Genomic DNA, 256,390 nt, shown 5'->3' on the forward strand with positions numbered 1-256,390 from the left:
AGGGGAAGGAGATAGGAAGGGAGGGAGGAAAATTTGGAACACGAGGTTTTGCAAGGATAAATGTTGAAAACTATTTTTGCATGTATTTTGAAAATAAAAAGCTATTACTAAAAAAAGAAAAAATGAATATGTTTGTGTATGGAGATAATACTAAGTCGATATAACTAAATCTTGATTCTTAACAACGAAACAAACAAATAAACAAACAAACAAAAAACATGGCCACCAGAACTGAAATGTAGTTTGTTCAAATCAGAGAACAGTTTTCTATATCATCATCATCATTACAATCATTGTCAATATGCCAAATACAATAAGTTGGCTCATTGATTTTTTGAGGTCCACTAAAACTTGTATTTCTTTTAAGTATTGTCTCGCTTCATTTCTCAAAATTGTATTTTCTGAAACCAAGTATAAACTTTAAAGAGCAATTTTGAGAAATGAACACTGATAATATGTATTATGTAATAATATATGATATATTTATTATATTATGATATATCAATTATGAGATTTGCAATTGGCTAGCTCTAAGAAGTAGACATTAATAGATTGATATCAATTTAAAGAGAAATCTTTAGAGGAGGCTTCTAGAATGTGTTCTTGACTCTCTTCTGTACCACATGTTGATAATGTCTCAGATAGATGAAAGAATAGTTGTCAACTTTATCAAATTTGTAGGTAGTATTATGGAAAGAATACAAGATTATAAATCAGAAGATATGGGTTTAAGTTCTGGTTTTGCCATTCAATACCCATGTATCTTTGGAAAATCACGTAACCTCTCTGGACCTTAGTTTCCCCATCTTTAAAATGACAGGCTTGAACTAACTGACCTCTTAGGTTTCTTTTAGAACTAAAACTATGATCTCATGAATCCTAAGGCAGGAAGCTGGAAAGAATAGCTCACATACTAGACATCAGAAGTGGAGTTCAAAGATGTGTCAGCAAGGTGGAATGATAAACAAAATCAATAAGATGAACCTTAATAAAGATAAATGTAATTTCTGCATCTGAGTTCAAAAATATAATTACATGATGCAGCTATTACTATATAATAATTCCTATGGAAAAGACTTGAGAGTTTTTAGTAGACTATAAAATCATAATAAGTTTGTCAACAGTATAATATAGTTACCAAAAAAATGAATGTGATCTTAGGTTTAAAAAAAACAAACACAAAAAAACAAGAACAAAACAAAACAAAAACAAGTAGAAAATCCAAAACAAAAGAGAGAAGAGTCACAACAGCCTCTGCTCTGGTTAGATCATATCTGAAGTATTGTTTTTAATTTGAGAATTGTTTTTTTTCAGGAAGATAGCAAGAAACTGTTGTACATTCAGAGGAGACTGTCTAGCATAGTGAGAAAACTAAAAATAATGCAAAATTAGTATCAATTGAAGGAACTTTCAATTGGGGGTAACTACTCCCATAAATAAATAATTTATGAGAGTTGTGGTATCTATCTCAAAATATCTGACAGATTCCTATGTTAGGCTTTTTAAGATGGCCCCAACTTTGGAAGGACCCATGTGGAAGTTTGTTGTATTATGGAGCAAATTCATACTGTGACTAGATGAAAATAAAAATGGTAGTGCTTGTTCAGTCTGACATGCATGAAGCTTGGAGGGCTGGCTGATATTTTGGAAAAGAAAATTGGTAACCAGGCATCTTGAAGAATCTTATCCTGGCTTGTAGTAATAATCATTGTTTTGTTTGTTTCTTTTTTTTTTCTTGAGTGATCCCAAATGTCTCTTTGATTGTAACCTATGGTCAAGGTCCCCCCAGCAAAAAAAAAAAAAAAAAAAAAAAAAAAAAAGTAGCAAAATTGAGAGATGAATGCTCATCAAATTTATCAGTATTTATTTTTGATAAATAATTACATATGTTCATGTCTAGATTTCCACAAATGGAGGCAATAAGATCACTAGCTTCCATACAAACATTCCAGGTAACAAATATAATTGGTAGAGACTGAGCTGACCTTTTTATTTTACTCCATAGAAAATGAAGCTACAATTGGGTCACAAGAGCTGATAAAGAAATATAGAAAACACATACGGCATTTAAAGTACATCTCAGACTTATATGAATCAATGCTAAGTGAAATGAGCAGAACCAGGAGATCATTATACACGGCAACAAGAAGACTATATGATGATCTGTTCTGATGGACGTGGCTCTTTTCAACAATGACATGATTCAAACCAGTTCTAATTGTTCAGTAATGAAGAGAGCTATCTACTCCCAGAGAGAGGACTGTGGGAACTGCGTGTGGACCACAGCATAGCATTTTCACTCTTTCACTTGTTTGCTTGCAGTTTTGTTTTCTTTCTCAGGTTTTTTTTTTCCTTCTTGGTCCCATTTTTCTTATGTAGCAAGATAACAGTATAAATATGTATATATATATATATATATTGGATTTAACATATATTTTAATACATTTAACATTTATTGAACTACCTGCCATCTGGGAGAGGGGCTGGGGGGAAGGAGGGGAAAATTTGGAACAGGTTTTTCAAGGGTCAGTGGTGAAAAATTACCCATGCATATGTTTTGTAAATAAAAAGCTATAACAAAATAAAATTTAAAAATAAAGTATATCTCAGAAAAAATGGAATTTTACAATGGAGCATCTAGTAACCCTAATTTTTTTGAGAAGTCCTCAGATATTCCACAGAGTTCTACATAGTAACTTCCTACTTGTAGGAGATTTAGATACCCTCTGGAAGGTATTTAAAAAAATGGTATGAGGGGCAAGCCACTTAACCCCAATTGCCTTAGGAAAGAAAAAAGAGAAAAAAAATTGGTATGGGGTAGGGAAGCTGATGCCCAGTGAATCTGCTTTTCAGCAGGCCTTTATTGTCTAAATCACTCATGGTAAAAGCCGGCAGCAAAGTTTAGATTTTTGCAACTCCATCTCATCCTTTTTAGTCCTTTATTGTTTTCCAGCGTCGGGGACCATATGAACAATCCTCTTATTTTTCCAAGAGGCATGCTACCCAGGAGATCTCTTCTTTCTAGAAATCATGATCCTTAAACCTTCTAATTAGGATAATCCTGAAAATGGGTACAACTCAAGAAATCTCACTGCCCTTAGAAGGCAAGAGTCTTGCCTAGAAAATAAAAATTTTCTCCAATTTGCATAGAAAGTTGGTATTCAGGAATATTGCCCATTATTTCCCCTCTTAAACCACATATGAAATCACATGTCCATCTTTACTATGTATTTCTGCAGAAACTTCTTATACTCAACCCAGATTGCTGACCCAGACGCTGCCATATATTTTGGACTAGAAGAGTACACTACCAGGAACTTCTGTTTCAAGTCAAGCACAGTAGAAAGATGTGTGTGTGTGTGTGTGTGTGTGTGTATATATGTATGTATATATATATGTATATGTATGTATATAAATCCCACATGCTTCTGCCTCACTCAGGAGTAGGAGACTACAAGCATGTATAAGCTTCCCCTTTTTCCAAACACTCTTCTTTGCTCTGCTCTAGTTTGTCCTCTGAACAAAGAAAAGTAGGGGAGAAAAGGGTAGAGCAGACCTGGTTTAATAAAATAAAAGGGGGGGGGAGCAGGAAGGTGGCTCCTGCTCTTTTCACAAGAAAGCATCCTCCCAAGAGTTCTAGCTGAAAAATCATCTTGGGGCAGTCTCCCGAAGCAACAATCAATCAAGAGTTGTCTGTCTTCTTGACTAACTCAAAATTGAGAGATTAATGCTTATCAAATTTATCACTGGAATTCCCTTGATCAACCCTACTTTCATAATAATGTCTTTTAGGAATTTACTGATTATTGAAGTCAATTTTACTAGCCTATAACTTGAAGAATTTAATCTGACAAATACCTATTAAACACCTACCATATTTGAGGCATTAAACATTAACTTTGGAAAATACAAAGACAAAGCACAAAGCATTCTCTGCCCCCAAAGATCTTAGATTCTTCCTGGGTGATATGAAATACATATCAGATAAATATAATGCAAGTTAATTTGGAGAAGGAAAGAACATCAGTGCTTGGAGTTCAATGTAGCTTTCATGGAAGAAGTGACACATAATCTTTAAGGAAAACAGGGATTCTGACTAATGGAGATGAGGAGGGAGTGAATTCTAAGCATTCCGGATGATTTCTGCAAAAACACAGAGACACAATATAGAATGTCAAATTTGGACAGTAGTAATCCAGTTTGGTTGTAATACAAAGAATGGAAATGGGAATAAAAGGGAACAAGGCTAGACAGGAATCAGAATATGGTTTAGTTTCTCTTTTTGTTGTTGTTGTTGTTTGCTTGTGCTTTGTTTTCTCTCCTTTTTTTCCTTTTTGATCTTATTTTCTTTGTGCAGCATGATAATTGTGGAAATATGTATAGAATTGCATATATTGGATTACTTGCCATCTAGGGGAGGAAGTGAGGTGAAGCGATACATTGTTGTTGGAACTGTGAATGGATCCAACCTTTCTGGAGAGCAATTTGGAACTATGTTCAAAAAGTTATTAAACTATGCATACCCTTTGACCCAGCAGTGTTTTTACTGGGCTTATATCCCAGAGAGATCTTAAAGGAGGGAAAGGGACACACACGTGCAAACAAATTTGTGGCAGCCCTTTTTGTAGTGGCTAGAAACTGGAAACTGAATGGATGCCCATCAATTGGAGAATGGCTGAATAAATTATGGTATATGAATGTTATGGAATATTGCAAGAAACAGGATAATTTCAGAGAAGTCTAGAGAGACATGAACTGATGCTGAGTAAAATGAGCCAGGAGATCATTATGGACAGCAACAAAATCATCAAGTGATGGTCAATTCTGATGAACGTGGCTCTCTTCAACAATGAGATGATTCCAACCAGTTCCAATTGTTCAATGATGAAGAGAGCTTATCTACACCCAGAGAGAGGACTGTGGGAACTGAGTGTAGATCACAACATAGCATTATCACTCTTTCTGATGTTGTTTGCTTGCATTTTGTTTTCTTTCTCAGTTTTTTTCTTTCTTGATCCAATTTTTCTTGTGCAGCAAGATAACTGTATAACCATGTATACATATATTGGATTTAACATATATCGTAACATTTTTAACATGTATTGGACTACCTGCCATCTAAGGGATGGGGTGGGGAGAAGGAGGGAAAATTTGGAACAGAAAGTTTGGACAGAAGGGTCAATGTTGAAAAATTATCCACGCATATGTTTTGCAAATCAAAAGCTTTAATAAAAATTTTTTAAAAACAAAAATAAACAAACAAACAAAACTAGAAAAAAAGTTGCATTGTATTCTCGAGATAACGGAACATCCCCTGAAGCTTTTTGATTCTATGAATGACGCAGTCAGACTTGTTTCTTAGAAAGATTATTTTGGTTGCTTATTGGAGCATGGATTGAATATGTGAGAAACTAGAGGCAGGGAGACCAATTAGGACACTGGTAAAATGATCCAGATGAAAAATGATGAAGACCTAAAGGAAGGTAGCAAGAGGCTGAATAGAGAAAAAGCAGGGAATGGCAAGCTGGATAAAACTTGGTGGGTCAATAGACATAATTGGGAAGGAGGAATAGTGAGAAAAGGAGGGAAGAATAAAGGATAATTCTTATGATGCAAATGTAGATTTCTGGTAGAATCAGCAGAATTAGGGAAGTATAATAGAGGGATGGGTTTAGAGGAGAAAATAATATTTCATTGTGGATATATTAATTTTGAAAGGTCTGATGTAACCTCCAGATGGAATTATTTTATAGAAGTTAATGATCTGGGACTAGATTTCAGATGATTAGAGCTACATGTATAGATTAGGGAGTCAGTTACATAATTGAACCCATGGGATTGAATGAGATTCCTAAAACACAAAAATATAAGAAGGGGAGATGGCTCAACTTTTTCCTCTTTCAAAAACTGGACTAGTAAGACATGGTGGTACATCCCAATAATTCCAGCTAAGAAGGAAGTTGAGGCTTGCAAATCTGTTGAACTTTGGAGTTCTGCAGTGCTGTAGAGATTGGGTGTATGCACTAAATAATAGCATTAATATGGTGAGACTCAAGAATAGGAGTTGAAGGAGGAATATATTGTCCAAGTAGGGATAAGGACATTACACCTATGTCTATAGAAATACAACACCTAAGCTCAGCTTTTAGTACCACCAAAAGTAGTACAGCAATTAAACTTGCATGATCTTTCAGTATCTTTGATCCAGTAACTTGAATTCATTGAATGAATGAATGAATAAAGCACTTTTTAAGCACTTGCTTGTGCAAAGTACTATGGATACACCCAGAAAAACAAGACAGTTTCTGCTCTCAAGAAGCTTTAAATTCTAATGGGGCAAACAACACCCAGAGAAGGTTTCATTTGCTAGACAGATGGAAAGATGTTGTGATCCTCGGGGTACAGAGGCAAAACAGATGTTAACATTTATTTCTTCTTGATATTTTTCCACTGATAAAATCACCAGTTCCTGATATTGACCCTTTGAAAATCGCAAGGTCTATGGTGGATAAGAACTTTCATTTTTCAGTCTTTAAGAGATTTGACTGTAGCACCTGCAGGAACAGTTGTTAGGCTACATTTCTGCAGGAGTTGCTTCCCAGAATGATGGCTGTGGGAATTGGGCCAGAAGTGTTATTATTCCAAAGGTTCTTGAATTCATGGTTTTGGGCAGTCTCCATCAGGGTCAGAGGAGAGATGGTGGTCAAGATGGTGGTAGTGGTCTCATGTTATACTGATGGTAGTTTAGGTGCTTTTTTTTTTTTATCATCCTCCTCTTTTTCTTGTATTTTAGTTCTCTACAAACCCATTTCTGCCCTCAATGAGCTTACAATTTAATGGGAAAGAACAAATATATACAAAGAAAATTATGAACTGAATAAATAGGAAATAATAAACAGAGAGAAGGCACTAGAATTAAGAGGGGGAAAATTTCTGGTAAAAGATGAGGTTTTTCTCTGAGACTTACAGGAGTCTAGGAGCTATAGCATTTGCTATACATATATGTGATATATACACATTTACATATATGTGTGTATACACGCACATATTCTGTCACTTACTGACAGAATTAGGATCCAAAAATATTTCAACTGCTCCTAGAACAATCGATCAATTGAAATAAAGTTCTTTAGGGAAAAGACTGATTTCTTTTTGTCTTTGTATCCATATATGTACATATGTACACATATGTAGATCCTTAATAAAATTTTGGTAAAATTAAATATTATATAACTCTTGTTCCTCTTTTCACAGTTCATAGCAATTTTAAAAATTAAACCATACCTCTTTTCATAATTCTTATTTTGTTGACCTTCCTTATAATAAATGTTTTGTGTTCTATAAATTTTTGTTTCATGATTAACCACAGACTTCAACAATACTATGACTTAGAAGGGGGTCGTCACTATATACATCATAGCACAACAGGGTATTTATTGTAGCATTCTGACTCGAGTTTAACTTACTGCTGCTCTAATTGATAATATTTTCCACTTCACAGAAGCTGAACTGAATGCATAGACTTGGAAGAGTAAATGAAACAAGTATTTTATAGAATAAGTAAACCATTTAAATCTATAACTACTATACTTTTGATTCTTGCTTCTGTGTCTATAATGAAATGTAAGTGGTACATATGTACCACACACAGTAATTCCCCTTTATGTTTGCAAACAGAAATATGGCCTTGGTGTAGGTGATTTAGAGTGAGGTAATAAAAAAAGGAAAGCTAAATAATTTACAGGAAGGAAAATAATCAATATCTCAAAAGAAAATTTACCACCACCTTGCATCCTCTGTTTTTAGTCACAGAATAATCTTAAGAATGTTTCACAAGCTTTAAAAATTGGGTAGAAAAATATAATATTTTCCCAAACTTATGTAAATATTTGTTGTAATTTTAGAATGTTAAAAAAAATCATAGCACATAAAATAGAAAAACCTTGAAAATCTGAATTACATAAATAAAGATGGCTGACTGTGAATGCTATTAATTAAAACAATAGGGTACCCTTAAAATCCATAAAGAAACTATGATCACTAAAAACAAGAAATAAGTGAGTAGAAAAACGGTTGGAGATACTTGTATTTATTTTAAAATATGGACATAAATGGATTCTTACAATATAACTGGAAAAATAGATTTGAAGAAAGGAAAGTGATTTACTCACTAATACAATTTGTTTTTTAAGTAGTCTTTATAAAAATAATCAAGAATAGGTTGCAATAGAATTTCACATACTCAAAGCCTTAAAAAGATTATTTATTTACCCTAAATTATGGCAGAGCAACATCACATTAAATTACATGCTTACATAATGACTCTTGGTTACTGGGGTTAGTCCCTTTATGTAGCAAAATTGCCCCAGAAAATTTTGTATTAGATTCCAGAACTTTTTTTCCCATATATACTTGACGAGTTTGATTTAATTATTATTTTCTCCTTCTGACTATTACCTAATTATGGTCATTCCCCTACCCCCAATTTATCATTCTCTCTTCTTTTCCGTTTATATGTAGTTTTTCAGATCTATAAATATGATATCTATGTTTCCAGTATCTACCCTTTTCTCCATTCTCTGTTCTACTGTGCTATCACAGAAATAATAAAGGGCATAATTTAACATTCTTCTTCCAAGAGGGGAATGGTTTAGTTTTTCTGCCAGGGAAATGAGCTCTTTATAAAAAAAGGAAATTGTGTACATTGTAAAGTGGTTACTTAGTATGCAAAAGGCAACTGTCTAGACACCCCTTCTGTTTTCCTTTGCTCCTATTTTACCCATGTCAAAATCTCCTTCATCACCACCTGCTCCCATCTCTTATCACCCTATATATATATGGAGAGTATATAGTGAACAGCTGAGGAAGAGTCAAAATTCACATTGTTGTATCAATGAATAAAGGTAACATTTACATTAATATTCTAGTTAGTTTTTTTACTTTTGGAACTAAGATAAAAAATGAGATTTTGTATCTTTTCTATCTTCATGAAGCAAAGGGTTGTTTTCCAATTTTCTCCACATTTCAATTTAACCTTTCTAAACCTCAATTCAATCAACCAATAAACTTTTATTAAATGTCTGTTATGCTCTAGGAATTGTGCTAGGCATGGGCAATATAAGCACAAAGAACAATCTCTATGCCATTTCTCTACTGAAAAACTCTCAATGGTTCCCTTTTGCCTCATAAATTAAAGTCAAACTCCTTAGTATGGTATCTAAGGTCTTCCATGCCTTGTACTTCTATCTAACTTCCCATTCTTACCTCCTACTACTCTTGTATACAAATAATGATGATAGGTATGTATTTGGCTTTTTAAAATTTGCATAAAGCTTTATACATCTTTTTTCATTGGATCTTCTCAATGACCTTATAAGAAAGATTCTATAGATGTTTTTATTCTTCTACCTATAAGAAGATTTAAACTCAAAAAAGGTAAGGAATTTATCATGATAACACACTTAAATTATCAAATGTAGGATTCAAACCCAAATATCTGCTGATTCCAAGTCTTTTGCTCTTTTAGAAAAAAAATTTTCTGAACTTAAGCACTAACAAATTAATATTTTGTGTACACAATAGAATGCAAAAAAGGGGATTGTATAAGTAACTCTCTCCATTTCATTCCATTTGCTTTTTTTAAAAAGTATATAATAAATTTCACACATTGCTTTTAAAACTATCTTCTTTGGACTTCCTTCTGAACCTCCTTCTGTTCTTTTCTATGCATTTAAAAAAGTTTGAATGTCCATTTTTTTCTTTTAAGTTACCAGTGATAACTTCTCCTCTCTCCCTAACCCTTTCACCAACTGAAAATAGAGAGAGGGGGAGAGGAAAAATCCTTGAAACAAATAAGTATTGTCAAGTAAAATAAATTCACACAATGACTGTGTTTAAAAATGACACTTTTTGTGCCTTGAATCCATCACCTCTCTATTGGGATGTAGGTAATATATTTCATCGTGATGTTATTGAATATTTTTTAAAATCAGAATTTGTAAGACTTTCAGAGTTGTTGCTTTTTAAATGATGTCATATAATTTGTTCTCTGGGTTCTGCTCATTTCACTCTGCCTCACTTCTTAATTCCAAGGATTTCTGTAATAATCTTTAAAATAATATCTCATGGTATAATAATATCCTATTACACTCATATGCTACAGTGTATTCAGTCATTTGCTATTTGATGGGCACCCCCTAGGATTCTATTTCTTTTTTTCCCTCCTTTATTCTTTTCAGAATCAGGAGTCTGTTTTTATTTCAATTAATTTAACCTAATTATTGTTGTTTATCTTTCTGTTACCTCCTTACTTGTTTTTCCATTTTCTACACCAAACTATTGCTCAATCCTCCTTTATTTAGTTCAGCTAAAAATGAGGTTTACCTGATTCCTGTTCTCCCTCCATCTTCCTTGGTATATGTATACTCTTCTTCTGATGTACTCCAATTATGAAGATTATCAGATTCTACTCCCCACTACCTTTCTAAACTCATAAATTCCTCTTATAAATCCCTGTTCTTTGCCATCTTAAAAATATCTCCCCCTAAATTCTTTGTTTTTTTATTTTAAATCTCTCAATTTCAATTCAATTTAAACCTTTGAAGACACACTGAAGAGATACTTGTTTCTTTTCCTCCATTAGAATTTTAGCACAGCATCATTACATGGTCTCTTCAAATTGCAAAATAACTTTTTATTGATAGAACCCATACCTAGGTCATTTTTTACAACATTATCCCTTGCACTCACTTCTGTTCCAACTTTTCTCCTCTCTCCCTCCACCCCCTCCCCCAGATGGCAAGCAGTTAAATATGTTATTACATTTATCTTTCAAAATTTCTCTTGATTCTTATGTTTGCATCTTGAAAATTTCACGCAACTTTGTTTTTTGCATCTGGAAGCTTGAAAGTCTTCTATTCCCCATCCCACACCCAGAACGATTATACTTATTTTTGCCAGATAAATTATTCTTGGTTATAAGTTTAATCTTTTGCATTTTGGAATACTGTATTCCAAGCTCTCCTTTCATTTATAGTTGACACTGAAAGATCTTATATGATTCTGATTAGTTTCTCATTTCTTGAACTCCATTTCTACATGATTGCAAATAAAAAATTTGTCATGGGTGCTCTAAATTTTGGCAATGATATTCCTGGGACTTTTCTTTTTTGGAATTCCTTTCAAAAGGTGGTGGGTGAATTTTTCTACTTCTGATCTGTGGTTCCAATATCTATGGGCAGTTTTCATTTAAGATTGCTTGAGAATAGTGTCTAATTTTTTTTATCATGAATTTCAAAGAGTCCAATTATTCTGAAATTATTTCTCCTTGACTTACTTTCAATGTCAGGTTTTTTTTAAATCAGATACTTCACATTTTCTTCTATTTTTCAGTCCTTTGGTTTTTTAAAAAGACAATATGAATATTTAATATTTTGGAATACACATTATATAACAGAACTCTGGCATCTCATGAAGAGGAAAATACATTAATGAATTTCTGCAATAACACAGCTTGTGAAATGACAAGATGCAATTAGATACTGTTAAGAAAATTAGCAATTTAATTTCCAACAAATACAATTATCTTCTTATACTACCATTTCTTTATTCCAGTTCTGTTGTGAAGCCACAAGATAATAATCAGGAATAATCTCAGTCATGATGATTTAGTATTTGAATAAGAAAAATCATTTTCTCAACTTATTTTTAGCATGCTACACATATGATCTTGAGTTTTCAATAAAAGATCTGTGCTCCCTTTTCTCTTAATAAACATGGCTACCCTTTAGCACAAAACTTAACCCCTTACTTTTGAAAACCACATACACAATTCACCAAAACACACGCGCGCACACACACACACACACACACACACACACACACACACACTGCTCTTGTCAGATACTATGCCACCCATGTATAAGAAATAAGGGGCAGCTAGATGATGCAGTGGATAGAATATCCCATAAACAAGTTTCTAAACACCCTGGGCCTTTTTCTTGATGCCACAAGATAGAAAGCTTTGTAGGCTATATGTACTTCAGGTTTGTGTCTATGTCTTTGGGAGTGCCTGGAGGATGATGGTTTGTTAGTTTATTGTAGTATTGCTTTGCTGGTGGCCTCTTTCCTATTGCCCGTAAGTTTCTAGCTGACTTTTTAATGCAGTTCTAGGGTGAACAACATTCATTTATCATAGTTTCTTATTGGATTTATTGGTCATTATCTGTTCCAGTGTGAGTTTTAGGGTTTTTTGTTGAAGTAGATATCAGGGAGCTGCCGGGCCTGCCCCTGTTCAAGTAGTAATCTTGGTCAGAAGCCTGTTATTTTCTCCCCAGTATGTAACACCTCCTTCTGGGCTATTTCCCAGTCCAATATTGTCTCAGGGGAATTTTTTTTCTCAGTAACGTGATAAATTACAGGAAGAAGGAAGAATGAAAGAGAAGAACAAGGGAGGGAGAGAAAGTGAAAGGGGGAGAAAGAGAGAGTTTATTTCATTCCCCCCCCAAGAGTGATTGATTCCCACTCCAAATGGAAGCTTCTGAACTAGAGCCATTCTACCAGTAGATTGGTTCACTTGACTGAGCTTACCCCTGGGCTCATACTATTTTTGTACACAGGCTCAGAGGTATGTCTTATTCTTTCAGTCAATCACAAGATGTTTCCTGTCATCTACCTTATATCCAATGGCCAAAACCACTGTAATCTTTTCAAACTGATATAAAGGCTTATTTAAACTTAGTTTACAATGAGTACATTGATAGATCTGATCAAGATGTTTGGAGTTTCTGAGGATAAACTAGTCCCAAATTTACCAATCTCAAATTAGTTGAAATGAGGTATAACCCATTATACATACATTTATCCTATGCTTCTATCCAGGTGCTTTTCTGTTAGCAGAGCTAGGAGAACGATTTATATAACAACATCGTAAAGACAAATAATTTTGAAGAATTTAAGAACTCTGATCAACAAAATGATTAACTATGATTCTAGAGGGCCAATGATTAACTAAGGTAGCACAGAGGTGATAAACTTAGAATATAGAATGAGATACAAAATTTTTGGACATGGGTGATGTAAGCAATTGTTTTGTCTATGCATACTGTAACTTTCTCCCCAACTCCACCTCTGCAGTTTTGGAAAGGAGATAAAGTAGATGTTACTTGAAAAATAAATTAAATTTAAAAAAGAAAGTAGGGGCCAGGACTTGGGGTGGGACATGGCAAGATTTCCAGGAGTATATGACTAGCTCATTAGAGGAAGGGAAGGTAGGTAATAGCATCTCAGCTTATCACAATACCAATTATGGGACTTGTCTCCAGTCACATCTACCCTCACACATTGTCCCTCAACATTCCTCTGTTTTCCCCATTCCAGCCACTTTGCAAAGCTTCCAATTCGTCCCTCCTGAGCTAGGTGTTAGCACTTCATGACAATTACAACTTCCACATGTATATCCATAAATGAAGCTGCACAGGTGCCAGTGGAAAGATTGTTTTTTCCCTTCCTCCTGGTCCTGACTCCAACTTTCTTCCTACCTATTGCTCCTAAGATTACTTAGTAATGGCATTCCTTTAGGCTGCATTTGAAAACAATGACTGGTTGGTGAAACTCTTCTCCTCCTTTGCAATTTGGATATGACAGTCTTACAGTAGGAGAAGGAATGGATGAGTTGCAATCTGCAACACAGATTGCATATCACAGAAGTCATTACACTATCTTTTCCCCAAAACCTGTCATCAAAATGTCCATATTTCTGTTGAGAGAATATTAGACAATCATGCAGGTTTGCAGCACTGGTATCATTCTCAACTTTTCACTTTCACTCTCTTCCCTTACATAATCAGCTAGTTGCCAAATTTGTTGTTTCTTTCTCCATATTTTTAACATCCATCTCCTTCTCTCCGCCCACACAGCCACCATCCTGTAGTTAGGCTCTCATCATCTCGTTGCTGGAGAAGCCTCTTCATTCTCTTTGCCTCAAGCCTTCCCCACTCTAATTCATCATTATGTATTTGCCAAAGTAATTTTTTCCCCCTAAAACTCAGCTCTGAACACATGTCCTACTTATTAAGCTCTACTGACTCCCTATTGATTTCAGGATTATCAAATATAAACTCTTCTGTTTTACATTTAAAGCTTTTCAGAGTCTGGTTGCAACTTACCCTTCCAGCCTTTTTGTATTTTACTCTACTATCATATTTCTTTCAGGCATCCTCTTTAGACTCCTACAACTCCTTCACACCATTTGCCTCATTTGTACCTGCCAGGGAAGGAGGAAAATGAATTCCACAGAAGAAGCAGTGTATTCTACTTTTCCTGGACCAGCCAATCTAGTGTGCTTCGTTCTGACACCTTCATTAGCCTCCAACAACTCCACATAGTTGGCTTTGTTGCTACCAGTCATACATTCCTCACTCACTTTCCAGCTATACTTCAATGATTGTTGTCCTGGGACTACTCTACCTCAAGGTTAAGCCTCAGAGGACTATGATAACTTATCTAAACTCATTCTCCTACTCCACCAAACCTTCCCCATGCCATTGAGTCTAAATCCTTGGATGTCATTGTTCAAGATCCATTCCTCATTTCTCACTTTTTGTTTCTTTATTCCTATCCCCCTTAACTGCACACTCCAATGTGCTACTCTAAAACTACTCATATACTCCCACTGTATTTTTTTTGAATAACTGATCCATAAGTAACAATATTTTCTCTTGTTTATTGATTGATTGATTGATTGAATCTTAACCTTTTTTTTTCCTTTTTCGCTCTGCCAATCTTTTTGTACTCACTGAGATGGGGCACCCTCTTGATGATACACCTTTCTATGCCACCCTTTCTAACACTGGTTATACTTTTACTCATTATCCCTCCCCACCAATCACTGGTTATAGTTGGGGACTTGGAATACTATGTTTCCCACTTCTACTTCAAGGCTTTTCCTTGATCACCATCACTCAGTAACTTCTCCTTTGAGGTTTATTCAATACATATTTATAATCCAGTCAAGATTCCAGTAACTGTTACCTAATGATAACTGTGCGTAGCTCATTGTTTTTCTCACCTCCTCAATCCCTACTCTCATACTAAGGAACTTTAACAGACATAAACATATGCAAATGATATACATTTATGTGTGTGTATTTGTCCCCATGTGTATCATATAAATATGAGAGAGAGAGTGAAAGAGAGAAAGAGAGAGAGAGAAAGAGAGAGACTAAGACACACACAGAGAGAAAGAGAGAGGAGGGAGGGAGGGAAGGAGAGAGGGAGAGAGACAAGAGACAGAGACAGAGAGACAGAGAGAGAGAGAGAGACAAGAGAGAAAGCATTTTCTATATTTTTCAACTTAATCATTTCCTATGACCTATTTCTCTATTTCATCCCAGCTACACAGAAATGGTCCAATCCTTAATTTTGCCATAATCCATAAATGTTGCATTTCCATATTCATGAAGACTGAAATTCTTTTAATTGATCATAATCTGTTATTCAACTTTTACTTGTGCCTAAACCCTGTTCTTCATCCTCACTGTGACTTTCAAAAAACCTCTCAGTTCTTTCTCAAGCCATCAACCTTACACAGGCTACATTCTACTCCCTCCTATATGTTGATCCCTTAGTGCATCAGTTCAACTTTACACTGTCCTCTTTTCTGGAGCACCTTAACTCCTTATTCTATCATTGATCTTGCCCTGCCAAACCTCAGCCCTAAATTACTATCATCCTCTGCATTCTTTCTTATTCATAGTAGAAAATAATGAAACTGTGCTTATTGGGTCTATTACAAACTTATGTTATATAACTTCTAACTATGGATTTTTAACTACAGTGAGAGAATCCTTTCATACCTCCTTTATTGATTCACTAAACCACTCAGTGTAACATTTTTTGAAACATTTTCAAAGGTCCTTATATTTTTCCATTGCTCTCCCACCTTCATCCTCTCAGATGATAAGCTTCCCTTATTTTTCAATGAAAAAAAAAATGAGGCTATTTGATGAGAACTCTCCCTCATCCCCTCCTCATCTCAAGCCATTTAGTTGCTTTCCACCATTATCTCTTTCTTCATCTGTTTCACATGAAGATGTGACTTGTCTTTGCTGAGAAATAAAACCTTTGCATTCACAAGTGATCCTAGTCCATTTTGTCTTCTCTAACAGATTGTCCCCTCCATCATCCTTCTCTCTCATTTGTCTTCCATCTTTCCCTGTCAATCCATTGTTTCCCCACTGTTTATAAACATATTCAGGTTTCCTTTATCCTCAAAAAAAAAATCCTCAACCTTGGAAAGATTTATATGAATTGATGTAAAGTGAAATGAATAGAACCAAAAGAACGTTGTACACAGTAACAGCAATGTTAAGATAATCAACTATGAATGATCTAGCTATTCTCAGCAATGCAATGACCCAAAACAACTGTGAAGAACTTATGACAAAAATTGCTATCCATCTCCAGAGAAAGAGCTGATGGAATCTGAATACAGATCAAGGAATACTTATTTTATTTTATTTTTCTTGGGTATTTTAATCTATGTTTTCTTTTATAACATGAACAATATAGAAATGTTTTGCATGACTACACATGTATAACCTACATCAAATTGGTTGTCTTCTTAGCAAGGGAGGTAAGGAGGAGGGAATTTTGAACTCATTTAATGTGAACATTAAAAATTGTTTTCACATATAATTAAGCGAAAATAAAATACTAAAATAATTTCAAAAAGAAAATTAGGAAAAAAAAAACGATCTATCTCCTCTCATTGCTAAACTTGAGAAGGCCATCTATAATCAATGTATCTACTTTCTTTCTTCTCACTCTCTTTTGAATTCCTTATAACATGGCTTTTGATGTCATCAATCAACCAAAACTGCTCTCTTAATTGCCAAACTGAGCTCCTTAAGTGCAGGATCTGTTTATTTTTGTCTTTCTTTGTATCCCTGGGGCTTACCACACATTGTCTGGCACCTAATAGGAACTTAATAAATACCTGCTGATTTGCTTTGAAGTCCTTTACTTTATCATCCTAGCCAAACTGCTCTCCTTGTTTCTTTCATTCCTACCAAAAAAAGAAAAACCCAAACCAAAAGCAACCCAACTAAAATGTCCAAACATGAATAGGAAATTAAGGCATAAAAAACTTCCATTAAAAGAATAATGGAAAGAGGAATGAACTTAAGACTGAAAGCTTTCTGCTGATTTGAAGTCAGACATAATTCACTTTTTTTTTTTTTTTTTTTTTGCCTTTTGTTTGTTCTGCCTAGTAAATACACTCCCAGAAACAAGGTTTTTGCTGGAAAACTATTATGTTCACTGACTATTATGTTACTTGATTGTTGTATCATCTGTCTATTAGGCTAGTTGCATTGCTCAATTAGCTAAACAATTAAGTACTAACAAATAATGGTTATTTACAATTCTACCTTATCCCTCAGGATATATGCAGAATTTAAAAAAAAAAAACGGTTTAAAAAGTGTTCCATTACAATATTCTCTCCCAAATATCACTATAACAATAAATAATATTGTCATTAGAGCAAGACTTTTTACATTAATAAGTTAACATATTTTAAAAATAGAATTTATTTCTCTTCCTAATTTTTATTTTTGTTTTACAATTACGTATCATATAAGTATAGTAATACATTTATATATTTTGTAAATAAGTGGACTCTTTTTTTTAAATAATAAAGGTATACAGTGAAAAATATTCAGAGACTATTGCTCTAGAGCTAAACAGAAAAAGTCATGACCTTCTTCAACATGATAGCATTTCAAATATTGGAAGCCAGATATCATGTCCTCTTGAAGTTTTCTTGTCTTTAGGCTAATAATTTCCAGTATCTTTTATTTCCTTTTATCCACCTTCATATGGCATCTTTTATCACCCATTTTCATTCAAAGCATAAATAATATTTTAATGGCACATAGTTTGGGACTTTTCAAGGCATGTCGGTACTGTGATGTCATCTTCAGAACCATCTTTTGAATTAAGGAGGGCAGGTAATTACTGTACCTCTTTGATGAGAAAACTGAGCTTTAGAGAAGCTGTGACCCAGTCAAAATGACAGTCAGTAATTTTTGACAGGGCTGGCACCAGAGTCTACTGTCCCCCATTGTTTTATGACCCATTGGTGTGCTGTGAAATATCTTGGATGTGTCAAAACATGCTGGGTTAATTTACCCACAGCAACTGCAAACTTATCACATTGATTTTAAAACAAACAAACAACAACAACAAACCAATAGCAAAACAACTATGACATTCAATTTCTAGAGAAGACCAGAAGCAGAAATCTTTTATAAATGAGACAATGAAAATTTGAAAAGAAATGATTTGGACAAAGCCTCTTCATTTTCCATTATAAATTTTTACAATCCCGAAAACAATCTAAAACACAAAAGTTGCAAAAGTTGAATTCTGAGTATTGAAAATACAGCCATTTACTTTTTTTTTGGCAAAAGTTCTGAATATTTGCTGATTAAAAAAAAAAAAAAAGGTTCTTTAGTTCCTAGAGTGTCTTATGGAAATGTGACAAGGCAGTAATTATGATTCAAATATGTCACTTGGCCTTTATGCTTTTCCTCCCAAACTTATAGGACAAATATTTGGGAATGATTCTATAAGGCTATGGCAATTGAGCTTAGTCAAATAAACAAACTTTGCCCAAATGAGACCCAATTCTGTTGCCTTTTTAAACTTCCAGTCACCAAAGCTCAACTGTCAAAGTCAGAGAGATAGAAAAGTATAATGGAAACCAGACTGAATTTGGAATCTTAGCTTTGTGTAGTTAAGCCACTTCACTCCTCTTTCTTGGTTTCACTTCCCTAAAAATAAGGTTAAACTACCTGGTCTCTAAGATCCCTCTAGTTATAGCTTCAATGACCCTACATTTCATGTATTTTTCATGAATTATATTTTTTATTCTGCCCAATTGGAACCAGGTGATTTTCTATCTTTGTCACCATATATAGCCTCTCCTTTACCAGAGTCTTCTAAACAAATGTGAAAATAACATGATTCCTTGGAAGATATAACAGAGATTTTTGATGATTCTCCGATTACTAATATCAAGCAAGTCATAAAACAGAGAATTATAATATAATTGTTTTCTTTTCTCTTAGAATCCAAATGAGAGACCTACATAGAGATAAATGGTGAAGTCTTCCAGATATTCCTGTTTGCAGATGGTCATTGTGCAGTTTGCATTTTCCATTCTTCCCTCTCTCCTGCTTTTCTTCTTCCTCATTTCCTTCCTCCTGCCCTTCCCCTCTCCTTCCTCCTTCTCTCCCCCTTTCCTCCCTCCCTCCCTTCCTTCCTCCCCCCTCTCTCTCTTCCTCCCTCCCTCCCTTTCTTCCATCCCTCTCTTTCTCTTCCTCTCTCCCTCCCTTCCTTCCTCCCCTCTCTCTTTCTCTTCCTCCCTCTCTTCCTTCTCTTCCTTCCTTCCTTCTCTTCCTTCCTTCCTTCCTTCTTCCTTCCCTCTCTTCCTTCCTTCCTTCCTTCTTTCCTTTCTTCCTTCCTTCCTCCCTCCCTCCCTCCCTTCTTTCTTCATAGTTTATCTTGATTGACTCAGATTGAATATAAATAGCAACCATTTCTGCTTTGGACAGAAACCCTGAGTGCCTTCCCTCTCAGATTTATTCATTCATTTGTGTATTTAGATTTTTTGGAATAGGCTAAAGAGAAGATTCTTTGCCTTAATTGCTACCTATCCTTAATCACTAAATGAGTATGGCCTCAGTCAAAATGAGACCTGTTGAAGAACTCAGCTTAAAAAGGCCAAGATCTCCCATAGTCCATTGGTAGCATAAACTGAAGAGTAGGTCTGTCTGTCTGTATGTGTGTGTGTGTCTTGCATGACCGACCAGAGGATTTGAAAAATCAGAGTTGAGGATCAATCAAAAGGCAATGAAGAAGTGCATGGTGAGAAGAGGATGTAGCATTTTATCGATGAAGAATTATTCAAGAGAAACTGTGTAAAGGATATTACCAAAGAAATATATGATCTGAAAAGGAGATTGGCCAAGCATGTATGGAGAACAAGGGATAGCACTTTGTTGACATTGTCAAAAGATGTAAAGGAAAACTTCCCAGAATGTTGGGGGAACCTCCTGTTGAAGTTACAGAAAGTAATTGATAAAAGTCACCCAGGATAAGAGAGCATGGATATGTTGAAATTTGTGTCTTTAGAGGAAGAATCAACAACTCTATTGAAATACAGGTCTCATACATACATATGTATGTATGTATGCACATACATACATATAAATATATTCCTTTTTTCCTCTACTTTCCTCTTTCATAATGTATTATGATGTAGTCTGTTCTAAATGGTTTTATGAAACTGGACAAGATTTATTTGATCATTTGCAGATAAATGCAAGTTTCTGCATAACAGACATAACACATATATCATCACAAGTTTTTAGCAGTACGTATTTCTTTAACAAATACTTTCCATGTTATTACTTTTGTAATTCAACGTATTTTAGAATTAGCATACAAATTATCCCACAGGCCCAGGCAAATAAAAATGCTAATAAAATTTGAAAATAGAACTCAGATCATTAATACTGATTTTTTTTTTTTTAAGATTACTGATGTTGGAATGCATTAGAAGCACAGTGTCTCTAAGTTTGAGAAAGCCTACAGAAGATTCTGCAGACCTGAGAACATTTCTGTGGATCCAAGTCTGTCATTACTAATCAAGTCAACTTAGGTACACTAGTAATAACAGAATAAAACCTTTCCACGTGTACATTATAGAAGGTGAAATATATAGGGATGGTAAGCATGGATTCAGGAGAATTATATATACCAAGATGATAAACATAGTTTGCCTTATGCTAATTACAAAAATAAAAGTTTTATACTAAATATACAAGTTATAAATTAAGGTAAGTGAAATATAAAAACTATTTAAAATTGAATTGCTGTAGATTTTTAGACGTAAAAGCATAAAAAAGCTATTAAATGTATCATGTTGGCATTTCTGTCAGCATTTAGCAAACTGATAGCTCATGTCTGCACACTTAAATTGGAACAACAAAGACCCAAATATTTTATTGAGGGCTTATTATGTGCCAGGCACTATGTTAGGTCCCGGAGATACAAAGACAAAATAGTCTTTGAAATTAAAGCTCTCACATTTTATTGCAATTTTTTTTTACTTAGAATATTCCTTAGCTATTATTTGGTTCAACCCCTTACCCCTTATATTTCAGTGTGTTCACATTCCAGTATGGATTGTTACAGTAATTTTTTTTTTAAATATTCACAAATCTCACTGAGGTAGTCCTGCAATGTTCCACTGCATGATGCAATCAACACACAATCCACAAACAGAAGTTCCTGGAGAGCTTCATAATATAGGAAACATCCTTCTTATCCATTTGAATCTTGCATAAGATAGCCTCAATGATGGCCAAGAATACCTTTGCAAAGCATAGCTCTTGTTTTATTCCTTGTTAAGTTAATAGAAGTGTTGAATGGAAACTTAACTTTGTAGTTGCATTTAGGAAGGAATCTTGTATGATCTTACAATATGCATGTTCTTTTCACCTTGGTGGAGAGACTTTAAAGCAGTTCCTGTTCTAAGGGAAAAGATGCTTCCTCCTCTTCCTCTTCTTTTATAAAAGGCAAATAAATCGTATAAGATCTTATCTTTTGTGCCTTTTTCTGTGTGACTATTGAGAAGTGCTTTGCTTTAGAGAGTTCTTTGCGAAAAGCCAAAATGTTTTCACCTCGTATTTTCATGGAGGATCCCTTTTAGTATATATGTTGATCACTCTCACAAAAATTTTATAAAGATAAAAAAAAAATAGGCATGTTCTTTTGATAGCCTCTTCGGGATATTAATATCCTCTGTGCTTTCCCCCCATTCTTTTGAACTAACTGGATCAAAAATTCTATGTACCTGTAGCTGCCTTGCCAGTCTGTTGAGTTCAATACTTCAGCACATACATCTGAGATAAGCACCACAGATGAACAAGTTGGATTCACAACTGAATTGGAGGAAAAAACCCACGACTATACTTGGGTCCTTACATAGGGCTTCTGATGATTCTAAACTATTCCTCAGTGGAAAAGAAAACAAACAAACAAACAACAACAACAACAACAAAAACCCTGTTTCTTTGTTTTTAAGGATAATTCTGGATAATTCAGTATCATAACAAATCTTGGAACAATACCTTCTCCCAAGAATCAAAATTGAGGGAAATCGAATCTTTGGAGAAACAAGACACATGTTGGATGCAAGTAGGTTGCAGCATATCATCAGGGATGATTTAGGCACATAAAGTTAGGCAGGTATATAAGTAAATTTGATCAAGTTATACAAGCAAGTTATAAGTTATAAGTAAATATGGTAATAAGGCGAGAAGATGGTAGTTTCTGGGCAGAGTGGAAGCAGATTTGAATTAAGGTCAGATAGTCATTCATTATTAAGTAATAAGAGTCAACCTGCCTTTGTTTCAAGGCTTTAGGGTATGCCGCGTCCCTTAGTAGTGGAAAAACAAAGCACAATAGATTTGGGGGAGGTAGGAAGAAGCTTATCAGAAACGAGGTACTTAGCCGGGCTGTGATTTGGAGGCGGGGCAAGGTTAAGGGACTGGTGCAGCATCACTCAGGGGTATGGAAGTCTGACTGGATCTCAGCCTAACTCGGACACTAGCTCTCCAGGCTTCCTGCGCGGCCCCTTCCGACCGCCCCCGGCCCCGCACACCTCCCGGCCCCGGTCTCTCTTCGCACTTCGGCCCGCACCCGGCATGCGCCCCCCCTGGACCCCCACCCAAACGCACCCAGCGACCGCAGGGGCTACACCCTCTTCTCCCAGGAGGCTCTCGCTCCTTTTCTCTCCCAGAAGCCCGTCTCTGACTAGGCTCCATCTCTCTCTCTTTCCCCCGGTTCTGCCACTTCCAAACTTCTCTTTTCCCACCCTGAACTTCACTCATTCTCGAGCCCGCCTCCTCCGTCCCCAATGACCAATCGGTTGTCCGATGCCTCACCGGGGTTCCACCCACCTATGCGCCCGGGGCCAATCCCCGGCGCAAATGTCGACTGGCCGGGCTAGTTCCCAAGCGCCCGGTCTGTGACGGCAGCGCGCCGGGCGCCGCGCGCCGGGAGGGGGCGGGGTTCTCGTAGAGGGGCCAGAAAGGGCTGGGGGGAGGGGGGTAGGCAGAAGAGGTGCTGCTGCTGCTGCTGCTGTAGGCGGAGGCTGAGGCGAGGTGGAAGGCTGCCGGCTCAGGGCAGCTCCGGCCGGCGGGCGGGCGTGGAGCGAGAGGCTCGGGCTCCGTCGCGGGAGCGAGCGAGAAGCGGGCGCGCGCACGGGGCGCGCGCTCGGCGTCTTCTTCCCTCCCTCTCTCCCTCCTGCTCCCTCTATCGCCCCCGCCCTGCGCCTCCCCCTCCCCCCGCCCCCCTTTCCCGCCGCTCCGGCGCGGAGTCCGGGCACTAGCGGACCGCGGAGACGCCCTCCGGCCGCGATCTCCTCAGGATCCGCCCAGGGACGGCGCCCTCCTCCTCCGTTCTTTCCCCTCGGTCCGGGCTGGCAGCTCCCGAGCCGGGTCCGCCCCGCTGCGCCCCCGAGGGGTGTGTGTGAGTGTGTACGCGAGGGTGCGCGCGCGCGTGCGAGGGGGCCCCCCGAGGGGGCTTGCGGGAGCCGGGGCCCCCCTCCCCCCTCTCGGCGCCGCGCAGCTGCCGCGCCGCGCTGTGCGCCCCGTCGGGGCCCGGGCGGCCCGGGCTTGGAGGGGCTCCCGGGCTGAGGGGACCGGGCTCGTCGCCGCGCCCCCCATGGTCCAGCGGGGTTCGGGATGTCGAAGACGCTGAAGAAGAAGAAGCATTGGCTGAGCAAGGTGCAGGAGTGCGCCCTGTCCTGGGCCGGGCCCCCAGGGGACTTCAGCGCCGAGATCCGAGGAGGCGCGGAGCGCGGCGAGTTCCCCTACCTGGGCCGGCTCCGCGAGGAGCCCGGCGGGGGCACCTGCTGCGTGGTCTCGGGCAAGGCTCCCAGTCCGGGCGACGTGCTGCTGGAGGTGAACGGGACGCCCGTCAGCGGGCTCACCAACCGGGACACGTTGGCCGTCATCCGCCACTTCCGAGAGCCCATCCGCCTCAAGACCGTGAAACCAGGTACCTCACCTGTGCGTCCTCCCCTCTGTCCCGAGGGACTCCTCCCGTGCCTTCGGGACAGCTCCGCTGCCCGTCTTCCTCCTCCCCGGAGTGTTCGTACCGACTGTTGGAAAGGGGGGTGCGTGCCCATTTGGCAAACACAAACGCCGTGGCCGATAGGTGACCAGCCCAGGCAGCCACCAAGCCGGGGGCAAAAGCGGGCTTCCCCAAATCCTTGCTCCGTTCAGAATTTTCCGGAGGGAGAGTCCGGGCTGGGTAGTTGCTTTGCATTTAGTGCTTCTGGTTTCTCCCCTAATCTTGACATTTTCTTTGAAATAGTCATGGTATGGGGGGGGCGGGTGGGAACAACAAGGTTCTTCCCATTTAGACTCATGATGCCAAGAAAAAGCTGAAAGCACCACCTAGTTTACATGATCTTGCCTAACCACTTCAGGGTTATATCCCATCAGGATCCCTGTCTCCTGCTCTCTAGCAACATCTTAGCATCTTGAAGCTGACAATCTAACCATACCAATCTCTGAAGTATAGTGTTCCATCTGTAAATGTCTTGCAGAGTTTATATTATATCGTGTCAGTTGTGTTCTGCAGGGAGCTTTTGAATAATGCGCTTAGGTTTTGGATAGAGACCTTTTTTTTCCACATCTTGCCGAATGAAATCTTTTATAAATGAGTCAGTTCCCCTATTTTTGCCATTTAGAAGGTCAGCAAAGAAGAGGCCCCTGTTTAGTTGTCCTCTTGTATGTTTTACACTATAAAATCTGCTGCAAAGCAGATTGCTTTCCTAGTATATTTGGCTGTATCAAAGCACTGATCACATTGCATATAATGCAATCTTCGATATGTACTCATTATATAGTTAATTCTTGATAAAACATTTGTTAATTTTATCATTAAGAAAATATGTATCGGTCTTTATATTTATTATTCTGAGATGTTTGTGGGTTTGAATTGTGGCTACAAGTTGCTACAAAGTCAGACCCATATATATATATATATACATATACACACACTGTATTGAATGTGCCAAGCATCAGAGTGTAATGGGCTATTTGTGGCCTGTACTAGCCAGCAGCCTATCTCTTTAACTCAGAATCTAAATCTGAGAGAAGATGATATTTCCTCCCCCTTCACCATCTCCTCCCAAGATCAACTTGATCTGTTTGGCAGATCCTGAACTAAATACTGGTTACTGGTGTAACTTAAACTTGTATTTGGAAAAATATGTTCTTCCACAGTCTTGTTACATTGATTCTGAATCTCTTTTCTCAGCAGGGAATAGATCAGATTCATTTTATTCTAGATTTTTGGCTTTGTTTCAGACTAAAGCTTTTTGCTTTGTTTGGTATAAACTTTTTGTAACTAAATGCAGTTTAAAACATAGTTTTTACTTCACTGCTTTGGGGGCATTAATATAGCAGTTTCCTTCCTTGACTCATAAACCTTTTAAAAGATAAAAAGGTATAGTTATGGTTGTAATTCAAATTGTCAGTCAAGCACATCTGAGCTTAGGTAATATACAGAACATCATACTAGAATGCTGTTCCCTTGGCCTGATCTCTCATAATTAAGGGACTGATTTGACAGGATTAATGTTACTATGCAGAGCTTGTAGTAGAAGGAGGGCTGTACTCATAGTCAGGAGATATCTGGGTTCATGCTGTGTGATTACGGGCAAGTCTCTTAATCTCTTTAAACCTCTGTTTTCTCATCTATAAAACCAGGATTATGATACCAGTAGTACCTTCCCCACAGGTCTATTGTGAAAAATCAGGTGATAACATAAAAAGTACTTCATAAATCCAAAAGTCTTTGTTGTTGTTCTTAGCTATTGATGAGAATGGCAGGTGTAAATTTTACTTTAAAAATCTTAAAATTGAAAATGTTTTAAGAGCTGAAGATTGGTAAAGAAGCAAGATTCCTCCCCCCAATTTTCCTTTTTCTTCTTTTGTAGCAAATAGAAAGCCCTCTCTGGTTAACACTAGACTCTTTTGTGTTCTAAACTCATTTCTAGCTTTTTTTTTTTTTTTTTTTTTTTTTTTTTTTTTTTTTTAAGTGAATTTAAGAAAGAACATAGGCTTTGCTGGTGTTCTCAATTGCTTGGTGATTGGTGCTAATGACTCCAAGGTTCGTGATTCTCACCTGTGAGTTATTGCTAGGTGGCTCAGTGGATAGGGTGGATAGAGGACAGGTATTGGAGTGCAAATGTACCTCAGATACTTACTAATTGTGTGATTCTGGGCAAATCACTCAATCCTCTTTGCCTCAGTTTCCTGGCTGGAGAAGGAAATGACAAACCACTCTAGTCATTTTTTCAAGAAAATTCCAAATTGGGTCAGAAAGAGTCAGACTCAACTGAACAACATTAGTCGGCAGTGTTAAACATATTTTGCTTTAGAATATATTGAATTGCATAAAGTACTAGTAAATAATCCAGTTGATATTAAATACAAATAATAACATTGCCTACTTGTAGCTTCAGAGTTCTGTACTAACCTTCAGTCAGTCACTTTATGTCCATTTTTGTCCAAAATCTGACAAAAAAATGTCGATTTTTGTCAAATTAACTTTCCATTTTTATCACTATCTTTTTATTTATTTATTTTTTAAACATTCTGGATTAAATGATTTATCCAGGATCACACAGCTAGTAATTGTCTGAGTTTGGCTGGATTTGAACTCAGGTTGACCTCTATACACCTTGGCACTTACCTGCTCCTGGTTTCCTTTTGTTTATCTTTTCTTTTGAGTTCTGTTTCCTTCTAAAGTCTTTAAATGAGATTGGATAAAACACCCTTTATGATGGCTGTTCATCCTGTAATCATTTAGAGACCAGTGGAATGTGAGAGTATATGGATATCTTTCATGAATTTAAATATATGTGCCCAAGGAATCTTGCAAAAGTATTGTTACTATTTTTTAGGCAAATTGTGACTTTATTAGCTGTTTGAAACATTAATATTCTTTATTTTAATGTGTTAGTCATTTTAGCATTTATTTTTAAAATTTTCTTTGGTTATATGTCTGACTCTATTTTTGGGTTTTTCTTGGCAGAGATATTGTAGTGGTTTGCCATTTCTTTCTCTAGTTCATCTTACAGATAAACAGGCAAACAGAGTTAAGTGATGTGCCCAGGGTCGTGCAGCTACTTAGTATTTGAGTTTAAATTTGAACGCAGGTCTTCTGGACTAAAGTACCAGTGCTGGATCCACTGCATTACTTATGTAGCCCATAGTTTTTAAATGGTTCTGCTTTAACTGTTACACATTGCATAATAAATCAGACTTTTTGTTCTGAATGAACAACTTTAAAAGAATGAGAAATTAAGAATTCATAGTGTTTATTTGCAAAACTGGTGTGCATTGGTGTGGTATCTTTTAGTACTTTGCATAGTATCTTAATTGAAAGTTAATGGTAATATTTACAATATTTGCATTTATTGTAGCAGAAAATGTGGTAAATAAAGTCAGAAAGACCTGGGTTTAACCCATCTGCTCTCTCTGCAACCTATTAGCTGTGTCTGGCCAAACCATTGAAATCTCAACTCTCTAACTCTGCTTAGCTCTCTAAGCTGTGGAAAGGGAGTGGGGGGTAGAGGGTGGGGATCCTCATTGTTAAAGGGAGTTCCCTCATCTGAAATTCTCCTGTGCCAGTGAATTCAGTTTCTGTCCCCTGTGATTCATTTTGAAGAGCTTAAATGATGTAAGCGATTAATCTTTTAAAAGGGAATTGCCATTTTTATTTTGGTTTTCCTTTTTACCCAAGACTTAATGAAGAAAAAAATCATTTTTAAAGGTATTGTAAAGTATACTTAGACAAAGCAGAGTGCTATGTATCTATCAGCAATTCTTTTATTAAATACAAAAATATACAGTGGAAGCATTCAGCTTTTTGTGGTGGTGGGGTGGGAGAACTTGAAATGGTAGCAATGATTATCCTCAGAGATACTTTAGTCAGTATTAATGAAAAAATGAATTTGCTATAGCATGTACCTGGGGTTCTCTTTTTTTCAGGTGAATGTTCACAGGAGTTTGGGGCTAAGCCAAAGTGACCTCTGAAGATTTCTTGCCCAAAGCTCTTTCTTTCCCTATTTATTTCATTCCAGAGTCGCCTATAAATTTATTTTTGTCTTATCTGTTTATTTTCCATTCATTTTTTAAGTTGCTGAAGCTGACACTTTTTGTTTTTAAAAATAATTATTTCTGTTAGATTTTTCCCAGGTGACTAAAATATGTATTTTATATATTATTATTTAGCTTTTGTTCAATATTTAGCAATGTATCATTTTGACTATTTCAGTAACATCTTTGGTTTTGCTTGTTCTCTCAAGTTGTTCTTCAGTCAAACATAGCTTATATACCAGGAGAAAAAAGATGCCCCTTTTTTCCTTGAATTTGTTATTGTACCCAAGTAAAAGGGGCCAAATGTCTGCCTTTCATGGTAAAACCAAGATTTGTTCTTTTACTTTAGTGTAGACTAGTGAACAATTTTTCTTCCCCTGATGATTTTGCTTTAAAGAGCAAAGCTTGTGACAGGCAGTGTAAATGTGAGGTCTTCATTTAGTCAGTGATGGTAAATTATGTAGACTTAATTTTAGGGGATGTTTTGTGTCCGACACTGGATTACCATGCATACACTGAACTCAGCTAATTGAGATCTAATAGCCAAATTCAGTGTGTGCATGATAATTCAGTGGAACATAAGTACAGAACATTCATCTTTACAAAGTTCCACTACAATTTGGATGTCTCAAGTATGGGATTATACTTTCATTTAATTCGTATAGTACAAGATCTAGTTGAAATTAAATTTGTACATTGACAAGACAAAAATTTGATAGTTCCTCCCCCCATATAGCATTTTCTGAGAGTTTTTAAAAATTTGTTTGTTTAACTTTTGTATTTTGGTAGGCAGTTTATGGCATTTAGATGGATTTTGTTTAGATAGTTGGGATGTTTGAGCAAGGGAATAATGAAGGTGGGAAAGACATACAATTTTTGTTAGAATTTATGGATTGACTCTCATCTAGAAAAAAGCAATGTTAGATTAAGAATCTTCAAGGGAAAATATTTGATTAATTTTTAAGTGTGTATATTTCTTTTAATAAACTTACCTTCTTCTTTAATGGCTTAGTAATTTTAATTTGTAGATTATTAGGTACTAGAATTGCTTGTATAGCTCATGGATGCTAAGGAATATATGATATCACTTAAATTTGAGCCATTCCTGCTTTCAAAATTCTGATAACAAAAATAAACTTTATTTTTTTTCTAAAAGAATGGATTTGCCCAAGACAGTTCTAATTGTAGTTTCTTTTTATTATCTCTCTAGTTTATTCCTTCAGTTTAGATTTGAATCAGAGTCTTACTGTTCAGTGTAAGAATTTTTTTATAGTCAAAAATCATTCATAACTATTTTTAAAAGAATTTTTCTTACAGTGCTAATACTTCTAGTTATCTTTTAGTATTTCATGTTTCCAAAGAAGGGTAGATGAATAAATAATGAATAAATCATTTATTAAGCACTTTGTGCAAAGCACTGTGCTAAATTCTCAGAATATATATAAAAAAGTAAGCCAGACCCAGCTCTCAAGGAGCTCTCACATTCTAATGGGAAGTGGGGGAGAGAGGAGGAGATACAATATCTATGGAAGGTTTTAGTTACAAGTTGAATACAAAGTGAATGGTCCTTAGAGTACTGAAGTAAAGCAGATGAAATGTCTCCTCTTTAGTATATTTTCCACTAATAAAATCTATCAGTTTCTGATGTTGAACCATTTGACAGTGCTAAGGAATTTGGTAGCGAGAACTTTCTTTTTTGGGTCATCAGTAGCTGAGCTACTGTACCTGCTGGAGTAGTGGCCAGACTGGATCTTCATAAGGATTCTTCCCAGCATAATGGCTAAGGCACTGGGTTGGGAAACAGTACTATTTATTTCTAATGCTCTTGGCGTCAGACAAGGTCAGAAATTGTCTTCATCAAAGTCTGAGGGGAGATAGTGGTCAAGGTGATGCTAGAAGTTCTTGGTTTGATTTGTCTGGAACATGTTGCTGTCCCTTGGTATCATGCAGCCTCAGCTACATATGCATTTCATTCATTATAATTATTTTCATTGGGTTTTTAACTGATATCCTCCATTCTGCCCCAAGCCTTTGCTTTAAATGGCCATTCAGCAAATCATTGTTGACAAGAGAATGATTTCTTAAAATTTTATAATTAAGAATGATCATCTTACAGAGTATTTTGGTAGATACTTGGAAAGATGCAAATTTAAATCAGCAAGTAGCCTTATCTTAATTTTCTGCTTCTTTCTGTAATTCATTTTTTTTCTTAATTGTAGAAAACAAACACTGTTAGGTTCTTTTAACTTTCCAGAAGATTTTCTTTTAGTAAGATTTATGCAACAAACATTAACGTCTACTTTGTACAAGTTACTTTGCTAAATTGTTTAGTTTCTTACTATACTTAATTTCTATAAGTATTCTTGTATTTCTCAGGAACATTGGTTGTTTCTATTCTGGGACTTAAATTTTAATTCATTAAACCAAAACAAAAAACAAAAAAACACCTTGTTATTCCGGATAGATTTTTGCTATTTTCTAGCAAAATGACAACATAAATTTTCCACATTCATTCATGGGTTTGATTTATAAAATTAGTGCATAGTTTTTATAAATGAATACTTTCATATACCCTTTTTACAGTGTATCAAATGTTTGTGCGAAGTCAGTACTTCAGCTTGTGTTATAACTAGTACTTGTTGCTTTATTTCTTTATAAAACGCTTCAAAATATTTGCCACTTTTAAATTACATTTTATATTATCTGAATGCTAATTTTTGGTAGTAAGGATAAAAAACTATTATGTTTAGTTACTTTTTTTAAAAAAAAAATTGATTCCTTTGTATCACATCTATTTCTTAAATCATCTCCATTACCTATCCAGCAAGAGGTCTCCTGTAACAAAGCATCATACAGAAAGAGGGAAGGGACAGGGGGAGGACAAGGGTGTGAAGGAGGAATAGCAAGACTAAAGAAAACATTGACTGTGCTTGATAGTACATACAGTATTATTCCACACTCAGAGTTCTCCACATTTACAATGGGGAAAAAAAGGATGGAAGTATGTTTTCTCAGTTCTTCTTTGTCCAAGCTTGGTTAGTATAATAAGTGTTTAATTTTTATTTCTTCCAGTTATATTGTTAGTCTTAGTTTATGGTTATTGGGGTTTGTTTTTGTTTTAATTTTTTTTTTAGTTCTGTTTACTCTGTGTTACTACTTCATACTAGTCTTCCCATGTTTCTCTGAATTCTTCATGATTTGTTTAGCTATTCCCAATTGATAGACACTGACTTTTTTCCTAAATTTTTTTCTAGAACTGCTGTCATAAATATTTTACAGTATGTACAATTTTTCTATTTTTGATGTATAAGTAACAGTAGAATCTTTGAGCTAAGAATGTCCTGTAACAGATTTTTTTGTTTGTTTTTGTTTAGCAATGGGCTTTTTCTATTGAACTCCTTTGAGATAGCCCACAGTACCAATTTTGGAAAAATATTGAAGGAATATTTCACTTTTTTTTTTTTAAATTTAGAAACTAAATAAAAAAAAACACTTTTTTTTTTTTTTTTTTTGGTTCCTTACTCTTTTTGCTCTCCTCCATCTTTTAGTTGAGGAAATTTCCAGAAAGGAGATGGAATTTCTTGGATCTTGAAGATTTTGAATGAGTGATAGGTGAGAATAGAGAGCCCATATAAGACCCAAATTTATTTGACAAATGTTTTGTGTGTTCTCACTGATCTTCTGATTGGCTATTCCCCTCCTTTTTCTCTTTTCTTGACCCTCCTTATTCCCTGAGATGCAACAACATTGAAATTAGACCAATTAATAATCCTACAATAACCTCCAAGGGTTCATATAAAAAAAAGAGTGGGTCTCTGTGTCAAACTTTATTGTTGGCTTTAAAATGTTGCCACAGCCATCCCAACCTTCTGCAGCTACCACCCTGATCAGTAATTGGCCATCAACATTGAGGTAAGACACCTTACCCTTCCCTTCCTCTCTACCCCGTCCTCCAGCAAAATGATTATAACTTGCTGAAGCTCAGGTAGTGTTTAGCATTTTTTAAACATGAAGTTTTTTTTTAATTAAGGTATGCACTTTTTTTTAAGACATAAAACTATTACACACTTAATAGATTATACTATAGTGAAAACAACTTTTATATGCATTGGGAAACCAAAAAATTCATGTCATTACTTTATTGTAGTGGTTTAGAATTGAATCTGCAATATCTCTGAGGTATGCCTATATGTATCTTGAGAATGCCACCTTTTAAAAAATTATTTTATTTGAAAAAAACAAGAGTAAGAAAAAAAAGAAAGAAAAGAATACAAAACAAAATAAAGCAAAACAATAGAGAACATTTTCGTGTGCCTAGCAGAACATCAGGAAGGATTCAAAATATTTAACAACAGCTTATCGGATCAAGAAAGTATTTAAGTATAAGAAATTACATTCATGAATGTCTAATTTTTATTTACTTCCTTGTAAATTGTTTTTTGATTCTCTTCTGCATACCTTGTTTACTTTGTTCTTTTTACTCCCTTTCATTCCCCCTCTTCCCACCAAGCAAACTGCAGTTAAGAAAAGATATATTTATGTATACATATATAGATGTATGTATACATGCATATACACACATCTTTCCTATCCCTACTGACTCTTTAATTAATCTGTGCTCCATAACTTGTCTTGCTATTATTTAACCTCTCCCCACCCAAGGATCCCTCCCTTGTCTTCTTCCTTCACCCTTTGCTTCCTCATCTGCCCATTCCGTCCCCCTTATTTCTTTATAGATTTTGGAGAGTGCTACATCCTTCATGGTATATGTATAGTATTGCTTATTCAACCCATTCCCAATGTGAGTAAGTTTTTGGAACTACGAGCCCTCCTTCCCCTTCTAATGCCTATGTGTCTATTCTTCCTCTGCATCTCATTTATATAACATGATTATTATTTTTAACTATTCCACTATTTTATTTTTTAAGCTACCCTATTGTTGATGTGAATCTTAAATATATAATGTACATTTCTTATGTAAAAATAACATAAACAGTTTGTCCATGTTGAGTTTCTTAAAGTTGATCTTTGGTATTGGCTCTTATATGTTAAATTTTTTGTTAAGTTTTGGTTTGGTTGATAGAAAATCCTTAAAATATGCAAGTTTGTTGAAAGTCCATTTTTTCTCATTAAAAATTACAGATAGTTTTGTAGGTAAGTTATTTTTGACTGTAGGCCTAGTTCTTTCGATTGTTGGAAGATATACTTCCAGGACCTGTGATCCTTTATTATGGCTGCTGCTAAGTCTTGTACAATTCTAATTGTAGCTCCAGCATATTTGAATTGTTTTTTTTTTTTTTTTTTTCTTGTTTCTTGCAAAATTTTCTCTTTGATTTGGGGGTTTTGATATTTGGCAATAATTTTCCTATATGTTTTTCACAAAGGATCTCTTTGAGGTGTTGATCAGAGGATATTTTTTCTATTTCTATTTCCCTTTCATGTTCTATCATTCCAGGACAAGATAATTTTCTGCATCATTGTTAAGGTTCTCTTTTTGGTCACAACTTTCTGGCACTCCAATTATTCTTAAATTTTTTTTCTTCTCGATTTCTTCTCCAGATCTGTCATTTTTCTTATGTTTCACATTCTGTTCCAGTTTCTCATTCTTTATAATCTGTTTTGTTATTTCTTGGTCTCTCATATCTTCTCTGTGCCTCTGTATCTATTCTTCCTCTGCACCTCATTTGTATAACATGATTCCTATTTTTACTTTAACTCTGCCAATCTTTCTTTTGAGCTGCCCTTTTTCTAATGAAGCTTTTTATTTTCAAAAAACATTCATAGATGCCTTTCAGCACCCTTGCAAAATCTTGTGTTCCAAAATTTTTTTTCTCCCTCCCTTCACCCCACTTCCTCCCCTAGATGGCAAATAATCCAATATATGTTAAACATGTGCAATTCTATACATATTGCCACAATTATGCTGCACAAAGAAAATCGGATCAAAAAGAAAAAAAATAAGAAAACAAAGCACAAGCAAGCAACAAAAAGAGAAACTACTATGTTGTGATCCACACTCAATACCTATAGTCATCTCTCTGGGTGCAGGTGGCTCTCTCCATCCCAAGACCATTGGAACAAGCTGTCCTATTGTTGATGTGAATCTTAAATATATAATAGACATTTCCCATGTTTAAAAAAAAAAAAACCCTAAACAATTTGTCTGTGTTTAAACAGTTTGTTCTTATTGAGTTCCTTAAAATTGATATTTGATATTGATATGTTAAATTGTTAATTTCAGATTTGCTTGATATAAAGTCCTGAAAATCTGCAAGTTCATAGAAGGTCCATTTTTTTCTCATTTAAAATTATAGATATTTTTTCTGTATTTGATATTTTTGGCAACGGGCCTAGTTCTTTTGATTGTTGGTAGATATGATTCCAAGATCTGTGGTCTTTTCTTGTAGCTGCTGATAAGGCTTGTACAATTGTAGCTCCCACATATTTGAATTGTTTTTTCTTGTTTCTTGCAAAATATTCTTTGATCTGGAGTTTTCAAAATTTGGCAATAATATTTGTGTGTTTTCCACAAGGGATCTCTTTTAGGTGGTTTTCAGTGGCTTTTGTTCTATTTTTAACTTTCTTGGATTATTTCCTGCATTATTGTGTCAAGGTTCTCTTTTTGGTCACAACTTTCTGGCAATCCAATTATTCTTATATTTTCTTTTTTTGATCTGTTCTCCAGATCTGTCATTTTTTAAATAAGATGTTTCACATTCTGTTATAGTTTCTCATTCTTTATAATATGTTTTGTTATTTCTTGGTCTCTCATAGCTTCCCTGATTTCCCCTTGCCCAATTCTAATTTTCAAAGCATTATTTTCATCTTTGAGACTCATTTTCTAGTTATTTAACTCTTTTTTCATAATCTTTTTTCCCCCTCGGATGGTTTTTATTTATTTTTAGTTTTCTCTCAGTATCTCTCATTTGATTTAATTTTTTTTTTTTTTTTTGAGTTCTTAATTTTCTTTGGACCGGGAGCCATTTCATGTTATTCTTTGAGTTAGAAGCTTTTTTAACTAAAGTGTCCTCTTCTGAAGGTGAACTCCAGTTTTCCCAGTTGCCATAATGTGTTCCAATGGTGAGGTTCTTTCTTTTTTGCCAGTTCATTTTTTTTTAATGAGAGGTATTAGTGTAAGCACCTCAAATCATGGGGTAGGGGATAGTGGCTCAAGCTTCCCTTCAGCTTTCCACTCTGACCAGGAATCTCAAACCAAGAGCTTCTCCCTCCTGCAAATGTCCACAGCCAGCAGTGATCCTGCCCCACTGCTTCTGCACTCACCAAGTATTGATTCCTTCTTACCCAGGGCAGCTACTCAGCAGCACAACTAGGCCTGATGTTTCCAATCAGCCTAGATTCTTCTGGGACTCAGACTTCAACTCGATAGTTAGGGAGCTGAAAACCTCTATGGTTCCTACTAAGACTTTGGCCACATCCAATCAGCCTGAAAGGTTCCCACTAGGTGCATTTGTGGATCCTAACTCAGAGGTGGTTGCACTTCACACAGTTTAATCCCTAGCCTGGGGTCATTCTTTAGATTGTCTCTGGTTTTATCCTCAAGACCCCAGTTCTGCCCCAAGTCTTCTTGATTTTTCACTGATCTTTGCTCCTTCTGAGGTGCAAATTTGTTCTATTTGTGGGGGAAACGGGAGGGCTTGAAATTTACCAACCTACTCTGTCATCTTCCCAAAATCCTCCTCCAAGAATGTCACCTTTTGAGGAGGAAGAGTTATAGAGGTAGTTGGCCAATAAGTTCTTTGAGTAGAAGTGGAGAAGTCAACATTGCTGGTTTTTTTGCTTTGTTTTGTTTTGTTTTATCCTGTTCTGTTCTGGTTTTTTGTTTGTTTGTTTGTTTGTGAATCGAATGTGATTGGATTGTGAATCCATTCAGACTGTGGAGATGAAAGTTAGGGTGAAGATTAAGAAGAAATGTTGATAATTCTCTTTAGGTTGGATATTCTTTAACTACCAAATACTTGGATTTTTTTTTTAACTCTAAGGAAATTATTTTAATTTAATAGGTTTAATGCTATTTTAATTAGTATATGGATTTCCATCATGAGGATCTATCAGCAAAGATATCTTAAATTATATTCAGGTAGATTTGTTGGCGATGGTGCTTAAAATAGGTTTGCTCTATGTAATACTGTAAAGCTACATTTTAGGATTTTGGACTGAGTTGGAAAAAATCTTAGAAATCATCTGGCCCAACTTCATTGTATTATTATTTTTTGTTAAATGCCATATAAACTATTGGTATAAGAAGAAATTTTTTAATAAAAAATACAGATTTGAACTCAAAAGCTAGCATGTCTAATAGGGAAACAAAGTTTAGTAAATATAGGAGTAAAGCAAAGAGGGTCTCCTTCCTTGTTAGGTGTAGTTCTAGAAATACTAGAGGTAACAATAAGACAAGAAAAAGAAATAAAAGGCATAAAAATAGGCAAAGAACACAGAACTTTCCAGTTTGCTGACAATGTGATAGCTTACTTCTAAAAAGGACCTTGAAAATCAGCAAAAAAAATTAATTTTTTATTAGAGCTTTTTTATTTTCAAAACATGCATAGTTTTCAATATTTTCTTGTCAAATCTTGTGTTTCAGATTTCTTTCTCCTTTCCCCCACCCCTCTCCTAGACAGCAAGCAATTCAATATATGTTAAATGTGCAATTCTTCTATATTTCCACAATTATCATGCTGCATAACAAACATCAGCTCAAAAAGGAAAAAAAAATGAGAAAGAAAACAAAATGCAAGCAAACAACAGTTTTAAAAAAGTAAAAATACTATGTTGTGATTCATACTTAATTTCCACAGTCCTCTCTCTGGGTGCAGATGGCTCTCATCACAAGACCATTGGAACTGGCCTGAATCATCTTGTTGAAAAGAGTCATCCATCAGAACTGATTATTTCTTAATCTTGTTGCTGTGTACAATGTTCTCTTGATTCTACTCATTTCACTCGGCATCAGTTCATATAAGTCTCTCCAGGCCTCTCTGAAATCATCCTGCTGATCATTTTTTTATAGAATAATAATATTCCATAACATTCATATTACTATAACTTATTCAGCCATTCTCCAATTTATGGGCATCCACTCAGTTTCCATTTCCTTGCCACTACAAAAGGGACTGCTAAAACATTTTTTGCACAAATGGGTCCCTTTCCCTTTTTTATGATCTCTTTAGGATACAGATCCAGTAGAGGCACACTGCCCAATCAAAGGCACATTTGAGAGCCCTAACAAAGAAACTAATTGAGTAAAGGCTTCAGTAAAGTAGTAGGACATGAAATAGACCCATATATTTTAATGGGTATTTCTTTAGTAATAATGAAAACTAGGAGGAAATCATAGAAAGACAAGTCCCGTTCAAATAACTGCAAAATACATAAAACATCAGAGTCAGTCCACTAGAAATGGAAGGAGAATAGTATTTACATATCTAAAATTGTATTATAAAGCAATATTCATCAAAGCTATTGTTATTGTTTAAAAAAAAGTAAATCAGTGGAATAGACTAGTTAAGAAAGTGAAATCTAAGAACATAAAAATTGCTTAGGAAAGAAGTTACTTTACAAGAACTAAGAAAACTAAATATAAGTCTGGTAGATAATTGAGTTAAATTAATACATTAAACCATATGTTCAAATTAGATATTGATCTAATAGTAAAGGATCTCTAACTCTGAAAAGTTAGAGAACTAAATCAGTTATTTTTCAGAACTGTGGATAAAAGAATTCTTAACAGCACATAGAGGTGATCCAAAAAGATAAAAAAAGGAATTTCAGTTCACATACACTTAAAAAACCTTTTCCATGAACAAAATCAGTGAAGCTAAGATAGGAAGGAAAGGTGTTGATAAGGGAAGAAATTATTACCATTACTTCATTTATCTTTTGTAAGATTCCAATATCCAAGATATATAGGAATTAAATACAAATATCTAAGACAAAAAACTATTCACCAGTGGATAAATGGTTGAAGCATATCAACAGTTATTCAAGGAAGAATCTAAATTATTAACAAATCTATGAAAGATTTCTCTGAATCACTAATAATCAAAGACATGCAAATTAAAACAACTTTGAGGTTTGTTTTCTACTATGAAAATTTACCATGATGACAAAAGATGAGAATTACTAATTTTGGAGAAGTTGTAGGAATATAGGTATATTAATATGCTGTTGTTGAATTGTAAATTAGTGTAAGTATTCTGGAAAGCAATTTGGAGTTATGTTTGAAAAGTGACTAAATTATACACACATTTTGATTTGGTAATCCTGTTGCTAGGCATATACTCTCAGGAGGTCAAAGATAGAAAGGCTACTTGTACACCAAAATATTTTTAGCAGCAAAGCATTAGGAACAAAATAGATTCTCACGATTGAAGAATTGCTAAGTAAATAGTGGCACACAAAGGTAATGGAATATGACTGTGCTATAAGTAATGAAAAGTATGAATAATACAGAGAGCCAGGTGAAAGACTTTTATGAGAAAGCAAAGTGAAATAAGCAGAAGGAAAACAAAATATACTAGAACTATAACAATGTGAATAGAAAAACTCCAGGAGCCAAATATTATGTTTGTAATGCATTTGACTCATTAGCAAAAAAATTAAAATTAATATAAATCTGAAAAAAACATAAAACCCACCACAAGGTATGACATATACTTTAAAAAAATCCAGCATCACTTATTTTAACAAACTAATTATGACCAAAAAATGGTCGTATGTACCTACAATTATAACAATTTCATGGACATTTTACCAATATAAATCAATTGTAATAATAATAATCCAAGGGAATTTATAAAGTACCTAGTTAGAGAACTTTTAATCTTTTTGTAAAGGAAGAGAGATAATAATTATGGAAAACAGGTTGGGATGAGTCATTTGTTAGATCTTATGGAGATCTTATATGAAAAATCACCTGGATTTTCTATAAACGGCTCACCTTGTTCAAAGTAGAATTTATTACTTTTCATTATAAACTAATTCTGTAGTATAACATTGCATTTTTACCAAGGGAAATGAAATTTTTTTTATTCACTCAGATTCATAATGGAAACTACCCTTTTTTCAAGTTACCTAGGTTTACAATCTAGGAGTCATCTTTTATTTTTCCTTTTCCTTCACCCATGATATTTAGTCAGTTACTGAGATTTATTGATTCTTTCTCCACTCTCACATCCCTCTCCTCTTTCCACTCACATAGCAACTCTCCTAATTTAGGTTCTCCTCATCTCTTGCCATGAATTCAACCTTACGTCCAAATTATATTGATTCATCTTTTTGCAGATGATTCTTGGATTTATATGTCCAGTCTTAACGTCTCTCCTAAGCTCCAGTCTTACATTTCCAACTGCCTATTGGACGTCTTGAACTACGTGACACTTTAATTAAGGTTAGATTGACCCCAAACCAAAATTCATTATATTCCCCTAACCAAACCTTTTTCTTCTTACTTCCTTATTACTCTCAAGGATACTCCCATCTGCTCAGACCTCTGGGTCATTAACCTGTCATTCTTGACTTCTCCTTCTCTCCCTCTGCCTCATATCCAATCTTTGTGCAGAAAACCCCAAATCTGGTCACAAAGAATTGAACACACTGAGGGTAAAACGACTGAATAGTAAAAATGCTACTTGTAGTGGTTTCCTAATTGGTCTTTCTGATTCACTCTTTTTTATGCAATGGATAGGGATTCATTGTCTGTATAGGTGCTGAATTGATAAGACCTAAGACACAAGTTTGACCATGTCACTTTTCTGTTCAAGAAGTTTCAGTGACTCTTGCCTCTAGGAGAAAAACACTCAGTTGTGACATTTAAAGTCCTTCACAATCTGGTTTCAGCCACTTTCTAGACTGAGTTCCCCTCCTCCGCCAGCATGCTCTGTTGCAGGTCTACTTGCTGTTCCCTATAAAAAACACTTCATTTTCCTTATCTCTGCCTTTGCTCAGTCTGTCTCCCTCCTTATCTTTGTCAATCCCTAGTTCCTGTTAAAGCTTAGCTCACGTATCATTTTCTGCAGAAAAACCTTTCTAATTTCCTCCTGTGGTTAGTGCTTCTCCAAGAGTTGGTTTACTTGTTCCTTTTGTACAACATTCCACGTTCCACCTTCTTGCCTTGGCTGAAGGATGGAATGAATGCCCTTGCCTCTGAATCCCTAGCTCCCTCTAATGTTCAGCTTAAGTACCATTTTCTGAGGAGGGAGAAGTTGCCATCCCCATATCCTTCCCAATGTCTTAAATTTATTGTGTATTTGGTATGTTTATTATTATAATATTTATTATTCCCTCTCATAGAATGTTAGTTCCTTGAATTTCTGAAGAGTTCTATGGTAGCATTTGTTTTCCTTTCTCTTAGTACTAGCATATGGTAAATACTTGATAGACATGGTAAATACAGACTTTACCCTTAATTTTTTATTGATTAAAAGATATGCATTGCATAAATAAACAGTGAGCTGGGGGCAGCTAGGTGGCACAGTGGATAGAGCACCAGCCCTGAAGTCAGGAGGACCTGAGTTCAAATCTGATCTCAGACACTTAACACGTCGTAGCTGTGTGACCCTGGGCAAGTCACTTAACCCCAATTGCCTCAGCAAAAAAAAAAAAAAAAAAAAAAAGAAAGAAAAGAAAAGAAAAAGAAATAAACAATGAACTGGACCTCTGAATTGAACAGTGGGAAGAAAGTAGGCTAGATTGCCTTTGGGAAATCACAATTCTTTTAATGATCCCAAGCTTCTTGAAACAGAGGTCTACATGTCATCCAGTAATATTTGGCTGATAGCCATAATGTCCAAAGAAATATAGTTGTGGGTAATCCAAAGGAAAGTGGAGAAGTGTATTGTGGGTATGAGCTATAACACATTTCAAACAAGAAATTATGTCAGAATAAAGGTTTAAAGTGTATAACCACAGAATGGGGGAAAATAAGTGAATAACTACTAAGATAGAATGCTAAAGGAATGGGAGGGTATAGTTGAGCTGCAGTTTGCATACATGAAAGAGAATAGTCACATTGATGAGATTTCAGATTCAGTTGACTATTTGGACTATCAAACCAAATGGAATCTTATAAATCTGTGTTTCTCTTTCTTAAATAAAAGGAATACTTTGAAATATTATTCTCTAATAACAGAAAATGTTACATGGGTTCTTAATCTTTTTTGTATGTCATGGACCCTGTTGACAGTCTAGTGAACATATGGAGTAAGGCCCCTTTTCAGAATAATATTTGAAGATACATAAAATAGAATATATAGAATTACAAAAGAAACCAATTATGTTGAAATACAATTATCAAAATTTTAAAAAAGATCATAAACCCAGGTTAAGAAACTCTGGTCGAGTAAAATAATGCTGTCTTTAGAAATTTGATGCCTTTATTTTTAATTCTCTGTTGATGAGTGTCTGTGTAGGAAACTTTTACCCATTCAGGTGGGCACTTGCTCTGCCACCATCCTTTAGTCTAAGAAAATTATTTGGAACATTGAGAAATGACTTGCCAAGAGTTATACTACTGTTGTCAGTATTTTTCCCTCTAAAAGATTGGCTCTCTATTGATCGATGATTTCTCATGTCTTTATTTTTATTCTTAAAATGAGATTCTAAATTAATTTATTTTCAAGTATTTTCTTTAATATTTGTTAAACTTAGAGAAAAAATAGTTATTGATCATTATTTCTTTTTTTTTTTATGTGGGTTTATTTTATATTCTGCAACTTTCCTAAAACTGTTTTTTTTTTTTTTTAATAGCCTTTTATTTACAGGATATATACATGGGTAACTTTACAGCATTAACAATTGCCAAACCTCTTGTTCCAATTTTTCACCTCTTACCCCCCCCCATCCCCTCCCCCAGATGGCAGGATGACCAGTAGATGTTAAATATATTAAAATATAAATTAGATACACAATAAGTATACCTGACCAAAACGTTATTTTGCTGTAGAAAAAGAATCAGACTCTGAAATATTGTACAATTAGCTTGTGAAGGAAATCAAAAATGCAGGTGTGCATAAATATAGGGATTGGGAATTCAATGTAATGGTTTTTAGTCATCTCCCAGAGTTCTTTTTCTGGGCATAGCTAGTTCAGTTCATTACTGCTCCATTAGAAATGATTTGGTTGATCTCGTTGCTGAGGATGGCCTGATCCATCAGAACTGGTCATCATATAGTATTGTTGTTGAAGTATATAATTGATCATTATTTCTTTTAAAAAGAACGAATTCCAAATTTTGACTCTTAATGAAGATTCCCTTAAGGCTTCATATTAAGAAATAATTTTATTTGCTACCATAATTTTTCAGAATCTCAGAATTTTAGATTTGGAAGGAGATCCTCTATGACTATCTAATTTAAAACAAACTTGAAAAGAAGAATCTTCTCTACATTCTTATCTATAAATGGTCATTTGGCCTCTTGTAAAGAACACCATATATGAGCTAGCATATTCCATGATATAAATAAGAAGTTTTTGTTTACATCAAACTTTAATTTGTCTCATATCTTTCATCTAATTCTGTCTTCTAGGACCAAGAAGAACAAATAGGTAGCCTTTCAAATGATGAAAGATACTTAGTTTCCACTAAATCTTTTCTTTGAATGGCTAAATATATTCAGGCTTATCTTTGTATGGTATGAACTTGAAGTTTTTTGCTATACTAATTAATGTTATTCTGGACTGTTGTTAATTTATTCTGTCTTTGCTAAATAGTGTAATGTCTTTGTTGAAAAAAAAATATATTAATACTAATACTGAGACTCTTCTGCCAGGAAACAGTTTTATCTAATTTAATATAAATCTATACCCAGGCCATCTTTACTTTGGAAAGGTGTACCAACTGGCACAGTCCCTCATGTCTCCTGACATTACTCTGACCCAATTCAATTTCAAATAATGTTTATACAAGCTTTGAACAAGGAAACAATACCTTAAAATACAGTCTGGATTAACATTACAGAATTGAGCAACTAAGCCATTTCTAATTCCAGTTAAAATTGATGGATTATGCCTTTCTTCTCCTTTTCCATTTTTTAGTATAGAAAGGTAGATACTAACTTGTCAATCATTTCATGTAGGCAGGCTAAAAGAAGACTGCTCTTAAATGGATCAATAACCAAATGGGGATTTAGAGGGTAATGTTGTAAATAAGACTAGTTAATCTTTGTTAAAAAAAAGTTTGGTATTATCTATAATCCATTTCACTAAGAACTTTTTTCTCCCCCAACTTACCTTTCACAGGTCTCTAGGAAGGGCTTTATTTCTTAATATTTCTAAAGAAAATAAAAAGCGTCTCTTTAAAAATACTTCTACATTTTGAACTGGACACAGTATTCCAAATGCGGTCTGACCAGGGCAGATATAACACTCAGATGTAACCGTGATTTATAGTATTTAATCATCAAAATATAACTTGATTGATGTTGAAGAATAAAGTTGGATTGCTAAAGTCATTAATATATTTACCAAACATCAATATGTGCCAGGCACTTTACTTAGTACTGGGAATACAAAGGAAGGGAAAGGAGCAAGGAAGGCTCCCTGAAGAAGGTAGAATTTTAGCTGATATTTCAAAGAAACCAGGAGGCAAAGATAAGGACAGAGAAAACTTTAAGACTAGGGGTCAGTCAATAAAAATGCCCAGAGTCAATGTTTTGTTTGAACAACAGCCAGGAAGTAACTGTCACCATATTAAATAGTATATAAGTATGTGTGAGGTTTAAGAAGACTGGAATGGTATCTGGGAGTGAAGGTTATGAAAGGTTTTGAATACAAAAGTATATTTTATTTGATCATGTAGATGATAGTCATTGGAGATTATTGAGTGAGTATGATGGGGAATATGACTTGATCAGATCTATGCTTTAGGAAGATCTCTTCCGCAGCTAAGAAGAAGCTATGCAGTGGGGACAACTTGTGGCAGAGAGTGACCTAGCTTGCTGCTAGTGTGAGGTGATCCTCCAATGTGAGGTGATGAAGGCTTGCACTAGAGTGATAAACACAGAAGCAGAGGAGAGAAGGAGATATGAGATGTTATGAAGGTAAAATGGACCAGATTTGACAAGTAATTGCATGTATGTAGTGAAGAGTGGGAAGTTGAGGATGACATCTAGCTTGTGTGGTAGTATTCTTTTTTTTTCCCTTTAGTATTTTTTTTTATAACTTTTTATTGACAGAACCCATGCCTGGGTAATTTTTTAAATAACATTATCCCTTGCACTCACTTCTGTTCCGATTTTTCCCCTCCCTTCCCTCACCCCCTCCCCCAGATGGCAAGCAGTCCTTTTCACATGTTAAATATGTCATAGTATATCCTAGATGCAATATATGTGTGCAGAACCAAATAGTTGCACAGGAAGAATTGGATTCAGAAGGTAAAAATAACCTGGAGAGAAAAACAAAAATGCAAACAGTTTACATTCATTTCCCAGTGTTCTTTCTTTGGGTGTAGCTGCTTCTGTCCATCCTTGATTAATTGAAACTGAGTTAGATCTCTTTGTCGAAGAAATCCACTTCTGTCAGAATATGTCCTCATACAGTATTGTTGTTGAGGTATATAATGATCTCCTGTTTCTGCTCATTTCACTTAGCATCAGTCATGTAAGTCTCACGAATCCTCTCTGTATTCATCCTACTGGTCATTTCTTACAGAACAATAATATTCCATAACATTCATATATGTGTGGTAGTATTCTTGACAGCATTAGGAAATTTAGGAAATGGGGAAGATTTGGAATAAAGAGGAGTACAATTTTGGACATGTTGAATTTAATATATTTATAGTACATTCAATTTTGATATATCCAGCAGGCATTTGGAAATGTGCAAATGGGGGTCAGAAGAGAGGTTAGAAATTGGTAAGTAGATTTGAGAATCATGAGTATAGAGTTGATATTTGAATCCATGTAGGCTTATGAGATTACAAGTGAAAGAATATAGAGTAAGAAGAAAAATGACCCAGATAAGAGTCCTATGGGGATACCCACAGTTAGTTGAAATACCCTAGATGAAAATCCAGCAGAAGAGACTGAAGAATGCTCAGATAAGTAGGAGATGAATAAGGAGAGAGTAGCATTAAGAAAATCTAGAAAAAATAGAATTAAGAAAAAAAGGGTGATCAAAGGTTGTGGAGAGATCAAGAAGCCTAAAGATTGAAAAAAGGCTTTTGGATTTAACAATTAAGGAATCACTGGTAACTTTAGAGAAAGCAGTTTTGGTTGGAAGCTGGCCTGTAGAGAGTAAAAAAGAGAATAAAAGGAAAGGAAGTGGAGGCACCCTATTATAGATTGCTTTCTCAAGAGTTCAGCCACAAAAGGGAAAAGAGATGAGATGATAGTATGTGGGATGATAATTAGTAGGGCTGGGTGGATCGAGTTATGGGGTATGGGAGAGACATGTTTATTTGTAGGCAGTAGGGAAGCAGACAGTAGATGAGAAAATGGGAATAAATGAAGGAATAGAGGATTTAAGAGGCAGTCTTCTAGAAATGATAGAATGGAATGAGGTCCGTTGGGTATGTAGAAGGTTTTTTCTTGACTAGAAGGGTAATCTCTTCATGTGAGAGAGGGACAGAGGCAGGGGGAGTGGCAGAAGACATGGTGAATATGAATCGAGGAGAAGAAACTTGGCAGTCGGCCTCATTTTTTCCTGTAAAATATGAGGTATGGTTTTCAGTTGGAGAGGGGTGGAAGTTTGAGATGGGATGAAAAATTTGAGAAAAGTCACTGTGGTGAGTGGGATAAAGTTGATTAGGGAGATGTGAAAGAATTGCTGTGCTGCATTGAGACCCCAATTGAGATTATGTAACGTGAATCTGTAATGGCTCTAATCAGCATGGTTTTATGATTTTCCCTAGCTTTGTTCACATATGAGGAAAAGCAAAAAGGCACATGGTGGAAGTAATCTAAGAGACTGAGCTGTGGTGGGGCAAGATTCCAAGTAGGATAAAGGGCCAGGCATTTCAGGAGAAGAGGGCAATGTAGAGTTGAATTGGTTCACTGAAGGGTCAGAATCTCCTAGTACGAGGACAGGAGTTTGGGAGGAGAGGACTAGGGGGTTGGGGTATTGAATTCTTTTAGAGAAAAAAAGGAGTGACCAGGAGGTTGGCAGAATTTTGATTGACTAGCAGATATAGATTGAGATAATCTCAAATGAGAAGAGTTTTTGGAGGATCGGAAGTAGAGGGAGAGTTTGGGAAGTGGCTCTAAGGAGCCAGGAGTACTCCAACTTCCTCATCTTGACCATTAGTTTTAGGGGAATGGAGCCGGGAGTACTCCAACTTCCTCATCTTGACCATTAGTTTTAGGGGAATGAAATTTTTACAAGGTCTAGAAAGGGTGGTCAGGGAGGATCTGTTACCTGGAATGAGCCAAGAATGAGCTCTCAATGAGAACCAGAATATGAAAGGAGTAGGAAAGGAAAAGGCTGAAGATAAAACCACATTTGTTACCTAAGAGTATGTATTCAAAAGGTAGAAAGGGGGGTAGCTCTAGAGTGAGATTTGGGAGTGGGGTTATTTGAAGGAGTGGATAGTAGACAATGGAAAATAGTCTATGTAATGACATCAGAGTTTGGGGATCTTTGGGTGAGAAGGCTGTGACCAGGTGGGGATTTATTTGATCTTTGGGGAAGGAGATAAGAGTTATTAATTTCACCAGGAGATTGGCCCCAGGTTCTAACCTCTTAGGGTGTTAGGCATCTCCCAGTAGGCCGAAGTGGGGAGCTGATAAAAAAGCATTTCTTCCCAATCCCTGCCAGCAGTCCTGGACATACTGGGAGGGAATAAGAAGGAGTGGTCTCTCTTCTTCCCCTTCCTGCAGGAAGAGGCCAGGCCCAGGGACTTGCCCAGGATGGAATAGAGCCTCTCTGATTTCCTCACTGGGTTGTAATGATCAGCACCTAACCAAAACATTGCCTTGCACAGATGGTACATCTGTGCTTAATAAATGTTGAATTCAATCAAATGAGATCATAAGATCAGAGAATAGGGACCTCAGATCACTTCTGGGCATTAATAACTCAGATTTATGTTTCCTTAAAGTTTTCCTCATAAGAATTCTGTGAGATAGGCAAGATAAGTATCATTATCTTCATTGTACATGGTGGGACTTTGAGAGGTTGTGATTAAAAGTATTTCGGCATTTTGAAGGGTTTTTAGAAGTATATACAAAAATATATTGTATCACTGCCTACCTTCCTCACCCCACCCCCAACAAAAAAGAAAACTAAAACTGATAATAAACATGTGTAGTCAAATGAAGCAAATTTTCTCATAGGTCTCATTCTGCATTTTGAGGTTGTCACTTCAGTCAGAAAATGAATAGCATGCTTGACCTTTGGTCCTCTAGAATGTTGACTTGTTATTTACATTGATCAGAAATCTAAAGTCTTTGAGTTGTTTTTCTTAATATTGTCACTGCAAATTGTTTTTGTTCTGCTCACTTCATACTTCATCCCTTCATAAAAGTCTTTTCCAATTTCCTTTGAAACTGATCAGTTATTTCTTTCTGTGTAATAATTTGTGTTCTGTGATTTGCTCAGCCCTTCTCTATTTCATGGACATTCCCCTTTAGTTTCTATTTTTTGCTACATAATAATAGCAAATAATGGTTATTATGTACCAGCAATATGCTAAGTGCTTTACAATTTTCTTCACAAAAACCCTATCAAGTAGGTGCTATTATTAACCCCATTTTAGTGATGAAGGAAATATGGTGAATAGAAACTAAGTGATATGCTAATTGGTGTATTGAGGCTGGATTTGAACTCAGCTTTTCCTGACTCCAGGTCTGGTGCCACTTTGCTGCCTACATGAAAAGAACTGCCATACATATTTTTGTAAGCACTGGGAAAACAAAAAGAGGCAAAAGGCAGTTGCTGCCCTTGAGGAATTTAGAATCCCATTGAGGAAATGATATACAAACCAATACAGAAAAAGTTATATTTGGGATAAATAAGAAATAATTAACCAATTGTGGCTGACTTTGCATCAGAGTTCTAGAATTGCTGCAAAGATTTCTTCTGAGTTGCCCTTTTCTAGTTTTAACTGCCTTGATTTATTTATTTAAAGCTTTTAAGTTTTACATACTCAAAACTGTCCATTTTCTCTTATGTTCTGTCACTTGTTTGGTCATTATCTTTGTTCTATCCATAGATCTGAAAGATAATTTCATCTTTGCTCTTCTGATTTGCTTAAAATATCACATTTCATGTCTAAGTTACTTATCCATAGCTTTCTAATTTTCCCAGTAGTTTCTGTCCTACAGCAAATCCTTAAGTCTTATAAATGGACTTTTGGGTTTATTAAGCACTATAACTCTGTTCATTTGCTTCTGTATTTTGCAGACAAAAGTATGGGTCTTAATTTACTTTGCTAGCTTTTGACCCAAGGTATATAATGTTAAATAAAATATTACTAATTTTAAATATTTATGTAGTTGCACTAATTTCCTTGCTTGGCTTAAAGTTGGAATGGACATACTAAATGAAAATTCTGTTTTGCTTTTGTAAAGAGAATGCATTAATGCCACCTGGAGGTGCCATGGCTAATGAGTAAAATGAAGCTTTCAGCCCTTATAACTGATTATATCATCTATTAGTAGAAAGGAAATTCAAATGGATCATTTCATATTTTTCAGTACAATGTGAAGCAAAGTTCTACAGAAAAGAAGATGAGAGGGTAGTAATAGAGACAACCTGAGAAGTTCTGAAACATGTTTGGAAATTTGGAAACATTGTGAGGAGTTTTTGAAAAAGAGTAGATCAAACAAGAGTAAAAAGATTGGATAATATGACTTTTTGTGGATTCAATCATCATGGCTGTGAGACTTACTCATTTGTTTTCCAATAGCACATGATCAGGAATTTAAAAAAAAAAAAAAGGGAAATGTTGGGAATAATTCAGGATTGAGATCTGGAAATAGATGAGTGACTATGAGGCAAGAGACAATGTAATGGGTCTAAGAACAGTGTAAAGTTAAACTAATTAAGTTGTCAAGATTTTGAAAGAAGGAAAGGGAGGCTAAATTAGAAGGGAAGGGGACAAGAATTTATTAATTACCTACTGTGTGCCAGACACTGTGTTAAGCATTTTTATAAATGTAACTTTGTGAGGTAGGCATAATTATTATCCCCATTTTACAGATAAGAAAACTGAGACTGAACGTAGTTAAGTGGTTTTCCCAGGGTCACACAGTTGATAAGTATCTGAGACTAAATTTTAAGTCAGGTCTTCCTTACTCTAAACTGCTAGCAAAGTATTGGTGTGATGACTAGAGGGGGATGAAACCGGGCTGTGAGCAGGTTTTACTTCCTCATCTTCCAGTCTACATCCAGTGCAGTCCTACACCTGGACACATTCCAGTTGTAAATGGATTAACAACGGGGCCTTGGATATCCACATGCTTAGTATTGTGATGGTGAGAGGCCTGGGGGAGGCAGTAGAGTTGGAAAGAGGCCCACACTGGCTAGAATCATGTCTGATGAAATGACCAGAGGGAGTGAAATTTGGGTCGGCATCAGCTAAAAAGGGGTGAGCTGAGGTTTTGGCTGAGCTGAAAATTTTAATTAATCTAAACTCTACAACCATTAAGAAAAAATTAACATTCAGATGTATAACAATGCAAAGAGGAAGAGAACCTTGAAACATGAACATATCTACAACTCTACAAAGTACACAAGTTGTTTTTCCCCACTAATAACCTTTTGGCTTGCTTCTTTGGTTTTGAATCTCAGGCTGTGGCTTCTTAAACAACCTCAGTCTTAAGCAACTAAAATACAGAAGACCTCATACTGGTGACTAAGGAAATAATTGTGATATGCTAGATGAGGTGTAGATGCCGCTGCTGCTGCTGTAAATTGCCTTGTGGAGTGAATACTAAACCACCCAGCATTGGCTCTGGCCTTTTCTTCTTTCTTTTTTTTTTTTAAAGAGAAACACTTAACGCTTTATTTCTTTCTCATAAGACAAATGGATCCTTTGCATAGTATACCGTTTGCTTTTATGCAAAAATAATTTGTGGGGGCAGCTAGGTGGTACAATGGATAGAGAGCACCAGCCCTGAAAGCAGGAGAACCTGAGTTCAGATTTGGTCTCAGACACAACACTTCGTGGCTGTGAGATTCTGGGCAAGTCACTTAGTCCCATTATCTCAGCAAAAAAAAAAAAAATTCAATCAGCCTGAGGTACGCTTCTAATATATTTCTGCTCTAGAAATATCATAATTATATAAATATGTTCGTATAAAAAGAATGAAGTGTAGAAAATGAGTTCATTTTCAGAGGAATAAATGCCTATTTTCAACATAGCTTCCAAGTCACGGAGATACTTATAGGACAGTATTTTTGATGAATTAATAATAATATTTTATTTACAAGAGTAAAAAAAAAGAAATATCATAATTACAGTAATGAGGGTCTTTTCCCTTGATAATACCTTGCAAAATGATGATTTCTGGATCACAGATTAAAGATAAAATTGAAAACAACTAACCATATACATCTTGTTAGTTTTTTATACATTCTTTCTCAGTTTGACCAAAATCATTTCTCACTTCAAGGGGCATGATAAAAGGAAGGAAATCTCTAAAAAAAAATTAGTCAATAAAGTATTTGGGGGGGTTTCATATACATCTATTCTTTTAGATCTCCAATATCCAACATATATGAACTAGTATTGTAATGATCCATCAATAGTTTTCTTAAACACCCTTTAAAAAGTTGTTAACTGATGAATTTGTAGACTTTCATGATCATCATCTTTGCATAATACAGGATAATATATCCATGGCCATGTTATCAGATCATAAGTTTCTCTAAGTTTCCTAAATGTGTTTCTTAATGCTAATTTTACTTCCAGAATTGTCATCCATTCAGCAAACTATCATTCAATATTACTCCTTTCTTTGATGGTTAAACTTCTTGAGAAGGCCATTTAAAATAAGTATCTTTGTTTCTTCTTCTCATTTTTTTACTCTTTTCAGTTTGTTTTCCAACTTCATTGTTCAACCAAAACTGTTCTCCCAAAGTTACTTACAATCTCTCTTTTTAAAAAAAATATCAATTTTATCTTATTTTCCTTTAGTTTGTTTTCCAACCTCATTATTCAACCAAATCTGCTCTCCCAAAGTTACTTATGATCTCTTTTTAAAAAATATTAATTTTACTTTATTTTCATTTCTAAATTCTCTCCCTCTGCCCCTCATTCACTTGTTGCAAAGTCAAAAAATTCCCCAAACCTAAACCTAACACAGATGAGTATTTCATGCAAAACAAATTTACATGTTATTTGTATCTTCCCTTCTCTCTTGGACCCTCCTTCCCCAAATAAAATAAACAAAAGAAAGAAGAAAAGAAAATATGTTTCTGTTCCTATCGTTAAGTCTATCAGCATTTTTTCTGGAGGTACGTATTTTTGTCATGAGTTTTTTGGAATTGTGGTTGGTCATTAGATTTATCAGACTTCCTAGGTCTTTTAAATTGGACTATCTCTGCATCTTTTATCTTTTATAAATTATTCTCCTGGTTTTTCTCACTTCATTTTATATTAGTTCATAAAGTATTCCTAGGGTTTTTGAAACTATTCTTTTCATCATTTTTTTTTATAATACAGTAGTTTTTCATCTCTTTCACATGCCATAACTTGTTTTGTCATTCTCTAATTGATGAACATCTTTTCATTTTCTCATTTTTTTGCCAGCATGCATATAAATATGAAATACTTCATGGTCATCTTTGCATAGGGGCCATGGCATTTTTTTCTCTATCTTGTTCCAGTTTTAGTATATATGCTTCAATCAGTATAATTTCTTAATTGCCAAATTTAATAGTATTTTCTCAGTCTTCAACCTTTTTGAATTCTCTTGATGCTGCTGATTACTCTCTTTTCCTTGATGTTCACTTCTTTCTAGGTTTTTGTGACTCTTCTTTCTTGATTCCCTTACTATCCGACCACTCCTTTGTCTGTTTTGCTGTATCTTCATTCAAGTTATTCTTGTGAACCTTGGCTGTCCCACTGGGCTTTGTCCTGGGCTGCTTTCTCTTCTCTTTCATATTATAATTTTACTAAATGACCTAATTATCTTCCTTGGATTTATTTATTGTTTTTATGCTTTTATTTATCCAACCCTAATCTCTCTGCTGACTTCTAGTCTTACATCTCCAAGTGCCTCTCTAGAAACATTTGTCTATTAGATTTCTATTAGACATCTTGAATTGGATGCTCTCAGTCCCCTTGGCCTACAAATCTAGATCTCATCCTTAAGCTCTTGCACTATCTCTGCCCATGACCAATCTTTTGCCAAAATCTGTCAGTTTTACCTTATCTTTCAAATATGTCTCCATCTCTCCTTATGCTGTTGTCACCCTGTCACAGGCTCTTTCCACAAGTACTCCCCATTCTACTCCATCCTTTACTCAGTCACGAAAGTGATTTTTTTAAAAGCATAAATCTGACCTTAACACTACCACCTCATTTTCCTCTCCCATGATTCAGTAATTCCAATGGCTCCTTATCACTTATAGAATTATATATAAATTCTTGTTTGGTTTTCAAACTTCCTTAATCACCTACCCTTTTCCATCTTTCCCTCCCTTTACCTGCCTCACCCATCCCCCAACTCAAGATACTCTGTGATCCAGTGACCCTAGCCTCCTGTTTCTCAAACAAGACACTCCAACTCCTTGTTCTAGGCATTTTACTAGCTCATCCCAACCTCCCAGGTTCCCTGGTTTCCTTCTATCCCAGCTAAAATCTACTTTCCAAAGGAAGCTATTTGCAGTCTTTTAAAATTATACCTTCCTTTTATTGATTATTTCCAGTTTATCAAGCATGTAGATTTTTGGAATTGTGTTTGTGTTGTTTCTCACTTCAGATTTGGAGTTCTTCGAGGATTATCTTTTGCCTTTTTTTTTTTCCTTTGTCCTGATGCTTAGTACAGCAAATAGAGCACTTTAACATGTTTATTGACTGTCCTTTAATAACAGTGATTTTGCTATTACAGAATTTGAGTCTTTTTGAAGGGACTAAAGTGGCTAGCTGTGTGAATCCATAACTGAAAAGGAATCTGCACAATAATGTTTGACAACCTCTTAAGTTCTCCACTGCTTGAAGACCTCCAAATAGAAAATTTTGCCATCTTTCAAAGGAACTCCCTCTAAGATTTAGGGAGCATCTCCTGACATCAGATCTATATGTGCCTCTCTGCCTGTTCTTCCTATTGCTCCTGATTCAGGCCTAAAAATGCCTTTTAGACACTTGAAGAGGCTTTCACAAAAATATTTGCCTTAAGTCTCTCTAGGCTTAACATCTCCAATCCTTTTACCTGATTCTCATTTTTTTTTCTTTATTCATAAGGATTTATTTGTGCCCAAACTGTGTAGAGTCTTCCAAATTCATATTGGTCTAGTCAGCTACAATTGGATACATTGTACCTTGACTCTGACATTTTGGTTTTTTTTTTTTTTTTTTTTTTAATTTATTTAATAGCCTTTTACTTACAGGTTATATGCATGGGTAACTTTACAGCATTAACAATTGCCAAACCTCTTGTTCCAATTTTTCACCTCTTACCCACCACCCCCTCCTCCAGATGGCAGGATGACCAGTAGATGTTAAATATATTAAAATATAAATTAGATACACAATAAGTATACATGACCAAACCGTTATTTTGCTGTACAAAAAGAATCAGACTCTGAAATATTGTACAATTAGCTTGTGAAGGAAATAAAAAATGCAGGTGGGCATAAATATAGGGATTGGGAGTTCAATGTAATGGTTTTAAGTCATCTCCCAGAGTTCTTTCTCTAGGCGTAGCCGGTTCAGTTCATTACTGCTCCATTGGAAATCATTTGGTTGATCTCGTTGCTGAGGATGGCCAGGTCCATCAGAACTGGTCATCATATAGTATTGTTGTTGAAGTAAATAATGATCTCCTGGTCCTGCTCATTTCACTCAGCATCAGTTCTTGTAAATCTCTCCAGGCCTTTCTGAAATCATCCTGTTGGTCATTTCTTACAGAACAATAATATTCCATAATATTCATATACCACAATTTATTCAGCCATTCTCCAACTGATGGGCATCCATTCAGTTTCCAGTTTCTAGCCACTACAAAAAGGGCTGCCACAAACATTCATGCACATACAGGTCCCTTTCCCTTCTTTATGATCTCTTTGGGATATAATCCCAGTAGTAACACTGCTGGATCAAAGGGTATGCACGGTTGGATAACTTTTTGAGCATAGTTCCAAACTACTCTCCAGAATGGTTGGATTCGTTCACAACTCCACCAACAATACATCAATGTCCCAGTTTTCCCACATCCCGTCCAACAATCATCATTATTTTTTCCTGTCATCTTAGCCAATCTGACAAGTGTGTAGTGGTATCTTAGAGTTGTCTTAATTTGCATTTCTCTGATTAATAATGACTTGGAGCATCTTTTCATATGACTAGAAATAGTTTCAATTTCTTCATCTGAGAATTGTCTGTTCATATCCTTTGACTATTTTTCAATTGGAGAATGGCTTGATTTTTTATAAATTAGAGTTAATTCTCTATATATTTTGGAAATGAGGCCTTTATCAGAACCTTTGGCTGTAAAAATATTTTCCCAGTTTATTGCTTCCCTTCTAATCTTGTCTGCATTAGTTTTGTTTGTACAAAAACTTTTCAGTTTGGTATAATTGAAAATTTTCTATTTTGTGATCAGTAATGATCTCTAGTTCTTCTTTGGTCATAAAGTCCTTCCCCTTCCACAGGTCTGAGAGGTAAACTATACCTGATCCTCATGTAACATGGATTTGCTGTTCTGGTAAATTATCTCTGGTTATTCATCAACTTTTCATTATTCCTTGAATGTGATGCCCAGAGACAAACTCGGGATTCCTGATTTGGTTTGACTAGATCAGGACAGAGAGGGATCAGCAATTTTTCTGGGTGCCATACCTTTCTTAACATAGCCTTAAGGTGACATTTGGAACTCCCCAGCACAATGCTGACTTTTGGAGTTTGCTCAAACTCCCCAGTTTTCTTCTGGAAAAAAAAGGAAAGCCATTGAACCATGCTTCCTATACTCATGTCAGACAATCCTCTATTTCTTTAAAAAAAAAAAAAAGATCTATTGTTGAAGATAACCAAATCATTTAAAGAATTAAAATTCATATATATTAATTTCTAAGTCACATCTTTGAAGATTTTTGGGATAATGATATTTCATTAACATTAAAGATTTTATTTTATGGGTGAGTGTCCTGATAGTACTTGATATGCAGACACTGACCGGGGCAAAAGCTGGCAAGCCTTGTCAAAATAGACTAGCTTCATTAGCAGTTGTGAAAGTGTTCAGGGGATAGACTCTGCTTGTTTTTTTTTTTTTCTTGGAAAATAAAACTTAAAGTGTTCTTCTGCAATGTTAAGATTGTTAGTTTTTGTTCATCTAGCTGTGTCTAGCTTTCTAATGCAGTAGAAACAGCAAACCTACAAATACATTTGTAACTCCATGACCTCTATTTGTGCATACATATCTTTTGCCTTTTCAGTGAGGGGTAGGTAGTTCAGAGCTCTAGTCTCAGGTAGCCTTCAAAGTCCCCCCTTTTTTTTTTTCTTGAATCTGATCCTATGATATTTATACTAAGATCTATTCACACAGAATATAGTCTTTCTTAGTCCTCTTATTTAGGTAGATGATAAAATAGTTGATGGCTCATCTTCAAAGAAGTTTATGAACTTTTTTGAGACCTGATACCTTACAGAGTATAGAAATCAAGTAAGTGAGCTGACTTCAGCATTTTTCTTTGTTCACCCTTAAAGAAATTATTATGAATGTCTTTTTACTTCTTTTAAGATTAGTATAGCTTTTTAAAGCTTCCCTCTATCATTTTTAAATTGTGGGAAACTGCAATTTCTGTTGTATTCAATAAATATTTATTCTCCATCTACTCTGTGCTAGGTGCTAGGTAGTCAAAGATAGAAATATACTAAATCTAAGGAAAATTGAGGAGGGAAAGATCACTAATAAATGAGGGCATCAAGGAAAGCCTCCTGGAAGAGGTGATGCCTAGAGTGAGCTCAGAAGGAAAACAAGAAGGTGGAGAAGTGACATCTGTGGATGCTGAGATGTGGATGGTTAAATGAATGGGCAATGGAGAGTTCATAAAGGGGAAATGGCATGCTTTTATAATGCATGTGGTCCTGTCTTTCTTCATGTATATTTGTTATACAAACTATAGTCCTCAACTTTCATAGCTTGGCTTATCACCATTGATATCCCTTGAACCTTTATGTTTAGATTAATGTGTAAGTGCTTGGTGATAACTTATCCACAAGTAAATAGATCATATTCTTTAGAGGATTCTTACTGCTTTGTGTTTTGAAGTACAGGTGACTGTGTACGCAGGGGTCCTCAAACTACGGCCCACGGGCCAGATGTAGCAGCTGAGGACGTTTATCCCCCTCACCCAGGGCTATGAAGTTGCTTTATTTAAAGGCCCACAAAACAAAGTTTTTGTTTTTATTATAGTCCGGCCTTCCAACAGTCTGAAGGACAGTGAACTGACCCCCTATTTAAAAAGTTTGAGGAACCCTGGTGTAAGGCATTTGGATAATAGGTTGCATGTGTGACAGTATGTTCCTTGACCAGTTCCATGTCCTGTTCTCTTTTTTGCCTTAAAGTATAAACAGTAAGAAACTTAGGTGCTTATCTGCCCACTTGTCTCCCCACCTTTGTGATGGAAGACCCTCTTCTATATAATTCTTTTTTCCATAACGAGTTTTATTATTTCTGCTCAATTTGAAGTACCTCTTTCCTCATCTCATCTTGAATCCTTACTATTCACTATTTTCCTTCTTGCTTATTTCTTCTCCATCTTTCAGAATGTCATCATCTTCATCACTATAGTTAGTGTTTATGTTACACTTTACAAATTAGCAAAGTGCATTTACACATATTTCATTTTATCATCACAATCATCCTGGGAAGGAGATGTTATTATTATCATCCCCATTTTACAGATCAGGAAACCGAGGCAATGAATTTGCTCAGGTTTACAAAAGTAGGAAGTACCCAAGGCTAGATTTGAACTCGAGTCATCCTGACTCTATCCATTGCATCACCAGTGCACCTCAGTGCCCGGCTTTATGTAGCACATTGAATATATTATCAGGATCTTTGCCATCTCAGCTTGTTCTATGCACTATGTTCTTGCAACACACTCAGCTCTTTTCTTGCTAAACATGCTTCTTTGCCCCTTTTTTTGCTGAGGACATTTGGGAGTGGAAAAGAGCAGCTTCAAGAATTTTTGCCTCTATGTAGCTGAGGTTGTTGCTCCATTTTTTAGTGTTCTGATTTTAGAACTTAAAAGTTTGAATTTGGATTATATCTGGTTTACCATAGCTCCATTAGCTCTCTTTTTGTCATTGATTGAGAGTGTCATATATTTTTTAACTGTTGCTGATTATATCTTACTAAAATTAAAGGAATTAAAATGTTTAGGTATTGTAGCATATGGGTGTTCATTAATCAGTGGCATAATTCTGAAAATACAATAATTTTAATACATTGTTTTCCTTTATTATCGAATAATATATTGCATAAAACTTTTATAAAATATATGAAATGGAAAAGAAATGAATTACTATATATAACTTCCTCCTTTGCATGCCATGATTTTTAAATTCTTTGAGGTATTATCTTTTCCCTCTAATCAACTCTGGCCTTCCTAAAATGAAAGCTTAAGAACAACTCTTAATGATAAGATTCTTAATGACATTCTCAGAACCTAATTCTAATACCTAGCTTTCGTTTGAGTTTATTTACTATACTGCCCATTTTACTTACCAGACCAGTTATTGGGAGCTAGTTTCTTCTTATGGTACATGAAGGCTGACCCCTTTTCTTGAAAGCAAATATACAGTTTAATACACTGAAAATAAATTGCAAGAGACTAGAATTCCTAGAAGATTAGTATTAATTTGCCACTGGGATAGGGCTCATTTTAATTAATTCTTTGTTCAAAATTTTCAACTGAAATGTTGGAGTTTGTTTTTTTATTTTTACTGGAATATTATCTCTGATTCTAATAATATAAGTTAATGAAAAATCAAGATTTTTATAATTTTAGTTAAGAGAAAAGGTGACTAGGTGGTGAAGTGATAGAATGCTCTGTCTGAAATCAGGAAGACCTGAATTTAAACATGGCCTCATACATGTAGTAGCTGCATGACCTTGGGCAAGTCATTTAATTCTATTAGCCTCAATTTCCATACATATCTGTAAAATGAGGTAGAGAAGGAAATGGCAAACTGCTTTAGTACTTTTGCTAAGAAAGCCCCAAATGGGGTTACAAAGAGTTGGGGGCATATCCAAGATGACGGAACAAAATTAATAGGAAAATAAGGTGTGAAATTCAATAGTTGTTACTGCAGTTTTTAGGAATATTTCTACTGAAGTTTAGTTGTCCAGCAAACATTTTTAAATGTCCTAATCTGTTTCCTACCATTATTTTATCTTTTTCCTTCTGTTAAACTTTTTTGTGTATGCATAATTTCTATACTTTGTTGAAAGAAAAATTGACACATTACTTGTGAATATTTTTAAAAATTATTTTTAAATTGCTTAAAGGCAGCCAGGTGATTCAATGGATAGAATATTGTACCTGGAGTCAAAAGGACTCCTTCCTGAGTTTAAAACTAGTCTCAAGACACTCACCAGACTCTGGACAAGTCACTTAAATCCATTTACCTCAGTTTCGTTAACTGTAAAATGCCAGAGAAGGAAATAGCAAAATGCTGCAGCATCTTTGTCAAAGAAACCCCAAATGACCTCATGAAGAGTTGGAATCAATTGAAAAATGACTGAACAGCATCACTATAACTACTATTTCCAATCATAATTGGGTCCCTTATTCTTCACTGCATTTAGATGCTTGAGAAAAAATTTTAGAGTATTTCTTGGCACTGACTGTAGAGTCAAAGGGCCTGCCTTAAAATTGTATCTCAGAAAATCCTTGTGTGACCATGGTCAAGTCATGTTACCTCTGAACCAACCTCAGTTTCTTCATTTATAAAATGAGGGAGTTGGACCAAATGGTTTCTGAGGCTCATTCAAGCTCAAGCTCTGTGTTTTATAATTTTTAAGCAAATATCAGGCTATCAATAAACAGTTATAAAGCTCCTACACTATGTTAGGTGCAGGGAATTCAGAGACAAAACAGTCCCTTACCTTCAGGAGTTTAAATTCTTTTTTTTTTTTTTTTTTCCTGAGGCAATTGGGGTTAAATGACTTGGGCCCGGGTCACATAGCTAGGTAGTATTAGGTATCTGACACAAGATTTGAACTCAGGGTTGGTTCTCTATCCACTGCGTCACCTAGCTGCACCTAGAGCTTATATTCTTTTAGTGGAAACACACATGTATAAACCTGGATGCATACAAAGTAGATGTAAGGCTTTTTTTTTTTTTTTTTGGTCAATGGTCTAATACCTTAGAGGCATTAGGAAAGGCCTGATATAGAAGATGACATGAGCTGAACTGAAGATTCTGAGATCTGAGGGTAAGGAGGGAGGCTTTCTAGGCCCTGCAAACAGCAGAAGAAGAAGCACTAAGATGTTAGAGGAGCACTAAGGAGGTCAGTTTGTTTGGACTCTGGAGTGAATGAAGGGTACTAATGTGTAATAGGGCTAGAACAGAAAATTGAGGCCAAGTTGTGAAGAGCTTTGAAAGTCAATCAGATGTTTATTTATTTAGACTTGTGCTTTAGGAAAAACACTTTAACAATGTCTGGAAGATGGAGAGGATAGTGGTGAGGCAGGAGACCAGTTAGAAGAAGTGAATTTTGAGGGTTGAAACTGGGAATGTGATTGGGGGGGAGAGGGAGAGGGAGAGATTTCTGAAGGTAGAATTAATAAGATTTGGTTACCATAAGTGGAGTGAGGAGTTCAAAATCTTGCTTCAGATTCTTTGGAGCTGTCTGATTCCTGTGGAACTTTATGGGCCTCAGTTCCTCTGTGACTCATCTGTAAGACAAGAAGGATATAGTTCCTTTGAATCCTGGATCTGTGATTCAAATTTGAGCTATTTTGCATTGTAAGCAAATAAGTGATATTGTGGATAGAATTCAGATTCTACCCCAGACACTACCCATGGGATCCTTTATAAGTTATTCAACCATTCTTTACTTTGGTTTCCCCATCTATAAAATGAGAGGGCTGGATACAGTGGCTTCTAAGGTCCCCTATGTCTTGAAATCTGTGAGCCTATGTTGGTACCCTTGAATTAAGAAAAATTTGGGCAAAGGAAGGAGAAGTATATCAGCATTTATATAATGCCTACTGTCTGTCTGGCACTGTGCTAAAATGTTTTACAAATATTATCTCATTTAATCCTCACAACAATGTGTCTGTGGTCAGAGTTGAACTCTGGTCTTCCTGACTCAAGGACCAGCAAGCACTATATCATTTACTTGTAAGAAGTTTGAGTTTATGGGGGAAAGATAATGTGGTCTGGAGTCACTATAAAAAAAAAAAATCTAATCATTTTCCTATTCTGCAGCACAACACCTTGCTACATAGTAGGTGCCAAATAAATGTTTTCTAGATTAAAGTTGTAATATTATCACAAGATGTATTAAATTTGATCTAGCCATTTGGAGAATAATTTGGAATTAAGCCCAAAGGATCTATAAGACAGTGCTATCAAATTTTGATGCCCTTTGATCCAGCAGTGTCTGTACTGGATCTGTATTCCTAAGAAATCATAAAAGGGAAAGAACCCACATGTGCAAAAAAATGTTTGTAGCAGCTCTTTTTGTGGTGGCTGGGAATTGGAAATTGAGTGGATGCCCATTAGTTGGGGAATGGTTGAATAAGTTATGGTATATTAATGTAATAGAATATTATTGTTCTAAAAATGAGCAGGCTGATTTCAGAAAAACTTGGAAAGAATTATATGAACTGATGCTGAATGTAGTGACCAGCAACAGCAAGATTATGTGATGATTAGATATAATGACGATTATGTGATGGACTTAGATCCAAGACAATTCCAGTAGACTTAGAAAATGCCATCTAGAAAGAGAAATGTGGAGACTGGCTGTGGATGAAAGCATACTATTTTCCACTCTTTTTGTCTGATTTTTCTTTCTTGTGATTTTTTTTCCCATTTTGTTCTGATTTTTCTTTCATAACATGATTAATATGTAAATATATCTAAAATGATTATTACATGTGTAACCTATATCAGATTGTTTGCTGTCTTGAGGAATTATGGGGAGGGAGAAAAAAATTAGAATTCAAAATCTTACAAAAATGAATTATGAAAACTAAAAAAATTAGATATTTTAAGTTTGGATTTTGAATATGAAATCTACTGTTGGGAATTGATCAGCTTTAGCATTAGCAAGACAAACTAGAAGAAATATTTTTGGCAAACAATATATAAATTCTCATTTCTCTTTCACAATAGTGAATCCAAATGACTTCTAAAAACTCCATATTGAATTGTTAATGTTGTAGAGGAGCAGTAGAATCAAGTTCAAATATAAAAGAATCTACTTGTGTTTCTGTTTACAAGTTCAGAAGAAAAGCAAAGTAAAGGATAGAAAGAATTACTTTTGTTAGTAAACTCGGCAACTTTAAATCTTCTTGAGCCACTAGGGTAGAAAAATGTATAGAGTGTTGATTTGGAGTAGAGAATACTCTAGGCAATCACTTAATCTCTATCAGCTTCTGTTTCCTCATCTCTAAAATATGTATAATAGCAATAATAGCATTTACCTTACAGGATTTTGTGAGGATAAAATAATATGCAAAGTGTTTTGCTAATTTTACAGGTATTACATAAATGCTAGCAATTATTATTCAAAAGTAGGATAACTATTTGCTTGATCCCCACAACAATATTGCTATTATGTTTGTGTAAAATTTGGAATAATAATTAAAAAAAAAAGCAGCATGCTTCCAACTTGATATTGAAAAAATACTTTTAGATGTAGAAACACAGAACTAAAAAATAACGGTCCTACCCAGTGTGGGTCTTTTGAAGCTTGATGGGAAGACCCTTGCAAGTATTTTGCTTCTCCCTTTTCTCATTCTAATTTATTTGGGAAAGAAATTGGTGCTTTTGGTATTGTAACAACTGAGCAATTTAGCTAACCCTTTAGTTTTTATAAGTCTGAACATGATTAATTATGAAAGTATTTTAATACTAAAAGCTTAGAAACAGATTTTTAGGTAACTAACATTTGGGGGATTACAATCATTTATTTATTTATTATTGTAATTTTCCTTTGATTGTGTGATGTGATTTCTAATGTTTCCAAGGTTTTTTGTGTGTGTTTGTTTTTAAAAATATACTGGAATTTTAGTTGTCTTCAAGTGTCAAAATGATACACAGGATACATTTTTGGAATAAGATGAGGATTTTCAAATAATTTTTTTAAAAAATTGGTGTCTTTACAATAACAGTAGATGATAAATAAGTTTGCCTAAGATATGAAATAGAAAACAAAATAATAACAGATTATCTTTTCCCACACTTATATTTGTAAGTTAAAGGCCTAGTAACTATATGTAGAAAATAATTATAAGCAAATATATTCATTTTGTGGTTGTTTTCCCCCATTTCTATAATCAGCTGAAGTTCTATTCCAGTGAAATCTTTTTCAAAGCCTTATCATGTTATCAGAGTGATACTGGGTTCTAGAAGATTATATTACCAGAACAAACTCTGGCAGTCCTCTGAGATAACATGCTTTTAAATTTGGCCTTACTAGTAATGGTCTCATACGATAATCAGCCTAGCTAAGACAGACAGTTTAATAATAGCTTGGCCTAAGGATGATGAAGATGACAACTGCTCTGAAGCTCCCTGCAAATCTACTTTGTATTTTAAGGCAATTGGGGAGTGGGGGGAGCCACGAAGAAATGTAATACAGTGCTTGAACTCAGAAGCAGGATGATATGAATTAAAATTCTACTTTACGTACAAGGACTGTGTGATCTTTGGTCAGGCCACTGAACTTCTCTTAGCCTCAATTTCCCCACCTGTTAAGTGAAGATAATAGTGGTACCTACTTTTTGAGTTTGTGGGGATCTCACTCTATGTATAAAGAGATACTTATGTATGTAATATATGTAATATAATCTCATTGTAACTTGATTGTTTTATTTTATGTACCAGTATCCTCAGTTTAGGAGAGTGCTTGGTAACATTTAATAAATATTTGTTGATCTTACCAAAAAATGTTGGCATACATTATAAAATGGTGAGAAACTCAGCAATTTATAATCTCACTTTTAACAAAATGTTAAACCATTTCAGAGTAATTTCAGTGAGTAAAATTTCATCTTTAAATAAACTACATTTAAGTATACCAAGCAGTTATAAAATATTTTTAATGTTCCTAAACTAAAAGTGATTTCGAAATGTAAATACACTAAAATAATAGTCTTAATTTTTCCTTATTTTTAAAATTTTATTTTGTTGAAGAAAACTCTAAGAAATTTCTCCTTATTTATAAGATTGCTAGAAAATTAGCATCTCTAGAAAGTGAGCTATCAAAAAATAAAATGGGCTACATTGGGAGGTAATGAGTTTCTCCCTCATCCATTAATATTAAATTAAATGAAAGTACAAGGTGATACTTCCATGAATTCTCTAATTTTTTTTTTGCCTCTCTAGTAAAATCTCTAATTTAGCTTTTTAAGCATCTTAAAATGAAATGTTAATTATTAACATAGATTTACTTTCCATATGAGTAACAGTGCTTGAATATTTTCATATATAGTCACTTTTAGAAAGAAAAACTGAAAGGAATAAACTTTGCTTAAGTGCAGATTTTCTTATGTTGGTGAATTTTGGGTTTTGTTTAGCTTTAAACATTTTTATTTCATTTTTGAAAACCTGTAAGCAAGCAAATTGCTCTTTGAAAAAGGAAATGCTAATTATTTTTTTGTCACTAAGTTAAGCTTGTACTTAAAATTAAACGGTATTTGGAGAGAGATTGAATCAGAAAAGTTCTGGTGAGATATTGACAAAGCTCCTTAACACAGAGCTTTTAATTTGTAGTTGTCCTGTTGCAGATTACTTTTCTTCCCTGTACAGTTAAGTTGATCAAAGCAAAGTGGAACTGAAATATTACCATTAAGACTGAATGAATCTTTTTTTTTTTCTTTTTAAAAATTATCCCTTATGACAGCTTGTTTTTAGAGGTATGAAAATGTCAGATTTCCTTATTTTTAGTTTCTCAGTAAGCCAAGATTATTCAAATTGGCACCCAAATAAATGACAATTTATGTAATGTCAATTAAATATGTAATGATAGCTTAAACATATATATATTTAAACTATAATTTTTATAGGTTTTAAAGAATGAAACTATCATCTAATATATTCATTTTTTCATGCTAAATTTTGACTTTCTGATGACTTGGGATCCCAGAATGGGAAATGGATAAAGGGGACTGACCTCCAAGGCTACAAGATCCAAGCTCTTCTGCTGCTTGCCAGGTGACCTTGAGCAAATCACTTAACTTCTCAGAACTCTTAAGAGAGTTCTACCAATTTAGGAAGAGGTGTTTCTTCCTGCCAAGGTTACTTGAACAATGTTGGCATAAGTCTAGATCCCATCCTAACATATATTTCCTTACATAGGGAAACTGGAATTTTCATTTCATTTCTTTCTGATCTCCTCTGTGGTTCCTTTTCTCCAGCTGAGTTAAAACTTTGTACATCCCTACATGTATATATAGCTTGACAACAACTTCTTCCCCAAGTTTTAAACTAACTTACTTCCAGAAACTTTTGATAATCGATTCCTCTGCCTCACCCTATTTACTCTTTTGCTTTATAGTCTCAGACATCTCATTGCAGTCTAGTACCTGACCAATATGTAAATCCTTAGGAAGCAACATTTCTGATATAGTGTAAACCTTTCATTTCAATAAGTGCTGGTCTTGACTTTATTAGTTCTTAATCACCAGGTTTTGAAAGTAGGATTAACCTCAGTACTAAAGTGGAGATAATCTCATCACATTTTCATATACAGTTTATTGTTTTAGATTTCCTGTAGTGAGGGAGATGGCATTTCAGTCTGCCAAAATAGCATTCCTTCCTGGATTGGGCTTGGAGTGGGAGAATCATTACCATACCGTTAATACATTTTAGCCCTGTTTAGGCATTAGAAGTAATAAAGTGGAGACAAAAGCCAATAAAAATTATTTCTGAGGATATAAACATTTTTTTAAAACTAACTAGTACCAGTAAGGTTATAAGTAAAAAAAGTTTCATGTTAGCCACATTAATTTGCATATGTTGATTGATTGTGTAAACATGCTTCATATTACACAGGCCTCTGTCTTTCCAAACTAGTATCCTAAGGACAGGAAAGTGTTAGTTTTTATAATTCTTTTGCATAACAGCATCCAATGTAGTACTAAATATGTAATAAATATTTTATATGTCTGTTGCTTGCATGTGGTGAACTTCTTTGGGATCCACAGGGAAGATGATTTTTTTCTCATATAAAGGAGAAACACAAGCATCTTTAGCTTTTGTAATTGATTTCCTACTTACTACTTTGCAAGATTTATTTAGTTAAATTTGTTTTCTTCCCTTTACCTGGCACATAGGCAAGCCTTTAATAAATTTTTGTTGATTGACTGCCAAAAAGTTTTGGTACAGGTCAAACCTGTAATTAATGACTGGGTTGAATTTCCTGGGTGGATTTTTCTTTTTGCTGATATCCCCATGCCAGTTATCCCATTCAATCAAGAATTGGCCATTTTAAAATTGCCTTGTTAGTTTTCAAAAAGGCACTTGCCAGAATCGAATTGACTCAGGGAAAGCTATCAATTGTGCTTTTTTCTTTATTTTTAATTTCAGACTGATTGAAAGTTCTATTCAGCTATCATATAGTACTTATATGTAAAGCCTTGTGTTGGAGGAAATAGAGAATTAAGACATGGCCCTTATAGAGCTTAGGCTATATAAATATTATAAATATTTATTAATGTCATATTTATAATATAATAAATTATATAATTACAATGCAGAATAGACTACTATTCTATGTTTTTGGGAAAGAATAGGGAAATTATAGAGTAAGCATTACTGTTAAGGAGCCATGGCTATGTAAAAGAACATAGAGCATAAAATATGTTTGTGTACACCTTTTTTGTGCCTGACAGCTAGTCCGGGGCCTATCTCTATGAATTATCTCCCATGTTTCTGTTCTTGTTGCCACAGAGACAATTTATGATAGACTTAACTTATTCTTTCTTCATCTTAAATTATAATTTAGCTTGGATTCTGAGAGTTAGTAGACCTAGACAAAAATTGAAAGTTTGCTTTTGATGTCCTCTAATACATTGTTCTTCAAAATTTAAAATCTTATATCCCTGTTAGTAAAAAAAAAATTTTTAGTATATACCTCTAATAATGATATGCAATTCTATTGCACTAATGTACATATATAATTACAAAAATATTCAATTAAAAAGATGAAATAAATATACAGTAAATAACAGTTTTAAATATATTTCGTTGGTAGAAAATATTTTTGTTCTCACTAAAATATTACTAATATAAATAATTTTTAACGTGGGAATAGATTGAATATTCTTCATTCTATTAAAAAATACTCCAGTTTGTGTCCTTGGAAGATATTGCAGACTTGTAAATAATAACTTTTAGGATTAATTAGTTAAATTGCTTTTTAGCAATTTATAGCTATCCAAGCAGATAATTTTTTTTTAGATTTTTAAAATTTTATTTTTTTTTTGGATTAGTAAAGCTTTTTATTTACAAAACCCATGCATAGGTAATTTTTCAATATTGACCCTTCCAGAACTTTCTGTTCCAAATTTTTCCCTCCTTCCCCCCACTCCTTCCCCTAGATGTCAGGTAGTCCAATACATTTTATATATATATGTTAAACCCAATATATGTATATATATTTATACAGTCATCTTGTTGCACAAGAAAAAATGGATCTGGGGGAAAAAACCTAAGAAGGAAAACAATTCAAGCAAAGATCTACAGAAAGCATGAAAATGCTATATTGTGGTTCACAATCAGTTCCCACATGCCTCTCTCTGGGTGTAGATGACTCTTCATCACTGAACAATTGGAACTAGTTTGAATCATCTCATTGTTGAGTGTACATCAGAACTGAGATTTTTTAAAATAGAAAAATACACAACACAGTAAAATGAAATAACAGGACATAACAACCAATAAACAGTTTTTCAGTAAGAGTCACATACTTTGGGATTATGTGTCATACCCAAGGCAAAAAGAATTAGCAAAACTGAATTGACTTTGATTTAAATGCAACAGATTTCAGTATAAATCCATTCTTTTTTCTTCAGGTAGGTTTTTTAATGGATAGTATCACATTTTATTTTCTGATTCAAATAAATCTCTTTAATTTTTAAAAATTTCATATGCCATTTCCCCTTTCCAAATTAATTTAAATTAAAATTAATTTAAAATGAATCAGAGAGCATCTGTTTTTTCATGTAGTGAACAAAACCACCACAGTGCTTTTTGGGATAACATCCTAGTTTCAGACTTTTCAAGTTATGTTTTATGGCAGGTATTCCGTTTTTCCACTCTAGCCCCTGTTCTTCAGGGTTCATCCCCATCATTACTTTTGAAAATATCATTATTAGTATTGATATTACTTCATTATCTATGGTATCTTTTAGCAAGATGTAGTCTCCTTCCTTATTTCTTTTAACTAGATCTATTTTTGCTTTTGCTTGATCTGAGATCAGGATCACTACCCCTGATGTTTTTACTTCAGCTGAAGGATAATATATTCTGCTCCAGCATTTTAGCTTTATTCTGTATATATCTCTCTGCTTTAAATGTATTTCTTGTAAACAACATATTGTGGGATTCTGGCTTTTAATTCACTTTGCTATCTACTTCCCTTTCTGTAATGGGCTGAAGCTCGAGTTGATGCATTGAGGTCCCAAGCACGTGAGGCTAAATAGTAATTGGACTATACTCTATTAATATATGCTTGGAGAAAGAATGGCCCCCGCCCACTCTTTGTGCAAGTTCTGATGCATTGTATAGGAAATGACATAGGGACGACTTTGGTGGGTGGAGAAAGGCAGAGAGACTGCTGGCCAGGTTCATGTCGCGGCTGCTCACAGTCCTATCGCCATGCCCCTTCATCTCCACAAAGAATAAAGATCAAAGATTTTCCCTTAACCCGAATTCCTGACTCTGGCTGATTTTAAAATACACGGTCATCACACTTGGCACCCAACATGGGGCTAAGTGACTTGCCCAGGGTTATAAAGCTAAGAAGTGTTAAGTGTCTGAGGTCATATTTGAACTCAGGTCCTCCTGATTTGAAGACTAGTTCTTTCCACTGCACCACCTTCTCCAAGCATATATTAATAGAGTATGGTCCAATTACTATTTAGACTCACGTGCTTGGGACCTCAGTGCATCAACTCGAGCTTCAGCCCATTATACCTTTCATGGGAGAATTCATCCCATTCATATTCACAGTTAAGATTACATTGTTTTTCTTGCCATCCTGTTTTCCCAGGTTATACTTTTTCTTTCTTCTTTCACCTTTTCCCTCCTCACCAGTGTTTTGCTTTTGACTACTATCTTCCTTGATCTGCCCTCCTCCTTTTTATCTCTTTCCTTTGCTACTTCTACCCTTCCTTCTATTAGCTTCTCCTTTGCCTTCCACTTTCCCTTCCAACTTCCCTATAAGGTGAGACATATTTCTATACCAAATTAAGTATTTTTGTTTAACCCTTATTTGAGCCAGATCTACTGAGATTAAGGTTCAAAGTTCATTCCCCTACCTTCTTTCTCTCAACTGTAATAATTTTTTATGCCTCTTTATGTGACATAATTTACTCCATTTTACCTCCTCTTTCCTCTTCTTCCAGTACAATCCCCTTTTCACCCCTAATTTCTTTTTTTATATCATTACATCAAAATCAACTTATACCTATATCCTCCAAGTATATATATCCCTTTTAATTGCCCTGACAAAGATACAGTTCTCAAGAGTTATATGTATCATCTTCCCCATGTGTACATAGGGATGTAAACATTTTAACCTTTTAAAAAACAGTATTTTTTTCCTTTCCTTTTTGCCTTTTTAAATGCTTCTCTTGTGTCTTATATTTGAAGTTAACATTTTTTCTTCAGCCTCTGATCTTTTCGTCAAATATGATTGAAAATCTCCTATTTCATTAAATGCCCATCTTTTCCCCTGAAAAATAATGCTTAATTTTGCTGGGTTGATTGTTGGTTGATTATAGTCCAAGCTTTGCTTTCCTGTAATATCATATTCCAGGACCTTCAGTTCTTTAATGTGGAAGCTGCTAGGTCATGAGTAATCCTGATTGTGGCTCCTCAATATTTGAGTTGTTTTTTTCTTAGTGCTTGCAATGTTTTATTCTTGAATGGATAAATCTGGGATTAAGCTATAATATTCCTTGGAATTTTCATCTGGGAGTCTCTTTTAGGAGGTAATCAATGAATTCTTCCATTGACAATTTTATCCTTTAGTTCTAGGATATCGGGGCAATTTTCCTAGATGATTTCTTGAAAGATGGTGTCCCCTGTCAGATTGGCTAAGATGACAGGAAAAAATAATGATGATTGTTGGACGGGATGCGGGAAAACTGGGACATTGATGCATTGTTGGTGGAGTTGTGAACGAATCCAACCATTCTGGAGAGTAGTTTGGAACTATGCTCAAAAAGTTATCAAACTGTGCATACCCTTTGATCCAGCAGTGTTACTACTGGGATTATATCCCAAAGAGATCATAAAGAAGGGAAAGGGACCTGTATGTGCAAGAGTGTTTGTGGCAGCCCTTTTTGTAGTGGCTAGAAACTGGAAACTGAGTGGATGCCCATCAGTTGGAGAATGGCTGAATAAATTGTGGTATATGAATATTATGGAATATTATTGTTCTGTAAGAAATGACCAACAGGATGATTTCAGAAAGGCCTGGAGAGACTTACACAAACTGATGCTGAGTGAAATGAGCAGGACCAGGAGATCATTATTTACTTCAACAACAATACTAGATGATGACCAGTTCTGATGGACCTAGCCATTCTCAGCAATGAGATCAACCAAATCATCTCCAATGGAGCAGTAATGAACTGAACCAGCTACGCCCAAAGAAAGAACTCTGGGTGATGACTAAAAACCATTACATTGAATACCCAATCCCTATATTTATGCCCACCTACATTTTTGATTTCCTTCACAAGCTAATTGTACAATATTTCAGAGTCTGATTCTTTTTGTACAGCAAAATAACGGTTTGGTCATGTATACTTATTGTGTATCTAATTTATATTTTAATATATTTAACATCTATTGGTCATCCTGCCATCTGGGGGAGAGGGTGGGGGGTAAGAGGTGAAAAATTGGAACAAGAGGTTTTGCAATTGTTAGTTAATACTGTAAAGTTATCCATACATATAACCTGTAAATAAAAGGTTATTAAATAAAAAAAAAAAAAAAAGAAAGAAAGATGGTGTCCTTCACCTTTTTTCATCATGGTTTTTCAGATAGTCCAATATTTCTTAGATTATCTCTTCTGGACCTATTTTCCAGTCAGTTGTTTTTCCAATGAAGTATTTTATATTTTCTTCTATTTTTTTTTTTTCTTTTGTTTTGTTTTGTTTGACTGATTCTTGATGTTTTATTGAGTTATTCCATTTCCCCAGTTCTATTTTTTAAGGAATTGTTTTCTTTTTCCATTTTGTCAAGTTGTTTTCTTCATATATATATATATATATATATATATATATTTTTTTTTTTTTTCTATTTCACCATTTTTTAAAAGTTGTTTTCTTCAGTCATTTTCTGTGCTTTTTTACAAGCTGCTGGCTTTTCCCTCCAAAACTTTCATAATTCTCCTGCATAGCTCTCGTTTCTTTTCCCCATTTTTTTTTTCTATCTCTCTTTTAAAATCCTTTTTGAATTTTTCCAAGAGAGTCTTTTGAGCTGGAGACCAGTTCTTATCTCCTTTGAGCCTTTACTTGAAGGCATTTTGCCTTTGCTGTTCTCTTCCAGGTTTCTATTCTGATCTTCCCTGTTTCTGTAATAGCTTCCTATAATCAGAGCTTACTTATTTATTTTGCCTTTTTTCTCATTTTAAAAAGTTGAGCTCTGTTTCTAAGGCACAGGGAAAATTGTTTCAAGCTTCTTTTGCAGGGGGGACAGGGGCCTCTCACTATGTTAGGGCTGATGCTGCTGGAGGCCTTCCTAGTTGGGTGAGCCTAGCCAAGTCCTATTATGCTGAGGTTCAGTGGCTCACACTTTGTCTTCTGTAGTTGTGTTAGAGGTCTCACAGCTGGTCAGCTGATTAACTGACCTTCTGAACCAGGGCAGAGTAGCCAGTGCTATTCTTTTTTGGTTAAGAGCCTCCCACTAGATTCCCTGCATAGGCCTCCCTGCACTGGGTCTCCCTGAGATAGGCCTCTTCCAGTCACATTTCCCCCTGCCCAATGAGACAAATCTTTCCTGAAGTCCTTCCAAGTTATCTTAAGTTGGAAAACTATGTCACTCTGAATGTTTGTAGGTTCTGCACCTCCAAAATCCATTTAGAGACTTGATCTAGCATTGATTCTGAGAGAAACTGGGAAGAGTTCAGGCATTGTCCTGCCTATTCTCTGCCATCTTGGCTCCACCCTGGTGTCATTAGTGTATTAGTAAATATTTCCAAATAGTATCCTTAGAAACAGTGATTCTTTTTCTGGTTTTAGAAAGCCCAAGTTTGTGAACCTCCAGTGACTGATACAAAATCCTTTTCTTTAGACCAGGCAATGATGCTGGTCTAACCTGGTCACAAAGTAACCAACTTGAAAGACTTACTCTAATAATTACTTTTCATTCAAATCAAGCCTAGTATTAGTGGAGCTGTTTGTTAAAAAGTATAGATCTTAAAGATCATTGAGTTCAGCCTCCTCATTCCATAAATGAGGAAACGAGGCTCTTAGAAATGCCCAAAGCAGGAAATTGGAAAGCTGGAATTTGAACCCTAGTCCCTTCATTCCAAATCCCATTCTTTTTTCACTGTACCTCACTGCCTTCAAATAAGATTTTTTTATCAATGTAGGAATGACTTACTTCTTTCTATGACTTCTAGTTCAACTTTCAAATATGGAGCATGGAAGGGATAGGTAAGCATATGGAGAATGGCTTGGATTAGATGATATTTGGTTATGATATCAAAAGACAAAAGATGGGAGTTGAGTTCCCATGAAAAATATTCCATATATCTGGAACAATGAGCAAAGGTACAGAAATGGGAAATTTGGGGTATGTCTGGTAAAAGATGAAGAATCTAGATCTATTGACCTTTGGAATGTTTATGGTATATAGAACACTACACTTGGAGTGAGGAAATCCTTAGTTCAAGCCCTGAATCATTCCTGTAATGTTTTGTGACCTTGGCCAAGACTTTAAATCATCCCAGTCTCGGTTTCCTCATCTGTAATATAGGGATATTATTAGCTTCTATTCAGCGTGACTGTTGTAAGGATCAAATAAAATGTGTCAAGTATTTTGCAAGCCATAAAGGGCTATAAACATTACAATGACTAGCATCTCAATGCCAGCTGTCATAATACCATCATCATCATCAATTATATTTAGTAGCTGTAATTGTCATTATTATCAATTCTGATGAAAATGACTCTTAACACTGAGATGATTGATGCCAGTTCCATTGATCTTGTTTTGAAGAGAGCCATCTACAGCCAGAGAGAGGACTGTAGGAATTGAATATGGATCACAATATAACATTCTCACTCTTTTTGTCGTTCTCTTGCATTTTGTTTTCTTACTCATTTACTTTTTTTTTTTGATCTGATTTTTTTTGTGCAAGAGAATTATATAAATATGTTTATATATATTGGACTTAACATATATTTTAATATATTTAACATATATTGAATTGCCTGCCATTTAGGGGAAGGGGGTAGGGGGAAAGAGGAGAAAATCTGAAACACAAGGCTATGCAAGAGTCAATGTCAATTGTTTTGAAAAATATGTTTTGAAAATAAAAGGCTTTATTTAAAAAAAAAATGAAAGAGCAAAAAAAAAAAATAATAAAAGCATTGTCATCATTGACCAGTTTGGTTGAAGCTTAAGATGTGTAAAAAAGAATAGTAAGAGATAGACTTAAGCAGATAGATTGGAGCCAGATTGTGAAAAGCCTTGAATTCTAGACTAAAGCATTTCCAGTTAGTGTAGTCAAGTTAGTGTAGTGTAGTGCCCTAAAGGAATTTATAATCTGTTGTGTAAAAAGGACTTGTTCACAGATGAGTAAATATTGCTTATAAGCCAAATAAACAGTAATTGTGGATGAAGTAGAATTGATATCTAGGGGAATCAGGATAGGCCTCTTGAAAGAGTTGGTACTAGAGCTTAAGTGGAGCTTGGAGGTGCAAAAGGCAGTAGTAAGGAGGAAGAACATTCCAGGCATAGGGGAAAGCAAAAAGATACTTCAGCAAAAAGACAAGACTGGTGGGTGAGGAAGAGCATTAGAAAGATAGGCTGGATGCAAATTCTGAAGGGAGTTAGTTGCCCAGTGAAAGAGTTTATGCTTTATCTTAAAGTTAATAAAAGATATAGCCAACTCTGTTCTTCAAGATCATCAAATTGGCAGCTGTGTGAAGAATGAATTGGAGAGGAGAGAGTCTGGATTCAGAGATACTGAGGCTGTTCAGATTGTCCTAATAAAAGGTGATGAGATAATGAATTAAGGTAGTTATGTTAGAGAAGATGTGTGCAGGAGATGTTGAAGAGATAGAATAGATAATTGATTGTACATATAGGGAATGAAGGAAAGTGAAATTTGAGGCAATAAATCTAGGCAATTAAAAGTGTGATTTTTCTCAGTGAAATTAAAAAAGTTAGAAAGAAAGCTGAGTGCAGGCAGAAAGCCAATGAGTTTTCTTTTGAATAATGAGTACTTACAAGATATCCAAGCTAGAGATTACTTTATAGGTATGTTTAGTAGTATTTTTTTTAATATTTGAATGTTCCCAGAACTAGCTCTGAAAACAGCAGCATGAAAAACCTGAAGCTTACAACAATGTCCCTTTCATCCCAAAGACAGAGCCCAATTGTAATATACAGTTAAAAGTCAAGATATATGCTGGGGAAATGAGAAAACTACAAAAAAAAAAAAAAGAGCCTGACCAAAGAAACCTATGTCTACAGGGAAGATCAAAATACAAACTCAAAAGAATATACAAGAATGTTAAAAGAGCTACATGGTAAGCCACAAGTAAAACTGTGAATTAGCCTCAGGCTCAAAAAGGTTTTTAAAAATCAGAGTGGTAGAGGAAAAATTAAGAAAAGAAATGAGAGTAATGCAAGAAAATCATGAAAAAAAGTCAGCAGTTTGGAAAAGCACATACACACACAACTGAAAAAAATAACCCCTTAAACAAAATAGGCCAAATTGTAAAAGAGGCACAAAAACCCATTGAAGAAAAGAACTTTTTGAAAAGCAGAATTGAGCAAATGAAAACTAATGACTACACAAGACATGAAAAAGTGGTACAGAATCAAAAGAATGGGGAAAAAGGGGAAGAAAACATGAATACTTTGTTTTAAAAAAAAAAAACTGACTTGGAAAATAGATCAAAGAGAGATTGAAAGCCATGATCACAAAAGGAAAGCAGATATATTTCAAGAAATTATCAATGAAAACTGCTCTGATATCAAAGAGCCAAAGGGTAAAATAGAAATGGAAAGAATCCACCAATCACCTCCTGAAAAAAAATCCCCAGATGAAAACTGACTGTGGCTCCACACAAGATTTAGTAGCTGTTTTTACTAAGGGATCAGAGGACTTGGAATATGATTTTCTAGAGAAAAGGGAGCTAGGATTACAATTAAAAAAGAAAAAGAACAAATTAAAAATCCTAAACACCAAATTGAAAATTCTGAAAACCAAAGAAGAGATTAATAAAATTGAAAGCAAAAACAAAACCCATTGAATTAATTAGTAAAACTAAGATCTGATTTTATAAAAGCAACAACAATAAAATAGACAAACCATTGGTTATTTTGATTTTTAAAAACACAAATTACCAGTATAAAAAATGAAAAGATTAAATTCAGTAAATTTTTTGCCCAATCATATGCCAGTTAACTTAAGAACCTGAATGAAATGGGTGAATATTTACAAAAATATAAATTGCCCAGATTAGCAGAAGAGGAAATAGAATACTTGAGTACCCCTAGCTTAGAAAAAGAAATTGACAAAGCCATAAATAAGTTCTGTAAGGAAAATTCTCCAGAGCCAAGTGGATTCACAAGTAAATTCTATCAAACACTTAGAGAACAATTACTTCTAGTACTCTATAAACTGTTTGGAAAAAAGGTAATGAAAGAGTTTTACCCAATTCTTTTAATGACAAAAATATGAAACTGATAGATAAACCAAGAATTGGAAAACACAAAACAAAACAAAACAAAACTGTAAAACTGTAGACCAATCTCCCTAATGAATATAAATAGAAAAAATTTGTCATTCCTTTTTTTAAAAAAACTGATTACTTAATAGTATTTTTTTTCCTAATTTTATTTGAGAATAATTTTAACATTCAAAATGGTTGGAGAGAAATTTGGAACTATGGCCAAAACGTTATAAAACTGTGCTTACCCTTTGACCCAGCCTGATACTATTACTTGGTCTGTATTCCATTAGATTTTTTAAAAAATAATGAAGAGAAGAAAGGATATATATTACAGAAATATTTATAGCAGCTCTTTTTGTGATAGCAAGGAATTGTAGATTGAGAGGATGCTTGTCAATTGGCAAATAGTCAAATGTTGTTATATGATTGTGATTATATGATGTGATTATATGATTGTGATATGATCAGTTGTGCTGTAAAGAATGATGAGCAAGATGTTTTAAGAAAAACCTCAGAATATTTGTATATGTTGATATTTGTATTATATGTTGCATATATTGATATATATTGATTAATCCAAAGTGAGCAAAACCAGGAGAATATTGAATACAGTAACACCAATACTGTATGTTTTTCAGCAATGAATGACATAGATTCTGATCAATACAATGATCCAAGACAATTCCAAAAGAGTCAGGATGGAAAATACTATCCAAGAAAGAACTGTTGAAGTCTGAATGCAGATGAAAGCATAATTTTTTTTAATGGTGAAAACATAATTTTATAATATAATGTAAATAAATTTATTTTTCTTAGGTTTGTATTTGTATTTTCTTTCATAGCATGAATAATAGGGAAATGTTTTAGATGGCTGCAAGTTTATAATCTATATCACATTGCTTGCTTTCTCATTGAGAAGAGGGGAGGAAAAGAATTTGGAACTCAGTTTTTAAAAGAAGTGCTAAAAATTGTTTTTTATATGTAATTAGAAAATAAATTTTAAAAGAAAGAGAATATGATTACTTTAGCTGGTTGATATAGTTTAGTTTATATATCCCATTCTATTTAGTACCTAGTTAATGTAATATATTAGAAATCAGAGAGATTTCTATACAGTAGTGACATTATATAAATGATTTTATTATCTTAACTTGGCATTTCAGCCAACTATAGGCCAGCTATATGTGGGATTTTTACTCGTTGGAGGGGCTAGACATGTTGCTTCATTGTGCTTGACACATTCTTTGTGGAAACACCCTAAAAGGAATACTGATAACTGCTCTTCAGTTTAGTCTTACAAAGTTGTCTATAGTCCAGCTTCTTAAACTGTGGTTGTGACCCCATATATGGTCTTAGAAATGAATGTGAGCATGGCAAAAATAGGGTTATCAGTAAATATTTAATTTTTATACCTATATAAAAGTTATATAAAAATTTTTTGGGTGAAAAGGAGTCAAGAGTGGAAAAAAGTTTAAGAAGCTCTTGTCTATAGCACCAGGAGGTTACCAATGATTTGTATATCATCTAACAGCTATTTATATGTCAGTGGGAGAACTTAAACCCAGTAATTCTGACTAAGGCTGGCTTTGGCCACTTTACTAAGGAAGACAAACTACTTCCCACCCTCTACCTCTTACCTTATTTGCCATAACAGAGAGTTTGATGACAGAACCAAAGCTCTGTTAAGTTTGCATAAAAAGTAATGCCCTTTTACTCTCTGACAGACTTTAGAGCAGCCAGGTGGCACCATCAGGAGTCAGGAACACTACCTGGATTCAAATTGGGCCTATGATACTTACTAGCTATTTGACCTGAGTAAATCACTTAACCTCTCTCTCTCAATTCCTCAATTGTAAAAAGGGGGCCTACTTTGTAGGGTTGTTGTCATGATAATATTTGTAAAAAGCATTTAGCACAAATTCTTACAGATGACGTGTATAATGTAATATTGTGATTAAATTCACAAATATGAGTAAAGATTGCTCAGATATATAGATTTGTGTCCTTTTTCTATGTGGAAACAGCTCCTTCATCAACCAAAAATATTATGATGGGGGAACTTAATTTTATTGTTTTTCATTTTTATTTTGTTAATATGTCTGTGTAAGAGAGCTTTTGCACATTCATGACTTAATTGGAAATGTGAAATGAAGGAGCAGGAAGTTAATGGGTCAAATTGGCTATGTGATCTGCATTGCTTCAGAGGATCTGGATTGGTGACTATAGGTGGGAGCAAATAGCACATCACTCAGCCTCTAGCACTATTTATTTGAAATAATCTTTTCTACTTGTGTGATCTATGAATCTCATGAAATCTGTCTTATTTTTGTAATTTTCCTTTATACAGAATAACACAATTATCTTGCCTTAATTTGTTTCCAGTCCCTAGCCATATATTTGTGTATGTAAGCAGTGAATAGTTGTAATATAAAGACATGTCAAAATTTTAAACATTGTTAAATTTCTAAAATGGTATAAAGTGATGTTTGTGTAAAGGCACTGTGATACATAATGATGAAAACAATACAGTTGTGATGATTATGCAGAGGAAATAAGAGTCATTAATTCATTCAGCCATTTAGCAGTCAGTCAAGTATAATCATCTTGTGACATTCACTGAAATAGAAAATCAAAGGAGCTATTTTCATGAACAAATACTTATTAAGTACCCACTATGTAATCTGGCACTGTTACTAGCCATTTTTATTTAAGAAAATTAGATCACAGAATAAATTAATACTATTCTTTTTCATTGCTTTCTTAAGTTTACTATTTATATTACCCATAGTAATTAGACATAAAGAAAAGAATGAACTCATTAAAAAAAGAATATGGAGCATAAATCCTATGTCTCAGTCTCTCTCAGCAGCAGCATATAGTAAGTAGAGATTAAACCAGGAAGACCTGGATTCAAGCTTTAGTTTTGACAAATATTGACTATATGACCCTAACACAAGTTATTTCTCTGTACCCAGTTCTTTAAGACTGAAAATTGCAAAACAGGTCTGCATTAGTAAGATAAATTCCCTCATTGAAATAATTGGACATATTAATTTATCAAGGTATATATGTTAATATAATAAAAAACAATACTACCTAAATTAATTTGCTTATCGGTATACCAATAATATACCAAAGGATTATAGCACTGTTAAAAAAAAAAAAAGTAATGAAATTCATAGAATCTCAAGGACAATTTTGGGGGAGAAATGGGAATAACGGTAGTTATTAGATTAGCTCAGAAAGAAAACAGTTTGCTTAGGAAAAGGTGTTTGCAACAAAGTTCTCATTTCCAAGATATATAAGGATCTAACTCAATTTTATAAAAATAAAGAACTTTTTCCAAGTAGATAATTAATCAATAAGCAAATATAAAAAGGATAATTCTAAATTCAGTAGCCACGTTAAAAAATGTTCCATGTTACTAATGGTTTGATAAATGAAAATAAAAAAAATAAAAATAAAAACTCTGAGCTTCCAATTTCACATATGTGAGATTTGTATAGTTGACAAAAAAGGAAAATAACAAATGTTGAAAGGACTGTAAGACATGTCAGTTCACTATTGGTGGACTTGTGAATTGGTCTAGTTATTTTGAAAAGCAATTTGGAACTCTGCCCCAAAGTTACTAGTCTATAACTTTGATCCAGGGATACCACTCATCTTTTGGAAATGAAAAAAAGAAAAAGTTCCATATGTACAAAAATATTTATAATAGTTCTTTTAATGATGGTAGAGAACTGAAAACTAAGGGGAGGATTGAAGGGTATCAGATAAGAAATGTATGAAAAAAATTATAGGAATGTAATAGTGTGTATATTACTATACTTTATAAGAAATGATGAAAGGGATGGTTACAGAAGAGTCTTGCAAATCCACTTAAATGCTTGAAAGCTAATATGTTATATTACACAAAATTAGAAAATCCAAGTGTATTGTATAAGACTATTTAAAAAGGAGTTATTGAAAACTGGATTTTTGTTGGTAATCTCAGATTCATAGAACCATAATTTTAGAGAAAATGGCTTAAGAAAAGCTTAGCCCTAAAATCTGAATATTTAGAAGTCAATCAGTCCAACTCCCTGATAATATATGAATTCTTTGTAATATTTCCTACAAGTGGTTATGAAATCTGTTTTCAAAAACTTCCTGTGATGGGGGGGGACACAGTGTTTTTTTCAGGTGATCTATTTTAGGTACAAAGGATGTCAGGAGATGTATGATATCTGATTAGGCAACTTCACATGTTTACTACAAATTTGGTCTAGGACTACATTTCCCCCCACGATTCTAGAGAGTTTTATACTTACAAAACAAATATCTGTCAGTTTTGGGTGGATAATTAAAAGGATAAGGATAAAGGATAGATGTAAAGCAAACAAGCCATTCATTATATACTTTTGGTATATGAACAGCCTCGTTAGTCTGCTTATGCTCAATTTTCCAGTTTATGTTCTTCATGAATGGCAAATGATTAAGAAATGGGGGGGGGGAAGCTTATTTTGCTGGTAAATAGAGTAAGAAAACAACTATACAAATGGTTCAAAATAGTTATAGGATCATAAATTTAGAGCTGGAAAGGAAGGGATGTGAAAAGTTATCTAGTTCAACCCTTTCATGTTATACTTGAGGAAACTGAGGCCCAGGGAAATTAAGTAATTTGTCGAAAGCCACACAATTGATAAGTGAAGAAGCAGAATATTGAAATCAGGCTCCCTAACTCCAAATCTAGCATTCTTGTTATTATGACAGACTATGTTTTATAAAATTAACAATATTTAATTGTGGCATAGCAAACAATAAGAAGTATCAGGTAAACACAAAGTATATTCTAATATTTTTGGAATATTGTTTTGTAACATTTCTTTTTATCCTTCATGAGATAAAAATAACTTTATTAAAGTTACATAATAAAATCATATTTTAGGTTAAATTGTGCTGTTCTGTTCTTTCAGTCATTACTCTTTGTGGCTCCATTTGGGATATTCTTGGGAAAGAGTTTTGGTTTGCCATTCCTTTTACAGATGAAGAAACTGAGGCAAAAACAGTCAAGTGACTTTTCCAACATAGCTAATTAGTGTCTGAACTCAGATCTTCCTGACTCCTGGTCCCTTGCTCTAGCCCTGTCTTAAATTGTGATTTGCAGAATAATTAAAATATGTCTAGTAAAATATATGGAATTTTGAGGAATATATTACTATTGTTGTTGTTAAGTAAGTTTTCAAAGATAGTAAATGTAAATGTAGAAATTTGAGTCTTCTGACCCTAAATTCTTTATTCTCCTTTTAACAACTTCTTGGGGGAGGGGAGGGGAGGGGAGGGGAAGGAGGGAGGGAGAGGGAAGATGTGAGAGACTGAAATAAAGAGGATTTGGTAACTGGTAATCTATCAAAACCAAAGATTAAACCAAGGCTCCACACAAGAAATATCCCTGACCAAAGTACTGAAGTCAGAAGGAGCCGGTTTAGGGGAAAGCTAAGCTTGATATTGGATACTTTTTATTGGTTAGGTTTTTAGATGGAGCTGCTTAGGTCTTGACCTCAAGCAAGCGATGAGACAATTTGGATTTGGTGGTCCTCACTTTTTCAAAAATCATTCTATACAAATAATTTTGTTAGATCATATTTTATTCATGCATAATTGACTCGTTACTATTTTATAATATATAATAAAATAATTTAACAGATATTTATTGATTTATGTATACTAAATAATTTTCCTATTAATAACTCATAATAATACCACTATAATGTATGGTCTTATTTTTAGATGTATATAGTTTCCAAAATATATGTCAATATTGTTATTTTTAGAATTTAGATAGATATTTTGATTATAAATGCTACAGCAGAAAAAAAAACAGGCTTTACAGAAAGATTTAATGAATTGTAATAAAATATATTGCTTTATGTCATAAATTAGAAAAAACTTTTATTTACCTATACCCAAAATATGATGAGATTTCCATGCTTAAACACATTTGAATGGAGTATAAATCAACAGACATTTATAATGGGCTACTATGTACCAGGCACTGGGCTAAGCACTGGGCATGCAAAAAAGGTCAAAAGATATTTCCTGCTGTCAAGCAGCTCAGAATCTAAGGAAGACAGGATGCAAACAACTTATGTACTAACAAAAATATAGAATGAATTGGAGATAATCTCACAGAGAAGGCACTGACATTTAAGAGAGATTAAATACAAGTCTGTTGACCATTTTTGTTCTAAAATATGACCAGATATTAACATCTCTCCTATACGGGTATAGGAGACACATTGTGACTTTCCTCATGACAGTTTTAATATATTATGGGTTAGTCTGAGAAATTAAATGGGATTGGAGGGAATTTTAAATTTCAGGAGCAGCAGGTGATACTCAAAGGTCAACAATTAACACAAAAAAAGTTTAAAAACTCAAATGTATATAAAATAAATGCAGAATATTGTATGCTATGAACATATTTTGCTTTAAATCACTATTGATCAGAGAAATGCAGATTAAGACAACGCTGAGGTACCGCTGCACACCTCTCAGATTGACTAAGATGACAGGAAAAGATAGTGATAAATGTTGGCAGGGATATGGGAAAGCTGGGACATGGTTGGTGGAACTGTTAACAATCCAACCATTCTGGAGAGCAATTTGGAATTATACCCAGAGGGCTATCAAACTGTGCTTTTGATCCAGCAGTGACTCTATTGGGTCAGTATCCCAAAGCAATCATAAAAGAGGGAAAAGGACCTGTGTACAAAAATGTTTATGGCAACCCTTTTTGTAGGGGCAAAAAACTGGAAACTGAGTGGATGCCCCTCAGTTGGAGAATGGCTGAATAAGTTATGGTATGTGAATGTTCTGTAAGAAACAACCAGCTGGATGATTTAAGAAAGACCTGGAGAGACTTAAATGAACTGATGCCAGGTGAAGTCAGTAGAACCAAGAGAACATTGTACACAGCAACAAGAAGAATATGCAATGACCAATTCTGGTGAATTTGGCATTTTTAACAATGAAGTGATTCAGGTCAATTCCAATAAATTTGTGATGGAGAAAGCCACCTGCAATCAGGGAGAGGAATGCGGGAACTGAATGTGGATCACAGCATAGTATTTTCACCTCGTTGTGTGCTTGCTTTTTTTTCCCCCTCTTTTTTTCCTTTTTGAGCTGATTTTTCTTCTGCAGCAAGGTACAGGCTTAACATGTACAATTCTTTTGTGCATATTTCCACAATTACCTTGCTTAACATATATTGGATTTCTTGCAGGGAATATGGGGATGAGGAGAGAGAAAAACTTGGAACATAAGGCTTTATAGAGGTGAATGTTGAAAACTATCTTTGCATGTATTTTGAAAATAAAAAGCTATTGTTTTTTAAAACAATATTTTTAAATTTAATTTTAATTTAATTAATAATTTTAAATTTAATTTAATATTTTTAAATTTAATTTAAATTTATGTTGATTTTTAAATCAACATATTTTATTTTTTTATACCATAATAATTCACTTCTCTGATACAAAGGGAGGGCCAAAAAATTTGATGAGGGTTTTCCAGATTTGGGGTTAGGGAGTGAATAAAGTGCTACCCTCCTAACTCCATGATGTGGAAGGAATTCCCATTTCTTCTTGCACAGAGTCACCATTCTGCTATAGTCTCTCATGACCTCATTATGTGGAATTTTGGAATGGCCTTCTAATTGATCTTCCTGCTTCAACTCTCTTCCCATTTTAGTTCATTTCCTATTCATTTACCAATGTGATTTTCCTAAAGACATGTCTGACCACATCACCAACCTGCTCATAAACTCATTTTGTTATCCTAGCTTATGAAGCTTCTCATTGCCTGGTCCTTTTCTGGCCTTTCAGTCTTAGACTGTTCTTCTTCCTATACTCTGTGATTTAGTTCTATTGTCCTACTTTGCTGTTCCTCACACAAAACACTCTCTTTCCTAGATGTTGCTCTGGAAAAGCATGGCCTTTTCATTTGCCTTTTTCTCTACCTGAACCCCTCATCCTTATGCTCCTCTCACCTCTACACCTTAGCTTTTTCTTCAAGACTGCAGCTACCTTTACCTCTCCTCCCTTTATTACTAATGTTTTTCCTCTGTGATTATCTTCCATTTGCACTGTATATATCTTATGTATAATTTTTTGCATATTGTTTAAATGTGAGTTCCCTGAGGGTAGAGTTCAATTCTTTGCCTTTCTTTGTTTATCCGATGCTTAACAGGGTGCTTGACACAAAACATATGCAAAATAAATTTGTTGATTTACTGACTTTATCATATTTGTTGCAGATGGGTTCCTTATTTATTAAAAAATGAAACTTGCTTCTTTTAGAGGGCCAATCTGGTGATTAAAAAGGCATTTTTAAAACTGGGAAGTATAAAAAATGGCATTTTATTAATTAGTTATACTCTGCCTTAACTCTAAAAATGCAGTCATTTTGTTATTGTCAGTTACTAAGTATTTAAGTGCTTACTATGTGCCAGACAGTGTACTAAGGGCTGGAATTACAAGTGAAAGCAGACAGCCCCTGTCTTTGGAAAACTTAACAATTTAATGGTGGAAGAAAGCACATGAGAGGAGTTGGTGAAAAGATAACTAATTTAAGGGTACAGTAGAGAGTCTTGTGGCAGACTGGACAACTTTAAAAGACATCTCTGGCCTGGACTTTCTTAATTGGAGGTTTTAGAAGGAACTAGTTAGTCAGAAGGTGAGGCCTCAGGGACTGAGAACACTTCCAGTGGGAGAAGTCATTTAAGGGTGGAGTGAGTTTCCAGAGTAAAGTTTTCTATGGTATGGCAGAGAAAGTCCCAAGAAGGTGAGTCATCACTGCAGCCTGGAGGCTTCATTATTATCACTAAAGAAAGATGACATTTTCTTCTTTTACTTTAATACCCCTAGAGACTGTTTGGTATGAAAAACCCAGCAACTTTCACAATAACATAGAAGCACGCTGCACTCTGACCCTACATTGTTAGTTTCACAATAGAATTTTCTTTTCATGAATTGATTTTTATAATACTCATTTTTTTCTGTAACAACTTGAAGAACTTTAGATTGATTCTCATCCATATTTCTTGATAAAAGTAATTGTGAAGTATGTGTCCAAATTTTAGAGAGGTACCATATTTTGAATTGGTGTGTACAGAATCTAATAAAATTCTCCTTCATAAAGTTTTCATTATAAATCCATCGGTTACAACAATTGTTTTTGTGATGAGGCATTGATATCAATAGATTTGCAAAAGACCAAAATTTCCCTTAACATAAATTTTGACTAGCATATTTATATATTATACTGAATATAGTATATATGATTCATACATTTGCAGTGCAAAATATGAAGATATAAGAATAATTACTTAATTGATGGAGAAGATGGTAGACCTATGAGAAATCCTTGTTATATTTTCTGTAATATAATTTGCCAAATTCCTTTAGGACAGGATATTTTCTTTTTAAATGCCTCAGTGCCTAGCATCCTGCCTAGAGCATAGTAAATTCTTTTTTTTTTCTTTGCAAGATAGAATATTTTATTAAGTAATTTGTTTCAAAAATAGTTATTTCTCATAAAATATATTATTTATGTTGACATATAAGTTTATTATTCTTTTAAGTGAATTAATACATAAATATGTTAAAATCTCAGCTATAATGACTAACAAGATTGTTTTGAGGATAAAATGAAATATTTGTAAATGCTTAGTACAGTTCTTGGCATATAATAGTTGCTAAGCAAGTAATAATGATTAGTAATTATTAAAATATAATATATAATAATAGACAATAGCATTATTATATAAGAATAATTATTACATAGCCCACATTAGCAAAATTTCTTTGCTGTCTTCAATAATTTTTTATTAAAACTTTTTATTTTCAAAACATATACATAGATAATTTTCAATATTCATCCTTGCAAAATCTTGTTTCAATTTTTCCCTTCCCTTCCCCTGTCCCCTCTCCTAGATGACAAGTAATCCAATACATGTTAAACATGTGTAATTCTTCTATACATATTTCCACAATTATGAGAGCTTAATAAATTCTTAATAAATTTTTGTCAATTAATTAAAAATTGTTTCAATCATATCAGTAGGTTTAGTTAGTGTTAACTTTTTTTTTTTTTTACTGATTAAGACTGTTTTATAGTTAACAGTTATATAAGCAACATGATATATTTCAGGTAATTCTTTTGATGATGCCATAGACATAGCTTTTCAGAAAGTTTGCTTTTGCATATTAAAATAATTTAACTTCTTCTGGAAAACTTTTCTTTTAATGTATTTTATTTACATCTGTATAAATCACATGGAACGATATTTTATCTTCTATACATAGAAACTTCAAGATGGCAGGCCCTGGATTTGGAGTTGAGAAGCCCTGATTTCAGATGTTGTGTTAGAACTTTACTAGCTGTGTCCCCCATGACAAGTCTCTTAAGCTCTGTCTACTTCAGTTTCTTTATCTGTAAAATGAAGATAATAGTACTATATACCTCCTGGAGTGCTACACAAATGGGATAAAATTTATAAAACACTTTGCAAACTTTAAAACCTCTATAAATGTGAAGTGGTAGTATTGTAGCTTATGTTTTGTAGATTTCAGCCTTTTGTTTTATTTCTACTTTTTAAACTTCATCTTGTATTTATTTGCTTGTGCTAATTTCAGCTTCTCAAGTGGATTTTTTCTTTATACTGGTTACATAGCCACCATGAAGGTATATTATTTAAACTTTTTCTTTTGTCTTCTCTTCCTCCTTTCTTCCTTTCTTCTTTCCCTCCTCCTTCCCTTTTTTCTTCTCTTCCTCTCCTTCCTTCCTTCCATCATCATTTATGAATATTATATTCCTCCTCTTCTGCCCAGCAAATTATCCCTTTTAAATAAATATTTTATTTTATTTTTTATTTTTATTTTTTTAAATAACTTTTTATTGACAGAACCCATGCCAGGGTAATTTTTTACAACATTATCCCTTGCACTCACTTCTGTTCCGATTTTTCCCCTCCCTCCCTCCACCCTCTCCCCCAGATGGCAAGCAGTCCTATACATGTTAAATAGGTTACAGTAGATCTTGGATACAATATATGTGTGCAGAACTGAACAGTTCTCTTGTTGCTCAGGGAGAATAGGATTTAGAAGGTATAAATAACTAACAATATATGTGTGCAGAACTGAACAGTTCTCTTGTTGCTCAGGGAGAATAGGATTTAGAAGGTATAAATAACTCGGGAAGAAGAACAAAAATGCAAGCAGTTTACATTCATTTCCTAGTGTTCTTTCTTTGGGTGTAGCTGCTTCTGTCCATCCTTGATCAATTGAAACTAAGTTAGATCTTCTCTTTGTTGAAGAAATCCACTTTCATCAGAATACATCCTCATATAGTATTGTTGTTGAGGTATATAATGATCTCCTGGTTCTGCTCATTTCACTCGGCATCAGTTCATATAAGTCTCGCCAATCCTCTCTGTATTCGTCCTGCTGGTCTAAATAAATATTTTAAAAGAAAGAAGAGAATAGTGAAAGGAATGCAACTTGGTAAATCTGCCCACATATTCCCTGTAGCAGATGTTGTATATGGTTTTGTACCCTTAACCCTCTGATTCTTCCAAGAAGAGAGGGATATGTATTTTCTCAACTCTTCTCTGGCTAAGTTTGGCTACTATAATTTTACATCAAAATTCCATTACATTCAGTATTGTTTTATCAGTGTTACTTTTTACATTGATGTTATTTTATACACATGTTTTGCTCTCTTTATTTACGTAGATTCAAGCAAGTCTTCCTAAGTATCTCCGAATTCTTTGTATCGTACAGAATAATAATACTCTATTAAATTTATACATCAGAATTTCTTTAGTTATACACCTAGTTCTGCTTCCAGTTTTTTTTTCTTCTATTAAAATATACAACTATGAACATTTGTTGTATTTACAATCTTTTTATCTTTGAACTCTTTGAAGTATATGATTAGTACTTGGATATTTGGGTGAAAGAGTATGAACCTTTTAATCAAATTTTTTTAGCCTAATTCTAAATTGCTTTTCAGAACCATTATATCAATTCACAGTTTCATTGACAGTATTAATTAGTATGTCAATTTTTTTCATAACCTTTATAACACTGACTATTTATGACAAAATATGTCATCTTTGCCAATTATCTGTGTGTGAGATGAAAGTTCACAGCTGTGTGTGTGTGTTTTGAATTTCTCTTGATTGGTACCATTAGGAATATGGAAAAGTCTTTTATAAGGATGCTAATGCAGTTTTTGTCTTGATGACTATTTGTCCTTTGACTACTTATTCATTGATGTTACATATTTTTCTTACTTCCCAATATGTCTTCGATATTAGTAAGTTAGAAGAAACATTTGGTACAAAGATTTTTGTTCCCCAATTGATTTATCCTATCTAGTTCTATTTATTTTGTACCTATAAAATTCTTTCAGTTTGATGTAATAGAAATTATTCTATCATTTATGATTCCCTTGTTGGACAGTTTTCTTTTAGTCATATTTGTGAAGTGTAGGTAATCATTCTCTTCTAATTGTTGTTATACTTTGTTCCTTTGTATTCCAGCCAAGTATCCATTTTGAACCATAATGATGTGTGTTGTGTTATTGGTCTAAATCTGTCAATGTGCTTTCTGCTTTTTTCCCCAAGTACTAACTCAGTACTTGTTAAATCTGGGTCCTTAGAGATCATTTAGGCCAACCTTTTAGGCATCATATGATGCTTAAAGGTATTCCTCTCTTCTGGCAGACTACGTTAAAAGAACACTAGCTCTGCTAGGTTCTACCAAACTGGAAAGATTTGAGTATTGGCCCATGAAGGATTCTTACAAGGTGCCAAGTCAGTGGAATTGATAAGGTAATGATTTTCTAATTTACATGTACTTACTATAATTCCACAAGATTCACACCTTTAAGAGAGCATATATAAGGAGGAGTTCTCAGGGCCAAAGGAGAGAAGCCCACTGGAAACCCATTCGGAGGAAGCTAGAGGCAGAAGCTGGCAGAAGCAAAGGACTAGCAGCAGGAGTTCTCGGAACCAAAGAGAGAGAGATAGGCCTCTTAAGAAAGCTAACTGGACTCCAGCAAAGATTCAAGACTTTGAAGGAGAAAATAAAGGATTTGGACTTTAACTCCTGGCTGCATTCGGAGTGATTACTTTGAACTGAAACTAAGGCTGCCTCCAGAAGCCTCCCAAGAAACCTGCTCCCAGAGAACATTATATTTCAGAGAAGAATATTATAGTGAGGGACTTTGTTATTTTAAGTCTTTTTGGTTAAATTCAGAAAGGTTTAATATTGGATTGTTTGAAGTATGATGAACTTTTTGTCCACAAGAGATCTGACAGCCTGCCAGGTCCTAGAGGGGTTATATTCTTCATCCATGGAAGGACTAGTTATACTGATGAAACCATGAGTCCTTAAAGTAGGGAAATGGAAAGGATATGCACTTAGACCTTTCTAATACAAAAAAAAAAAAGATTCTTCAAGGTTTTTGTAAACAATTTTTAATAGCATAATGATAGCTGAATATTAATTCAGTCCTTTGCTCATAAAGTAACATTTAGTCAGAGTTCTGTTTTTGCTTCCTGAATGTAAGGTATAGAGTTCTTAAGGGTAAGGATCCATAAGTATAATTGTGTCACTATTCACATTTGGCTAAAGCAGTACTAAAGTTGATGTTATTAACAGTAACAAAACAGAAATGTATGACATATCTACCAGTTCTATTTTATTTATTTATTTTTTTTGTAAAAACTGCCAGATCCTGCTAAAATTGACTTTTAAAAGTAAATGATTTGTCTACCTATTAGTGAATTTTATAGCAAAAGTGGGAAGGGAACCCCAAATTTGTCAATATGTGCAATTTGCCTGCTTAGAAATAACCCAAGAAAGTGAAATAAAAATTTTTATTTAAACTGAATCACTTACCTTTATGTACTATGGGCCTAATAAGAGAACAAAAAGAAGCTCCATCTTTTTTTTAAAATCTTGGTCAGACTATTTTTTTCAGTACTAGTCAAATGAGCATATTTATGGAGTCTGTCACTTAAAAAATAGAAACACAAAATTTGAGTTGGAGGCTTCCATATTATTTATATGGTTCAGCCTCTCATTAGACACATCTTCTAAAATATATTCATTGCTTTGATTTTTAAATCAAGGCTTTTAAAAAATTAAATGATACTGATCATTTACAATCTGACTCTAACCTACCTTTCCAGGTTGTTATGTATTATTTCCCTTCATCCATACTTTGGTTCAATGACACTGTCCTTGTTCTGTTTACAGTCAATAAACCTTTAAGCACTGCTTGGCCTTGTGCTGAGTGCTGGAAATAACTTTCCCTCTCAAAGAGCTTATGATCTAATGGGGGAAGGACAATACACAAAAGGAAGCTGAAAAGGGGGAAAGGGTTGGAAATGTTATTGAATGCTAGAGGAGTGCAGCCTGATGGGAAATGAGATGGCTGTCCTAGCTGTCCTCCTTAAACAGCTTCTGGGAGGAGCTCTCCAACTCTGTCCTTTGGGGTCAGAGAGAAGGGCCCCAGAGGCAAGGGGAACTGATGAGATAAGAATTCCAGGGTTGAAGGTATTTTGCAGAATGGAAGGCAGGCTTCCTTCCTGAGCTGAGTGGAACATATATATTCCTTCTCATGTCCTTTGTGCAGGCTTCCCATTCTTGGAATGCCCTTCTTCCTCACTTCTTACCATTATAATACCCTATGTCCTTCAAAGCTCAGTCCCAGTGCCACCTCCTGTATATGCCTCCAGCTACCAGCTACTAATGATAGTACCTTGCATTTATTGATCTCCTAATGCAATCTCCTAGAAGTTTCTTTTTTGTCTATTTGGTCTCAGTGCTTAGCAGGGTCCCTGGAATGCATGTTTGTTTCTTGATTTCTTGGTTAAAAAAAGTCAAAATAGTTTAGTTTCTCTCCCCCTCTCCCCTTCCTTAATGCTACTTTTCCCTTGGGCACTAATGGCTCTTCCCAGAATCCCCAGGTGTAATTTGAAATGACATTTGTGGATTGTTCCTTTAGAGCTGCCTTTGCTGTGAGAAATCAATGGATACCTTTTTCTCCCCATATTCTTGGTATCTGATCTCAGCCCACACAGTTCTTATTTCTACCTATATCTAGGTTAAATAGATTTTTGTGGAATAGACTAGGAATGTACCCCACCCTCGATAATAATGGGGAAAATGTTAAACGTTTCAATCATGATAGTATATTCAGACGTTTAAAGGACTATCTTGTGAAGGGGTAAAGCTTGTTTGATCCCAGAAGGCAAGATTATAATTAATAATGAGAAAAATCTAAATTTGTTGTCACCTAAAACTTCTCAATGATTATTAAAGCTATCTAAAAGTAGAATGTACTATTCAGGAAAGGTAGTAGGTTTCTCCTCCTTCAGACCAAAGCTAGGTGACCACTTCTTGAGTATGTTAAATATGAAGGTTGATATGGTTTGCATTAGAAAACCATGGAAATCCTTTCTAGCTTTCAAATTCTGTCATTCTACAAAGTCTAAATACTTTTAGAATATTGTTATTTTAAATTTGAATTCTTACCTTTCCCATTCCTTATGCACTGCCTTAGTACCATGCTGATGAACAGTGGTTGCTCAGAAGTCAGAGAACAAGAGAAGAGAAGGGGGGAAAAGGATAATTGAGTAGCAGGTTTCAGAATAGTTAAGCCTGATATCGTGTTTTTAAAAAAAAAAGCCATCTATTCTTTTTCTTCTACGTTTCCTTTGGATAGCTTTGTGAGAAATGCTTCTGAATCTTAATTTGCCTTCAAAGGACTGGTCTGAGAGATATCAATATTAACAATAACATCTAATTATAGTATAACTTCTTGACTATCCTTTGAATTAGTTGTAGTCTTATACAAATTAAAGTTCATTCTTTGCTTTTTATTAGATCCTCCAAATGACTACAGGGTGCCCATTGGACAAATGCAGAGGAGAATGAAGATTTTATTTAAATGGTTTAAAGATGATGATGGATGTATATCGAGTTCTTCTTATAAGAATTGAGAGAATATCTTTTATTGGGGCAAGTCCTGTAAAGAAAAGGCAAAAGATATGTTAAGAAGCAGATGTTGCATGACTAAAGTACCCAGCTGTGTACTAACAAAATGAATCTCATGCCGATTAGTTAACAATTCCTTGGCAGTCAGAGGCATATGTAAAGCAGTAAACACAGCATGGGGAAATAGAAAAAAATTAAAAGCATTTTTTTAGCTTAAAACATTGGCAACATTAAGTCTCTTAACATCTGTGTTACTGAAAAGTTGATTATGTTGTATGTAAGTCATAGCAAGGTCATTGACAGAGTTCAAAAATTTTCTTAACCCTTTCATAGGCTCCATTTCCTATCATTAGCATTTGTTTGCATGGAGGGTAAAGCATAGTTTGATTTATTTGAAAATAATTGTCTAATGAAATATCTAAAAAACTGGTCTGCTGTGTGTACAAACTAATAGAATTTTTAGACTAATTCTTGTCTTTTACAATTATAAGACAGACAATTGTTCTAGTTTGCTTACCTTATAATGGAATGTAGAATGTATAAGAGTCTATTAATCACTAAGTTGAATATTCTCAGTGAAATTTTTGTTGCCATATTTGGATCTGTGACCACTTGACTGACATGTATAAATATAAATAAATATACACAGAAAGACATGTGTACACACACACACACACACATGTATAGAATACTTGTGGAACACTCCTGTACCCCTATCCCCAACAAGACTTTTACATTGGGGTGAGTATCATATGGGGGTTTAGAGTAGTGCATTTTTTACGAATGTATGTAAGACTGATAATTTAGTTCCTAAAATTACTCCTTCTATTTTATATAGTTAAAAAAGGGACTGATGCATATTTCTGAGACCTACTTGAACAAATCTAAAGCATTAATGAACTTTTAACTAAGCACTATTTCAATAATAAAGATTGAATTATACCATAATTATATTATTTGGGAGGGGGGAATGGGAAGGAGGCAGGGAATGAGAAGCTATTGATATTCGTGTATGTATTATATAAGCTTGTATTTTGTTTTCTCAGTCTATTTTATTCAGAATGAATAGCACCTCCTACCTGTTTGTTTTTAGTGCTGAAGCAAATTGTTTATTGTAAATGTTATGTTGTAAAATATTTCATTTTATAAAACCTCACCTTTTCCAAGAAATTACTCACTTTTTCAGTGTTATAAGTTTTTTGATACATTATGGATCAGTTCTATGAGTTTAAATGCTAGGAAGTTACTTTAAAAAAAAAGTTAGTTCCTTTTAATTCTATAGATGTCATTGAGATTTTAAAGAAATTTAATTGATGCTAGTATTTGTCAACTATAATGATTCATTATACTCATAATATTTTAGATAAAATCCCTTTAAGTTTCATAGAAATCAAAAGCTAGTAACATTTGAAAGTTTAAAAATCAAAATATAGAAGAGTTCAATTGGATTACATAAAAATTAGTATTATCTTCAGCATTAATAACCATTTTTTTGGTTAATATTTGTTTAAAGATTTCATTATAACTGCCAAATTTAAAAACAAACAGACGACAACAACAACCAAAACAACCCATTACAGCTGTTCTTGCATCATGGAAGAGAAAAATATTTTCACCTGATGATTCAGTTTTCTTTAAACATTATATATTTTTGAATTTTCCTTAATTGATTTGGCTTTTACCTATAAAGCTTTATCTCTGGACCTGAATCATTCTCAGTCAAGTTTTCTATCCACACATAGCAGAAGAATTTCGATTCTTATGAGACTCTTGAGAAAGGCTCCATTTTGGCACATCTACCTTGCTATCTGTCTTGGAATGAAGCTTGGAAAGCAATTGGAAAATGGAAGTAAAAATAAAAAAGGCTTCTACGGCTCCTGTGGAAGGAATGCAGAATGAAATAGATAGGAAAGGGGCTTTATTAGATAGGTGGAGAAATAGTAAAGACCATCTAATTAATTTATTAACTGACATAATATGGTATGTAAAGTTTCTCATTAAAGGTTTTAAAGTTTTCATTGTTATATGATTTATTGGAGTGCTTATTATTCTTACCTTCCTAATAAAGATTATTTTTAACATTAATTATAAATAATAGATTTGTAGCTGGGTAAGATTTTGCATTGTAGATTCTACAAAACATTGTAGCATTCTGAGGCTTGATGCAATCAAGACAATGTCATTTACAAATAGAAACATCTGGATAAAGTTACTCTTGGTTGGACATTCCTATCTATTCTATTGTTGGGGAAAAGAGGTCTAGCACATAGTCCAAATTGAAAAGGGATTTTCTGTAACCTTGAAGTCTCAGGATTCCAGTTATTTCTTTTAGATGGTCACATTGTGTAGATGACATTAAACTCCAGAACAAAGTAAAGCTTCCTTTATAACATTTATGAGCAAGCAAGCATTAGACCCCCTACTGTGTGCCAAATGCTATGCTAAGCCCTGGGGATAGAAAGACAAAAATGAAAGTCTTTTCCTTAAAGAAGGCTGTTTCTTCATGGAAATATCTAGATACTAAGTTCTATACAGGAAGCAGAAGATACAAGCATTTGGGAGGATCAAGAAGAATCCCACAAATCACAGAATGCAGGAAAAGAATAATTAATGTTCACCAAGCCTGGAAAGATAGAGTGGAGCTAGGTTGTGTAGAAGCTACACACCTTTTTGTTGTGTAGTTGAGTAGTAGAGGCACGTGGTTAGATATTCATTTAAGGAAAATTACTTTAGCAGCAGTGAGTTGGATGGATTGGAGTGGTGAATGAATATGGAAGACAGGAGGCCAGTGTTAAAATAAACTAAGCAGAAGTCATGAGGACCTGACCTCAGGTGTAGCTGTCTGAATGAAGAGAAGGACTTTTATGTTTAGAATTTGTCTAGTCCCTAGTTTATCCCTTTCAGGGGATTCATGAAGTTAAAACTAATTTTATAAAAATAGAAACGTTTTAATTACTAATGTGGGAAATATTGATAAATATAACTCAAAACCTTTTTGTAGTCCTCAGTAATTTTTAAGACACTAAATGGAACTTGAAATAAAACAAACAAAAAATTGAGAACAATTGACCACTGAGATTAAGGAACTTGTTCATGTCACACAGCTTATATGTGTCAAAGGCAGAATTTTAATCCAGTGCTTTCTGGCTAATTTTTTATCTACTACACCAGTGCTTCCTTTAAATTAGGTTTCGGAATATGAATTGAAAGTCCACTTTATTCTTTCTTTCTTAGAATGGAAACAACATTTGATAAGACGATTTTAAAAACTTAACATTACCTTGTCACATCATATAGAAATTTGGATTACTTTCCCACCTGTAACATAACCAATAATAGTCCAACAATGTGCCAAGGAAATTTTAGAGTGCTTTGGAAATTAGGATACTTTGCTTATGCAGCTACAAAAAGGTGTGGGTAGTAATTACAACATTGAAAAACAACTTAATTTGAATCCATTTTAAAAACTGCCTCCCCTTTCAGTTTTATAAAACCCATAAAATTTCGTGTAATATAATTTATTCCTAATATTTATAATATTAAGACATTTTGTCAAATAGATGTCAGGTAAAGGATGAACAGAATTGAAATGTATTAAGTACTTACATTTACAACATAATGCTTTCACTTGTAGTCCTTCAGTTATTTCCATTAATTATGATAAATTGTCTTTGATTCAGCATATCACATTGATTTTTGTTAGGACTAGAACTGAAGCATAGTTTTAATTCAGCCTTTTAAATTCACTGTGCTGCATTTTTAATAGGACTGATATGTTAATAGTTAGAAATGAAATCTGAATCTAGAATATCAATATAGACCTATGTTAATACTTTTTGCTGTCTTTATGTAGGCAGACATTTCAAGAATGTGAAAATGATTATCTTAAATGAAATTAGCTATAACCAAAAAGTCTTTTGCAACTCTAGCAGATAGAGGAGGCATTTAGTTTTTTTCTTTCTTTTTTTTAATTAAAGCTTTTTATTTACAAAACATTGACTCTTGCAAAACTTTCTGTTCCAAATTTTTCCCTTCTTCCCCTACCCCCTCCCCTTGATGGCAGTCAGTCCAATACATGTTAAAATATATGTTAAATCCAATATATACATATTTATACAGTTATTTTGTTGCACAGGAAAAATTGGATCTAGAAAAAGAAAAAAAATCTGAGAAGGAAAACAAAATGCAAGCAAACATCAACAGAAAGCTTGAAAATGCTATTTTGTGGTTCACACTCAGTTCCTACAAGCCTCACTCTGGGTTTATATGAGGTATTTAATTTTCTAGATAAAACTCTGTTCTCTAAGTCAGGGCTTCTTAAACTTTTTTCACTCGTAACCTCTTTTTGTCCAAGCAATTTTTACTCAATCCTGAGTACCTTAAGTGTATAAGATAGATATACAAATCATTTTTTACTGGTAATAAATCACAAAGAAACTCATTTTAAAACAATTCTTTGGTATACATATAATTTTACTATTTATTAAAGGTGAAAGTATGCTATTGAGATGACTGTGCTTGTTTATTTTAACATAAAAATTAAATCTTGGCATAATATTTGATACCTTTTATTGTTGTCAAAATTTTTGCAATCCTCACATTGTTACACAATTCCATATGAGGTTGTAATCTACAGTTTAAGCTTTCCTCTAAATCATAGCTTGATAAGTTTTAATGCTAACTTTTTAAATTGACTTTTTCTTTAATCATATATAAGGAATTTGATTGATGAACTTGAATAATTTCCAAAGTGCATAAATTTCCAAAGTCCAAAGTTATCTAGTTATTGGGCATATGTTATATGCTTAAGTATATAAAATGAATATGCTAGAATGTATGTATTAAAATGTTGTGCCCTGTTTAACTTATATCAGATTGCTTGCTGTCTTGGAGATAATAAAGAAATGAGAGAGGGAGAAAAATTTGTAACAAAAGATTTTGCAAAGGTGAATGTTGAAAACTAACTTTGCATGTATTTGGAAAAATAAAATACTATTTAAAAAAAAAAAAAAGAAAATGTCATGCCCTATCAACAGATAAGGCATGATTTTCATCACTATTTAAAGTAATGATAATGATTGTGTATATTCTTTATTTACATAGTCCTTTTTGATAGAATGATTATCCGGAAATTTAATTATAAAGGAGTTGATCAGAGAGTTTTTCTGTTTCTTTAAGAACAATATTATAAGTAGAAGTTATGTTTCTGACCCATGCTTAGTATTACATTATAGGAATGATATTATTTGTTTATTTTCAATATTCATGTAAATTCTTAAATTCTCTCCCTCTTTCCCCACTTATTGAGAAGGCAAGAAATGTGATATCAATTATATATGTGAAGTCATGCAAAATATTTCCATATTAGCCATGTTTCCCCTCTCCCCCCCCCCAAAAAAAAAAGGGGGCAAGAAAAATAAAGTAGAAGAAAATATGCTTAAATTTGCACCTAGACTCCATCAGTTCTTTCTCTGGAGCATGGACAGCATTTTTCATTGCATGTCCTTTGGAATTGTCTTAAATCATGGATCATAAATAGCTGTCAGTCACTATTGATTGTCGTACTATATATTGTTACTACTATGTACAGTGTTCTCTTGTTTCTGCTCACTTCACTTTGTATCAGTTCATGTAAGTACTCACATTTTTCTAAACCATCCTGCTTGTCATTTCTTATAGAAGAAGTGAAAGGAAGAGTAATTGTTTCTTTGTTTTGGTGATGGTGGACTTACTTATTTACAGAATATATGAAGTTAAACCTCAAGATTTTTTGCCCTCTTTGAAAAAACATTATGTCAAAAGCAACAAATGCCAAAACCCAGAGCTACCTTCTTAAATTTGTCATGTAGCTATTCAGCAAATGTTTGAAGACTTTTTTTTTTTCAAATGCTATACTGTATTTAAAGCACTTTAGAGTCTCAACTAAAATTAATTGAAACAATAATGTTAGCAAAATTGTAGGATATAAACTAAATCCACATAAGTCATCACTATTCCTGTATAATAGCAATAAAACCCAGCATGAAGAGAAAGAAATACAAATTTCGTTTAAAATAACTTCAGAGTATATGAAACACTTGGGAGTCTAACCTACTAAAATATGTATGGAAAATATATAAATACAACTACAACCACTTTTTACAGAAATAAAGTTAGGAAAATATTCGTTATTTTGGGATAGGATAATTCAGTAAAATGGAAATATTATCTAAATCACTAATAATAAGAGAAATATAAATTAAAGGTCTGATTTTTCTGTTCATACCTATCAGATTCACAAAGATTGTTTAAGAGGAAGGAACTTAGTTGTTTGAAAAGTTGTAAGAAAATAAGCACAATGATGAATTGTTGATGAATTTGTTAAATAGATATAAATAATCTGCAAAGTAATTTGTAATTATCCACAAGAAGTCACTAAATAGTTTATGCCCTTTGACTCAGCTCTGCGCCTGCTAGCCCTATATCCAAAAGGGATTTTTAAAAATGGGAAAAGTTCTAGGTACAAAAATTTTTGTAGTGGCTCTTTTTTTGGTAGCAAAATACTAGAAACTAAGAGAATGTCCATTAATTGAAGAATGACTGGACAAATTGTGGTATATGAAGGTCATAAAACATTGTGCTGTAAGAAATGAGAAAATAGTTTATTTCAAAGAGAATGAATATACTTGTATGAACTGATACATTGAAGTAGAACCAGAAGAACAATTTATACCATAACATTAATATTATAAAATTAATAATTTTAAGGCTTTTGTAAATTTCCTTTACTAAGGAAGTGAACAAAACCATTAGAATCATTTGTATAATAACACTGTAAAGACAAATAACTATCAATGTTATTATCTTATGAACAAAGTATTGATCATCCAGGATTCTGGAGGACTAAGGAAAGCAATATGCTATTCATATCTTGATAGAAGTGATGGAATAAGATATTTGAGTATGTGTGTGTATATATATATGGTATATGTATGTATACACATAAGCCAGTGAGAAAATTTATTTTGCCTGACTGTATATGTTACAAGGAATTTATTTTTATTTTTTATTTTTTTTTACTTTTCCCCCAGTGAACATGGGACTGGGAAGGAGAAAAAACAAGTTTTTATTCATCAAAAACAAATGAACACAATTTTGCATCCAAAAAACTTGTAGTGAGAGGAAACTACCTCCTCTTGAGACATACCCTTCATTTTACTTGGGGAATAGCTTTATCTTTGAATTCATCTTTCCTTCCAATTTAGGAAATGTTGATTAGAAACATGTTCTGTGTGGTAGGTTACAGAGTTATTCAGGAGAGTTATATTACAGAGTTATTCAGAAGAGTGGGTTAAAAGTCTTTAAATTTAAATGATTGGATAATAGCTAATAATAGGTGAGTCACACATAATGAGAGGAATAATGAACTTATAGGTAACCACATTCCACAAGTGTCTATACAATGTCAGGAGCAGCTAGATGATGCAGTGTGAATAGATCACCGGTCAGGGATACCTGACTTCAAATGTAGCCTCCGACACTTAATACTTATTAGGTGTGTGATCCTGGACAAATCACTTAATCCTAATTGCTTCAAAAAAAAAAAAAAAAAAAGAAAAAGAAAAAAAGGAGAGAAAAAGCATCCATACAATGTCAAATGAATATAAAGCTGTTTGCTAGTAACTTGGCAAATTTATAGGAGCATATGGATCAGAGTAACATAGGATGATAAGATATTGAGTTATCTGCCTAGTTGGAGAGAATATACCTGTTCATGAAATCTTAGATCTTTTTTTTTTAAGAGTATTTCATTATTATGTACTAGGTATTGGGAATGGAAAGATAAGAAAAACAATCCCTACTTTACTGTGAACTTTTAAGGAATCCTACATTGACTATTTGAAATTCTGTTTGGTGACTTGTAATTTAGTACATTGCTACAAAAATTACCATATAGAGGGTTCTGAAGATCCTGGGCTCTGAACTTTAAATGTCGAGGGAATCTTCACAATGAGGACTCGGCACAGCAGTGGTGATCCACTGCCAACTATCCCATTTTGAAACTCATCGTGGAATAGAGTTTGGCACAAAATCTCTGTTCAGGATTTAGATTGCAGAAATTAATAAATCAAAGGAAATGACAGCAACTATAATAGTATAAATGGAAAGGACAACAACCACACAGCCATCAAAAGTGAATGTTGTAGAATTACAAAGAACAAGTATGGCTCCAAAGAAGAGATATTAGAATGCAGATGTGTCCACTCTGCTCCTTTGCCACAGTGGGGAGGCTCACAGGTGCTTAATATTGCATATATTTTTAGACTTTCTCAGTGTGTTAATTGGTTATGTTGATTTTTTTTCTCTTTTTCTTAAAAATAACTTGTTATACAGAATTGGTCCTTTGGGAAGATGCAAGAGGAGGTTTTCTGGAAGTTTTAGTAATATAAAGATAAAAAGAAAGCAAAACATTTTAAAAAATAAGATAGTTTGAGAAGGAAAAGTACACTAACAACTGAATTGCAAGCATATTATGAAAAGACTTGTCAAAGATTTGATTCTTATTAATCTAAATTCTAGACTTATTGCTGCTTCTTGAGAATACGTCATAATTGGGAGGGAGTCTGAATGTGAGTGTGTTTAGTGGAAGAAAGAGGGAGCAATGGAAGCTGTATTTCAGCTCACAACCACTTTTTATCTTGTATAATTCTGGTTCTTACATAAATGTTTCTAGTAGTATATCAATCAGCAAGCCTTTATTAAGTGACTATAATATAGAGTTAATTGATACTCTGAAGGGAGGCAGGGACACAACAGATCTGTGTGTAAGTCTGTGCAAAATAAATATGAGAAGAATAAGTACATATAAGTACAAGATAGTGCAATGCAATTTTCAATGCAAGCATGGAGAGTGCCAGCAGTTAGGAATGAAGGAGGAAAGGCAGCATCTTAAAATACCCACTCCTTTTTGGCATTTAAAGTCCTTCCTGGCCTGCCCCCAACCTGCTTTGACAATTTTAGCATGCATTACTTTTTCTACATTCCCTAGGCTTCTTACTATTCCTTATAGAGAGCATGCTATTTCCCATTTCTGCACTATTCTGGAATATCTCTGACTTCTCTGCCATATTGATACTTAAGAACTAAGAAGTTCATTATTGAGAAGACCATCATCCTGCTAGATGCTGTCACCCTTGGGGATTTCTACTTAATCTTGCAGGCAACTATTGCAAGTTAAGATGGCCCAGTAATATATCTTTCTTAAGTATACTTATTGTAAAATATTTTTTCAGTATTTGCCTTACCTTAGGCTACACTATTATTGCTTTATTCTGATAATGGAAGATTTGTATATGGAGTCTTCCTTCATCTTCCCATCCCCCAAATGCTAACACCTTTCCAAACTATCTAGAATTTAACTACTTTATACATATTTGTAGTTATTATCTTTATGTTTATGATATTTATAAAAATCTTAAATATAATTTCCTTTAGAACAAGGATTATTTAATTCTTTGGATTTGTATTCTTACTATTTAGTATCTGGAACGTAATAGTTGTTTAACAAGTGATTATTGGTTTATTTATTATTGTATGTTTGTAATATGTTTTAAGATTATCAGAAGGTCTGAATATCACTATATCTACTCTCTAATCTTGCTGTCTTCCTTCCATCTCACCCCCAATGACAAGTTTTAACTGAATGCATTCATATAGTAACATGTCCTTGAAAATATTTTTAGGTTATAGTGTAGAATAATTAAGTGGAATGCTAGTCTGATTTAGGGAAAAGAGTCTGAATTATAGACCCACTTTAAATTGTAGATTTATTTTTTTATTACCTTCAACTGCTATGGGGATTAAAAAGTAAGATTAAGAGACTATTTTTAAATAAAAGAAGTAAGTTAATGAAATATTTCCATTTATTAAGTCTGTATTTTATAATATGACAGGTATAAGTGATAAAAGTCCTTTAATGCACAATAATTAATTGCTATATTCAGAAGCTTTAGACTTATTGAAGGAGTCCATCATTTCTTAAACTGAATTTGAAAACAGTATTGATTTTTAGATTAGAATAATTTTAATTGAAATCATCTTGCTCAAATCATGATTTGTCACAAGGCAGGTTTTATTTAATCGCTTTTTCCTTTCTACAGTGTAACAAAGCAATCCAAGGTCAAATTGCCTTAATTTTTTTAAAAAGGCAAAGTCAGGTAGCTTAATAAGTATTCTCACAGTGGTCCTCAAACTTTTGTTCTCATTGTCTTTATCCTATTAAAAATGATTGAGGATCTGTCCAAAGAGTTTTTGTTTATGTGGTTTATAGTTATAGATATTGATCACATTAAAAATAAAAACTAATTATGAATTTGTAGACTCTCTGAAAGGATTTCAGAGATTCCCAGGATGCTCTGGACCACATTTTGAGAACTGTTTGCATTGTTTCTCTTGTCCTTTTCTCCTTCTGTTTACTTCTCTAGATTCAGTACCATTTTATCTTCTACACGGTCTACTGTCATTCTTCTGATTTATTTGCCTTCTTGAAAATTTGGTGAGATTAGAGGTAAGGCAGAAACATTATTGTTGTTCAGATATCTTACCTCTTTATGTCCAGATATTTTTGTTATCAAAACAAAATATCTTTCAGATCTGTTGTTCAAATAGAAAAGCAAATTATCTTTGATCAAATGAGTATATATGTAAAACATTGCAAACCTTAAAACACTATATAAATGCAACTTCTAATAATAATGGTAACAATAATTATTAAACCACTTAATGACATCTGCTAAGTCAATATTTCCTAAACATTTTTCTAAGAAACACATTTGGATTTGAAAATAAATATTTACCAGAGTGAATATGGAATGAAGTAGTCTTTGGATAAAAACTTCAGATAGAGACAGAGACTGGACCAGGGATTTCATTGGTATTGAGAATTCCTTTCTACCAGAGCAATGCTGTACCATCTCTGCAATGTAGAGTCTGTGAGAGTTACCTGTCTAGGGCACTGAGTGGTCAAATGTCTTGCCTACAGTCATACAGCCAATATGGGTCCAAGATGGGACTTGAACTCCACGTTTTCTTGACTCCAGAGATTGCTGTCTGTCCACTGTGTCACACAGCCTATAATATAGATAAAAAGGAACCTTAAAAAACCTTTATTTATTTGTTTGTTTGGAATCTTTCATCTATTAATTCATTTATTATTTGTTGAGGAAATGAAGAAGGTTAAACTAATTTTCATTTTTAAAAATTGCCACAAGTATTTTTGATGCACACAACTTTATATTTTAATGTTTGATATTATTTAGAGTGCAAAAATCACTAGCACCAAAATTTTCTAATAGAAGCCTTGTTTAAATAGCGTAAAGCACCAGGAACTGGCAGAACACAGCTTGATAGTTCCTGTTATTGGCTGAAATGTTGGGTCCTTTAATGATAACAAACTACTCCCAGGAACAAAGGCCCATCATTTGATGGCAGTATTTTGCCAGCATTATTATATGGCTGCAACACAGTATCTCTGAAGAATTAAAATTGAATGTTATACAGAAGGCAATAGAGAGAAATTGTGTATGGGCAAATTAGAAGGTATTTTTAAAAAAAAAAAAAGACCTTCAGAGGAGAAATAATTTATTTCTATAAAAGGATGGCATTTGGGAAATTATGATGGTGAAAAAAAACAGACTGGTTATGTGATAAGGACACTGCCTTAGTGCATTACTGGAATTGTCAAGTTGAAACCAAGGAAGCCCTCTAGCATATTGGGTAGAACACTGTGGAGGGCCACAGATAGTGGGGGAACTCTGGGTGAGGTATAAGACCCGTCAGCCCAGAGAGAACCTGCTGACAATGTCTGATTTGGCTCCCCATCTCCCCTAAGGGCTCTTGGCCTTCCTGAGAAATCAGGGGGCGGTGACAATCTGTGTTGTGATTGAAGCAGAGTGATAGCAGGTGGCAAACTACATACAATGGCAAATTGTTTATGTGGTCCCACATGCGCAATATAAACTTAGCACATGTGTATTAGAGTGTATAAAAGGGGAAGAATGGACTCCATATTTTAACCATCCTTGGGAGTCTCATCTCATCCTTCCTCCACTAAGATGGTATATTTTAATCACTCCAACTTGGGGGCTCTAGAAAATGGGACACAACTGATCACACTTGTGGCAAACTTAGAGAAGAATTATAAGTTCCATAAGAGGGCTAGGTCTGAATGGATTGTGATCTAGCCTAACTGATGAGATCATACATTTGAGTATGTTAAGGGAGGTATGGCTAAAAAGAAATTAACATGGGAGTTTTAAGAAACTACAAACTATGTAAGAGTAAATTCAGCAAACATTTGTTAAGATCATACAAATTTCTAGACTTTAGGTGAGTCCCTGGGTATACAGAGATAAAAAAATGGCAATTTCTGCTCTTAAGAAACTCATGGCCTGTTGGGGTTAGATTATATTTTTATAGAAAAGTAAATATAAAGGGGTGGGGAGGGGGAGAAAAGCTTCAACAACTGGGGGAATTAGGAATAGCTTAGCTTCTTGTTGATGGTAGAAGTAAAACTGAAAGGTTTCTAATAGACAGCCATACATGAGGAGAAAAGCATTCTGTCAGAAGCAAAAGAAAGTCTGTACAAAGGTATGGAAGTGGGGCCACTTTGGCTTTAACTGAGCACACATGAAAGATACACAATCAAACTGGATGTAGATATTAGTCTCAGGATGTTAAATGACATTTATAGGAATTTGTGTTCTATCCTAGAGGCAGTAGGGAATCCCTGGAACTTTAGAGTCACATGAACAACTTGTTTTAGAAATATCATTTTGAAAGCTATATTTGAAGTAAAGTATATATTGGGGAAAATTGAAGAAATGAGACTAAAAAACTGTATAATGGTAGACATGTGAGATGAAAGAGGCTTGAACTGACATGGTTGTTATATGGATAGAGATACGGGAATGGATGCAAGAGGTGTTCTGGAGGTAGAATTAGCAAAAATGGATGACTTATTTTTGGAGAGAGAAAAGAGTCAAGACTGACAGATAATAAACGTGAGTGGAGCTGAAGTTAACTTTAATAGAAGAAACTTTAATAGAAAAAAGGGGAGCCAGAAAGAGGGTTTGGATTTAGGGTGAAAGAAGTTTCATTTTGGATGAGTTGAATTTGAAGTGTCACTCAAACATCCAGTTGGATTTGTTCAACAGTGGTTACTGATGGAAGACTGGATGTATAATATGAACATCTGTTGTGGGCCAGAACTCTGAACTTGAAGCAAAGGATTCTTACAAGGTACTAAGTCAGTGGAATTGATAGACACAATAGTTACCTAATTTAGCATGGTTCCATATGATTAATCCAACAAGTAGATGTTATAGGCCAGAACTTGAAACAAGAGACAATGGTTAAATCTAATTTAGCATTGATTTAATCCTACAACAAATAATGGTTTCCTAGTGATATAATGATTGGTTTATACTCAGTGTGGGGCATATAAGCTAGGAGCCTCAGCCTCGGAACCAAAGAGAGAGCTGGTCCTCCAGAAAAACTAGCTCCAAGTGAAGGAGACAAGACTGTAGACAATAAAAGATTTGGACTTTAACTCCTGGCTACTTGTGTGGTGATTACTGAACTGAAAGCTGCTCCCAAAGACCCCAAGAAAACCTCAACAGAGAACATTACATTTTAAAGAAAATATTACAAAAGTCATTTATGCAGACATACAGATTGCCTTTCTTTGTATCTTCAGCATTTAGCATAGTACATGCTAAGTGTTTAATAAATGCTAACTGACTGATTAAACTCATGGGAGCTAATAAAATCACAGAGTATATGAAAAGGGAAGAGGGCTCAGGACAGAGATTTTCATGCGCTTACTATGAATGAGAGAATTGTGGGTTAAATCAGGGCTTCTATTTGCAACCCTTTTTGACCTGAGCAATTTTTTTTGTGAACTCAAACTATATAAAATAGATATACAAATTAAACATTTATTGATAAAATAAATCAAAATTTCATGACCCTCACATTCAGTTTGTGAGACCAAATCACAACTTAAGAAGCTGGGGCCTAGATCATAGTACTTATTAGTACTATGTATACGAACTATGTATATGTGTATATATATACCATGTATAGTATAATAGTACATATTAGGTGTTTTTGGACCAACTTGAAAGGCTGGACTTAAAACTTAGTTATTAATGGTTTATTTTTACATTAGGAAAAGGTCTCTAGAAGGATGGCCTAGTTAGTGTGCTTATTTTTCTTCTGTTCAATGTTTTTATGAATGACTTGGATAAAGGATTAGGGGGCATACTTACTACATTTGTAAAACTGGAGGAATAACTGGCTATGGTATCCAGATAGATCTGATAGGCTAAAATGTTAGTTCGATTCTGATATGATAAAATTTGTTAAGAATGTGGGTAAGTTTAACGAATTTAACATGTATTGGTCAACCTGCCATTTGGGGGAGAGGATGGGGGGAAGGAGGGGAAAAGTTGGAACAAAAGATTTTGCAGCTGTCAATGCTGAAAAATTACCCATGCATATATCTTGTAAATAAAAAGCTATAATAATAATAGTAAATGTTTTAGGGGGAAAAAACAGAATGTGGGTATGGTCTCTGTTTGGATTAAAGAAATTGCCTTTGCAAAACAAAAATGGAGGAGGGAGGGATAGACAGCAGCTTTAAAAAGATTTAGGTAAACTGCCAGCTCAATATGAGTCAGCAGGGTGATACAGCTGCCAAAAAAGCTGAAGGAATACAAAGCTTCCAGGAATATGGAGCAGTTAATTCTACCAAGCTTCTCTGCAGGGTCAGGTCACATCTGGAGTATTGTATTCGATTTTGCTATTTCCATTTTAGAAGGGGTGATTAAACTGATATCTTTAAGTTGGGCATTTGTGATAGTAATGATAAAGGGGCTTAAGTTCATACCTTATGAGGATCAGTTGAAGGATCTAGAGATATCTAGAGTGAAGAAGAGGGGCACATGATAGTTTGTTCTGGTTCATCAGAAATTGTCATGAGAAAGAGGGGCATTATGGGCATTACTTGTATGGAAAGTAGAACCAGGTACCCTCTCTAGAAGTTCAAGAATAAGCAAATCTAGGCTTGATGTAAGAAAAAACTTCCTTATACTTGCTCCCTCATGTCAGTTGCGTTCAACTCTGACTCCATTTGGCATTTTCTTGCCAAAAATACTGGAGTGATTTGTCAGAAACTGAGGAAAATGGGATTGAGGGACTTGCCAGTGTCACTAGCTAAGTAGCTGAGGTCAGATTTGAACTCAGGTCTTCTTGACTACAGGCTTCACACTTTATTCAGTGCACCATCTAACTTCTGGATAACAGAGCTATCCCGAAGTGGATGGATTAGATGTCATTAAGCAAAGGTGGCACAACCAATTGTGAGTCATATTTTAAAGAAGATGCTTGTTCATGGGCAGTTTAGGATAAATGACTTTTGAGGTCTCTTCTAGCTCTGTAGTTCTATCTTATTTTATAGGATATAAGATTTATAATTTAAAGTTAGAGGAGGTTATTTAGTTCAATGCCTTCATTTTACCAAAGTTGAAATTAAGGGCACCTTTGAGCTAAATGACTCACCTAAAGTCAGTGACCACACTGGGATTCAAAGCTAGGTCCTCTCACTTTGCATTCAGAGTGCTTTCTTGTATAAATGCAGTGCTGCTTTTACAAGAACTCTACCCTGCTTTTCTTTGTTTAGTTTTTTAAAGATATTCTGATATGATAAAAATGTTTTAATTAATAGATGGTTCAGAGATGTGGTTGTTTTTAGTAAAGATTGTAACCCATTTTTGCCATCTTGTTTTCTTGATTTTTCTTAAGGTAGTTTGCAACTACCTCACAATCCTTCTCTTTAGCTTTCCCCTTATGCTGGAGCTGGCCTCCCAGGTTATTAATTTCCCTGTCTTAAATTATACCTTTATTTTAATATATTTGATGGAGTCATGGTTTGTCACTATGCAAACATCAGAATGGTTTATAATCTTAATCTTACCATCAAAAGTGCTCTAATTTCGTGACTCAGGACTTTAAAATTCCTGTCTCTGACCACAACTTGCTCTCTTTCCATTTCTCTTTGTTCCCTTTTCTACCAAAACTTATTTTTAATCTTGACTAAGAACTCGTTATTTTACCTTTTTCCCCTCTCCTAGATTGTTACCTCTGCTATGGTCTTAATTTTTCTCCCTTGGAAATGTTGAATTTATTGGGAACCATTTGTATGTCGATCTATTCTTGAATCCTATGCTCCCTTACTTTTTCCCATTCATAGCTTGCCAAACCCCAATTATGGAGTTTCTCCCATATGTTCCTCCACATGTGTTTTGGAATGTTGCTTGTGGAAGTCACATCATTCCATCTGGATATACTAAAAATGTACATTATTTAACCCCAACTGGGCTTCTTTTTCAGTTCTCATTGCATTTCCAAATCTCTTATGCAATCTCCTTATCTTCTCCCTTTCAGCAGAGAACCTGACTTCCTCCTTTATCCAGAAAATAAAGGAATCTATTAATGAATTTTGTTTTCTCCTATCCCATAATTCTAAAATCCTTAATAACACTTCTTATTTTCTCCTTTTTTGTTCTGATTTGATGAAGTGGTTATCATTGATTTTGTGTGTGTGTGTGTGTGTGTGTGTGTGTGTGTGTGTATACATGCACACTTATACTCCCTTTCCCCTTATGTCTTATTCTGCATCTATCAGCACAACTTCATGCACCTATGGAATTATGACCATTGTATTATATACACACACACTTGCATATAGCCATTGAAAGAATTTATTTGGCTTGATTGTGCATATATGTTAAAATAAATTTGCTTTTTTTTTCCTCCAATGGTATTGGGGATAGGAGGGTACGAGTGAAGATAGAGATCTTTTTTTTAATGGGAGGGAAGGACTGTGGATGTGAAATGGTGCATAAATTCTCATGTGACATCATTTTATTATTTGCTTTATTTTGTTATGAGACCTCTCACAAAGCAGAAGTAATTTATAATATAAAACCAAAATGTATCAGAAAACTTTAAATGAAAAGAAAAAAAGTCCAGTGACCTTTTCCCAGGCTTCCTCTTTCTTGATCTCTCTGTATTATTTGATATTATTGACCATGTCTTCCTTCTGCATAACTCTCTAAGAATAAGTTCAAATCCTTGCTCTGACACTTCCCTATCCAAGCCACTTTGGACAAGTTATTTCTTTTATGGATTTCATTTTCCTCTGAAATTATTGGATTGGGTTAGAGAACATTCTATATTTCTATAGCTGTAAAACTATGATTCTCCGATATTATACCTACCTGATATCTCTCTCTCTCTCTTTTTTTTTTTAATAGCCTTTTATTTACAGGATATATGCATGGGTAACTTTACAGCATTAACAATTGCCAAACCTCTTGTTCCAATTTTTCACCTCTTACCCCCCCACCCCCTCCCCTAGATGGCAGGATGACCAGTAGATGTTAAATATATTAAAATATAAATTAGATACACAATAAGTATACATGACCAAAACGTTATTTTGCTGTACAAAAAGAATCAGACTCTGAAATATTGTACAATTAGCTTGTGAAGGAAATCAAAAATGCAGGTGTGCATAAATATAGGGATTGGGAATTCAATGTAATGGTTTTTAGTCATCTCCCAGAGTTCTTTTTGTGGGCATAGCTGGTTCAGTTCATTACTGCTCCTTTGGAAATGATTTGGTTGATCTCCTTGCTGAGGATGGCCTGGTCCATCAGAACTGGTCATCATATAGTATTGTTGTTGAAGTATATAATGATCTCCTGGTCCTGCTCATTTCACTCAGCCTGATATCTCTCTTAGGCACCTTTGCTAAATCATCATATGTTCTATGCTCTGTTCATTGATTTGCAAATTCTACATCTTTGTCCTATTCCATGTTCTTTCTTTGTGATTTTAACTACCAGGAGGAAAAGGAAATGACATTAATTAAGCACCTACTATATTGCCACATAGTGGTATTGTGCAAAGTATATTTAACTACAGCCTTTCTTTCTAGCTTTAATTCACATGATTTCCATTCCAACTCTTTTCAAGCTAATCTACCCCTATCTGTTTTTCCATATACCAAGCAATTCATCTTCTACTTCTGTTTCTATCTCTGGAATATCCTTCTTTTTTATCTTAGCTTTTTAAAAATGCCTGGCTTCCTTCAAATTTCATCTCTTGTGATACATCTTTTAAGATGCTGTTTCTGATCTTAATTATTAGCCCTCTCTCTCACCTCAAGAAATCAGCATTTAGTATTTTGAAATTGAACTTAAAACATTGTCTTAATTTTATTCTGTCTGTATACACTTAAACACTACAGAATTTTTTCCCTTCCCTTAATTTTGCCCATTATTGAAGCTTATATGCCAATCCTAAAATTTCATCTTTCTTTTAAATGAATGAATGAATGCAAATACAAAAACATAACCATAATCAAGTAGATATGTTATAAAATATGGAGGTAGCATATATGCGCTATGTATTTTCACTTTAAATAGACTGTATAATAGTCTCTGAGACTTAAGTTCATCAACGACCTATATGTAATACTCAGATGACCAGTCAAGTAAAAATAGAAACTTTTTAAAGAACTTTTTGTAGACATTATCCTGGATAATGTAATTAAAGTTTTTTTTAATTAATGACAAAATGAAATTCAGTAGCTATTTTTCACTTTTATCCTTTTTAAAATTTTTTGAGTCCTTTTGTATATAATGACTAAAAGGAGGGACATGTTTTAGATAATTGTATATGTATAAAATATATTGGATTGCTTACCATCTCAGGGAAAGGAGAGAGAAGGAAGCGATTTAAGTTTTTAAAAATTGTTTTAATATGTAATTGGAGAAAAAAATAAAATATTATAAAAAGAAAAACAATCATAATTATTCCATTCCCCCTAATTTTTTTTTTCATTTTAAACTTTATTGGATTGGAGACATGGAGTTTGAGATATTCTAGTCAAATCTGTATTTGTTCACTGTCATTCTTGGCAATCTTCACTATATTTCAAATCCTACTCTGAGTACCCTGGTAATCTAATTATCAGGTTAGCAGTTAACAGATCTAAATTTTCAAATACTCTACTTTCACTCAACATTCCTAAAGTACTACTGCAATAAGAAAAGAAAAAAAAAGGTACACGACTTTGTAAGTAGTATGTGCCATTGTATTTAAGAGACAGGTTTAAACAGAATCACCAAGTGATTGAAAGATGGACATCTTAAATGGAGACCCTTTACTTTAATAATAGGTCTAGGAGAGGAAATTGATGATATAGTTCTGGCCAGATATTCCATTATCATCTCCGCAGTGCTAAAGATACACTGAAACTTTATATTTTAAAATCCTAAGTCACCTTGTACAATACTTTAGACAAATCAGTTTAGGGGGATTAACAATTATTAGATTAAACATATTAAACATTAAACAATAATTAGATTAAACAATCTAATTTATATTTTAATATATTTAACATCTACTGGTCATCCTGCCATCTAGGGGAGGGGGTGGGGGGGTAAGAGGTGAAAAATTGGAACAAGAGGTTTGGCAATTGTTAATGCTGTAAAGTTACCCATGCATATATCACAGGTAGGACTGTGATATCCCTACAGTCATTGAAAGTAGTACCTGATTCTGACAACAGTAAGAAGGGAGGCCAAGAAGAGTTAGAGAAAAACAAGAAACGGGGAAATTTTCTTGATGAATTTTGATTCTTAGTATTGGTATGACCGTCTGCAAGCCATTTAAAAATCTCTCAGAATCTTAGTTTACTAATATGTAAACTGTAAAATGGAGCTCTATCTCTAGATTTTAGTTTCTATATCACTGAATTGCAATGAAACTGTAAAGTGCTTTGCAAATTTAAGCATTCCATAAATTTAAATAGGGCAGTTAGGTAGCACAATGGTTAGAGTACTGGTTCTAAAGACTGGAAAATTCTTTATTTCAAAGAAGGCCTTAAACACCTCAGTTTCCTCATCTAAAATGAGTTGGAGTAGGAAATAGCAAACTATACCACTATTTTTGCCAAGCAAGTCCCAAAAGGGATTAGATGCAACTGGAAAATGACTAAAATGGAAAAAAAAAAAATTATCACTAAAATAACCTTTTAAACCATTAAAAAAAACTTTATTGAGCCTTTTTTGTCATTTTAAATAACTATAATTTCCCTCAGTGTTCTTCCCCTCTCCTGCTATAAAGTAGAAAAAGGGAGGGGGGTGTGTGAATCAATGTAACAGTATATTTAAAAAGTCTGACAATATATCCATCTCTGCAAAGAAGGGGTGGGGTTGGAAATGTCTTCTACTAGTTTTTTTCAATCCATGCTTGTTTTTTATAGTTTTATCACCATGGATTCAACTTTTTCTATTCTCTCAATTTTTACTGTTGGTTAGGTCATAAATTCTTGTTTCATTTTTTAATTATTCAGGAATATCTAGCTGTAGTTCCATGCTCTCTTAGGACTCCATGGGATCCCTTGCCAAATCAGGTGTTAATTTTTTTTTCTTCTTAAATTTTTTACTCATAGGTGCCAGAACTTTAGCTTGACCTGAAGGTTCTGTTTCCTTCTGTTAATGATATTTTCCCCTGCTGGTTTATCTAGTTATCTTCAAAGTCTTTAATTTATCATTTCCTTCCTCCTGAGTGAGATCTTTGGTAATTTCAATCTTTGTTTCCTCTATTGCTCACTTAGTTCACTTAGTACTTCCTTCTTCATTGATGGCTATTTCCCTATGGGCTGGATTTCAAAGTATCTCAGCTTCCTTTCACTTTAAATAGTTCATGGTCCACCAGAAGGTGACTTCTTTGGGAATGGAACTGATCCCAACTGGATGCTGGGATTTTTCAGTTTTAATGGAATGGGCCACACAGTTACTACACTTATATCATTTTGCATTTCCCTCTTTTTCATTTACTGGCACAGCTCCATTTTAGCACAGAATATTGTCATGCTGCTGCCCTAACTTGAAAAAGTTTCTGCTTTGAGGGAGGGGTCTTTTGCCACAAGGGAAGAGATACAATTGAATTATTTTGCAAGTTGTGTAGCGTTGCTGTTGGGATCATGGTGGCAAGGTGCATGTTTTAGGTCCGGGAGTAGCCATCTCTGCTCTTAGTTCATTGAATTTTTCTCTCTTAAGGTTCTTGGTGTCTTAAATCAAAACTTCTTATACTGAGTGGGAAAAGTTTTAAGGAGTCCTGAGCTAGATGGTAGAGACAACTAGAATTGTTTTCTCTTTAATTTCATTGTTTTTTTTTTTTTTTTTTTTTTTTTGATGATCAGAGGAAATGTCTAGTTCTTCATCTTGTTAATCAAGTGACCAAGAAGTCGTTAGACTGACTCTTAAATTATCAACTTGATAATTGTGGTGAATAATAACTGAAGAAATCTTTATTCTATCTCATCATAATTTACTGGTAAGTAATTATCTGATAAGTGGTCCTAATGGAAAATTGAAGTTATGGCGAAAAAGGAACATAATTTGCCATAGGGTATTGATGTACCTTTATTTGGATTGTTGTGCTGCCAGGTGTGCAAATGATCGATGTTTTTAACTCTCAGGATTCCTATTTGATAATTTTTATTGGTATTTTCAAAACATGTAGGGAGTTTATATGAATAAAAACTTTTCTCTTTCCCTTCCTCCCTTCTTCCCTCCTTTATTCCCTCCTTTCTTCCCTTCCTCCCTTCCTTCCTTACACAAAAAAGGCTATTCTTTGCCTCATTCACACTTAACAGTTTAGTATAAAAATATATTTAGCTGAGTGGGAAAAAACAGGCAGAACAGGGAGAAGGGAAAGAAGATTAAGAGGGAGAAACCAATCCCTGCTGTGAAGGAGCTCTTAGTTTCTGCTGAAAGTCTGATGGACTTGTCTTTAGGGTGCAGTGGCAAAGCATATGGTAATGCATGATGATAGTAGTATATTTTTCCACTTTCTTTTTTTCTTGATTTTCATTATTTTATTTTTTGCAATATTGTTAATATAGAAATACATAATGCATGATTTCACTTGTATAATTGTTCTATTGCTTGCCTTCTCAATGGGTAGAAGGAGGGGCATGATGAAGGGAATTTTGAACTCAAAATCTTTAAAAGTAATAAATAACAGTATTCTTATTTTTAATAATACCTACCTGTAAGCAAAATGTTTTTCCAAATAATTAGGATCATCCTTTTTTCTGTAAAGATTTTGCAACTTCTGTAATTTTGAATGGAAATTCTTATTCTAGCTATTCTTTTTGTATTTTGCTGTTTATATATAGGAATGCTTTTGATTTATGTGGATTTAGCTTGTATTTTGCAAGTTTGCTGAAGTTATTGTTTCAATAAGTATGCCACATCATTTGCATTAGATCATATGATACAAAGTGATGGTGGAAGCCAGAACCCTAATCAGCTCATCTGGCCTCCATTGTTCCAACTTTAATCCACCCATCCTGTCTCCATTGTTACATTGAGATAGGTCACCCTCTGATACTGTTTTGATTAGTGTATCTTTAAACAAGTCTGGGGCCTGATCTATGGTGAAGATTCCACCTGGTTCCTCCCATTACTCCTCAGATCCTGCCCTTGCTCCTTCTCTCCCCTGAGGCTTTAAAAAGTCCTTCAATAAGAAAACACAATATTTGGTTGAGTCCATGAGCTATTTCATGAAATAAATAGCAACATTTGTTACCTGTGATAAACATCTCCCACATAATTTCTTCACGTCTCTTGAACCACAATTCTACCATTCTAATAATCTAAAATAACGCTTTCCCGTTTTATTACTCTCTAAAAATCTAAATCAGTGCTCTTTCTGTCTAATTCAAAAGCATGGTATATCATATATAAAGTGTGCCGTATTTGAAGTTACAATAGCTGGATTCAAATCTTAGTTCTGCCCCTTCAAAGACTCTTAGGTACATCTTTTAATTTTTCCCTGCTTTATTTTCCTCATCTTGAGGCAGAAGACACCCCAACAATATTAGGGTCCCCAGATTGGTGTTGCAAGTATGATAAAAGAATTGGCAAATTCAGTTTGTCTTCAGATTAAGGGGCAAAAATTTATACCTAACTTCAGGCTAAATTATAAATGAATTTAACAAAGAATCAGGAGCAAGAAGATAATTTTCTAGGGGAAAAAAAAGATCAGATTCTTCAAGACACTGATGCTAATTTTATGTTTTAGATGTAAAATTGAGGAGTGATAGAGATGGAGTTGACTTGTTGAATTCTGTGGCTTAGCCACAGATTTGAATAATGATTTTAGAAGTAGAGTTGGGGAGTATTGAATTCTAAAGCATAAAGAAGTTGCACCCCACTATTGAATTCCATAGTTTCTCAGAAACTTTATTACTGACCAACAGATTGATATCTGACAGTCAGCATTATTTGTGGCACTCTCAAGGCCAGGTGGTCTTAGTGATGAGGGAAGCCCCAAAATTCTCTCACTCTCTCGGACTTTGGGGGGGAAGTTTGCAAAACTCCCTCAGAAAAACTCTCCCCTGAGAGACCCGCCCCAAGGAATCAAGATAAAATGATTTCATTCTGTTATCTGGGTGGGGCTAGTTGAGTACAGGACCACTTAACTGGAGTTGAAGATCTCAACATTTCTGTCCAACTCTATTGAATTGGAGATTAGTCCAGGGACACTCATTCAATTCCAGGATTCTCTATTCTGATTCCAGCTCAAACTGCTTCCAGCCCCTACCAAGGGCTGCCCATAAAACAAGCTTCCTTCAGCTCAGTCCCTTGCAGAGGACCTAACTTGTCATGCCAAAGAACTTCTCTCTCCTTGGCATAGCTGCAACCCTCTGTCTGCTGAAATGACATTCTCTTTCAGCGTTACTCCCTCTTTATCTTTCTTACCTATTTCCCTAACAAGACTTTATTCACCTCTCTGCCGGGATTTCTCTGTTAGATCTTTAATAATAAACTTCTTTTGCCAGTTTAACTTTTCGGGTTCATAAATTCATTTACAAAGGACCTGTGGTGAACCCCATCATTAGGGTTATTGCTATATCCTCCCTAGGAGCTATAACATATCACTCATACAGAAAAATGATTGGGTTAGACTAGATGACCTCTAGGGTCCCTGCTAGGTCCCAAATATATCATTCTATGAACCTGTATATGGAGAAAGAGAGCTAGCAATACAGGCAGAAGATATGTTAATGGTTTAAAATCAAAAACTAGCCTTTTTTTTTTTCCCAAACCACAATCTCCTACAAAGAAATAATGTGCCCCAATATTACTCTGTGTGTACACGTGTGTGCATGTGTGTGTGATGACCTGAGATAACTAAATGAAATTGCTTAAGCAAGGTTATTTGCATTAGGGGAACATTTTTACATTAATGTATTGTTTTTAGTAGGTAGCTAACATTATTTTTAAATAATTAGCAATATCCTCCCCCAGTGGGGGGTGGGGTGGGGAAGGAAGGGGATTTCTGCTATAAATCTGTCCATGTCCCACCACAGAATTCTGCCTTTTATCTTTTTATCATCCTTTCCCCATTCTTCTTTGTGACTTTCTTCTTGTTATATACCTCTTTTAGGGTACTAGATCCCTTTTAGGATTTAGCCTGCCAGTCAAAGACATTCTTACCTGATTGAGTGTTCCCTTTCTCCTTATTGTTAGTTCCACTAGAGAACTTGTCTTTTCCATTGTTAATTGTTAAAGCCTTATTCCTTGCTAATTGTATGCTCTGCCAAATCTGTTTCATATTTTACCACTCATGGTGCCTATTTTACCTCTTCATTTTGTTTGTAATCTCTTCTCATAAATAAATCTACTTTTTGGCAAGGAGAAGGCCCTTGTGAGTTCTTCGCATTTGAATTGCTATTGAATCCTGTCATTTGGTGCCTACATCAATCTCATCAATAACCTGGTCATTTTGTTAATTAATAGTGATTTTTGTTTTGTTTGTATTCAGCATATTATTATGTTAGCGTTCCTAATCATCTGAAAAAAAGTTATAACACTTTTATTTTTGTTAAGCAACTTATTTCAGAAATTCTGATTCATTGTGAAAATTTGGTTATGTGAGATTTAGTAGCTACCTTAATGTCTAATTGAAATATGCTATTTTGAATTATGATTATTAGTGAAATGAAATAAATTTATGTATTTACTTTTTTCAATTTAATTAGAATTGAAAGTAATAGTAAACCATATTTTCATGTAATCCTAAATTATAAATGCATTGCTTTGTCTTGCTACTTGGTGCATTTACTTTCAATTTAATTATCCCATTTTAAAATTAACATTATGTTCTTTATAATCACTGTTGTTTAAATTTTTTTTAATGGAAATACACCATTGGCTTGTCCCAGATTTCTTTGGAGGTTGATCAGATCTTTGCATTTTAAAGTTTCACTTTTCAGTCTTTTTTTTCCATAGAGTCATTTTATTGATTTCTTTTGATTTTACATTATCTTTATATCTCCATTTTTTTCTCCTTTATCCCCATACCTAAGGAGCCATTCCTTGTAACAAAATAAAAAAGAGGGATTAAAAAGTAGTTCTTCAAAATTAACTAGCCCATCAACCAGTGTTTGTAGTACATTCATATAATGCTCCGTACCCATGGTTCCTCACCTTTGCTTCTCCCTTTCTCCCTCCTTCCTTCTTCCCTCCTCGCCTTTCTTTTTTCCTCCCTACCTCCCTTCTCCCCAAGCTTGACCATTATCATTTGACAGTATTAACGGTTTTTTGTTTGATTTTTCCTTTTATTCTAATTGAGTCATTATGTTCATTTCTGTCTCCTCTCCCACCCCCCAATTCTGCTGTATTAAAATGGTTTTATTTCTAAAGTATTGTTTCTCCTTACTGGCAACTGTACCTTTAATATTTTTTGTTTGTTTGTTTGCACATACATATGTGTGTAAGATTATTTAGATTTAGGATTAGTTTATTTCTAAAACAAGAAATGGATAACTCACTGATTATGCTTATAATTCTCATCCCCTCCAAATAAAAAAAGCAACTACAAGAAACCCTTTTCAAAAGCATCTTTTAATAGAAAAATTTATAATAGCAGGCAGAAAATACTTTTTTTCCCTGATATTATACCATTTATTTTCATTTCCTTGATATGTTTTTCTCAATATTCTCTAAGGAGCAAATCCAAAATTTAATGCAGAATATTGTGACACTTCAAAGAAAATTGTGTTCAGGGTCTGTTCTTTTCATACCAAGTTACTTGCCATGGCAACTGAGAATGGTTAAAACTAGAATAGAGAAGAGTTATTTAGGTTTTATTTCTAGTAACTTACATTGTGTTCTTGCATAGTACAGTACTCTTATATAAGGCTGTATATTGTTGAATTCTTAGAAAACAGAGACAATTATGAAAATACAGTGTAAGTGGAACAATGAATGGGAGAAATATATTATCAAAAGTAACAAAATAATTTCTCTCTTTCAGATATATATGTATTATGTATTTAAGACAAAATTTATGTATTTCATCAAAATGTGCTGTCTCATTTCCTAAAGGGCTAATCATAGATCATTGATATTCAAATAATAAGTAACTCTTGCATATAACCTACAATTTTTAAAAATTTTTATTGCAGTCTTAGATGATGATATTAGACTTTCCAAGATTTGTAATACTCGGGTTGACTCTTTTAAAAGTAAATAATAATTATAGTTGTGATTTCAATCATATAATGTAGGAGTCCAGCACTTCTTGCTCCTTGGTTGAGCTTCTAGAGACATCCAGGATATGTAATATTGGTGATCTCTGTTTGTACTTGCCAGAAAACAATTTTTAGATACTGGGGAACATAGTATCTACTGAGAAGTCAGACTTATAGAAAAGGACTTTGGGATACAGTCATATTTAATACTGATCAACCTTAAGGGGCAAGATATTATAGAGATTTTGAAGATAAACATATCTTCTTTCCAAATTAAAGCTCCTTTCATGATCTGATACTTTGCCTGGACCTCTTCATCAGTGGTCAGTATATTCCTACTTTCCCTGTCCAAGTGATACTGAACCCATAATTGCCCACCTCTTTCCTAAGAATTCTTCCCTACTATACCTTCCCTCATTCCCATTCATTTTAATTAACCCTTACTTCCCTATTGTCCCACTCTAGATCTGCCCATCCCTTCATTATGTCCTCTGGAAATTCTTGCTTAGTAATTAAAACTTTATTTTAGATCTCTTCTTCCATTCTCTTACTAATTCACTAATTTATGGTCCTAACGTAGGAGTCAAAACACACATTTGCTACTCACTGTCACTTTAGGAATCTTCTGCTAGCATCATTCAGCAACTTTTTAAAGGTTCTAGCTATGCAAATTTACAACCCAATTCAGATTCTGGTGGCCACTGTATACTGATCCTCAGGACATTGTTTTATTTTGTTTCCACTGAACCCTATCTACACCAAATCCTGCCATCATACTAGAAAATTTAGTTTATATGTTAATATCTTTTCCAATAACTTAATTTCCCAGTTCTTTAATCTATTATACTTTTATGACCTACCCTTTCATTCTACCTCAGCTATACACAAGTGTGATTATACCTTAAATCTTGCCATCATCCACAAGTTTTCTACATCCTAGTTTAAGAACTTCTTATCTTTATTTTGTTATAATTTTCTCTTATTGCCTCCCTCTTCTATCATGCTTTTCCTCCTATGACTTACCACTGTTTTACCTATATTCTTCATTCTTACTGTGATTACCTAGCCTCTTTATGACTCAATACTTTTCCATTCCACATCCCATATTCTACATTCTTCTTCATTTCATTTCTAACATCAATTACTTGATAAAATGCAATTTCTTGCAAAAGTCCAACCTTGAATTACTTCCACCAGACCTCTTCTTTTGTCCTACTTACATACTATATCTCTTCCTTTCTTGTCTAGGATTTTCAATCCAATCTTTTTCTTTCTAATAGTCTTTTCCTCTATTCTGGTTTCTTCTTTGATACCAACAGACATGCCCATTATCTTCCCCATATTTAAAAAACCCTCACTTGATTTAATCATTCTTGCTATCTACATTTCCTGTCCTTTTAAGCTAGATACTTGGAGAAAATATGTACATTTAATACCTTCAATTACTTCCTTTCATTCTTCGAAATCTTTGTAATCTAATATTTGAGTTCATTGTTAAACTGAAGCAGCTCTCTGCTTAGTAAATTCTAATGGCCCCCTCAGTGCTTATTTTTTTGACCTCTCTGAAGCATTTAATACTGTTGACTATCTTCTCCCCTTTAAGTTTTTGTGAAATTTCTCTATCTTAGTTCTTTTGCTTGTCAGGACCAGCTCCTTTGCTGAATCTCCTTATCTCTTGCCCACTAATTATAAATTCTTCTCCAAGGCTTTCCCTGCCTCTTTTCTCTCACTTGTTTTCATCAGTTCTTGTATGTTACCTCCATGCAAATCTCTATAAATTCCAGATGCCAGATCTATAGATCAATCCTATTCTCTTTCTCCTGAGTTCTAGTGCCGTATCACCAACTGCATATTGGACATTTCAATCTGGATGTATTTTAGGTATCTCAAACTTAACAGGCTCAAAATAGAATTGATTGTCTTTCCTTTATATATACTGATCTTTCAGACTTCCCTACAGCTCTTCTTGAACCCCAGCTTTATAACCTCTATGTTATTTTTCATTCCTCATTCACCCCACATATCCATTCAGTTATAAAACGCTGTCATTTTTTCTTCACACCATCTTTGTGTTTATCCCTTCCTCTCCATTCACCCAGTCATCAACTTAGTGTAATCAAATCACCAAGTGCTTCCTATAAGCCAGTCTCTGTTCTAGGTGCAGAAGATACAAATAGGAAAAAAATGAAACTATTCCTATTTGCAAAAGACTTGTATTCTAAGGGAAGGGGCAATAAATGTCTATCGATATTTCCAGCATAAATTTAAAATTAATAAAAATATGTATATGTATGTATAAGATGTGTTTATATATGTATATACATTTTATATATAATAACATTTATATGGCATATACTTTGTATCACACACTGTACTAAGTGCATGGCAAAATACTATTCATTTGATCCTGACAAGAACCCCAGGAGATAGGTGCTATTGTTAGCCCAGTTTTACAAATTAAGAAACTGAGGCATACAAGTTAAGTCACTGGTCCAAGATCACACATCTATTACATATCTGAAGCCAGATTTTTGGACAAATTTTCCTGACTCCAAGCCCACATTCTTCCCACTCCTCCAGACTTTTAAGCTGGCACTCTTTCCAATGTGCCACTTAGCTGCCTTTTGAGTAGTATAAGGTAGTTTAAGGAGCGAGGGCACTAGTAATTTAAAAAGATTTCATTTAAAAGGCTGTGCTTGAGCTGTCCCTCCTTTTTTTGATGAAGTAGTCAGGGTTAAGTGACTTGCCCTCCTAGTAAGTGTCAAGTGACTGAGGTTGGACTTGAACTGTGATCTTCCTGTGTTCTATCCACTGTCAGTTAACTGTCCCCTAAGCTGCCTCTTAAGGAGAGAAATGGGAAAGGAAAGAGGGAAGGATACTCCCAATTCTTTAAAAAAAAAAAAAAAAAAAAAAAAAAGCAGTTAGATGGTGCAGTGCATAAAGCATTGGCCCTGAAGTCAGGATGACCTGAATTCAAATCTAGTCTCACTTAATACTTAATACTTCCTAACTGTGTGACCTTGGACAAGTCCTATTGCCTCAGAAAAAAAACAAAACAAAAACAAAGACCTTCAGCAGTGGCTTGAATAATTTAACTAGCCTTCTAATTGGTCTCTCTGCCTTAAGTCACTTCCCATCTAATCCATGCTCCACATAACTATTTGCTAAAATGATTTTCCTGAAGTTTAGATCTGATCTTGATATTTCCCTGTGATTAAAATTCCAATCCCATCACTCTATGTAATCCTGAAGCCAGGCCTTTTTTTTTTTTTCAGCTTCCAGTTGCTCTGTCATTGATGTTTCCTTTCTAACAGAACCTCTTTGTAGTAGTCAGAAAGACCCACAGGGAAAGACTGGTGTTGCTTATTACCTGAAATCACTGGTAGGAGCAGATTCTTTAAAAATGGTGTGATTCTTATCACCTTCTATGACCATTTCCCCACTATTCTGTCAATGACATTAGAAGTGAAAGGGAGCTGCACAGGGGTGTAGGCAGTTGCCTATTTGTATGTTTCATGTTTTGCCATAGTCAGAAAAATTCATCTTAGGGGGTCAAGCTTCTAGTGATAAGCCTCTGCATTCTTAAGGCTACTTCATGAGCTCAAGTTGTTAGATTTAATATGAAATATTTACTAAGTACCTGCTCTGCCAGGAACTGTGTTAAGTGTTTTATAAATATTATTTCTTTTGATCATGATAACCCTAGAATGAAGGGTAGGCACTATTTTACTATTTTATTTTATTTTAAAATTATACCCACTTTACCGCTGAGGAAACAAAAATGGGGTCACACAGATTATAAGTATCCAAACTCAAAGAGTTCCTGGCTCTAGACTAGCACTGTATAATCAATCAGCAGCACCACCTAATTGTCTTTTGTGTCTTTTGGGATTGAATAAAGTGGTCAAATTGGTTAGGTAATTGAATTCAACAGTCAATAAACAGTAAAAACAATTAAGCCATTTGTATGTGGTCTTAGTTGGCATAAAATGTTAAATGTGAAAGGGATATAAATATTTTCTTTTCCATTGTCTTCATTTCAAAGATTAGAAAATCATGGCCAAGTCAGGACTTAACACCCTTACTATTCATCTCTTACATTTCCTTCATCAATTTTGTGTGGACAGACTATGAGCTCCTTGAGGGCAATTTTCTGGATTTTCTTTGTATTTTCAACATGTAGTATACAAGTATATGCCTGGGCCTGGAGAGAGTTACATGAACTGATGCTAACTGAAATGAGCAGAACCAGGAATTCATTGTACATGGCAATAATCTTGTGATGATGAAAACCATTTATACCCAGAGAGAGGACTGTGGAAACTATGTGGATCACAACATAGCATTTTCACTTCTTTTGTTGTTATTTGCTTGAATTTTATTTTTTTCTCATTTTTTCCCTTTTTGATCTGATTCTTCTTGTGCAGCAAGATAATTGTTTAAATATATATGCCTATATTGGCCATGTTTAACATATATTGGATTACTTGCCATCTAGGAGAGGGGGTGGAAGAAGGGGAGGAAATTGGAACACAAAGTTTTACAAGGGTCATTGATAAAAAATTATTCATGGATATGTTTTGAAAAGTAAAAAGCTTCAATTAAATATATGCCTGGCACATAATATACTTAATAAACATGTATTAACTTAACAAGCAGATGGGCTAGTGGTGAGAGTCCAGGACTTGGAGATGGAAAGACCTAAATTCACATCCAGAGTAGGAAAGGACACTTATGAGTTGGGTAACCTTAGGCAAGTAATTTAACCTCTGCCTTGGTATTCTCATTTCTAAAATGGGGAAAATAATGGTACCTATAACCAATGGTGGTTAATAAGGATGAAAGGAGAAAATTGTACAGCTCTTTGCTAGTCTTAAAGTACTTTTTAAATGCTAGGCATCATCATCATTATTATTGACTTGATTGTATATATTATTTTCCCCATTAAAATGTAAACTTTGAGGGAAGAGACTTTTTTGCTTTTTCTTTGTAACCCTGTATCATGGCACATTGTCTTGGCATATAGTATAGCATTTAATTAATACTCATTGATTAATTAATGGCTCCAAAGAGCTATCATTTTTGCATAGAATTTTTGGGTCTCATAAGAACCTAAAATATCTATCTAAAAAAGTCCTAGATTAAATTCTCAGTTTCCTAGTACATAAAAAAAGTTTATAATGGATTTGAACTAGGGAACATAAATAACTTTGTTTTCTAGAAATTCATTTTTTGGACATTTTTATTATTATTATTTATTTATTTATTTATTTATTTTTTTGCTAAGGCAATTGGAGTTAAGTGACTTGGCCAACCAAGATCACACAGCTAGGAAGTGTTAAATCAAATTTGAACTCGGGTCCTCCTGTCTTCAGGGTTGGCGCTCTATTTACTGCACCACCTGGCTGCCCCTGGAAATTTTAATTTTTGATATACTCGTTGTAGATTTTTGTCACCTTGTGCCTTATAGGTATAGAAATAGCCATTTAACTTTATTACCACTTAAGGGTGAAAAAATATATTTAAGATGAGCAATCCTAAAACTATTCTTGTCTGCTCTCTTGATTGAAGGCATTTCCCCTTTGTGGCATAGGTTCTTAGAACTTGTACATTACACATTGTACATTACAAAGTTTGCATTAGTAAGTTGAAATTTTTCATTAAAAAATTATCAATCATTCACCTAACATTTATTAAGTGTCTATTACATGTCAGATGCTGTTCTAAGAGCTAAGGAGTCAAAGAATAGTTTAAAAGACAAAATAAAACAGTGCTTGATCTCAAGGAGCCAAGAAAATGACATTAGAACAACTGTATATAAACAATCCATAAACAAGATAAATTGGATATGTTCTCAGAGGGAAGACATTTATGTAATCTTAATGAGATCTGGGAAAGACTTCCTGAAGAAGGTGAAATTTTAGCTGAGACCTGAAAGAAGCTAGGGAAGATGGAGGGGAGATAGGTGTAGGGAGACAGGTCCATGTTCAGGCAATAGCCAGTGAAAAGGCTCAAGTCAGTATATGGAAGTAGTCCTATAAAAGTGACCAAGTATAAGAAGATTAGAAAGGAAATAGCCAGTTTATGACAGGCTTTTAAATGAAAACCGGAAATTGTATATTTGATCCTGAAAATAAGAGAAAATAATAGAATAATAGAAATTGAAACTTACTGAGGATGTGAGAATGGGGGCTAGAATGGAATAAAGTGATATGGTCAAACTTGCATTTTAGAAAGCTTAGTAGGTAAGTGTGGAGAATGGAGTGGGGAACTGAGGAATTAGTAATCTCTTAAAAGAATGAATTCTACAAGTTATCTGTTTGCCCATTGTTAAAATTTGGTGATTTTTATATGTAAAGTTCACCTTTAAAAAAAATCTAAGCTTGAAAATTAAAATAATTTGCACCTAAAAATTTCTTACTAGGCACATCCTCATCTTCTCTCTTAACTATCTTCTCTACCAGCTTCTTGAGCAAATCAACAAGAACAATACTTTTCCCTCAAAACTTGGAAATTCTAAATGCACAACTATAATTTGCAAAAATTACTAAATCATAGTTAATGTCTGTCCTGGAAAATTGAAGGGTACATTGGAGCAATTTCTATTTTCTCTCATGAGAAAGTAACAAGAATAAAGTCCCTCAGTTGGTACTGTGCTAAAGGGGTGTAATATTTACCTTGCAATAAGGCAGTTTTTAAAGTGATACCTGTCATGAGAAACAGAAGCAAATAATCATTGTAAATGATCTTACTACAACTCAAAATAAATAGATGAACACTGTTCTTTTAGAAGAACTAGGATTATATAATAAACTTTTTTGTCAAAGGGGTAGAATTCCTAAAAGATTTCCTTTTTTTTCCTTTGAGAAAGTGAAGAACTGATTTCTGATTTGTGTTTGGTTCTTTTTTAATTTGATTCTGTTAATAGATTCAGAAGGAAACTTCTTACTTTGGGTATTCCCTCTTTAGAGCATATTAGAAGACAAAAACAAGGATCAAATCAAATGAAAAGTTATCAGTTGGTTGAGAACCACAGTAGCAGAAAGAGTAACTAGAAGTCACCACTGGATCATCAGAATATTTGTAAAGAGTTCTCTCTTATTCCTTTGCTTTCAGTATATCATATTAAAAGAAGTTGTAATGATTTAATGTGTCCTTTTTTTATGATGAGATTTCAGTATTTCAGGAATGTGTAATATAATCATTGTCAGTAGATTAATGCAGGTTTGCAACTTTTCCACTTACTACATGGTCTTTATGGATTGTTCTATTTTTCTTCTTCCTTCCCTCATCCATTACCCCTCCTCTTTCCCCCCAAAATGGTGGTCAGCCATTCATGGATGAGTATCTCCAAACTTAGTAATTGGTCTTTATTTATCCATTTTTAATTTATTGTATTATGGAGTATAAAATAATGGTCAAATCTGTCACATTGTAAGTTTGTAATAAATGCCTAGTCAGTAACTTCTCAGAGACTAGTTTTTACTATTTACTTTGTATATATCTTATATGTGCCTATATACATACTTTTAAATTTGCTACATAACATTGAGTTCTTGAGGGCAAGGACCATTTTTTTGTTTGTTTGTTTCTTTGTATCCTGAGTGCTTAGCATATTAAACTTAATAACTTAATAAATGTTTGTAAATTAAGAATTTTTCTTGATTTACTTTTGTGATTTTTTTTTAAAAATCAACTTTCCAAAACTTTAAAATGGACCTACACGTAATAAATTTTGCTAAAAGTTTGCATATATTGCTGTTTTATAGAGCTAATGAAATCATAACTAATAAATCCATTCTCTAAAGTTTAAATCATTCTAAAGAGCCTATACTTAATCCATACTTAATTATTATGTTTGTAAATTGACATTTGTTACTTTTTTTTTCCATGGAGAATGACAATCTAAAGTAATGGTTACCTAATGAAGCTAACTTCTTGTTTTTTTTTTTTTTTTTTTTTATTTTCAAAACATATACAAGGATAATTTTTCACCATTGATCCTTGCAAAACCTTGTGTTCCATTTTCTCCCCTCTCCTCTGCCCTGTCTCCTAGATGGCAAGTAATTCCAATATATGTTAAACATGGTAAAAAATATGTAAATCCAATATAGGCATTCAAACAAACAATAACTAAACAAGTGAAAATACTTTCTTGTTATCCATATTCAGTTCCCATAGTCCTCTCTCTGGGTATAGATGGTTCTCATCATCACAAGATTATTGGAACTGGTCTGAATCATCTCATTGTTGAAAAGAGCCATGTCCATCAGAATTGATCATCGTATAATCTTGCTGGCAACAGTTCATATAACTCTCTCCAGGTCTCTTTCAAATCATCCTGCTGATTGCTTCTTACAGAACAATAATATTCCATAACATTCATATGCCATAACTTATTCAGCCATTCTTCAACTAAAGAGCATTCACTCAGTTTCCAGTTTTTTGCCACTAAAAAAAAGGGCTACCACAAACATTTTTTTGCACATGTGGGTCCATTTCCCTCCTTTATGATTTCTTTGGGATATAAGCCTAATAGAAATACTGTAAGCCCAGTAGAAACACTGCTGGTTTAAAGGGCATGCACAGTTTGATAACCTTTCCAGAATGGTTGGACCACTTCACAATTCCACCAACAATGTATTAGTGTCCCAGGTTTCCCACATCCCCTCCAACATTCATCTTTATCTTTTCCTATCATTTTAGCCAATCAGAGTTGTTTTAATTTGCATTTCTCTTATGATGTTAAATAAAATGTAACCTTTCCCCCTGCTTTTCATAACTTAATCACATACATAATTCTTTTAGTTTGTATTTTTAAGAGTTTTATCCTTTATTGTAGAAGCTGCCAGATCCTGGATAATCCTGACTGTTGCTCCTTGATATTTGAATTGTTTTTGAATGGCAGTTTGCAGTATTTTTTCCTTGAGATTATATTTTTGGAGTTTTCTTTGTGGGATCTCTTGAAGATAATCAATGAATTCTTTCAATGAGTATTTCCCCCACTGTTTCTAGAATTATTGGGTCAGTTTTCTTTGATGATCTTTTGAAGAGTGCTGTGTAGGCTCTTTTTTTGGTTATGGCATTGAGATAGACTAATAATTTTTAAATTACCTCTTCTGGATCTGTTTTCTAGGTAGGCCGTTTTTCTAATGAAATATTTCACATTTTCTTCCCTTTTTTCCCCCCATTCTGTTTATGTTTTTTGATTCCGCATGTCTCCATAGGATCATTAGCTTTCACCTGCCTTATTCTAGTTTTTAATGTGTGCTTTTACATGTCTTTTTCCAATGGGTTAATTGTACTTTTGAAGATGGTATTTTCTTCAGTGGTTTTTTTTTTTTTTTAATTTGGCCAATTCTGTTTTTTAAGGAATTGCCTTTTTTCAAACTGTTGACTCTCTTTCATATCTTTCATTTCTTTTTTCATTTTTTTCTTCTACTTCTCTTATTTGCCTTTTAATGTCTTTGATGACCACTTCCAAGAAGCCTCTTTGGGCTCGAGACCAATTCATATCACTCTTTGAGATTTCTCTGTGGACATTTTGTCCTCATCTGAGTAGGTGTTTTGGTCTCATAGTAGTCACCACAGTACCTTTCTATGTATGGTCATAGTTCTTTTCTGTTTCTTGCTCATTTTCTTTCCTTTTCTTTTGGCATTTCCTCTTTTTTTACTTTTATGATAGAGCTTTGCTTCTGGGGTAAAGGGGGTACTGTCCCAAGCTTCTTGTGCAGTTCTTTGGCTTTGAGCACAGGGGCTCCTTGTGTTTTCAGGGGGTAGATTTACCTGCTCTTTTTAGGAAACAGCTGGAAAAGTTTGCTTTCTGAGCTGGGCCTGGAGGCTGTCCCACTGATCTGCCCCTCTACTGAGCCAGGATTGAGGGTCTCAGGTGCTGATTTGCTATGATTAAGACCTTCTCATTGGCTTTCCCAGAGTCTTTCTGAGCTGAACTGAACACCCTTTTCATCCCACTGAGACTAATCTTGCTGAAAGTTTTTCCAATCTATCTTGAATTGGAGAGTGGTTTCATTCTGTCAGATTCTATTCAGAGGCTTGGTTTCATATAGTTTTTGAGGGAAACTGGGAGAGCTCAAGCAGATTCCTGGCTTCATTCTGCCATCTTGGCTCTACTCCCCTAAAACTGTGTTTTTAGAAAGCCACTTTAATAGCTGAATATATGATAGAGACAGGCAGACCCACCAGCAGGCTATTACAGTAAGATGTGAGATGATGAGGACCTAGAACTATGATATTGTCAAAGGAGAGAAGGAGGCATATCTAAGAAATGCTTCAAAGATAAAATTGGCCAGCCTTGATAATAGTTTGGTTAGGGTTAAAAAGAATAAGAACTTCAGGATAACTCTAAGGTTGTAAGCTTGGTTGACTGAGAGGATGTTTGCCCTGGATAATAATAGGAATGAGCATATAAGGCGAAAGATAATGAGTTGTTTTGGATATATTGAGTTTAAGAAGTCCACTGAACATCCATTTTTAGATGTCTAAAAAACAATTGAAGATAGATATAAGACTAAGGTTAGTAGAGAGATTAGTACTTGCCCAAGGCCATACATTTAATAAATAGGTAATTTATGTTATTTAAAATTCTCTTTATGTCACACAATTTAGTTTCTGAATTATCTTAAAGAAAAACTCATATTTTTCACTTTGCTAAGAGCTTATAACAAAATTTGAAAGTACCTGACACATACTGGTTTGTGACCCAGACAAGGCACTTACCTTTTTAGTACTGTAGTCAACTTAATGATGTGAACTCTAAACCAGCTTATTCTCAGGAATTGCTAAACTATCACAATCGGGTGGCTTTTTCCACACTGTCTTGTTAGCATTGCATGATGTAAAGGCAGAACTTTTAAATCAGTCCCTGTGGTCTCTATTGTTAATCCATTCATCCTGTGTCCAACATCTGAACTATCTTTATTAGCACATCTTTAGACAACTAAACTCCTCCCTGGTTCCTCCCCTTACTCTTTAGATTCTGCACTTGCTACCCCTACCCCCACCCCCAGCTTGACATTAAAAGTTGTTCCCCTCCAAAAGTACATTGCTCAGTCAGTATGATTCTGCCCTCCTTAGACATATTTGGTTGAGCCCATGAACTGTTTCATGTAATACATAACAAATCTTTGTTATTACTTGTGATAAATGTCTCTGACATAATTTCTTTATTTTGTGAACCACTTCTCTCTTATACTGTTTTAATAATATTCTTATAAAATTATGCTCTCACAAATATACTTCATGTTTCTACTTCATATTATCACTTCATTAAGATTAAATTGGGAGAGAGTGAATACTCCCTGACCTGTATGGGTAAGGGGAATGGGAAGGGCAGAGAATCCAAATCTGGGAATTCTAGCTGTCATAGGTCCAGCCCCTATCTCCACTTGGCCATATTCATTGCTGTGAAATTATCTTGACCAACTATAACTCATTTGTTAATATAGCTTACTTAATTTATACTTTGCAGTTTGTTACATTTCTTACTCTGTAGACAAAAAGGAAGATTGGATTTTGTTTAAGAGGACCCATATTCAGATCCCAAATCTGACCCTTACTATGTAACCTTGGGTGAATCAGTGAATCAGTCTGTGTCTCCAGTATGGAATGAAAGTGAGGCATTACAGGTGCATAGAATTGTTAATTCATCCATCCTGTGGCCAACATCTGAGCTATCTGTATTAGCATGTCTTCAGACAATTAAACTCCTTCCTGGTTCTTCCTTTTACTATAAAATAAATATACGATAGATAAATCAAACATTTGCTGACAATAAATCTTAATTTCATGACTCCCACATTTAGTTATGTGACCTCCTATGGGATTGCAACTAAGAAGCTTGGAACTAGAATATTTGTAAGGTTCCCTCCAGCTCTAAATGTAGGCTCTTCAAATTAATATTAATAATAGGATTTTACTGTTGCCAGAAATATTTATTTTATGAAAGAATTCTGGTATTTTCCTTGCAACTATTCTTTATCAGAGTTTCACTTAGAGCCTCAATAGGAATAGACAGTAGAAATTAGAAGCTGCTTCTACTTCTAGGATGTGAAGATATTCTTTGTCTTTGTCTTCTCACTTGAGAAAGCTCATTAGTTTCAAACACAGAGTTTTAGAATTTTTCTTTCCTTTAGGAGTCAAGACAGAAGTGTTCTTTGAGCCATTATTTTTATTGCATCTATTCTCATTTAATTTGTTTTTTATTATTTTCACATTAAAAAATAATATCTGGGGCATCTAGATGGTTCAGTGGATAGAGCACCAGCCCTGAAGTAGGAGGATCTGAGTTCAAATTTGGTTTCAGATACTTAACAACCTGGGCAAGTCACTTAACTCCAAATGCCTCAGCAAAAAGTAAAAAAGAAAAAATTAATAACGGTTGAAAACATTTTACATCATCCCTAATTAAAATAATGTAATTAAAATTGGGAAAATCTTGAATTTAAAAAAGTGTGGCTACAAGTTTAATTACATTAAGATCATAAATACATTTCAGGGTTATTCTGACCCCACCCTTTGTTCCCACTTCTTAACAAAGATAGGGCACTAATTAATTTCTATGAAGTTTGCAGTTTGTTACGTTTCTTACTCTGTAGACAAAAAGGAAGATTGGATTTTGTTTAAGTTTGGTTAGGGTTAAAGAGAGTAAAGACTTTGTTCTAATATACTAGAAATGGTTTCCCACCGTAAATCCTTAGGGATTCTTTCACATGGGCTTTATGTGTAGAAAATGGTACAGAAACAGTTACATCTCATGTAATAAGTTTGATCACAACAGCAAGCTAAATGAATATGAAGTAACTACTGAGCTCTTATAACTTTGACAATACAATTTTGATAATAAGTTAAAATCAGATAATGGATACAATTATTGATTCAGTCTCTTATGTCTCATTGTATCTCATTTCCTTTCTAATAAGTTCCAACTAATTTGGAGTCTTGATTGTTAATTGACACTTAATAGAGATAGTGGTAGGGTATAAATTATTTTATTTTTTTAACCTTTGTTTTATCATATGCAAATTCTATTCTATTGCCCTCTGAGTAACCTCCACTCCTCCTAAATCTTGAATTTCTCACTTCCCTGTTTAAATCAAAATTACTACTTTATTAAGGAAAATAAAACCTCTCATTTCCTTGCAAACATAATGCTTTTCTGTTACCTAAAGTAGGCAGAAATTCCTTACCCATTCTCTTTACTAATGAAATCGGATTGAGGTACCTTATCACCTTGGCTGAAAGCAATATTTACATTTCATAAAACTGGCCACAAAGGTTTTTAATGATCCATGTATACATGTATATAGTTTCTAACTATACGTTTATATAATAAGCACATGTGTGTTGCTTTGCAAATAGTGTTCTATTTGCATATCATGTAATTAAACAAAATTCTGGTACAATCTGATTCACAAGGGGTTTATCTGTATTTTATAGTTATTGTTACACTATTCTTATCAGTTTCATAAGTTACTGTGTCTCATAAAATTAAGTCCTAGGTGTTAAACCTTTGTGTACCTTAGATTGATCCTTGGATGACAATATCACCACAGCTATACTCACAGCCTTTCTAATTAGTCAGGATTTGCCAGAGCTTACATTCTTTTGTAATAGCTTTTTGTAACACAGGATACCAGCCATGGAAGCAGACTTTTAATGAAGGTAGTTGCTCATTTTCGCAAAATAACATTTTTTTCTTCTTCTTTTTTTTTTTTTCTTTTTGGTAGGAAAAGTCATCAATAAAGATTTGCGTCATTATTTGAGTCTTCAATTTCAAAAAGGCTCAATTGATCACAAACTCCAGCAGGTGATCAGAGACAATCTCTACCTGAGAACCATCCCGTGTAAGTATGTGAATACGATAATTAGTATACACTTGTTCTAATTAAACTAAAGATATATAGATTTTTTTAAAGAGCTTTTTATAGCATCTACTGTTTGCTGGGCTTTTTATGAATATTATCTCATCTGAGGTAGATGCTATTATTATCCCCATTTTACAGTGGAGGAAACTGAGGCAGCAGAGATTAAGTGCCTTGGGTCACATAGTAATTATCTGAGACCAGATTTGAACTTAGATCTTTGTGCCTCCAGGTCTGATGCTCCATCCCGTGCCACAGTATATTTCTTGTTGGACACTGAATGTGTTGATAACATATTCATTTCAGTAGGGATTTAGAAACAAGAAGTTTATTGCCAAACTTGCTTTGAAATACTGAGGATAAGGAGTAATTTGGAAATTAAAGAGAAGCCAGGCTCTGTTTTCTCTACTTTGGGCTTTGAGGCAAAATAGGGAGCTACAATAAAGTAGACCACTTCTAAACTTAATAGTAACAAACTGAATGCTTTAAGGTTAGCAGAGCACTTTTGTCTTTTTTAATCCTCACAGCAACTCTGTGAGGGAGGTGCTGTTATTAACTTCATTTTACAGATGAGGAAACAGGACATATAGAGATTGTGACTTGCCTAGAGTAAGTAAATGATAAATTTTCAGCTGGTAAATACCTGAGATTAGATTTGAAATTGAACTCGGGTCTTCTGATTCCAGATCCAGTCCTCTGTTCACTGTGCTGCCTAGAAACATAGGAACATACATAAACATATTTGAAAATCTTGATTTTCTTAAATAATTATGATAAAATAATTTTATGCTTCATGAACATGTATTGAAATACTTTTTTTTTTTGGCCTTTATTTTTATTTCCAGTGCTTAGCACAATATGTGGCATATGGTAGATGCTTAATAAATACTAATTGACTGACTAATTATATATAAGTGATATGTGTAAATGAGGTAGATTGGATGTGTTAGGTTATAGGAATAGAGAGAATTGAGAAACTGAGAAGTTAGGATATTTGAGTAAACAATAGTGTGTGTGTATGTTGAAGTTTCCTGGAATGAGGGCAAGAATTGGGCTGGAAAGATTATGACCCTCAATGAGGTACTGGCCTCATTGAGAAAGGAAGGAGAATATCTAGATAATAGCTACCAGAATCTTTATTGGGTGATAAATTTGAACTGATTGAACCTCAGAGAATGAGAGGTTACTGAATAATGGTAATAAAGAGAGTCAGGAAGTAGCAAGTAATATGAAAGCATTAATTATTTAATACAAGGAATAATGTCAAAGTAACACTGCCATATTTTTATCACAAGTTTTTCCTAGTTCTTCTTTGCTGAAAGCAGTAAAAAAATTTTAAAACTTCTTTACTTAAGTTAGATTTTCACTTAAAGGATGATTTAGCCTTATTTTATATATGTAGCCATTACTCTAGGTCTTCTCATCTGGATGGTTAGAATAGTCCCTTAGACAGTCTTCTGATTCTAGTTTCTCTCCATTTTGTCTTCCAAAATTTGTCAATGATGTTCCTAATGTACAGTTCTAAATATGTCATTCTCATAGCAGTAAACTCAAGGAGTTTCCTATTGCTCATTTGATGGAACAAGTGCAATAATTATGATTTGTTCATTTTGTGAACTTTAGTTTTAGATTCAAATCTTGTTATTCCATACATTTTAGAAATAAGTTCAGAAGTTAATGTTCAAGTAGCAATAACTGGATGAATTATAAAAGTAAGCAAGATGGGTAGCTAGGTGGCACAGTGGATAGAGCACCAGCCCTGAAGTCAGGAGGACCTGGTTCAAATGTGACCTCAGACACTTAACACTTCCTAGCTGTGTGACCCTGGGCAAGTCACTTAACCCCAATTGCCTTAGCAAAAAAAAAAAAGTAAGCAAGACATTATAAAAAGAAACTGTTTTCTTCAGTGTAATGTGCACTTTTTATATAGCTTGGTTCCAAAACACAGTAACATACTTAGAGTCTCACAAGTAATATCAGAAATGAAATTTGAATCCAAGTTTTCCTTACTCTTAGCCTGATACTTTTTTTATGAAAGCTGTTCAAATCAAGCAATTTTAACATTTTATGAATTAGGCTAAAATATTCACAGCCTAGAATTTTTTCTTTATTTTCTCAGTGTAATATTTAGTGCAAGTCTTCTGGAAAAACCTTTTCATATATATATATATATATATATATATATATATTTGTAATGTTCTCTGGCTTGGTTTTCTTGGGGGTCTTTGAGGCCAGTCTTCATTTTCTGTTCAGTAATCACCACAAGAACTGCCAGGTGTTAAAGTCCAAATCCTTTATTATCTCTTTCAAAGTCTTGTCTCCTTTCCTGGGGCCCAGTTAGCTTTCTTAGAGGCCTTCTAAAGTCTTGGTTTCAGTGGAGAAAATGAAGGATAGTCCTGCCACCAAGGTGGTGTGAGATGGGATAAATGAATCTAAGTCCAAGGACTTCAGCCTCCAGTCTGATTATCTTCTGTAGCTCTCTCTGAATTGAACCTAGCTGAAGCTTCCAGCTTATATGCTCCACACTGAGTATAAACCAATCATTATATTACTAGGAAACCATTATTTGTTGTAAGATTAAATCAGTCATACTGAACTTAGAGAACTATTAAGCATCATGCTAAACTAGATAACCATTGTCTCATCAATTCCATTGAATTAGTACTTTTTAAGAATCCTTGTTTCAAGTTCAGAGTTCTGCTCCATAGCATATATTTTCACTTCACATAGAATGTAGGTTTAGGTTGGTGCTTGGGAGGTACATTATACATTGAATAATAATAGCTAAAATATTTACATGGCACTTTGTAATTATTTGATTCTCAAAATTAACCCTGGGAGGTAGGGCTATTATCATTCCCAATTTTATAGATGGAAACTGGGGCAGAAGCCAAGTGAATCGCTCAGGATCCTAAGCTGGAAAGCATCTGGGGCCAGTTTTGAGCTCAGTTTCAAGTCTTACAGCTTAGTGAGTCACTTATTTCACTGCCTAGTTGTCTCAGGATCAATAATATGGCATGAAGACAAGGCTGATGAGATGGGAGTTTTCCTCTTCTATCCATTGTGTCACTTTCCTTTCCTTGTAAGCAATGATATTTGAGAATTGGGTTCTTTGTTGAAGTTTAATAAAAGTATGTGTTGGTTTTTAACCAATTAAACTTTCCTGATACTCAGACTCAGCTTTTCAGAGTCTTTGTAGTTTTGAATTTCATAAATTCATGTTTATCTTTATTTTTTAAATTCTCTTTTCTCATCTATACATTATTTATTGTCCTAGTTTCAATTGAAGACTTTTTTGTGAGTATCATCAACAGTATTTTTGTGAGCATCGTTTGAATATTTTGTAAGCCGAAACAAGTTTTATAATTGGACTTGTCTCTTTTTATCCCTTTCAGGCACCACGAGAGCCCCCAGAGATGGGGAAGTCCCAGGGGTAGATTATAACTTTATTTCTGTTGAGCAGTTCAAAACACTAGAAGAGAGTGGAACACTGTTGGAGAGCGGAACATATGACGGTATGTGGCCCAAAATGCTTTTCCTCCAGGAGTGTTTCCAAATGACAGGAAGCACCTTCAGCAAAATCTGACCCATGAAATACAAAATGTTTGTGAATGTTTTCTTCCTGTAGAGGATCCGTTTTCTTCACTGAGATGACTTTGATAAATTACCAAAAAACATTGAAAAACCAAGAGAACTTGTCTCTGATACAGGGTAGAGTAAGAATAAACAGGAAAAATAATTTTAAATTATTTGAATGAGGGAAAGATAAAATAAAACTAGGATTCTATTTAATTGTAGAGAGCAAGGTTGGCCCTGAAGAAAAGTTTAGAAAAATGCTCTTTCCATCACAGAGGCAGGAGAATATTGCTTATAATATTGTGCATAATCAATGTTGGTTTTGCTGAACTTTTTTTAAATCTCTTTTTTAATCTTTGTTATCAGGAATGGCTATTTAGGAGAATGCAGAGAGAGATATTTGGAAAATGAGTGTGATGTAAAAATAGATCAATATGAAAATAAACTTTTAAGAAAAAACTATTAAACTAAAGTACTATATCATATAAAAAAATTGAAAGTGAGCTGTTCATTAATAATTCAGGCTACCTTATACAATATATACTTTACTGATTCCTAGTGAATTGAAAGGTATTCATTTTATATTTTATGTGTGTGTATATTCTATTATATTATACATTTACATATAGCTTTCAGATTTCCAAACTACTTTCTCCAAAGTAATGTCTGAGGAGTGTAGGTATTATGCCCATTTTACAGGTGAAAAAACTCAAGCTCAGAAGTGAAGTGACTTAACATAAAGTTGCACAGCTGATAAGTTTTAAGGACAGAAGATAAGTGGCATAGATGTCTGACTATCAAGAATGATGCTTGAATTTTTCTATTCATAAGAAACACTAGCAATTTATGTCTCAATTTAAATCATCATTTTGGTTCTGAAGCTTGAATTTTTGTTTTGTGAATTAAGGAGAGGCCAGTGGTTGTGTATATGTTGTAAATTATCATAAATGTAGCTTGGTTGTCTAAAAATTAGCTAATATTTAAAGAGACTGGGGCAGCGAGGTGGTGTAGTGAATAGAGCACCAGCCCTGAAATCAGTGGAACCTGAGTTCAAATCTGCTCTCAGACACTTCCTAGTTATGTGAGCCTGGGCAAGTTTCTTAACCCCACTTGCCTCAGGGGAAAAAAAAAGATTTAAAGAGATTGTCACTTGCCTATGGTAAATTAAATCCATAATTCATTCTAAGGTCAGGATTCTTTTCACTAAATCATTCAGCCTCTTTATCATTTTGATTCTTTACTACAAGATCTTCACTTTCTAATTTGAGGAGTATCCCAATATCAGCATTCTCATTTTTTTTCTTATTTTTTTCTTATTAACAATTTCCTCTATTCCCTGAGCAATTCTTCTTCACCAAATTGGCTGACTTTAATTGGCTGAACATAGTATCTTCTTGTTGGTTGTCCCCTACTTTAAGGTACTAAGAGAACACTAGTAACTTACAGCCTATATATTTACCTTGCCATCTGTACAAAATTTTTAAGGATCATCCATACAAGAATCAAGGGTATCTTTAGTGAAGGTTTTGGAGGAATAAGAAAAGTGTAAATGAGTAGCTGAGCAAATCTTTACTCTTTGATAGTTAACCCAATGAAATAGAGAAAATAAGATCCCAATGGGCATTATTGTTGATTATGAAAAACATTTGATTCAGAACAGCCTTATTCTTTTACAAGATGTCACATTCAGACAATCAGAAGCATGCAAGTACTTTGAAAGACCAGCAAAAGAAGTAATCGTGTTTAGCAGACCTCAGACGAAGCATAAAATAGGGAGATGCATACTTGGTAAAGGCCTTTATTCTGATGAAGAGCCAGTATAGAGTCCAAGTATAAGAATGATGTTGATAGTAAGGGTCTTCCTTCAAATGACATTTTACTGACTGTATCAAGCTCCTAAATATTACAAGCCTCCTGGAAGACATCTCTAATCATTCAAAAGAGTTTGGCTCTTCTATTCACACAAAAAAGACCAACTAGATGAAAAATATCACAAAAAGTTCTTGTACATCAGTGTATGGATACCTAAACACATACATACATACACACACACACACACACACACACACACACACGACAATACAGATGGAAAATGAATTAGGCCCACAGTTAAATAGGAGGCAATAAGACTGGCTTTCCTTTGGGAAATTGCACTGCTTCTTCAGTGACCCCAAACTATCAATGAAACTAGAAATAGAGTTTTATCTTTTGAATACTACTATTGTATGAATGTCACTGTATGGCAATACTACATAAAATATGACAGTCTTCAAAGAATCAAAATTAATATTACAAAGAGGAACAAGAGTATAGAGTATATTCACTAGAGTGAGTAGATAGCAATGCATAGCTAATTAAGAATTCTGAAGAACAAGAATATTATAAGGAATGAGGTGCTAGGAAGAGATTTATGAGCTCTAGTCAAGGGTATAGTCAAATTATATCATTAGTACACTTTCTATGATAGGTGAAAGTAAGGAAAAGTCCTTACCCCTTAAGTTGGATCCCTTGTGGTGAATCTATGGGAAGACATGAGCAAAGGTTGCATTAAGATGGACAGTGATGGAAGGATTTCAGTCAATATCATTGGAAGGAACTTGCACACACTGGCTATAAATTTTTCCTCCGCTTTTGTGCTTCTCTCTTAATCTTGACTATATTGGTTTTGTTTGTGCAAAAACTTTTTAACTTAATTTAATCAAAATTATCCATTTTTCATTTCATTATGTTCTCTAGTTCTTCTTTGGCCATAAATTCCTCTCTCCTCCACAGATCTAAGAGGTAGACTATCCCTTATTCTCCTAATCTGCTTATAATATCATTCTTTGATGTCTAAATTATGAACTTATTTCAACCTTATTTTGGTAGAAGATATTAGATGTTAGGATGAAGAACAGGAGTTGGAGCTACAAATTAGAGAGTTGAATGATTGACAGATTGTGATAAAATAAGGGAAATTATGATATGTGAACTTTTTAGTATATAATGTGATATAAGTAATAAAACAGCCAATTAACAGGAAACAAGTAATTTTTCCAAATACATGAAAATATAGTTTTCACCATTCACCTTAGCAAAACCTCGTGTTCCAAATTGTTCTCTTTCTCTATCCCCAATCCCCTCCCCAAGGCAGCAAGCAATCTGACATAGGTTTTTTTGACTTTCATATATCCCCTTATCTCACTGCTAGCTGCATAGTAGGCACTTAACAAATGCTGCTAGTTTACTGTTTGACTATAATTCTGTCCCTTCTCACTTCTGGGTCTCTCCCTCCCTCCCCCCCTTCCAAATTTCAAGAAACATTCCCTAATTTTGTCATCTCCACTTTATCCTGTGTATATAATGTATGTAGTTGTTTACATGTTCTTTTCCCCATTAGTTTGTGAGCTTCTTGAAAGCAGGAACTGTTTTTTGCCTTTCTTTGTGTCTCCAGCTTTTAGCCTAATATCTGGCACATAGTTGATGTTTAATAAATGCTTGTTAACTCTCTTCTGATAGATTTGCATTTATTCAGCCTGATTCTTTGAGAGGTACTAAAAGGGTCATAACAATGCTTTCATATCTGTACAGGTTCAAAAAAATGTTATTTGGTAATACAGGAGTCATTCATTTTTTGAGCACCTAGTATGTCTGAGACATAGAATGCAATACAAAACTAGGAAACATGTTAATAAATTTTTTTTCTAAGAGGGAAAATAATCCATATTCCCCCATAATTATCATGATGCCCTTCTAGGGTGGCATTTAGATGGTTCTGGGATCTTAAAGACTGGAGCTTTTACTGTTCCTGCCAATCTGGAAGGCTGTAAGTGACTGGCTGTATGTCATCTGTCTAAGGATCATCCTTGTAGAAAGCAGAAGGTTCATTATCAGCTTGGGCACAGACACAGAAACTTAGGAAGTATTTTAGTGGATTACACACAGAGACAAAATTAGATCCTCAATTATAACTCTTAACGTGAGGGATATGGACTAGACTTGTGATTTCATTGGCATTGAGAACTTTCAAGTCAGGAAATTCCCTCTTCCAAAGCAAGCCAGCATCTTCTCTATAACTAATATTATAGTGATTTGTCTAGGGTGTGTGGGAAGGTGTGAGGGTGGGGAGAGTCAAACTTAAATATAGATGGGGGTCATGCATCCCTGTGGGCCATAGTTTTCAAATGTAAAGTTATGTTTTATTGTATTTTTATTTTTATTTTTTGTTAAATATTTCCCAATTACATTTTAATCTGGTCCTGATCATACTCAGGAATGCCACAGGCCACATGTTTGACTCCTCTGGTGTCTTGTTCGGGCTCATACAGCCAATATGAATCCTAGATAGGACTTGTACCCACCATGATATGCAGCTTCTGTAATGGTAATCCCCTAAATATGGAAGGACTTCACAGAGTACAGTGCTTTCAAATTCCCAGCAAAGAAGCAGCAGAAGAAAAGAATGAAGTTACAAATACAGAAAACTTAGGCTTAATATCAGGGAGAAAAAAAGTAAAATTTTCCATTATATTTATATATATATTACATTATTATTATTCCAATTATATTATTTTAATATTATAATTATTCCAGTGTTAATACCTTAGAAGATACTGGGTTCTCTCCTCTTCTGAAGAGGCTCTATTCTCAAGAGGAACATGTTCATGAGATTCTTCTTTCAGATATAAAGACCTCGGGGAGGGTCTCATCCCCCTCATCAATATTCTTTGATTCTGATTGTGAGATAACATTTGATCCCCACAGTTTTTTATTTTTGTTGTTTGTTTTGTTTTTATACTGAACTTATGATTTCATGGTTATAAAGAGGTCTCAATTCCTCAGAGGAAAAATTCCTCAGTGTAATTTGGCACTTGCTTTAACAGATAGTTTTAGAAACTTGACCAGGGCAGCAAGAAGTCATAGTCCACATGAGCTTCGGGTCTCATGGCCATTATATCTAAGCAACAGGACATAAACTAGGTCTTTCTGACTCTGAAACCAGTCCTCTGAACACCAAGGGTTTTATATTACCACAGGAGTTACTGCATCACTGTGTCACAAGAATCCTTACTGCTTTTCTACAAATGACGAAATGAAGACATGAAAAAGTGTAAAAACACATCTTAAATGGGTTAAAAAGCACTTTTCTCATACCAGCCCTCTGAAATTTCAAGTATTACTATGTCCTCTTTTACTGAGAAGGAAAAAATGAGGATCAGAGAAGTCATGGGATTTGCCCAAGCTTTATTCAATGTCAGAGCAAGGATTGGAGCTCAACAATACTGACTTTGATGCCAGTGCTCATTTCTCTACATTATGTATGTATTAAGAACCATGAAAAGAGAACAAAGTGCTTTAGGATTGTAGACGAAAGATTACTTTGGGCTTGTGTGATCAGCTTCATGAAGGACACAATGATATATTTGAGCCAGACCTTGAAGGGTATGTAGTGTAGAATTTTGATAACTTGAAATGGAGGACCTGCTTGGCAAAAGAAAGAGTTCAAAGGTGACAAACATAGCATATTTGTCAGGAATTGTGATAGTTTAGCTGAAGCAAAGTTTTTGAATATGAGAATAGTGAAAGATAAAATTGGAAAGGTAATTTAGAGGTACATTTTGAAGAACTTCAAATATAACCAAGTAAGGAATTTACATTTTGTTTTGTAGTCAATGGGAATTTATAGACTTTTTTGAGCTAGAGTGGGTTATTTGCATATTAGGATGGGTTGGTAATTTGAAACACTGACTTGAATTCCAGTTGTTGATATGACATAGAAAAAAGGTAATGGTCTGAGCCAAGATGGGAGCATTGGGAGAAGAAAGAATAAAGTGGATAGGAAAAATCAGTATGGCATGGCTGTTCATGAAGATGAGAGCTGTGTGAATTGGAGTTTTAAATGTGACTAGAATTTTCAAGACTGAGAAAGTAATGGTGCTATTAGCAGAAATAACATTCATATAAATTCTCTCTCTCTCTCTCTCTCTCTCTCTCTCTCTCTCTCTCTCTCTCTCTCTCTCTCTCTCTCTTTCTTCCTCTGTCCCTCTCTTATTGTCCCTCTCTTTCTCCTTCTCCCTCTCTCACTTCCCCCTTCTTACTCCCTCTCCTTCCCTCCCCTCTCTTTTGTTCACCTCCCTCTTTGTCCTCCACTTTGTCCAGCCTCCTTTCTCTTCTTCTCCCTGTCTCATTTTCATTGTTTTATATGAGATATTAGAAATTTTAAGAAATAATCATTTAAATATAAGTACAAAAATAACTTCTAAAGCCAGATTTCCAAAAGTGGTTTGTATTTCCACCATCCTTCCTATAGAATGAGTACTTGAGAGCTAATTACATTGTTCTAGGTTTATCTATAGATTGTGATGATCAGTTTATGGTTCATGCTAAAAGCAAAGTTTGAGTTAGAATTTCCTTCCAGAGAAACCATCAGCCAAAACTCTGAGAGAGCTAATTTATCTCATATGGATGAGAGTGCCTTAATTAATTCTTCTAGAGAGCAAAAGCTTTTGCTTGGATGACCTGATTCATCTATATAAGGGAAAGAGTATTTTATTTCTCAAAGCATAATTTGTTTTATTCCACTATAATATTAGCATGATTATGATTAATACAAGGTCAAAATGCATGGTAACCACCAACTGTTTGTACTAATAGTTCTGATGAGCTCTTTCCTTCTGTACTTGGCTCTTTGATTAAAAATATGTATAAAATTGAGAAATTAAGATATTTTATTTTTTCTTGATAATTTATTTCTTCAAAAAATGCTAATCCTTATAATAACATAGTAAAGTTAATGTTTTCTGCCTTCATGTATGAGCCAATATTGAACTGTATAATTAATGTCATTACTTGTTTGATAAAGTATTAAATGAAATTATGTCATTAGGATGTACAAAATTTTTATTTTTAATTCTGTACCACTTCTGTAATCTATAAAAAGATTCTAAATGTGGATTTTTAGCTTCAGCGTCCTTACAGATTTTAGGTTTCAACAAAATTATTAATTACATTACACATTGGAACAAAATTGATTAAGGTTAACTAACTCTTTACCTTTTATTTACCTAATTCTGTTGTATAGTTTACATAACGATATTAATATACTTAAAATTAACAAAGGAGAAGCAAGTAAAGTTCCTCATCTAGAATTATTTGTATTGCAATCACTTTGGAAATAAATGCATTATTCTCAAGAACAAAATTAACTTCTGCACCTTAATAAAAATAAAGGGCAGTTATAGGTAACAGCATTTATAATTCAGTAATTACAGGTTGTATATAATTTAGTATGCAGCAAAGTAGCCTAATTCTATTTTAAACAGAGCATCTGCTTTTAGTCAGTCATCAGAAACCAGTCCCTCTGTAATAATATCATGCAATGCAGAACTGAGTGAGCTACTCATGATTGTTAATATTCTCATTCTGACAGTGTTATTGCTGTTTATTTTATACATCAGGAAACTTCTATGGAACTCCCAAGCCTCCAGCAGAACCTAGTCCTTTCCAGCCAGATCCAGTTGATCAAGTCCTATTTGATAATGACTTTGACACAGAATCTCAAAGAAAAAGAACCACATCAGTCAGCAAAATGCAAAGAATGGACAGCTCTCTTCCTGAAGAAGAAGAAGAGGAAGACAAGGAGGCAGTTAATGGAAGTGGAAGTGCAGGTTTGTAATTCCTTTGAGTTTGAATTTCTTATTAGTATATTTATAGATTGACTTTAACATAGCACTAAACTGTAAGTTGTTCACTTTTTATAAGGCAAAAGGTTAACAGTATTCCAACTTTTTGTAGGTTTACGATTATCTACCAATGTGACATAATAAGGCAAAGGAAATCACTATAGATAGTATATTAAATTCTTAAGATGATTTCAAGAAATACAAATTTAAACTGTGAAGTTACAGAAATAATAAGCTATTTGTATCTTTGCTTAAGAGGTTTCTGAAATTAACGTCTGACTCCTAAAAAAGAATCTTGATACTTGTTTCTTCCCTTTGACTTGTAAAGAAAATTTAGGTAGGTTAGGAAACAGATACAAAAATAGAGTTAGTAGAGATCTAAAATCACAATAGGAAAATTAACTTGAAAGTTGACCTCTTTCTCGGCAAAAATTTCACATTGGTTCCTTTATTTTTCATTTAGTGAAAAATCGTAAGATCTTAGTGGAGATTACCCACTACTCTTATGGACCCTTATATTGTAGAAATCAACTAAGAGTTAATGATCTCAGATCAGAAATATAGGTAAAAAACAATGGAGTCATGGGGAGAACCTCATAAAAATACTCTTTAACAAATATTTCTTCCCCATCCCATGGCTAAATACTTGAATCTCTTTTCTTAACTTTGGAAGGAAACTTCCTAATTGGCTTCCTTTTTTGTAGTTAAAAATAACCGGTTTTTCCCTCAGTTGCATCCTCTGACCACAATCAGAATGTATATAAAGAAATAAAGATGTCTGGTTGAGCATAGGTATTGTTTGTACAGAAAACACTCTGCAAAAGATGCCTGTTAAACAAGCAAATGGATGGGGATGGGATTAGAGAAAGAAGTCTTCTGTTTTCTCACAATTCTCACAGAGGGTAATGTCAGGCACTAGTTGCCTCACACTCTATTCATGGCATTCCATCCTTATGACTGCCCTTAGCTGTTGCAGGTCAGTCCAGCTTCATCCATGGGCTACCATTGTTTGGGTCTTTGATATTTCCCTCATTTATGTTGAAAAGAGAGAGAGGGAGGAAAGAGAGAGAAAAAAAGTAAAAGAGTGTGTGTGTGTGTGTGTGTGTGTGTGTGTAATCTCTAAGTTTAGACAAGGTCTTGTAATCATTTAGCTGATACCTTGAATTGCATTTACCAGGCCTCAGATATGGTCAAGACTGCTCTCTCAACTCTTTGGAATAGTCCCTCTAAACAGTCTATCTATAAATAAACTCTTAAGATGTGTGTGAAGAGCAGCAAAAATCTAGGTTTGACTGGAATGAAAAGTGCTTGAAGTTGAATATTGTATAATAAGGTTGGAAAGTTAGATTGGAGCTCAAATGAAAAAAATTTTATATTTTATCTGAAGGAGAACAAGATACTATTGGAGTTGATCAAGTAAGGCAGTAACATGGTCAAACATAGAGTTTAAGAACATCTCTTTTTTAGCTGGAGAGGTAGGAGACTCTCTAGAGGCAGGACAGCCTGTTAAGTGGCTGTTAGAGTAATCTAAAGCATAAGTCATTAATAAGTGAACAAACATTGATTAAACAACTGTTTGCTAGACACTGATTTGGTATTAGAAATACAAAGACAAGGCTCACTTTCTATGAGTCTTGGGACCTGAAATAAAATAATGTGTACCTGATTAAAGAGGGTCTTTATGAAAGATGTGCAGGTAAAATTCACAGGATTTTGGAATTGAAAGAATATGGGTAGTGAGGAAAAGTGAGGAGAGGAAGTTAACTCTGAGGTTGCATGAATGGAAGAATCCAGTGCCCTTGAAAGAAATAGAGACATTCAGAAGAAAAATGGACGAGTTTGGGGAAAGAGATAATGAGTTTTGTTTTATACATGCTGATTTTGAGACAAATATAGGACATCCAGTTCATAAAGTCTAATAGACAGTTGTTGATGTGGGGACTAGAGTTTGGGGTGGGGTGGGGAGGAAGGGAGACTAAGGCCTCAATATATAGATCTGGGAGTCATATGAATAGAAATGATTATTGAACATTAAATTACCCAGAAAGAAGATAAAAAGAGAAGACAATGACAATGACAGAGAATGACAACCTCTTCTTGGTAGCTAAGAGACATGCTAGATGCACTGAGAAAAGACAGCTCCCAGGCAACCCACAGAGAGCCATATCCAAGAAAACTTTGTGAGGAACCCTTTAAAGGAATAAATGATTGCTGGTAACCAAGATATGTAAATTTGCCCTTTGGCCACATGCTTTATTTACATTTGAACCCATTCTTCCCAGGAAATATTTATTTATTTTACACACACACACACACACACACACACACACACAAGAAATAGAAGATAATTTTGGAAGGACATGAAGGATTTCATGTAGAAAATGTGTTTTAGCTCATTCTTGAAAGAAACTAGGAAGGGGAAGCTATTTGGTGTAGTGGATACAGCACCAGGACCTGAGTTCAAATTGGCATTAGACACTTAACACTTCCTAGCTGTGTGACCCTGGGCAAAGTCACTTAACCCCAATTGCCTCAGGAAAAAAGAAAGAAAGAAAGAAACTAGGGATTTTAGCCATGAAGAAGTAATTCAAAGGATTAGACATGCAAAATAGAGGAGAGAGGTAGATAGGGATAGATATTGCATAATACATGTTGGAAAGGTAGATTCGTTCCAGGTTATAAGTAAGTGTTAAACAGAGGAGCTTAAATTGATTTTTTGATAAATTGATTGAGGAAGAACTGTTGGAGGCTTGCAGAGAGAAGAAATCCTTTGGAACAACCTCTTTGGAGAGTGTGAGAGAATCATTTAGGTAGGAATAAATAATTACCTTGCTTATTTTTTATATGGGACTTCTTTCCTTAGATATATATGGGCCCAGACTCTAGTTTTAGATTTGAAAGATGATATAACCAATTTGATTTATGTAGCCATGACTTAAAAAAAAATTCAAGGTTTACTCAGTTGATACACATGAATTTGACAAATATTACACATTTAAAGGGATCTTTTTAAATTTCAAATGTGAATATATAGGCAATTTTTAATTATCTTAAAAGAAATTGCTGTATACAATTTATTTTCTTGTCATTTTTAGGTTCTTATTGATTTTGTCACCTATTCTATTTTGGTATGGACATAATAGCACCAATATTTGTTTTGGTCCATTTAGAAGAAAGAACATTTTACATTGGAACACCCATTACTTAATTACTCAAATAGCAATATTATAAGAGGGAGGCCTGTTATGTTTAAATTATGCTTGAGAAGTCAATGCTGTATGGATTCTTCATAATGAAGCAAGCAGAAAAGAAAGCTGCATTGTGTTCTAGTGTTGTTACATTTCATGTTATTGCTCATCTTAAGGGGGAGATATTGTGAATTTCTAAAACATTAAATGTGTACACATTCAAATTTAAATGTAAAAATACTCCCAAATCAACCTCAAATAATACCTTATTACTCCTCCTCCTTTGCATCATTCAGAGCTGATGTTCTTGTTCATTCATCTGGCAGGGTCCATTCTTCATGGCAGCCAAAGTGGACAGAAGACTATTTTGGATTAAAGCTTTGCCTCTCATGTATCATGCTTTGTTGTCTCATCAGCTTCCATAGATTTTATTCTCTCTCTTAAGTGCCTCCTTTTTAGTGAGCTTAGTGCACAGTCTTCTTCACTAACTCATCATCTACTTTCACATTAGGAGATTTCAACTTAACATGTTGACTTTTTCCATAATTACTACCCTTCTCAGTTCTAATCCACTCAACTCCTGTGAACTATCCTATGCTCTAACTAGGCAACACGCAAAGATTGTTGTCTTTTATCTTTACCACAAGTGTTCCACTTCTACCAATACCACTACCTAATAATAATAATATTTTTAAAACTTTAAGGTTTGTATTTAACACTATCTCATTTGATTCAAGAACTCCAAAATACAAAACAAATATAATCTGAATTTCATATCATTCCATTTCTCCCTATGATTTATCACTCCTTAATCCAACCATTCCCCTGCTCCTTAGTACCATCCTGGGTCATCATCCCTGTTCTGACTCTGTTTTCTCAATCTCAGTCTTTTAGTGAATCACCTAAGTTCTTTTCTGTCTCATACTTGAATCCTTTGTTCTTTTGTCCCACTGCCACTTTGTCCCAAGCCCAAACTTGGATCGCTATGCCTCTGCCTTTTTCACCGCTACTCCTATGGTACTAAACAGAACTGGAAATCAGGCAACTATGCAGAAAGGGGCCCCTAAAATTTTATTTACTATTTACTGGGTCCTTCCTAATGAAGGCGATCTCTTTTCTTCACTATTTGTTTCCTTATATAATTCACTACAGCCATGGTTCCAAACTTTTCTTTTCAACTATCATAGCAAAACCTTCCTCTAACTCCCTCTCAGCTGAGGACCCTCAGTTTTACATTTTACCAAAAAAATTGAAACTATTCACCTTACGCTTCCTGTTCTCTCTCTCTCCCCTAAGATATGATAGTAGCAAAAAGAATTTTTAGGTAGCCAATACATATCAAAGGGATTGGGGAGGGAGAGATGTTGCAATCCTAGTGTCAACTCAACTTGAAACAAGGTGAAAACTCAAGGGAGATGTCAGAATCCTGGTGTTAACTCAATGGAATTGATACAGTGCTTATTGATTCACACCTTAGAGTGAGTGAATCCTTACAAGGTGATAAGTTGCTAATACTGATAGACAATAATGCTTGTGTTCACACCTTTAGAGAACTCTTATAAGCAAGAAGTATTTAAGTACTCATTGGAGTTCACGCAGTTTGGGAGATTTCAGGGTTAAGTATGAGATATCCGAATTCACACCTCCCTTGAAACTCTCAGGGCCAGAGAGCACTCTGGGAGAAACCCATAATCCCATTCTCTTAGAGGAGGAGTTACTTTGGGAGATCATGTATAAGAAACAGATAGAGGTTCTCTCGGGAAGTTCAGCTGAATTAGATTGAAGAAGGGAGCGTTAGTCAGTTCAGCAGCAACCAGATTCACTTTGTCTCACACATCTGTGGTGGCTGGGCTCCTGCCCTTCCCCCACTGAGACCAAGCTGGTCTGAAAGGCTCTCCAGAAAGCTGCCCAGCCCCAGGCAAGGAGGTGCTGGCTGGAGGCTGAAGAAAGCAGAGACAGAAGCAAGGAACAGAGAAAGAATGAAAAAATTCTGGCAAACTACTGTCTTGGCTACCTATATAGGAACTTTGACATTACTCACTTGATCTGGTGAATGCTGTGCTAATTTGGAAGCCCCTTTCATTTAGGGCCCTCCTTAGTATGTAGCCTAGAGAACCACATAGACCTCTAAGTAGTTACAAATAAGAAAGATCACCTGGCCAGTTTTATGCTATTATCTAATTATAAAGATTTTGCATGTAATTTCACTGATTGGTGAAAGAGTACTATCATTACCATAGCTGGACCTAAGAGAAATCCTTTGTTGGCCTTATCTTTGTGTATAAAGTCTTCTATAAAGTTTCCATCTTCTGCAGTCATTGCCCTGAATGAAAGAGTTTAAATAGAGTCATGGTTCCCCAGAATGAGACCCTGAAATAGACTTTTCATTTGCAAAGCAGTTCCAAAAGAATGAATCACTTTTTGATAAGTTGGATGATCTTCATATAAAGCAAGGCTTTAAGTACTTCCAGTGATTTTTGTAGGACAATCTCCAGTTACTATTTTTCAAGTTGTCTCTTAGTAGACAGCATCTTTTCACCATCTCATAATATCTAAAGATATTAGTGGATTTATAGGAAATGCCTAATTTATGTCTCCTCTTTTTGTTCAACAAGGCCCTACCCTGGGTTCTCAACAAATCTGCTCATCATTGAGCAAATTCAAGTAGTTCCTTTTATTCAAACTGCATTAAGTATGCAACCTAGAAAATCACTTAAGTGTCTGAGCAGTTATAGATATGTGAGTTAGCCAGGTTTGCTCCAGTATTTGACTGGGCAGGTGATAGGGCTCAAAGGGAATACATGTCATCTCCTCATAGAAGAATATAATTTATTGATCCTTTTTCATTTCTGATGATTGTTCCCCCATGTTTACTTTTTGTTGGTTTCTTTTGACTTCTTTGCACTTCAAAGTTTCCATGTAGCTCTGTCTTTTTATCAGGAGTCCATGGAACTCCTCTAATTAAAAGGCCATTTTTTCACTATATGATAATATTCAGTTTACTGGGCAAGCTGTTTTTTATTATAAGTTTACATCCTTTCCTTTTTGGAATATTGTATTCCAAGATGCCTGCTCTTTTATGGGGTATTTGCTAAACCTGAAAACTTTGGATTGTGGCTGTCTTTTTTGGGGGGAGGGGGATTTTCAAGTTGGGGTTTCTTTGAGGAGGTGACAAGTATGCTCTTTCTGTTTCCACTTTGCCTTCTGGTTCTCAGAGATCTGGACAGTTTTATTGAAAGATGATATCTGAACTCTTTTTTATTGGATTTTTTTTGGGGGGAGGGGGTGTCATACTTTTCAGGTAGTTTCAATGATCTTTAAAATTTTTTCCCTCAGTTTGTTTTCTGGATTTGTGTTGTGCAGCACTTTACATTATATTCCATTTTTTTTAAAGTTTTTTTTTCTTTTAATATTATTGTTTTCATGGAATCATTAGCTTCTGTTTGGACCATTCATTTTCAAAGAGTTTGTTGCTTGGTCAAGATTTTGTACCTCTTGTGCCAAGATATTAATTCCCTTTCTTAATTCTTTCCTAGTTTTCATTTTTTTCCACCAGTTTTTCTTGTATCACTCTCATTTTATTTATAAAAAAACTTTTTTAAGCTCTTTTAAAAAGAACGCTTATTTCCAGAACTCTTCCAGGAATTCTAGTGAGATTTTTTTGAAGCTCTACTTATAAATGTTATGAGGTCATACTCTTGTAGGTATATGTCTTGCTTTTCTTTCACCATAATACTTTTTATGGTAAGATTTATTATTGTTGTTGTTTATTTATTCTTCCATCCTACTTTTTGACTTTGGACTTAAGGTTGGGGTAGGGTCCTGGGCACTTCATTAGGAAAGCTCTAGACTGGTCTTATTGGATCTTCCTTGGATTATTGAGTGTTGTCTTCTTATAGGATAATCATGAATAGCTCAGGCTGAGAACTTGCAAGCTTCCAGTTCTATCAAAGTAGTCTGATTTGGGGCAGAGTTTGATAATTGCTTCTTTGATGTGAATTCTGTGAGCTACTGACTTGGAATTAGGTCTAACCAGCAGTGGACTGCTACTGGACTTAGACCCTGTCATTCTGGTGGGAAACTCTCCCCATTCCAAAGGACTCTTTCTTGAATCTGGGATGCCTGGAATGCCCCTACAAGCTTAGAACCCTGGTCTCTCTTTTGAGCTATGGTTCCACATCAATAGATATCTTCTGGATGTGGGTGTTGCATAGTTATCTCAACCTCACAAGAACAAATAAAAGCTAATTTTGTTTCGTGCCAAAGACGCTTTAGGAACTTTCCCATTTCAGTAGAGGACATTTCCATTTTTTTCCTTACCCAAGTTCCTAGCCTTAGAATCATCCTTGACTTGACATTCTTCCTTATTGTACATTATTCATTCTCTGTGATCTAGTTAATGGCCCTTTTCTGTCCTTTATACACAGCATTTCATTCCTCATCTCTGCCTTTGCACTGACCATCCCCCTAAAAATCATTCCCTCCTCATTCATCATTGCCTTATCTTCAGATACAACTGATGTACCACCTTCTTTTTAAAAAAGTTTTTGGAACCCCTAAATGTTATTGACCTGAAATTAGGTCTGAACAACAGCAGATTGCTATTAGACATCTATCAGTCATCTGGGAAGCTCTCCTGATTCTATAGGACCGAATTGCTGGCTTTCTTGGATCTGGGTTGCCTGCCCTGCTCATTCCCCTGCAGGCTTTAGAACTCTGGTCTCACTTGAGCTACAGTCCCACATCAGCAGATAAATTGGCTTCTCCTAGCTACATTGTATTTAATTTTTTTTTTTTTGGTATTTATTTTGCGCATATGTGCTCATATTGTCTCCCCCAATAAAATGTAATATCTTTGAGAATAAAGGTTTTTTGAAATTTTGCCTTTTTATTCCTAGAATTGTGCCTGCCACAGACTGTATGCTTAATCAATGCTTGTTGATTGATTATTCATAAATGAGAATATACTGCATATATTTAGGTCTTCAGGTTTTAGAATACCTCAAATCCATTGTATGCTTGGCAAATGAAAATAAAACTTTAAGCTGGTGGAAGCCCATATTATTCATACTAAATCAATTCAGGTGTTAATTTTTTAAAAATCATATATTCAGATGGGACAAAGGTATTAGACTTGGAAAATAAATATGAGAAATCAATAAATTCACTTCGGCTTTAAAGCTTATTTATATCTTATCTATATAAGCATGATAGAAATATATAAGAAAATCTGTAGTTTGTGTGTGGCATTTCATTGTAATGAAGGGGGAAGAGACTGTTTCTTTAAGGCAAAAACATACATTTATCCAAATTTCATGCTGTTCTCCTTTGAACACTTGTAGAAAACAAAGAGAGACACTCAGAGTCTTCTGACTGGATGAAGACAGTTCCCAGTTACAACCAAACAAACAGCTCCATGGACTTTAGAAATTACATGGCAAGAGATGAGAACCTGGAACCTTTGCCTAAGAACTGGGAAATGGCCTACACTGACACAGGGATGATCTACTTCATTGAGTAAGCAAATATTTGTGCCATTTCTAACTTCTCACAATGGTAATTGTCCAAAACTCTTTTAAAACATACTTTAAATATTACAAACAAGTCCCTGTTTTTTTCCTTTCATAAATTTTTAAAAATAAATGATAGTTTGATTCTCAATCTAATTATTTGTTTTCCCTCATGACAAGAGGTAGATTCAGAGACAGTTAATGATATAAATGTCAGTAATGTCATTTATACAATTTTCATCCAATAAGTCTGTGAACATGAATGAGTGTTTCACATTGTTCCCATGATCACTGTGACCCTTGCTTTTATCATCTTAGAAGTTGACTTTTTTCCTCCCATAAATCTTAAATTGATGAATCTTGCAAAAATCAGAGTTTAAGAGACTCCAAAAGCCATTTAGTCTAACCTGAATCTGACCTACAGTCCCCTTGACAATATCGCCAACTATAGGCCTTTCATCCCTTCTTTAAAGACTTTTGAAAACTCTCCCTTACCTCCCACAGCAACCCTTTTGACTTTTGTATTACTCTCTGTTTTAAGAGGTTTTTCCCTTTATTATATTCTTACTTAAACTTGCCAGAGCCAGAGAGAATAATTCTGTTCTAACTTTTGGCATGACAGAACTTGAAAATAGCTATCCTATTCCCTCTATGTTTTCTCTCCACAAGCTTAACATACCTATTCCCTTCAACCAGTCCTCATAAGTCCCTTCTTCATCTTGGCGATCCTTTTCTGGATACCTTTCATTTCATCAGTGTCTTTTCCTAAAATGTGATGTATCAAACTGAACGCTATAATTCAGGCATAGTCTTACACAGGAGAGAATACAACAGAACTTCCATCTCCTTTGTTGTGGACACTGGGCCTCTCTCTCTGCAACCAAAGATGCAGTTAGCTACTTTGGTTGACACATTATACCCTGTAGTCCTCTTGAGCTTCCAAGTTACCAAAAACAACACATTTTTCTTGTGTGAACCACTGTCCAACTGAGACTCCTGTATCCTGTTTTAAGGTTATAATGATAAGGTTTTGGTTTATTCTTGTCATATGTTTTTATTTTATTTATCTATTTTTATTTTAATTTAATTTTATTATTATTAGTCCAGAGACCCTTAGCATTTTTTGTGTGTGCAATTTGCTGAAGACTGTATACCCCTACTCATAATCATGTTTTTTAAATGTATAAATTAAAGCATACAGGATTACAAAGGAAACATTATATTAAAATAAAGATATGATTTTTTTTTTCTTCCACCCTAGTTCATGGACCATAGATTAAGAAACCCTTGTCTAGCCTTTAGTTGGTGTCAACTAAAAATTGATTAATTTAACATCTATATTATCATCATAAGCAGTTAACATAAAAATAACACTCTGTTAAGAATATTTTTCTTCAACCCATTGGTTGACCTTTGGGTCCAATCATTTTACTTCTCCTAGATCCTTCTACCTCTTCCATCATCTAGTCCATATTTCCTGTCCATAAGGATATCATGAGTAATTTTGCCCAGGTGAGGCACTCCACTCATCCACATCTGGTGCAGGCCCTTCCTCCACCAGCCAGACTTTAGTTGTCTGAGGCTCACACTGGTGAGGTGCCTTGCCCATGATCACACAGGTAGTAAAGATCAAAGGTGAGTATTCCTAATTTCCAGCTGCTTACACATTCTGCATCTCACTACTCTAGTAACCCTGTCAAGGAAGCAAATGAGATTGGTCTGGTATGACCTGTTTTTGATGAAACGTTACCATCTCTTTACGAATATAGCTTCATTTTCTAGATGGCAACTAATTATCTCTAATAATGCATTCTCCTATTTTAATCAAAGTCAAACTTAACTGACCTATTAGTTCACAATCTTCCCTCTCTCTGAAAATTGAGAGTTTTGCCTCTAATTCTATAGCCCCTCTCACAGTATTCCTCCTATTTATTTGCTCTTTAGCCCTTTTTTTGCCTTTGGTACATCACCGAGGCTGTTGCAATACCATGCTAGATGAATTCCTGGCTCCTACTTTTGTTACTTTCTAATCCATCTTCCACTCTATCTTTAAAATAATTTTCCTAAAGCACAGATCAGACAACATTATATTCCAAATCAAAAATCTTCAGTGGATCCCTCTTGCCTTTAGAATAAAACAGGAACTTTGCTTAACCTTACTCATCTAGCTCTAGCCTATCTTTTGCAGATTATCACATATTCTCTTGATACAATTTGCATTCCACTTAGCCAAAAACATTTATGAATCCTGAGCCCTGTCTCCTATCTCCTATTCTTGTGCCTTTGTAGGGCCAGACCCCTGAGTCAGAAGCCTACTCCTTTCTCACCTCCACATGTTAGAATCCCAAACGTTTTAGATTCAGCCCCTGGTAAGCCTTTTCTGATACTCTTTTTCTCCCCTTGCAATTATGTAGATAACTATCTCCTTATCTATTCTATTTACTCTATACGATATTTTCTCTTTGAGGGGGTCTTTGACTTTGTGTTCACTTATCCATACTACCTCATATTTTACAAACATATAATAAATGCTTGTTGGGTTGGGTTTGAATCACATCTCTGACAAATGTTCAGGAGGTACTGGTGCCAAATTTTTTTTATTACATTAAAATGTAGTTCGCTTAGGATTGGTGATTTAAATTCATGGCACTCATTATCTCCTTACTTGAGTTTCAACTCTCAGTTAACCATTTTTGTTCTATCCTTTCTAATCCAACAATCATTCTTGCAAGAAACAATACATAAAGTCACAGAATCTGACAGCTAGATCCAGAAGCCATCTAATCTAATCAGCATCTGATCAAGAATCTTCTCCCCTGTGCCAGGGTGCCCACGCACACACCCATTTGTCCACCCATTTTTTGCTAGCAAATCTCTAGAGAGGCTTAGGCCTTCTCCTCCAAGACATATCTTGGTCCCCTTTGGGCTAGCTCTAATTGCTAGAAGCTTTTCCTGTCTCCATTCCCCACATTAACAGATAATCTCCGAGACTCTTTCTCGGAGTTTTCAGTTCTGAACTGATCTTTCCCTAACTTTTAGCAATATGCACATATCTCTATAATATATAGCAACCACAAAATATTGGGTTTTCAGTTCAATTCAACAATTAAATTCCATAAAAATAAGTGCCTATTATGTGGCATTGTGCTATACGAGAATATGAACACAAACTAAAACCGTGCTAATTCTTAGGGACCTTAGATTCTGTTGGAAATATGCAAAGAGTACACAGGAAAATATAATAAAGAGCAATTTGAGGAAAGAAAAGAACATTAAAGACATTAATGGGAGGCAGGAGAGAGATTTGGACTTCACAGAGGAGATATCTAAGTTGAAGTGAATAATTTCACCTTTTCTCTGTGGTCTTCTTTCGTCATCTCTAGTTCATCTCAGCAGGAGTCTTCATTCCCACTGATAAAGATAGAAATAAGTTTTTGTTGTTCTTTTTGTTCTTCCCTTCCAGTTTCAGTTCATTCTGAGGTTTAGTTTTAAATAATACTCTTTTGTATTAATGCTTTTGTAGTAATCTATCAGTGATCTTTCACATAATCTCACATTTACATAACAGTTTTAATATAAAGTCACATAGTCCTCTTTAAATAGGTAAAACAGATTTTACTGTTCTTATTTTATTGATGAGAAAATGAAGCTAAAGATATTGTAGGCTCACAAAAATAATGGACACAACCCTATCTCTGAAACTTAGTTACTGTGTGACTTTGGACAAGTCACTTAACTACCTCAGTTTTCAGTCTTATCATCTATAATATGGGGGAGATTGGATTAGATAGCCTCTAAGATCCCTTCTAGCCCATGACCTTGATTAGTTACAATGTGCTGACCTAGGATTTAAATGAATGTCTTATGGTTATTTCTTATTGTACCATAAGATTGTAATCATAACATTAGATAAATAATGCAAAAATAAAAGAGTAAACTGAATAATGATACAAAGAAAAAAAAATACTGCAGTAGTTTGATAACAAATGGTGCTGTCATGAACCTGTTTATGGAGATATTAATTGGGTACCACATGTACTATAACAAACTAAAACAGTTATGTTATTCACAGCAAGGCAGGATGTTATATAAATGTTCTTTTGGAAGTTCCATTTTGGAACAAAAGTTTTGCATCTTTACTCAGCCCTGCTCTACTATCACTTTATGATATTAATGTTAAAATCAAATGTGAATGTTAAATTCATGATAGTTTCTTTAGTTAATCAATTGAGCATTTTTAAGTTATTGTAAAACTTAATCCCTTATAAGTTTTGAGTTTTTAAGAATTCACTAAATTTTATGTGTGTGTGTATGTGTGTGTGTGTGTGTGTGTGTGTGTGTGTGTGTGTGTGTATAAATTTTACTGAATAACAAGTTTGAAATGAGTACAGATCCTAGGATTTTTGTGAATGATCAACTTTTGAGACTTTGGACTTGTAGTGAATTATATTATGTTTTTGTTTCCTTACCCAAATTTAATTATATATACATGGGGCAGATAGGTATGTAGACTGCTCGGTCAAAGAATTCTTTCTACTGGTACAAATGGACAGTTGTCCAAAAATTTTTGTCTTTAAGTGACCTTTCTGGAGTTCCATAGATAAACTATGTCTGAAGCAGGACTGGAAAGCATCTGTTACAGACTGCAAAGCCAGCTTTCTTTTTGCTACCCCAAATATGAAAACAACAGAAGTTTAGTTTGAAGAATATTTGAGAATGAGGGCTTTTTATGTGTTCATAAGAAATATCATTCCTCTTTTTATTATATGCTAAACAGTCTAAAGCTTTGAAAATGACAGCCCATTCACAGAGCTCTATGTTATTTAAAGTCAGTTTTTCAGTAAGATAGAACCAAAGAAATTGTTTTTCTTGAAGTACCTCTTACAATTAGTCTTCATGAGTGACTAAAATGTTTATACTTTTAAACATACTGTGCTGTACACTGGATCTGTTAGTATGCTTCTTTTCTGTCTATAAAGATAAAAGTTCTAGCAAAAAAATAATTTATTATCTCTGATGCAGTATGTTGTTACATGCCCTTGTTATTCAGATGTAGGAATTTTTTTAAATAAAAAAGTATAATCTATTTATGCAAGACTCATGCTATAAGCTGCTATGTACTAGATCAACATTCCAAAATCTTTTCCTTCTCTGGTGACATATTTGATTTTCCTTGTCGATTGATAAAATGTTATTTCAAATAGGAAAAAAAAAAGCCTCCTACATTGGGGCTCATTGAAGTTTACAGTTTAGTTTAACAAATGTCTATGTCATTTTTCCTTCTAGTAATCTGCTAGTTTCTAAGCTTCTGAGAGGGTTCATTCTAGATAATTTTTACTAATTACTGTTCTTCAGTTTCTGAGATTTTTCTCTCAATAATAAGCCTGTAAGGTGGTACAATTTTTTTTTTTGTAAAAAACATTGTTCCCCCCCCCTCTGTTTATCAATTTCTAATGCAAGAAAAAGGTATGTCCAATTCTGTCACTGACTAAAGCATTTATGGACCTAGTAGACTCCTTTCTCTTCCACATTACCCACTGCTGAATAACCACTTATTGTTGACTGACTCACTGATTGTTATTCTGGGCTTTGTGCAAAGTGCTGTGGTTACAAAGACAAAAATGAAAGTCTTTGCTTTCAAGGAATTTATATTCAATAGGAAAAAAATAGTTTGTACACATAGAATAAAATGTATCAAATATATATTATATATATAAACATTAAATACATTCAATACATACGTATGTATACATCTACATACACATACATACAATAAAGACAAGGTTATTTGGGAAGGAAGTTTAAAGCAGTTCAGAGAATGATATAAGGCTTCATGTAGAAAGTTATGTTAGAGCCAGAAATAATTATACAGCTCGATTTGTGCAATAGCTGACAAGAGTGCCAGTCGTAGTCTCTAAATTTTTGATAAATAACTTTATTAATATCAGGTACACATTAGTGAGCTTGATGTCTGTAAAAAATTGAACTAGGATTTATTTGTAAAATGTTTTTGTCCCCTAATGGCTTGATATAAGCTTTAATTAATATTTTGTTGACTTGTTAGATATTCTCTTCCATTTTATTTTTTGATTCCTCATTACTCTGGATTCTTACAACTATGACTGTACCACTAATTGGCAGTGGGACCATTTTTATTTTAGAGGTAGTATCTTAATGACATAGTCTGAGGTTTGCTAACTCTGCCTTGTAAGTAAGTTAAATAACACTACTCTCTATAAACATCTTTGGGTTACTTCTGATAAAAACAGGAAGGGATGTGCATAGATAGCATGTACTTGATTGTGTTCTATTCTGTTTTTTTATAAAGTTACAACACACAGCTAAGCCCACACTTGGTTTTGTGGAATCCTTTGAATTTTCTAATTTTACTGCATGTTTACTGCATTAGAATCAACCATTCTTTTTAAGAAATATGTTTATTTATTTTGTTAAATATTTCCCAATTACGTTTTAAATTTTTAAAGAAATTTTGAATTCCAAATTCTTTCATTTCCTCCTACCTCTCCCTTGCTTCTTGAAAAGATAAGATATCAATTGTACACGTAAAGTAATGGAAACATATTTCCATATTAACCATGCTGAAAAAGAAAATCTACACAAAACTAAGAAAAGTAAAGTAAAATGAGTGTTTCAATCTGTATTCTGAGTTCAACAGTTCTTTCAGCCATTCTTTTTTTTTTTTTTAATCAACTCCTTCCCTCCTATTTTTCTCCCTCCCTTCCTTCTCTCCTAACCTCCCTTTCTTTTCCATTACATGGATTCCTAATGTCGTTTGTTTAGTGGGATAAGGTGAAGTGTGTGGTGATGAACATCAGCCCACAAATATAATTTTCACTGCTAATATGTTTCCTTTTGACACCATATTTACTAGAAGAAGCTTCATGTTGTCAGAAGAACCAAAATGCTTAACTTCTTCATATTCAGAGCTGAGGAAATAGAGACAGTGGGATTATTGGATCAGAGGTTTCAAATAGAAGTAGTCTGCAGGAAGAAGACATGTTTTCAGACCTTGGGGGCTGTTCATAGTTGTGTTTATAGTTTTGATTTTAAAACCATTTTTTTCTCTTTGCTGCTTCTGATTGGGATCTTTGTTCTACAGCCACAACACTAAGACAACGACCTGGCTAGATCCCCGTCTCTGTAAGAAAGCAAAGGCTCCAGAAGACTGTGAAGATGGAGGTGAGAAGATGGCAAGCTTGTCTAACGCTCCTGCCCTATTGGATTCCATGCCTAATTTAAACATAGATATACCCACAGAAGCACAGGGGAGGGGAGCATCAATAGCCAGCCATAGGATGAATGTCTTTCTATGGAAGATTTCATAAAATAACTTTCATTCTCTCCTCTTGGAATTCATACAAATGTACTATTTCCCTACATGAGTAAATATATGTCTGGTTACTCTTAGAAATCTCAAATACAGTCTTAATGCATATATATATATATATATATATATATATATATATATATATATATATATATATTTTATAGTGCTGTCTCGTTCTTGATCTTTCTCTTTCTCTGTCTTCCACTATCTCTGTCTCTTCTGTCATTCTCCTCTCTATATATGTGTATATACATATACATATATACAGGATATCCCCCAAAGTCTTAATTCTGTTTTAAGCTTTTAAAGCTTAAAATAGCACCAAGGTTTTAAAAATGCCAATCATACACATATAGGAATACACATACACATTTATTCATTCATTCATTCATTCATTAGTTCATTTATTCAGTCATTCATCTGTAAAGATATACAAATGTGACCTCATCAATGTGGTTGCTTCTCTAGTGGTTCAGGTTTTTTTTTTGTTTGTTTTTTTTATTCTACCTTGTCTTTTTCTGGGTACTTTTCTTCCATCTCTGTTTTTAAATCTTCCATAAAGGGTCTGGCCATTTTATTGGGGGTCTTCTAGTGAATTCAGATTCTCCAAGAGAGAAGAGGCTTGTAAATTATTATATACAGCACTACACTTGAAAAAATAACCAACAATTAATGTTTGTGTACTTGAAAATTTTGTGGTCCTAAATATGTTCATGTTCTTTGATTCTTTCACAATTGAAGGGAAGCAGCTAGACAAGACTGAAGGTCATTTTGTATTTTTGTTCTTTTTGTGGGCTTTTGTGGCCAAAAAAAATTAATCAACTAGCCTTTTGTTGATATGTAATAATAGATGAAATTGATTTAGCTTTCAGGTTACAAAATGTTTTATGAACATGATCAGATGTCAGCTCACAATAACCCTATGAAGCAGGACATACTGGGATGATTAAGTTTCCTTTCTATACATATGCCTAATTAGTGTTAGAAGCACTGACCATGACCAGGTCCTCAGCTTTTCCCAACTACATTATTCTAGGTAGTCAGATGGTGCAGTAGATAGAACACTGGACCAGGAGTCAGAAAGAACTTTATTCAAATTCTGACACACATTTACTAACTAGGAGACCCTGGGCAACTCTCAATAGGCATCAGTTTCCTCATCTATAAAATAGGAATGACAATACCATCTACCTCTCAGAATTGGCATGAAGATAACATTATTATTATTATTCCTTGTAAAATGTTTTATAAACCTCAAAGTCTTCACATATAAGTTTTTCAGACCTTATTGTTTATAAACTTTATTATTCACTTACAAATTAATATATTCATTAAATAGGTATCTTTCAGTATTGCCAATATTTGGCATTCATATAGCTTTATAGTATTTTCAAAGGCTTACTTATATCTTAAAATAATTATGACAGCCAGACTTCAAAAATTTACTATCTTCCTTTATTTTCCAGCTACTTCTTCCTAAGCTTCTTCCAATCTGACCTTTAGACCCATCATTGTACTTCTGTCTCAAAGATCATGAGTCAACCAATCAATAAACATTTATTAAATACCTACTATGTGCCAGGCACTGTGCTAAGCTCTAGAGATAAAAAAAAAAAGGGCAGAAAACAGTCCCTATCCTTATAGATTTTACAATTTAATGAGGGTAAGGAAATACTAAACACACACACACACACACACACACACACACACACACATACACACACGTCACAGGGTAAATTAAGAATAACTGAAAGAAGGCACTGGAATTAGAAGTTGGGAAAGAATTCCTGTAGAAAATAGACTTTTAATGGTACTTAAAGAAAGCCAGGAAACCCATAGGCAGAAAAGAGAAGAATATTTCTCTTAAGAGGGGCAACCAGAAAAGCCAATAGATGGAATGTTTTTATCTCCAAACAGCCAGAAGGCAGTGTTACTAGATCGAACATGGTCAGACTTGCATTTCAGGAAAATCACTTTAGTGGCTGAATGGAAGATGGATTAGAGTGGAAGAGACTTCCCTGCAGCTAATGAAGTAGTCCAGGCAGGCGATAATGATGGCCTGTATTAGAGTGGGAACAATGTCAGAGGAAGGAAAGGGGTATGATGTGTCAAGAGATGTTGCAAAGGTGGTATTGACAGGCCTTGGCAACAGTTTAGATATGGGGACTGAGTAATGGTGAGGAAGCCAGAATGACTTGTAGATTGGAAGCCTGAGGACTAACAACTTCTTAATGAAAAATGCAGTTGTGTTTGTTCTGTTTTTATTCTCTTTGGTCTCGTAGCTGATATGATCTTAGTGGTCACTCCTTTTTGATATTCTCATTTCCTTTGCCTCTCATGACAGACACTACTTTTGTTATTCTCCTTCTATCTGTTCCTTTTCTTTCTCTGTTACTGATTCCTTCTCACACAAAGTAAGTACTTAATAAAGACTTTATCTAAACTTTCCCCTTCCCCTAATTTCTCTATTTCTAATCATAACTAATTCCCTGTTTATATCATAGAATCTTGGTGTCATACTTGACTTTTACTCATTTTTACCCCAGACCACCAATTATTTATCAAATCTTTTCATCTCTATTAACATATCAACCCCCTTTTCTCCACTTCAATTGCAAGCATTCTATTTCAGGCCTTTTTTTAAAAATGTGCCTGAACTATTGTAAATGCTTCCTAACTGGTCTTCAAGCCTCTAGTCTAACATAGTAGACATAGACTTAATAAATACTGATTAAATGGTTTTTTATTCATTCATTCTCCAATTCAATTTCCACACCATTTCCCTCATAATTATGCTACCACTAAGATCATGTAATTCATTCTACTTAAAAACCCTCAGTGGTACAGTGACTAATGAAGTGACCAGTGAAGTTTGAACGATTAACCTTGAGATTGTAGAACTTCCACATTATGGTTTTAATCTGTCTTGCTTATTGTATATAGTGCCCCTTTACATATTTCTTGCTCCAGCCCAACTATATGATTTTTCATTTATGTATTCAAATTTCTCATCATATTTTTCTTGACTCTTTTTTATCTTTATTACATTTTATCTTATATCATTCTTGTTTGTGTTCCATAATTTGTTTATTTTAATTGTTTGACTATTAGATTGTAAGAGTCTTGAGGACAGGAATCATTCCTGTTTTCTTCTTTTCATCCCTACTACCTTGTACATAATAAGCCATGTGTTTTATAATGTTTTTAATCAATGACCCATGGTATTCTTATCAGATCTTTAGACGACTCCCAGCTAGGGATTGCCAACTAAAATTTAGGATAACAGTTGAAATCAAAAAAGATCTTGACAGGCTGGAACATTATATTGAAATTAGTAAAATGAAATTCATCATTAATAAATATAAAATCTCACACTTGGGTTCAAAACTGTTAAAAATAGAAGATGGGGAAGAAACAATTGATCAGAAGTTTTTCCAAAAAATATCTTGAGATTTTAGTGGTCTTGCAAGCTTCAGTAGATGTCAGCAGTGTGATGTGTCCCACAAAGAAGTTAATGTGATCTTGGAAGCTCAAAGCTTCCAAGAATAAAGAGGTGAAAGTCCCTTTGTACTTTTCCTTGGTCAGACCACATGTGGAGAAATGGGCACCATTTCTTGAGAAAGATATTAAAAACCTGGACTGCATTCAGGGGGGAGCGATTAGACTAATGAAAGTTCTTCCATGATATGGAAGAAACATTTAAAATAAGTAGGAATATTTAGCCTGAAGAAGAGAGCAGTGGTAATGTGAAAGCTACTTTCAAGTTTTAGAAGTACTGTCATTTTGAAAAGGAATTAGCATTATTCTACTTTGCCCCAGAGATCAGAAGTTGCAGAAGCAAATTTAGGCTTAATGTCAAGAAAAACTTTTAAATAATGTTGTGGTTGTTTCGGTTGTGTCCAACTCTTTGTGACCCTTCTTAGGGTTTTCTTGGCAGAAATGCTTAAGTGGTTTGCCATTTCCTTCTTCAGCTCATTTTATGGATGAACTGAGGCAAACAAGGTGAAGTGACTTTTCTAGGGTTATACAGGTCTAGATCTGTGATTTCATTTATGTAAGAAGTTCCCTGTTAAAGAACTTCCTTCTCATAATTCACTTTGGTTACCTTGTTTCAAAGCATATTCTTAGGAATTGCTTGAAACACTTGGAGGCCAAGTGATTTGCTACAGTCCAGTTAAGTCAGTAAGCATTCTTTAAAGTACCTATTATGTATCTGGTACTGTGCTAAACTCTGAGACTCCAAAGCAAGGCAAGTACACCCTATCTTCCAAAAGCTCACAGTCTAATGGGATTATGAACTTTTTGTTGTTCAGTCTGTTCTGACTCTCTGTGACCACATTTAGTACCATTTGTCCAGCTCATTTTACAGATGAGGCAACTGAGGCAAACAGGGTGAAGTGCCTTGTTCAGGATCACACCAGCTCACAGTTTCTGAGGTCAGATTTGAACTTAAGAGAGATGTGTCCTCCTGCCTCCCAGCCTGGCACGCCATCCTACTGTGCCCTAGCTGCCCAATTATGAGCCTAAGGTCATGGACCCCTTTTGTGTCAGAAGCAGGGCTGACTTCTGAAGCCAGCTCCCCATTTATTAGTTCATGCAGCCTCTAGAGGTTCTGGACCTTAACCTTTCTTTTCTCCTTTTATTTTTGGTGGTAATTTTTAAAATTAGGTTATATTTCTCAGTTATCAAACATTTACATTTGGTTCCTACCACTTCTTCCCTCATTGATTAAGCAAAACCATTGTCACAAATAGCTGTGAGTACATAAACAAAATAAATTCCCATGTTCTCCCTTCCCAGAAATGTGTCTTGTTCTGCTATTCACCCAACACCTCTATTAGGAAATGTGTAGCAGTTTTCATCTTCCAATAAGAATCATGGTTAATTGTTGTAACCAATCAGAGTTCCTAAGTCTTTCAGAACTGAGTTTTTAAAATGTTTTTGTTTTTGTTCTCTCTTGATTCCTTTGATTTCAGTCTGTATCATTTCATTCAAGTCTTTCCAAGTTTCTCTAAAACTGGCTGGAGGCAGTTGGTGGCTCAGAGGACAGAACATTAGGCCTGGCATTAGGAAGAACTGAATTCAGATCTGGTTTCAGACCCTTAGTAGCCAAATGACCCTGGGCAAGACAGTTAACAGCTCCCTCCCTCAGTTTCTTCTACTATATGGGGGGTTATTGTGAATCTCAAGCAAGGTAATATTGGTAAAGGGCTTTGAGTAGTACTTGTCATTTAGTAGGTGTTTAATTATGGGTACTTGTTTCTTTCCTTTCTTCCTTTTGTCATTTCTTAGAGCTCAATAGTTTTCCATTAAATTCATATACAATAATTATTCAGCTCTTCCCCAGTTGATGGACACCTCCTTAGTTTCCACTTTGTCTCTACAAAAAGAGCTGCTATAAATATTTTTGTACAAATAGGACTTTTTCCTCTTTTTCTTTGGAATACAGACCTAGTGCTGGCATCACTGTATCAAAGAATATACATGATTTAATAACATTTGGGGCATCGTTCCAAATAGCTTTCTCAAATAACCAAACCAATTCACAGTTCTATCAACAGTGAAATATGCTTCTTTTCCTGCAGCCCTTCCATCTATCATTTTCCTGTTTTTTGTTTTTTTTTTAAATTTTTGTGAACTTTGACAGTCTGATTAGTGTGAGGTAGAACTCAGAATGTCTTTAATTTGCTTTTCTCTAATTATTAGTATTTTGGAATTATGCCTTTCTTTTCATAGGTTGATCCATATTAATTATTTTTAACTGTCCTATCACTGGTGACTCATTGAATTCATAGTCTACTAATTATAGATCTTTTTCTCACACAGGATAGTAATTTCTGGCCATTCTACTTTGGGATATCTGTAATTATTAAAGCAGACAGCTAGGTGGATAGAGGCCAAGCCTGGGGTCAGGAGGATTTTTCTTATTGAGTTCAAATCCAACTTCAGACACTAGCTGTGTGACCCTGGGAAAGTCACTTCACCTTGATTGCCTTTGTTTCCTCATCTGTAAAATGAGTTGGAGAGGGAAATGGCCAACCACTCCATTATCTCTGACATGAAAACCCCAAACAGAGTAACAAAGGATAAGACATATATAAAACAACTGAACAAAACAAATTCTTCATGAGTTTATAGACTTGGATTATATCCTCTTTCCATCTTTAGTCTGTCTTCAAAATGTCATGCCATTGCTTGATTTTTTTTCTAGAAGGTTTCATGTTTTTTTAAAATGTCTTACAATGGGACAGCTAGAGGGAACACTGACTTAGAGCACCGACCCTGGAGTCATCAGAACCTGAGTTCAAAACCACCCTCAGACACTTAACTTATTAGCCATGTGAGTCTGGGCAAGTGACTTAACCACAGTTATCTCAAAACAAAGAAAAAAAAAATCCCAAATCTCTTTTGAAAATGATTCATTGTGAAACATTACAGTTTCCAAAAACCTCGTCCTTTGTTATCCAGTTTTCTAATACCCTTCATTGGATCAAGATAAATCTTATGTAATTCTTGGAAAATTTGTCTGGTAACTTAATTAAACTTAAATATTTATCTTTGTTCAAATAAAAACCATTAGTGTTACTGTTAAATAATCAGTATAAAAGTATTGATTAGGAGTTTGTTTTACTTCTAAAGTTCATCTTATGATGACTAGTGGAAAGAGTTCTGAGCTTAGGGTCAGTGTAGATTTGTGACCTTAGCTCTATGGATTTTGCATAGCTTCAAATGTTAGAGGAACATCAGTTATTGCCATTTTAGTGAAAGAACTTACATTTTAAACTTAAAGAGGATTAAAATTTGACATCATTTTTTAGTTTTAGAAAATGTTAAAAGAATTTACAAAATTATATTCCAGTGTTTCTGAGTAAGACAATAACTTGTCAGTCCTTTTTCAGGGAGAAAAATCCTGTTAAACTGAAAATGAAGACTTCCTGATATACAAGAAATAGTATAACATTTGCATCTGATTTTTATTGATGTTTTGTCTTTAAGTAGTCAATAAACAAAGCTTTTATTTCCTACTTGGTGGAGAGATACAGAGATAAAAGTGAAATCCTCCTTTCCTTTCAGGAATTTAATTCTGTTGAAGACAAGCCAGATGTACATACTTAAATTTACACAAAATAAATGCAAGGCAGTTTTTGAAGGAAAGATACTAACACCAGGTGGTATCATGAAAGGTTTCATATGGAAGGTGAAGATTGAGCTGAGTTTTGAAGAAAACAAGGCATTTTAAGAGAGGGAAGGGAGATCTTTGCAGGTGTTGGAGACAGCCAAACATGGAGAGAGGGGTTGGAATGTCAGACAACAAGAAGGTCTGTCCATCTGGCCTGGAGAGTCTAGGAAGGCAGGGAGTAATAATAGATAATGAAGATGGAAAGGGAGGTTGGCACCAAATTGTGAAAGCCTTTAGAAATTGGAAGAGTGTGTATTGAATCTTAGTGGCAGCAGGGAACCATGTAGCTTATAGAATAGAAGAATAACAAGTCAGAAAAGAGACTTGACGTTTTAATACCACTTTTATTTTTGAATTTGTCCAGTTATTTAAACTGCTATGTGGCAGGCTCTGCTAAATGTTGGGGATGCAAAATGAGGCAAAAGACAGTCCCTGCTTCCAAGGAACTCATAATCTAATGAAGAAGACAATATGCAAACAAATAATTTTGTATCTATATGTAAACACAAGTTTGAATATATATGATAATTAGGAAATAATTGACAGGAAGAAAGCATTGGAATTAAGATGGATTAGAAAACACTTCCTGTGGAAGGTGTTATTTTACTTGGGACTTAAAAGGAAGACAGAGGGACCTCAAAAGGCAGAGCAGGAGAAGGGAATGTGTTCTAAGAGTGAGAGACAATCAGAAAATGACCAAAGAGGAGGAATGGGGTATCTTTTTTATCTTTCCCTTTTTCCTCCCCAACTAATTATCCTTTGTATTCTTAAAAAATAAGGGGGGAAATTTCTAGTCATGTGAAAAAATGCTCTAAATCATTGTTGATCAGAGAAATACAAATTAAGACAACTCTGAGATATCACGACCCACCTCTCAGATTGGCTAAGATGATAGGAAAAGATAATGATGCATGTTGAAAGGGATGTGGGAAAACTGGGACACTGATACATTGTTAATGGAACTGTGAATGGATCCAGCTATTCTAGAAAGCAATTTGGAACTATACCCAAAGAGCTATCAAATTGCATATACTTTGACCCAGCAGTGTCTCTACTGGGCCTGTATCCCAAAGAAATCATAAGAAAGGGAAAAGGACCCACATGTGCAAAAATGTTTGTGGGCGCCCTTTTTGTAGCGGCAAAAAACTGGAAACTGAGTGGATGCCCATCAGTTGGAGAATGGCTGAATAAATTATGGTGGTATGAATGTTATGGAATATTATTCTATCAGAAATGATCAGCAGGATGATGTCTGAGAGACTTATATAAATTGATGCTAAGTAAAGTGAGTAGAACCAAGAGAACATTGTATACAGTAACAAGAAGATTATGTGATGATCAATTCTGATAGTTTAGTAAATCCAAATAATAGTTTATGGGGGATAAGATAGCACATTCCTTTTGCTTCTGATTAAAGTAAACATCCTTCTCCCTTTAACTGAAACTTGGCTCAACATATGATGCTTTTGCAAATTGGAGGCCAATCCTTTATTCTGTCTATGCCTAAATTCCTACTACCACCCAAAAACCAAAATACACAAGGCCAAGCACAGTGATTGTCCTATTTTTTGTTTCCTCTACTTTTAATCTTTGATAATCTTTCTTCTTTTTAAGTTTATATGATTTAATTATGTCTCCCTCTCTCTATCCTTCATAATTTATCTTCTATATCAGTCAGTCACCTTTCTCCATATTTTAACATTGAAACCCTGGTCTTCCTCTCTACCCTATCATTTTCAGTTATTCCATATAACTTCGACACACAATTACTGCTACTTCTCTTCAATTTGCTCCTCCTCTTTGTTTGCTAAATTCCTACCCATCTTTTGAAATTCAAGTTCAGTATTGTCCTTTACTACCCTTCCAATGTTAACAAATTTCCCCTAATGATTTGGTCCCTACATTTCCCAATAACCTTTAGTATAGTGACACTTTGCTGTGAAAGTCTCTTATTTGCTTATGACATCTTGCTATCGATTTTTATGTATACTTTTAGCTCCTTATAGACAAAAACTAGATTTTATGGAAACTGTAGACTTTCCAGCCAACTAGCACTTCACATCAGACTTGGCAAATATTCTGCTCTTGATGGGTATATTAGTTGATAAGCATGGAAGCAAATTTCAGCAGGGCTAAAAGGTCATTTTCTTATAAAACTTTAGTTCCTATAAAAAGAACTATTGCATGATTAGAATATGTAAAAGAAGAGTTTAGAGATAAATTAGCTTATAATTTAGAGTTTACAAATGAATCACTTCAAGATAGCTATTTTGTTTTTCTTTATTTTAGATTATCATGTACAAGATGAGGAATAATACTGGTCACCAGAGCTAAAAATTTCTAAATGTGAACTAGGGGACAGATTTATAATTTCTTGTACCATTATAAAGAAAAAATTTGCACTTTTTTTCGTAGTTAGTAATTGATTTTCTTTTAATGTCCACTAACAGTTTTTTCCCCCTCTGGGAAATCTCTCTCTATTCTTTTTCCTTCCAAAAATCTACTTAGTGAAATTACAAACGCATAGATTACTTTAACATTTGCCAAATTGCTATTCAGTAATTTCAGAGGATATTTTTTTACATGGCATTGTTGAAATCTTTTATATGTATATAGAATCCAATATTTTATTTATCTTTTACTTCTGTTTATAGAACTTCCTTATGGCTGGGAGAAAATAGAAGACCCCCAGTATGGAACATACTATGTTGAGTAAGTTGCTATAGCCATTATATATTTGTCTGGATATCATTTGATTGGGCACATAACCTTAGAAAGCATTGGATTATATAATTTCTGCTTGCACAGCATAGCATTCAAATTTTCTAAATAATGTCATAGAGTAAGAAAGTTACTAAGAATATATGAATATATGTATGCACATACATATATGCATACACATATACATGTATATTCTCACATAAGATTTGAAATCTTATTTGATATTTGAAATAATTTTAATGGGTTGATGGGAAACATTCCAGATAATTAGCAAAAAGAGTTATCACTATTAATATAGATTGTAAATGACATAATAGTAGGTAAGAAGATATAAAATTAGTAAACTGAAATAGGTATCTTCAGGTATTTAAAGGATTTTCACATTTTATCAGAGTTTTTTTTTTTCAATACAGAGAATAAATACAATGTCTGTAGGAACCCTGGATGAGAATTACAAAAAAAGTTAGAGGTAGAAAGGCAGCTAGCCCTGAAGTCGGGAAGACCTGAGTTCAACTGTAGTCTTAGACATAACACTTCTTAGCTGTCTAATCCTGGGCAAGTCACTTAACTCCACTTGCCTCAGGGAGAAAAAAAAGTTAAGAGGTATTCAAAAGTGGAAAGTGAGCTTCCTCCTTATTGAAGATCTTTAGGCAGAGAGTGAATGATCACTTATCAGTATGTTGTGGTAGCACTGGACTAAATACTCACTGAGGTTCCTTCCATTTCTAAAATTCCATTATTCTAAAATCATGTGATTTTTAAATAATGGTAGTCCCATTTTCTTAAGCATTATAGCATGATAGTACAGTCTTTGACTGTGAAGGTTTTATTGAAAAGTGTCAGCATTGGACAGGTTTCAAGCCCCAGTCCCAGTCCTATCTTTATGTAACTTTGGGCAACTTGCATCCTCACAGGTGAGTAAAGTTATAGGAAAAATATTTTGTAAACTTTCAAGTTCTCTGTTATGAAATGTCATCATTATCATCACCTAAAACTATTCTTCTATTATTGTTTGATGATATTCATGTAAAAATAGTCCTGAGATAAGGGACTGTCCTGTGGTTCTTTTATTTTTAACATTTTGAATACTATTGCACAGGTGGATAAAATAGTTGGTTTTTATAATTGAATAATACTATTAGAATGTAAATTCATTTTCTGGCCTTACTGAAAGCCCTACTACAGCTGAAAGTTGTCACTGCAGCTCCAATAGCAGACAGGACAACAGGGGATGATAAGTATTTGATCCTGTTTCCCATAAATCATATTTCTTCTACTAGTTTTGAAAATTTTTTGTCCCACAAGAGCTTATCTATTATGAGTAGTTGGCATAGTAAATTAAAAATATTGTTCTAAAATATTTGTGGATCTGTTTGGTCAGGCTGCTTATAAGTATAGTTTATTATGTAATGCCCTAGTCATAATGTAATATATTGGCTGATTTCTAAAAGATATTTTGAAGTTTATATAGTATATATAAACAGGTTTTGTTGCCTGTCAATTCATCAAAAAGATAATAAATCTCTGTTTAATGTTTTTATTTTATTTAAAAATTTGAGTGCTAAACTCTCTCTTCTACTCCCTTCCACCCTTCTTGAAATGGTAAACAATCAGCTCTACTTTATATATGTATAATTATATAAAACATTTCTATATGAGTCATTTTATAGAAAATTCAAATGAAAAAAACTGAAAGAAAGTGAAAATAGCTTTCTTCAGTCTTTATTCAATCAGTATCAGTTCTTTGACTGACATGAATTGATGCTAAGTGAAATGAGCAGAACCAGGAGAACATTGTGTACAATATTGTGGGATGATCAACTCTTAAAGACTTAGCTCTTCTCAACAATGTAATTACAAAAGACAGTTCTAAAAGACCCATCATGGAAAATGCTATGCATGTCTAGAGAAATAACTAGAGTTTGAATGCAGATCAAAACATACTATTTTCACTTTTTTCTGTTGATTTTTTTCTCTTATGGTTTTTCCTTTCTCACAACATGATTAATGTGAAAATATGTTTAATATGAAAGTACATGTATAATAGTTTGCCATCTTGGGAAGGGAGAGAAAGGGAGGAAAAATATGGAGCTCAAAAATCGTATAGAAGTGAGTGTTGAAAACTATCTTAACATGTAATTGGAAAGAAATACTATTAAAAATAAAGCACTAAAAAAATCATGTCTTTCTCTAGAGGCAGATATTATGCTTTGGGATTGTCTTAGATCATTATATAATTGAGAATAATTAAATAATTCATAAACTCTTAAGCCTAAACCTTAAAAAGTTAGGTAATTTGCTAAAATTCAAGAATCAGATTAAAACAGAAAGAGAGAAGGATGGAAGGAAGAATGGAGTGAGGGAGGACAGGAGGAAGAGAAGGAAAGAGGAAATAGGGAAAGAAAGAAAGACTAAGTATTTACTATTTTGTCAGGTAGTAGAGATACAAAGATAGTCTCTGAGCTCACAGAGCTTACATCTTAATCATGGAAGAAAACACATAAGATGGCACTGGGAAGCTGGCCCTAGGGCAAGATCAACAAAGAATCTGGGGGATGGAAAGAAGAGAAGTTAGGAGTTGAATCAGATTTTGGAATAAGAATGGATGGCCAGGGGGCTTCAAAAAGGAGACCTACTCACTAGTGAAGGGCTGGAACTATAATTCATCTCCAGTCTCCTTATGTAGTACTCTCTTCATTATACTACAACTTAAAGAATTAATTATACAATTTAACTGTTTGAAAGTCATTATCCTCTAAAAGGGGAGCACTAATTTTTATGCTTTTCAGGTACAATAATGTTAAATAATGTAGCAATATTTTTTGTTTGACATTTTGTTTATTTAAAACAATTTTAGTCCATTTAGAATTCACAGGCTCTTTTATTTCATTTATTTATTTATTTATTTATTTTTAGGTGTTAAAGACTCCTTTGGCAGTCTTATGATTAAAGTGCATTAAAATCTGAATGTTTTTAAGTTAATAATTCTCCTATAAGTTTCCGTGCATTCTTGAATAAAAGAGATCACAGCCATTGCCTATGTAAAATCCTAGATTTACATGAATGATAATATGATTTCCATTAAGAAAATTTGGAAGTGAGTTTAGGGACATTCCTGTGGCGGCCAACCTCCTTGCTCTCCTTATTTTGACAGTTTTTGAAATGACTGAAAGCAAACAGCAATAATTATGTGATTTGTACATGATTTCTAGGACAAGCTTGTCTTAAAAAGGATAATTTATTAAATTACAAAAGTGCAGCTTGTACTCAGGGTGTACATTTTAGTATGGAGCCAACTGAGCTGTGGAGCTTGTTGGCTTGATTCCCAGATTAGTTAGGTTTTCATCTACAAACATGGTAATCTATAGTTAGCTTATGGATAGAGATTAAAAAGATGTTATTTAAATGGCTACTCCATGGAGCTATTAGTTGTTAAACCAGATGGCAACATGATTGTTATTGGCAAGGTTATTGGAGTAGGAATCCAATTGCATTGTCACTTTTTTACTGATGACTAGAGCATAAGACCTTGAAAATGAGTAAGTAATTCATTTTTCAAAAGATTGCTGAAAAGACTTAATAGGTTCTTCATAAAAATGCTGCCATTTTTAGAAATGTAACTTTGACATAAAATTTTTTTCTGTAGTAGAAATGTATCACATAATTTGGTGTGTCTATATATTTATAAGTGAATTTGAGCAAATGATAAAATTTTAAAGGTTAAAATACTTGTATCTTAATGATATTTCATTAGTTCTAATTCTGTATGAAATTATAATTGTGTTTCTTGGATAAATTTTAAATTTGCTTTTTGAGATATCATATTTTATACTATAAAAAAGATGTAATGAAAATGACAGTTAGAAATTATGTATTACATATAGAAATGTTTTTGAAAATAGTAAACATTTAAAATCATTTTTATTTATGTTTAATTTGATTTATAACTGATCAAATAGTACTTTATTTATTATCCTAGTATCATGTAAAAATTTCATGAATCATCCATTTCTAAAAGAAAGTTTAGGGGCAACTAGGTGGCACAGTGGATAGCACACCAGCCATTAAATCAGGAGGACCTGAGTTCAAATCTGCTCTTAGACATTTAACACTTCCTGGCTGTGTGACCCTGGGCAAGTCACTTAACCCCACTTGCCTCAGCCAAAAAAAAAAAAAGAAAGAAAGAAAGAAAAAAAAAAAAGAAAGAGTTTATTCCAGATGGAATTATTTTAATGTAAGGAAAATACAGTCAATTGTATTATTCTCTTAACTAGAATTTTTAACTCTTTTGTCTTTTAAATATTTGCAGGAAGGTGATTACTCATTTGCATGTTCCTACTCTGTTCTCCCACATCTCATCAAAGGTGTAAATACAAATTACTACTTTTTGTGTTCTGAAGCTTCTGGTGAAGTGAATCATTCTTACTCCAAAGGGACTTGAGGCTCTTTCCAAACAGATTTTTTTTTTTCCTTTGATGAATGTCTGCTTCTAATAAAAAAAAAAAAATTACATATATCTTCAAAAGAAGGTCTCTCCATTAAATCCCTAACTCTTATAAATAAAATAACAATACTTAATTTAGCTCTGGCATTTTTAATTTGAAGAAGGGGAAAGAAGGAGGGGCATTTCATTTAACTCAATGGATAAAATATACATAGTATATCTCTGAGTTGAAGTGAAATCAGATCCAAAAAAATATCTGACATTCTCATAGAGCTGAAACTTGGTAGTCTTATGTGCTTGGGAACTAAGAAGTATTTGCAGCAGGAAAGGTTAAACATTCCCTTCCATCTGCGATTCCTTTCTTTTTCACTTAGGGATTTTGGGGTTCTTAGGAGTGTAGTATCATAAGGAATTGAAGTCATCTAATCCAAACCCCTCTTTACAAATGAAGACAGAAAGGTTACAAGAAGGGCCTCAAGCCCTACAGGTATTAAATGGCAGATTTGGTATTTGAAGTGGCAGATGGGGTATGTCTTCTCATCCAGCATTTCCTTATGTACACTGCAGAGAAAAATAGAAGTTGTTTCTACCTTTATATGCAGGTTTGTCAGCTTCAGATTCCAAAGCTATTTTATGCTTTACCTCATTATTTGATGATAACTGTTGCTCACTGCTAATTTGTACTCATGTTAAAATACAGTTACCACTTGGATTGTAATAAAGTTTTGAAGTACTAGAATATCATTTTCATTGTTCATCTGCAGTAGTTTTATGTTGATAGAAGGTGTTAATAGCTTTGAAATAGAAAATTCTGTGTCTTATGTATGTATGTGCACATATACACATTTATTATAAGATCAGAGTCTGTTTCATACCTTGAAGCTTCAGTTTTCTTTGTTTCTGCTGTAGTTATTGTTGAAAGGGCAAATATAACAACACTAATTAATTTTAACTTTATTTTTAACAAAAGCATATTAGTATTTTATCTGGAATTGAAATGCATATTTCTTTAAATATTACAGTCATATTAACCAGAAAACCCAGTTTGAAAATCCAGTGGTGGAAGCCAAAAGAAAAAAGCAGTTAGGACAGACTGATGTTGGTTCCTCAAAGCAAGGTACAACCTACGTTCTTTTCCCTCAAAAAAAATCTCCCAAACCCCAACAACTTGTAGATTATATTAAATTATCGCCTAAGTGATCTTGGTTTAATTGTTTTCCTTTTCTGGTGAATATTGCACTTCTTTTGCTTAGTTTGCTGCAAATTAGAAATTCAAATGTTCAGTGTTTCAGTTTCCTGATCCACTGATAAGAGATACTGAGTTATGAAAAAACAGAAAATTTTGAAAATACCAAGGTTTTCTGATGCTGTTGATAATACATATATAAATAGTATTCCTTTTTTACTGGTGGGGGGGAATGTTGGGGCTTTATTTATTTCTTATTTATCTAATATTTATAATGTGAATAGCTCAGTGCTGGTTCTACAATTAATGTATGGACCCTGCCTAACTAAACAGGGTCATGATATGAAAAGTATGAATAATGACAAAATGACACTAAGAAATTTTGTTTATATATTAATGCTATAGTCACATAGCAAGCTCCTTGCCATCACTACAGGAGTTCTAGAGTCTAGTATACTTTTCATTTACATAATTGTAGTTTTTTTGTGCATGTCTTTAAGTTTGCTTACTTTAGTTTGGATTAGTTTATGTGGGTATTTACACATGTTTCTCTGAATTTCTTATATTTGTTATTCATATACTTCAACTATTCCTCTTTTAGTGAATGTTTACTTGGTGTCTAGTTCTTTGCCACCTGAGATATTTTACAATTAATATTTGACACACACACACACACACACACACACACACACACACACAGTTTATATTTTTGATCTCCTGGGAACCCAAAGGGCGATCCTGTGGGCTGAAGACAAGAAATTTAGTGACTTTTCCCCATAGTTCTTTCATGTAGCTTTAGTTGTACAAAATTGTTCCACCATTTCATAGTTCTATATCAATGTATAAGTGTTGTCTTCCTGTAATGTTTTCCAGCTTTGTCTATTTCCATCTTTTGTCATTTCTGTCAATTTCCTACATTTACAGCAAAACCTCAAGAGTTATTTTAATTTATACTTTTGTTATTAGTAATTTGGATCAATCTTTGATATCATTATTGACAGTTCTCTTCATCCATTTATTTATTTGGGAATATTCAGTGTATAAAATGTTTTTACTTTGTCTGTGTATGCCCTGTGTTTAATAATACCTGGCATAGAGTACACATTTAATAAGTTCATATTAGTTGACCGCGACTTCATTCTTCTTGGCACCTTTGTATCTAGGTTGGTTTCCTATATGTCTTAAACGTGAGGCCTTTGTCAGAATTTTTTTGTTTGTAAACTTTTGAGGTTCTTAAATAACAAAGATTTTTTTATTCTGTCCCTCTCATGTCCCTCCTCCCTCATTTAAAAAAAAAATCCCTCATTACGTATCTTCATAGTGTAATAAAACAAATTCCCAAATTAGCCATGTCAGAAAATCTGGGTTTCTTTTTTATTTTAAATTCATCACATCTCTGCTGTGAAGTGAATATTATGTTTCATTTTCTTTTTTGGGACATTGAATATTAAACCTTCAATACTTTAGCATTGCAGCAACAGTTCAGGTTTCAGACCAGTAAGCTTTCGATCTTCCCAAACTGGTTTGCTCTAGGACAAAGTCTGATTGCTGCCCACCCTATTCTGAGTTCTGCAAGTTCCTGACCTGATTTGGATTTGAGTTATGGGCCTCTGAGATTACCCTGTTTGTAGACTGTTGTTGGATTCACCAGTTATCAGCCAGCTGGAAAGCTCTACCTGTTCAAAGTAACAGAACTATATATTTCCCTTTTGTCTGGAATTCCTGCCCTATTTATTCTTCTGTAGGATTCAGACTGGACTAGAAACTGGAATTGAAACCCTAATTCAGCTTCTGAAGTCTTAGCCACATAGTCGCTACATATTTCTGAACTTACATAGCCAAGGGTCAATGACCACTCCTCATCCCTGCCATCCTGGATGGCAAACCCAGAACTGGGTTATAAGTACCCTACCTGTTGGTGCCTGTTCCTGTACCTACACAGATGTAGTTCTCTCTCTGTTGGATCTAGGATTGTTTCTCACCCTAGTGCACAGCCTCTCCCTGCTCTCAAATCTTCTGCGTTGCATTCTCCTGTTCAACCCTCATCCTTAGTGCCCACTGAGCCTCCCTGGCTGCCTGCCCATGCTGACCTGGATTGGAAAAATGACTCATTCTGAATTTTTCCCCCTACATTCTCAGTCAGAATTTGGTCTTGTGCATTTTCTTGTTCTGATTGGAGGATTTGGTGGGTGGAGGTGCAGAAGAGCAGCTCTTGTACTTCTTGTCATTCCACCATGTAGGCCCTCCCCTCTACTACACTACTACTTGAGACATCCAAGCCCTCTCCTTGTATCCAAAGCACATCATCTCATACCTGCTTTCTGTGCTTTTGCATATAATCCTTCATGGCTGTGATCTCACTCCCCATCTCCATCTCTTAGAATCCCTGGCTTTTTTCAGAGCTGATCTTAAGGGTCATTTCTTATGAGAAGACTACTTCTTAGGTATTAATGCCTTGTCTCCAATATTACTTTCTATATATTTGGTATAAAATTTCTAATTTCTTATATGTTGTTTCTCCTCAAAGAATAGAAACCCCTTAAAAATAAATATTGTTCTGCTTTTGTCTTTGTACTCTCAGCACTGCTTATAAATGCCTGACTCATTCAGTATTTATAAATCCTTGTTGAATGAATGATTTTTTTCAAACACTATTATTCTTCCAGTGATGTTATGTAGTTGTAAATCACAGACAGGTAAAGTCTTTGAAAAATTCAAATTGAAAATCACCAAGTAGCAGTGGTCAGGCCATGGTACACTACAAATGAGATGTTACTTAGGATAAGTATTATAAAGCATGTCTTCTGCAAAATATGTAGACCAGAAAAAAAATAGGTGTCATGTTGTGAGTTCATAGATAGCTAGTGGGGAACTTCAAGCTTTATTTGTGATGATATCTATTTACTTTCAAGAGAATCCTAGCAATACCTCTTCCTTTCCCCTTCCCCATTTCTCCCATAACCACCAACTTGACAAATTTATGGAAAAATGTGAATAGTAATTATGATGAGAAAGCACTGTCTACATCATTGAAAAGAAGATCCCTATCAATGAAATTATAGATTCATTGGATTATTCTTATACCATAGGAATTCATTAAATGAGAAATTGTACATTAATCATATATTTTTTTTAATAAATTTCTTAAAACCTATAATTTTTTGTTTGTAAACATTAATTCTTTATCTTGTTAAATATTAAATTTTCCCCCTTTTTTTCCTATTTCCTTCAATTGCAATACATTTTATTTATTTTTTATGGGCAGCCTGAATGGCTTCCTTATTGGCTTGCTGTGTCCGTTGTCATATCTTAGGTTTGCAAACCCATCCTTCTTTTTGGTATAGATGTAGAGAAATCACACTTCACTCGAGACCCTTCCCAGCTTAAAGGTGTACTCATACGAGCATCTTTGAAAAAGAGTACCATGGGATTTGGTTTTACCATTATTGGTGGAGATCGACCTGATGAGTTTCTTCAAGTGAAGAACGTATTGAAAGATGGCCCAGCTGCTCAAGATGGGAAAATTGCACCAGGTAACAAATTTCTGTATACTGCCTTAACAGAAGAATTGTTCAATAAATTATAACTAGACGTGAAACTGGCTCTTTAAAAAAAAAATAGTGTCTGGAACCATTTAGAGAAAAAGGTAATTTGAAAATTGTGAATGATATTTGTAATTTCTTTGTTTCTGAGTCATTTCAGTCATATCCAATTTTTTTATGACCTCATTTGAGTTTTTCTTAGCAAAGATACTGAAGTAGTTTGGCATTTTCTTCTCTATCTCATTTTACAGATGAGAAAACAGAGGCAGGCAGGGTTAAGTGACTTGCCCAGGATCACACAACTAATAAGTGCCTAAAATTTGATTTGAACTCAGATCATCCTGACTACAGGCCTGGCACTCTATCCACTGTGCCATCATGTTGCCTAATTCTTCTAGCAAAATGTGGTTACAAAGATCCCTATATAGTTCAGTCAGAAAGAGATTTGTTCATACAATTTTTCATGTATTCACCAGTCTTCATTCTTCATGAAAGGATGAATTTAACTGTATGGTAAACCGTGTTTTGTCTAGACTAGTAATTTCATCAACATTGGGGGAAGTGTAACTAGTTTATAACTTAGAAATCTTAGAGAACTGTCTATGGTTCCAACTAGGCTATTTGCTCACTGTGTGTGTCTTGGAAGAACAACATGAGCCAAGATTGTTATGACTAGGTGTTGCCCACTCTTTGCTGCCATGCTTCCTCTGCTAAGACAATTTGACCAAAGAATCTCTGTGATTGCCTATGATTCTGTGATATTACTGATATGCCCTAGATTGCTTTATTCCTGAGGTGTAAGGGCACCACTTTTCATACTTTAATGTTTCCCCAGATTGGTTAGTTTATTATAGATTTTTAAAATGGAAACTTTTATTTTAGAAACAGATAAAAATTCTGCACTTCTTAATGTACTTGTTAAGGCCTGAAATAAGTTGCTTTAGACTTTGTTGCTTTGGCATTGACATTTTAAAATGTTTAAAAAATGTATTTGGGTTTTTCGGATTGCTTATTCACAATGAAAAAATTTTAAAGTGATTTTTTTTCTTTGAAAGTTTTACTGAATTGTTGAAAGTTGTATTGTTCTAATTTTTTTATGAATACCTGTTTCACATTTAGTGTGACTACAGTTATAGAGCTAGATTGTATAATTAATAGACTTATATAGCTCTGTGTTAATGTTGCATTAGAATATTATTTACAAATCATTTTGTGCCCTTCCAAAAAATGGAATGTGGTAAGTGGAGTGGCAAGAAAAAAAAAAACAGCCTATAAACATTGGCACAAGCAAACACCACTTTTTTTTTTTTAAAACAGGAGAAAAAAACATCTAAAGTCTGACAAATCCAGGATTATTTCTGTAGCTCCTATCTGACATAGGTTAGCAATTTGACTGTTCATATTCACTGGTCCTTAACATGCTTTTCTTGGAATTATTCCATGTATATTTTAGCTGTAATAAATGAAAATTTTGTAAATATAAATAAGCATTTAAACATATGGTCTTCTTAAGTATTTTCACCCTTTAGAATCATAAATAATTATTGAGACCAATCAGAATTATTTTTTCAGGTCTGTTTTGTCTGCCCCTTTCCATATTTTGATTGTGAAACAAACCCATTAGCTTCTGTCTTCTAAAGTGTCACAATATTGATTCAAATTTGTCTGAACTGCCCAAGCCTATCTGAAAGAGCATTAAAGTGCTCTCATGAAAATGCAGAACTCTTATACTAGGGAAAACAGTAAGTCTCAACTGTTGTTTCTAAGTAGTCCAGTTTATCTATCTCTCATTAGGTTATTATATCCATATTTCCGTGAAGTGACATTTGTTTTAAGGCGATTCGTGTTGACCTTAAAAAGTATAAATGTAACTTTAACACATTTGAGCACCTTGATTAGGAATATAACCTTTTAAATTATCACTCTCAAATTTAAGAGGAAAAAAAATGAATGAGATCACATAAAATAAATAAAAGAGGTCAGGTCTACATAAAAGATCATAACTCATACATGCTAAGGACCATGAATCTAGCAATTAAACTACTTCTATCTATGTCAGATAGGACTGTAGGAACAGTCCTGTATTTGTCAGATTTTATTTAGATCCTGTTAAAAAATATTGTGTTGGCTCTTGCCAATATTTATGTTGTTTTTTTTTTTTATTTGAAACTCAAATTATATGCAGTAAGTTAAGATCTATTAAAGGTTTAATTATTGATTTTCAATTGAATTCCTAACTATACCCTAAAGGTAGAACATATTAAAGGAAAATATAGTGTGTAGATAATAAATCATTCTGAAAATCATATACCTAGTTATAGCCCACTGGTTATTTAATTTCTTGATAAATTTTCAGATGTGATGTGAATAAAATTTTAAAAATACACAGTCCTTTGTATAGATAACTTTCACTTCTTTATCAAACATATGTATTCACATATATAAATGTATGTTATATGTATACATAGAGAGAGAACCTAATTATATATATATATATAAAATTCTTTTATAGGTATTTGGGTATGATTCATATTACAGTATTCATATAGAGTTATAAATTAATTATTCTCACATCCTACACTTCCTTTTTCCATTAATAACTTGGATCTCAGGTGTCCTTGTCACGACTTTAAAATGGCCTCTGCTTTTCAGAGGATTACAAAACTAAAGAGACCCCATTTCTTAGAAATCTATTTATTTTGAAATTAATAAATGGCAAAAGGCATCTGCTGAAATTTTTTCTCTTGAGAATTTAACCTTAATCAAATATTGATTAGAAATAATAGTACCTAAACTAAAATAATATTAAAATTGGAGATTACTTATATTTTAATATGCTCTAATACATTTGTTTTACTAGGTGATGTAATCGTAGACATAAATGGCAACTGTGTCCTTGGTCACACCCATGCAGATGTTGTCCAGATGTTTCAATTGGTCCCTGTCAACCAGTATGTGAACCTGACTTTGTGTCGAGGCTATCCTCTTCCTGATGACAATGAAGATCCTGTTGTTGATATTGTTACAGCTACACCCATAATCAATGGACAGCCTGTAACCAAGGGAGAGACTTGCATAAGCAGTCAAGATTTTAAATCAGGGACAGTGGTTATGGACCAGAATGGGAAATCGGGTCACATTCTGGGTAGTGATCGTCTGAATGGCCCTTCTTTGGACCCAAATGAGCAAAGGGCATCCATGGCATCATCAGGCAGCTCTCAACCAGAACTAGTGACTATCCCTCTGATTAAGGGTCCTAAAGGTTTTGGGTTTGCAATAGCTGATAGTCCAAGTGGGCAGAAGGTGAAAATGATATTGGACAGCCAGTGGTGTCATGGCCTTCAAAAAGGAGATATCATTAAAGAGATTTACCATCAAAATGTACAAAACTTAACACACCTCCAAGTTGTTGAAGTGCTAAAACAATTTCCAGTAGGCACAGATGTACCATTGCTCATCTTGAGAGGAGGTGAGTAAAGATGCAATGTGGAAAAATGTATGGTTTTTATTTATTTATGTCTGTAAATTGTCTTTCCTTATAGGCCAGGACTTTTCTTTTCCTATCAAACTACCTCATCTTCACTAGTGTACATTTTCTATAAGGCTTTGGTCAGTCACTCATACAGCAGTTTTGAGTTTCCAGTCTATTATTTGAGTCAGTGTGGCCTGATGGAAAGAGCCAGCCTCTGATGCATGCTGGGCATGTGACTTGCCATGGGACCTTGGAAGGTGTCTCGGTTCATTAGGTTGCTCTAAGGCCATAAGTTGCTCGGAAGGTGCTGACCTGCTGTTGGTAGAATGTGTTTCCTAACTGAAGAGTTCTCTCTTCCAAAGAAATCACAAGTCCATGATTTTATGATCAGTCACAGATGTTTCTTCAGTTAAAAGATTGCCCATTTAATCGTATTTCTTCTGCTGACAAGCACAAAGTCAGACCTTTAAAAGTCTTGAGTCATCTGTGACTTAGTAATGTCCATAACATGATTTCAAAGAACAAAATTCTACATTTCTATTAGATGCTGTTGAGGATCTCCTGAAGCTTGTTCTATTGTATTCACAGTGATAGTAACTTTTACTTTTAAAGACTTTTTCTGAAGCTCTGGTGGCCTTCCCTTATGTGGTAATTAGTGCCTTCAGTGCCCATATGAGAAAATCACATGTCTTGTTTTACCAAGGTCATGAAGAAGCACCAAATACACCAGACATCATACCTTCCCCTTTCCCCTCCCCCCCAATTTTTAGCTCAAATTACTTACTTGAGCTTTAATGGGATTTTTTGAGCCCATGCCTACAGATGACTAACATTTAAAAATTAGAATTTCACTCTTATACATTCTCATACGCTTCTGTTCTATTAGCACCTTGTTTCTCTATCATGTGCATGGAAATATTTCCTTTAATATGGACTTTTGTTTATTTTTAACAGCTTAGATTCTTCTTTGGGTGATCTTTTGAAATACTTAATACAGCTTTCAAATGTGCACAGCATAGCACATACAGTAGAGACAGCACTGACTCAAGAGTCAGAGACTGTGCTTCAAAGTTCACCTATGTGATCTTTGGCAATTTTTTTTAATGTCTCCCATGTCCTCCATATTCTCTTTGGTAAAATAATCCATTTGGGTGGCAAAGAAATGGCCCTTGAGTTCCCTTCTAATTCCAGGGCTGTGAACTTGTAAACTCTATAATGTAGGAAGTATGGGTATTATTATCCCCATTTTACAGATGGGGAACCTGAGACTCTGAGGCTTTAAGTGACTGTCCCATGATCATACAGGTAAGGAGTGTCACAGATGATATTCAAAAAAAGATCTCCTGACTCCTAATTAGGCACATTATCAGCTATTCATTGATGAAGATTAAACTTTTCTTTCTTCATGCTGTTTCAGTTTTCTATTCCACTAAATTAAAGCTAGCTTACTTAATTTACTTTTGTTCCATTTGAAGACAGTATTCATGATTAAAGAATGTCAATCCAAAGAATTATTCATCTGGTTTTAAAATTTGGCTCACTGTTTTCTCTAGGTCCTCCTTCACCAGCTAAAACTACCAAAGTGGTGAGTATGTAAAATGTTTGCAAGAGTGGAAAAGTTAGTGGTCATCATATATCATACATGTAAAATTGGGACTATCCTAGACAGAATCTTATTAATTTCTCTTGGCTTTAAAATACAATAGGGGAAAGGTGGGGAGGGAATCTGCTCCCAGTGGTTTTAAATAAATATTAGAGCAGATGGTATATTAAAACCATACCAAAAAAAAACAAAAACAAAATTCGATGTCACCCAGTACCAAATTTCCTATGTAGTTTTGTGTTCCAATCTCAAATGCTTCATATCCTACATCTCTCTAAACCCAGTCCCCTTTCTAGCTTCTTTATTTCTATTGAAAGCACCATCATCTTTGGAGTTATCCAGGTTTGTAAGTTAAAAGTTATTCTTGAATGTTACCTTTACTTTCTTATTCATTCATTTGAGGAACTTTTTTCAATTGGCCTCCCCAGAAAATCGCACAACTATCCCCCCTTTCTCTACTCAATGACTGCTTCCTTTTTCAGGCTCTTAGCACCTGAAGAGCTCCTGAAGGATTGCTATAGTCTCTTAATTAGTTCCCTTTTCCACTTCTTTCCTTCTCCAATTTATTTTACATACAGCTACCGGTTTTCCTAAACTACAATTCAGGCTATGTCATTCTTGCTCAGAAATCTTCAGATTCTTTGTATTGTTTCCAGGATAAAATCCAGATCCCATATTGGGTACTTAAGACCTTTTATAATCTGGCTTCAGCCTATGTTCCCAGGTTTATTTTTTTATCACTCCCCTTCCTGAACTCTATGCTAAGTCACATTGGCCCACTTACTAATACCCACACTTTACATTCCATCTCCAGTCTCCAAGTTTTGTCCCAGGCTGCCCCTAATACCTGGAGTATATACCTCCCACCTCTGAGAATCCTTCACTTCCCTCAAGGTTTAGCTCAGCTAGCTTCTCCTTGAAGCTTTTTCTAACCTCCCTAGTTGTTGGTGCTTTCTTCTACTTCAAATCATCTCAGTTTTAATTATTTGCTTTATATACAATATTCCTTATTTTTGTCATTAAACCCATAATAAATTATATGTGATAGGCACAATAGTTATTTGTTGAATAATCCAAAACATTTTTGGCCGCCTGTATTATCCACTGGCTTATTTTGCTGATTTTTGTTGGATTTCTCCCCTTTCCCCCACCCCCAATATACAACTTAATTGTTTTGCCTTATGTTCAGCTAACTATTGGCCCCCAGACAGCCGAATTAAATAGCTTGTCAAAGGACCCACTCATATAGGATGAGAACTGAAAGAAGGCTCCCTGTAACATCTTGGAAAATCACTTATCAGTTTCTTATACTGATACCACCAGTAATTACAAGTATTGAATACAAAGACAATTAATGAACATGAAATCTTATTTTAGTTTTAGCTTGATGCTTTATAATTTCTGTCATCAGCAGCAGCTCATCAAAGATGTTTATCAGTAGCCAGAAACTCTAGGTTATTCAAGTGAACTTTCCAGCATAGTTAAAAATATATCTTTTTAGAGATCTAATTTAGCAAAATTATTGGAACAATAGCTTCACACTCTAGCCCACCTACATGTCCTTCATAGACTCAGTCTTATGTAATTCATTTAGATGGTCTAGAAATTCTGCTCATGGCTACTTCTAGCAACCTATTGAGGCCATTCTTCCCTTTTCTACTGGCTGATTAGGACCCTGGGCAGCAGGAGAGGAGGGAGGAGAGAGAAATAGATTTGTTCTCTAATACTGGTCAAAACAGGCACTGTTGATCACTAAGCTAAGAACTACTATGTGCTAATTGACAGTGATCATTTTTTTAAAATTTTTCCTAAATTAGAATCTAACTCCTGACTACCATATTTGTACAAATATACTTTTGAGGATTTGAGTTGGTGGGTTGGTTGATTGTTTTGGGAGTGGGGTGGGATTTGTTTGAGTCTGACAATATTTCATTTCCTTTGTAGCTAATTGTTTTTATTCTTAATATTATCAAATATTGGGGAATTAACTTTTTGCAAACAAAAAGCAACCAAAATAAGCTACTTCTCTTCCTTGGCTTAGTGCCTTTCCTTTAGAGTGTTTGGATTTTGGAGGGTGTTTTCATAGTATTGTCTATTTAATGTAGTTTGTGGTTAAGACTTATGCTATTCAGTGTTTTTAGAAAGAACATGTTGAAAACATCTTCATTGGAAATTAAACCAAGTCAAAAAAGAGAAGTAAAAATTATGTGGAGCATTCTTTTTTCCTTTCCTTTTTTAGAAGAACCCTTTTTTCTGTGTAAGAAGCATTTATTTCTTCCTCAAATCAGCTAACAATTTCAAGGTGGGAAAAAAGAGAAACTATTATTCAAACAATAAGAACCTTCATTTTTTGTCATTTACAAAATTTTAGAATTTTTTCTACTTTCAGGTAAATATATCTTAACTCAATACTTCCAAAAAGGTTTTATTGCTATATTGAATTTATCAAATATATTAATGCTCAACACCTTAGTTTCTTAGTGTTGAGGGATGTACTTAAAGAAATGTGTCCATGCCCAGCCAACTTGTATGTTTTATTTGCCAAATATCTTATATATATAAAGTGTTTAAATCATCTGTTTTCTTATCATTTTCAACCATTTACTAACTGCTTTTTCATTTTAGAAGACGGATAAACAGGAGAATTCAGGAAGCTTGGAGGCCATCAATGAGTCTGTTCCTCAGCCAATGCCTTTTCCACCCAGCATCATCAGGTCAGGATCCCCTAAATTAGATCCTTCTGAGGTCTACCTGAAGTCCAAGACTATATATGAAGATAAACGTAAGTCACCAAGATTTTTCAGGATAGTATAGAACAAAGTAAGCATAGCTGTCATAAGGGGCTTTTTCATTCTCAGGAATCAGGTTTTTGTTTTGTTTTTTTTTCCAATTACAAGTTTAAGGATGCTTATATTACTTTTTAGTAGGAAGACTATTTTTAGGCTTCCTCATTTATCCCTTATTGGAAGCATTAAATACAGAAATTTGAAGTGATAGAGTTGAAAGGCACCCTGTAAAGCACTTCATCCAGTTCTCTCCTTTTACAAGGGAAGAGCTAAGATCTAAGACCACAAGGCAAAAATCAGACAGCAGAGCCAGGATTTCAGATCTAGCATCTATACCATACTGCATATATAGCATGTGATTAATTTTGCTCTCATTTAAACAATCACAATCCTTTAGCCTGGCACCTGCAAGAGAGGGAGAAGTGTATGAGTGGTCTAAACAAAATGATTAAAGCCACATATGTGCTATGATTCAGTTTCCTTGTTTGTAAAATTAGACTGAATATTCTTTAGTCATCTCTTCCATATGGATTTCTCCTCTTAGCATGAACAATCTCAGCCAGGCCCTCAGTGTTTCTATTCCCTTTCTCATTTCCTACAGTATTCATTTTGAACCTCTTCTCAAGATCCCAACTTTACCTGCACCTCCAAATTTCTCAACAGATAACCCTATTTTCCACTTTAAAGTACATATCAAGACTTCCCAGGGGTTCCCTCAGCTCTTCTTTTTACTTACCCTTCCTTATTTAAAACTTATTTCTATATTTATGTATATCTTCTCTTTCTTCACTTCTGATCTGAGCATTGCTAAATTTTCTAACCATGCACTTTGTCCCATCCCATCTTTTCCACCAATTAGCTCTGATTATTTCCCCTTAATCATCTCTCACTTGGGATCTTCCCTCTACCTAAAAAAAAAAAACACTTAGATCTCCTTTTCCATTAGAAACAAACAAACAAAACAAACAAACAAAAACTTTCTTTGTTCCTGCTATCTTATTTATCTTTTCCCTGACATTTACCTGTCATTCAGAGTCTTCCACAATCTGACCCCAACATATCATTCCACTTAAAAGGTTGTTTTCCTTTCCTTCTTCAGCATCTGCCACTTTCTCCACTTTATTCCCATGCATGACATCTTGCCCACACTGCAAGTCCCTTCTCAAATATTATTCCCCCTCTCTCTTTTTTTAATTAAGCAATTAGGGTTAAGTGACAGTGTCACACAGCTAGTTAGTGTTGAGTGCCTAAGATCAGATTTAAACTCAGGGCCTCTTTACTTCAGGGCCAGTGCTCTATCTGTTACACCATTTAGCTGCCCCTCAAATGCTACCCTTTCTAAGAAGTTTTTGTTTACTTCTCCATTAAGAAGGGATTTCTCTATCTTCTGATGACAGAGATACTAGACTGTGAATGCTCAGGGCATTGCACACTGAATCCTTATAGCTCTAGCATTCTAGAATTCTATGTAGTTGCATTTTGATAAAGACTTGCCAAAGGTAATAAGTCCAAAAGCAATTTTTTTCTCCTAATGTGAGCCCACCATAAAGCAAGTGAAGGATTAACAGCTACCCCTAAGACTAGAATGCCAAAAAAGCACAGAGCAACTGCAGGTGGAACAAAAGGCTCATTATATGTGCATAATGAAGACCTTGTTTCCCAAGACAGTCCTTGCAGTTGCTTCTTATGCCTCATGAAATAAACTTGTCCAGGCAACCCCTCTCTTTGTGGTAGAAAAATGTGACTTAAATCCACAGCATTCAAGACATTACTTAGTGTGTGAGATTACTCACATTTTCTTTAAACACATATATGATTTGGAATGTAATTATTATTTTCATAAATCAAACTAAAAAAATGAAGATGTTCTGAAGAATGAAGAATGTTCTAGAGAACATTTCCTGAAACTTGTCATGAACACTTTACTGAAATATTATCTCATATTTAAACATGTGTAGAGAGAGTTTGGAATTTTCTTTCTCCTTTTTCTCTAACTTCCTCTTCCTTTTTCATCCATCTTCCATAAAGCAGATATTCCTAAAATACAGGTCTGACCATGTCATTCCACTGCTTAAGAAACTTCAGCCACTTCCTATTGCCTCTGGATAAAATACAAACTTCTTGGGTTGACATTTAAAACACTTCACAGTCTGGTTTCTCTTCACAGACTGTTTTTCCGCAATCATTGTATATTACTCCCATTCACATACATGCTGTATACTTCTACCATCAAACTGGTCAATATGATGCTTCCTCCATCCTTAGAATTCTCAAACTCCTCGGTTTTGTCTCAGTCGTTTGCTTCCTTCATGGATCAACTCAAATCCTACTTACTTCCTACAGGAGGCCTTCTTGATACCTATGGTTCTTAATGCCTTCTTCCCTGCCCCCGTATCTCTTCCATTGTATTTATTTATGGAAATTGTGCATTTGTTCATCAATGTTCATGTTGTTTCCATTAATTAATAAATTATTCATAATAATTTACATTAATGTAAGCTCCTTAACATCAAGGATGGTGGTATTTTTGACTTTACAGTTCTAGTCTTTCATATTGTTTTTGGCACATATTAGGAGCTTAATAGTAAGTGTTTGCTGAATAGATGAATGGACAAAAAGGGCATCAGTATTTTCTCCAACCAAACTCCAAAAACAAAAGATAAATTCTACACATGAAATAAAGTAAATTCGCTGATATTTTCATGTTGACCTGGTTAACATAAGCCTTAAAGTGATTAATATACATGGTGTTTATTTTTACTCATAGCAATAGTATGTCTTTTTATTATTTCAAAAATAAACTTGTGAACTCCTGCAAATGTAGCTGTATACAAAGGGATGCAAATCTGTGTACTCTGAGAAAAGCATCAGTTTAAGTTTGTCAAGACTAAATTTTCTCTCATTTCTTAAGACTCTGAAATACCTTACCTAACTATCAAAATCATTTTATTTTGCTATCACATGACAGATATAAATTAGTTGACATTGTGGTTTGATGAATCAAGTATTGTTACATTTATTGGAGTTATTAGAATTTAATATTAACTTGCTATCCAGTAGACACTGGAGTAGAGTAAACACTAATTAGGAATAGAACACTATGTCCAGAACTTCTTCAGCAGAACTTGATTGTTTACATTTTTCTTATCATGTTAGTATCAACCTTGAGCTCTGATACATCTTAAAAGCTTCAAGTTTATAATTTTACCACAGAATTGTAAAATATTACCTGACTAAATGTTGAATGTTAGTCATCTTGTTTTATTCTAGTGGTCATTTAAGAAATAAGATAAAAATTCTACTTTTTTTTTTCCATTTAGCTCCAAACACCAAGGATTTGGATGTTTTCCTTCGAAAACAGGAATCAGGATTTGGCTTTAGAGTCCTAGGAGGAGATGGACCTGATCAGTCTGTAAGTTGTTTGCTTAGAATTTGGAAATGTATGATATATCTGGATTTTTTTCCCCTCACGTGATTATTTTACATTCTTCCTTTTTTCTCTTTAACAGTTTGATTAATAAATAGATGGGTTTGGCTTCCAATCTCCTTATTACCATGCTCCCTCAGGAATTATTTCGATAGGAGTTATTGCCTTCTTTCTTGATCTCTTAATAAATATTTGAACTAAAAATTAAATAATCATACTTATAGTTTCATAAAATAGCAACTCTGTGATTAGTCACCCCTCTCCTTTACTTTATTTAGTTTTTTTAAATCTTTTTCTAAACAAATTCTTAGTTTCATTTCTTGGGAAGCCTCTAATTCTTAATTCTATTTCCTATATTCTCTGACTGATTCATAAATAATTATGATTTTTTTTCCCACTTAATAATATTTTATTTTTTTCTAATTACATGTAAAGATAGTTTTCACCATTCACTTTTCTAAGATTTGGAGTTTCAAATTTTTCTTCCTCCCTTCTTTCTTTCCTTCCTCCCAAGATAGCAGTCTGCTATAGATTATACATATACAATATGATATATTTTGAATATTGTACTAAACGCCAGTAAATGCTCAGTATTTTTCTGCATGTGATTTTTATATGGAAGCCTACATAGCTGGCATTGACTTTATTTTTTAGTAGATGCAAAAGTTGTATTTGAAGGAGACAAAAGCAGTCAACTTAAAGATTTTGTTAATATGTGGTTCTATTAACATTTATTTTTAGAGGAGAAAATATTGATAAGACAAAAAATCCTTTTCTTTTAATAACCTAAGCATCACAATGATTTGTGTTTTCTAAAATCTGAATGCATACAATATTTTGATACACTATCATAAATCAAAGCCTTTATACATTAAAATTTGTGTGAATCTATCATAGTAGTTATAATGCTATTTTTAAAAAAATTAAATAAAAAATATCTGCCATATTTATGAAAAGAGGTTTTCATTTTGATGGTATACATCTGTTCTGATTCATAATATTGACAACAATTTTCACCATCCTATCAAGCAAATAAAATTTGAAGACAAGTTGAAATAACTGCAAAATCATTCAGTGGTCAAATATCGTAGTGTTGCTATTTAGCTCTTGCCATTTAGATATTTTTACTGTATTGAAATTCATATAATTTGCTAGGGTATTTTTTGAAAATTCAGCTCAGGCTGGGGATACATCTTTTTTCTAATGTGAATACTAAGCACTAATATTAGCCAAACTTTCCAAAGAAATCTGTTTTATTACAACCTAATTATAGCTGATATAATGGACTTGTACAGCAACAGAAATCAAGCATGTATTTGGAAATATTGTGTTGTGTTTTTTTCCATAGTTAATAATAAAAAAAAAATTTTAAATAAGCCAAACACAAGCTGTTCTACCTTTTAATGAAAAAATTTTAATGATTCTTTTTAAATGAAACATAACCATTTATTCTTTTTCCATAATAAATGTTTCATAGTAGTAAACAGTGAGCTTGAAGTGGCAGGCATCTGTATATGGATAGAGAAAGATTCATCCCCATTCTCTCTTCTCACTGCAGAATGGCAATAAATGTTCTGATAGTAGTAAGTGGAGATTTTGTTCTAAGCAGCTATTATATAGCAGTATGTTTGTTGGGTGGAGCAAATCCTTTTGGATTATGATATCTATCCCCTTTGTTTTCAACCCTAAGGATTTGCTGAAAGTAAATGAGAAAGTTATTGGGAAGCTCCTATCATTTAAATAAAGTTCTTCCAATGACCAGGACTCTAGCAATTGCCATTTTCAAGTTAATGACGTGAGATGGGACAGTTTTTCTTCCTTGGATTTAAAAAGCATTTTATATTTGCCTAGTATTTATTTTTCCTACAAATTTGACTTTTAGCTGATCTAAGCAGATTGTTTCAACCAACCCACAGATTTTTGTTTCATCAGATATATATTGGAGCCATCATTCCCCTGGGAGCAGCTGAGAAAGATGGTCGGCTGCGTGCTGCTGATGAACTTATGTGCATTGATGGAATTCCAGTTAAAGGAAAATCACACAAACAAGTTTTGGACCTAATGACAACTGCTGCTCGAAATGGCCACGTGTTACTTACTGTTCGAAGAAAGATCTTCTATGGTGGTATGTTGATCTCACTGTGGTCTTACAAGCCAAGTGCCTAAATTGCTTACTTTCCACATTGTACTTTGAGTTCTTGCCTCTGCTTCACATCCTGTAACAGTACTTCCTAGGAGTCATGCTTTTAGTCTGTGTTGCAGGTGACTGTTCAGTTTGCCAGTTGCCTAATTTTATTGACTGCCTTTTATTTGATAATTCTTGCATATGCTAACCTTAAAATGTCAGTATGATTGTTCTATGTGGACTTTATTCCTGATCCTGATGGCACTAATGCTTCTGACTTGTGCCTAAATTCTAAAATCTCAAGAATTTATGATTTCATTGACATGGCTCCATTTTACCTTTCCAGCTTGAAAACTTGATTATAAGTTATTCCTCTTTATACACTCTTCATTGCAGTCACTCTGGACTTTTGGCAGTTCCTACACACAATATTTCATCTTCTTTCTCCATACTTTTGTGCAGGAGAGACCTGGAATGTACCCCATTCCCACCTCTGCCTCTTAGGATCCCTGCCATTTCTGCACAAGGCCTTTCCTGATCCTCCCCTCATTGGCTATTTCTTCTTCCAAATTATCTTATAATAATAATGCTGTGGTGGTGGTGGTGGTGGTGGGATCTTTACATGTAAAATATAGGCATCTTGAGGGCAGGAATGGTTTTATTTTGGTTTTTCATCTTCTGCACCTGGTACAGAGCAGAAAATGTTAGGTTGATATGAAATGTTTATATGTATACTGATAGTTATGAATATGTCACAATAAGAAATTCACTCTATCACAAAAGATGTGTAACTCACCTAAAATTTACTGGTTAAGGAACGTCCTGGACCAATAAGAGGTCACGATTACATAACTATATATATCAGAAATGGGGCATTACTTGAGGGTCATATTAATTTCAAGTCTGGTCCTTTGCTACACTATATACTACCTGTGTATATGTGTACATTTGCACGGGTGTAATAATTTTGTCTATATAAATATATACACTTACATATACATGTATCATTAATCTCTCCACTTATGTTTTAACTCCATTTTTCATAATAAGTTTAGATCAGTGTTAATTCCTTAATTTGACTTGTCATGTTTTGATGTTTTTAATTCCCCTTTTTATTTTTAGTTTTCTCTTAGTAAAAGATCTCATTGTCTTATTTAAATTACTGAATGTTGGTAGAGATCAATTGTGCAACTTTTGGCCATTTTTCATCTCTATATATACATATACATACATACATAGGTGTGTGTGTGTGTGCATAAATACATAACTCTCAAATGAACTAGACCATTCAATATTTTGAACTCATCCATGAAAGACAGTGAGATCCCTCTTGTTTTGAGAAGAAATAGACAAAAAAGGTGAATTCAAGATCCCATTATCAGAATATGACATATAATCACAGTAATTTCTAAAGTATTTTACATATCATTTCATTCTATCTTTCCAACAACCCTGTGAGATAGGTGTGATTATTATTCCAATTTTATAGATGAAGAAATGTCAACTGAGATCAGTTAAATGACTTGCCCAACATCACAGTTAATAAGTGTCTGAAATAGATTTGAACTCAGCTTTTGTCACCTACACATCCATAACTAAGTGTCTCTTCTATTGGATACAATGCTAGGTGCTAGAGGTAAAAAAAAACAAAAAGAAACAGTACTTTCTGTTAAAAAACATACATTGTATGGGAAAATATACAGTGTACATAGATACTAATTAGATACATCAACATATAATCTTTTGAGGAGAGAAAGCATATAAAGCTACCCTACCTTTCCTGTCTTTCTATTCTGTTTCTTTAGAACAAATTTTTCCTATGTAGAGGTACATTCTCCTCATGGGCTTTAATTCCAGGACATCCCAGTAATACCTATAAAATAAAATTTGCCTCTATCTATGAGGACCTTCATTTTTTTCATCTTGCTACTTGTTTTTCTCAGTCATGTCTTGGATTTTGTCTTCCATAAATGTGTCTCAACTACTATTGTGTGACTTAGTTGATAGACACTTTTCCTCCTATCCCTTATTTGTAGTTAAAAACCAATTTTAGTGGAGTTGGATTTGCAAGACATCTCGCAAATGCTTTCTTAGTAGCTTTTCCCTGGCTAGTAGACTACCATTTCTGTGTTTTAAGCACTGTGCTTGAGATCCAGATGACATTCTCAACATCTTCTGAGCCAACTAATCCCTTCCTAAGCCTACTTTTTTCTTTTTTCATCTCTGACCTTTAGCAGTGTTTTATGGGTTCCTCCTTCTGGTAGTGATATTTATGTTCATATGAATCAACAAAGTGTCTTCTGCTTTGGGGGGAGAAGTGGGATTCTCTTCTGTATCTTAAGGACACTCCCTGCAGAGACAGCAGCCATCCCTTTGGTGATTCCTCAGGCCATTTGAACAGGGAAGTCTCCTTTCTCTGCTGCCCTTCTTTTTTTTTGTCTGACCCCTATTGGACAATCTCTCATTTGATCTCCCCTGTGGACTTTATCAGACCTTGCAAGATAAAAACTTTCCTCAGAGCCAAACGAAAGGGGCTCTTCTTCCCTTCTTTCTCTGAGTGGTCTTCTCACATTCTCAAGCCTCCCAAGTAAAACCTGTTTTCTTATGCCTCTTTTTCATACTTCTTGTTCACATTTTTTTTGTTCCCAGCCTTAACTGTCTTCTTCATATGGAACTTCCCTAAAGCAGTGAAATGCTTCCACAGGACCCTGCAAACATATTGGTTTAGACACACTAGAATCCAGTCATGACTGTGTGCAGTGAATTCTTGACACTGAAATAATATACAAGATAGAGTTTTCTCTCCCATCCCTCAAAATGAATAAAAAGTTATCAGACGTTGGTAGTCTACAATGTTTGCATGAACTTCTGTTCAGCTGAATGATCCCAACTTTGTTGTCTTGGAGATCCTTTTCTCCCTTAGTAATTGGAGGATGATCATACATGTTCAAAGATCTATAAACATCAACTTATTTCTAATCCTGTACTCATACAGCCTTTTGATATTTAACTCCAAACTTATGTATTTAGTTTAACAAAGCTCTTAGGGGAAGATTCCTATTACATAATGTTTGTTTTTGGAAACTACACTTTGTACTTAGCTATATTATCTTCTCATTGTGTCAGAATTAACAATATTTATTATAGAAAAGCAACCTGAAGAAGATGACTTGCAGACCTTCATTTCAGCACAGAATGGATCTCCCCGAATGAACCGGGCAGAGGGCACAACCAGGCCTCCTGAGGCCTATGATGTTGTCTTGCAGCGTAAAGAAAATGAAGGATTTGGCTTTGTCATACTTACCTCCAAAAACAAACCACCCCCTGGAGGTAAGTTCTCCTATACAACTTTTTCCTCTGTTTTTCTCCTTGTTTTATGAGCCTCCTACTGGACCTTATTGAAACTAATTATGATTTATGCTGTTTGTATTATAATTTATTTCCTTGGTGAGTCTTTCAGACAATGATGAATATTTTCCTTATATATTTTTAAATTATAAAATCTGTATCAATATAAAGTTTTTTTATATTTATATTCTTCAGAGTATAGTAAAGCCCAGATTGATTCCCTTACTTCTTTTACACAAATTCAAGGAAATAACTATTAATAACTCAATCTGCATCAAGATTATGCTATCATAGCACAGAATGTGCCAGAATCCTGGTTTAATGGATTCAATGAAAAGTTCATTTCTAAAATGGGGGAAGGGAATGAAAGGACAGAAACTTCAAATTTGCAATAAGAAATCTTTCTGAAGATATGAATGAAATACAGTGCTGGCAGCAGTTGGAGAACAAACACAGATAATAGAAATCCCAATCCCAGAATATCATGAAAGAGATGCCTTCTCTGTCATTTAAAAATATGTGATGGGTTTATAATATTTAATATCTTTGTTGAAAGATGAAAGACATTGCTCCTTTAAATACATGTTCTGTTAAAAAGCAAATTTTATTGAAAATCTTTGTAAAGTCTGAATATATAAATAATTATCATAAGCCCATTTTGGCAGAATATTCTCTTCTGAAAAATTTTATAGATAGCTGTAGTCTCTCGGGAAAGGAAGAGATTATCTTTCTGCCCTACCCCATGACATCCCTGTGATTTCATCTTCAGTGGAAATGTCATAATTCAGAGCTATTAGAACATAAAAGAACCATGATTTATTTTGATATCAAAAAATGATTATCTTAAATATATTAAAACTAAGAGGAACGAAGGCATAAATACAAATTAACATGACTGAAAAACAAAAGCAAATTTTAAAAACCCCAAACTTTATTAACATAATGCTCTCCATGCCAGTGAGCCTGAATTTTCTACTGGATACTAAAATATATTTAAACTAATACCTTACTAGAAAAACAATACTTTTAGAAAAGAGTTGTAAGACAAACTATTTTAAGAAAATATTTATAAAATTAATGTGAGTATATTGTAGAAGAAAATACTATGCCAAAGATAAATTATTACCATAGTACCAGGTCACTGCTTACTGATACTCGCTTCCATTTTCCAAAAGCAGTTGCCATGGTAACACTTGGAACTGTAACCGTCACTGATGTGAAGATCATTATGTGGCCTACACCAGAAAAAATGGAAAAGAAGCCTTTAAGGAGATTTTGTGTGTCATTGTAAATTAAGATTTTGGAAAATAATAATAAATGGTCATATTTTAATTATTGCCATAGTGCAAGTGTCCTGGTCTATGAGCCAGTGAGAGATTATTAGGGTCCTTGATTTTCTAAATCTCGTTATATTAAGGTAGAGTCAAGTATTTAAGATAAAACTAAGAAGTTCTGAAGGGAAAAAGGAAGGAAATTGTGATGTAGTGCCTTGTATTATAACTAATTTAAACATTAAAAAAATTTTTTAAGAAGCTAGTTTGTAGACATAGTTTAAATGTTATACTTATCTAGCAAAAAGATGAATTCTTTGCCCCTTTCCTTTGAGAAGTACTTATGCTTGTAAGAAACTTTAGAAGTATATAAATGCAAATTCTTGAGTAACGAGGTGGGAAAGAAAACCCAATTAAAATGTAAAATTGAAGCAGCAGTTAATGTGCAGTAGGAAATGAGTGTTTGCAGCTCATTAATTATCAGCCTGAATAGTAAATTAGTCTTAGGTTGTTGGGTAAATTTTATAAAGTGCTTGAGATTTCTAGTTATTGTATAACATATCAGTTTTAACTTCATTGAAATGCTAGTTGATAAATCTCATCCACAGTCAAACTCTTCCAGGTCCCTTCCCCAAATTATATCTACTGTGGTTAGATAATGATCCCTTAGATGTAGATATTAACTGTTTCCAGAGAGGTTTCCAAACCAGTCCACTAAAGATGTATTAAGATGTGCCAAGCACTGTGTTAAGTCCTGGGGATAGATTGTTCCTGCTCTTTGAAAAGGGGAAAGATTACACAGAAGGAGGAGGAGGAGAACAAGGATGGGGGAGGGCAGGAGACTAGGGATATCTTAGGTAGAATGCCAGATGCAAAGTGGAGTGGGCAGTGAATCCAGTTTGAGCCTTCTATAAAGGAAGGCATTGTGAAGAGCTTAGAACTCTGTCTTCCCACCCTCCATTCATGAGGAAGGAGGCTGAGGGAGGTGGTATCAAATCAAGGCTGGAGCTAGCAGTATGGTGGGGAGATTAGAAGTAACAAGCTTATCCTGAGAGAAGGGACTGTGTGTATATAGATGGACATGATTAATCATGAACATGGACTGCCAGAAAAAAGTTAATCCAGAAAATAATTATCATTACTATAAGGCATGAAAACATTCAGGCTATACTTTTTAAAAATGTACATGGGGAGATGTCATGGCTTTTCCCAGAGCCTCCAGAACCCCTCATATTGTAACATTTTTTCCATTAAAAATTGCTTCTGGTGACATTCGCATCCAGGCAGCTTTGCCAGTAGCCTTCTTTTTTGACCTAAGAAATAAATGTGAATCTGATGCCTTAATGCTATTGCAAAGGAAAGGAGGGTAAATATGATTGGTTGTTCTGTTTTTAGAGGTCAAGAATGTTGAGCCAGTGTTCTCTTGCTTCCACAGATTCATATTATATAAACAATGTGAGGTAAATGGAATGCTTAGGCTTTTATTTAAGATTCAATGTCTTGGTCTTTTTTACTTACCATGCATATTTTTGTAATTCCCTCAGAGGCGTGGTGCTGTTCTTTCATTATGAGCTTTCAATTTAGTTTTGTAAAACTAATTCTTTGAAATAGACATTTAAAACTATTGCAAAAGAGATCTTTTGCCTAAAAAGAAATCTAAAGAACACAGAAAGGAGCTAAGCAGTTAACTCCAAAATAGATTCAGGCCAGAAATGAGTGAAATTCTGAAGAGTTCACTAGAACATTAGAAACTATCTAGTCCATATGCCTTGTTTTAGGGCCAACTAGATGGTGCAATGTATAAAACACTGGCTCTAGAGTCAGGAAGACCTGAATTCAAATCTGTTATGGATACTTACTGGCTCTGTGATTCTGGACAAGTTGATTGATGCCCCCCCCCAAAAAAAAAAAAAAAAGTAGGAGGAGAGGATATATGCTGCATTTTATAGATGAGGATACCAACAATCAATTAAATAACTTGACCAGGGCCATTGAGATAGCAGAAGTGGAATTTAGATTTGACATCTTCATCAAATCTCGTGTGCTCTCCATTATACTCTGTAGGTTCCTTTATTTTTATCCAACTGTATGACAAATCTGCCTTTGAACTAACTAAGCCAACCAAAGTACAGTAAGACTGTCCTGCAAATTGTCCATGTCTCTTTTGGGACTAACCCAGGTCTTTTGATATTAATTCTTAAATTATTTTAAATAAAGTAGTTGAAAAAATATTGACATTTTTCTTTATACCTGAAAATAGAAAGCATTAAAATTGAAATGCAGCACCTTGACTACATTTTACATTGAATAAGGCATACTTGGGAAAAGCTAACTGTAGCTGAATGTTTCTGAAGAGTAGTTGATGAGACACCTTATTTTTCTAGCAAGTTAGGACCATGTTTTTGCTATAGATAGGTTATACTTGGTTGTAAGAGATTCATATTTCTCTTGACTTTGGCATGTATTTTTCTGAATTTATGACTAATTTAACAAACTGACTTAGTTTCCATTAAATTCTGGCTTAAATTATCTGTTCCCTAAAATGCTAAATGTAATCATACATTTAAAAAACAACATACCTCTATTTCCTCACCTCCTACTGTCTTCTCAATTTCTTACAATGCCTCCACTTTTCTGGAACTGCTTTAGGGTTGTCAATCATTTCTTAACTGCTAAGTTCAGTGTCTTTTTCTCTATCCACATTCTATTCAACCTCTGCAGAAATTGGCAATAAAAAGTATTTTCTTCCGGTTGTGAGGGGTCTGTTAAAACTGGGCACATCATTGATTTTGCTCTCGTCTCCCAGTTAACCACTTGCATGTTTATGAAAACCAAAGTTCCTTTATCTGATCATAATCCTTTATCATTCCCTCCTATCCCTATCTTTTTCCCTGTTTTTTCCAAGCTTCTATACTCTCCTTCCTTCCTCAGTCCTTTGATGAACCAGTTACATCTCATATTCAAGTCTTTTATCCCCTTCTGTCACCAGGCATGCCTTGCCATACTTTAACCTTGGATTACTCCCATAACCTGCTGCCTTTGCTTCTACTCACGTGCTGCTGAATGGAACTTAAGGAAGCCTCCACATGCGCAGTCAGTCCAGCCCCAGTCTGTGTTACATAATCTCTAGGGGGCTCTCATCCTTCTACACTTTCTGATCAGCTTGCCCCATCATTCTCCCTCGCCACTTTTCCATCTCTCCTCAAACCTCTGGCCTGGCTGAGAACCTCGCCTTGTACTTAAATGAGATAATTGATGCTGTTCACCTAAAGATCCTTCTTGTTCTCTAATCATTTTGCTTCTAAAACAGATTCCCTCACTCTCTCCTCCACCCACCTTATATGAAGAGGCCCTCCTCCTCCTTGCTGTTCCCAGAACCTTGGTCCCATTCCCTTCTCTGGCCAGTCAGTCCCTCCACCATCACCACATTCCCACTCATCTTCAGCCTGTCTGACCCTGTGTTTGCAAGCTGCTTCTCTGCTCCTGCCAATGAGCCCCAGCTCCTCCTCTCTCTCCCAAAACCCTCCCTTGGACTTGGCAGTACTCAATCTCTCTGCCTTTCACCCTGATGTCCTTGAGAAAGCCTCCAGTTCTCAGCTCTGCAGCCTGACCGAAATTTCTAATGATCTCTTAATTGCCAAATCTGATAACCTTTGCTTGTCCTCATCTTTCCTGAGCTCTCTGTGGCCTTGCACACTGTCAGCCACTTTCTTCTCTCAGTTTTTGTGACTGCCTTCTCCTAGTACTCTCCCTACCTTTCTGATAGCTCCATTTCAAACTCACTACCTAGGGGAGCCCCTCTGCTGTTTTACTTGGTGGCTCTCATTGGGTTCAGTTTTCATCTCCCAGGGGGTTCTCAGTGTTATCTGTCCATTCCTAACCTCTCTCCTGACCTCCCATCTTGGCTCATCAGCTGCCTGCTGGACATATGAAGTTCAGACTCCACATGCCTCAACATGTTATTTTATTTTCCCCAATCCCTTCCCAGTTTCTTTCAACCGCCTCACTGCTGGTGAAGGGACCACTGGCTTTCCAGTGATCCAAGCTTACAACCTCTGTGTCATTCTCAGCTCCTTCCTCACAACCACAGAGCTTTTTTCTTGCTAAATCTTGTCCCTTCTACCTTCACATTTTGTATGTACATCTTCTCTACTCTCTCTCACTCAGCTACTGCCCTGGGGCAGACCCTTACCATCTTATGTCTGGAAATCCCTGCCTCAAGTTTCTCCCCACTTTAGTCAGCTTCCAAGTCCTATGCTATCACTCCCCACTCCTCTAGCTCTCTGTTAACCTCAAGGGTCAAAGACAAAATCTTCTTCATATTCTTTCCCCTTCCTATCTTTCCAGTTTTCTTTTACTTTACTCCCTTCTTCATATTCTTTGATCCAGCAACACTAGCCTTGGTGTTTCTCACACATAATCCTCTACCTCCCAAATCCCTTCCTTTTCATTAACTATCCCCCATATTTGGGTTGTACTCCCTTCTCACCACTACTTCTTTCTTCAAGCCTCAGCTTATATTCCATTTACAGCAAGAGAATCTTCCTTTCATCTTTCTTGAGATGTCATTCACTTTAGACTGACTTACCTTTGTAGAAATTTAGACTAAAAGAATTGTCTATCCTTTCTCAGAAAACTTTGAAATCTATGGTAAGATGTATGTCAGATTATACCTAGGTCTCTACTTCCTTTCTATTATAAATTTTTCAGGAAGGTATAAAGTGATGCTAAGTGCAATATCAATGTTAGCTGCCATATTGTTGTTAATTATTAATGATTTGAAACCATTGTTAATAGTTTGAAATTCCTTTGAAATATATTTGTATTCTTTGACTTCTTATCCATTGGGAAATGGATTTTAAGGTGACAGATTTATATTAATTCCCCTTATATATTAGATATTAGACTCTTATCTGAGATAGTTGATGCAACATAGTTTTACTGGATTTTTAAAGATTTTCAAGTTTGTGTAATAGGTATTAATTATTTTATCTCTATGATCATTCTACCTCGTGTTTGGTTAAGAATTATTCCACTAAATACAAGATTTTACAGGGGTGAATGCTGAAAACTTTCTTTGCATGTATCTTGAAAAATAAAAAGTTCTTATTATTTAAAAAAAAAAAAAAAAAAGAATTCTTTCTCCAACCATAGTAATGAAAGATACCTGAACTGGTTCTATTCTGATTTTTTTTAAAATGTGACCTTTATATTCAGGTTACTTGAGTGATACTTAATACACAATGCTATTCTGTTTCTACCCCCATTTACCTGGCCTGTTTTTATTTATCCTTTTACTTTTAAATAAATTATACTCTTCCAGAGCCATATACCTGTCATGGGTCTCAACCTACCAATTTTTTTGAGAGGGACACTTGTAGTCAACTTTGTCTCTTTGCAAAAGTTGCTCTAGTTCACTGTGCTACCCAGGCTTTATCTATTTGTCTAGACATACATGTAGTGTGTGTGTGTATGTATGTATGTGTGTGTGTCTGTCTGTCTGTCTGTATTGAGGTAAAGAGAAATAGAGAGTAGGAGAAAAAAGAACACAGATACAAAGAGAAAAGAAGAGGAAAGAGAGAGAGAGAGGTAGACATTTTCCTACACCTTTTTCAGTTATTGATTAAATTTGTAAAATACTGCAAATCTATTCTTATCAACCCTTGTTAGCTCAATGCTTTCCCTGACAGGAGTCTGGATTTCCTGGCAACAAGTTCGTACCTTCTTTAAGCTGTACATCCACATAATGTCTTGCCTCTCCCACATCTGTCTTTTGCTTCCCAAATCTGACTTTATCTTTTGAAGACCTTGCCATTGATTGATAACAATGATAAAAATACCACTGAAGGTAATCTTCAGTTTCTTGCCCAAGTTTCCGTTATCACTAATAGCACTTAGTAGGTTACTTTTACTCATGCTGTTTGTACTCTTTGTTGTCGGATTTGATGAACCTTTTGAAGTTTTCCATAATATCTTGAATATGTGTCCTAAGAAGCCACTAGATATCATTGTTATCAGATCAGCAGAAAGCACTACTACTATTTGTCTCTCCTTCCTTCACACTTATTGAATGATCTTTCACTTGAAGGAGCTTATGGTTCTCCTCTTCTATTTTTGGAGAACAGGCATCTCTTCTTTCCCTAAATGGTTCCACCAAACCCTTTTCAGGAAGAGCCTCATCTGTGTTTACTACTGGGCTTTTTCTACTGCTAATGTCCCTGTGTTCTATTTGCTGGTGTCAGTGGTCTCCAACTTGATGGTATGTGAATTATTACCCATCCCCCACTCCACCTTCAGTTTACGCTCTCTTTACTAGATTCACAAATCTCCAAACAACATATTTGGAAAGAGCTTCAGGGGCCATTTATAGCACTTACTTGACCAAGAATTCTCTATACAAAATCTCAAACAAATGTCATTTACGTGACTTTCTCCAGTGATATAGTAGCACTGTAGGAATTTTTTTTGGTAATTTCTTTAATTCAGCTTTATGCCTTTTCCCTCTGAGCATAGTTTAGTAGGAAGTGATTGTACACCACAACTAATATGTTTCTCAATTATTTTGCTTTCTATCCTTGTTCCATCCTTGACTCTTTAAAAAACTATCTTTTTTATGGGAATCACTAATGATCTGTAAGTCTTGGTTTTATATATTTATTTGCTTGCTTTTCTCTAGAATTTTAAACTACTGAAATGTGACTGTCAGGTAAATAAAACTAGCAAATTTCCTTGAGTTTTAAGACCAGACTGGTCATTGCATCACCATTGTACCAGTAGCCACCAATCAAAATTCTTTGTGGTATTAGATGCATGTTCAACAATTAACCTGGTGCTTGTGAATGCTAAAGTGCATTTTTTTTTAAATTTCCTAGTGATTCCTCATAAAATTGGACGTGTCATTGAAGGAAGTCCAGCAGATCATTGTGGGAAACTGAAAGTGGGAGATCGCATCTCTGCAGTGAATGGGAAGTCCATCATTGAACTAGCCCACGATAACATTGTTCAGCTCATCAAAGATGCTGGTATCACTGTAACACTGACCGTCATTGCTGAGGATGGTAAGATGGATCAGTTCATAGGCATTTATTCAGTGCTTATTGTGTACTGTAATAATCTCTAGGGATACAAAAAAAAAGCAAAAGCAGTCTCTGTCCACAAGGAACTTAGGTTCTAATTGGGGAAACAACATGTAAATAGCTTGGAAGCACAGCTTAAAGAAGGTACTGACTTGTTGCCAGGAAATCCAGAATCACTGTGATTCTGAACAGTTTATAAAACCCTAAGGTCTCATTTTGCACCTTTCTTATTTAATGAACTTAAAAGACAATTTATTATAACATTGTCAGCAGTAAAATAACACAACTAATAATTAACAGCCATATAGATTTATGGTGGAGCATAGATGTAAGTTGGGAGGAAGAAGGTTGATTGACAATACTTATTAAAAAAAAATCTCAATCTATACTAGAGTGAGAGGGAATCCTCTAAATAAATCTAAGGAAGTTACTTCATATTAAATTATTCATGCTATGTGCATTAGATAGCTTCTTTTTCATAAGATAGAAAGACTATATCTAGAACAATTACCTTATAAAATTAGAAGATTCAAGATACTTGGAGATAATAATTAGGCATAAATATAATCTAAGACTTAGGGATGATTTTTAAAAAAAGATTTCTTTTTTTTTTCCTCCCTCTACACCTCCTTCCTCTCCTAGACAGTTAAACATATTTCCACATTTATCATTGCTGCTCAAGAAAAATTAGATCAAAGGGGGCAGGGATTAGAAAGGAAAAAAAACAAGCAAACAACAAAGGTGAAAATATTATGTTGTGATCCACATTCCTCTCTCTGGAGGCAGATGGCTCATTCCATACCAAGTCTCTTGGGAATTACCTTGAATCACCTCATTGTTGAAGTCTGTAACAATTGAACATCATAAAATCTTGATGATATTGTGTACAATATTTTCTTGGTGCTGCTCACTTCACTCAGCATCAATTCATGTAGGTCTCTCCAGGCCTCTCTGAAATCATCCTGCTGATCATTTCCTATAGAACAGTAATATTCCATAACATTTATATACCATAACTTATCAGCCATTCCCCAACTTATGGGCATCCACTCAGTTTTTCAGTTCCTTGCCACTACAAAAAGGGCTTCTACAAACAATTTTGCCCATGTGGGTCCTTTTCCCTTATTTCAAAGGGAAATCTCTTTGGGATACTACAGGTCCAGTAGAGACACTTCTGGACCAAAGGGTATGCACAGTTTGATAGCCCTGTTGGGCATAGTCCCAAATTTCTCTCCAGAATGCTTGGATCAGTTCACAACTCCACCAACAATGCATTAATGTCCCACTTTTTCCACATTCCTTTCAACATTGATCACTTGTTTTTTCCTGTCATCTTAGCCAGTCTCAGAGATTTGAAATGGTTCCTCAGAGTTGTCTTAATTTGCCTTCTTCTAATCAGTAGTGATTTTGAGCATTTCTTCATATAATTATATATAGCTCTAATTTCTTTGTCTGAAAGTCGTTCATATCCTTTGACCACTTATCAATTGAGGAATGTCTTGTATTATAAATTTGAGTCAATTCTCTCTATATTTTGGAAATGTGGCAAAAGGATTTCTCTAAAGCATAAAGCATATCCTTTCCTTTTTGTTGCTATGTTACTCTTCATTAACATACTCTCTAATTAGAGGCAATGTTGAATCCTCTTTAGACGACATTCTTTATTTGCAAGTAGTGAGATTTTATGGTTCACATTTCATCTTTCCTAAGCTTCTAAAGTTAGAGAACCTAAAAGAAAAGCAGAGGGGGATGGAGAGATCAGATTTCAGGTTTAAAAGACTTGAGCTACTAGAAAGGAAACTTCTTGACTCATTTTTTAGAGGTTACTCTGTGTGTGTGTGTCTGTCTATCTGTGTGCCTTTGAAATCTAGTTAATCTTGTCAAGTCCTGTAAGTTTTTTCTTTTGAAATATTTTTTGAATAGGCTTTCCTCTTTGTTCCTAGTACTACCACCATTATCCAGACCCTATTTCTGTATAACCAAATCATCTTCAGTCACCTTTCCAGTTTTCTCTCTCATTATTTCTTTGGTAATCATCCACTCTTATCTGCTTCCCTTTCTCTAAGCATGCTATAAATATTGACACTTCCAATTTGATCATGCAATTTATTTCTACCTTGAATGGCCACTTTCTCCAAAAAGGCTTCACTGATCACTATAGCCTAAGTGATCTCCTTAATCTCTTGTCATACTCATTCTGTTTCATTTGGGATTTACCATCAGTTGTCTTATATTGTTACATTTTTATGTTTATATTTTTTCTCCCCAACTGGAGAAAAACGGCAAGTTGAGAGATTGCTCTGACCTTAATCTTTTTAGGTATTCTTATTTCTCCCTTGAGGTCTATAGGACAAATGTCTTACACACAGCCTACAAGTTACAGGGAGTATTAAAACACTCCTGAGAATTAAACCAAACAAATTAAAATGTAATTAGGAAATGTTTAACAAAATAAAACAAACAAAAAAGTACTGTAGTTAATAATGCACTTTTGAGTTCAGTCAACATATACCCTACAGGAGTCTTTGCATATGGATCAGCAGCCCCCCTTTCTAGACAATGCTTGTCTATAAATATACTTCTGTGGTAACTGTGTTGTTACTATTTCTGCATCTTTTTTTATCATCTCCCAAATATTTACTCTCATGCTTGTCTCCCCCTGATTCCTGGGCTTCCTTACATGAATATCTTTTAAAGCTTAATTTAATTTATTTTCAGTTAACAAGAATCTATTTTTTCTCTCTCTCTCTCTCACCCATCCCTGTTGATAAAAAGGAAAAACAAAACATTTATAATAACTATGCAGCATCAAGCAAAAACAATTCCCATGTTGGTCATGTCCAAAAATTATGTCCCAGTCTCTACCCTGAATTTATCACCTCTCTCTCAGGAGGGTGGGTAACATGCTGCATCATCATTCTTCTAGAAATTCTGGTTGGTCATTGCATTGATCAAAGTTCTTAAGTCTTTCAAAGTTATTTATAATGTTTTTGTTATTATTTAAATTGTTCTCTTGGTTCTGAACACTTCATTCTGCATTGCTTTATACATATCTTCTCAGTCTTTCCCTGAAAGTGCCACTTTCATCATTTCTTACATCCCAGTAGTATTACGTTACATCCGTATATCATAATTTGTTTAGCCATGTACCAACTTAGTCTCCCATTCTTTGCCATCACAAAAGGGGCTGCTATAAATATTTTCTTACATATGTATCCTTGTCCTTATTCTCTCTGTCTTTGGGTATATAGACTTAGTGGTATTGCTGAGTCAAAGGGTATGTACAGTTTAGTAAATTTGAAGACATAGTTTCAAATTCCTTTCCAGGATGGCTAGATCAATTCATAGTTTTACCAACAGGTTATTAATATGCCTATCTTCACATAGCTCCTCCAAAAATTATTTTCCTTTTCCTTTTTTTTTTTGTCTTTCAACTTTTTCATATGATTGTTGAGAGATTTTTTCCTAGAAAACTCATATTCTTGAGGCAGCTAGGTGGCACAGTGGATAGAGCACCAGCCCTTAAGTCATAAGGACCTGAGTTCAAATCTGATCTCAGATACTTAACACTTCTCTTAACCCCCAATTGCTCAGCAAAACAAAAACAAAAATAAAACTCATACTCTTTGATCTTTTGCCACTTGGGGGGAAATTCTTTTACTTATAAATTGAATTTCAGGTAAATCTTGGAAATGAGACCCTTTAAAAATAAAATGTATAGATTTTTTTCCAGTTATCTACTATCCTCTTAATTTTTTTATGCTTTTGTTTTATGTATGTATTATTTTTCCCCAGTTAGATTCAAAATGAAAAATTGTTTTAACATTTGTTTCTAAAATTTTTGAGTTTTAGGTTCTCTCCCTTATCCCCACCCACAATTAATAAACCACTTATGAAGTAATACAAAACATTTCCCTATCCACTCCCTCTGTTTTTGTCTCCTTGCATTTTTGATTTCCTTCTCAGATTAATTTTACCTTATTTTTCCGATTTTTCTTGTGCAACAAAATAACTTTATGGATATGTATACATATGTTGTATTTAACATATACGTTAACATATTTAACATGTATTGGTCTACTTGCCATCTAGGGAGGGGGTGAGAGGAAAAGTTGGAACACAAGGTTTTGCAAGGGACAGTGTTGAAAAATTACCCCTGCATATATCTTGTAAATAAAAAGCTATAATTTAAAAAAAAAAAAATCATTTCCCTAAAAAAGTAGATCTCCCGCCTTAATGAAAATAAAAATCCTCAAGAAAAAAATTTTTAAACGAGAAAGACAGGGAGAGAAAGAGAGAATGCTTCATATCCATATCCATTGCTTCATATATTCCATATCAGTATGCATAGGCTTTTCCATCATAAATCCTTCAGAGTAGTCATGGATGGTTGTACTATTGAGAATAGCAAAGTCATTCACAGTTGATCATCAGGAACATTGCTATTACTTTGTATACAACACATTTCACTTACTTGAATTCATGGAGGATTTTTCAGGTTTCTTTTTTCCATCTGAGAAGCATCCTGCTGGTCATTTCCCATAGAACAATAATATTCTATCATAAACACATACCATTGTTTATTGAGGCATCCTTTCACTCTCCAGTTGGGTTGGGTCTTTTTTTTTTTTTTTTTTTTTTTTGGTCCTGAAAAGAAAGCTGCTGTGAATATTTTTTTGTACATGTATTTTTCTTTTTTTCCCCCCCAAATCTTTTTTGATATTCAGGCCAAGTAGTGGGATTAGGTCAAAGGATATGCATGAATTTATAGCCCTTTGGGTTATCAATTGGCTCATGGTTCTTAATTTTTTTTTTTTATAAATTTGACTCGATTCTCTCTATAATAAATTATAAATTACTTCTAAGTTATTTTTGGAAAAATTACTATTGGTAGCTATATTTCCCCTCATTTATTCTATCCTTTTACCCCGTCTGTCCTAAAAAGTATTTTGCTACTGACCAAGCCTGTAATGGGCTGAAGCTCGAGTTGATGCACTGAGGTCCCAAGCACGTGAGGCTAAATAGTAATTGGACCATACTCTATTAATATATATATGCTTGGAGAAAGAATGGCCCCTGCCCACTCTTTGTGCAAGTCCTGATGTGTTGTATAGGAAATGACGAATTTGGTGGGTGGAGGCAGAGAGGCGAGGAGAGAAGACTAGCTGGCTTCTGGTCTGGCTGGCTTCTTGACTCAGCTGCACACATTGCGATCGTGAACCCCCCTTTACCTCCAATCCTTCTTCACCTCTACTGAGAATAAAGATTGAAGATTTTCCCTTAACCTGAATTCCTGACTCTGGCTGATTTTAAAATACACGGTCTTCACACAAGCCCTCTCCCAATATACCCTTTCTTTTGTCATCCTCTCCCACCTTCCTGTATCCCATTGTCCTCCTATTTTCCTGCAGGGTAAGAAATCTATTTATACCCTATTGAGTATGTATATTGTTTCCTCTTTTGAGCCAATTCTGATGAGAGTAAGGTTCACAGTTTCACCCTCTCCTCCCCTTCTGCCCCTTTACTGTAAAATCTTTTTCTTGCCTCTTTTTTTATTTTACACCATTTGCACCATTCTATTTTCCCCTTCCCTTTCTCTCAATACGTTCCTCTCTCACTCCTTAATTTCAACATTTTTAAAAAAGATATTATCCTTTTATATTCAACTCACACCCGTGCCTTCTGTCTAGATATACTCTTTTTAATTGTCATAATAATGTGAAAGTTCTAATGAGTTACAAGTATCATCCTCCTCAGTAGGGATGTAAACAGATAAACCTTATTGAGTTCCTTATGATAATCACTTTTTTGATTATCTCCTTATGTTTCTTCAGAGTCCTGTATTAGAAAATTAACTTTTCCATTTAGCTCTGGTCTTTCCATCAAAAATGTTTGAAAATCTTCTATTTCATTGAATATCTACCTTTTTCTATGAAGGATTATACTCAGTTTTGCTGGGTAGGTGATTCTCAATTGTAATCCTAGCTCTTGCTCTCTGAAATATTATATCCCAAGCCCTCTCGTTCTTTAATGTAGAAGCTGCTAAGTCTTGTGTCATCCTCACTGTGGCTCCATAATAACTGAATTGTTTCTTTCTGAATGCTTGTAATATTTTCTCCTTGATTTGGGAGTTATGAAATTTGGCTATAATATTCCTGGGAGTTTTCATTTTTGGATCTTTTTCAGGAGGTGATCGGTGAATTTTTTCAATTTCTATTTTACCCTCTGGTTCTAGAATATCAAGACAGTTTTCCTTGATTATTTCTCGAAAAATGATGTTCAGGTTCTTTTTTTTTCATAGTAACTTTCAGATAAACCAATAATTTTTAAATTCTCTCTCCTGGATTTATTTTTTTCAGGTCATTTGTTTTTCTAATGAGATATTTCACTTTTTTCCCCCTAGTTTTTCTTCTTCTTCTTCTTTTTTACTTTATTGTATCTTGATTTTTCATAGTCTTTAGCTTCCATTTGCTCAATTCTATTTTTTAAGCAATTGTTTTTCTCAGTGAGCTTTTGTACTTCCTTTCCCAATTGGCCAGTTTTGCTTTTTGAGGCATTATTCTCCTTTATTAGCTTTTTGTATTTCCTTTTGCACCTCTTTCAATTCTTTTCCTAATTTTTCCACTATCTCTTTTACTTGATTATCAAAATCCCTTTTGAGCTCTTCCATGGCTTAAGCTCAATTATTATTTTTCTTGGAGGCTTTGGATATAGGAACTTTGATTTTGTTTTTATCTTCTAACTATATTTTGATCTTTCCTGTCACCGTAATAACTTTAAATAGTCAAAAACTTTTTTTTGTTTTCTGCTCATTTTCCTAGCCTGTTACTTGGATTTTAACTCTTTGTTAAACTAGGGCTCCGTTTCCAGCATGGTCGGTGCACTTTGCAAAGGGATTTTCTACAGCTATTTTCAGAGCTCCTTCTAGGAATCTGACCACAAGCATTCTCTCCTGTCCTAGAGCCATTAAGAGTGTCCCAATCCCAAGTGTAGCTGTAACACCTAGTGTGCTGGATGAGCAGAGTTCTGCTTTGTTGATGCTTGGGCCCTGGGATTGGGGCCTCTGCACTATGAATCACATTGGACTTTAATCCTGTTGCCACAGACCCTCTCCACTGACCTTCCAAATCCTCTCTGGTGTTTCCTGGGCTGAAAGTTCCAGACTTCGTGGCGAGGCTGTGCTGGGGCCAGGGAGGGTCAGGGCTGTGCTGGGACCAGGGAGACTGGAGCAGGGGTGGGCTGGGGTTGGGCCAGGGTTGGGCTGGGGCTATGCTAGGTCAGCCTGCCTTAGGATTATGTGCGGGAATCCCATCCTGGCTCTACAGATCTTCTTTGGGGCTGCACCCTGATATCATAGATCTTTTCTGATGACCTAAATTCTTTCTGGCTGGAAAATGTTCTAGTCCATTTTGGGAGGTGTTCTGATGCTCCAAAATTTGTTTAAAGTCATTATTTAAATGAATTTGGAGCAGTCTTGGGGAGAGATTGGGCAAGTTCCTACTTTATTCTCCCATCTTAATCCTGCCCCTATATTCTTAATTTTAGCTATATTTGTTTATTCAAAAACATTTTAACCTTTTTTGCAATCCATATTATCATAATTCTTCCTCAATCTGTAAATTCAAGAGGTGATTTCTTTTTTGATCCTCTAATTTGTCCATGACATCACTCTTTGTCTTCTATGTATATATTTGATGTAAATTTTCTCTACAAAATAATGTTATCCTTTTTACCCATTCTATTCCTTTTGAATAAGATACATTCTTCCAGAGCCATATCCCAGTCATGAGGCTCATCTCATCAAGAATCAGTGATATCTATTAGATCAATTTCCCTTCTCTATTTAAAATATCTGGTTGTTCTTGTTTATTACTAAGTTTTCAGGTTTTAATTCTGATTTCTTTCTTGAGCTTCATTGTCTTTTTGCCTTTTGGATGTAGCTATTGCTGTTCTTTCTACATAGCAGTTATATTTTATGATCTCTGTGGATACATAAGTCAGTTTGCTCTGTCCCTCTTCCTTTTCAGTTTAAAATCTTTTTGATTCATTTTAGTCTGTTACATATGTTCTTTCCATGGTCCATCGTTCATCATTCCTATGTTTTATGCCATGGTTCAGAAACCCAAATCCTATTCTCAGATACCATTGTCTTCATCATATACTGTTTCTTTAATTTGCCTAAGTGCAGAATGTGATGGTAAGAGCACTTGCCTAGGAGCCAAAAGACCTGGACCAATCTGTAAAACTGAGCAACTTTTAGAAATTATTTGAAATGATTGCTCAAATAAAAATAGAAGTAATATTTAAGTCAGAGAACTTCATTTAAAAGAATTACCAGTTTGTTTGGGGTACAAGGCTTGCGATTGTCCTATCTATTCCTCCAGCCTCTGTGTAATTATTGATTATGTGTCTATCTCTCCAGCCAAACCAAATGAAACCAGAAGCACTCCTAATTGTCTCAAAACAGTAAGTAGGATGTGCCTATAAATAACCTCTACTCTGCCTTGCATTGATGGGCTTGTTGACTTTGTTCTGTTCACTCCTTTTTATCTTGGCAGACATTTCTCTGTGCTTGTACAAATAAGTTGAAATTTGTGTTGGAGCACGCAGGTGAAAATAGATGATGTTTAAAATTGGCATATAGACTGTCTCCAGTGGAGAAATGTAATAGGTTAGTTTGTGGGCCATTAGGAGGAGGCTGACTGGAGGGTGTCCCCAGGAATCCTTCAGAACATACTCTTGTTGGCCATTAGCCATCATAATTGATGGGGTGAGCTAGATTAGAAGATACCATTCCATTTTTGTGATGACTCTCGCACAAGTGGAATATCAGTTTTCCAGCTAAAATAAAAACATTCAAATTACCTAGCTTGCTTACAGGAGAAACATTCTAAGAAAAACGGAGAGGCAGGATTTTGTACCAGAAAGAATACTGTTAGAATACCTGGCTTCTAGTTACGGTCTAGTCCCTTCTAAGTTTTGTAGCCATCAGTAAATTATTTAACTTCTCTGAGCCTCAGTTTCCTCATCTTTTAAATGGATTTAATCATGCCTGAATTATCTACTTCATAAGATTTTGTGAGGAAGATGCTTTCTAAACTATAAAGCACTTATATAAATGTGAGTTTCCATTTCATTCTTCATATCATAGTTCATGTAAAATTCTTAAGCCTGTGAGCAAATGGTATGGGAATATTTGTAGTACTTATAGCCAGACTTTTGCTTCCTTCTTCTACATTTTGTCATTCTTGTATGTTAATGTTGTTCTTCCTCCCTTCCTTCTCTCTCTCCCCCTTCCTCCCTTTCTCTATCCATATCCCTACTCCTTTTCCTGTCTGTCTCTTTATTTTCCCCTCTCTTTTATCCCTTTCTTTCTCCAGCTCTCTCCTTTTCCTCCTCCTTTTCCCCTTTCTTTTCTCCTCTTCTTCACCTAATATGTTATATGAATATTAGTTGTTGCTTGATATGCTCCTATTTCCAGTCTTCTCTTTTCCTTCACTTACCTACCCCTTCCCCACACAGATTGCCATTGCACACATTGAAACACAGGTCTCCAAAAAATATTAAGACTTTATATGTTCTTTTGTTAAGCCAAGAAGATGATTGAAACGACTGTAGCTTGACTTGGCTTAAAAAAAGCCTAAATACCTAATTTACACTTTAAAGCTTGAAGTTTTTGTTTCCTTTACAGAAATTGCCTCTTGTTCTTGACTGTGTTTCAATCAGCTCCATTTTATTCCATGTGTTAGAGGTTATTCTTTCATAGTAACAGGTTGTTTTAGGCTAAAGCCTGGACTTTTAAGTGACTGTTTTAGCATCTAAGCTCCAAGTTTAAGTGAAATTGGCATATTAGTTCTTAATGATGAATAATAATTTTGGATGTTGTTGGCATCTCTCTTTTTGCATTAAAGCAGGTATTCCAAAATTAGAGGTTTAAAGAATGAACATGCATTGTATAAAAATTGACTACTCCTCTAACTTCTACTATTTGGCAAAGTTTTAATTAATGCATTTTCTAAATCTGACTAAATGTTAGTGTGTTTTATACATATTTGTTGCTAGAAGGTTTATGAAATGATATGTCAGAGATGTGCCTTGGAAAGGCTAACTTGACTTTCCTGCAAGATGGGTGAGTGAATAGCTATAGCTAAGCCTAGCTTCCCTCTTTACTGCAAAAATAACATGAAATGTACTAAATAAAGTGACAATAACAAAAAGAAAAAACTTTCATAAAAAACATTATGCAGAAAACCTATCAGATACATTAATAGACTAAGTAACACTTGCGCTCCTCCCCCCACCAATTACATCCACAAAAGTATTCTAATGTCTTTTCTGTGCTCAAGTTCTGAAAGATTCTTTGTTGCTAAAAAAGCTTTAAGGGTGGCCCTGGCAACATTAGATCTACTTTCCTAGAATTAGCCCACTTAAGTATAGATACTAATAGTAGATACTTTGGCAACTTGATGGTGAAATTTTTGACCACCATGTAAAACAAAGATACAAAACATCCTTTGTGTAGCCCCTTCCACATATGCATTTATATTGGCAGAGTCTTAAAAAAGGAGACAGAATTTTCTAAGAATTACACTTTTTAGAATATATGAACATTCATTATTGGGATGCTAAATATGAGAGAACTCCACGTCTAGTGTCCAAAAGCAGATGTAGTACTGGAGCAACTAAATCGTAATCAACATGACATTCTCACTATAAATGAATCCAGTTAACAAAAAAGAAGTTACAACTACACAGGCTCTCTTTGCAGAGAAAAGCAAAGAACTGGCAGAATTGATTTTATCATGCATCCCAAACCAAGACAAACAAACAAAAAAACATATATCATGAGATATTTGGTCACCATGTACAGCATTTTTCTTGATGACTGTTTGCAAAAAAATTATTCTTTAAAATAATTGCAGCTTATGTACTAACAGCTGTGGCAAAAGAGGAGGAGATAAAAAATTCCATATCACAACTCAATAAATCCTGTAAATTAAATCAACATATACTTTTTTTTTTTGGCTGAGGCAATTGGGGTTAAGTGACTTGCCCCATTGTTAAGTGTCTGAGGCCAGATTTGAACTCAGGTCCTCCTGACTTCAGGGCTGGTGCTTTGTCCACTGCACCATCTACTGCCCCAATTAACATATACTTTTGAAGTTATTCAGCGACTTCAATGGACAGGTGGAAATGGAGGAAAACAATGAAGAATGTTCAGAAATATGGTTCAGGAAAGTGAAGAAAATGTCCATACCTTTTGATCCAGAAATTCTTCTGTGAGGTGTATACCCCAAGGATATTAATGGCATAAAAAAGTCCCCAACATGCCAATAAATTTATAGCAGCACTTTTGTGCTAGCAAATAATTGGCAGAAAAGTAGATGCCTATCAGTGCAGTAATGGCTAAATAAATTATGGCACATCAACGTAATGGAATATTACTGTGCTGAAAGAAACTATTAACATGATGAATACGGAGAGTACTGAAAGATTTGTGTGAAGTAGTGAAAAGTGAAGTAAGCAAAAACAGGACAACAGTATAGAGAATGACCACCACAATGTAAATGGCAAGAACAGCAGCAAAACAATTGAAACGGAATCCAGTGACACAATGACGACAAAGCTTGGTCAAAAAAAAATAAAGTGGAAGACCATCTTCTCTCAGGGAGCTCAGGCACTCCTGCCTCCAGCCTTCTTGAAGCACTTTTTCTGTGCCAGGCATATTGCAGACCTCTGGGTGTATAAGAAAGACACAGGATGGTTCCTGCTCTCTGCAAGTTCAAGTGTAATAAGGGAGACAACATATAAATAGCTTTGCACAAATAAGAAGCTGACAGGATCAGTAGGGGCGGTCTCGGAGTGAAGACACTAAGGAGGACTGGGAAAAGCCTGGAGAAAGTAGGACTTCAGTGGATACTTGAAAGAAGCAAGGAAAAGGGGAGAACATTTCAGGCTTGGGGAAACAGCCAATGAAAACCTCAAAGGTGAGGAGTAAGGAGGCCAGTGTCACTAGTTCATGGGTTTAGGGGCAGATGGGGGAATAAGCTAAAAAGCCACAGAAGGTGAGAAGAGGTCAGGTTCTGAGGCCTTTAATGGCCAAGGGTAGGAGGGAGCCACTGGAGTTTATTGAGTAGGGAAGTCATAGGGTCAGAGTGGTTTTTTAGGCGATCAGTTTGACCCCTGAGTTAAGAAGGGATTTGATTAGGGAGGAACTTAAGGCAGGAAACAACCAGTAGGCTTTTGTTGCAGTCCATGTATTAGATAATATTTGCACTGGGGTAGTAGCAGTATCAGAGGAGAAAGGGGGATGCATATAGGATGCTGTAAAGGTAGGAACAAAGGGACCCCACCATTGTTCTGCTCTGGGGAATGCCAGAAGATGAGGAGGTGAGGATGAACCCTGGCCTGTGAGCCTGAGTGATGAGGAGTCAGTCAGTCAGTTTTATGAAGGACCTTCTGGGTTCCAGGCCCAGTGCTGAACACTGGGGATCCAAATAAAGGCAAAAGGCAATTTCTGCCCTCAAGCTCACAGGCTAATGGAAGAGACAGCAAGCCAAAAATGGACAAACAAACCCCACGCATGAGTAGGAATTAATTAAGAGAGGCATGATACCCAGGTTAATTAGGTTCTGAAAGGCTCCCAGTAGGTGGGATCTAAAGGAAGTCAGGGAAACTCATATGCAGTTGTCTTAGCAACAGATTGGATATGGGTGTGGGGGCTCAAGGGAGACCCCCCACATTGGGGTTCTAGAATGATGCCACAAGATATCTCAAAATTATTTGTAGGCTGGATACATCTCTTGAGTCAAGAGGCAAAATTTATTATAATTAATGGCAATTAAAGCAGGCTAAATTCCAAAAGAAGTTAACAAAAAACCAGGAGCAAAAAAGTAAACTTACAGGAAAGGTGCGTCATGTCACAATATGCTAATTTTATGGCTTAGAGTTGAAGTTAAGGAGTGGTCTGGTTCTGACTTTGTGCACATGCAGTACCCATAGTTCTCTGAGCACAGTTCAGGGGGGACCTTCTGAAGGGGTGTTTTTAGGCCTGAAACATCACTAAGTCAAGTGGCTGCCACCCCCAATTTCGTTCTGCCCCTTTGTCCAACTTTAAACACTTCATTACTGTTGCTCATTAGTCTCAGAAACCCCATTATCTCAGACCAACAAGCTGTTGTCTGACAGGCGGCATTATTTGTGGGCTCAATATTCTGGTCATACAGAGAAAACTGAAGCAGGACAGCCTAGGGGAAGAAATATATCCTTTCTAACTACGGCACTCCCAAGGCCAGGTGGCCTCAGGATTTACTCCTGCATCTTCCTTAAGGGCTGTATCACATCATGGGGGATAAGAGACATGGGAAGAGAATGGGGTACTTTAGACTAGAGGTGTCCAGTGTACAGCTGGTAGATTATGGACAGCCTGCAACATTCCTTGGTGTGTAGTCCAAACCAGATTAAAATGTTTTTGGAAAATACTTAACAAGATAAATAAAAACATCTAATAGCAAAACATAGATAATATTGCATTTTAAAGCTAAGTCAGTATTCAGCCCACAGGGATATTCATGTACAAATTAGTGGTCCTCATTTCTATTTTAATTTGACACCACTGCCATAGACAATAATTGGGAAGTTCAGAAGAGGTGAGAGTTTGGGGGGGACCATGGAACATGTAGTTGGCAGTTGAAGATTTTTGATTAGAGGTTGGGAGAGAAGTCAGGGCTGAACCTATAGATCTGAGAGTCATTTGCATAGAGATGATAGTTGAAAGCAGAGAACCAGTGAATCAAGTGAAATTATACAGAGAAGAGAAAAGAAGTACAAAGCATTGCATTATATACCCATGGTTAGTGGGCATGACATGGCTAAAGATCTAACAAAGGATCTGTCGATAAATGGTCTGCCAACTAAGAGAAAAACAAGAGAGCAGTCATGAAAACCCAGAGAGAATGGGATACCAAAGAAAAGAGAATCATTGACTGTCAAAGGATGTGGAGGTCAAGGATGAGGACAGAGAAAAAAGTCACTCAGTTTAGCCAGTAAGAGATCATTAGCCACTTTGGAGAGAGCAGTTTTGTTAAATGATGAGGTAGGAAACCAAACTACAGAGAGTTACCCAAAAAAGTAAATGAGAGAGAAATGGAGGTACCTATTGTAAACCACATTATTAAGCAAGTTAGCCACCAAAAGAAAGATAGAACAACAGCAAGGATGGACAGATCAAGTGAGGGTGAGGATGGGAAGTTTCGTCTAACTACAAAGAAAAAAAAAGTGGATGAAAATGGACAGTTTATATCTAGATTATGTCAGGCAGTTGCATAGACAACCTAGCGAGTTCTTCTATTGGTACATATATCTGAGGAGAAACACTGCAAAGAAACTGAAGTGAGCTGGGCCTCAAAAAGAACCAAAGAAGAAAAGCAGGTTTGATTGGCTTCACAAATTGTAGTTATTTTAGTGACCTAAACTTCTCCCCAACATAAAAAGGTCCATCTTTTTAACAATATTCTTCCAGTAACACTGTATGACTGCAAATCTCCAAAGTCATGCAGACCTCCCCTCCTCCCCCCCCCCAAAAAAAAAAAAATAAATAAATAAAGTTGAAGATGACCCAAGGTACAACAGAGAGTCCCATGGTAAGTATGCATTTGGATACAATATAATACAGATGAAGGGAAGAAGAAAAAGAAAAGGTCGCCATTAAGGAAGCAAGTTGAAGTGCTTCTAAAAGATAGTTCATTCCAAGTACATGAATTTTAAAAGTATTTACTTGAACAAAGTTAGTGTAACTATAGATTTAGAAGAAATCAACTATGGAAAAGTCAACATAAAATAGCTCTGATAAAAGTATGCTAAGTAAGATGTATAGGGTATTGGTACAAACAAATGAGATTAAGGATCATTAATAACTGACCAAAGACTGCAAATAGATAATTTTCAAAAGAATTGAAAGCTCCCAAAATCTACATGAAAGAATGAGCCAAAACATTAGCAATAACATTAATGTAAATTTGAGATTTCACTTAACACACGTTAGATTGATAAAGATGACAAAAGATAAAATGGCAGTGTTGTGGGATGACAGCCACCCTAATGCAGTCTTGGCAGAAATCTGGATTTCCCTTCTGAAAACAATTTAGAACTACACTAGAAAAACTACTGACCTGTATGTATTTGGCAGCAATATCACTAATGACCTAATACCCTAGTGATTTCAAAGACAAGGGGAAAGGACCCATATATACACAAATTATTAATAGAAGCACTTGATGACCCAGAAATGAGGATTAAAAAGGGGAAAAAAGAACTAGAGCCTAAGATATGGCTATCACTTGGGCAGTGATGAACAAATTGTCTGTTCATTTCTTAGAATAGTATTGCATAGTAAGAATTGAGGAAAGGAATAATTTCAAAGAATCCTGAGTAGTAGGAATTGATGTTGGCAGAGTAAAGTGAGCAGCGTAATTTATAAAATAAAGCATTATAATGACAAAATTAAAAGACGTAAGACAAATTCAAATAATGAAAAATTTAAAGACTTAAGACTTAATTCAGTTCATTGAATTACCATGACTAAAAGGATCTATGATGAAATATACTATCCATCTTCCTATATAAAAAGGTGATGGATTCAAGGCACAGAAAAAGACATAGATTTTTGGAAAGTCACTGTGTACATTGGTTTTATTTGGCTAGATCTATTTGTTACAAGACCACCTTGCTCTTTGAATTGTGAGAGGTGGGAAAAGCAATAATTGTTTTTTAAGCCCATTCAAACTTTTAAAAATGCTGAGAAGAAAACAAACAAATTCAGGAAGCATAGCCAAGCAAAACTATTTTGAAAGTTAATTTGTCAAAAATATTATATACTTTTAGAAAATCAGTATGAAATAGAGATTTTGGTTTCATATACTCAATACTCTTGAGTTCTGCTCTATATTTATAAATATGCTTTTGGTTTTTGGTGTTGATATTCAGAATAAAAATAAATTTTAAAAAATCTAATCTTTAGCCTCCTACTCTGTGGATTTCTCTGCTACCTATTTCCTTAGTCCCAAAAATTCCTTTACTTGACTCTACCACCCCTATAAATTCTCACTTTTTGTCACTTTTAATAACCAAACTCCTTGTAAAGGACATCTAGTTCATGGCCTCATCTTTGATTCCCATTCACTTCTCAACCCTTTGTAGTCTGAGTTCCAGCAAAACTATTTAATTGTTTTTACTTAAGTTGACTGTGATCTTATATTTTAAAAGAAAAATCCTTTTCTCAATTTTTGTCCTTCCTGAACTATAGAATTGTATGCTGTTAGCCACCCTCCCTTATGGTCTCCCACTTCTCTGACTGATTTGCAGTGCTTTGCTGGCTCATCATCTGTGCCCCATCTCCTTATTGTAGATACCACAAAGAGCTTTGTGCTGGATCCTCTTTTCTCTTTTTACATTTAGTCTTCTTGAGCTCTTCTTCTTGCAAGATATCATGGTATCTTGGATCTGGTGCTAGACTTGGGATCAGGAAGACTCATACAGATACATATTTTGTTGATATTTTATGTCTTCCCAGTAGCATGTAAAGTCCTTGAGACCAAAGCCATCTTATCTTTGAACCCTCATCCTAGTGCCATATATATAGTTATGCTCTTAATGTTTCTCAAAATGAATTGAAGGTAAATACTAAATACTTGTTTGCTTAATTTGAGAGGGCAGCAAAGTATCAAATGTTACAAGCAAGTGAGAAAAGAATGAAAACTGAGAAAAGACCAATGGATTTTGTGATTAGGAGGAAGTTTATTCTTGAAATTAAATGAGTTTTGATGAGACAAGGAGAGTAGGAGGCAGATATAAGTGTAGTGTAATGACTAAATAAAATAGTATTTAATTCAGTCAATAACCATTTTTAAACACGTTATGAACTAGGCTCTTTCTATGCTGACAATGTGAAAGCTGAAAAATAGCTCTTGCTTTCAAGGAGCTTACACTGTAATTTGGAATAATATATGAGTAAGAAAGGTCAGAGAAGGATGTTTTAGTTTGGGAAGGTGCAAAGATGGTAAATAGAGCAATAAGGCAATCATTGATGTGCCCTTTCCATCTGAAATGAGAATGTTGGTTTAAATAATAGTGTTACTTACATTAACTGATGCTCAGGGAAGTGAGTAGAACCAAGAGAACATTGTACACAGCAACAGCAAGATTATGCGATGATAAATTCTGATGGAAGTGGCTCTTTTCAACAATGAAGTAATTCAGGCCAATTCCAATATACTTGTGATAGAGAGAGCCATCTGTACCCAGAGAGAGGATGTGGGGACTCAATGTGGATCACTAAATAGTATTTTCATCTTTTGTTGTTGTTTGCTTGCTTTTTGTTTGGGTTTTTTTCTCATTTTTTTCTTTTTTGACCTGATTTTTCTTGTGCAGCACGATAATTGTGGAAATGCGTATAGAAAAATTGCACATGTTTAATATATATATATATATTGGATTACTTGTTGAATAGGGAAGAGAGTGGGGGGAAGGGAGGGAGAAAAATTTGGAAACAAGATTTTGCAAGGGTGAATGTTGGAAACTATCTTTGCATATATTTTGAAAATAAAAAGCTATCACTTAAAAAAGAAATAAATGATAGTTCTTAGAGCAAAAAGTGGAAGGAGGCAGAGAAGGGTCAATGGATACACCCACCAAAATGACCAGACTGATAGATGAGGAGAGTTGGGTCCACAGTGTTCAGAAATTCAAGAAGCTTCTGGACATAGACTTTGGAGGTCAGGTTTGACAAGTAGAGCATCAGCAAGTAGGGTGGCAAATGATTGGGATAAAGACAAAGATGCATACACAGAGGAATTTAAATGAATTAAGGAATAAGTAAGCAATTAAGAAGTAAATTGCTATCTTCCCCATCTTCCTGCCTGTAGTAGATATTAAATATTTTATTACTTACTGTAACTCCAGAATAGGTTTATATATGGTGCTTTGTAGTAGTATCTTTCACTATATTTATGGTGAAGAATCAAAGACCTTTGTTCAGATGATGTTCCTGAAACTGAACATTGATAATGATTGACTAATTATTGGGCAATGGTAGAAACATATAGTCATCATAATACATGTATTACAGAATGGTTTTGAAAAATTATCTCTGTATGTTGTCATGTATAAAAGTAGCCCAGTAACAGATTAATATAAGTATATCTTCAAAATCTTAATTATGGAAACATGAACAAAAATGTTTCCTAAATTGCAGAAATTATTTGCATTTTTATAGCACAGGTTCTGAGAGTTGATCAATAAGCATTTCACAGGGTTTTTTAATATTATGCATGAATACAGATATGTATACATATATGTGAATATGAATATGGATATATGTTGTATGCATGCATATATATATATATATATAATGTTGTAACATGTGCCTTAGAGATGATTAGAGAAATAAAAATTTACTCAATTTCTTTGCTTTTGATTTATAATCTGTATACTAATCAAATTAAGAGGAGAAAAACTGTATACTAGGAAACTTATTTCTGTTGTACTCATGAAATATATGCATTAATCAGAAACTAGTAGAAAAAAGATACTCATGTTCGGATTGTAGATAGCCAACCACAGAACTGTTTATATTGAAATCAAAAATACAGGAGTCATTAGTTCTTGTCTCACTGGCACATTCTTCAGTTTTACATTTTCAGTCACAGACTTTCAATCCCCTTGTTTTCACTTTTGAACAGAACATCATGGTCCACCATCAGGAACAAACTCGGCCAGGCAAAGTCCAGCACTTCAGCACAGACCCATGGGACAGACCCAAGCTGGTCACACAACAGGAGAGCGGTGAGGCTGTTTTATCTCAAGTTGGTTTTCATTGCTGTATTTTTTTTAGGAATGTGAAGAAAACAGTTTGGGACCAAAAATCATTTGTCCGCTGACCCCTTCAGGTCTATTACTGAGTTGACAAGTTCTGTGCCATCTGAAATGTAGTCAGAGATCTGTGCCTGACAAATAGATGCTGGCAGGAATAAATAGAGCAGCATCTGGTTTTGCCACTTTTGGACCTGGCATTTCTGGCAGAAAGGCTCTGTCTGAAATTTCAACACCAGAACTGAATGCTGCTATCATGCCCAACAGAAATAGCAGTTACGGCTCTCATTTGTTGGAAAAGGTAGCTTTGAAACCAAAACTAGACTGATGAAAATTCAGCAGCAATGCGGATTGATCCATACACCTTAGGAATGCTTGACAGCAATTTTTTGCTGTAACTATATTAACTTTGGACCTTTTAGTTTTATTAATGGAGTCCTGTTTTTCCTGCTATCAGTCATGCTGATGTACTTTGTTAAATACATTTCTGACAACAAAAGTTTGGGGATATGTTAGGGTTAATATCCAAATGTTTATCCTGCATTTGTATCATAGCTAGCTAAAGTTATATCTCAGCATTTGGCAGTGTCAGGAGAATGAAGATCTTGCCCTCTAAATAAAATTGAGATAAATCTTCCTCACCCCCCAGTTTCTCTTTCTAGTTCTCCATGTATCGAATATACTTAAGAGATCTCTTCCCCTACTGAGGGTGTGAACTATAATATATTCTTGATTTCTCTCTCTTGCAGAAGTGGTTTAGAAAGTGAAATTGGGAAAGATGTTTCCATGACTTATAGGCTGTCATGGTCTGACCACAAGCACCTTGCCCAACCTGACACAGCTTTGATCTCGATTGTGGGTAATCGTCACAATCAGGTAACTAAAAACCCACTCCAATGTCTTGCATACCTAACTGTTAAGTCAATGACATTTTTAAGGTAATTATATTCCAAGCAATTCAAAGTATAAATGTAGCTCATGAGAATAAACACATTCCTTGAGTTTTTATTGCTCCCATACAGTTTATACTTGGTACTGTGAGAGAATACAAAAGTTAAGGAGTTAATCCTTCTTCTAGGATTTATCATCTAATTGAAGAAAGGTAAGCTATTGGTTGAAAGTGCTTATGAGACAATAGGAGCTTAACTACTATTTCAGCAAAGGAACCTTCTCCCTCAGAATTAGTCATAGACTGCTTTAGGCTTTTCAAAATGGTAACTTGTAGAAGAATGTCCTTCTCCCCCACAACATGGTTAATGTGGAAATTTCTTTTACAAGATTTCACATATATAATTGTTATCTTATTTCTTAACCTCAGTGGGCAGGAAGAAGAGAATTCAAAACTGAAAAGTAAAATTTAAAAAAAAATTTTTTTAATAGTTTCCCACTGCACACCACATATGACAGCTATGGACAGTGAAATTTGATCATGTTTAAATTAATTTGAGTACTGCCATTAATACTAGGTATTTGTTCATGTAGAATTAATAGTTCTTTTCCACAGGAGAATTCCTTAAAAAATGCATTTGGGTGTGGTTTCTCATTTGTAAATAATACTTTTTCAACTTTTAGTTGTTTATTTTTACATTAAAAGAACACAAAAACAAATTTGTCTTTTTCTTTTTTCCTTCTGCATTGCTTTAGAACCTTGGTTGTTATCCAGTGGAGCTAGAAAGAGGCCCAAGAGGCTTTGGATTCAGTCTTCGTGGGGGAAAGGAATATAACATGGGGTTGTTCATTCTTCGACTTGCTGAGGATGGTCCTGCCATTAAAGATGGGAGAATTCATGTGAGTTAGCCTCTATTTGCTGCCCTCTATCTATGTCACTTTAAAAAAAAAAAATTTCTTCTTAAACTTCTGACTTCTGTAACTAGAGAGTAAATTTTCTAAGAGCCACTAATCCTGGGGAACAGGAAAATAAATCATCATTTGATTTTTCTCTCCTCCTCGGATTATGATATTCAAATTACTTTTGTTCTGCTTGGTGAAATGTGCTACTTGTACTCTTTTAGAGTTATGTTATAATTGACTTTGGCCAATAAGAAAACGCTTTTTTTTTTTCCACTTACAAATTAATTTCCAAGGTAAAAGAATTAACAAAAAGGACTTCCTGAGAGGACTAATTATGCCATGAATTGGAAAAGGCAGGATAAGTGGTTCTTAGGAACACAGCCAAAGGGAGAATTTTTCATTTCTCCAAGAAGCAATAAGACATAATTTAAAAAAAAACAAAAAACAAGATTTGTTTTATTTTTGGTTAAGGATAAAAGCACAAAGAAGTGATAATAAGAGAGAATGATAGACTTAAACTTGAAGAGTACATCGCCATCTAAGCCAAACAGCCATTTTTATAGGTGAGGAAATGGGACTGGACATGGGAATAGAATGGTCTCCATTGTACAGATGAGAAAGTTGAGACTGAGAGGCCAGCCACTAGACCAGGGATGAGGAACTTTTTTGCTGCCAAAGGCCATTTGAATATTTCTAACATTGTTTGTGGGCCATACAAAATGATCCACTTCTATAACTTAGGAGTGGGAGGTCATGGTACCTAGCTTCCAGTTCCTCAGAGACTTAGCAAATCATTTCACAGGCTGACCCTATCCCTGCCCTAGGCCTAACCTGTGGCCACACAGCTGGATAGGACCTCTTTTTCTTCCTTATCAGAAGAGTTTTTTTATGTCATCAGAATTTCAGAGTATTTAATATAAAACAATACATTTTCATTTCAAGAAAACTTATATAAGAAATACTATACATTATTTCAAAGCTGCTTTGCTTCTCCTTGCTTCCTTATTGGTTTTCTTTTGTGTTCTGCTGTGTACTTTTCAGTTGTTTCCCCTTCCTTTTCCCCTTCCATCCTAAAGAAGGCTACAGTTAAGCATGGATATCTAGCAAGAAAGTGTGTATATACACACGCCCATATATATCCATAAACCTGTATACTATGCTTATTATCTCCTATCATCTGTTTCTCTAAAGGTAGATAGCATCTTCCTTCATAAATCCAAGTCTTTCCATGTTTTTCTAAATCTCCTTGCTCATTATTTCCTACACCACAGTAATTTTCTTTTCTGGATACAAACAGTATGTTCCTTCAGTCAGAATGATTTGGTTGCTCAAAGTTGTTCTTAAAACAGTAGTGCTGTGATCGTATTGAGTGTTTTCTTTTCTCATTTTGCCCTTACATTATTTCATGGAGGTCTCTCCATGCTTTGCTAAAACCATGGAGCTTATCGTTCCCTGTAGTCGAAGGTACTCCTCATTTTGATCAGCCATTCCTCAATTGACGGGCATCCCTGAAACCTCGAGCTCCCTGCCACCACAAATTACTTGACATTTAGAATCTTGGTTCATGTCTAAAATCTCCACAAAAAGAGGGAAGTAGAAAATGTTCAGTGTAAAACTTAGATCAAGTAAAGGAGAACTATTTATTTCACATGTTAAAAATTATTTAAAAGCCGACAAAGTATCACAAATAGACCTTTAACAACAAAAAAACCTTGAAACTTCAAGTGGTAACACAAGTCCTAAGTATTATTATCCTCTCTTTGGAGGTTGAAACTTGGACATGTAAGCATGAAGCAGGGTGCATTTGCAGTTCTGTGGCTAAGCGTTGCACGTTCCCTTTTAGGTTCTGCACGATCACAGCATTCTTTCCAGATCCACAACTTCTGGTCAGCTGGACTCATGGTCCCTTCCATTAGGGTTCACTGCATAGGTCTCAGTTATGTTTCACCGTTTAACACCTACTAAGTTGTACAAAGGGACACTTACTTTGTTTTTTTGTTTTTTTGTTTTTTTTGTTTTTTGTTTTTTGTTTTTATTTTTTTTATTTATTTATTTTTTTCTTCCATTTTTTTTTTTTTTTAATTTAATAGCCTTTAATTTACAGGATATATATACATGGGTAACTTTACAGCATTAACAATTGCCAAACCTCTTGTTCCAATTTTTCACCTCTTACCCCCCCCACCCCCTCCCCTAAATGGCAGGATGACCAGTAGATGTTAAATATATTAAAATATAACTTAGATACACAATAAGTATACATGACCAAAACATTATTTTGCTGTACAAAAAGAATCAGACTCTGAATTATTGTACAATTAGCTTGTGAAGGAAATCAAAGATGCAGGTGTGCATAAATATAGGGACTGGGAATTCAATGTAATGGTTTTTAGTCATCTCCCAGAGTTCTTTTTCTGGGTATAGCTAGTTCAGTTCATTACTGCTCCATTAGAAATGATTTGGTTGATCTCGTTGCTGAGGATGGCCTGATCCATCAGGACTGGTCATCATCTAGTATTGTTGTTGAAGTATATAATGATCTCCTGGTCCTGCTCATTTCACTTAGCATCAGTTCGTGTAAGTCTCTCCAGGCCTTTCTGAAATCATCCTGTTGGTCATTTCTTACAGAACAGTAATATTCCATAATTTTCATTGGAAAAAATGACAAAACGGGACACTTACTTTGAAAGCATAGCAAGAAAGTTAGCAGGAACAATTATCTCCCTCCTCCTCACCGAGGAGGGACAATTTGAGATAAATTCCTATTTAACATTGCCCCACTAAGTCGGACCTCCAAATGAGTCTTTGTTTCCTGCTTGTTCCCCTGGGGCTGAGACCACCCCCCCACCCCAGGCTACAAAGCTCAGGCTCAGTGCCCTCCTGACCTTCCCGAACCCTCAAGCTCAAGGATTCCCATTCTTTCACCCAGAATAGAATAGAACAAACACAGAGCCCAAAGCCCATTCCATCTACGCATTATCTCAGAAGGCCCCAAGGCCTCTCCCTTTACTTCATTGTCTTTCCCCATATAGAGTAAGTGAAGGATTTCAAAAATCCACAAGAAAAACAGCCAAAGAAAAAGGCTAGCCCCAACCCTCCCCCTCCCCACCCCCTTTGGCTCTGCAGACTGTAACAGAGAGGCTGCTCCTGGCCATGATGTCAGCAGTGTTCTGTCCTGCTTTCCATGGCATTCCCATGGAAGCAGCATCTCTGTCTAGGCAACCCCAGGACAGATATTCTTACATGCACCAGAGTGAAAGCAATATTAGCTGAAGAATAATTGTTGTCTTTTCCTGATTCTTAATATCTCTCTTATCTTATTCCTTTGTAAATCTGTTCTTTTTTCCCTTCCTTCCACATTATTTCTCTCATTCCTCTTGTCATAAAAAGGAACTACATTTTACTTGTTAGGTTTAATGGTTAAAAACAATGATCATCTTTCTTCCATGTTCTTCAGAAACATCAAGTTCCTTTTAATTTGCATTTGGCTCTAGGTTGATTATTTATGTCCCCTTCCCTACTTTTTTGTTTTTTTTAGTCTCCTCCCCCACGCACCTCCCCCCGGGCCCCGTCCACTCACCACCTTCTTTAATGAAAAGTATTTGCGGATAAAGGTTAAGCTTCTAATGTTAAAAAAAAAAATAAAAAATAAAAATAAGGACACCTAGTGGTGAGTCTGTTTAATTACAAGTTTGGGAACTTTTTATTTTTACAGAAAAATAGGCCTTGGAAAGATTTTGAAAAGGTTCTCTTAGCCTCTTAAGATTTATAAAGCACTTTTCTCACAACAACCCCATTTTATAGATATGGAAAATGAGTCTCAGGTGAAGTGATTCATTTCAACAAAAAATTATTAAGTATTTCATATATGCAAAGCTAATTCTTGGAGATACCAAGATAAAAATTCCCAGTCCCTGCCTACAAGGAGTTTTACATTCTACTGAAGGATATAACAAGTTCACTAATGGCGAGGGTGAGAGAGATATCAGACAAAGAGCCTTAGAAATATGGGAAGAAGACTGGAGGGAGAAATGAATGAAGAAAACAGAAAGCATTTACAGAAGCTAAGATGACCTTTCATAGTTCAGACCTAGAAGGAGAGGAGGAAGGAAAGGTGAGTGCTTATGTGTGAGAGTCAGCAAGAAGTCTAGGGAAGCAGGTGAATTGGCTGGAACTAGTGTCTAGACAGAGGGAGCAACAGGAGCAACCTCCCAGTGAGGACAGTGGGCTCTGGGGCAGGAACTCTTGGTACAAAAGGGTGAGATTTTCTGTAATGCCGGAGAAACTGAGACAGGAGAGAGATTAGAGAGTTTTTAATATTTTATTAATTGGAGAGTATAATTGACTGGACAGGACTCTTGTCTCAAATTATCCAGTCAGACAGAGATAAAGATATACTGGGACCAAGGAATCCATGTTGGTCCCAGGGCTGGAGGAGACTGTCATCTCAAATAATCCAGCCTCCAGCAGCCAGCCTCCAGCAATGAACAGGAGAAACCCAACTTCTTAAATACCTTTTAGAAACAAAGAAGGAGTAAGAAGCAGGAAAACTTCTGTCAGGATGGGGAGAGACCATAAATCCTAAAAACCCAGAGACAGGATGTCTGAATACACAGAGGTAAAGATATCAGTGCCTTGGAATATTTTAGAGGGATATTGTAAATTCTTGAGGACAGAAAAGAGTCAGGGAGTCTACTCTCTTGTTTATCTTGCTAACAATTTATAACCTTAAAGCAAATGGTCCCCAATCTTAATGGGCCAGAGTGGGAGTTTTACAATTTAGGGGATTGAGACAGAACAGTTAAACTGAGACAAGGGAAACTGAGCCAGGAGTTAAAGAGAACTGTGGCATAACATTTCCAGGGCTTAAGATCTGTCTGGTCCAGTCCTAAGGTTGGTACTATTCTAGTAAAACTGAAGCATACTCATCTTTATTTTAACTAGCAATAAACTCCTGAAGGTATAAAGCTATCATATTATCATTTGGAATCATTTTTTATACTTTTTTGTTAACCATTCTCAAATTGTGCTTTGAGAAGGAGTCAGTTATTATTTTGTTAAGATTTTGATGCTGTACCAAAATAATTTAGCATTAAAAATTTTGTCAAGTTGTTTTCAATTTATCCTAAAGCCCACAAATAGGTATAATCAAACAAAACAAATTTCCACATTGCTAGAATGTCCAGAATGTTTTCTTTTTCTTTAAAATTATTCAGTGGCAGGCAGGGAAGCAATTCTTTATTAAATTGTATTATCATCTAGTTTTCCTCCAAGGGAATGGAGGGAAAATAAACATTTTTAATTGGGGGGAAAAAAAAGATAAATTTGGCAAAAGGGAAAGAATGGCTAGAAGAGGAAAGAAAATTCAGTAACCTGAAATTTGTAATAATCCTAGGTAGGAGTCATGAGTTCTTACAATCACTCCACACCCATTTCTAGATAGTGACTAAGTGAGGGAGAGGGGAAAAGATCAATAGTTTGAAAATAGAATGGGCAGAATTTTGCAGTTGTTGGGATCTAAGGAATTCTTCAGTGTGGTAAACCTGGTGACCTGGAAGGATGGTAATCTGCCCTCAAGAAAAGAAAGAAAAGGAATTGTAGGAGAAAAGGTCTAGAGTCCCATTTTCTCCAGGTGGGGTGTGACTAGCACAGAAGCCTGTAGGATTGCCATTGCCTTTTGCATGAACTTGTCTTCTTGCTGACTCTTATTAAACTTGAATCCTACTAAAACTCCCAGTTCTTTTTTTTTTTTTTCAGCTGAACAGCCGAATTCCTGTCTTAACTCTGCCTCTGCCTTTTGATCTTGTATTTGGTTTAAAAAATCAACTTCAGAAGTGTAAAATTTTAACTCCATCCTCATTACATTTCATTTTGTTGGATTCAGGCCTAGAGGCCAGCCATTCCATTTAGAGCTTGTCAAGACAACACTTAACTTGCCTCCTTGGAACTTTTCTCTGCTGGGGCCAAATAGAATGGGCAAAATTGATCTTCAGATGTCTGGGACTGACAGCCCTTAACCATCCTGGTCCATTCCTTTTGTATGGTCTCCAGTCCATCTATATCTGTATCCTTTTAAAATCATGGTATCTAGAAATGAATGTAGCACTGGAAAACTCCTGCCTTAGGTATATTGAACCATTAAGTCCAGCTCATGAAGCAATTCTTTTATCTAACTGTATTATCATCTAGTCAGCTTCTCTCCATCTTCACCACAACAATAGTACAAGATAGCTTTTTGTAAAGTAAGCTGTATTCATGAATATTACCTTTATTTACTGTATTATTAATCACATCAAAAAAAGGAATGAGATTAGTCTGACATGATTTGTTTTCCTTGAAATCATGTCAGTTCTTTATAATTATCATGCCTCCTTAAATGTTCACCCAACCCTCCCCTTTAATAATCTGTTCTAGAATCTTCCCAGAAATCCAACTCAAGCTCCTAAACCTAAAGTGTACAGATTGTTCCTTTCTCTTTTGTGAAAATCTCAAATCTTATGGCACTTTTCTCATTTATCATGATTTTTCAACATTACTGGAGATGGCTCAGTAATCATATTTTCCATTTATTAAGTCAGATTTAAGGGAATATTTGGCTTCATTTCCTGCCTCTACCTCCTACCTAAGCAGTAGATAAACCATTGTGCTTAGATTAGGAAGATCTGAGTTCAAATTTTCTGTCAGACATTCACTAGCTAATGACTCTGGACAAATTGTAGAACATCATGGCTTCTGAGGGTCCCCTCCGTTTCTAAGCTGATAATCTAGGGACATCCTGATTGTGTGACCTTGGCCAAGTTAGCACTCCTGGGATCTCAAGGAGCCTGGTCACCAAGGAGTTGTCTCAGGGAGATTGGACCTTTCTGACAACTCAGGAAGACTGTCTGCTGAGGTGCTGTCTGCCTCCTTGGGTGAAGGAAATGACAATTCCTTTCAGAAACTGGTGACAGTTTGCATCTTTTCAGTGAGTGCCCGTGTTGACAGATTGTGCACCTTTGAAGTAGCTATACATTATATGGTTTTCTTATAAGAGGATTATTGCTCTTTTTGCATAATCATGATCGTATTAGAGAATTATGAGAACAAATCTGGGGGAAACCATAACATAGATGGTGGAAAAAGTACATCTTTAGATTCAGAGATTAAGTATAATGACCTGCAGCATCCAATAATAATTGTTTAAAAACTTGGGCAAGGATCTTAGAGATCATATATTCCAATCTCCCTCATTTTATGGATTGGGTATAAACTGAAACCCAGAGATGGGAGGGAGGAATTTGCCCAGGTGAGACAAGTAGTAAGGAATGTAACTCAGACCTACCTCCTCTGGGCCCAAATGGAGAATGCTTCCCATTAAGTCATACTCCCTTGTGTGACATTTTCTAGGGCAGAGGGCATTCTGGCAGGTGTTGGAAAATACTGAAATAAATCTCAGGGGTCTTAATATCTAGACAACTTACCACATGATTATATACCTCTTCAAATTTAAAACAAAACAAAATTTTAAAAACCCCACCAAACCTGATTAAACTAAAACTTTAAATTGCTGAGGTAAATTGTTGAATAGTAAGTAAAAGTGGCTATTCTTTAATTTTGAGGTTCTTTCCAGTTTTCATCAGCTGTCAGGGGTGAATGGTCAGCAGGAAATGCTGCCAGCAAAGTTCACTAAGCAAGATAAATTGGCCCTGTGGGCTTTGGAAAGAAGGCCACAGGTTGACCTGGCTGCTATGACTGTTTCCTTTCTAGGTTGGGGACCAGATTGTTGAAATCAATGGGGAGCCTACACAGGGCATTACCCATACTCGAGCCATTGAGCTGATCCAGGCTGGAGGAAATAAAGTTCTGCTGCTGCTGAGGCCGGGCACTGGCTTGATACCTGACCATGGTAAGGATGCAGGCCTGTTGGGCAGGGGCTGAAGGGATCAGGGGAGGGGGCATTGCAGGAGACAGGTGAGTGACCAACACCAGCTGAAGTCAGGATTTAACTTGAGTCTAAAACTGATTCCAGAGGGAACTTATTGATGGTTTTGTGGTTTGAATATTTCCACAGCTTCAGATAGTGCTTTTCTTGGGACATGGTATTGTAATAGGACAATGAAGGACACTGCTTAAATGCCTAATACCACAAGCAGTACACACTGAGTTGGTGCAGCGCAGTCTGAAGTGCTCTCCCGACAGTGTTCCCCTTCGGTGGGCAGCCCAAGGGCTCGGATGTGGAAGAACGTGGCTTCCAAGAATCCCAGGGCCTTACCTATAGTCTTCTTGCCCTGAGGAGCACAGCTGGCCCTGGAAGTCAGGGCTCTTGACTCAGTCCGGTGCCCTTCTTGCTCCTGCCTCTCAGTATCTACCAAAGGATGTGTCTGAAGCTTCCTTCTGGGAAGTAGTACCTTAGTCTTTATCGTGGGCATCAGAACCGCCTCCTTCTTGGATGAAGGAAATGACAGTTCCTTTCAGAAATGAAATCGTTTCCTTACAATCACGTTTGTCACTAAATCTCTCTGGTGTTAAGAAAGTCACAGCCTTTGTAGCCAGGACCCTCCATGCCCTGCTTCTCAGCACCCAGGGGTTTTCGTGGTGTTTTCTAAATCATTTGAAAGTCGTTCCAGTCTAATGGGGCTGGAAGCCAAATGGAGACAGTATCCATACTCCCTGGTGCTTTGGGGGCAGGGAAGGAAGTGTAGCCATGGCTCTTTCGGTCCCCTCCGGTTCTGTGATTCTCTTTCATGTTCTACTCAAAAATCACAATCCTGGTGACATCTTTGCTGACTGCTCTATGATTTTGTACCTAGTCCTAGGCTTTTTCTCTTCCTCCCTCAGGTTTGGCTCCTTCCGGTCTCTGCTCCTACGTGAAACCTGAGCAACATTAAGGCTTTCAGGGCTTTTCTTGGTCTTTCCTTAAAAAGACTTGGTAAATTTGCATGTCTTTTGATTCATTTCTCTCTTTATTTTTTTTTTCTTTTTAATTAAACACAATAAATCTATTCCTCCCCTCTCCTCCATGTTTCAGTTTCCTTTTGGCATTAAATTTGACAGCTTGTTGCAAGGGTTATTATTTACAAGTTCCTACCACCTAATCCTAAAGGCTCTATCTACCTGGTTACCAGCTTGCAAATGAATTACACAGTCCTCCTACACCCTTTAGCAAACAATTTTGCTAAAAGTCGGTGTCTGAAGGCTGCATATTCACTGACAGCAATTGAAAGTTAAATTTCTTGCACACTAGACCTTATTATTAAAGCAAACATATTCACCATATTTAAATTCATTTCCTAAAACTGTTACCATGAAATTATTTTTCAATTACATTCTTTTAATGATTAATTTATACATACATAAATATGCACACACAAATCTTTGTTGTTCTGTGCAGTTTCACATTTGTATATCTTCAAATACTCATAAACAAAGGATTTAAGTTTTAAGCTACATTTAAAAAATGCTGTCAAAAGTTATAGAAATTTCTCAAAAAAGAAAATAATAAATGCTCTATAAACAAATTCATTTTATTTATTCATTTTTAGGTGATTGGGATATTTTTAATCCTTCATCTTCAAGCGTAATTTATGATGAACAGTCACCATATCTCCCATCTTTATATTCTACTTCCATATTTGAAATTTCTCATGTACCAGTATCCGAAGAAGCTTTAATGAGAATTCAGATATGTGAAAAGGTAGAAGAATTAAAGGATACTTTGCCTGTAAAGAAAAGTCCTACAAATGAAAACAATTCTGAAATAAAGCATCAATCTTCTGTCCAAAAAAATGTGAATAAAAAGGTTCAACCTAGTAGTCAAGGGCATGGTGAGAAAAGAATTCATCAGGAAGTTGAAAATGATGTTGCAAGAAGAGGCAGATCTGTTAGTCCCAAAAAGACAGTTAACAGACCTTCAGGAGACCATGGAGAAAAAATAGCCAGTCCTTTAAAGGGTGACCCAAAAAGAAGACCCAAAGATCGGTCCTTGAGCCCCAAAAAAAGGGAAAATAAAAATTTACAAGTTGGCACTAATGAAGGTTCCGGAAAAGATAAGTCAAAAAAACCTAGAGGAAGATCTGTTAGTCCCCAAAAGCAGCCAAAGATGGAAGTACTCAGAGACAAACTAAGCACTGAGGCCGGGTTGCAAGAGGGGGAGGAGAAACGACCTAGTGAAAATACTGAGATGACCAAAAATGAGAAGGAAAAACTAACCATCTCTAAGAGAGACCCAAAGCAAAATCAGTCTGGGAAAAATGAAGCGTCTTCCTTGGAGAAAAAAAGCCAGAAAACGGATGAAAAATCTCTTCCATCCAAAAGAGCCAATGAGCCTGGCAGCAAAGTAGTAGCTGAAAATGAAAAAGGAAAGAAAGCAAACTCTGGAGAAATAAGTTGTAGCAAATCCAAAACAGGACCAAGTAGCAAAATGTCAAAAAAGCCACCAAAGTTAGAATCTGAAGAAACAGACATTCGGAACAAGGCAGGAGAACAGAAAGAAAAAGACCCAGAGAAAGTGGAGAGAAAAAAAGATAGTTTGGGGTTAAAACCTGGAAGTATTTCTCCAGTTAAGAAAATCCCAATAACACCCGGACCTTGGAAAGTGCCAAGTGCAAACCGAGTCCTTGGTGTGGCTGAGAAACGTCTCTAACTGTCTAAAATGGAAAAGAAAAATGTTCTCTTTTTTGTTTAAAAAGAAAAGCAGCAATTTTCAAAGAAGTCGATGAATAGGCATAAACAACACATTTTAATTTGATCCCTAAGTTAACTAAGCTGCATGAAGGACTTCCAGGATTGCTCAGAATCCGCCTCCCTGTCCCTCCTTTCTTTCTCCCCTAGCTGATGTCCCTGACCTTCAGGAAGGCGGTCTACTGCTGCTCATTTGCCATTGCACTTGTAAGGCTTTCGGATTGTAGTGTGAGTGTCGGAACAAAATGATGTCTATATTGCCAATGTGACCATGACTCATTCCTTGTCTTTGTGCCAATTTATCTACTGTATCTTGTCTGTTTTAGCCTCCTCTGACACTTCTGCAGCAATGGAAAAGCAAAATTTGGTTTGGAAGTCAATGTTTTCAATAGCATGTTGCATGTTTACAGAAAGAAATATTTGCGTTTTTGCTGATCATCAAAGAGGAGGTTCTCTTAATTCATTGTTGAAAGGTGATTATGGTCTTTTCAAAAAGCCACTGATAGTCTCCCCATCCCCACCCCCAACTGGCTTTTCAACTGATTTTTTTATTTAATAGAGCCCCAAATCACCATCACTTTTAAAGGAAAAATATATTGATTCAAGCCAATGTTTCAACCTCTGGAAAACAATTTAAAAAAAAATTTTTTTTTTTGGTCTAATCATTTAAGATGCTTCCAACAACTCTTTAACTGTTAAAATACATTGTTACGTATAGTTTTTAGTCCAAAATCATCAAGGAAGTACATTAAATAATAAAAAGCTTACTTCCTGTTTTCTTCAACTGGATGTAGTTAAAGTATCTCAGGATCATACTGCCTCTTTTTCATTCATTTCATAATGATATTATAAATAAGCATGTGAAATATTTCCTGTTAACTGATTAAGGCAACATACTACCACTTCTTTGTTTTTGAATAGTTGATACTAAATGTCATTACACTTTAATATGGACATAGCTGAAAAATCATGAAGTTTTGGAGGCTTACATGGAGTTCTAATCATTATACTAGTTTCCGCATTCATACACAGATTGAGTATCAGTTTATTTGATAACACTTGAATGAGGTTCATCATTTATAGAAACTCCAGGAGTGAGAGAACATTGACATGAACTTTGTGGAGTTCCTTCCTCTCAAAGAGGAGAACCAAAAGAGCCCCATCCGATTTGCAAATAGCAGGGTAATGTGTATCAAGAGCAGAGAACACTTATCTACTTGGACTTTACGTGTTAAGTTTTCGTAGGTACCAGCTTCTTCAATAGGAGATGTGTGCTTTAAAAAAATTTTTTTTTAGAATCCAGTCAAACAAAACTAGCTCAGTCGGAAGGTAGGGCTAGATGCAGTTTTCAATATATAAAATAGCTATAGGTTTTTTCAGTTCCCTAAAAAAATTCAATAGCAAATATAAATTAAAAAAAAAAACTTTCAGAATATGTAATTTTTACTTGTCCTATTATAACAACATCACACTCAATCCATCTTGTCACTACAGTTTACACCACCATTCACAAAGCCTTCTCTCTTAGAGTTTGACTGTGAAGCTCTTTAATATTCCTGAATTTAACCACTGTAGATATGAAATATCTCCTTGAGTGAAATTTTTTGGATCTCTTTTTCATTAAGAGTTATATGCACACATTTCTCATAACCCTTTGATTATAGAACATAATTAGGAGCTGTGCTTTAGGCTAAGCATCTAATGCCACTGGTTTATTTTCCCTGTAATCCACAACTCTACAATGACTATTTCTTTTGTTGTTAATTGTGACATAACTTTAATGTCATATGTTGTCGGTCTGATGTGGCTCTTCCTTTCTAAGAACCTGTCTCTGTACTTAATGTATCATGACTTAGCAACATGGCCTTGGAACGCTAAGCAAAAATGGACGTGCTGGTTGTAAATGTTTATATATTGTACAGTACCTTTATATATACTTGAGGTTCTGATTAGAGAGAGAAAACTGTAAATCGCTCGTTATTTTTTATATAGATAATATTAAAAAAAAAAAAAGTTCATGATCTTTGGTTTTCATTCCAAAAATGCATTTGTTGTTCCTTTTATATTGCTATAATGTTCTCCATTAGTACACAAGTAGTCTGAATTACTCACGTATACAAATTTTGTTTCTCCAAAATAACATGTTCATAAGTCCTATAGAAAAAAAAGTTTCTTGTAATGAAAACTTTGTTTCTGCAGGAATCTTTATATGTAAGGCTTAAGAGGAAATCCCCAATGTCCTTTATGGGCATGTTGTGATATAGTTGGGTGGGAAATCGGGAGAATACAAAACCCCACTTCTGACCTTCAGGACTGTGCAACCATGAGCAGATCAGAGATTCCGACCTGAAAGGGGCCATGGAGTCCAGACTGAAGCTGAGAAAAGGTTCCATAGCTAGGGTCTGACTTATAATTAGAATTCAGGTGTTCCTGACTCCAAGCCTAGTACTCTTGGGCTCTGCATCCCAGGGTCTTTATGCCCTCAAAAACTTTCAGGTTCTTTATACATAGCACAGGAATCATGATACTTAGAGGTCTGACCTCATAGAATCAGAGAAGAAAATACATGTAAAAGGCTGTGTGGATGTCAGCCCTGACATATTATTATGCTTTTCAGCATCGAAGAAACAGTTTTGTTCTCCATTCTCTTCAGTTCCCACTTTTTGGGGAAGACTCCAGAGTTCTCTTTCTATGAACTATTTAGAGATTATAAGGAGAGGTTTGTTTGTTTTTTTTTTTTTTTTCAATTTCCATATAACCGTGTACTTTAGTTGACTGTTATTAGACAAATACAGTTTCCTTAAGAATTTTCATTTTAAAATGAAAAGGGTGTCTATTATTCCACATAAAACCAATTTGACTCCTTGTCAACAACTCATTTCCAGGTACATTTTCTAAGGGAGGAGAAAAAGGGCTCTCCCCACTTTGACATGTTGCTGGGTACTGAAATCAGTCCCAAGGTTCTGGATTCCACCCAAGAACACAAAAGTCCTGGTGGGATAAATGCCCAGTCCTAGCCAAGTGAAACGATGCACACCTAAAACAAGCTTTAAATGAGAATATATTCTCACCTTTCCCATTCTGAGGGATTTTTTGGAAGGCTGGCTGATCCATGGCATTACTAATCACATAAAAATGAACTGATACCTTTAGTTAGTGTCATTTGCCAACCTACTTACAGGAAATTCAACAGGCAGACCCCTCTCCCTCAATGGAATTGGTAGATGCGGTGTTATGGGGGGAAAAACAGAAAAGGAAGGCCAGTGCCCCTGGTTTACAGAGTCATTCAAGGAAGATGAACTTATTGGGGAGCAAGACAGAGCCAGATGGTTTCCCAGAGGGGGATGTCCTTCCCAGGAACTTGGTGCCTGAGGCTGAGGTATGATCATGCAAGAATGGGGACTGCTCAGAATACTAGCTGGGGTAGGAGCCAATTCTTCGGAGGCTCATCAATTTAAGAGTTGGAACCCTCTTCAGCTTCCTCATTTATAGATGAAGAAATATTAAGGTGATTCCAGTAAGAAGTGACTGAGCTAGGACGTGAGCCCAAGTCCTTCAGCTCTAAATGGCATCCATTGTGTCTAAATGGTATAAAAATTAAGAAGAATGAGAACAAGCCCCACAAAGAATACATTACTGCAGGATCAAAGGAATATTCTACAGTAATTTGACATCATCCTTCACATGTACCGTGGAGTCTGTGAAACACCATTAATTTTTTAAGCAGTATATCCCTTCTTTAGATAGCTCTTTTCTGGTTATGAATTTAAGGTTTTTATTTTAGTTCACAGAATTATAGTGTGCTTCCAATAAGTCATAATTCTATGAAAACTGTAATTTCTATTTTCGATAGAATTAGTTTAAAGTATCCACCAGCATGGATCAGCTCTCCTGTTGCTATGCAACCTTTAAGGCTTAACTGACGTAAAAAAAATTTGAAAAAGAGCTATTTATGTTCATTTGGTATTAAAATTCAGTCCATATGAATGGATTTGAATTCTGAAAGCTTTGAGACTCTAGGTAAATGCTAGAATAGTAAAATGCAAAGAAGCTTCAATCTGGAGTGGCAGTGTTCTTATGTTCTGAATACAAATATATATAGTTCCCTCATACTTAACTTCCTTCTACACTGTCCCTGACAAGGATCATCTCACCATCAATGCCCTTTCAATAATTCTTTCTACACTATCACAAGCTTTCACTTGATATCCAGTGATGCAGAACTCACTACCACAAGAGAGTATATACCCTATTCCTAAAGAATGGGAAAGGTTCCGAGTTCCAGGATAAGAATTCCAAGGTGTATGTGGATTAACTACCACATACACTTAAATGTGGTGTTAATTTTTTCCAAGAATCTTCCAGGCTTGTTGCTTGGCTGTTTATAGACTTCACCACTTTCCCTTTTAGGGGAATTAGGATAGTTGACATCCCATCTCATTCTTCAAAATATTTCAGAAATCACTGAAAGCCACTTAAAGATCACATCTGTTAGCAATTTCAGTACTCCAGGATATAATTTGTTCATAGTTGGTCACTTGAATTCCCTGGAAGGTCATATATACTGTCTGACCATCTGACTTCTCTTGGAATTTTACTCCCTAATTATAGTTATCCTTCCTAATCCAAAGATAATTCTCCTTGTGAGAGAAAATAAAGAACAGAGTAGTCCAACTTTTTCCCCATCATCTGTTATCCACACCAAAGGGCTTTATTACATCTTTGATCATCCTTTTGCACTCAGTATTTTTAAACAGAACACAATCTCTTTTGTTGTCCTTATCATTTATTGCCAGCCTGACTTTATTTTAGGGTATTAGGGTTATTGCCACAATTCTGACAGGATGATGCTCTGCTGCTCTTCATCCCTCAATGTTTCATTTCATCTTCCCAATATGTCTTTTTAAAATCTTGGGTTTATGAACAAAGCTCCTTTTACATCCACTTCTTGTCTCTAGGCACCTGTGCTCTTCATGAAATCATGTCTATATGTATCTTTAGAATTTTATTCTGGAGTGCTTCCAATCCACTTGGGCTAAAATTTCTCCTTCAAAATAGCAGATCGTAGCATTTTGTTTATCCTTTATCAGAACCTTTTGAAATTTATAATCTAGACTGTCAAATTATGTCCCTTTCCTCTCTATCACAAATTCTAAAATGGAATGCTCACTCCCTCTTTAGATTGCCATTATTTCTACCTGAGCAACAGATTGTTTTTTCTTGACCGTAATTGGGTCCAGATTAACAGTTGTCTTTATTGCTTCCTCTACTTTTTTGAAAGATGATTTCCATTTTACTGGTAAGGAAGCTTACAAATTTATCAACTATTCTACTTTTTTCCTCAAGAGAATCCTCAATAGAAGCATCACCCAATAGAAAGAGCATTGGATTTAGAATCACAAAACCTTATGTTATCTTTGGGAAATCTCTTCTTTCTGTGCCACAGTTTTCTCATCTGTAAAAGGAGATTAAATAAAATAATCTCAAGGTTTCTTCCAACTCCAAGATTATCTTTGTCCATATGATTGAAATTCTCCATCTACTTCTGTGTCATGGTCTTCATGCCAAGTTTTTTTTTTTTTTTTTTTTTTTTTTTTTTTTTTTTTTAACACTTCCTGAATCTCTCATCAGTTCCTTCTGTCTTGGTGATCTCAAATTTACCCCATAATAACATTACTTTCTATCCTTGTTCTTTGCCAAAATACTCTCCATTATATTTCTATAAGCTCCTCAGTCTTCATTCATGAATATATACATGTCATACACTGTCTACCCCTTCTTTTTATGCCATTCCTTTTGAATAAAATGTACCCACTCTTTACAATCCAACTTTCATTAATAAAAGGAATTTTCAGTATGAAAATCCCTCCACTAATGCAGATGGTCAACTCATCTGCAATCCATCCCTCAATAAATTAACAATGCATTTCCCTTCCTCTGGCTTCATTTTTTTCCTTCCCAGTTGCAAACCCTTAGGTAACCTGCTCTACATTTTACTCTCAAATCCCTTGCTGGATTTGGATGGTTATCCATACCAAATCTTGGATTATATATTCTCACCATCTGCCTCCTTTATTTTTTTTCATGTACTGCTGAGCAGAGAGCTGGAGAGTCATGCAATTATGATTACAAGTTCCACCATGCTCGTCTTAATTTTAATATGACATTCCCATCGCAAAAAATCATCTTTTATTCCTTCTTAATTGATTCTCTCCCATTCCCCACAGTAGCTGTTCCAAATTTTCTCTCCTCAAGCTTCCCACTGAAACTGAGCCATTCACCATGTATGCATTCTTTCCCTTCACAATCTCACAAGTGCTTGATATAAGTCCCTGTATCTCCTTTATTCCGGTTTCATTTCAAAAGTGGTCCTTCTTCCCAAGACTAATTCTTCTACATATAACTAATCCTGTCTAGTTCCTCTTTGAACAAATTGCCCCCATAATCAGTTTTCTCTATATTTTCAATCTCATTACTTCCCTATAATTTACAAACCTTACCAAGTTTCTTTCATCTTTAAGAGGAGAAAAACTATTCTTTATGAGGTTTAAAAACAAAACTCCCAGAAGCCAACATCTGTTTTCTTCCCCTCCTCAGCCAAACTAAAAAAAAGCTGCCTACTCTTTCCACTAATTTCTCTCTCAGTCCTTTGCAATCTGTCTTCAGACCTACCTCAATGAAATTGTTTGCAAAGTTACTAATCTCTAATCTTACTAATTACTAAAAGTTACTAACGATCAAAGTTACCAATAATTGCCAAGTGAGATAATCCTTTCTCTTCATCCTTCTCAACCCCAAATATTCAGTTGCCGAACTCTGTCATTTCTTTATATCTCTTGCACATCCTTGCCCTCAGGCGGCTGTAATACTTAGGAAAGCATTGCCTGTTCCCAGTCTAATCTCTGTCATGCTTTCCAGATTCCTTTTATTAACACCAGTTGTCCTTATGCGGATCACTGTTAAGTGGAAAGAAGTCATCAAGTTGGACAACGCTTTGGAGGCATTCCATCGGGTCACAAAAATACGGCCCAGGACGATGGCAGATACTTCTGTGATGGAATTTGACAGCAGGGTGTTCTCTAATTTTTACCCCCTACTCCTACTCTTCTGCTTATCGTTATCCCTCTCTCCTGAAGAAGTCTGGAGATCCATCTTATCCTTTGAAGCATGAAAAGTTGCTTCTTCCAGAAATGTTTCAGTTCCCTTTTGTACAAGGAGATCCTCTTGTTTATAGCTCCAAATGTTAAATGATTCTTCCCTTTCTTCTCTGTCATATTCTTCTACATTGCAAAATCCCCCTAACACAGACAAGAGTTCTCTCATGCATTTTTACATCTTTTTTCTTTAGTTTCTTTCCCTTCTCTTAAGGAATACATCATTCTCCCTAATTCTCAAAAAAAGAAAAATGCCTGAAAAAAGGAACTGAATCCCCTTACTTCCTGGCTTTATAGATAGTTGGATGTCATTGCTCCATTGCAATAGAAATTCCCCACTTCTTCTTATATACAACTGTGTTAACAAGTCACTTAGACTTCATATCTGTTATATGGAAAAAAGGAATTTTTTTCTTTTTTTATTAAAGTTTTTATTTTCAAAACATGCATGGAATAATTTTTCAGTATTGTGATGACTGCATTAGCACCCTGGATACCTTAGAATCAGCTGGAGCCAGGATAAGCAAAAGTCCTTAGTCTTTATTCTTGGTTTTTAGAGGTAGGATTGAATTGGATGGAAGCAGAATCTCTTTGACCTTCCTTTTTCATCTCCCACCCAGAAGTGACCCTGGCTAATCTTACTCCACCCCCTAGTCCCTCCTACAATTTTCTGTATACACCAATTATCAAGCTAGCACAGGATAGTGGGAAGGGCCATTTTCCAAGCATATGCTTATAGAGTATTGTCCAATCAGTAATTAGCCTTAAGTGCTCGAGTCTGATCTCAGTGTATCGACTCAGAGTTTCAGACCTTTACAAGTATTAACCGTTGCAAAGCCTTGCGTTCCAAATTCCCCTCTCTTCCCCTAGATGGCAAGTAATCCAGTACATGTTAAAAATATAGAACATTTTTTAAAATAACAAACATAATAGTAAGGAAATCATGAGCTGTAGTTCTGTGAAGTCTGGGTTAACACCCTGGATGCCTTAGAATCAGCTAGAGTCAGGATAAGCAAAAGTCCTTGGTCTTTATTCTTAGTCTTTAGGAGGAGAAGTGAAGGGGATGGACACAAGCTCTCCACAACCTGCCTTCTCTTCGTCCACCGCCAAAGTGACTTTGGCTTGTCTTACTCCACCCCTTACTTCCTGCTACAATTATCTGTATACACCAAAAGATCGAGCCAGCACAGAATAGTGAGAAGGATCATTTTCCAAGCATATGCTAATAGAGTATTGTCCAATTGGTAATTAGCCTTAAGTGCTCGGTTGTCTGATTCCAGTGCATCAACTCAAGAGTTTCAGTCCTTTACATACATTTTTTTTTTTTTTTTTTTTTGTTTTAGAACACAGGTGATCACACTCTCCCTGTCTTCTCAGGAAGGGAGATGAAAAGCACCAAAGGGAAGAGGGATTGCTAGCGGGTTTCTGGGCTGAAGGGTCTTATTAGAAACAGATATGCACAAACCTATCAGCATGGGAGGTATTACACAAGCACATAGCAATAATGCACAGGCTATTAGAGATGCCTCTCTCCACAACTGGTGCAGGCTTAGTGTGGTACAACAAACATGAATGTACATGCAAGTAGTGACATAACAAACAATATAAATCAATATGGTATTGTAAGAGATTTCCAGAAGTCCTAGAAGGAGGGTATATAAACAACAGTCACACATACGCCTTCAGCAGCCAACAGATAGTCCAAAACCAATCTATTGTCCATTGCTTCACGGGTCAGGGAATCCAATGATCCCTGGAAGTTTTTGAAGTCCTGCAACAGTCTTTTTGTGTGTTAGGGAATCCAATAATTCCTGCAGATTTTGAAGTCCTGCAACAGTCTCTTTATGTATTACGGAATTCAATGATTCCTGAGGGTTTTGAAGTCCAGCAATCTTTGATGTCCATGAGTCAAATGCCATAACTGCCATGCTCTCTCAGTGGTGGGCACAGTCAGCGATGGAACTACCCATGTTTCTTGGGTCTTCTCCTTTGTTTCAAGGGTCTTCTTCATCTCTCTCTGATGGACAAGGCGAGTACGGCTCGTTGGCACCCATCTGATTCCTTCACCTACAGAGATACAAGCAAACCCTCTCCCCCACACAGTTAACCTTTCTGGTCCCTTCCATTAACCACTTTCTGGGTGTCTTCACATCATCTGGCGATTATCTACTGATAGTGGAGCTGCCCTCACTGGACACTGCCCTTCCAGTGGGTTATAAAACCTGTCTGCCGGAACCAGTGCATTTGTCAAAAATCAAGAAGTTAATAGTATAAAGGGCTAGATTTAGAAGTTCTCTAGGGTTACCTGTGGCTCCCCCTTTCTTTTGTTTTTGGAGGAGTGTCTTAATGTCTCTGTTTCTCCTCTCTACTATTGCCTGTCCTTGAGGATTAAAGGGTATGCCAGTGGTGTGTAAAATCTTATACTGTGCACAAGTGTGCAAAATGTTTGGAAGTATATGAAGGACCATTGTCTGTTTTTATTGCTTGTGGCACACGCATAATTGCAAATGCTTGTATGAGGAATTCAGTGACCACTCAGGCTGTCTCTTTTGCTGCTGGCATTGCAAAACTGAATCCTGAAAAGGTGTCTACCACAACGTGGATGAAAGACAGACGACCAAAAGATTTATAATGGGTCACATCCATTTGCCAAATTTCACTGGGTCTCAAACCACGAGGATTCTTCCCTGGAGGCTGTGTAGGAGCATGGAAAGGAAGGCAAGCTGTACAGGCTTTTACTATGCTCCTTGCTTCCTCTCTTGTTATTCCAAATTGCAAACATAAAGCTCAAGCAGCCTGATGATATTTAAAATGAGATTCTTGGGCTTCTTGAAATAAAGGAATACTGACCAACATAGTTAGAAGGCTATCTGCCTTTGAATTACCATCAAAAATAGGACCTGGAAGTCCACTATGAGAGTGGACATGCAAGATATAAATCTTACCTGGATGCTTTCTCACTTGCCCTTGAAGTTCCTTAAAGAGTTGATATATATTAGAGGCTACAAATTTTATTTGGGCTGTGGCAGTTCTTTGTTCCACACCTAGTGAATAGGCCGAATCAGATATTATATTTATATCTCCTGGATAATAAGTAAGAGCTAGAATGATTGCATACAATTCATTCTGCTGAGTGGACTGAAAAGGAGTTCTGACTACTCTCTTTATAGTTGTCATAAGAGCATACAGCACAAATATTATGTTTGGATGCATCTGTAAAGATAGTAGGTCCTTTAAGAGGAACTTTAGAAACCTTTTCTTCAAGAATCCATCACCAATTATGTAATAGTCTGGTTATCTTTAATGGAGACCCGTGTGTAAAATTTGGAGCTGTGGCTAATAAAATTTGCCACTCTGGGATGGTTTCACAGCATACATTAATTTGTGCATTAGTATAAAAGGTGTATATTTTGTCAGATCTTATCCCAGATAATTGTTCTGCTCGCTTAATGGCCTTTAATAAGCTCCTAGCCACAAGCACTGGGTAAGGAGTAAGGCTTTGTTCTGGTTGTGTGGGGAGTTTCACCCACTCTATCACACTGTCTCCTTGATGAAGGACTGCTGTGGGTACCTCTTTTGTAGCAAAAACTGATATTTCCAAGGTTTTTTGAGTAATTCTTTCGACCACATTGGATAAAGCCAGTTCAACTTCTCTCAAAGCCTCTTGAGCTTCTTTTGTAAGCTGACATGATGAGTAAGCACTGTCTCCCCTTAAAATGTCATATAATGATTGCAATTGATAGGTAGTCAAGCCTAACAATGGTTGCATCCATTGGATATCTCCTATCAATTTCTGAAAGTCATTTAAGGTGTTTAGCTTCTCTGTTTTTAAGGAAAATTTTTGTACTACAAGCACCTTAGGGTATACTTCACATCCTAAATATTGAAAAGGAGCATGTCTTTGAATTTTTTCTGGAGCTATGTGCAATTTGTAGTTCCTTAGTGTTTCTATGGTCTTTTGTAGACATGCTTCTAACATTTGTTCCTCAGGTGCACATCCCAGTATATCATCCATGAAATATAACATAACTTTTGGAAATGCTTTTCTTACTGGAGTAAGAGCAGCAGCAACATACATTTAACACATAGTAGGGCTGTTTTTCATTCCCTATGGCAAAACTGTCCATTCATATCTTTTATAAGGCTCAGCTAAGTTAACGCTGGGCACTGAAAAGGCAAATCTTTTCATATCCTCCTCATCTAGTGGGATAGAATAGAAACAATCCTTAATGTCTATAACCCAAATGGCCTCTTTGGCCATTGAGTAGGAGATGGAAGTCCAGGCTGAAAAGTTCCCATAGTTTCCATCTGTTCATTTACCTTTGTTATATCAGTCAACAGCCTCCATTTTCCAGATTTCTTTCTTACAACAAATACTGGGGAATTCCAAAACTTAGAGAAGCTTGTAAATGTCCTTGGTCAAGCTGCTCCTGTATTATATCTAATAAGGCCTGAATTTTATCACTACCTATGGGCCACTGTTCTATCCACATTGGTGTATCAGTTTTCTGTTGGATAGGAACAGGTGAAAGTGTTGACAGGCCTTCAACAGCAGCCCTGCCTAAAAAACCAAAGTACTCAGTTTTAATCCTAATTGTTGTAAAATGTCTCTTCCCCACAGATTGATGGGGATTTTTTTCAACTATAGAAGGAGTAAAAATTCCTGTTTCACCTTCAAAAGTCCATCTCATAGGGGTAGCACTAACTTCAGCTGCTATTGATCCTCCTACACCAAACATGTAGGTGTCTGCCTTAATCTTTGGCCAGTGACTGGGCCAGTTGGCACCTCTAATGACTGTACGATCTGCACCAGTGTCTACCAATCCTTCCAATGGTAGGCCATTTATATAGATAGTGAGCTTAGGACGGTCAGCTGTCACAGCTGCTGTCCAGTATATTCCTGGATTTTGTTGTTTGGAGTCAGAATTTGGGCAACTATCACCAGATTGCTTATTAGGATTCTGTATCAGTAAACCTGATGCTACTACTTCTTCTGGGTGATAAGTCACACATTGTCTACCTGTATTAGTGACTGGAATATTATCTACACATTCCCCAGTTTCCCACATCAGTGTATGGATGGACATTGTTTTGTACGTACTCTCAAGAGATGAAATGGTTAAGTCTACTGTGCCTGGAGGCAAGGGATCCATAGGCTGGAGAGGAACAGATTTCACCTCTCCAGGGGGTGTCTCAGTAGTCCCAGCTACATACAACTCTATTCTCCCCAATTGTAATCCCTTTCTCCCATCAGGTTGCTTCCTGGCTGATTGATTGTGTAATCCCTTTCTCCGATCAGGTTGCTTCCTGGCTGATTGGTCATGTCTGGATATTGAACTTCTAGGCACTCTCTGGGTGTAGCATCAGCTGCCATCATGCCTCAAGTGTTTTTTGCCTGGGGCCCTGGAGCTGGGCCCCTCATCCCGTTTCCCTGAATCAGTCTACATTCTGAGGCCCAATGGAAGTCTCTGTTGCATTTTGGACATGGGGTGCTGGGTCTTGTTCTCCCACCCTGTTTTCTCACTCTGTCTCTATGCCAATATTGAGCTTTCAGATGCCCTACTTCACCACACTGAAAGCACTGACAAGTCTCTCTGGAAGTCCCTTGCCAGAAGGGACCCTGTCTTCCCATATTGGGATCTTGGGAAGTCTGCATCATAGCCTGGCTATAAAAAGTATTTGTGCCCACTGAGGCACAGCGTCTTATGATCTCCTCTAAAAGAGCTTCCTTGCATAGTCCTAGTATAATTCTTCTACAAACCTCATTAGCATTTTCTTTAGCAAGTTGCCTTATCATAATTTCTCTTGCTGCATTTTCACCATTAGTTCATACAACAGCTGTCTGCAAACGTCCCACAAAATCAGCAAAGGGTTCATTTGCCCTTGTGCAACTTTTGTGAAGGCTTCACCCTTGTTATTATTCGGGAGAGAAGCCCATGCTTTAATAGCAGCAGCAGCAATTTGCTCATATGCTGCTATGGATTACTCTGTACTGCGATGTCTGCATAAGAATCTACACCTGTTAGTTGGTCAAAGGTGATTGGAGGATTAACTCCATTGTGACTATTTTGTTGGGCTTGTATCCTACAGATTTCACTATATTCAGAAAGCCACAACAAATTTTGTTCAGGTTCTAAGCATATCCTTGCTATAGATTTCCAGTCACTAGGGGTTAAAACTTCCTAAGCCAAATTCTGTAATATCTTAACATAAGCTGATGTAGCCCCATAAAGAGTGCAAGCCTTTTTCAGGTCTTTGAGGATTTCTATATCAAAAGGAGTGTATCTTCTACTTTCTTGACCTGAAGAGTTAAACTGTTGAATGACAGGATACATTCCTATTCTCAAATCAGCTAAATCCTTCTTCTGTGGCTTTAAGTACTGCCTTTTGCAATCTAGTCATAGGAGGGGGTGATTGCTGGGGGGGAGGTGCTGGTGGTATCATTGCCCCTCCCACTACTCCTCCTCCCTCCATCCCAGAAGGTGAAGTTGATGGGGGCGTGTCAAGGAACTGCTCCATAGGTGGGGTTGAAGCTGCCTTGGTCCTTCACCACACCCTTCAGCATCACTTAACTCCTCATGCCCTCTGGCGATATCGCTATTGATCTGTTCTTTGTCTTCCTCTTTTTCCTCACACTTCCTCATCTGGCTGTTCTGAAAACTTTTCTTTTTTCTATAACTTGCAGAATTCTTTAAGGCCAATTGTATTATATTGTATATATAGAATGTTTCCTTGGAAATTGAACCAGAACCTTTATCATTGTAGTATTCACATAGTTGATCTCCTACTAGTTTCCAGTTATCTGCCCCTATATCTTCTTCCTTTAAGAACCAAGGAGACATGGGTTCTAATGTACCCAAGAGTCTAGCAATTTACTTCCAAGTTACAATTAAGCCTTGTCCCTTGATCAACTTGAATATGCTTTCTATAGCGCCCTCTCAGGGTGGGGGTGGGGGTAGCGCTGGGGATGGGGGAGAATCCCTAATATCTGCCCATTTCAGCTAGAAAAGGTTACTAGTTTAGCCCTTAACAAAGTAAGTTCCCTGTTTGTCTATTAAAATACTCACTCTATTTCCTGGTCACTGGGGACTTTTTCAGTGAAATTAGGGTCCTTGGTCCACACCTTGGGCACCAAAGGTGAAGTCCGAGTTATCACCCTGGATATTCAGCCTTAGAATCAGCTGGAGTCAGGATAAGCAAAAGTCCTTGGTCTTTAGGAGGAGAAGTGAAGGGAATGGACACTATCTTTCCACAACCTACCTTCTCTTGGTCTACCACCAAAGTGACTCTGGCTAGTCTTACTCCACCCCCTAATCCTTCTCACAATTCTCTGTATATACCAAAAGATCAGGCCAGCACAGAATAGTGAGAAGGGCCATTTTCCAAGCATATGCTAATCGAGTATTGTCCAATTGGTAATTAGCCTTAAGTGCTCAGTTGTCTGATTCCAGTGTACCTATTCATAGTTTCAGCCCTTTACATAGCTCCATCACCAATAGCCCAGTTCAGATACTTCTATCTTCTTCCAACCTTCCCAAGAATGGAAAGAGAAGTACTATTTCACCTTCTGAACAGAATAGAAAAAGCACAACATGGCTTCAGTTCCTTAACACAATAATTTCCAGAAAAGCTAGAGACCCCAGCTTGGTGTGTACGAAAATGATCCAGGAACCAGATGAAATCTGGAACTCTGAATCTTGTGGGACAGTGGTGGGCAGAGATCTCAGAACCCTCCATCTTCTTCCTCTTGGGTCCAGGGTGTGATCTGGGTTCAGACTGATGATCCTCAGGGTCAGCACCCCAATGGGAAGGGCACCACCACCAACACTCTCCCAGCTCCACGTGGCAATTACAGTATTACAATAATAGTAATTATAGTATAGTAGCAGTATCTTTTTCTCATGATGCCATATGATTGAGTTATAAAACGCCGGTCTATGAAAAATCAAATTTGGTCATTCAAAGAACAACACTGAATGAGTATGAATAGATTGCAGCATATTCCTAAAAATTGTGAAAGAGAAACAAAATAAGTGACATCATCAAAGAGATGTATGATTGAAAAAGGTATCAATCCCATCATGTAGTGAGAGTAAGAGAAAACTCCACAACTGTTCCTCATCATCCATACAAGGAGGAGAGGATTTGTGGGAGAACATGGACAGAAGTCACACAAAGATATCTGTACCACTGAAGGGCATAACTGTATTAATGAGCTTATGAAACTTAAGAAGTATCAAAATAAGTTTCTACTGAATAAAATATTTATATGTGTGTTTGTGTGTGTGTGTTCAAAACTCCAGTAAGGATTAGTAGTTTGGAATTTGGACAGCACCCATTTGGCCATTGTAGATTACTATATATGGGCCATGATATATATTTTTTTAAAAAATACACTCATATGGCATTTCCTTAAAACAAAATATCATGAAGTAGGGTACTACAGGTATTTCCCCATTTCCCCCATTTTATCAATAAGGAAATTGAAGATAGACACACGACTCTGTTTACATAGCTAATAAGTTTTACAACCAAATTCAAAGTTATACCTTCCTTCAATGATTTAAATAAAGTTATCAATGACATGCTCACTACATATCAGATAATACACAGTTGGGAGGGATAGCCAAATAGATAATCACGAAGCATCTACCATGTGCTGGGAGGTGTGCTAAGAGCTAGTGATACAAAAAGAGGCAAAAGGCAGTCCTGCCCTCAAGAGGCTCACGATCTAATTGGATAAACAACATGCACAAAAATGTAAACATAGCAATATAGGAAAAAAAGGAATCCTTGTCAAAGAGAAGGAACTAGAATTAAGAACAGTTAGGAAAGACTTCCTGTACAAGGTGAAATTTTATTTCTAAGGAATCCACTAATTGGAGGGAAAGCATTTCAGGCATTGGGGACGAACAGTGAGTTCAGAGCCAAGAGGGACTTCTTTGTAGAACAACCAAGACACCAGTGTCATTGGGTTGAAGAGCATGCATAAGGGGTAGCCTGGAAAGGGGTTAGGTTATGAAAGTCTCTGAATACCAGAATAATTTGTATTTGTTCCTGGCGGAAAGCTCTTGGAGTTTATTATGTAAAGGAGTGATATGATCAGACTTGCATTTTAGGAAAATCACTTTAGCAGCTGAATGGAGAACAGATTACGGTAGGGAGAGAATTGTGGCAAGCCGACCTGCCAGTGGGCTATTGCAATAATCTTGACCGATTACAACATTTTAGCTTAATAGAATTAAGATGAAATTTAACAAGGATACATGTAAAATCTTATACTTGGGTTCAAAAAGATCAACTTCATGAGTGTGAGAGGCGAGATAATTTTTACACAACAATTTAATTGAAAAAGATATAGGGGTTTTAGTGGGATATGTACAAACAACATGACATATAACATACAAAAAAGGCTGTTAGGTTACATTAAGAAATACCTTTTTGACATGAAGACTAGTTTTGATATCATTTGCCCCGGGGCATAAAGCATCTGGCTAATTTGTGCTCACTTATTTGAAGAATGACATTTATTTTAGCATAGAGAGATCAGCCAGGATGGTAAAGGGGCCTTCACTTCATGCTCTATGAGGTAAAGAATTAGGGATCATTAGCCTAAAGAAGGGGTGATTTAGGGGTCAATGATACCAGACTTGGGATACCTGAAGGGATTTCACTTGTTTGGTTCCTGGGGGCAGAATAAAAAACAACTGGAAGTTGCAAGAGAAAATTTTCAAACTTCCTAAAGATCAGATCCATCCCAAAGTGGAGTGAATGTCTGGCTGCCTTGAGAATGGAAGATCTCCAATTTCTCTTGACCTTCAACTTTCCAACCTTGACACCCTCCAGCTCCCTCACCTGCCTCCTCAGTTTGTTGCCAAATCTAAGACATCTTTCTCATCTGACCCCTGCTCACCACTCTGTAAGTCCATGTGAGCCACAATTCCCCTACCGGTCCTCCTGCTCAGTCTCCCCTCACTCCAAATCTCGCTTCATGCAGCTGGCAAAGGGACTTTTTCTGATCATGTCATTCAAATTCTGGTGACTTCCCATGACCTTCAAGAGAAAACAGAATCCTCTGGACCCCTCAAACCTGGCCCCCAGGCCCTTTCTTTCCTAGCGTCCTATGAACTCCACAATCAAGCTGAACTAGCTCCTGGCCTTCCTCCCCACAGCACTGCATCCTGGCCATCCCCTCTCCCCTTTTCCTCTGAGACCCTCCCTTACTGCTTTTAAGACCCAAGGGCCATCTTTTCTATGAAGCCTTTGCTTCCCTCCCTCCCCAACTCTCCCAGATGCTGCTGCTTCCCCTCCCCAAATTATTTCACATTTGTTTTGTATTGATTCTATTTATATTGTTTCTCCCCCAACAGGTCCCTGAGAGGCAACGTGGGATGGGAGAAAGAGGCCTTATAGAGTGAAATGACCTGGACCAAAAGGTCCAGCTCCTCTGCTGAATAAGCTGTGACATCTTAGGCTCTCTGTGCCTCAATTGTCTCATCTGTGAAATGAGGGTTGAGACTAAATCAGGGGTTTTTAAACTTATTTGAACTCAGGGCCTCCTGACTTCAGCTATCCACTGCACTATCTAGCTACCCTTGTGTCACTGAGCTTTTTACCAGTGGATTAAGCCAAAGAGAAGTTAGATGACGGTTCCAGGCTCACACCACTATGAGTATCTGAGACTGGATTAGAACTTGAGACTTTGCGACTCCAAGTCATAAACTCCATCTGATACTCCTTTTACCTGCCTCAACAATTGGTTAAGGTCTGTGTCAGATGGCCACTGACATGCCAACTCTGAAATTCTGTATATTCTGTATTTTAAAATTGAGTGATTTTTCCCATTCTACCCAGAAGTGTACTGGAGCCAGCTTGTACGGGATGGCCAATGGTTATATTTTCAGGAATTCTGGGTGCTAGCTATTACACACAACCAGTATGTAATTCAATAAGCTCCTCTGTTTCATTACACTAAAAGAGCTACTAACAGCCACAGCAGGGTATTCTTTTCAAAATGTTAGTCGACTCTAAATGACTGTGGTTTTAATAATGAATATCTGAAAGAGAACTTAATTGCATTATATTCTAATAGTGCTGAAGCAGAGCTGGGAAGAAAGTCTGGAATAGCTAGCAAGCTGTTAGAAAATTTTCCTAAAATCATCATTTGATGCTGTTTAAATCGTTGATTGTAATTATTATTTGATGATTCAATATAAGCAATAAAACAAGTTAATCATTTTTAAATTTTGGGATAAAATGCATTCTACTTATAATTAATCTAATAAAAAATGCAACTAAAGAACTCAAAAATGAAATTATTAAAATTGGCAAATTCTTGGGGCTTAGGTAGGTAGCTTGTAGTTTACAAAGTGCTACTTATTTATAGTTCGTCTATATCCTGCATTATATATGCATTTTTCTCATTCTGGTTTGGCAGAGCTTTGTTAATAGTAATTTCTTGCAAGGGCTTGCTTTAATAATTGACATTCTTAGAGAATTTTCATTCTTTTCAACTGCATTGCAATCGAGGTCGTCTAACATTTGGAAAGCACAAAAATTAATTAAAACATCACAAAAACGTTGGAGAATTCAGACAGCTATTGAAAAGCATGAATCTCAAGCTGAAGATTTGATTACGGTTATATACGTTTAAAAACATTATAGTGAATAAAAATAATACATTTAAACCCATTCCTAGAAAAATGTTACTAGAAAATGGGATTCAATCCATGAATTTGTCTTTTATCAGTCAGAAACAACAATGAAAGCATGTTGTTGTTTTGAGTAGAACTATGTTTTTAAGAAGAAATTCGTTTCATCATGGAGAGCTAGTAAAAATAATGTAAGGGGGGTGGGGGGGGGGGTGGGGGTGGCGCAGCTCGTTGGTACAGTGGATAAAGCACCAGTCCTGACGTCAGCAGGACCCGAGTTAAAATCTGGTCTCAGACACTTTGTACTTCCAGGCTGTGTGACCCTGGGCAAGTCACTTAGCCCCAACTGCCTCAGCAAAAAAAAAAAAAAAAGTGTCATTTAAGCAAAATTTTAAAACCTGATAATGATTTACATGCTGTTTGTAATTTTTGTAGATAATAATGTGGAACCAAATAACGTTCCAATCCTGCAACTCTGCCAAAAAATCTAAAAGATTCCACCATCGTGTGTAAGTAGTGCTGAAACTGCAGAAGGTTTCAGATTAAGGGATGTGACTTTGTCAGGGCTGAGGGGCCGCTAAGTGGTGAAGTGGACTGAAGGATCCCGGCCAAGTCACTTCCCCGTATTTGCCTCAGTTTCTTCATCTTGAGCTTCATCTTCCCTGCTGGGGGGGGTGGGGGGGGTGGGGGGAGGGTGGTCCCTTTAAGAATTGATTATTCCTTCCTTTCTGATTCCCACCCCCTCCTAGTTCATGCATTATGGATCCAGGACCTTTTGATTCACAAATGCTGGTCCCTTAGAATTGCAATGGAGCATTGGGGACTGTCCAACCTGGGACTCCACCCACGGGCCCCTTTAGCTAAATCTCTCCTTATAAAAGAGCCAAGCTGGAGCCCTCTCTTGGCAGAGGTCCCAAACATGGCAGCCTTAGGTCTGGCATGTCAGGACCCTCTGGCCACTGGAACCGGTTTGCATGTCCTCTTATCTCTACCTTCACCTGTTTCCTTAGCTAGACTTTAACCTTACTTCCAAACCCCATAATAAACCTCTTTTATAGATCTAGCTTTTCGGGCCAATAAATTCCTTTATTGGGAACTCTCACGCAGCTTCTAGACCTCACTTAACTCCGTATCCTTGCGCCGAATCCAAAGGGGCTGCAGGGGAACTCTTTGTGACTCCCTGTACCCCGAACCTGCCACTAGACCTCACTTAAACCCTGATTTCATTTAGGGCCCAAATCTAGACCTCATCAGATCTGCACTAAGATTGAGGGAAAAGGGGAAGGGAATAAGTCTTTCATTGCACCTGCTGCGTGCCAGCCGCCGTGCTAATTTACCGTTCCCTCATTTGATTCTCACACCAACCCTAGAAGGCAGGTACTATTGTTACCCCCATTTTAGAGGTCAGGAAGCTGAGTCAGAAACTAAGTGGTTCTGTCAGGGGTCAGTCAGGAAAGGTTCTGAGGCTGAATTAGAACTCGGGTCTTGCAGCCTTCTGGCCCAGCGCTCGGCGAGGTAGGGCTCCCCCAGCGGCTTCTGGCAGAGTCCGTTTCCTCACTGGGAATCGCTAAACTGGCATCTGACCCCGTTATTCCGGATTAATGGAATCTGTGCGCGTTTCCCCCAGTAAGCTAACTGGTCTCTGAGGGCTCTTTGGTTCTGGTGGGCCGCGGCCCAGAACGGTGCAGAGCACACAGCAGGCACGTTATACATAGTGTTCAGTTGTCAAATGCATAAAACCTGAATTCGCTTCCTCCAGGCTCCTGCGGAAGGGGATGAGGTAGATCGGAATGACCCGGTTTTGATAAAGACTCCTCGGGGTTCCCACCTCCTAGTGAGCTCTGAATCTAGAGGCCGTGATGGCCCAGACCCTGGGCCGGAGACCTGCTTATTATGAACATCACAAACATGAACCTAGGAATGTTAAGTGATTTCAGACAAGTTTCGTTAGTAATTTTCATGATCTGGTCTCGGGCCGGGGCCAGGGTCCAGCTTCTGCTCTCCCCTAAGACATTCTAGAATTTTACCAGGAATCAGTCAATTTCGTTGATTTTTTCAGACTTTATTCTCTTCCTTTTTTGAAAATTGGTGATAACATTTGTCCTTTCCCCCTGCTGTGTTTCCCGTCTTTTGTCCTCCATGACTGGGGGGAGGGGAAACACACTGGGGAAAACTGCCGTGGCAACTGTCAGCATGTCCATCATGGTGTGGGTGAGACTGGGTTCTCCAGGACTTCCCTATTTTTCACTTAAAACCAATGTACCTTCTCTCGCTCCCACTCTCAGTTTAAAGCAAAAGAGATAAAACAAAAGCCGGGTAACATACAAGTCTACCCAAGCAAATTCCCACACGGACCCGCCCGACCCCGTGTGTCTCCTGAACCCCCCCTGGACCTAAGGGATCCCTGGCGGAGGCCGGAGCTGATGAAAGGTCTCCCAAAGTGTCTTCCCCAGGCTGTTCTCCCCCCCCCGCTGCACTCCGAGGTATCCCGGGACCTTCGCA

At 35.2% G+C, this 256,390-nt stretch overlaps 1 protein-coding gene across 4 annotated transcripts; it reads left to right on the forward strand.

The window, feature by feature from the left end:
* The first annotated feature begins 23,817 nt into the window (after positions 1-23,817).
* On the forward strand, positions 23,818-237,101 carry MAGI3 (membrane associated guanylate kinase, WW and PDZ domain containing 3). Of its 4 annotated transcripts, XM_023503476.2 has the most exons (22): positions 23,818-24,133; positions 132,168-132,284; positions 135,698-135,817; positions 143,315-143,524; positions 152,070-152,244; positions 159,358-159,437; positions 169,420-169,477; positions 174,953-175,047; positions 178,461-178,649; positions 181,519-182,127; positions 183,684-183,715; positions 186,359-186,515; positions 189,840-189,931; positions 191,879-192,071; positions 195,219-195,401; positions 203,563-203,748; positions 222,504-222,606; positions 223,383-223,509; positions 224,278-224,421; positions 232,171-232,309; positions 233,242-233,332; positions 233,946-234,033. In XM_023503476.2, the coding sequence occupies exons 1-21, from the start codon at positions 23,818-23,820 to the stop codon at positions 233,289-233,291; spliced, it is 3,375 nt and encodes a 1,124-aa protein (XP_023359244.1). In that variant the 3' UTR covers positions 233,292-233,332; positions 233,946-234,033. The 4 variants fall into 4 exon arrangements, with proteins under 4 accessions (XP_023359244.1, XP_003769839.1, XP_023359243.1 ...); XM_003769791.4 differs by lacking the exon at positions 233,242-233,332 and having other exon boundaries at positions 233,946-237,101; XM_023503475.2 differs by lacking the exon at positions 233,242-233,332 and having other exon boundaries at positions 195,261-195,401; positions 233,946-237,101.
* Positions 237,102-256,390: the final 19,289 nt, after the last annotated feature.

Source organism: Sarcophilus harrisii, chromosome 4 (genome assembly GCF_902635505.1).
Source record: "Sarcophilus harrisii chromosome 4, mSarHar1.11, whole genome shotgun sequence".
Taxonomy (NCBI): Eukaryota; Metazoa; Chordata; class Mammalia; order Dasyuromorphia; family Dasyuridae; genus Sarcophilus; species Sarcophilus harrisii.

Excerpts from the sequence above, each read along its gene's own strand:
- MAGI3 (XM_003769791.4), top strand. The coding sequence starts at position 23,818 with ATGTCGAAGACGCTGAAGAAGAAGAAGCATTGGCTGAGCAAGGTGCAG. Across the intron at positions 175,048-178,460 it reads TGTTGGTTCCTCAAAGCAAG|ATGTAGAGAAATCACACTTC; the intron begins GTACAACCTACG and ends TTTTTGGTATAG. Across the intron at positions 186,516-189,839 it reads GACTATATATGAAGATAAAC|CTCCAAACACCAAGGATTTG; the intron begins GTAAGTCACCAA and ends TTTTCCATTTAG.